General features: G+C 45.5%; 1 protein-coding gene across 4 annotated transcripts; it reads right to left on the minus strand.

Moving 5' to 3' along the window:
• Positions 1-2716: 2716 nt before the first annotated feature.
• On the minus strand, positions 2717-204924 carry LOC138300643 (programmed cell death 1 ligand 1-like). Of its 4 annotated transcripts, none has more exons than XM_069240275.1 (6): positions 204711-204923; positions 94649-94718; positions 72496-72858; positions 69681-69971; positions 32405-32518; positions 2717-5233 (listed from the first exon to the last, which is right to left on the minus strand). In XM_069240275.1, the coding sequence occupies exons 2-6, from the start codon at positions 94710-94712 to the stop codon at positions 5214-5216; spliced, it is 852 nt and encodes a 283-aa protein (XP_069096376.1). In that variant the 5' UTR covers positions 94713-94718; positions 204711-204923; the 3' UTR covers positions 2717-5213. The 4 variants fall into 4 exon arrangements, with proteins under 4 accessions (XP_069096376.1, XP_069096358.1, XP_069096367.1 ...); XM_069240257.1 differs by lacking the exon at positions 2717-5233 and adding an exon at positions 29082-31955; XM_069240266.1 differs by lacking the exons at positions 2717-5233; positions 204711-204923 and adding exons at positions 29082-31955; positions 195406-195579.
• Between the last annotated feature and the right edge of the window lie 83434 nt (positions 204925-288358).

Consider the following 288358-nt stretch of genomic DNA (forward strand, 5'->3'; position numbering starts at 1 on the left):
ACCTACTCCTCTACATCAGATCATGTTGGGTCCCTGTGGATTGACATCCCCTTAGTCACTTGGTAGGGCCAGGAACACATGACTAGGGTGATGTCAGAACACACGTGACCCAACAGAGTCATGTGGTAACACTTTCGGGGAGGCCCCCCGAGGGCCCAGATGTGCTAGCAACGGAATTGATGTCACTTCCGGGGTGAGATAACTGTCACTCTCCGGGCTTGATCTAAGGCATCCTTTTATTCTACTAACTAGGCCAACAGACTTGCACCTACTAGAAACAGCACTACTGAGAGAAAGATAACATATCTACAAGATATTTGTGTACTCTCGATACAGGATAAGTTGAAGGTCAGCAACAAAACACTGCAGAAAAAGCTCATGCCACTGAAAGTCTTTTGCTGGTTGATGGCCAACATAGACAAATATGACTGATTTTGTGCCTCTGCACTTTCGTGCCATGCGTATTCTGAATCATGTGACTCACATCACTGTGCGCAGCTCTTTGCTTGAGTTGGATTGTCTGCAGTGCTTTCACCAGGACATGTGATCTGTGGCCCCAAGACCTGTGTTTTTGGTCCGGGTCCTGTTTGAGATTCACAGCCAGCCATGAAGGCTGCTCTAGGGACAGATTTAGATTTCCGTGGTGAAGACACAGTGACAGACTGTGGTGACAATGCGTGGCTGCCATTGGACAGGACTTCAGTGCTTCACTACTGTTGAATTATTCTGCTGATTCTGGGTGTACATCCAATTGTTTCAGCAGCTTCTGAAGTTCATTGTAGATTTCCCATGTGTGATTGGTTGCCTCCTGTTCACCTATATGTGCTTCAATTTTGCCTTAGTCCCTGGCCACTGTACCCTGCTATACTTGAGGAATTGGAAGTAGGTTGGGCATACAGGGGGGCTGTTTGAGTTTGAGCTAAGTTGGTGAATCTAGAAGGTTACAGAGAAATAAGAGAAGGAGAAAAAAACAAGAAAAAATGTTTGCCAAATTAACTATCACTGCAGGTAGGTTATTTCCTGCAAGACATATAGGGGGTCATTACAACGTTGGTGGTAAAAGCCGCTTACCGCCGTGCAGAAGACCGCCAACACACCGCCGTGGCCGCGGAAATCCGCCACAGCTATTATGACACACATCCCGAAATCCGACAAAATTCAGACACCCACACAAGTCCGCCACACCAAAGGTCAGTGATAAACTGGCGAAAACAAAACCTCCACCGTCACGCCAACAGAAATACGCCCATGCTATCACGACCCACGAATCCACGCGGCGGTCTTCCAACCGCAGTATCCCATTGGCGGTACACACCGCCGCGCTCAAAATACACACACATCTCCAAAATACCACCACATTGGACAATTCGAAATACACACACCTGATACACATACACACACCCCTCCCACACAATCATATCTATATAAAACACACACCCACATCACCCAAAAACCCCTACGACTAAAAATTTAGACGAAGGCCAGAGAGACAGCACAGCATAGACAACCCCACCATACAGAGGCACACAACACCATCACCCACACTACTTCCACGCACAAAACACCACACACCACTACATATCACCACATACACCACCCCACACATCACCTACACCACCCCTTGGCACGGCAAAGACACCCCAGGTTCTCGGAGGAGGAGCTCAGGGTCATGGTGGAGAAAATCGTACGGGTAGAGCCACAGCTATTTGGAGCACAGGTGCAGCACACCTCCATAGATAGGAAGATGGAGCTATGGCGAAGAATAGTCAACAGGGTCAACACAGTGGGACAGCACCCACGAAATGGGGACGACATCAGGAAGAGGTGGAATAACCTACGGGGGAAGGTGCGTTCCGTGGTCTCCAGACACAACATTGCGGTACAGTGGACTGGCGGCGGACCCCCACCTCCTCCCCCACAACTAACAACATGGGAGGAGCAGGTCTTGACTATTATGCATCCTGAGAGCCTCGCAGGAGTCGGTGGAGGAATGGACTCTGGTAAGTCAAATCTTAACTATCATATCCCCCACCCTACCTGCATGCTATCACACACCCCCACCCTCACCCCCTCCTCTATCACTCCAACTCCTCACATATGTACTACTAACACAAACCACCCATCCCAACACCAAGCCCTGCATGACACAACAAAGCATGGACGCCCATCACTAAAGCATGCCCACTGCACATACCCATAACACCCCCCTCAACCATCATCACACAAGCCCACACACAGGAATGCTAGCACTGGGGTACACACTCACCCTCCCATTGCACACCATGACACACACAGATGCAATAATCATGTTTTTACACCCCTGCAGGACCACTACCCAACGTCACCAAACAGGAGGGTCCAGACATCTCTACCCCACCCACAGAAGAGGCCCACAGTGATGACAGCAGCTCTGTTCAACTGGATCCAGTTGACCAGCCCAGACCATCGTGGGCCTCGGGACAGTCGGTTCCCCACACCCAGTCACAGGCCACCACAGACCTTCCACCATCTGGTAACACCAGCACAGCACCCACCCAGCGGGCCCATACCTCCGTACCCAGGATACGTCAATCAGCTGTGTGTCCACCACTACAGGGAACCCAGGATAACCCACTATTGAAGTAAGCCTCAGCAAGGCCTACTAGTGCAAGGGGTTCACCTTTCTCTGCACAAAGTCCTCAGACCATGTAGGAAGAAGTTGGCACAGGAACTGAAATAAAAGACAAAGTTTATTAACCTCATGAGGTGGTACTACAGTTCAAACAGCACCCTTAGGTAATGCTTAAAGTAGCACACTGAACTGAGAGAGCATGGTCCTTTTATACCCACGCAGGGGCGAAAAGGAGGTGGTACAATTATAGAAGCAAGATACATGTAAGGTCATGTGGAAAATGCACAGTCGACAGGTAGGAGGAGCTAACAGTTTTCAAGGACTAACAGCTGCAGACCTTACTGAGCATGTGCGAAAGTGGGAGATGCTAAATATAACTTGTCACTAGGCAGATTTCAAGAGTAGTTAACAGAAAGGTAGGACAGAGCACATGGTGAGCACATGGCAGCATGTGGCAGAGAAAATGGCTGCCATGAATACAAAATGGATCCCGCATAATGTTCACAATAGTTACTAAATACAGATGTCTTCTGCTAATGCTTAATCTAATCGCTGCTAAACTACAACAGACGACCCTTTCAGCATTAACTGAAGACATTTGTCTTTCTGGGATAATCTAAATATTCATCTTGTATATTTATGCTCACATATGTTGTTCTTTCATTTCTGTAATATTTCTTTTGGCAGGCATACAAGCAGTAATACATGTGGAGCAGAACATTGGACCACACTGAATACAGATACAGCATGTGAAAAATATTGCAATCATTACACACAGGATAGTCAGTAGTTTCCAGCCCCAGGCGGAAACAAGAGCCCAAAACCATCTAGAAAAAGTCCAAGTACCAGTCTCTGTGTGGATTTCTGCAGCAATTTTATGCAATTTAGATATTGCATCATATACTGAAGGTGAGTGATCGGGAATAAAAACACAGCAACTACTACCGATGATGCGACATGCACCACCTCGGTCAGCTAATATCACATCTAGTACCATATGATTTTGGAGCGCTACAATCCTCGCAATTTGGAGCTCCTCAGTAATATTCCCAAGTGCCAGAGCTGCCTGATTGGTAACAGCTTCCACAACCCTAGTCAATCGTCTCACTTTCCTACTGTTTAACGCAGCACCCACAAAGGGGAACAATCCTAATTAAAATCAACATATTGTTGCAGGCTAGTATCTGTTTGGTCTACCTCAATTGTACTTATTTCCCTTTTATATCTATTGTTAATGATGTCATTGAACAGTTTAACATCTCGGTGATATGATGCAGGGGCCAAAAACACAGGGGGTAATAGAAAAGATACATAATACACACCTGACCACCCAACAGGTAGTTGGTAATATCCATAGTTACCACAAAAAAAATATGTATTATGTGAAGCTGTAAAACGACTATTATTTACACCCTCAATAGTTAAAATCAAGGAGCAATCGCTTATCCCTACTGGAATTCGCCCAATGCTACGTATACATAAATCTGCTTTAGTTTTTGTAACAGAAATCACAAATTGTTCTTTCTTGTCAGAGTCTCTTATATTTGTGAAGACAGATGGTATTGAAACATTGTCCGGTTGATACTCTTCCCATTCCCATTTAGTTCCTTTGGCTTGGGGATACCCATCTTTGTCTTGGTAGTATACTTTATTAGGGCGAAAAAGAAGTCCGCCCTCTGTACATTTTCCAGATGCAAACAAAAGCGTGTACCAAGCTTGACAAGAACCATTGTGTGAAAAAGGAAGAGGAATGAAAGGTGTTCCTCCTTTCTTTTGAATCGCAGGTATCATTCCACATACCCAACAGTTAGTAATATTTGTAGCATTATGAGTATGATGCAACATCTGAATGAAAGTGTTATTGAAGTACGATTGACGGTGCTTCTGCTCCTGATAGAGAAGCGTAAAGTAATAGTGATCCTCTGGTACTGGAGTAGTGGCAACAAAAAACTCACGAGCAGGAGCCTTCTTCTCAACAAACCAGGTGATTGTTGCTGTAACCACCAAAACAACAACAAACCCCATAGTACTAATGATCAGTTTGTTATTCATTTTAGCAACAGTGATAATTGACCCTTTCAGAAATGGATTAAAAACAATCGTTGGAGCTCTTATCCCTGGGCAGCCACTGATTTCTTCACCACGGGCCAAGACGGGTGTCACTACTCTAATGCATGGCTGATCCCCCCCTTGCCACATTGGCTCTCCGTTTCACTAACCCAGGGCGGTAGCTCAACCAGTTTGTTTAAAAAAAAATTCTGATTCTTTCCTCAGTCTCAAATTATATCGCAACACTCAAGAAGTCGTATGGTCCGGGAAGACCTCTGCAGATTCGTCAGGTGATATAGCACGGCCTTTCTGCGTAGTCAAAATCTCTCGATGATCGGTCAGCACAGCAGGTTCCACCAAGGTAGGTAGCACTCTCTTGCAGTGAGTACTATGGACCCAATTCTTTCGGTTCGTCACTCGAACTGCTGTCCTTGTCGCAAGGAGCACTTGTTCTGGGCCTCGCCACCTTGGTTCCAAGCTGCTTGATCTTTCAAAGGACTTAATCATCACCTGGTCACCAGGTCGGAGTTCATGGCCTTCACCTGTAGATCTGTCAGGAAGTGCTTCTCGAACCTGTTGATGAATAGAAACCAAATTGTCGGTTAACTGTGCCAAATAATCATTCATCAGGACACAAGGTACATCATATACAGATTTTGGCTTAGGAACTCCCCAAATATTCATTGGCCTTCCGAATACTATTTCGTATGGGCTAAGGCCGAGTCGAGAGTGTGGCACTGACCTAATAGACAATAATGCCAACGGTAATGCATCCGGCCAAGTTAAGGATGTGGAAGCCTGTATCTTCGCTAACTTCAGCTTCAAAGTAGCACTATACCTTTCCACCAACCCTGCTGATTGTGGGTGGAAAACCGCATGGAACTTCTGTTTGATCCCTAATCCTTTCAGGACATACTTAATAACTTCCTCAACAAAATGAGGTCCGTTATCACTCCATAAAAGTCTGCAAACACCAAACCTAGGGAAACATTCTTTCAAAAGCACCTTCGCTGTGGTAATGGCAGTATTATCCTTTGTGGGGTACGCCTCTAGCCATTTACTGAAGGCACAAACCACCACCAAGACATACTTTAAATTGTTGCAGCGTTCAAGCTGAATATAATCCATTTGTAGAACTTCAAAAGGTGCAGTTGGTGTAGCAAACCCTCCCGCAGGAGTACGTGTCCCTTTTCCAGGATTGTGTTGTAAACAGATCAAACAAGACTGTACTACTCTCTTAGCTGTACTGGAAATTTCTGGATGCTCCCAAACTTGCGTAAGCAACTTCGTTATTGTTGAAGCTCCAACATGTGCCAGCCCATGTGCCATCTGAACCATAGGTTGTACAAAAGCTATAGGCAATTTCCATTTATCCATCTGCTTATTCCACCAACAGCCCTCATCATCCAATTCTCCATCTTCAGACCATTGCTCACGTTCTTTCACAGAAGCAGATTTCTGTATATCTAATACGTCTTGTCTAGCATTATGCCAACGTTCAGCTTGTGACTTCACTACATACTTAGAAGTAGTACTTCGCTGCATCGCAGTCTCACATTCATCTGTCCCTGGGAGGGGCATTGGAGTATCTTTAGTCAAAAGTGCTAGCAAAGGTTTGACAATGTGTGAAAACCCTAATATCCATTGCCTACAAAAAGAAGTGAGACCAAGGAATGCCCGAACATCTTTCTGAGTAGAGGGTACTGGTTTGTCTAAAATTGCTTGAATACGATCTGATGTAAGTGCACGGCCCTCCTTAGACAAAAGGTGACCTAAATAGGTTACCTTTGGTCTACAATATTGCAATTTCTTTCGTGACACTTTATGATGGTGTGAAGCAAGAAAAGAAAGTAAGGACAAAGTGCACTTTTCATATTGCTCAGGGGTATCAGCCGCCAACAAAATATCATCGACATATTGTATGAGAGCCACACCTTCAGGCAAAACAAAAAAATCAAGTTGTCGTTTTAACGCTTGACTATAAATACTTGGACTCTCCGTATTGCCTTGAGGAACTCTGCAAAATCTATATGATCGTTTATTCAAAGCGAAACCAAACAAATATCGTCTGTCAGGATGAACAGGGATCGAAAAGAAAGCATTCTTCAAGTCTATCACAGAGAACGTAGCTGCTGTCGGGGGAACCAAAGTAAGGAGTGTCGTGATGTCAGATACCACAGGATATTGTGGTATCACAATCTTATTGACTTCTCGTAAATCAATAATGAATCGGTAAATCCTAGTATCAGCATCCTTTTTCAGAATAGAAAGAATCGGACTGTTACAAACATTATATAGAACTTCCTCAACAACTCCAACTGCAATAAGATCATGCACAATTTGTGTGAGTGCTTCTTCACCCTCCTGTGAAATTTTGTATTGAGGCAAACGTGGCAATACAGCTCCCTCCTTGACACTAATATGTACCGGTGGAATAATCATTTGTCCCACATCAGTATCTGAAGTAGCCCAAAAAGTACTAGGGAGTGAAGCTAATGCAATATCCTCTTTAACAAGACAAACTCTTTCCATCACAGGATGATTATCATTTAAAATAACACGCACCCCTTCAGGAGAGCATCGTATTGTAGCCCTGAAATACTGGAGCATATCAAGACCCACAATATTGTCTGGTGTATTTGGAGAAAGCAAAAATGGACATGGAGCAGTAAATTTATCAACATGGAATGCAAGTGGTTGTGACAATGGGCTAGGGGAAGGTGTTCCATCGAAACCTATCGATGTAATAGTTAAGCCAGACAGGGGAGCCCTTGGAATCAGTTGTTTAGACAAGGCGCTACAAGTAGCTCCTGTATCAACCAGAAACTGATCAGTAGAACCCAAAACATGTGCTGTAACATAGGGACCCCTCTGATCTATTGGAACTTCAACTGATTCTTTACCCCATCCTAGGCAATCCTATGCATAAGCAGCATCTTGGAAATCAGGCTGCACATAGTTAGACATCTGGTATTGGTTCCGTCTATCAAAAGTGTTAAACCCATCCTACCCTCATACATTAGCATCAACCCTAGCATGATCATTCGTGCTTCTTCTAGGTCCTGAATATCCTGAGCGATTTCTCATTTGTCCCCGATCATGTGAACACTGCAGAACACGTAGTGCTGGACAATCGGCAGCCCAATGCCCAAATTTGTTACAATACGCACACTGATCAACAGACAAATTCGAACGAGTGTAAGAAGAACCATAAGATCCACGTCCACCTCTATCACTACCTCTAAAAGGCGGACCATAAGCTTGAGCCAACATAACCTTCATCTTTAATTCTTTAATCTTTTTGTCCTCGCTACCTTTTGCTTCTAATTCCTGACGTTCATAATACTGAGCCATAGTCCAAAGAGAAACCGGAGTAGAGGTAGTCCATGAACTTTCACTAGCTTTTAGATGACTAGCTATTCCTGGTAACAGATTTGCAACATATTTATCAACAAACAAATGTCTGCCCGTATCATCTGACAATAACTGACCGCTAAAATCATGAAATGCTTCTTCAAAGCGTGTAAAGAAATCAGAGACCGATTCATCTGCCTTTTGCTTACAAGACGCTAAAACAGTCCAATCTATCTTTTTAGGGGGCATAATCGTTTTTAACTTAACTAATATGGCTGCAGGAAGATCTAGAATCAACTGATATGTCTTTTTCGCAGGTTCCCTATCCCCGTCCATCTGTTCTATATCTTTCCATGACGCCCCCAAAACTGCACGATCATCAATTTTACGAACAGTTCTCCACATATCTGGCAGTAATATCAATACGAAAAATAAATCAATGTCAGCCAAAGTCATAGTACAAGAACTAATTGCTCCCTCAACTTCCTCATAAAAGGCGGCTGGATTTTTCCGCGGGTCAGGTAATGCTGTTTTAAGTGCCATTACATCTGCCCTATTCCAAGGAGTATATACCCAATTATAAATAAAATAACCCTTAGCATCAACAGAAGTTTTATCATCACTTGTACCCAATCCTTTAGGAGGAACATACAAAGGCGCGGCCTCCCGCATTGGTTTCGCGTGAACTATCATAGTCTTATCTGTTCCGTAGATGGAAGCTTGCACCCCACCGGTCTGAGATGTCCGTGCAACTACGTCCACAGCCCTTTTCTCCTCTTGCAAGCGGACTGCCGCAACACATAATTTCACCAAACGCCTGATTGCATCAGCCACCTGGGAGCAAACAAAAAGACCATCACGCATTTGTTTATGATCAGCTGCTACATCATCGGGCTCTAACTCATCAGAATATTTCCAATATAGTTCAATAACTTCTGAGCCAAATGCCTCAGTAAAATATAGCTGCTCCTTTTCCGTCCACCCTTTCATGTTGTCTAAAAGTTCAGAAGCAGAGACAACGCTACGAATTGTTTTACGAGCAATAGATCTAAGCTCAGATGCACAGTCAGCAGGCAACATAGAGCGACTGTCTCGCATCTTCTGTTGCTCCAAACTGAAGACCTTAGCTAACTCATGAGGGGCAGAAGGGACGACATACGGAGGTGGAGGGCGATCTAGTAACAATAAATCATCATGTGGTTTATTAAGGATAGGATAGAGAGGTTGCCTAACGGTGTATTGGCCAGTTACCTGTAATTTACGTTCTTTCTCTTCTAGCTCCTTCAAGTCATTTATTTCTTTCTTTCTCATTTCCAATGCTTTCACATATACATTCTTCCGCTGCTCTTTCTCAAGCAAGGCTTGCTCACGCTTCATTCGTCCACGCACTTCTTTCTCCCACATTCGTACACAGTCAAACATATCTTGCCTAGACTTTTGCTTACACATACATTGTTCCACATACTCAATCTTTCGCAAATCAAATGACCCATGCATAGGCCAACGTAACTCAGGATCCGCACGAGTGTATTTATTCCATAATGTGCTGTACATTATAGAAGAAAGACCATGTTTAACATACATATCTCTATTTGGCGTCCCCTCTGGGGTTGCCGGTTGCGATTCTTCCCGTCTCAAATTGGTAACATTACAAAAGCAACACATCCTACGAAGTGCGCTAAAAACAGGCATGCCAAAAATAGTGCAAAATACGCAATTCAGTTCAAATCAAAATTAAATTGGAGAAAATTCTCCTCATTACCTGCCTATATAAATTGCAATTTATATATCAATTCAAAAGACACAAATTGACTAGTCACCCAAAACACGAGAGCCACAGTAAGTAGTGCTACACTACATTACCAAACAAAGGCATCAAAACCCACAGCAAGTGCCGTAAAACGGCTCTTACCAATCACAGGGTGTCCAGGTTCCAACTGCCAAGTTCTAAAATCGACCAAATGGTCACTGCATGACGAATGAACAAAAACGATCTCAGTCGAGGACCGGCGCCACCTGGATGGTCAAATCAGAAAGAAGGGAAAAACGCCGTGGTTGCCAAGACTCGGGTCTCCTCAGGCATTGATCGTCCGCAGCGAGATCCCAATCCTTCGTCGCAACCAATCCGTTGGGCATCCGAGTCACCGATGAGTCCCTGTTCGGGCGCCAATTTGTTGAAGTAAGCCTCAGCAAGGCCTACTAGTGCAAGGGGTTCACCTTTCTCTGCACAAAGTCCTAAGACCATGTAGGAAGAAGTTGGCACAGGAACTGAAACAAAAGACAAAGTTTATTAACCTCATGAGGTGGTACTACAGTTCAAACAGCACCCTTAGGTAATGCTTGAAGTAGCACACTGAACTGAGAGAGCATGGTCCTTTTATACCCACGCAGGGGCGAAAAGGAGGTGGTACAATTATAGAAGCAAGATACATGTAAGGTCATGTGGAAAATGCACAGTCGACAGGTAGGAGGAGCTAACAGTTTTCAAGGACTAACAGCTGCAGACCTTACTGAGCATGTGCGAAAGTGGGAGATGCTAAATATAACTTGTCACTAGGCAGATTTCAAGAGTAGTTAACAGAAAGGTAGGACAGAGCACATGGTGAGAACATGGCAGCATGTGGCAGAGAAAATGGCTGCCATGAATACAAAATGGATTCCACAAAATGTTCACAATAGTTACTAAATACAGATGTCTTCTGCTAATGCTTAATCTAATCGCTGCTAAACTACAACACCACCACCCCAACAACAACAGGGACCTGGGGGCAGTGGCAGTGGGCACACTTTCCAGGGGACGGAGGCCCAGGAACACAGGGGAACTGGGAGGGTTGCTGTGCGACAGGGGGCGGACAGGCCTAGGGAACCCACTCTCCACGAGGCCCTCTCCTCCATCATGGGAGCATACCACCTCTCCCAGGAGATGATGGCAACGGTCCTGGCCAAGTTTCAGGAGACCCAGCACCTACAGGAGGAACAGTATTTGGGTTTCAGGGAGGAACTCAGAACCCTCAGCACCGCCCTGGGCACCATCGTAGGGGTGCTGAAGGAGATACTTAACACCAGGAGGGACACTGTGGCACTCCAAGAGGCCCCTGACACTAGCCTGGACGATGAACTTCCCACCACCTCCGCCGGCGCTAGTGGACAGGAGGCACCACCACAGGACCACCACACCAGCACACCACCCGCTGCAGACAGAGAACCACCCCGCAAGCGGTCCCTGAGATCCAGGAACAGGACAGAGCATGATGCCAAGTCCCCGCCAAGAAATGAGACCACCCTGATTGTCATCCCACTGTCCCACTTTGTAACCCTGTCCATATTGGAACTGCCCCAGCTCCACTTCCTATGCCCATATGGGCAGTGCACCTGTGAGACTAATAGACTGGACTCTGCCATGGACATTCCTCCACCATCACCCCTCACCATTTTAGCACTCCCCTCCAATATTTAGCACTTCAATAAACACCCTTGAAGCACAAAACAATCTGGAGTCAGTCTGTGATTTTGAAAATGTGTATTAGCAGTGACAGTGACAAAATGCTGTTTCAAATGGAATGTCAACATACCTATGTCACACATCTCAATTCCATGAGGAATCTAAGCAGATGACACACGTTGGTAACCACACCTGTGAAACCGTAATGGAAATGTACAACTCAGTGACCATATACTGGTTGAAATCGACAGACAGGATAGAGGTAGAAGTGTGAAAGTACTTGTAGTAGGCAGGAATGTGTTCTCACCTGTGTGTCACTGGAAATATTGCTGGATAACTGAGTCCCTGTTGTCAATGTCTTCATCCTCTGCTTCCGCCTCATCACTGTCCACAGGCTCCACAGCTGCCACAACACCGTCATCTGGACCATCCTCCTGCAGAAAAGGCACCTGTCATCGCAAAGCCAGATTGTGAAGCATACAGCTGGCCACGATGATCTTGCACACCTGCCTTGGTGAGTAGAATAGGGAACCACCTGTCATATGGAGGCACCTGAACCTGGCCTTCAGGAGGCCGAAGGTGCGTTCGATCACCCTCCTAGTCCACCCATGGGCCTCATTGTAGCGTTCCTCTGCCGTGGTCCTGGGATTCCTCACTGGGGTCAGTAGCCATGACAGGTTGGGGTAACCAGATTCCCCTAATAGCCACACCCGGTGCCTCTGGAGTTGACCCATCACATAAGGGATGCTGCTATTCCGCAGGATGTAGGCGTCATGCACAGAGCCAGGGAACATAGCATTTACCTGGGAGATGCACTGGTCTGCCAAACATACCATCTGTACATTCATGGAATGATAACTCTTCCGGTTCCTGTACACCTGTTCACTCCTGTGGGGGGGGACCAGAGCTACATGGGTCCCATCAATGGCACCTATGATGTTGGGGATATGTCCAAGGGCATAGAAGTCACCTTTCACTGTAGGCAAATCCTCCACCTGAGGGAAAACGATGTAGCTCCGCATGTGTTTCAGAAGGGCAGACAACACTCTGGACAACACGTTGGAAAACATAGGCTGGGACATCCCTGATGCCATGGCCACTGTTGTTTCAAATGACCCACTTGCAAGGAAATGGAGCACTGATAGCACCTGCACTTGAGGGGGGATCCCTGTGGGATGGCGGATTGCTGATATCAGGTCTAGCTCCAACTGTGTACACAGTTCCTGGATAGTGGCACGGTCAAACCTGTAAGTGATGGTCAAGTGTCGCTCCTCCATTGTCAACAGGTCCCCCAGCGGTCGGTACACCGGAGGATTCTGCCATCTCCTCACATGTCCCAGCGGACGGTGCCTAGGAAGGACAACAGCGACCACAGAGTCAAACAACTCAGAGGTATGTACCCACAGTCTACATAGAACACCATTCATACACAGAATCTGCCCTGTATTTGTGTTGTGCGACAAGGCCTAGGTCTGTGTGACGCAGTTGTGAATCAGGCCATGTGGGCCCCTGAAATGGCGGCTGCCTGACCTGTAAAGTGGGACAATGGGATGTGAGGTAACTGCGCTGGCGTTGTACACCGTCGCGGTAGGCGGTCGTAAGACCGCGGCGCGATGCTGCATTGGTTAACATTGGACCCTATGGGTCCCAGGAGCCATTGACGATGTACGCCGGCGGTGATTGTAGGCACCGCCGCGGACGTGACCGCCATTTTTTATCACTTCAATCACTCGATGCCTGATCTTCAACAGGAGAGGACCTACACTGCAAGTGCTGCTGTGACCTCGGTCTGGAAGAGACAATGGCTCGTGCGTCCGGGAAAGGGCCCCTGCCTTCACTGCAGAGGAGTTGGAGAAGCTCGTGGACGGGGTCCTCCCCCAGTACACGCTACTCTACGGTCCTCCAGACCAACAGGTAAGTAGTACACAGGGAGCACGTTGTATGGGCTATGCCTGTGTGGAGAGGGCTGGTTGTAAGAAGGAAGGGGGCACAGTTCTGCGTGCATGAAGGACTGTGAATGCATGTGCCACATGGCAAGGCTAGGGATGTGGGCCACTCACTTCGACGGTGCAGTTGGTAATGACTTCTCTTCTTCCCCTGTACATTTCATGTAGGTCAGTGCCCACCAGAAGAAGGATATTTGGCGTGCCATCGCCAAGGACGTCCGGACCCTGGGGGTCCACCACAGACGGAGCACCCACTGCCGGAAAAGATGGGAGGACATTCGCCGCTGGAGCAAGAAGACGGCGGAGGCTCAGCTGGGGATGGCCTCCCAACGTGGGAGGGGTGCCCGTCGAACCATGACCCCCCTGATGTTCCGGATCCTGGCGGTGGCCTACCCTGAGTTGGATGGGCGCTTGAAGGCATCACAGCAGACACAAGGGGGTGAGTACAACAACACTCAGCAGACTTTGCGCGCAGTGAAGGTGTCTGGGTGGGGGAGGAGGGCTGTGGGTTTCCCTAGGCCAGGGCGAGTTACGTAGGCTAGGCCCCTCCGTAATGCAGGCCATGTGGCATCCCACCCCACCTCTGTAGAGTGCCAAGTACAGGTATACATGCCCCTGTGTCATCTATGTGTGCAGATGTCGACTATAGCCACGTGGGATAAATCCCAGGAATTGCATCTGTAGAGCCCAACAGCACGGTATAGTGCAGGGGGCTTCTGTGTCTGTATTGTCCGCCAACGGTAGCGGTAAGCCTTGCACTCAACCTGTCTTTCTTCTGTCGTCCCCCCCCCTTTTTGTGGTCTCCCTGTTCTTGTGTGCATCAGCATCATCAGGCGGAGGTACAGTGGCACCGGAGCACGAGGGAGCTGCATCCCACATGGCCATGGAGGGCCACACCACAGACTCGGAATACACCAGTGGGACGGAGGGCGAGGGGAGCTTCACGGCGGTCACAGGATCAGCAACCAGCGACACAGACTCGTCCTCCGATGGGAGCTCCCTTGTGGTGGCGGCAAAATCTGTGCCCCCCACTTCTACAGGTACAGCCGCCACCCCCCCTACCAGCACTGCCCTCCCAGCAGCCCCTCAGCCTTCACCCTGTGCCCGCTCACCCAGTGCCCGCTCACCCAGGAGGGTGGGCATCACCTTCGCCCAAGGCACCTCAGCCCCTGCCCCTGTCACCTCTGCTGCCCTCAGTGAGGAGGCCATTGACCTCCTCAGGTCACTCACTGTTGGGGAGTCTACCATTTTGAATGCCATCCAGGGTGTAGAAAGGGAATTGCAACACACAAATGCATTCCTGGAGGGCATTCATTCTGGTCAGGCTGCCCTTCATCGAACCCTGCAAACTCTGGCCTCAGCACTGATGGCAGCCATTGTCCCTGTCTCTAGCCTCCCCCCTCCAACTTCCTCCACCCAGGCCCAATCCCCTGTACCCCAGCCTATCCCAAGCACACCATCAGACCAGCATGCACACACCTCAACACACAAGGGAAGCTCAGGCAAACATAAGCACCACACATCCCACAGGCACTCACGCAAGCATCACACACATGCAGACACTCCAACATCCACTGCCTCCACTGTGTCCCCCTCCTCCTCATCTCCCTCCTCCCTCCCAGTGTTGTCTACACTCTCACCTGCATGCACTACCACTACAGCCACTACGTCCCGCACCAGCACACCCACCACCACACCACGCTCACGTGCACTCACCACCCCACTCCCATTTACACGTCCCCTGTGTCCTCTCCCAGTGTGTCTGTGATGCCCCCACCCAAGAAACACAAACGCAGGCACACACCCACCCAACAGCCATCCACCTCACGACAGCTTCCAGCGCATGCACCTTCATCCAAAGTCACCAAAAGTACACCTCCTACAACCACTACCTCTTCCTCCACTCCCAAACCCCCTCCACCTACCCGTCCCAGTGTTCCTAAGAAACTTTTCCTGACCAAGCTTGACCTCTTTCCCAACCCCCCCTCCAAATCATAGGTCCCGTACTAGCACCTCAGCTAAAAAATCTCTGGGACCAGTGGTGCCTGTTGTTACAGGTATGTGGAGTGCACCGGCCACCAGAACAGCCAGTGTGACACGGAGCCACAGCACAGCCAGTCCCCCCCCCCTGTGAAGCACCAGAAGTTGGACAGTGCCCGGCGGGAGAGGGTGAAGACTCCAGCCAGCAAAGCCGCTCACAAGGGTCCCGGGGGGAGTGTCGACTCAGCTGTATCTCCTCCCAAGGTGGGGAAGCGGCAGAAGAAATCTCCAAACTCTAGGAGGAGCAGCACGGCGGAGAAGACCACCAACATCCCCGCTGCCCAGGAGGCCACTGGCAGCCAAATCGTCACTGGCCAGGAGGCCACCGCCAGAGTGTGTGCCCAGGAGGGCAGCCCGATCGTCACTGGCCAGGAGGCCACCGCCAGAGTCAGTGCCAGAAGGGCAGCTCGATCGTCACTGGCCAGGAGGCCACCGCCAGAGTCAGTGCCCAGGAGGGCAGCCCGATCGTCACTGGCCAGGAGGCCACCGCCAGAGTCTGTGCCCAGGAGTGTAGCCCGATCGTCACTGGCCAGGAGGCCACCGTCAGAGTCAGTGCCCAGGAGGGCAGCCCAATCGTCACTGGCCAGGAGGCCACCGCCAGAGTCTGTGCCCAGGAGGGCAGCCCAATCATCACAGGCCAGGAGGCCACCACCAGAGTCAGTGCCCAGGAGGCCACCGCCAGCCACAGCCCAGCTGCCCAGGAGGGCCACGGCAGCCACAGCCCAGCTGCCCAATGAAGGACCGCCAGCCCCAGTCCAGCTGGGCAATGAAGGACCGCCATGGCAAGCACCGCTGAACAGGGCAAGCACGGCTGAACAGGTCAGAAACTGTAAACTCAAGCACCGCTGAACAGGGCAAAGACCGCCATGGCAAGCACCTCTGAACAGGGCAAGCACCATTGAACAGGTCAGAAACTGCAAACTCAAGCACCGCTGAACAGGGCAAAGACCGCCATGGCAATCACCTCTGAACAGGGCAAGCACCGCTGAACAGGGCAAGCACCACTGAACAGGTCAGAAACTGCAAACTCAAGCACCGCTGAACAGGGCAAAGACTGCCATGGTAAGCACCGCTAGTCCATGGGCGGCAGGGGCAGTGACGCAACTGGGACCGTCACGGGGTGAGTGATGCACTCTGGGCACCAGTCCCCCTCCAGAACCAGTGGAGACATGCATCCACTCCATCTGTCCTTCACAGGATGAAGCAGTCTGGGCACCAGTCCCCCTCCAGAACCAGTGGAGACATGCATCCACTCCATCTGTCCTTCACAGGATGAAGCACTCTGGGCACCAGTCCCCCTCCAGAACCAGTGGAGACTGTTATCCACTTGAGAGACTGTGGCTTTGCACTCCCCAGGATGGTACAGTGGGCAAACCACCCACTGCAGAGACTTGAGAGACTGTGGCTTTGCACTCCCCAGGATGATACAGTGGGCAACCCACCCACTGTAGAGACTTGATAGACTGTGGCTTTGCACTCCCCAGGATGGTACAGTGGGCAAACCACCCACTGTAGAGACTTGAGAGACTGTGGCTTTGCACTCCCCAGGATGGTACAGTGGGCAAACCACCCACTGTAGAGATTTGAGAGACTGTGGCTTTGCACTCCCCAGGATGGTACAGTGGGCAAACCACCCACTGTAGGGATTTGAGAGACTGTGGCTTTGCACTCCCCAGGATGGTACAGTGGGCAACCCACCCACTGTAGAGACTTGAGAGACTGTGGCTTTGCACTCCCCAGGATACATCAACGGGCATGGAGCTCCCTCGTGGATCTGGCGTGGTGTACTCATCCGGCTGAGGTGCCCCCCTTCCCTTCCCCCTGAGGTGCCTGTTGTATTTCTATCTGATGCCCCGGCAGTGATCTCTCCGTTTTGATCAGGTATCTTGTGTGGGCCACGCCCATGCATTTTGGGCCCTGTGGTCCACGGACAATGAATGGTGCATTACCTGCTCTACTAATCGTGATGTATATTTTGTTGAATGTGTATATTTATCTGTATATATTTGGTTACTGTATTTTGATATATTACAATGGTTGAACTCATTTCCTTTTGTCTTTGCATTCTTCCGGGGGGGTTAGGGGTTGTTACTGTAATGTTTGGATATGCATTGGTGTGTGTGTTGTAGTGGGTGAGGGTCGGGGTGGGGGTGTTGCGTGTGTGTGTCCCTGTGCTTTTGCCTCCCCCTCCCCTATGTCGTAGGTGCAGTACTCACCGTTGTCTTCGCCGCCGGCATTGATGATCGTCGTATAGGAGCAGGAAGACTATCGCAGGGAGAATTTGGAGTTCCGGCTCCATGGTGCCCTCCTTCCTCGTGGAGTGTGTAGAGGTAGGCGTTTTCCCTTTGAAATGGCTGTTTCTGCCGTGTTTTTATCCGCTGTGAATCCGCCCCGGAAAAGGTGGCGGATTGGTAGGTTGTGATACTGTGGGCGGTACATTGTCTCCCGCCTGTCTGTTGGCAGTGACCGCCAAGCTGTTTGTCAGTACCGCCGTGGCGGTCAGAGTGTTAAAGTGGCTGTCTTTGTTGGCGGTTTCCGCCACGGTCATAATTCCCATTTTTTTACCGCCGGCCTGTTGGCGGTCTTACCGCCGCTTTAACACCGTCCACCAGGGTTGTAATGACCCCCATAGTGGTTGGTGGCAGTGGCTCTCTTGTCTTCTAGTCATCTGTGTAGCTGTATTTACATGAAAAAGATAAGCTATAACCCTTTTATATGTGCAAGATTAGCAATGTAGCAAAATAATGGTGCTTATTGGGTTTAGTTGGACTTAGACACTCGAGCATCATATATATAATTCTTGAAATAGTTTGATTAAGTGTGGTAAAGTACAATGCAGAGACAAGTAACTTACTCTCCTCAACTAACATCGTAAAGCACATTTAGTTTAAGGAATAGAAAAAGCTAATAAAGGTGTACAGAAAATTTGACGAAGGGTACAAACCCGAGCAAAGTCTCTTAAAAAGTTTGTAAACCAACATCTTAAAACATATGATCATCTATAAATGGGTGATAAAAATGTATGTACAGAGGATAAGACCCCTAAAGATTTTGGTTAGGGAACAGATAAACTAAATATACTAATGTTGATAATATTGGAATCAACAACATGAAATAGTAATTAACTACTCCAATGAATATTTTCTATTATCTCTAAAGCAAAAGAGTCCTTGCTTGTTCTCTTCCGTCAGTTAGCATTGCCTCTATATTACACTGAGTCTTGAGAATTGCATGTAGTGACAGATCAATTCTCAATTTTTGTTTGCGATCAGTCTCAGGCTTTACAGTTGAGAGAGCTGTGAATGTGGCAGGAGACAGACTTTACTCCTGGAAATATTCATATATTTATATGGGTTCCTTCTCTTCCTCATTGGAATTTCGAAAGTTCTAATTGTTGTCAAGTAGAACCAGCAAAGTCATTCAAGTTTATTAAAGGGTATATCAATAGAACTGTAATAAGTCAATAGTTGTTTGCCTATTCAAATATGAGCCACATTGCCCCATCCCAAGTACAGTTAAACGAGGATGTAGTTGAAACAACCACGTCTAAAGAGTTACATGTGTGGGAAATAAGTGAACAATGTTAAATCAAAAACTTTGACTCAATGTAAATGACGTAAATAATGCAGATCATGCTGTTTTGTCTCTATATATGCAGAGGCAACCAATGTTGGTTAGAGAGAAACTGCAAAACTGTAAATCTTTAAACTTTTCACCTAATTAAATACTTTTTTATATAGAGCCAAGAAAAAATGAAGATGCTCTTTCATAAAACTAAAACAGGACAAATGACTCACAAATATGTGAAAGACCCCAGCTACTGATTCAGATCATATAATGAAGAAAGAATATGAGGATGTAATCTTGCCTTTGATTGGAAAGTTAAGATCTCCTTCTGGAAATCAAATGAATAAGAAGGATAGTAGCAATCAGACTGAAATAAATATTGGGAAAAAGAAAAGAAACATTGTGATTAGAGTGGCTAATATATATAAAAATCCCAACAAAATAGAATCCAGTCAATGGACCTTATCTCCAATTTAATGGAAGATAATATGGAGCATAATAGAGATCTGGAATTAGAATTTTATGACTGTTGAAATAGGAAGAAAAGCTAAATAACTCCACCTATTGAACTTCTCATTATTAAAACAAATTTCTGAGATAGCCAATTTAAACTCAGAAGATATTAAAACAGAAGAGTTTGTTGAATCCACAAAATGAAGCAAATTAATAAAAAAAATCTTTCCACTTATAAAAAACATGAATATAAAAGCATCTGATTCTATTATGTACTTGTAAAAATAAAACCCAAATCTGAGATCATACTACATAATAACAATTGCAAATAGAGTCAAAGTCAGCTATTAATAAAATATGCAGGGTTATTAATCGGACAATTCTGTTGTTTAATGAATCCATACTATAAACAATGAAGCTGAATGAGAGTGAATGGGATTACCATATAAAAACCTTGAGCAAGACTGTTATGCTATTTTTTCTGATTAAGTTGTTTGCCCTTTTCCTTCACCTTTTATTAATGTTGATTAGAATGAGGAGCTCTTATGCAACCTTAAGGTGGTGAGTTGGAATGTACTTGCTATAAACAAGGAATGGGATATGAGTTTAATGTTCAAGCAGTTCCATATCTTAATGCTCAAGGAAACGTGGCTCTGGGAGAAACTGGATGTATTGCACTTTGTGTAAATGATTGCCAGGTAGGTGATGGGAGACCCCTGTGAGGTGTATAGCCCTTAGTTTCTACAAAAATTGCAAAGGATGCTGTTATCATTAATGTTAATAGTCAATGGATTCAGGTAAGCGTAGTACATTTGAGCCAAGACAAAGATGAAAAGGAAACTTTGATCTTGGATAACCTATACAGACATAAGGATAAGACATCATCAATTCTTAAAATAATTAAAGAGGTAGGCTCCATTGTAAATCGAATTAAGTATGTTTAACCTGAGGCTCTTTTAGTAACGGTGGAAAATGTTAATATGAAGATGATATCAGCTGAAATGGAAGATGCACTAAATGACTTACTTGAGCCACATAATGCCCCCATTACAAACTTTCCTACCAGTCTGTGTACATGTGTAGAAAAATTGTATGCAGATAGTTATCAAAAAATGGAATGGGCTGTCTGAATAGGCATTGAACCCTTGAATCTCCAGACGAAAAATCTTTCATTAAGGCAGCCAAATCTGACTCAAATATGACGATAACACGCAAGCTCGGATATTTTCTCTACTGTAGTCCTAGCGATCGATTTGTAACCTATCGTCATCGTTAGTAAAAATTACATGATTGTAACAGTTAGGTGTAAATATATGCAATATGATTCAAGGTCTCTTGGCAGGATCATCAATGAGATGTTGAATAGTTTTTTTAGTTCTTCGAAAATAATTTGAAATAATGATATCCCAGTAGATAATTTATGTTTATTGTGCAACCTATTGACATCGTTAGGGAGATGAATTTAAGTAAGGCATTCAAATGAAAGTAATTTTTGGGAATTGCTAATTGATTAAATGTGTAATGATGGGAAGATATATTGCAAATGCAAAAATCATAATGTTGGAAATTTGGTTTAATTTCATTGTGTTTTGGTAATGTGTATCGCGATCAGATGACATTTAAGTGTAGCCAAAATGGCGAATTTCCAGGTTGATGAAGGCAGCAACGCCGAAACGCGTTCCTGTTGGTGAATAAATACTTAAGCCTTTTATGCTCGTGGAGTGCTGTCTTTCTGCTAAACGAGGGTAAAGTGTTGGATTTAGGACGCAGTGGTGCGCGTCAATAGACTGGCACCGTTGACGGTTTGGTGCAGAAAGTGAACGCCGAACTGTAGTGGTTTTTTATATATATATATATATATTGCGACTGACTGCAAGGTTGGATAGTTCACATATTCAAATATTTCAGGAGTGTCACATTTCTTGTTGTATATATGGTGATCAAAGCCAAATTAATAATAAGCTGATATGGTATACACCGTTATTTGACAATGTTGCTGCAAGTCTCCAGATTGTTTGTTATAGAGACCTTGATGGCAGAAACATGAATGTTGGTGTTGATTGAGGCAATTAGTTTGACCTGTCCTGTTAAAAGTTAGAAGGTAAATCTTGCAAAATACAACATTTCTATAGACAGGTTCAATTCCATTTTATTGATATTGACCAAAAATGATTAAAAATGGAATATAAAAGACTCATAATAGACTCACAATAGAAAAAAAGATAATGTATTATAATAGTAAATGGAGGAAAATGGCTACCGTAATTTCTTCATTACTCTATACAATCTTGGAAGAAAACAAGAAAACCCACCTATATGTTTGGGACACTGCACACTAATTAAACACATAGCATCTGGTCATTATCAAATCTGTTCATGCACCAAAATCAAAGAGACTATCTAGTTGCTTAAAATAAGCAAAGTTGCTGATCAAGATAATTTACTAGTGGTTAAAAACAACATTGAATGGTGGGTGAAATTCCTAACTCTTCTTTTTCAATAGACAGTAGAGGTAGATTAAAACCTTCTATCCTGGATGGGGAGGCTATAATTTAACCTATATACTAAAAGGGAGTGGAAGCTCTCCATGCAATTATATATTGATTAGCTTGACAGATGCCATTTAGAAATGTTTATAAAATACAATTATTACATTTGGAGGAGTGGATCACTGATGATAATCTTATACCCTTGGAACAGGGTGGCTTTTGGAGAGGACACTCTACATTAGATCACTGTTTTTCCTTCTAGGCTTTAGTCTGGACATCTAAGGAGCCAAATCTGAAACTATGCTAATGTTTTATTGACTTTCAAACTGCTTTTGATAGTGGATACAGCCCTCCTTTGAAGGAAATTGGATTGGTGAGGAATACTTCCTTGTCTGCTATCTTAAAATTAACGTCTGCTTACTTCTAATTGGGGACAGATTGAGCTAAATCTATTTGGATGCATTTTGAATAGAATCAGAATCTCAAATGGCCTACATCAAAGTTGTGCACTTTCACCATCTCCATTTAGTCTTTATAAAGCAGAATTCTGTCTGTCCTTAAAGAAATTAATTCATACTCCTCCAAAATATGTGCATGCGCAATTCCTTCTTTCTTTAGGCTGATGATATAATACTACTGATTACACTGCAATGAGTTTGCAAAGACAATTTGATGTTGTTGCATCAAATTGTCTTTTAGGAATACATATTTAAAAAAAAAGATATTTAGTAAGAAGCAGGCTAAATATAAATGGTATTTATGTAATGAAAGAAATAAAGAAGTAAATTCTTATAAATATTTTGGTTTGCTCTTTTTCAAACAGGTAATTTTGAAGCCCTATAATAAAGAGACTATGGTGGTCATTACGACCTCGGCGGTAAAAGGTGCTTACCGCCAGACAGAAGACCGCCATAACGCCGCCGGCGTCGCGGTAAACCGCCACGGTCATTCTGACCCACAACAGGCAAACGGCCAAAATACCGACATCCACAAAAGTCCGCCACACCAAAGGTCAGCGATAAACTGGCGATGACCAAACCTCCACCGTCTCGCCAACAGAAATACGCCCATGCCATTACGACCCACGAATCCATGCGGCGGTCTTTCAACTGCGGTATTCTATTGGCGGTACACACTGCTGCGGTCGAAATACACATACTCGTACAAAACACTACCACATTGGCCAATTCGAAATACACACACCTGATACACATACACACACCACTCCCACACACCCAATACAATATAAAACACACACCCACATCACCCACAAACCCCTACGACCAGAAATTCTGAGAGAAGGCCAGAGAGAGACACTACAGTCAACTACCAAGCATCCACAGGTACACAATACCAATACCCACAGAACTTCCACGCACCTCACACAACACACCACTAAATAGCACCCCACCTATCACTACACACTCCACCCCACACATCATCCACACCACCCCATGGCACCTCAAAGACACCCCAGGTTCTCAGATGATGAACTCAGGGTCATGGTGGAGGAAATCGTACGAGTAGAGCCCCAGCTGTTCGGGACACAGGTGCAGCACACCACCATTGCCAGGAAGATGGAGCTATGGAGCAGAATAGTCGACAGGGTCAACGCTGTGGGACAGCACCCAAGAAATAGGGACGACATCAGGAAGCGGTGGAATGACCTACGGGGGAAGGTGCGTTCCATGGTATCCAGGCACAACATCGCGGTACAGCGGACTGGCGGCGGACCCCCACCTCCTCCCCCAGAATTTACAACATGGGAGGAGCAAGTCTTGAACATCCTGCATCATGAGGGCCTCGCAGGAGTCGGTGGAGGAATGGACTCTGGTAAGTCTCATCTTCACTACTTCATCCCCCCACCCCACCTGCATGCCAACTCATACCCCCACCCTCACCCTCACCCCCATCACAACTACCTTTGCAAATGTCTCACCATCACAACCCACCCATCCCAAAACTTGGCCCTGCATGCGGCCCTAAAGCATGGACACCCATCACCAAAGCATGCCCAATGCACATACCCATCACCCCCCCCAAAACACCGTCACAACAGCCCCCACAAAGGAATGCCAGCACTGGGGTACACGGGCACCCACCCATTGCACACCATTGGCACACACAGAAGCAATAACCATACTTTTATACCCCTGCAGGACCCGAACGCCAGGTCACCGCGCAGGAGGGTCCACAAATGTCCACTCCACCCCCAGAAGAAGCCCACAGTGATGACAGCAGCTCTGTCTCCCTGGATCTAGATGACCAGCCCGGTCCATCGGGGACCTCGGGACAGTCGGTTCCCCTCAGACAGGCACAGTTCACAGCAGACCTTCCCCCCTCTGGGAACACCAGCACAGCACCCACCCAGAGGGCCCATACCTCTGTCCCCAGGACACGTCAATCAGTGGTGTGTCCACCACTACAGGGAACCCAGGCTAACCCACCACCCCAACAACAACAGGGACCTAGGGGCAGTGGAAGTGGGCACACGGTCCAGGGGACGGAGGCCCAGGGAAACAGGGGAACTGGGAGGGCTGCTGTGCGACAGGGGGGGGACAGGCCAAGGGAACCCACTCTCCACTAGGCCCTCTCCTCCATCATGGGAGCATACCACCGTTCCCAGGAGACGATGGCGACAGTCCTGGCCAGGTTTCAGGAAATCCAGCTTCGGCAGGAGCAACAGTATATGGGGTTCAGGGAGGAACTAAGAAAGATCAGTTCCGCATGGGTACCATCGTAGTGGCCCTGAATGAGTTAATCACCACATTGCGGACCACTGTGGCACCTCAAAGGGCCCCTGACACTAGCATGGACCAAGAACTGACTACCACCTCCGCCGGCGCTAGTGGACAGGAGGCCCGACACAAGACCAACAGCCCACCAGAACCCCACCCCCTGCAGGAGAACCACCCCGCAAGCGGGCCCTGAGATCCAGGAAGAAGACAGAGTAACATGTCAAGACCCCCGCCAGCAAAGGATACCGCCCTGATTGTCATCCCACTGTCCCACATTGTCACCCTGTCCAACCTTAAACTGCCCCTGCTCCACTTCCCACAGGCATTTGGACAATGCACCTGTGATACTGATAGTCTGGACTCTGTCATGGACAATCCTCCACCATCACCCCTCACCGATTTGCAATCACCCATCCAAATTAGAGCACTTGAATAAACACACTTATTGCACATAAACAATCTGGAGTCTGTCTGTGATTTTAACAAATGTATTAGACATGACAGTGCCAAAATAGTTAATCACATTGTGATGCCAACAAACCGCTGTCACACAGCTGTAGTCCATGGGGAAACAAAGCAGATGTCACGCAGTGGGGCCCACAGCTCTGAAAACGGAAGGGAAAGTCACAACACAGTTACCATACACTGGGGGAAAAAGTCAGACAGTAGAGAGGTAGGAGTCTTTAAGTAAATGTAATATGCTGGTGTGTACTCTTACCTGTGTGTCACTGAAAATATTGCTCTATTACTGTGTTCCTGTTGTCTATGTCGTCCTCTTCGGCTTCCTCTTCTTCACTCTCCACAGGCTCCACAGCTGCTACAACACCACCATCTGGACCATCCTCCTGCAGAAAATGCACCTGGCGGCGCAAAGCCAAGTTGTGAAGCATACAGCAGGCCACGATGATCTGGCACACCTTCTTTGGTGAGTACATTAGGGATCCACCTGTCATATGGAGGCACCTGAACCTGGCCTTCAGGAGGCCAAAGGTGCGTTCGATCACCCTCCTAGTCCGCCCATGGGCCTCATTGTAGCGTTCCTCTGCCCTGGTCCTGGGATTCCTCACTGGGGTCAGTAGCCAGGACAGGTTGGGGTAACCAGAGTCCCCTAATAGCCACACCCGGTGCCTCTGGAGTTGGCCCATCACATACGGGATGCTGCTATTCCACAGGATGTAGGCGTCATGCACTGACCCAGGGAACTTGGCATTAACATGGGAGATGTACTGGTCTGCCAAACAGACCATCTGTACATTCATTGAATGATAACTTTTCCTGTTCCTGTACACCTGTTCACTCCTGCTGGGGGGGACCAAAGCAACATGTGTCCCATCAATGGCACCAATGATGTTGGGGATATGTCCAAGGGCATAGAAATCACCCTTCACTGTAGGCAAATCCCCCACCTCAGGGAAAACGATGGAGCTCTGCATGTGTTTCAGCAGGGCAGACAACACTCTGGACTACTTTTTTAGCACCACATTTGCGTCGTTTTTTGACACAAAAGCATCGCACACTTGCAAAATACAAGTGTATTTTTTAAGTTTACGCCATTTTGCATCAAAAAGTGGCACAAATGCGGCGCTAAAAAAGTATAAATACGGGCCTAAATGTAACTAAAGAGGTAATGGTTCAATAAATTAAACAAGAATTACATTTTATTTCTTGGGTTGAGCCGGTTGGTTTAAGAATACTATTGTTCTTTGATAAATTGTCATCTTAACAAAAAATAAATAACATACTCTATTTATGTTATAAAAAGCCGCAGAGTAGTGAGAGACTATGGGCTCTATCCTCAGAGAAGTAGATACATTTGTATGAAAATAAACATGTAGAGTATAGCACTTCATTGGAATCTTTACCCACTAAAATAGTTCAAAATATTTTGGCACTCATTATGGGTCTGATTTATAGCTCGATGGAGGGGTTACTCCATCGCAATAGTGACGGATATCCCATCCACCAAAATCTAAATACCATAGAAATCATTGGTATTTAGATTTCAGAAGATGGGATATCTGTTACAATTGCGATGGAGTAAACCCTTCGCTGAGATCTAAATCGGGCCCTATATCCTTAAACTATGATAATATTTATTTAGTAAAGATATCTTCAATTGATTTCACCTTAAAAACTCTGAAGAGTGCCGACTTATTTCTGTATAGAGCTATAGATAGACGTTCAGACCCAAATTTATATCCAAGACTCTTAAAATTAGGATTAAGCTGTGACCCATTTTTGTTTATGCCAGAACTTTGTCAAAGGATGCAAATGCATGATGGGAATATACATGCGTAATGAATACCAAATGCACTTTAAAACATGTTTTATTTGTTATTTTTGTATTTATGGATGGTTGTTAAAAACAATGTTGTTGTTTTAAAGTGCAACACTTTATCGTGGATGTTGGCTGTTGACATTTGGTTTTAGATGCATTTTTTAGATGTAGCCATAGCCTTATCCTGTTTTTAGATATTGTTAGTAAATATTTTTGAATAATGTGTACATTAATGTGTAAGTGTGAGGTGTAGTTTATATCTTATTGTATATATTTACATTTCTTGTTTTATAGACATAACTGTCTCAATAAACTTCTCTTGAATCTATTCTTAAACAACATAATATTTGAACATATATTAATGTAGGCCCTATTGATTGGTTTCAGTCTTGGTCTTCATGCAAAGTTTCTCCAGAACCAAATAAATTGAGAAAGAACAGAAGCCTAGGTCTATAGTCAATAGCTATCATAATTTGCCCTCTGACCAAGGGCCCAATTCACTTTACCCTACTACAGAAATTTGGACTCCCTCTCACCTGGGTTTGTTTATACATTTAGAACACAATTCTAGGAGACTAATAAAAGGCCCCAGAGGTATCATATTACTTCTAAAGTATCGATAAACTGTCAGAAGTACATCAATGAGTAAAACCCATCTATGCAAATTTTGCAACAGGTGGAAATTCCAAATCTGTTAATGTTTAGGAAATATGATTTTACACATATAATCTATTTTTATCGATGGGCAGTGTTTTTTTCTTGTGGCAATACCTATTCTCTGAATGCATATTAAATAAGGAGATGTTCCATCTTGATTTCCACTGCAGAAATGACAGGAGCAAATGTGACTTATTTAAAAATGAAAAGAGGAGTGTTAATACCCAACGTTACAGCATTGTGGGTGCTTATGTATATCAATAGGGCACCCACCTAGGAATGCCCACACCCCTGTCCATAAAAAACTTAATAGTAGCTTTCAATTGTAAAATTCCACCATTCTTGATTGTGTGGGTCAGGATATGAACTTCACATTCAGAAAGAGTTTTTTGAACACCTAAGTTAAACTTAGATGTGCAAAATGCTTTGTGGATTGTGTTCTAAGCATCCTATGTCTGCCTGTTCACTGTGAACGTCATACTGTTTATGATTTCTTGCCAGTGTTCTTTTCTTGATAATCCTGGTATATATGTTCTCTTCCTGTCTTTCCAGGGTTCAGCGATTTTTGTTAATGGTAGGGCATTTCCTCTTTCTATTGTGTTGCTCAGGCTGGAGAAAAAGGGGGCTGAGCTACGGCATAACAACATTAGGCATCCTTACAGTAAGGACATTTAGGGGCATATTTATAATGCCCGAGTGCCACCTTGCGCCACATAAACGTAATTATTTTTTACATTAATATGGCCCAACAAGGCCGAAATCCCCACGTTGTATTTTAAAGGGTGCGTCTGCATTGCACCACTCTGTAACCCTTTGCGCTACATTTTGCCTGCGCCATTTAGGGGAGCCGGAAATATAGCGTAAGGAAATCTATAGATTTCCTTGTGCCATTTTTGTACAGCGCTTTTAATGCCTGCTCAAAAGCAGGCGCTAAAAGGGGGCTTCCATTCTTTAGAATGGGGCCCTATGTACTCTGCAGGAGTAGCGCCAATATTTTGGAGCTACTCCTGCAGAGTACATCAATAGCGTAATGAGAAATGGCGCTATTGCCCCCTACCCAGTGCCATGGTGCGCCGTATTTTAAATGATGGCGGTAGGTGGGTGCTAAGGGGCTCAGGGAAAGTGACGCTGCACTCAGTGCAGCGTTACTTTCATTAAATCTGCCCCTTAGTATGAGAGATACACTAGGTGAGATTAGTGCAGCAGGGGTAAAAGTTGTTAGATTTTACCTTGAGAATCTTATCTCTGTAGCAGGGGCTGGGCAACTGACAACAATGCACAGTAAAAGTAGACAATCCCAGACATGAATGAGGTCTATAATGCTAGCTCTAGCAAGGTAATTTACTTTTTTGAGCATGTATTTATTAGGTTGACGCTGTATGTGATTGTAGGGAGGTGGTCTCCCAGAAGGCAATTCTTGGCAGTAAACCACTGGGAGACATAGGAACAGGGCGGTTATATTTTTATTATTTATTTTTAAATCTATATTCTATAACTCTTTGTCTGCCTGCAGGCAAACAGAAAAACACAATATATGTAACATTGCAATTGACATTTTGCTAGTCTGCATTTAGTAGTTGCCTCTGATTAAGATTCAGAATTTTAAAACAAACCTGTAGGGCATTGTGACATTAAAAAAGAGGAACATTGTAACATTGATTACATAGGTTGCAGGTGAAACCCAATGCCTGCCCATCAACTCATCCAGAAACCATACTTTGAGTCTTCTCTCTCTCGACCAAACCCACTCATGCTGAGGTACCTTGGTAGCACAGCCTCACCGCACCTATGACTACCTACACTCATGTGCAGCTCACTCTCCATGTCTATCAATTCTGCTTATTCACTCCTTGCCATCTAAAATGTGGGGTTTTGACTCATGAGTTTAAGGGCTTGGACTGAGCTTGCCTCCTGTTCTGAAGTCTCAGGGCCATCAAAGTTTTCACCAAAGAGAAAATAAATCCAGTGCGTCTACTAGACCACTGCCTACTCTTAAAATATATCAATGTTTTCAACATCATATAAGGGGAAGTGGTTCCTTGAGGACCATTCCTGTTTGTGAATGGATTACCATCTCCTTTGAGTAGGTGGTAAAATATACTATGGAACCGGTAAAACATTTAGACACAACATTCCAATTTGAAATTTTCACTCTAAACAAACCCCTTCCAAATACCGATTTGGTATTTGGTTTCAAAGCCAAACTGGGATTTGGTGATGTGTTGCCGAATTGCAATTTAGGTTTGAATGTATGTATTTTTGCTGTCTTAAATGGCCTGATTCTACAAATCAGGCCATTTGCAATTACAAAAATTATTTGATCATCCGGCCCAAGTGTATTGACATGATAACATCATGCTAAGATCCTTAATTTTTTTTCCAAAGAATCACATGAATGTTGATAAAGAGTTAGACGAATCGCAGAAGGAGTACCCTTTCTATTGTGGGTAGACGGAGTCATTTCTAAAAAGAAACTAAACCCTTACACGACATCAGTGATATTACCAGCTATGACATCTTCAATACGATGGTAAGCCCGAACACCCAGATAGCTGAAGGTACATGACGTCTACAGGCAGTTAAGAAAAATTGTTTATGCAAGGTCACACTGCTTATCATTTTCAAAATACTTTAGCATCTATCTTCACTTCCTATATCTCTATCCAGTCCTTTCCAAGTAGATTCTTAGCCATATTTTATAACTGAGATTCTACACAGAAAGGGAGGGATGAACAAATCAAAAGTTATAAATATATATCTCAAAAGCACAGGCAACACACAGCAGGGCTTATAGAACAAAGCGACTACTCAGTTACATAACGATCACAGAATCAGATGGAAGAAGACACGCCAATTAACATACTGATGGTTCAGACATCAGTATGGTTTACATCAAAAACATTTATCAGTGTAGATGATGAAAAGCCTTCACACAAGTTATGAAATAACAAATATAAGCATAAGAGCCCTCTGGTACAAAGAAACCAAAATCAGCAAAGTGCCTTTTGAATTCAACATGAATTTACTATCTAATATGAGTTTTAACTTTTTTTGAAAAAACAGTCTTTTTGTGTGATACATTGATTTGGCACTTTCTCAAAATGCTCTTCAAATACAACATTTTCATTCGGAATAAATAAATTCAAGTGTCACATGCAGAAGTCTGTAATTTAAAAAACAGTATTTTGTCCCAGAATACCAGATTTTAATTTAAGTAAATAGATTTCTGGTCTCCAAATACCCGGCTTTCATCAGAACTCACAAGCATGGACAGATACTGCCTTTCATGTCTGTTCACCATAATCAAATACCAAGGATGTCTATCTTGTGGCAATGATTTCTCCAGCTTTATACTAAGAGTGCCAGGATATCCCCAAGACTGCTTACAATATGTCACTTATGAGTGACCATTCGGTCAAGGATAGCCAGCATGACACTAACAATTCCCACAAATATGTCACTCATGGGCCCCTATTATTAGGATAGTCAGCATGTTATCTGGAATATCAACAACATGCTCTGATGAGCCCTTATATTAAATGAATGAGCCCCCTGCTCAAACATACATACATTACACATGCTTACTCATACACGCTTACACACATTTATGCACACATACACTCACACATGCTCACACAAACACAAGCTCAATCAAACATGCTCAATCACACTCATTTACACAAGAAGAGATCTCCTGTTTGGTAGCAGTGATGCCAGCTCAGCAGCCTTTGGTTCTACAGGGCCATCAGTGCAGGAAATTCTCCAGACTTCTGGATTGCATCATCCTCATTTTTAGTCGACAACTGCTTGTGGGGGAAGGGGCGAGCTGCAGGCCCTAGTGACTGTATAGCCACTGGTAGTAGGATTCCCAATGGCTTAAGAGACTGAGACATTCTCTCTTCAACCGTTCATCTACAGAATCTTGGAGAAGTCTAATATTTGCCTTGAGTGGGCTGGAATGGCTGGAGTCACTGCACTGTCTACTGAAGATAATGGGCAGTAGAAAACATGGTCATACAGAACCCTAACACCCATGTGAAGGACCCACCTTTGATTATTATACATGGCAGAAACGTCTGCAAGTAACAACATTACTGGTTCAGCAATTTCTACCATATTTACTAGCAATGTTCATGAGCAGAGCCTTATCCATTGCAGTAGCAGGTGACCTCGTCAGTAACGTCATAATGGCCATGCCTCCAAAGAATTATTATTTATATATGAAAGTCGTAGGTGTAGTCAGAAAAGAATACGTTTCTGAATTAATCCAGATTTTCAGCGTTTTATTGCTTTGGTGCAGTGGTCTCCAAACTTTTTAATGCCGCACCACCCTGTTGAAAAATAAAAATTATTGGGCCTTCAGAATTTTTCCCAATTGTTTTATAAAGATGACAATGTTTTAATATGTCTAGACCAATTTAAACATTGCAGTTAAGTACTGTTAGCTTTTTAAAAATGCAGTAACAAGCTTCTGCTTAAAACAAAGGCATGACATCTGTGCAATGCTTCTTTTGGACAGTGTCTGGTGCCCCCCCTGGGATCTCTTGAGGCCACCCTGGGGGGACCTGCCCCCCAGTTTGAAGACCTCTGCTCTAGTGTAAGACTATGTCATATGTGAAAAAACTGGAAGTGGTTTGAAGCCATCAGAAACTATTAAATCTATACTTAATAATTTATATTTAGCCTTTTTGATTTGTATACAAAAAGAAGAGGACCATCCTGCTGGTAAATGCTTCAAACATCAACAAGATGGCAGAAATTGATATTGCTCATACATTACCATAGATCTGGCTTAATCCCACTGTTATCAGCATAATTGTTACGATGAGGCTTCCGGCTAGTATCACTCCATAATAGCCTCTTTTATTTGGCCATAAAGTATGATCTATCTCATCTAAACAGCAACAAAGAGAAAAAGAGATGTCAGAAACGTCAATGAAGGTGGGAAATATCTAATAGGTCTCTGTTCATATTGAGTTCCAAATAATCTAAACTCCCCTCAAAGTTAAACCAGACAATTGGAGTGAATTAAATAGTTAATCGTTAACAGGATCCTTTCTCATAGCCTGGTAAGTGCAGTGTGTTTAGGGAGGAGTGTCCATAAGGCTCTGGACTGGGACAAAAGATAGACCCGGGCACCAAAATAAAAATGCCCCCCATTGCCAAATCATATAGCAAATCATATAGCTACAAAAGTGGTAATATCAGGGAAATCAACAGTAAGAACTGGCAGAGCTAGTTATAAAACCGCCCCACAACTGCAAAAAAACTGGCCCACACACTGATATGTCAGACCAGGCCATCAGGCACTGCATGATTGCCAAATATGCCGGTCCAATCCTGGGTGCTACAACACAATAGCATAAGGAGGGAATTTTTTAACATACTTTTTTTCAGATTTCTTTGTTGAGCTCAAGCTTGTAGCAGGAATCACTTTGTAATGTTGTTTGAGTGTTGTAAAGGGTTCTTGGGAAACTCTGACCCCTTCGGCAGAGATCATTCAGACATTTGTATGTTAACGATGTGTTAACTGTTGTTTTTTTCATTTTTTTGGAACTCGTCAGTTCATTTGGAGTTTTTTGGGGCTTTGCCCTTTGAAAAGAGGAGGTAGTCCTGATGGCTTTGGGGAAAGTTAATTAATCTTCCTTAAAAGGACAGGTGTTGTTTACTGAATACAACCTGATTGTGAAGGGTCCTGTGGTCTGAGCGCATTGCATTCTGGGACTACATGGTGGTCCTCATCTTGTCAATTTCTTTTGAAAATATTTTTTGACTCACTCAGAAGAGTAGGTGCCGTGTTGATGTGGTAGTTGAAAATGTAAAGCTGTTATTCTTTTATTCTTTCCAAAAGTGAACAGAAGATATTTTACCTGTTTTAGGCAGTCATTACAACATTGGTGGTAAAAGCCTCTTACTGCCGTGCAGAAGACCGCCAACACACCACCGCGGCCGTGGAAATCCGCCACAGCTATCATGACCCACAGCTCGGAATCTGCCAAAATTCAGACACCCACACAAGTCCGCCACACCAAAGGTCAGTGATAAACGGGCGAAAACAAAACCTCCACCATCACGCCAACAGACATACGCCCACACTATCACGACCCACGAATCCACGTGGCAGTCTTTCAACCGCTGTATTCCATTGGCGGTACACACCGCCGCGCTCAAAATTCACACACATTTACAAAACACTACTACATTGGACAAGTCGAAATACACACACCTGATACACATACACACACCACTCCCACACACCCATTACAATATAAAACACGCACCCACATCACCCACAAATCCCTATGACCAGAATTATAGAGAGAAGGCCAGAGAGAGACACCACAAACAACTACCAAGCATCCACAGGCACACAATACCATCACCCACAGAACTTCCACGCACCTCACACAACACACCACTAAATATTGCCCCACTTATCACTACACACACCACCCCACACATCACCCACACCACCCCATGGCACGGCAATGACAACCCAGGTTCTCTGAGGAGGAGCTCAGAGTCATGGTGGAGGAAATCGTCTGGGTAGAGCCACAGCTATTCGGATCACAGGTGCAGCACACCTCCATAGCTAGGAAGATGGAGCTATGGCGAAGAACAGTGGACAGGGTCAACGCAGTGGGACAACACCCAAGAAATAGGGATGACATCAGGAAGAGGTGGAATGATCTACGGGGGAAGGTGCGTTCCGTGGTCTCAAGACATCACCTTGCGGTTCAGCAGACTGGCGGCGGACCCCCACCTCCTCCCCCACAACTAACAACATGGGAGGAGCAAGTCTTGGTGATTCTGCATCCTGAGGGCCTCGCAGGAGTAGATGGAGGAATGGACTCTGGTAAGTCAATTCTTAACTATTACATCCCCCACCCTACTTGCATGCTATCACATACCCCCACCCTCACCCCATCACTCCAACTCCTCACAAATGTCCCAACATCACAAACCACACCTCCTAACACCAAGCCCTGCATGCAACAACAAAGCATGGACACCCATCACTTTAGCATGTCCACTGCACATACCCATACACCCCCCTAAACCACCATCACACAAGGTCCCACACAGGAATGCAAGCACTGGGGTACACGGTCACCCACCTATTGTACACCATAGCACACACAGATGTAATAAACATCCTTTTATACCCCTGCAGGACCCCTACCCAACGTCAGCGGACAGGAGGGTCCACACATGTCCACACCACCAACAGAAGAGGCCCACAGTGATGACAGCAGCTCTGTCCAACTGGATCTAGATGACCAGCCCGGCCCATCGGGGACATCGGGACAGTCGGTTCCCCTCACACAGTCACAGGCCACCACATAGCTTCCCCCCTCTGGAAACACCAGCACAGCACCCACCCAGCGTGCCCATACCTCTGTCCCCAGGACACTTCAATCAGCAGTGTGTCCACCACTACAGGGAACCCAGGCTAACCCACTACCCCAACAACAACAGGGACCTGGGGGCAGTGGTAGTGGGCACACAGTTCAGGGGACAGAGGCCCAGGGAAACAGGGGAACTGGGAGGGCTGCTGTGCGACATGGGGAGGACAGGCCAAGGGAACCCACTCTCCACGAGGCCCTCTCCAACATCATGGGAGCCTACCACCACTCCCAGGAGACAATGGCAACGGTACTGGCCAAGTTTCAGGAGACCTAGCGCCTGCAGGAGGAACAGTATTTGGGCTTCAGGGAGGAACTCAGATCCATCAATTCCACCCTGGGCACCATCGTAGGGGTGCTGAAGGAAGTACTCAACACCAGGAGGGACACTGTGGCACAACAAGGGGCCTCTGACACTAGCCTGGACGATGAACTGCCCACCACCTCTGCCGGCGCTAGTGGACAGGACGCCCCACCACAGGACTACCACACCAGCACCCCACCCCCTGCAGAAGAAGAACCAGTCCCTGAGATCCAGTAAAAGACAGAGAACGATGCCAAGACCCCCGCCAAGAAATGAGACCACCCTGAATGTCATCCTTCTGTCCCACTTTGTCACCCTGTCCATCCTCAAACTGCCCCAGCTCCACTTCCTATGCCCATTTGGGCAATGCATCTTTGAGACTAATAGACTGGACTCTGACATGGACATTGCTCCACCATCACCCCTCACCATTTTACAACCCCCTCCAATATTGAGCACTCAAAAAAAACACCCTTGAAGCACAAAACAATCTGTAGTCAGTCTGTGATTTCGAAATAGTGTATTAGCAATTACCGTGTCAAAATGCTCTTTCAAATGTAATGTCAACATACCTATGTCACACAGCTCTAGTCCATGAGGAAACAAAGCAGATGTCACACAGTGGGACCCACATCTGTGAAATCGTAAGAGAAAGTGACAACTCAGTGACCATACACTGGGTGAAAAACGACAGACAGTAGAGAGGTAGTACTGTTAAAGTACATTTAGTAGACAGGTTTGTATTCTTACCTGTGTCTCACTGGAAATATTGCAGGATCACCGAGTTCCTGTTGTCGATGCCCTCTTCTTCTGCTTCCTCGTCTTCACTGTCCACAGGCTCCACAGGCTCCACAGCTGCAACAACACCGCCATCTGGACCATCCTCCTGCAGAAAAGGCACCTGTCATCGCAAATCTGAGTTGTGAAGCATACAGCAGGCCACGATGATCTGGCACACCTTCTTTGGTGAGTACAATAGGGATCCACCTGTCATATGGAAGCACCTGAACTTGGCCTTCAGGAGGCCGAAGGTCCGCTCTATTATCCGCCGAGTTCGCCCATGGGCCTCATTGTAGCGTTCCTCCCCCCTTGTCCTGGGATTCCTCACTGGGGTCAGTAGCCATGACAGGTTGGGGTAACTAGAGTCGCCTGCAAATGGCGAGGGACAACTGTTAGACACACACTAACCTGTAGGGATATCCCCAGACAACCATTCCCACTGACTTGCTTCCAGGTGCTCACCTAATAGCCACACACGGTGCCTCTGGAATTGACCCATCACATAAGGGATGCTGCTGTTCCGCAGGATGTAAGCGTCATGCACTGAGCCAGGGAATTTGGCATTCACATGGGAGATGTACTGGTCTGCCAAACACACCATCTGCACATTTATGGAATGATAGCTCTTCTGGTTTCTGTACACCTATTCACTCCTGTGGGGGGTAGCAAAGCCACATGTGTCCCATCAATGGTGCCTATGATGTTGGGGATATGTCCCAGGGCATAGAAGTCACCTTTCACTGTAGGCAAATCCTCCACCTGAGGGGAAACGATGTAGCTCCGCATGTGTTTCAGAAGGGCAGACAACACTCTGGACAACACGTTGGAAAACATAGGCTGGGACATCCCTGATGCTATGGCCACTGTTGTTTGAAATGACCCACTTGCAAGAAAATGGAGTACTGACAGCACCTGCACTTAAGGGGGGATTCCTGTGGGATGGCGGATAGCTGACATCAGGTCTGGCTCCAACTGGGCACACAGTTCCAGGATTGTGTCACGATCAATCCTGTAGGTGATGATCACATGTCTTTCCTCCATTGTCGACAGGTCCACCAGCGGTCTGTACACCGGAGGATGCCGCCATCTCCTCACATGTCCCAGCGGACGGTGCCTATGAAGGACAACAGCGAGCACAGAGTCAACCAACTCAGAGGTACGTACCCACAGCTTACACAGAACTCGAATCCTAATCCCAAATTTGGCCTGTATGAGTGTTGAGGCAAGGCCTAGGTATGTGTGACGCAGTTAAAAATTAAGCCATGTGGGCCCCTGAATTTGCGGATGCCTGACCTGTAAAGTGGGACAATGGGATGTGAGGTAACTTCGCTGGCGTTGTACACCATCGCGGTAGGCGGTCGAAGACCATGGTGCAATTCTGCATTGGTTAACATTGGACCCTATGGGTCCCAGGAGCCAATGAGGATGTACGCCGGCGGTGACGGTACGCACCGCCGCGGACGTGACTGCCATTTTCTATCTGTTCAATCACTCGATACCTGATCTTCGACAGGAGAGGACCTACACTGCAAGTGCTGCTGTGACCTCGGTCTGGAAGAGACAATGGCTCGTGCGTCTGGGGAAAGGGCCCCTGCCTTCACATCGGAGGAGTTGGAGAAACTCGTGGATGGGGTCCTCCCCCAGTACACGCTACTCTACGGTCCTCCAGACAAACAGGTAAGTACACTGGGAGCATGCTGTATGGGCTATGCCTATGTGGAGTGGGGTGGATGAAAGATGGGGGGGGAGATTGAGGCGTGCATGAAACGACGGTGAGTGCATGTGCCACATGGCAAGGGTAGGGATGGGGGCCAATGACTGTGATGGTGCAGTTGGTAATAACTTTTCTTTGCCCACTGTACAATTCCTGTAGGTCAGCGCCCACCAGAAAAAGGATATTTGGCGTGCCATCACTAAGGACGTCCGGACCCTGGGGGTCTACCACAGACGGAGCACCCACTGCCGTAAGAGATGGGAGGACATTCGCCGCTGGAGCAAGAAGATGGCGGAGGCCCAGCTGGGGATGGCCTCCCAACGTGGGAGGGGTGCCCGTCGCACCGTGACCCCCCTGATGTTCAGGATCCTGGCGGTGGCGTACCCAGAGTTGGATGGGAGCTTGAGGGCATCACAGCAGCCACAAGGGGGTGAGTACACTCTCATTCTGCTGATTTTGCGTGCAGTGGAGGTGTCTGGGTGGGTAGGTGGGCTGTGGGTTTCCCTAGGCCAGGGCGAGTGTGCTAGTTAGGTCCCCTTGTTCTGGCAGACCCTGTGGCACCCCACCCCACCTGTGTACAGTGCCAAGTACACCTAGTCAGGCTCCTGTGTCATCCATGTGTGCAGATGTCGGCCATAGCCTTATAGGCCATGTCCCAGGGATTGAACAGTGGAGCCCAAGTGCGCGGCGTAGTGCAGGGGGCTTCTGTGTCTGTCGTGTCCGCCAACGGTAGCGGTAATGCATGCACTCAACATGTCTTTCTTCTGTCGTCCCCCCCTTTTTGTGGTCTCCCTGTTCTTGTGTGCATTAGCATCATCAGGTGGAGGAGCAGTGGCACCGGAGCAGGAGGGAGCTGCATCCCACATGGCCCTGGAGGGTGAGACAATGGACTCGGAGTTCACCAGTGGGACGGAGGGCGAGGAGAGCTCCATGGTGGGGACAGGAGCTGACACCGGTGACACGGACTCGTCCTCTGATGGGAGCTCCCTTGTGGTGGCGGCCGCATCTACAGGTACAGCCGCCACCCCCCATACCAGCACCGCCCTCCCAGCAGCCCCTCAGCCTTTGCCCCGTGCCCGCTCACCCAGGAGGGTGGGCATAACCTTCGCCCCAGGCACCTCAGGCACTGCCCCAGTCACCCCTGCTGCCCTCAGTGAGGAGGCCATTGACCTCCTCAGGCCCCTCACTGTTGGGCAGTCTACCATTTTGAATGCCATCCAGGGTGTAGAAAGGCAGCTGCAACAAACAAATGCATTCCTGGAGGGCATTCATTCTGGTCAGGCGGCCCTTCAGCGAGCTTTTCAGACTCTGGCCTCAGCACTGATTGCAGCCATTGTCCCTGTCTCTAGCCTCCCCCCTCCAACTACCTCCACCCAGCCCCAATCCCCTCTACCTCAGCCTATCCCAAGCACACCTTCAGACCAGCATGCACACACCTCAACACACAAGGGAAGCTCAGGCAAACATAAGCACCACACATCCCACAGGCACTTACGCAAGCATCACACACATGCAGACACACCACCATCCACTGCCTCCACTGTTTCCCCCTCCTCCACGTCTCCCTCCTCCCTCCCAGTCTCGTCTCCACTCACACCTGCATGCACTACATCTACAGCCACTACTTCCATCACCAGCACACACACCACCACACCCCGCCCATATGCAGTCACCACCCCCACTGCCATTCACACGTCCCCTGTGTCCTCTCCCAGTGTGTCTGTGACGGCACCTCCCAAGATACACAAACGCAGGCACACACCCACCCAACAGCCATCCACCTCACGACAGCCTCCAGCGCATGCACCTTCACCAAAGTCACCAAACGAACACCTCCTACAACCACAACCTCTTCCTCCACTCCCAAACCCCCTCCAGCTACCCGTCCCAGTGTTCCCAAGAAACTTTTCCTGTCCAACCTTGACCTCTTTCCCTCACCTCCCCCACCCCGTCCATCTCCTAGGGCCCGACTCTCCAGGTCCCAACCTAGCACCTCAGCCACAACATCTCCGGGATCAGTGGTGCCTGTCGTCACCGGAATATGGAGTGCACCGGCCACCAGGGCAGCCAGTGTGGCACGGAGCCACAGCACGGACAGTCCCCCACCTGTCAAGCATCAAAAGTTGGCCAGTGCCCGGCAGGAGAGGGGGAAGACTCCAGCCACCAAAGCCCCTCCCAGGGATACAGGTGGGAGTGTGGAGTCAGCTGCGACACATTCCAAGGTGGGGAAGGGCCACAAGAAAGTCAGCAAGTCTGGGAAGAGCAGCACGGCGGAGAAGACCGCCATCATCCCCGCTGCCCAGGAGGCCACCGCCATCATCCCCGCTGCCCAGGAAGCCACCGCCATCATCGCCGCTGCCCAGGAGGCCACCTCCAGCACCAGCCCTGCTGCCCAGGAGGCCACTGCCATCATCCCCACTGCCCAGGAGGCCACCGCCATCATCCCCGCTGCCCAGGAGGCCACCGCCATCATCCCCGCTGCCCAGGAGGCCACCGCCAGCACCAGCCCTGCTGCCCAGGAGGCCACCGCCAGCACCAGCCCTGCTGCCCAGGAGGCCACCGCCCGAACCAGCCCTGCTGCTCAGGAGGCCACAGCCAGCACCAGCCCTGCTGCCCAGGAGGCCACCGCCAGCACCAGCCCTGCTGCCCAGGAGGCCTCTGCCAGCACCAGCCCTGCTGCCCAGGAGGCGAGCGCCAGCACCAGCCCTGCTGCCCAGGACAGGACCGCCAGCACCAGCCCCGCTGGGCCATGAAGGAACGCCAGCACCAGCCCCACTAGGCCATGAAGGATCGCCAGCATCACCCCCGCTGGGCCATGAAGGACTGCCAGCACCATCCCTGCTGCCCAGGACAGGACCGCCAGCACCAGCCCTGCTGCCCAGGATAGGACCGCCAGCACCAGCCCCGCTGGGCCATGAAGGAACGCCAGCACCAGCCCCGCTGGGCCATGAAGGACCGCCAGCACCAGCCCCGCTGGGCCATGAAGGATCGCCAGCCCCGCTGGGCCATGATGGACCGCCAGCACCAGCCCCACTGGACCATGTAGGACCGCCAGCACCAGCCCCGCTGGGCCATGAAGGACCGCCAGCACCAGCCCCGCTAGGCCATGATGGACCGCCAGCAGCTGAGTCACTGCAAAGGACCCCTCCCCGCCACAAGCACCGCTGAACAGGGCACCGCCGCCACAAGCACCGCTGAACAGGGCACCGCCGTCACAAGCACAGCTGAACAGGGCACCACTGCCACAAGCACCGCTGAACAGAGCAGCGCCGCAACAAGCACTAGTGCCAATGACACCGCCGCAACAAGCACCGCTGGCCCATGAGCGCCAAGGGCACTGACGCTACTGAGTCTGTCACGAGCATGATTAAGCACTCTGGGCACAAAGCCCCCTCCAGAACCAGTGAAGTATCACATCCACTACCTCTGTCCTTGGCAGGATGAAGCACTCTGGGCACAGAGCCCCCTCCAGAACCAGTGGAGTATCACATCCACTACCTCTGTCCTTGGCAGGATGAAGCACTCTGGGCACAAAGCCCCCTCCAGAACCAGGGGAGTATCACATCCACTACCTCTGTCCTTGGCAGGATGAAGCACTCTGGGCACAAAGCCCCCTCCAGAACCAGTAGAGACAAACATCCACTACCTCTGTCCTTGGCAGGATGAAGCACTCTGGGCACAAAGCCCCCTCCAGAACCAGTTGAGTATCACATCCACTACCTCTGCCCTTGGCAGGATGAAGCAGTCTGGGCACAAAGCCCCCTCCAGAACCAGTGGAGACAAACATCCACTACCTCTGTTCTTGGCAGGATGAAGCACTCTGGGCACAAAGCCCCCTCCAGAACCAGTGGAGACAAACATCCACTACCTCATGTCAGGTGTTAGCCGCGGCGCCTACATTGCCGATCGGGATAATGTAGTCCTTTTGGACTACATATCCCATGACGCCTAGAGGGAAAGAGGTCGCTTAAAAATCAAGCACATACAGGAAGTAATGTGCGTTATTCGTTCCCTAGAACCCAGTCGGATTGACAACGAGGGCTCTTGTTGACGGCGTTTCCGAGGTTGAGTTGTTTGCTTAGGAGGTATAATTCCTCCTCCGGTTTTCCTTGGAGCCTGGGACCTTCCCGATATCAGCGGGAGTGTCGAGTTATTTTCCCTGGGGAACCTGACACGAAGGAGAGGTGGTAAGCGGTGAGACGATTTGGTGCCAGAATCCCTCGCCTTTCTTTTCCCATTATTACAGTTCGACAAGGACTCTGGTAACTTCTGAAGCACGGCGGTCTTTTGTTTGAGTTACCAATAAAGCACGAACGATTATCTTTGGGGCCAGAGAACATTATATGTTTGGCTACGACAGAAGGTTAATGTTTATTTTTGCGGGACTTGAACTGCCGGGACGATTTTTCTTTTCAATACGTAATGAAATAACACAGGGTTATTCCTACAAATTGCGTGACTATGACATGGGGCTTAGTGGATTAACTGAGTCATAGGAAGGACTACGAGATAGGTTCTTATCGTCGTTAATTTTATTCCCTTTCTTTTTGTTTCTGTTTCCTCATTATTTCGTGACTATCTTGTATAAAAGTGGGTATTGAGCAACCCACTAGAGATCATCGGTGTTAGTTGTTGGTTTGTGGCGTCCATCTATGATTCAGATGGAGCACTAGTTCCGCCCTCATGAGTTATGGGCAGGTACGGTCGTTGGTACTTTAGCGAGACATTGCGAGAGTAGACAGGCAATGTGATATTAACACTGTGTATTCCTCTCTTTACAGATATCCCGTCCCTGCTGTTCCTTCCCCTTCCTTCCCTCACCTGATTACTCCAATGCACCGTGGTTTATATAGGTGACTTGGTGGTGTCAGGAGGTGGACCTTTATTTGCATCGCACCGAGTCTGAGGAGCATCTACAACGTGACAGAATAACGCACCCACGAATAACGCTCCTCCCGCTCGGTGTGATGCAAAGATGGCGTCTATAGATGATGTATTACAGGCGTTAGTAGTAGTGCAACAAGAGTTGGCTAATTCTAGGGTGGAGGCAGCAGCATTAAAGGAAAAGGTAGAAAGGCTTACTAGGAATCCCTTCGATGCTTCAGCATCCACACCACAGGTAACCGTGAATATCTCCCCTCCTATCCCTTTGGCCAGCCCGGAACGATATTCAGGGGACCCCAGGAAGGTTCAGGCCTTTCTAACTCAGTTGTCTCTACAATTCTCTTGTAGACCCGCGTCTTTTCCCTCTAACCTTTCCAGGGTAATGTTCGCTATTTCTTATCTCTCGGGAGACGCAGCCAATTGGGCCGTACCATTGGTCAGGAACGATGACCCCTTGTTATCGGATTGGAATGCCTTTCGGACGGCTTTCGAGAGGGTGTTTGATCATAGAACAACCACTTTTAGTGCTGACAGGGAATTACTGGAGTTGAGACAGGGGAGGTCTGATCTGGTCTCTTATCTCACGACCTTTAATAGATTGGTGGCAGAATCAGGGTGGCCAGAGGAGAAGAGAATGTCTCTCTATTATCAAGGTTTACGAGACGACATGAAGGATATACTTGCTCAAATAGACCCGCAGCCTTCCACTTGTACAGATCTTGTGAATCTTACCCTGAGACTGAACCACAGATTAGCAGAAAGAAGGGGAGAGCGTAGAGCGGGGGATAGGCGACCAGGCCTTCCAGAAAGGGAAGTGCGATCTGTTTCTACTCCCAATGATATAGGTGGGGAGCCTATGGACGTGGGAGCCGTTAGGGCACCCCTGTCAAAGTCCGAGAAGGAGAGTAGGAGGGTACTGGGGTTGTGCATGTATTGCGGCAGGAAGGGTCATTATGTAAGAGAGTGTCCCCAAAAACCACGTAAGAGAATCTCCTACTCCCCCACTCAAAAGGCAGCGGTTACGGCAGGAAAAACATCGGAGAAAGAGGATTTGCCCGTTATAGAACCCCAACCGGTGTTACGGTTAACTTCCTTAGCCCTTTTTCCACAGGAGGAAAAGGCGTCCCACCTTTTGTTAGCAGTGGAGCTGGTGTCCAAAGAACAAAAGTTTCCAGTATGGGCGATGATAGACTCCGGAGCCACGGGAAATTTCATAGATGCAGGGGTGGTTAGGAGATTGGGACTTCCTAGCATTCCGAGAAAGGACCCCGAAATAGTGTTGGCGGTTGATGGTACACCGCTGAAATCTGGGCCCCTTACAGAACATACTGAGGACGTTGGGTTGATCTTCAATGGGGTATCTCCGGAACATAAAGAAAGAATTAGACTGGATATAATAGAGGCTCCTCAGTATGAAATTATTTTAGGAATGCCCTGGTTAAGAAAACACAATCCTGTTATAGATTGGCAAACCAAGACGGTTAGTTTTCAGTCCTCGAGGTGTGAGAATATCTGCTTCTTGTATGACGAATCCCCCATGTTAGCATTGGCTCAAGGGTTACAGTTGGCCACAGTGATGGAGAAAACAGTGATATTGCCCTCTGTTTATGCCGAGTTCAAGGATGTGTTCGACGAAGGTCAGGCTGAAACATTACCACCCCATCGTGTATATGATTGCAAGATAGATCTGATTCCTGGAGCTCTCCTTCCTTCCTGTAGGGTATATGCTCTATCAGACCCAGAAACCAAGCATTTGAGAAAATACTTGGATCACTTCCTGGAGATCGGGTTCATTAGACCATCTTGTTCTCCGGCAGCCTCTCCACTCTTTTTCATAGCTAAAGCCAATAAAGAGTTGAGAACCTGCATCGATTATCGAATGCTGAACAAGAATACAGTGAGGAATAGATACCCTCTTCCTCTCATTCCTGTGTTATTGGAACAGGTGAAAGAGGCGGTAATCTATACAAGGTTGGACCTGAAGGGAGCTTATCATCTGGTCAGAATCCGCGAAGGGGACGAGTGGAAAACGGCGTTCAAAACCCGTTATGGTCTGTTTGAGTACTTGGTAATGCCGTTCGGGTTGTGTAACGCCCCGGCGGCATTTCAGTATTTTCTGAACGATGTTCTCAAGGAATACGTAGACCGTTTCGTGATCGTTTATATAGATGACATTCTGGTGTATTCCACATCCCTGGAGCGCCACTTTGACCATGTTTCCTTAGTACTCCTAGCATTGCGACAGCATAGTCTTTTTTGCAAACTGAGCAAATGCGAGTTCCATGTCCGGAAGGTTGATTTCTTGGGGGTGGATTTAAGCCCTGAAGGGTTTTGCATGTCGACAAGAAAAATACAGGCTGTTCAGGAGTGGCCAGTACCCACTAGTGTGAGAGACGTGCAATGCTTCCTTGGGTTTTCCAATTACTATAGAAGATTCATCTTTCATTTTTCTCACATTGTGTCACCTATAACAAGGTTACTAAGAAAGGGGGTGTCTTTTGTTTGGTCAGAGGAAGCAGAGGAGGCCTTTTGCTTTTTGAAACAGGCCTTCTGCTCCGCACCTATACTTCAACATCCACAGCCGGATGCCCCTTTTATCGTCGAAGCGGATGCCTCGGATATAGCGATTGGGGCCGTGTTATCACAAAGAAACAAAACCACCGGACAGCTTCATCCTGTTGCGTTTTTATCTAGGAAACTATCGGCTGCGGAACTTAACTATACGGTGCAGAAAAGGAATTGTTAGCCATCAAAAAGGCATTCCAGGAATGGCGACACTACCTATGGGGAGCTCAACACCCGGTCACGGTATATACTGATCACCGAAATCTGCAGTATATGAAGGAGGCCAGACAACTTACCCAGCGGCAAATGAGGTGGATGCTGTTTTTTTCAGAATACGAGTTTGTGGTGACCTTCCGTCCTGGGGTTGACAATCGCAAGGCAGATTCACTGTCTCGACAAGAGGACGTGAGAACCATCGCTTCAAGACCTGAGGAAGCAATCATCAAACCTGAAAGAGTGCTTTGTGCCCTTCATATCTCCCATTTCTTAGAAAAGGTTTCTAAGCATAAGTCTGCTGCTCAGTGGAAGAAATGGGCAGAGTTAAGTCAGGACCGTACCCTTAAGCATGGAATACCGTTGCAAGGTAATCGTTTGTATTTGCCAACACGTGAACTCCGAGTGCAAGCCTTTAATTGGTGTCATGATGCGGTAACGGCTGGTCATCCTGGTTACACCAAAACGGCGCAAATAGTTCAACGACATTTCAGGTGGGAAGGTTGGGCTAAAGACGTTGCGGCCTGGGTGGCTCGGTGTGAGATATGTGCACGGGCCAAGGGAGAAAACGCGAAGAGCCAGGGCAGACTGATACCTTTGCCCACTCCGGATAAACCATGGCAAACCATTAGCGTGGACTTTGTGGTAGGATTACAAATGGATCAGGGGTACAACGCTATCATGGTGGTAATCGACAGCCTTACCAAGATGGGTCATTTTCTCCCTTGTAGAAATCTGCCTACAGCCAGTCAAACCGCCCATCTAATTTTGTCTCAAGTGGTGCGGTTACATGGTCTACCGAGAACCATTATTTCGGACAGAGGCCCCCAGTTTGTTGCTAGGTTTTGGCGTATGTGGTGCAAGGTGCTGCGCATCGAATCCGCACTGTCCACCAGTTTCCACCCACAAACCGATGGCCAGACGGAGCGCCTCAATCAAACCCTGAAAAAATATCTGAGGTGCTATGCAAAGGACGCTCAAGAATCCTGGGTTTCGTTGCTATGGCTGGCAGAACTATCATACAACAATGCTTGGCATAGCTCGATACGGGAATCTCCTTTTCGTGCTAACACGGGGTTCCACGCGGAAATGTTGCCCATAAACATACCTAGGGAAGTCACGGATCAACCCACGGTTCATGCCATGATTAGGAATCTCCAATCCGTGCAAAAGAAGATATGACTCAATCTGGAGAAGGCCAAAGAACAGTATAAAAAGTGGGGTGATGAACATCGGCGTGAGGGGCCGGCATATCAGCCAGGCGATAGAGTGTGGCTTTCCACCAAGTATATACGCTTCAAGATGCGTAGCGTCTTTCATCCTCGTTACATTGGTCCCTATGAGGTGTTACGCCAGATAAACCCTGTGGCTTACCGTCTCAACTTACCTGCTTCCTTAAGGATCCATCCGGTATTTCATTGCAGCCTTTTGAAACCGGCTCTTTCAGCGACCCGGCAGGCGGTGCCTCCGGTGGTCAGAGATGGGCAGCTGGAGTACGAGGTGCGCAGAGTGTTGGATTCCAAACGACGGGGGGATAAGCTGTGGTACTTGGTTTCATGGAAGGGGTACAATGCTGAGGATGATTCATGGGAGCCGGAAAGCAATGTCCATGCCCCTAGGGTGGTACGGCTGTTTCATGCCCGTCATCCCTCTAAACCTGGTCCTAGGAGGCGCTTTGGAGGCGGGCGTACTGTCAGGTGTTAGCCGCGGAGCCTACATTGCCGATCGGGATAATGTAGTCCTTTTGGACTACATATCCCATGACGCCTAGAGGGAAAGAGGTCGCTTAAAAATCAAGCACATACAGGAAGTAATGTGCGTTATTCGTTCCCTAGAACCCAGTTGGATGGACAACGAGGGCTCTTGTTGACGGCGTTTCCGAGGTTGAGTTGTTTGCTTAGGAGGTATAATTCCTCCTCCGGTTTTCCTTGGAGCCTGGGACCTTCCCGATATCAGCGGGAGTGTCGAGTTATTTTCCCTGGGGAACCTGACACGAAGGAGAGGTGGTAAGCGGTGAGACGATTTGGTGCCGGAATCCCTCGCCTTTCTTTTCCCATTATTACAGTTCGACAAGGACTCTGGTAACTTCTGAAGCACGGCGGTCTTTTGTTTGAGTTACCAATAAAGCACGAACGATTATCTTTGGGGCCAGAGAACATTATATGTTTGGCTACGACAGAAGGTTAATGTTTATTTTTGCGGGACTTGAACTGCCGGGACGATTTTTCTTTTCAATACGTAATGAAATAACACAGGGTTATTCCTACAAATTGCGTGACTATGACATGGGGCTTAGTGGATTAACTGAGTCATAGGAAGGACTACGAGATAGGTTCTTATCGTCGTTAATTTTATTCCCTTTCTTTTTGTTTCTGTTTCCTCATTATTTCGTGACTATCTTGTATAAAAGTGGGTATTGAGCAACCCACTAGAGATCATCGGTGTTAGTTGTTGGTTTGTGGCGTCCATCTATGATTCAGATGGAGCACTAGTTCCGCCCTCATGAGTTATGGGCAGGTACGGTCGTTGGTACTTTAGCGAGACATTGCGAGAGTAGACAGGCAATGTGATATTAACACTGTGTATTCCTCTCTTTACAGATATCCCGTCCCTGCTGTTCCTTCCCCTTCCTTCCCTCACCTGATTACTCCAATGCACCGTGGTTTATATAGGTGACTTGGTGGTGTCAGGAGGTGGACCTTTATTTGCATCGCACCGAGTCTGAGGAGCATCTACAACGTGACACCTCAGTCCTTGGCAGGATGAAGCACTCTGGGCACAAAGCCCCCTCCAGAACCAGTGGATTATCACATCCACTACCTCTGTCCTTGGCAGGATGAAGCACTCTGGGCACAAAGCCCCCTCCAGAACCAGTAGAGACAAACATACACTACCTCTGTCCTTGGTAGGATGAAGCACTCTGGGCACAAAGCCCCCTCCAGAACCAGTGGAGAAAAACATCCACTACCTCTGTCCTTGGCAGGATAAAGCACTCTGGGCACAAAGCCCCCTCCAGAACCAGGGGAGACTGTTATCCACTTGAGACTTGATAGACTGTGGCTTTGCACTCCCCAGGATGGAACAGTGGGCATACCACCCACTGTAGAGACTTGAGAGACTGTGGCTTTGCACTCCCCAGGATGGAACAGTGGGCATGTGGCCCCCTCGTGGATTTGGCGTCGTGCACTCAGCAGGCTGAGGTGCCCCCCCTTTCCCTTACCCCTGAGGTGCCTGTTTTATTGCTATCTGATGCCCCTGCAGTGTTCTCTCCGTCATTTCGGGGATTGAGTGTGGGCCTCGCCCATACCGTGTGGGCCCAGTGTCCAATGGCTTCAATGGAGCACTACCTGGACTACTATTCTTGGTGTATATTTTGTTTATAGTGTATATATATATTTTCGCGTACTGGATTTTAATATATTACAATGGTTACACTCATTTCCTTTTGACCTTGCATTCTTCCCGGGGGGCTGGGGGGTGTAACTGTTATGTATCATGCTGTAGTAGTGTGTGTGTTGTCGTGGGTGAGGGTGCGGGTGGGGGTGTTGCGTGTTGCGTGTGTGTGTCCCTGTTTTTTCCCTCCCCCTCCCCTGTGTAGTAGGTGCAGTACTCACCGTGGTCTTCTCCGCCGGCGTTCGTGTTCCTGGTAGAGGAGCAAGAAGATAAGCGCTGGCAGGATGTGGAGTTCGGGTTCCATGGTGTCCGGATTCCTCGTGGGGTGTGTAGAGGTGAGCGTTTTCCCTTCGAAGTCCTGTTTCTGCCATGTTTTTGTTCGCGGTGAATCCGCCCCGGAAAAGGTGGTGGATTGGTAGGTTGTGATACTGTGGGTGGTACCTTGTCCTCCGCCTGTCTGTTGGCTGTGACCGCCAAGCTGTTTGCTTGTACCGCCATGGCGGTCGGAGTGTTAAAGTGGCTGTCTTTGTTGGCGGTTTCCGCCACGGTCGTAATTGCATTTTCTTTTACCGCCGGCCTGTTGGCGGTCTTACCGCCGCTTTAACATCAACCGCCAGGGTTGTAATGACCACCTTAGATCTTTGCAGCAGATTTCTACTTTAAAACCTTAAAATTAAGGCAACAGTCTGACTGCTATGCAAATATGGACCTGAAAGGTCCCAGGAGCAGTGAAAACAAAAAGCTTAATTGAGCCTTTGGTGGTTACTGATGTGGTTGAAATCTGAGGCATTCAACACTAGCCCACAAGAAGAGCGAGATAGGCCTTTTGTTCCACCGGGCATTTCCTTGGTGGGCTGGACACATGGTAGGCCAGTTTTGAATGCCCAGGGAAGTTCCTGGTGTCTTTTCCACTTTACCTTGCTCTCCAAATGTAACTGCAGAAGGCATCAGGAAGCTTTAAGAGAGAGAGTGAGAAATAGGGGGGGTAGAGAGAAAGTGATTAGACAGGCAGAGGAGACACAGGAGCAAATAAGTGAGAGAGAATGTATTGATGGATGGAAGAGGTATCTCAAGAACATGAAGGGTAGTATAGCCTCACTCCTGGGGGCTAAGGTCAAGCCAAATTTTCAGGGTAACCAATGTCTGTGCAAATGATCCCCACATGGATTTAATGTATGCAAATGTATCTAGTTGAAATTATTATATGCAGGTGTGGCTCCGGCACACAAACATCAGCTTTAGATGTTGTTTGTTTGAGCCGGTAATAGAGTCAACATAGGGTACCAATAAGATGAGTACACAAGATCACTTATACAAGGGTAAACTATGGCCCATTGATGGGGAGGGAGGCTGATACAATGTCACTAACCCAAATAAGACAATAATTCTTGCAGCTGCCTTGACGTTTTAATAGCTATTTGGATAGTTAGGTGCCTGGCCCTGAACTACTAGGTGCAATATATGCAACAGCCAATAAAGTCTTTCAGTTTTGGTTGCATATGATTCAATTTTGTCTCTAGTTTCTTGACATTCTGTTCAATGTTTACTGATCTTTGAGAAACCTTCTGTTACAACGAGTTGAATTAACCAAGTTTGAACCATTTTACTCAGCAATTCTGAAAACTGTCATGCACTGGCATTGATTACAATGGTCAAAGACTTTTGTTCAATCAAAGGGGCAGGTGTATCAGGACTTTATGGTGGTGCAAAGCCACACAAAGTTACAAAAATGGCACAAAATCTTAGAAAACTATTTACTTTCCAGGGCAAAACTTTTTTGTGCTGGAAAAATGCCCTAAAAGTGACACAAATAGCACTTTTTGTTTCTTTGCTTTCTTTGCTTCAAGGGGTGTCGCAAGAGGTGGTACATGAGCCTTCCCATGCTACCACCCATGATTTATGATGCAAAGCCCTATCTAGTAAAGTTGGTAAACATGACTTTGTATAAAAAAGAATGTCACTTGAGGCAGGTGTAAATAATGTGAAATGCTTTAATTTCTTCAACCTTTTGCAAGAACTGGAGGGAGTAGATATGGTCAACAAAGGTATAGAACACGTCTGCTCTCTCCTTTCACTGGTACGCCGTGTGCTGCCTAGCGCCAATACATGCTCCCATGCACCATAGTGCAAGGGTGCCTGCATTATGTATAAGACACTTTTTGTGCAGGAAGAGACACCTTCCTGCATGGAAACCATCCTTAAAGGCATTTTCCTCTCACTATTTGTGAAGTGGAATCATGCATTGAAAGAGGAAATAACAAGGGCAAATAAAGACTTTCCTCCTTGCCACGCCTCACTGGGGAATCATACCATTTTGATGCATTCCCAGGTTTACTAGTCTTAGAAAATCTGAGAATGTGGCAAAATCCGTGGGTGAATGCATGTGAATGCCCATGCTCCACCCATGGAATGCCTCCCAGCTTGAAATGAAACACAATGCAGCACTAGTTGCTGTGTTGTGTTATATATTCTTACAAAGCAATCACCCTTTGTGTGCCTATGTAAATAATATTGAAGCATCCACAGTTTTAAAGTTAGTCTAGAAATATTTTGTATTGAAAGGGTACTCTTCTAGTACAACCTCTGTAAGACATCACCTACACACCTAAGGTGCAAAGATATGTGCATGGCACTCAGCAGCCTGTCTGCATACCAGCGATGAGGAAGAGCAGCAGCGCCATATCTTAGCAGAAATGGCTCTGCCTTGCTCTCTCCATCTAGCACAATGCAGCGCAGTTTGGTCGTTGCACTGCATTGCAGTATTTTTGGGTAAAGTGCTTTTGTCCAATGGCTGTATTCTGCACAGTAAAACATGGTGCCTTGTCCACTAATTTCATCACTTTTTCCCAATGTTGTTAGCTGTGGGTTAAGATTTATATAAAAAGGACAAGGGATAGCTTTTCATTTTGAGCTGTTTATTTATTAACAGTTAATCTAGGTTAACAATTAATCTAGGCTTTCTAACCACATGTTAGGTTCTCATCATCCCCTGCCTACTAGTTTTTCTTTCGATCATCACTGAATTTTGGTATTGTCCACATACGTGCTAAATTTTCATCTGTAGGATTGTATGAGATTACCAGGTGATCTTTGCTATTCATCTCAAAAGACTGTTGGTGTGATGTACACTTGACTATTTATGTTTGCTGTCATCTACCAGTTAGAAAGGTCACCTAACAATAAACTGTTTTATAAAACCTATCGATTAATTGGAACCTCAGGTTTAGTGGAATCATATGCTGCAGTTAAATATATGAACATTCAAATACACTTATGCGTATTTCATTTATTTAGGAATTAAAATATACCCATTAGGTCCATATGGCGGGGACCAGAGATTGGGCTACTTTTTGATCATTCTCATTGGGCATAGTTCAGATGGTCCTATGCATCATTATTCTCAAAGTATAATTTCTTCTAATAAAATAAATGGCATGTAGGAAACCCAGTGAGGATCTGTTTGATTTGTACCTACAACATTATTTTCTGTTCTGATGGTGCACACACTATTCATAAAAATGACTAGCAGGGGCTACTGTGGAATTGTCGGTGACTACTGGAGTACCTGGTTCTTTCATAATTTTAAACAGTTTTGAACAAGAGTAGGTAGGTGCTTCTGAGCTATGTTTCTAATAGGCTGTTTTCCATACTCCTGAAGTAGCTGGCATAGTCTAACTCACTGTATCATAATCGTAATTATTATTGTATTTATATTTATTTATACTACCCCTGATGAGGTGCTGAAGTGCTTTTCAGCGAGTAGCTCTTTACTCCAGATTCCAAAATTGATTAGTGGTGAATTAGGACAGGGAAATATAAGTTGATAGTTTGTGTGGTGGACATATGATTCTATTAGTTGGATTTAATATGGATTTAATGTGGTAAAGCAGTGATAGAGGACGGAAGAGTCTTGAAAGTGTTATTTGGGAGATCATGGTTGTAAAATCAGGTTTGGGAAGAGTCAAAGGAGGCATAGAGAAGGAAAGAGTCTAGAAGGGGTTTTTTAGGGAGATAATATTAAAGTTGGCTTGGGATGAGTCAAAGGAGGGATAGAAGAAGGAAGAGTCTAGAAAGTGTTATTTGAGAGATCATAATAATAAGATGAGGTTTGGGATGAGTCAACGGAGGGATAGTGGTGTGAAGGCTGTAGAAAGTGTTATAAGGGAGATCAGAGTAGTACAATGATGTTTGGGATGAGTCAGAGTGGAGGTAGAGGGTATACTGAGAGAGGTATAGGATGAGATATGGAGAAGCTCATTGGAGTGATCTGAAAGCTTTTTTATTTCTACAGTAGGAGTAATGTAATAAATATATATGTACACAATGAAAAGAAAGGTGTACTTGTATATATAGTTGTATTATAGAACGTCCTACATGTGCATGTATAGATAAATATTTGACAACTTAGACTTTCAAGTGTTCTACATAAAGTTAATTTATTTGTGTATCTGTATTAATTTGTTTATTTATTTATATTTATTTATTTTTATATAATATAGTTCCCAATATTTCAATAGTGAAGCACTCATAGATACAATTGTTATGATTATGCTCACTCATTGTGATATATAAAATAAATGAAGCAGATACCCACAAACATCTAATCAAATAACTTCTATGTAAACTATGCAGTTACCTATTACCTGTATACATGGTAAGCACAAAATAATATATATATGTATGTGATATAAAAAAGAATCTGAAGAGAGTGATGTCTCGGATAGTAATTTATCAGATATTCCAGATACCTCCCTCACAAAAAATATGGGGCCTGACAAAAATACCAACAGAGCCAATTTTTTTAAACAATTTTGATTGCTCAACCAAGGGAGGACAGACCAAAAGAAAGAATCGTTTCAAATAAGAGGCAAGGGACGCGGGTCGCGAGGCAGAGGAAGAGGAACCATGCAGCGAAAACACGAAGAAGGAAGAGAAGGCTCCATGCTAGTGGGAATGACCACCAGGGCACGGACAACTACATAAGAACTGTAGTCAATCTCTCCAGTAGGTGGTTGACGGCAGAGGAGAATGGCCTATTACCTTTGGGCTTATCCTTCTGTCCGACTGGGGGTTTGGACTATGTACAGACGAGAATAGATCTTTTTCATTTTGTGAGAAAATTGAAATTAAAAAAATGGTTTCAAACTAGTAGGTTATTAATCTCAGATAGCAATGTACTACATACTTTGTCTACCTTGGATGAGGCTACATAGGCACACGGTGATCCAATTATGAACTTGGGGGTTCTGAATCTAGAGACAGATGTTGCATGTCCCAGTCCTTTTAAACCTAAATCCACCTTTTTACCAGCTGTACAGAATGATGCTATTTAGGTGTTTGAGAGGGATGTGATCAATCAGCTCAAGAAAATAAGGTCTGGCGCAGGAAATAGAGAGTTTGATATTCTTTCACCTTCACAACGATTAGCATTGGATAAACTAGCTAAGGACCCTAATATTGCAATCCGTGAATCGGACAAAGGTGGTAATGTTGTAGTTTTAGATAAGAACAAATATCTGCAAGAGGGTATAAGACAGCTGAGTGTGTCAGAATGCTATGCTAGGGCTGAGCAGTCAGATTTGTAGTCTTCCAATGTGAGGTACTATGAGATGTTAATGGATTTGAGGGGGATGGGTCTCATTGAGTGGGAAGAATACCAATTTCTCAAATGTGACCACCCTAAGACACCAATTCTGTACCTGTTACCAAAGCTTCATAAGGACAGCCTTAACCCCACCAGGTACACAAATTGTGTCAGCAATGGGTTTGTTACTGAAAAACACTTCTAGATATATTGATTATTTCTTACGACCTTTTGTGGAGAGTTTACCTTCCTATGTGAAGGATACTACACAGTTTCTTAAACTAATGGATGGTTTAAGTTGGGAAGATTATTTTTTGCTCTTAACTATGGATGTCACAAGCTTATATACTTGCATTCAACATGAGCTAGGCCTTAGGGCAGTTAGACATTTTATGAGAGCTAGATCCATCTCATATCTCAGGCATACAGAAATGATTTGTGATATGATTTGGTACTGTCTTACTAATACCTTTTCTCTCTTTGATAGTCAAATATATAAACAGTTACAAGGGACAGTAATGGGTACATGCTTCGCTCCCAGCTATGCAAATTTGTTCATGGGCTGGTGGGAGGAGCAGATATCCCTGGATATTACTGACTATGAGGACAAAGTTGTACTATGGTGTCAGTATATTGACAACATCTTTGTAATATGGAAAGGTGATGAAAAGTCAGCAATGGAATTTGTAGTGGCTTTAAACAAAAATGAGTATAATTTACAATTGAGTGAACAACACAGTAAGACATCAATTTAGCTTCTGGATGTGGAAGTGAATATTGTAGATGACTGTGTAAGAACAAAACTGTACAGGAAAGCAACAGCTGGCAATAGTTTGTTGAATGCAAATAGTGCTCATTCCCCTAATTTGATTAGGAGCATTCCGTATGGTGAATTATTGCGTGCTAAATGAATTTGTAGCACCAGTGAGAATTATCAACAGGAATGCACAGTAATGTGCCAACAATTTGCAGAAAGAGGTTATAGTGAGAAAATTATCAATACAGCTAGGAAGAAGGTGGAGTGTCGATCTAGATCGGACCTACTTTATCCACCATATAAGATTAATGAGAATGACCAAAAAATTAGATTTATTACGACTTTTTCAAGCCAGGCTTTTAGTTTGAGGCAGATTCTGAATAAAAGCTGGCACATCTTGCAGACAGATCCCCACTTGATGAATTTTGTTTATGATTTGCCATCTATCACCTTCTGCGGAGGGAGATCTATACGTGATAATTTGAGTCACAATATGGTGGTTAGTTCTAACAAGGGGATACAAAATGGTTTACGTGTCTCAGGATTCTATTGTTGTCAGCAATGTAAAGCTTGTAGATACAGTGTTAATTGCTCGGATGTTATTTGGGGCAATGGACAGAATAGGTACAAGATTCTGGGATATTTCAATTGCAATACTGAATTCTGTGTCTACTGTTTGAAGTGTCCCTGCAATCAATCAATCAATCAATCAATCAAAGAGACTTATAGAGCGTGCTACTCACCCGTGAGGGTCTCAAGGTGCTGGGAGGGGGGTGTGGTGGGGCGGGAGGGGAGGGGAGATCACTGTTCAAAAAGCCAGGTTTTAAGGCTCTTCCTGAAGAGTAGGAGGTCCTGGGTCTTGGGGAGGTGGTTGGGGAGGGAGTTCCAGGCTTTGGGGGCCAGATAGGAGAATGATCTGCCTCCAGTGGTGGTGTGTTTGATGCGAGGAACTGTGGCGAGAGAGAGGTCGGCAGAGCGGAGGTGGCGTGTGGGAGTGTGGAAGGTCACTCTTTCGTTAAGGTAGGTTGGGCCGGTGTTGTGGAGGGATTTGTGTGCGTGGATGAGGATCTTAAAGGTGATACTTTTGTCTATGGGGAGCCAGTGGAGGGATTTGAGGTGTGGTGAGATGTGTTCATGGCGGGGGAGGTCGAGGATGAGGCGTGCTGCTGAGTTCTGGATACGCTGTAGTTTGCGCTTGAGTTTGAGTGTGGTGCCGCCACAGAGGGCGTTGCCGTAGTCTAGCCTGCTGCTGATAAGTGCCTGGGTGACTGTCTTTCTGGTCTCTGTGGGGATCCATTTGAATGTTTTTTTCAGTGTACGGAGTGTGTTAAAACATGAGGAGGTGAGGGCGTTGATTTGTTGGGCCATTGAGAGGGAGGGGTCCAGGATGATGCAGAGGTTGCGTGCGTGGTTTGCGGGGGTGGGTGCGGGGCCTAACATGGTGGGCCACCATGAGGGGTCCCAAGTGTTTCTGCGTGGGCCAAAAATGATTATCTCGGTTTTGTTGGAGTTGAGTTTATGGTGATTGGCTGTCATCCAGGCAGCGGTGTCAAGGAGTGCAGCGTGTAGGTTGGTTTCGGCGGTGGTGGGGTTGCGGGTGAGGGAGAAGATGAGTTGTGTGTCATCAGCGTATGAGTGGATGGTGATGCCATTAGGTTGGAGGATGTTGGCTAGTGGGGCCATGTAGATGTTGAAGAGTGTGGGGCTGAGGGAGGAGCCTTGTGGGACTCCACAGGTGATTTTGGTGGCGGAGGATTGGAAGGGTGGGAGACAGGCTTTTTGGGTTCTGTCGGTGAGGAAGGAGGTGGGCCAGTCCAGGGCTTTGTGGTGGATCCAAGCGTCGTGAAGTCGTGTGCGGAGTGTGTGGTGGCAGACAGTGTCAAAGGCTGCGGACAGTTCCAGGAGTATGAGTGCAACGGTCTCGCCCATGTTGACTCTGGATCTGATTTCGTCGGTGCATGCGATGAGAGCGGTTTCCGTGCTGTGGTTCTTGCGGAACCCAGATTGGGAGGGGTCGAGTGTGTGGCTTGCCTCGAGGAAGTGGGATAGGTGGGAGTTGACTAGTTTTTCCGTGACCTTGGCTGGGAAAGGGAGGAGGGAGATGGGGCGGTAGTTGGAGAGGTCACCTGGGTCGGTTTTGGGCTTTCTTAGGAGAGCGGTGACTTCTGCGTGTTTCCAGGGGTCTTGGAATGTGGCGGTTTCGAATGAGCTGTTGATTATGGCTCGGAGTTTGGGGGCGATGGTGGGGCTGGCCTTGTTATATATTCGATGGGGGCATGGGTCGGAGGGGGAGCCAGAGTGAATGGAGTTCATTGTCTTTTCAGTTTCTTCGTCGGTGGTGGGGGTCCAGGTGGTGAGTAGGTTGGGGGGTGTGTGTGGTGAGTTTGTGTTGGGTGGGTGGAGGTTGCGTGTGGAGGGTGTGTGTGATATGAAGCTGTTGTGTATGTCCAGGATTTTGCGGTGAAAATGATTTGAGAGGGAGTTGAAGAGGGTTTCTTTGTGCGTGGGGTCTAGGTTGCTGGCTTTGGGTTTGGAGAGCTCTTTGATGATGGTAAAGAGTTCTTTGCTGCTTTGGGAGTTGTTGTCAATGCGTTCCTTATAGTGGTAGTGCGTATGAGTTGGTGGTGGATGCGTGTGGTGGTTTTGAGGGCTGAGAAGTTTGTGGTGGAGGGTTCTTGTCTCCAAGTTTTCTCTGCTTTGTGGCATTTGCGTTTGGACTCGTGGAGTTCAGTGGTGAACCATGGGGCGTTCTTGATATTGCGGGTGGTGATGTTTTTCTGAGGGGCACGAGAGCTTCTGCACAGGTGTTGATCCATTTGTTGAGGTTGTGTGCGGCGGTGTTGGGGTCGGTGGTGTTGGGGGGGGGTTTGTGTCAGTTGGGAGTTCAGGTGCTCTGTGGGGATCTTGTCCCACATGCGGTAGGGGGTGGTGTGTTGGTGGTGGTGTGTGGGTGGTTTGTTGTAGGAGAAGTGGACGCAGTGGTGGTCCGTCCATTGGAGTTTGGTGGTGTGGGTGTAGGTGACATGTTGGCTTGAGGTGAAAATTGCGTAGAGTGTGTGTCTAGCCAAGTGGGTGGGGGCTGTGACCAGTTGTTTGAGTCCCAGGTTAGTGAGGTTGTCCTGGAGGGAGGAGGAGTTGTTGTTGTGAGGGTTTTCCAGATGGAAGTTGAAGTCGCCGAGGAGTATGTAGTCTGTGGAGGTGAGAGCGTGCGTGCTGATGGTGTCACAGAAGGGGGGCGTGGTCCTGGGGGTCTGTATATGAGTGTGCCTCTGGGGGTGGTGGTGTTGTTGATGTGGATGAGGAAGTGCATGTGTTCTACGTTGTTGAGGGTGTCGAGGGTGTTGGTGGTGACCTTGATGGTGTCTCTGTGAAGGATGGCGATGCCGCCTCCTGGTTTGTTAAGGCGGTCTTTGCGGTGGAGTTTGTAGCCCTCCGGGATGGCTGTGGCTATATCTGGCTCGGATGAGAGGTTTGTCCAGGTTTCTGTGAGGAACACGATGTAGGGTGAGTGTGATATGATGAGGTCCCAGAGTTCTATGGCATGTTTGTGTAGGGACCGGGTGTTTAGTAGAAGGCAACTGAGATGGTTGCGAGTGGTGTGGTTGTTGTGATGTGAGATTGTGTTGGCGGGGGTGCTTGTGGGGGTTGAGGTGGTATTGGCGTGGGGCTTGTGCAGGTTGTGGGTTTTTTTGGTGGGTGCGGTTGTTGTTGTGTGGAGGCTGTTGCGTTTGGTGTTGGTGTGGGGTGCGTGGAAGGTGGAGCAGGAGAATAGGCAGGTGCGGCAGGAGAAGAGGCTTTGCGTGTGTGTGGGGCTGGTTTGAATGCAGGTGGGGCGAGCTCCGGGGTTGAGGGAGAGGAGGGAGTGGGGATGGTAGTGTAGTCTGGGGGGAGTTTGGCTGGTTGGGCCAGGGGGACTGGCGCTGGGCACGGTCGTGCGCGTACGGTCGCAGACGGGCTTGCCTCTGGCGTGCCTCCGGCGCACCAGCGGCACGGAGTGCAGCGACCGCCATTAAGAGGGGGAGGTGGGAGGGAGGAGCAGCTGGGAGGCGGGCGGGAACGGGAGAGCGAATGGGTATGGGAGGGGGCGGGGCCGCAGGGACGCAGAGGCTGGGAAAAGTAGAAGCCGGAGGGGCGCCCAAGGGTCGAGATGGCCCAAAAAAGGCAAACAGAAAGGAAATAGATACGGTGAGAGGAACAGTGGAAAGGCATAAAAAAACAATACAATGCACAGACTAGTAACGCAAAGAGGCAGACAGAAGGAGAAACAGTGGAAGGCACAAAAACAGTACAATGCACAGACTAGTAACGCAAAGCGGTAGACAGAAGGAGAAACAGTGGAAGGCACAAAAACAGTACAATGCACAGACTAGTAATGCAAAACGGCAGACAGAAGGGAAATAGGTACAGTGAGAGAAACAGTGGATAGGCACAAAAAAACAATACAATGCACAGACTAGTAACACTAACCAGCATCCACTAGACACCAGGGAGGGCCTTGAACACGCAATCGGTCAGGGGTGGGGTCAGGGGAAACGACACAGCAAGGTGGTGCTGTCGGCGCATGGGAGCGAGCTACAGCCAAAAAGGTCAGGGTTCTCTCACCTGCGTCGCGCAGCGACTGCCATTAAGAGGGGGAGGTGGGAGGGAGGAGCAGCTGGGAGGCGGGCGGGAACGGGAGAGCGAATGGGGGTGGGAGGGGGGTCGGGGCCACAGGGACGCAGCGGCTGGGAAAAGCAGAAGCCGGGGAAGCGCACAAGGGTCGAGATGGCCCAAAAAAGGCAAACTGAAAGGAAATAGATACGGTGAGAAGAACAGTGGAAAGGCACAAAAAAAAATACAATGCACAGACTAGTAACGCAAAGCGGCAGACAGAAGGAGAAACAGTGGAAGGCACAAAAACAGTACAATGCACAGACTAGTAACGCAAAGCGGCAGACAGAAGGAGAAACAGTGGAAGGCACAAAAACAGTACAATGCACAGACTAGTAACGCAAAACGGCAGACAGAAGGGAAATAGATACGGTGAGAGAAACAGTGGAAAGGCACAAAAAAAACAATACAATGCACAGACTAGTAACACTAACCAGGGTCCACTAGACACCAGGGAGGGCCTCGAACATGCGATCGGTCAGGGGTGGGGTCCGGGGAAACGGCACAGCAAGGTGGTGCTGTCGGAGCAGGGGAGCGAGATCTGGCCAAAAAGGTCAGGGTGCAATAAGCTATATGTGGGAAGTACTATACATAAAGCAAAGAAGAGAATCCTGGAACACATAAGAGCCATTCATAATAATGATCGGAATTATCCTGTGGCAAGACATTTCCAAGAAGAGCATCATGGTAATGAAAAACTGCTTAGCTATTTGGTTTGTGATCAAGTTAAACTTGATATGCAGGGTGGTGACAGACAAAGAATTTTGCGTACTTTGGAATCTAAATATATCATCAGATTCATGACTCTCTCCCCTGGGGGATTAAACTCTAGTGAGGAGATGAGTAGTCACCTTGGATAGAAATTCTGGGTATTAGTTTAGGTATATTTTTTGGTTGTGTCAATGTGACTGTGAGTTCAAGTTTGCATTTAATAGGTTTTTTGAACAGGGCTTTTGAATATTGAGTGTGGGGTGTTATTGGGCACATTTAATATAGACTCTATTGCAGTGGAATGTAGGGGTGAGGAGTATACCTTCTTTTCACATGTAAACAACAATGCACTTTTGCAATTTGATGGTATGTGTAGTGTGCTGTCAAGCACTATGGGGGTCATTCTGACCCTGGCGGTCTATGACCGCCAGGGTCGAGGATGACTGAAGCACCGCCAACAGGCTGGCGGTGCTTCAAAGCCCATTCCGACCGCGGCGGTAAAGCCGTGGTCGGAAAACCGGGTCCGGCGGTTTCCCGACGGATTTCCCCCGGCTGGGCTAATCCTCCATGGCGGCGACCCCTTCCCGCCAGCCTGTTCGGATGGCGGGAACGGGTGTCCTGGGGCCCCTGGGGGCCCCTGCACTGCCCATGCCACTGGCATGGCCAGTGCAGGGGCCCCCTAACAGGGCCCCAGCATGCTTTTCACTGTCTGCTTAGCAGACAGTGAAAAGCGCGACGGGTGCAACTGCACCCGTCGCACACCTGCAACACCGCCGGCTCCATTCGGAGCCGGCTTCAGTGTTGTAGGCCGCCTTCCCACTGGGCCGGCGGGCGCTAACAATGTTAGCGCCCGCCTGCCCAGCGGGAAGGTCGGAATGTCCCCAGCGGTCTTTCGACCGCGGAGCGGCCATATGGCGGAGTAGGAATCAGGCCCTATGTGTATATTTGAGAAGATATGAAGAATGGTACTTTTGTATAGTATCAGCTGTATTACGACTCTGGAATGACAATGATTTTCAAGTACGGATGAAATCTTACTAGGTGCATTTATAACAGCTTCAGTAAATAGAAAATAGAAAAATAATTAGTTTGATAGTTTCAGCAGTGCTTTATTTTTGATGTGTGATCTAAGATATTTGGTATACTAGATACCACTTTAACATGGTCACTGCTTTTCCTGAGTAGTTTGTGATTTAACTGAGTAGTCTGTCTTTAGTTTTGATGTAATTGGGTATTTGAAGGGGTAATGTGCTGATTTTCCCCATCCGTGAACAAGGCTACGGCTAAATCGCGTTGGGAGGAACACTTTGTGTGACAGTAAAACTTTTATACAATTGGCTGGAAGTGTCCTGACCTTTTCTTTGATCACAAGAAAATGTTTGACCCTCTCTGCCCTCTGACACAAAGTGCGGTCGACTCTGCCACAGATCAGGGCCAGGCCACAGTCTCACCGCATAGGGCCTGCCAGCGCTGTGGCAGTGTATGCTTACACTGCCCAGTCGCCCCTGGATCTCACCAGCGGGGATGGCTGCTCATGCCCCTGATGACATGGTGTGGCTCCACTTGGGGGTCACAGCCTGGAGACCGGGAGCCCTGCGCAGGACTGTGAGAGGTGCACCCACTGATATTTGCATGGCTAGGACACACCAGGTGAGCCAACAAATTGTGTGGCCCTACCCGCAGAGTCTGACCAAAAGGGTTGTTCAGTACTTTGCTCATTACCTGTACCACCCTCCTTTGCCTGCAGACATGGCCTACTGAATTTCCCTACCAGATTCCAACCTGGAGAATCTGGGCTTGCTCCTCCCTTATCCTGTTTGACATTGTGACTGGGCTCCTGGAATTCATGCCTCTGAGGCAGACCTCCTGATGATCCACAGCATGGGCAGACTCCGCTCTGTAACCACCGCACCGCAACAAACTTGCTTCCCCATAATAATAACAATGATGATGAAAGGGATCCTCACCTACTCACTTCAGACAAAGATACACTCATATTGGAGAGCTCTCAATGAGGACCTCATCCTCACCCAGGAACCCCGCTGCCGACAACAGACACTCTGATATGAGAGCAATGTAATGATTATGTTATGCCCCTGATGGGGCTCCCCGTGCACCCATCACTACCACACTATTACGCAATTCTATTTTCTCCTCCAGGCACCGTCCAGGGGCCCCGCACGTCACCACACCAATACCAGTAGGGCATCCTTAATGTGTTACAGCACACCACCAAGGCTCTAGAGTTCACCCCCCAAAATTATTTAAAGTTTATATTCGAAGAATGGCTCTGTTTGGGCGTATTGCTGTTGCAATGGGCTCTCCCTGTTTCAACCACCCAATTTTCCCCTGTGTTATCCATCCCCCAAAGTTGAAGTCAACATTCAACATCGACCACACGCTCACTGAAAATCTTATACCCTTTTAAGCAAAGTGGCAAATCAGAATCCATATGAAACACTGCCAATGAATACTGCAAAAACCAAGTATACACAATTATTGGAGCATCTCCGCCACTTCAATCTCACTGCATCCACCACAAGGGTGCATCAGGAGGTGGACAAGACAGGCTGGCTACTGGCATGGCTCACCAAACAAGATTCTATCCCGATTACTGAGCTGTTCACCCCTTGGGTGCCACAGTCTACACTCAAGAAGGCATTCTACACCTTTTTTACACCTGCTACTCAATACTTTACAAAGCATTGCCAGATCCCTCTGTGGATTATCCCCAGGTGTTTCATGCAGACCTTACAGTATCCCGTATTATGGCTACACAGCAGGCTATTGACCCTCAGATAACCACTGAAGATGTTTCACAAGCAATCAAGGACTTAGTCTGTATCAAAACCCTTGGCCTTTATGGTCTTCCACTTGAGTTCTATGACTCATGTCGCACCACACTTGCTCCCAAACTGTGCGCTTTGTAGGAAGCAGCTCTAAACCTGGTTGAGCTTCCCTCATCACTCCCGGAGTCTCTCCTAATCCCAATTCTAAAGCCCGGTAAAAACCTGACTCACACATCCTCGTAACGGAGCATTGCTGGCCTAGGGTTAGAATATAAAATACTAGGCAAGATACTAGTGGACTGTTATGCAAGAATACTTCCAGAGTGCATCCACATTGACAAAATGGCTTTGTGCCAGGCCGTACCACTTCCCAGAATATTCGACGATTGTTCCATATCCAGGATCAAATCCAAAGGCGATTCCCACATGCAGCCTGCCTGATCCCGGACCTGGACAAAGCTTTTAATTCCCTGTCATAGCCCTATCTATTTGAGATACTTTCCAACAGTGGAATAGGACCCCGCTTATTCGCATACACATGACTACTAAACACGAATCTAACATCCCATATATGCCTGGCAAACTGTATCTCCACCCAATTTCCAGTGAGTAGGGGGACCTGACAGGGATGCCCCCTCTCCCCTCTGCTCTTCACGCTTGCCATGGAACCATTGGCACTCCTGCTTTGGCAGGAGGGTGAGGCTTGAGGGATACCACTAGAGGACAGAACTCACACAGTGCCATTATACATGGATGATCCTCGACATAACTCTAGACCTTACCCTGATCTGCAGGACCTTAGACAAATTCACCAGAGCCACTGGGCTTCGTGTGAACTGGGATAAACCCACAATCTACCCACTACAATCTAATCAACCACCTGCCCCTGTACACCTGGGTGCCATTCCCCTCTGGTGGCAGGAGCAGGCTACCTGCTACAGAGGAGTCCAGTTATAACATACCCCAGCAGACATATTTGAAGGTAACCTATAACTCACCCTAGCATGTATTAAAACACAAATGGTTTTCTGGCGCTCACTCCCCCTGGCCCTGATAGGCAAAATAACCCTTGTGAAGATGATCGTATTACCCCATCTACTGTACTACTTTACTAACCTCCCCATATGTCCTCCCCTCCCCTTCTTCAAAGAACTTGATTCACTGCTAAGCAACCTAACTTGGGGTGTCTGGAAACACCATGTGTCCCTCCATAATCTTCAACTCCCACTGGATCAGGGGGTACTGGGAGCCCCATCCTTTGAAGCTTATGACTTGGCAGCACGACTGCAGTGGTTATCTCGATGGACTGATGGCAGGCATGTTAAAGAGACCTGTAACACTGAAGGAGGGTTGCCCTCCACCGTGATTCATGGTCTATTGCTCCCGCAAATCCAGGGCGCACCTCGCCACCCATACAGGTGAATGTGGCACATGCCTGCATATCCAGAATCCACTTTATTGCCCTATGCACATACACACCTGCACTCCCACTCGACTGTCTTCCCAGGTTTTCTGGCTATTACACCCGCAGTGAGCTAACCCACTGGACTTCTGGTGGCCTTTTTCATAATGGTCAACTTCTTTCCTTTATTTTGCTGACAACAACATAGGGCATCCCCCTCGGACAATTCCTCACTCACTGACGACTCACTCACACATTCTGCACCCTTTGGATCATGATAACAACAGAGCCCATGCCTCATCCTGTACTACAGGCAATGCTAACAATGGGGTCCGGTCGGCACCTTATTACCTGGCTCTATAAGGCTATCCGCACACTAACTGCAACATCCCTAGAGCTGCTTCGCCATACCTGGGAGGAAGAATTTGGGCACCCATTGCATGATAAAGAGTGGTCCATTGCCCTGGAATTCCCACAATGAGTGTCACAGAACTTTTACAATTTTATATGTTGCACCGCACATCTCACCCCAACCCGAATAAATCATATTTTCCCACTTGCAGGAGCACAGTGTCCACTCTGCCAGCTCCCCAGCGCAGATCTTCAGCATTTGCTTTGGCCTGTCCCGATCTACACATTTACTGACAGACAGTCCACAAAACTCTACAAAACGTTACAGATCTCCCTGACGTACATACCTGGGAGGCATGCTCCCTAGATATTTTCAAACGTTGTCAGCAATATAAAGTCCGTAACCGGTTTGCCTCCTTAGCACTCCTACTTGCCAGACATACACTCACTATGCACAGGCACTCCACGACACCGCCTTCGCTGTCTGCCTGGTGCCGGGTGGTCGGGAATTGGGGGGCAGCAAAGAAGGACACCCTGCGCTTTGAAGAAGCACGAGATCTTCACAAATGCCCTACCTCCCTGCAATGGGCCACACTCATGTCGCAGTTCCCACAACAAGCACCCTCCCCCGCCACGGACCACTCCTAACCCGAGGACCTATGTATATAGTGCCACCAATCTGTTTGTCACCCCTTCTTTATCACTGTTAATCACTCATGGTGCACGCACCCCACCGGCGTATCTATAGCACACACTGAAATGCTACTCAGGGCTGTTGTATCTGACTGCAGCTTCACTCCTGAGTTCTCCCCATAGTTCGCCCCTTCGTATCTCAATTTGTATGAATGCAACTCTCACCTGTATTAAGAAACAAGTGTTATTGTATGAGAATGCATTTTCTTTGCCAAACTCATGTTATAAGTATCAAAACCATGTTATGAATAATTCAATAAAAGAAATGGATTTAAAATATATATATATATATATATATATATATAGTTACACCATAAGTAATAAATACATTTGTGAAGCAGACCTATAAGAAGATCTATATATTTTTAAACCATAAGTAGTATTTATATTTGCATAAAGAAATGCACATATCTAAATACATACATATAATCAAAGTTTACATGTTTACATGCACAGGCATATACTGTACATTTGTGTCTTGAGTATTGTTGTATTGTAGGAAAGAGCCAACTCTTGAGTAGTCTTCAGAAGATAAGATAGTTAGTTATCTGTGGATCTTATATTTGGTAGTAATGAGCTCCATAGTTTGCCTGCTTAGACAGAGAAAGATGAATCACTCATGTGTTTTTTCTTGTATACTGGGGTTTTGAGGTGAAGTGCCAATCTGGAGTGGAAATTCCTCTGTTGTATGTATTTGGTGATTTTATTACAGCTGAAAAGTAATCCTGTTCCATGTATTGCTTTGCGGGTGAAACAATGCAGCTTTAAGGTGGATGTTCTGGGAGCCAGTAACCAATGTAGCATCCTCAAGGCAGGGGGCATTTGGGCTTGTGGTTTTATATATAGGAGTAGTCTGGCAGTAGTAAATTTGTTGTAGTCTTTTCATAGTAGATAAAGATGATCTGTGGTAGAGGGTAGATTCTGTGCCTCTTCCTGAATGAAATCCTGTTTGGAAGTTCAAAAGTATGAAGTTATCTTCAATGAATAGTGACATCTGGGTAAATGCTGCTCTTTCCATCATTTTGCCAGGAAAAGGTAAATTTGTAATCGACCTGTAGTTCGTTGAGTCATGTGGGTCCAGGTTTGTTTTCCTTAATAATGGGTGTAGATATATCCTTTTCAAGTGCACTGAAAAGATTCTTGTAGATAAAGAATTGTTGATGATTGTTCTGACTGGTGTGGCAGCAAATGTAGTTAAATGAATATTCTTGAAGATCTGTTGTGGCTAAGGGTCAGAAGGGCAGCCAGCTGGCCAACTTGCTTTGACACAATGCAGAAATTCACTTTCCAGTAGTTGTTTGAAGGAATGGAGAGGCTGGGTTATCCTACCTTGTAGCTTGGGGTTGTAGAGTAGTTTTGTTGTGTAATAGACAAAGAAATTAGAATCTGTGAAGAGAGGCATGTTGTTCATTTTGTTGTGTCTATTTAGGATGGAAGGCGCATGGGTTGGGGAAAGTGGTGTAGCATTGTGAATCATGTTTTAAGGCTCTAAATTGTGCAATGGATGGGTGGCGAGTGAATGAATGTTGTTGTGTTGGGGTGTTTGTGGTAGGTGTTGTTGAAGACAGCATGTTTGGGAGTAAAGTTGGGTTAGGATGTGCATTATTTGTGTAGTCATGATGGTGGGCGTGGGTGTTTGTTTCTATGTGGGAATTAATGTAGTATGAAATTGTGTGAATGAGATTTTGATATGCTGTTGTGTGTGTTCCGTTTTGTTTTTCTGGAGTAGAGAGATTGGATATTGATGTAGTGAATTTCTGTAAAGGAGTTAAATGTAAAGTATTGTAGGTGAGTGAAAGATGAATGGTAAAGGCGGTAGTGATGTGCTTTGGAGGAGAGTGTAATGTGGTTTTGAGAGTGGATGGACAGGGATTACGTGTGTTTGTAGTTTGTATCAGATTTGGTACAAACAGGTAATGTGTGTGATGGAGTGCAGTGTAAGGATTGCTTTGGTGTGTGTTTTTGGTAAAAAAGGAAGAGGGTATTGTTGGTGGATAATATGAGAGAGGATTCAGAATAGGGTTGGTGGTGATGGAAAGGGGTCTGTTAGGACTCAGAGTAAGTATAGGGTAGAGCTGGTGTTTGTGTGAACAGAGAGTATGTGTATGGAGGGATTGAGGTTATGTATAATATGTATTTGTGTTGGTGAGATGTGGATTTGATAGCGGCATAGAACACAGTGATGGTTTGTGGAAGAGTGAAGGTGCCTTTGTGAAGGAGTATGGATGGAAGGGGTACTAGGGATGTGGTTTGGGGGATTTTGTAGTGCTTGTTGAGACACTGAAATATGGTTTGAGATTGTTTGTTGTAAATGAACATTGTGTGTTTGCAGAGATCGTGTTTGTATCTTTGAGGATGTGGATTGCTTAAGTTAGTTACTGGTAAATGTTAAAAAGGGCAGCACCTCTGGCCCTAGACCTGACCCGGCCCAAAGAGGCAACTGTCCTTGTCTTCTCTACCCATAGCCTTGATGCCTTCGATGAGATGCCCTGAGCCCTAAGGTGAAATTGCCCTAGTGATCAGGTGACTTTAGCCCAATGTGAGCACTAACCAATCAGAACCCTACACCTTACAGCCAATGGGAGCCTAGCTATATTAACCAATCACATCCCCAGCTCTATCAGCTAATAACCCTAACCCTAAGCACAATAGAAACCCTAGCCCTAGGTACCATTCAGAACCTTAGCTCTAGTAGCCAATTAGAACCCTAAGTCAAATAGATACCCTAGCCCTAGGCACCAATCAGAGCACAGAAGCAAGAACCAATAGAAAACCTATTTAAGGAGCATGTAGCCTTAAACCTAGGGGCCTTTGCAGGTGTGAGTGGTGTGGACAGGCCCGCTCAAATGCCACCTATTGGTCAATAACTAAAGCACAAAATGGTGTGCAGGGGGCAGGAAGGAGCTCCTGGAGTTAGAATCTTCTTGGATACAGACAGGCTAAATACACACTTTGTAGTTCATTTCAACCCTGCAGGTAAGGCCCAAATCTAAAATCACTAAAATGCTGCTTTTTTGCATTTAAAACAAGTGTTAACACAATATAAATCACAAAACAGATTAAGAAGTCCCTTAAAAACACTACTGATAGGCTTAAAGGTGTATTTTGCCTTTTTAGTTTGTAAAAGGGGCAAGTTGTCTTCTAGGATGCCTTACATTATTAGGTCTTTCAAGTCTATAGATGTATGCCATTGTTTTAATCACCTCTTGCAAATTGCTATTGTTTTTATGCATGTATGGTGGTGTGTTGCCATAAGGTTCTGGATGGTGAATTACTGCATGACTGTGGACCTCCTACCTGATAAAGACTGCATATGTCTTTTGCAAGGTACGGAAGACTACAGGACTTTGGCTTGCTTCAGGCAAAGTTTACTTTGATATCAGGGAAATTAAGAGTAAAAAATGGCCGAAAATACCATAAAACAGGCCCACAAAGAGCTAAAATACTGGCCCACGCACCTCCCCCCCACCTCAGCACCTTGAGACCCTCACGGGTGAGTAGTGCGCTTTACAAATTCCTGATTGATTGACCAGCCCATCAGTCACTGCCTGATAGCCCTACAGGCCAGTTCGACTGCAGGACATGGTAGACTCTGGATATAAATATACAGGGGAATCCAAGTCTCAACAAATTACCAAACAAGCCAGGCATGAAAATAGAGTAACACCCAATATTGGTTCCAGTTGCAAAGCCACACTATGGCAACATAATATCTTTATCTTATGTTGATGATGAAGACACTGTTATTCGTAATATCTGAATCAAGAGACTACATGGGACCAGTCACTGTGAGTGCTGCTATGGTTAAAACCAACTTAAACTCTGCAAACATTTGTTGCAGTGCAAATGCATAAGGTTACCTGATAGGATAAATGTTGCTGTTGTGTTCTGTTGAAGCTCTTTATTCCAAAAAATGCAGTGGTAGGTATTGTTCTCACTTCCCTTGATTTGAAGTACACTGGTGACATTGTGAAGTAGGTCAGTGCTAACTGTATAGCTGGTGATAGCCTTTTCACTGATATCCTTCCATTCATTGAGCCAAATGACTTCCGCTTTAGGGTAACCTTGCGACTGGCATTCCATCTGTCTTTCCTGCATGCCAGAGTCAGTCAGAAAGGTACTTAACTTTGTATTTATGGTGCTGTAAGGGGCTACAAGAAAACAACAGAGTGAAATGCTCCACCATTGCCACGCATGATAACATAAGAATCAATAACAGCTAAGGACCCATTTTATAAAAATAAAAAATGCGCAGATGTCTAATTGCACAACGTGGAAGTATATAATTTGCACATTTCATAAAGTCACAAACTAAAAGGTCATGAAGATGTAAGTTACCTCATGCTTGTGCAGAAATGTCTGCCACAACCAGGATCATTAATGCAGTCCAAATTTGAAAGTGAGGGTGGGTTATAAAATTTAGAGAAATTACCTTTGCTAAATCAGAGTGTCAAGGGAGAGCCCCAAAAATGTACAAACTATCATTGGTAAATGAGTCAGAAGTGGTGTTGAGTCATACAACCTAAAACAAGCACTGTAGGAATTTCCAAATGCCCATGGTGTTTCCCTGGTCTTTTCAATTTCTAAACCTGAGTATATTTTACATCCTCTGTGGTATAAGAACTACAGAATATATGTTAGCCTTTCCCTTCACAATCCGTGTACCCCAGCAAGACTGTCACATAATTCACTTGGCTTTTCTGTTCCTGACTGCAAACGAGGAGGAGCCTGTAAACCCCAGTCCCCATGTTAAAAAAACTAAACTGCAATTTGTCAGAAGGCATAGCCTGAGATTTGAACTCTGACTTCGAAACATAGCAAATGTGACAAGATAAATACACAATTCACAGTCATCTTTATTTATTGTTTGGACTTTCAAAAGACACCAGAAATTCAGCTTGGGATCACCATTAACTTGGGAAACACTGATTTAGGGAATGATCCCACCTCTGGACTGTCTGGAAAGTCCAATCAAGATATATAGGTGGCCCAAACAGGCAATCTGCTTTGATAAGTTCCAAAGTATTCCTGGTTAATAGCTTTAAAGGACTGCCATTTCAAAGTTTAACTTGCATGATACTGTCAAGTAGTGGTGAACTGGAATTTATTTTCTCCTCTTCTGTACCCAAAATGGTCACCTCCCTAACTTTTAGAAATGATGCAAGATTAATTCAAGCATTCCATTCATCACTTTGTTGTTTTTGCATCTGCCACCCTAAGTGGCCCTGGATATGCCCAGATGCGGGTTCTGGGCTCACTGTGCCACTGGAACCAAGCTATTCCTGGCAGAAGAGCTCTAACCAGTGCAAAACTCATCCTAGGATCCTTGTGTTCCGGTTCAGGAAGGACCCAGCCTAGCCGTTAGGGCTGGTCTGTTCCCATGAGGAGCAGCGTCCAGACTGATTTTCATATGGCTGCGTCCAAACTGAGATGATGGGATGGTGGAAAAAAAAAAAGCAAAGGATTGGGGTGTAGCCTGAGCGATTGCCAGTGGCTGAGTTTAATTCAAGCATTCCATTCATCATCTTGTTTTTCAAAGAACTGATGAACATGCTTAGGCGTACGTTGAAACTTGTGCCCAATTTTTCTTTCTGATTTGCCCAACAAGAATCATTTGTCTACTCTTTTGTATATAGAGCCATAATCTGTCAAAATGTTGTACCTTAAGAGATAAAGAGTAAGTAAATTTAATTCAAATGTGAATATATTTTACTTGAAAATTTTAATCTCTATGTATTGTTAGTGGTAGTTTTTGTCTTACTGTTGATTGTCTCCATAGGGGTTCCTCCTGGAGACCTCCTTCCATTCCACTGTTCAACGTGTTTGAAGAAATACTACACCTGCATCACTTGTTATTATATTAAACTAGTTCTACCTACCCTACAACTAGCCTCTGCTGTTTAGAGCTATCACCTTGTGTAACAACAGTTGAGTACAGTTTCTGGTCTGCGCTAGGTCCTGCATCCACATTGCACACAGCAGAGAACAGCCACAGTTCATGGCTTGTGGTCAGACCCTGCATCCAAACCATTGTGTAGCCAAAGCATACTTCTCACAGAATCTGCCTGAAAACCTAAGTATTCAGCCGCAGGCCTGGCCTCTGGTAAGGCCCTACACCCAACCACCACCAGACAAACAATCTGCATTGCACATGACGTCTGGCCTGTGGCCGGGCCCACTGCTCAAACCACCATGCATCAGACACATGATGCTCACAGCCTCCCTCTAGACACAGCGGAGTTTGACAGGTAAACCTAGACTGTGGTTAGGCCCTGTACTAAGCATAGCTGCACCCAGTATCTGGCAGGTTCTTCAAAATAACAACTCAAAATAAACGTGATATAAAAAATACATGCAGTTAACTTGTGTAATATGGTTCTATGTTGCCATATCAAGGGTTCTGATGACATCTACATCATAATAAGTACCACCAGATCCCCTCGATGAAACCATTGCGCCATGTTACATGATTACCAGTTATGTATCCCTGTATATGATGCCAATAAATAACTGTGCACAGTTCTAACATTTTGGCACTTTCAGCTGAATTGTTGCTGATAAACTGTGTATTCTTAAAACAAAATTTAAATTAGACCCCTCAAACTTGATGAAATTGTGAAGAAATTAGCAAGAGACAAGAGAATCAAAATGTTTGAGATAAGGAGCTATGTTTACCTTCAACCAACAGGTCAATGTGCCTGTAGTCAGCTCCACCGTATCCGATCAGGCACTGGTACGTTCCTCTGTCCGATAGTCTTATATTGGAGATCTGAAGTACAACCCGGCCTGTGAACAGCGTGTCCTTGACCAAGGTCGCTCGTCCTTTGTACCTGCTATCTTGCTTAGAAATGTCTTCCTTGCCGTTATGAAAAACATACACTTCTTGTTGGTCTGTTTCTGGTGACTTTCTCCAAAGCCAGGTGATCGTTAAGTCCTTAATTCTTAAAGTGTCAATAACCGGGAAGTTGCATTCCAAATCCACTGTTGTCCCTATTTGGACAGTGTAAGACGACTCCGGGACTTTCACTGAAAAGAGGGCTAAAAAAGAAAATATACGGTCAGAGAGCAGATTTGGGGCATTCAATCAAATCTGGCAGTTACACCGGCAATTACGGTAACATGAATATCACAAGTTCTAGGTGTTCTTTAACTGCTATTAGCTTTTAACAAAGAGATATTTCAGTATATTTATAAAGTGCACACATATCCAAAGGCTTTTGGAGTGAGGCATGTGATCAATAATTTGAAAACACTAAAAGGGATTTGAGCAGAGTAGCAAATTTAGGAGGTTTTGACCCCAGGTTAGATACCTTTGTTACCACGGATGCAAGCAACAAAGGACTAGGGGCTGTTTTATCTCAGAGGGATGGGAAGGAAAGGATTATATTATTCACTTCCAGGTCATTGTCTCCATCTGAGGAAAAGTACCCAGTCATTGAAAAGGAGGCCTTAGCTTGTGCCTGGGCTCTGGAGCACTTCCAAGCGTTTGTGTGGGGTAAGGACATTAATATTAGTTGCAACCACAAACTTTTAATTAAATTACTTACATGTGAAGGTAGCGTACTGGCATCAGCAAGAATATTAAGGCTATCCATGCGCTTGAAGGATTACACATATCGCATCATGTATGTTCCTGGTAAGAACAATGTAATGGCGGATTGTCTATCTAGGTCACCTAATCCGCTGGAAAAGTGTGTTGATGATCCAGAGTGTTGCTCTCGTACAAGATTCCGGTAGACCTGCACTTATTAAGGACTGTTGGAGGAAAGAAATGGAGGAGGATGCCATACTACAGTCTATTTTGAAATATGTTTTGGAAGGGTGGCCTAAGAGGGACAAGTTAACTGAACAATGTATGCTTTTGGGGGATTAGGAACAAACTCTCTGTTGTGAGGGATGTTATTTGGAGAGGGGACAGAATCATCCCCCCGTACGGGATGAGGGAAGCAATTTTAGAATTGTGTCATGAGGGCTATTTTGGCATTGTTAGAACTAAATCGGTGGTGAAAAAGTTGTTTTGGTGGCCAGGAGTAGACAAATCAGTGGAAAGATTCGTTAGAACCTGTCCAGTGTGTTCTTCCGCAGACAAGAGCTTATGTACCTTAAAACCGCCTATGCAGCAAACATTTTTACCCAAGCAACCATGGGAGTATGTTGCTGTGGATCTCTTGGGGCCCGTTGGTAACGCTCAGGAATTTGTGGTAGTTATTATTGATTTATTTTCTAAGTGGCCGGAAATTGGGATATTGGAGAGAGCTGATACCACTAGTGTGTTGGAATGTTTGGATAGAGTATTCCTATCTGAAGGCATTCCTTCTAAATTACGGAGTGACAATGGTGTACAATTTATGTCTGAAGCAGCATAGAAATATTTTGAGAGAGTGGGGGTCGAACAGAAGAGTACACCCTTGTACAATCCTAGTGACAATGGCGCAGTAGAGAGGTTCAACAGAGTTGTCAAGGGTGTTATTCAATATGCTATGGAAGGAGGTGAGGATTGGCATATTGCAATTTTTAAGGCAATGTGGGCATATAGGATTACTGAGGATGCGACAACAGGACTGAGCCCTTTCGTTATTATGAGGGGAAGGAGTCCGAGGAGCAAATATAACCCAGCATGGTTGGTGAAGACCGGTAAGCAGCACTGGTCTATGGAGATAGTGAGGGATAGTTTGGATAAGTCATTGGAGAAGTCGAAGTCTTATTATGACAGACTCCAATATGTCAAGTCAGTTGTAATTAATGTATGAGATTGGGTTCGGGTCAAAAAACCTTATAAGGTGAGGAAAGGTGAGAGTCAGCACTTTAAACCGGATCAGGTGATGGAGGTTCTGCATAATGCAGTCAAACTGAGTGATGGTAGGGTTTGGAATCTTAAGCGAACAGTCTTACTTAATGATGGACGAGAGTTTGGTTGCATTGAAGATCATGCGAATGGCAAGATGTATGAGAAGGGAAGAGCTGAATGGTTGGAGGACGAAGTTAAGGATCACAACTTTTCATGTGCGGAAGAGAGTGTGCCTTCGTATATGCAGGATAGTCATGTCTTGGGTGAAGAGGACAATGTGATGAGTGACTCTGGAAGTGGTGGTTCAAGTGAATCTGATCAGGTGCAGGAATTCTCGGAGGTTGGGTTACAGGAAGGAAAAAGGAAAGTGACACCTCCAGGTTGGTTGAAAGATTTTTGTTAGGACACATAACGATATCATCAAATATACATGGGTAGGTTATCAGTTCATCATTAGTTGTTTTTTTTCTTTTTTTTTTTTAATCTTATTTTTTATTTAATGTTAAGGGGTAAAGAGGGGGGATATGTAGTGTGTTCTTATTCCTGTTCCGAATGCTCTCAGCTGATGACTTAAAGAGATTCCACGATCTATGACATGTAGTCTCCTTGTGTCAGTTGAGCTTGAGCATCTCTACTCAACGGACCTGTATCTCTGTACTCCTGTACTTCAATAAAGCGCTTTCATCCATCCTGCATTCCGATCCTTCATTGCGGCATCACTTCAAGGTCCCATACAGGACATGTGTGTAGAAATATATTAGTCAGGAAATCGTGGCCTACAGTTTGGAATGCCTCATTCGAAAGATACTTGTAGCTTCCTACAAGACAGTCATTGCTTTCTGGAAGTTGCACCGCAGTACCTTAAGCTGAAAGTGTTAGGGCAGTAGAGTAGATCTGTGCATTAAAAGACAGGTTTTCTGATCCTGAGGTTACGGAAAACTCAGGACAGGTTTAGTGAGGGTCCATGGTGAGTGAGGCTAGAAGACTGGGCCCCAAAGATATTTGGCTCCATAGATAAAGACCTCTTTCAAAAAGTCAAACCCAAAACTTGTAGCTAGCCTGGCCAGAAAGGTCACATACATGTGGAACTAAAGGGGGTTACACGATGAACCCTGGGGGAATTTCAGGAACCTCCCTCCCAATCCCCAGCGTGATTACAAGGAACGTTCACCTGCTGTGTTTGATCTGACAAGAATGACAGGATCCATTCAAGGACAATCCTTTGCAATCTGCTTAACTTTGGTGGCAGACAAGGATCCCCAGACCATTGTGTCAGATGCCACTGAGATGTCTAGTAGAGTTACTAGAGAGACATTTCCCTCATCGGGATCATATGCAGATCATCACTAAGCATGGCTTCTGTGCTCCTGCCTTGCCTGAAACTGGCTCAGGGTAGGCTAAGAAAGCCTTCACTTTCAATGAACAATTGGAGATAACTTGTCACATTGATTCCAGCAGTTTGCTATATGGATCAAGTATGGATTGTGATGAATGTTCTCTAATTGTTATCAGACAGTGCCTTTTTTTAGCAGAGGAGACATAATTGCTGTACTGAGCAGCAGTAGGACCTGACCTGAGCCATGTGAGGAGTTAATGAAGGCAGTACTGATGGGTGCAATGACATGAAGAATTTTCCTTAATAGATTGCTTGGGCACAAATCAAACAAGAAGCCTAAGTCCTAGCCTTTTTCTATAAAATAAATATTTGAAATTGACTGAGTGTACTCTGGTGGATTCGGACCTAAAAGACTAAGATTAGAAGGTAAAATCTTCGACCAGGATTAGCCTGGTTAGTGTATCCAGGTTATGCTCTATCGCAGTCAGAAGCATATTACACCTAGGTGCTGTTCTACCATGGCCATTCACTAACTTTGGCACCTAACAGTAGCTCTACATAAAAATTAAAAAATGTATATAGCCAGTTCTCTTTTTGGTGTAATTTTGTTTATTCATTTTTCTTATATTTTTCTAATTCATTTGAGGATTTTTATTGTTTTGAATTTCAAGTTTATTACTGTTTTAATGCTGCATAAATACTTTGCACATTGCCCTCTAAGTTAATCCTATCTGCCACAGCTACCTCGGGGTTGAGCTCAGGCCTATTTAGTGGCTTTAGTGGTACACCCTGTCAAATACTATGATTACTAATTGAGATGGGCGCTTACCCCCCTCAACTAATAACCCCATTTCTAACACTTTGTGTTTGACTAATGTTGATTCAAGGAAAAAATGTTATGACAAGACCGGAGGCTCCTATTATGCGTTTCTTTTCTCACTTTAATAAATAGCAGCAGTCAAGAAACATACTACAATTCCTAGAAGGCCAGAGAACCAGAGCCAATGGGAATAAAAACGTAGTCCAACTAATGTTCACCAATCATATTACGTACATATTCATTATGATATCACTTGACTGCGAACAGCCCTCTTTTCTTGCTGCTCGCAGTCAAGTTAAGTACCCTTTTTCACTTGTCCATACGTGTATTTGTGGTATTTAGACATTAAGGTGGTCATTACGACCCTGCGGTCAGAGACCGCCAGGGGTAATGTGGCGTCAGTACCGCCAACAGGCTGGCGGTACGGAGGCCCTTATTACGACCGTGGCAGTAGCGCCGCGGTCGCACCGCCGAGGCTGGCGGTTTACCGCCGTTTTAGCCCCGGCGGTGATAATCCGCCTGGGGATTATGACCCCCCTACCGCCAGCCTGTTTCTGGCGGTTTGCACCGCCAGGAAGAGGCTGGCGGTAAGGGGTGTCCTGGGGCCCCTGGGGGCCCCTGCACTGCCCATGCCACTGGCATGGGCAGTGCAGGAGCCCCCTAACAGGGCCCCGACCAGCTTTTCACTGTCTGCATAGCAGACAGTGAAAAGCGCGATGGGTGCAACTGCACCCGTCGCACGGCCGCAACACCGCTGGCTCCATTAGGAGCCGGCTCCTATGTTGCGGCCTCATTCCCGCTGGAATGGTTTGCGCCCGCCGGCCCAGCGGGAATGTCATAATGGGGGCCGCGTGAGAGCGTCGTAATGACCCCCTATATATTTTAGTGGTGTGAATATTTGCTGTTATTTATTCAACGCGTTCCATGCGCTGTTCTTGCGTGTTTAATTTCCTTTCCTAATCAGTCGGTAAGTTGCCGCATTGGGTTGGTGCGCGGCGCCTAGAGCGCTTAGTTTCCAACCGCCTAACGTTTCCTTTTACGGCGGTTGGTCCGAAGAGCCTGAGGCCTCGTTTGGTGTGCTGCGCGTTCGTTTTCCTCAGCGCACACCCATTTATTTATTTAAGGAAATACCTGGTTTTTCTGCCTTTCGCTCACCATCGGAAACTTCGTTATCACGTCCTGCTGTGCCCTCCTCCCTCGCTCGGCTACGGCTGGGATTTCCCGATTTCCTGTATACTGGCGACGCCCATAGGCGGGGCCTTCAGTTCCTCTGTAGCTTTCTATTAACCCCATATTTACCAGTTCCTTTTTCTTTTACTATGGAGCCAGATAATTTCCCCTGTTTACAAGATGTTGATGACATTAGGCAGGAGCCCTCTGCCTTTATAAAATCATCTGTCCAGCAGGCATTAAACTCTTCCATACAAAAAATTACAAAAAATGTAGAATTTTCATTCTCTGACATGATTTCTAGATCCATGATGGCCCAGGCTGCGGGGAATGCAGTCAGCACCTCTCTTCCTCAAAAAAAAACCAAAAATTACAGAAAATGGCGCAGAAGAGAAGTGAGGCTTCCTCCCACGTGGCAGAGGACGCTGTTCCTCAAAAGGCTCCTTCCAAGAAGTATAAAAATTTGGACATCGGGAAATCAAGTTTGAAACATAAATCCAAATCAAAAAATATTATTACCCCTTTGTTTATTTTGTCCATCTCTGACACAGACAATTATGTACCGGATCTGGACTCTGACTCCAATGTTTCGGACGTTGGGGATGATATTTCTGTCTCCCATCTTCCCCCAAAGAAATCCAAATTGACCTCCCTCCAGCCTTCCACCCCTATTTTCCGTCTTGACCCTGAAGGTTTCCCAATGTTTGACCCTTCAGTGGGTTCCCGCTGATCATGTTGCCCAATATGTTTCCGCTAAAATCTATTGTCCATTAGACAAACAAACTAGAGCTAAATTAAAATCTGAATGTCCCTGTCCCTCCCTATCACATCACCTCTCTGTCACCCCTTCCATAGATCAGCCCCTCCTGACATTTTTTACTAAAACGGGCAAGGATCCACGCAAGGGAGTGGATAAGGCGTGGGCCTCCTGTCAAGATAAATTGCTGGACGTTTTGGGTCCCTTAACCCGTATTTTTGACATTGCAGAGGCAACCAGGATTGATGGCTCATTTATTGACCCTGAAGAACTCACCCTATGTCCAACGTACCTTTTGCCTTCTGGGTAACGCGAATTCCGCGCTCACCCATGAGAGGCGAAAGGGTTTACTACTAAAGCTTGATCCGAAGTTGGTTAACCTGGCATCTGTCCAGCCTAATGTCTACACTGATAGCGCACTATTTCGAGATTCTTTCATCAAAGATTTAAGTAAATATGTAGCAACCTTTACGTCATTGGATAAAGCTCAGCAATCGCTGAAAAATATGTTTTCCCAATGGGTTTTTGCAAGTGCCGGCAGAGGAAGGAACCGCTTTGCAGGCCGTTCCTACCCCAACCAAGGTTTCAGAGGATACCATAACGCCTCCCACCAGGAGTATAGGCCGCAGTTCTATCCTCAAAGAAGCAGAGGTTTCCGCTCCAGAGACTTCAGGAACGCAAGATCTTCTACTCAACCAAGTAAGTCTTTTATTTCCTTCCATTCCCATAGGTGGGCTTCTCTGTTTTTTCCTAACAAAATGGGAGGAAATCACGGCAGACCCCTGGGTTCTCAACACTATTCAGGGTTACTCCATAGAACTCTATTCAACCCCAGTCCAAACCCTCTCCCCTCCTCTTCCTTGTTTTTCCTCAGGCATGGCTCTCCTTATTTCTTCCGAAATGCAGTCTCTGTTGCAAAAGCAGGCCATCTCTCCCACCTTTCCCCACCCATCAGGCTTCACCAGCTCCAGTTTTCTGGTTCAGAAGAAGAACAAAAAGATGCATCCTGTGATAAACCTCAAAGGTTTCAATCATTTTGTAGTATAATCACCATTTCAAAATGGAAACCATGCTCCACCTAAGAGACACTCTGCTTCAGCGGGACTGGATGGTCCGATTGGATCTTCAAGATGCGTATCTCGTCAATCCACCCTCATTTCAGAAAGTTCCTCCAATTCCAGTGGGCAAACCAGTATTTTCATTTTACCTCTCTACCCTTCGGACTATCATCGGCTCCATGGTGTTTCACCAAGCTCATGAAACCGGTAGTAGCCTTTCTCAGGGCTCAAGGGATCAGACTCATCATTTACCTCGACCACATTTTATTAATGAGCCAATCTCCACATTCTCACTCGACTCATCTATCCATAACGTGCTCCCTTCTCTCTGAGTTAGGTTTCATCATAAACAAGGAAAAATCCATCCTAATACCGTCTCAAATTATAGAATTCTTAGGTTTTCAGATAAATTCAATTTCAGCCACTCTCATGCTTCCCTCTGCAAAGATGAAGACCATAAAGTCGGAGATTCTTCAAATTCTATGCAGTTCTCAGATCTCTCTCAGAACGTTAGCGCAAATTGTAGGTCTCCTCTCTTCATCAATTCAGGCCATTTTCTCTGGTCCCCTTCACTACAGAGCTCTTCAGAGGTTAAAAATGTGGCATTTACAGAGAGGCCTCTCCTATTCAGATGTCATTCCCTTAGACGTAGATGCACACAGAGAACTTTAATGGTGGACAGACCATTTAGATGCTTGGAATGGAAGAACTATCTTCGCATCAGCCCCAGATCTAGTATTAGAATCAGATGCAAGCCGAACTGGCTGGGGGGCCCGGTGTGGACCAATCTCAAATGGAGGCACATGGTCGTCAGAGGAGTCCAAAATGCATATAAACTGTTTAGAGATACTTGCCGGCTCCTTTGCGATCAGAAGCCTTGCAAAAAACAGAGTTCGTTGTGCCATCTTTCTCAGAATGGACAACATCTCTGCGGTTCGATATATCAATCATCTCTGAGGCACAAAATCCAAACCGCTGGCGGAATTAGCCAAGGGCTTTTGGGAATATTGCCTTTTAAACCCTATTTCGGTTCATGCAGAGTATCTCCCAGGATCTCTGAATTCAGTGGCAGATTGGCATTCTCGCCATCTTCGAGATTCAAGCGATTGGAAACTCCACGTTTCCATTTTTCAGAACCTTCAGAACATTTGGGGTCCACTAGTAATCAATCTTTTCACATCTCGTCTCAATTCTCAGCTTCCCCAATTCTACAGTTGGCACCCAGATCCACTGGCTTTAGCTTCCGATGCCTTTTTACAGGACTGGTCTCTTACCCTCAATTACGCCTTCCGCCCTTTCCTCATGATCAGCAGGGTATTGGCTCAAGTCCAACGCCAACAAGCCTCTCTAGTACTCATAGCTCCCTTTTGGCAATCACAAGCTTGGTTTCCAACCCTTTTAGAGCTGTCAATAGATTTCCCAGTGTTGATTCCTTCCTTCCCGAATCTGCTGCTAGACCCCTTAGGCCATCCTCATCCTCTCATTCTGGACAACGTGTTGACACTCTGCATGGAAAGTCTCGGGCAATCCCGTTCTTTCCCTAGCATTTCGGCAGAAGCTCCACAATACATCTCTCAGTCCTGGGCCCCAGGTACAAAGAAAGCTTATCAATCAGCCTGGTCTATTTGGCACAGCTGGTGTCTGGGAAAACACATTGATCCCGTTTCAGTGGATGTAATTTTTATAGTGAATATTTTAGCGGCAGAAGCGAGTAAAGGTAAGGCTTTCCGTACTATCAATTTGTACAGATCAGCTATTTCCTCCAACCACTCTTTTGTTAATGGGAAACCAGTTGGAGAACACCCTCTGATTTGCCATCTATCAAAGGGAGTAACATTTTCCAATCCTCATTTACCTAAATACAGTAAATTATGGGATGTTAATATTGTTTTGAAATTTCTATTGTCATGGCCTGATAATCTCATGCTTTCTCCAAAAATGTTATCTGCAAAATTAACCATGTTATTGTGCCTTGTTTCTATTAAACGCCTCTCAGATGTCAAAGCACTAGATATTCCTAATCATCAATTTACTCCATCTGGAGTTTTGTTTACTGTGGTTCGCCGAACCAAAACCAATTTATCTTTAGTTTTTTACCCATATTTTCCTGACCATCCGAAACTATGTGTCGGACAATGTTTAAAAGTGTATGAATTGAAGACTGCAGATTTGAGAACTCACTCTCAATTACTAATTTCTTTCAGGAAACCCCACAACCCTGTTTCGGCCGCTACGTTAGCCCAGTAGGTTGAATGGCTAATGTCCTTGGCTGGCATAGATACTTCCATGTTTGGAGCTCACTCCTCCAGGGGTGCCATGGCTTCCAAAGCTTTTTAAGGGGGTTCCTGTTTAGAGGATATTCTCAAGTCTGCAGATTGGTCTAATGACAATGTATTTAAAGTCTTTTATTGTAAACCTGTTGATAATGTTTCATTTAATGTAATTAATATGCTTTAAACTCGCATAATGGGAGCCTCCAGTCTTGTCATAAAATGTAGATTTTCCTATTGCCATGACGGAAAGTCTTAATTTTATTAAAGACACGGAGGCAAGTGTTATCCCTCCACTTATTTTAACTTTGTTCATTTTTCCCCCCCTTCTCTAGCACCATTGGCCATCACTCAACCTTCTACCTAGGACTTCAGCGTACTCTTTGTCCTCTACTCGTCAAACTGCCAAGACACCATTCTCCGCTCCATTTTCTGTGGATCGTACTTTCCAGGATCTCTTGTGGTTATCTCGGATTTTGAACTTTTGTTCTGATGTTCTATCTTTCCTCATGGAAATTCTTATTTTATTTACCATATTTCCATTGTTTAATGCCAATTGACTCTCTCGCAAGAAAAGATTGCTGTTCGCAGTCAAGTGATGTCATAATGCATATGTACGTAATATGATTGGTGAACATTAGTTGGACTATGTTTTTATTCCCATTGGCTCTGGTTCTCTGGCCTTCTGGGAATTGTAGTATGTTTCTTGACTGCTGCTATTTATTAAAGTGAGAAAAGAAACGCTTAATACTCGCCTCTGTGTCTTTAATAAAATTAAGACTCTCCGTCATGGGAATAGGAAAATCTACATTACACTACAATACTACAGTAAGAGCTCATTAGGATACATCATTGTTTGGCACTATTAGAGATAGGGCTCCTGGTAGACTAACGTGAGAGCTCTGGTCAAGCAACATCCACATTCCTACTCAGGGCGAGGCAGAAGCAAACCCTAAATTAACCTGTGCTCACCCCCTGGTAGCTTGCCGCAGAGTGGTCAGGCTAAACTTAGAGACAATGTGTAAAGTATTTGTGCAACACTTCAAACAGTAAGACAGTGAAATTACCACACAAAAGATCCCATGCCAGCTTAGCAAAATAGAGCAAAACGTAGTTTAAAAAAATGGAACCAAATGACAAAAATCTAATCTGTAGAACCGGAGTTATGAATTTTTAATGAGTAAAGAGAAAAAGTGCCTAAAATCATAAAGCACCAACAGGGGGATATCTGGTTGCGCTGGACCGCATCAAAGTAAAAATTTCAAGCTGACCGCAATGGATCATGGGTAGGATACTGTCACAGATTAGATTATTTAAAATGTTATAGTCTCAAGCCGGGAGCAAGGAAAGTGTTGCAGGCATTGGTCGGAGTGGTGCCAGGAGCAGGCTGGACGTTGTGGATGGGCAGGCTGAAGCCTCGCATTGATGATCCACACGGGCAAAGGATGCTTGCTGTGTGAAGAGACGGGCTTGTGGCGCCTCACACTAATTTTTCGAGGTTGCAAAGAGGTCAAAAGCTTGACTTTTTAGAACTTGAGAGTCACACAAAGGGCCCAGGACCTGAGAGGTGCCTCTTGGGGGTCAGGAACTCATTGAAAATGGATCGGCGGCCTGTTATGTCCCTGAGGCTCAGATCAGGAAGCCAGCGGACTAGCCCTTTGAGTCTCTCTGGGGTCCTAGGTTCAGGATGGAGGTGCAGGTCCAGTTTTCCTACCCAGGTAAGAGAGCAGCAGGAAGCAGGTCAGCACAGCAGTTCAAAAGTTCCCTGTGGAGCAACAGTTCATCAGAGTGGCAGACCTTTCAGCAGCACAGCAGCCCTTCCTGGCAGAGTATTCACAAGTCCAGAAGTGTACTGAAGTGGTGGTGTCTGAGGTCCAGTATTTATACCCTAGTTCTGGACATTGGCTTTGAAATGCAAGAATTCCCTCCTTTCCTTGCCCTTGTTTCACGATGGCTCGAGTAACAATACAGGGTTGTTATGCCCATTGTGTGTGGACAAGACCCAGCCTTTTGAGGTGTATGTGAGTGGGGGTCCAGCTCTTCTCTCCCATTCTGCCTGGGATGGCCCATCAAGTCTAACCTAAGCTCCCACTGTGTGTGGTTCCTAAACAATTCTTCAGTACTGTGATAGCCATTTTGTGTGACTCAAAGTGTGCTAAAATGTATTTGTTAGCTGGTGAAAATAAATGAGTTATGAGTGTGGTTGATTTATGTGGGGAAATACCTTGAATAATATCACTCATTTAAATATCCTACACAGTTTATTTGATATAGAAGGTACTTGTAGAACTCTCAATCCTTACAAGTGGTAAGGAGAGCCCACTGACATTGAAATCCAATGTGAACTTAACATTAAGACTGATTGGTGTTGACATTTTTGTGGACTACTCTACCTAAACTGTGATCACTTGAGGGTTATTGACTTCAGAGATCATCAAGTTATTAATGACTTCTTTAGTCTCCTCAAATATGTTTTCTTTTTTAATGTACTGTTTCAATTGAATCTGATTACATTTCCAATCTCAGACTGCTATAACCAGTTTTGGTATCGAGAACACATTATTAGAGTACACTCAAAACTTTCATGTTGAAAGAAGCAGCCGTTAGTGGGCTTCATCCTTTTCCAGTCCTTAGATTTGAGGGTATGAGTGGGTTAAAATGCCATCCCTTGCAGAATGTCAACAGCTGTATTCTGTGATCGTTCATAATTGAAGATGTTTCTTCTGGAACATTGAACTCACTCTGTGTGGCAGGTCGAACAGTATGAAGACCACTGAGGCGTTAGTTAGTTAGAGGTAAGTGATTTATTTTTAAGTATTCGGAAAGAATAATATGATTAACAAAAATCCCAAGTGTTATCGTCTTCCTTAGTCTCTGTGTTCTTCTTTTGTATCTTTTTCCAGGATCGTGATTATATGTTCTGTGTTTCTTATTTCACCGGTGACCCAGCTGTCCAGCTCGCTCGTCGAAATCCAGGGTGGTGCCGGAAATAGAAGGAAAAAACGCTAAGGTAAGTATCGTGTTTTTAATTAGGGTTCTTTCCTTTCTTTTAGCTCTGGACTGGGAGGTGGTACACACAATAGGAGGGGGTTGGTGCCAGTGAGGAGTGTGCAGGGGACTAGTGGGCACACACCTAATCTTAGTGTGGGTATATGTGACACTAGTGGGTTTATTTACAGTGCCCTCCCTTCTACCTCCCTTTCCAACCCTCCTCTATGACCCCTCCCCAGTCCCTTCCCTTCAAGTTTCCCCTTTCCTTGTCCAAAAGGACTGTACCTTGCTAAGCCACGACCCTCCAGGGCCGTGGCTGGCTGGATAGTGTTCCTCCCGTTGGCCTCCTGGTTCCTCCTTCTGGAGATCTTCTTCCCTCTCTCCTTTCTCCAATGCCTCGTCTGCTTCTTCCCTGGTCCTTTCCTCCTCCTCGTTCTGTCCTTGTCTTGTCTCCTCCGTGTTCCGTCCTCTCTCCTCGGGTGTTTCACTCTCCGCGTTCCTCCTCCCCGTTCGGGTCCGTGCGATCTCCTTTTGGCTGCCTGTAGCCCGGGAAACACACGTCGTTTCCCGGGCAACGCCGTCCTGGCTTCCGCTCTCGCGACGCTTCTCCCCGGCAACGGGAAGACGCGGAAATGACGTATCGGCCTGAGCCGATACGTCATCTGCTCTTCTCGTAGCCGGGATCGCCCGGCTACATACCTCTCCCCATGAACGGTCCTGCTCGAGGACCGGAGCAGCGTCAGGGAAACGGGATAAATAGTCAGCTGGGGCCTGTTGGCGACCAGGTATGTGACGGACCTGAAAGGAAAATGGTTGCAGTTCAAGGAACCATCGTAATACCCGAGAATTGGTATCCTTATGGGCAGACAACCACGTGAGAGGAGCATGATCCGTGAAAAGTATGAAGGGCCGACCCAGAAGGTAATATTGCAACGTATCTACGTCCCATTTTATGGCCAGACATTCTTTCTCAATGGTCGGGTAGTGTTGTTCCCGGGGAAACAGCTTCCTACTGACATATACTACGGGATGCTCCCTACCTTCCCCGTCAGGCTGGGCCAATACTCCCCCTAAACCCACATCTGAAGCATCAGTATAGAGATGAAAAGGTTTCAAGAAATCCGGGCATCGTAGTATTGGGTCTTTGGTTAGGAAGGATTTTAGTTGTTCAAAGCTGTTTTCCTGTTGCTCTGAAAAGGGGGCTAGCCTATTAGGATGGGATTTAGACAGAAGGTCTGTGAGAGGGGCGGCCAATGTAGAATAATCAGGTATGAATCTTCTATAATAGCCCACTAACCCTAAGAAGGATCGTAACTCTTTCTTTGTTGTAGGTTTAGGTGTGTTTAGTATGTCCTCTACTTTTTTTGTTTGAGGTTTTAGGTTCCCTTGGCTAATTTTGTAGCCCAAGTATGATATGTCGGGTGTACCTATGATGCACTTTTTAGGATTAGCAGTTAATCCTGCGGTGACAAGAGTGTGGAAAATTTGGTATAAATGGTTTAGATGATCATTCCACGTTTCACTGAAGATTACTACATCGTCTAGGTAGGCTGCTGCAAAAGACTGGAAGGGATTTAAGAGTTTATCCATTAACCTCTGGAATGTGGCTGGGGCTCCATGGAGACCAAAGGGTAGTACAGTGAACTGATACAGACCGGATTGGGTGGCGAACGCTGTTTTCTCTTTATCCTCTGTGGCTAAGGGAATCTGCCAATATCCTTTTGTCAAATCTAAGGTAGTCATATATTTGGCTTTTCCTAGTTTCTCTAATACGTCATCAACTCTGGGTATGGGATATGTGTCAAACATGGAGTTTTCGTTAAGCTTCCTAAAATCAATACAGAATCTAATAGTACCATCGGGTTTTGGTACTAACACAACCGGGGAACACCAGGGACTATTTGATGGTTCAATTACCCCTTGTTCTAACATTTTCTGTATTTCAGCCTCCATAATCTGCTTCCTCGCCTCAGGAATACGGTATGGCCGTAACCTCACAATTTTCCCTGGCAAGGTTCTTATTTTGTGGGTTATCAAAGTGGTTTTTCCTGGTAATGCTGAAAAGAAATCCCGGAAGTGCTCTATTAACCTGTATACTTCTTCTTTTTCTGCTTGTGTTAAGGTTTCATTTACTTGGGGTAAATCTTTCCCGTTACTGTGTTCGGTTGGACAGAACTCGATACTTGACTTATTATTTGTACATAGTAATCCCGTCAACACTCTAGCAGGGTTTTGGGGATCTGGTTCCTCCCATTTTTTAAGGAGATTTATGTGATAGATCTGTGATTTCTGGGGAGAATTTGATAATTCCACCAGGTATGTAACCGGAGAGACTGCTCTTATTATCGTATAGGGGCCCTGCCATTTGGCAAGTAGTTTTTGTTCTGAGGTTGGACGCATAATTAAAACCTGATCTCCTGGTTGTAACACCCGTAACTTGCTCCCTCGGTCATAATACTGTTTTTGAATATTTTGAGCTTGTTCCATATTCACTTTGACCGTGTCCCATAGACTTTGTAGCTGTGACCTTAAATTATGGGTGTATTCTAGAAGAGGCTTTCCCCCTTCTTCTGCCTCTTCCTCCCATGTTTCGATGGCCATGTCAAGAAGAGATCTCGGCTGTCTTCCGAACACCAGCTCAAAGGGGCTGTGTCCTGTAGAGGACTGTTCATGTGTTCGAATAGCATATAATACTAAGGGTAATTTTTGATCCCAGTCTCTCCCTGACTCTTCAATCACTTTTTTCAATAAGGTTTTTATTGTTCGGTTATATCGTTCCACGAGTCCATCTGTCTGTGGATGATATACCGAGGTACGGATTTGGGAAATACCTAAGGTTTTACATACTTGCTTCATAAGAGTGGATACAAAAGGAGTCCCTTGGTCGGTGAGTATTTCATGAGGGAATCCTACTCGGGAAAAAATGTTTATCGTGGCCTGGGCCACTGTCTTTGTTGTCATACTTTTTAAGGGAACGGCCTCGGGGTATCTTGTGGCATAGTCAACCATGACTAGGATATACGTATAACCTTTTGAGGATGGTACTACAGGTCCTATGAGGTCCATTCCTATCCTACTGAAGGGGATATCTATAATGGGCAGGGGCATCAGAGGTGCTTTCTTAGGCCTACCAGGTTCAGTGAGTTGGCATCTGGGGCATTGGGAACAATATTTACGTATGTGGGCAAATGCTCCCGGCCAATAGAACCGTCTAAGAAGGTATTCTTCTGTTTTATCCCTCCCACAGTGGCCGCCCCCAGGTTGACAATGTGCCATCGTTAGGACCTGATTTCTATAATGCTCGGGTACCACTAATTGTTGTTTCTGTTCTCCGGTACTGGTAGTGGTTATACGATATAAGAGGTTGTTCTTAATGAGGAAGTAGGGACCCACCTCTTCGGTTTCTTCTTCCCTGGCCGACTTCCAGGCGTGAGCGAGAGAAGGATCTCCTCTTTGTTGATGGGGAAAACTGACAGGGACTTCATGTGTCTCTGCAATAAGGCCTGTTTTTGGTCCTGATCTCTCCTTTCCCAAGTAATTCAATTTTTCCATTCGTTTCTCTCGGCGTGATAACCTTCTCCGGATTGTGGGACTTTCTATACTGCTATCGGAAACAGGAGCGTCTCTCCACCACTCCTGTGTCAGTGTGGGTTGTCTAACGTAATCCAGTATTTCTTGGAAATGTTCATAATCAGTTCCAATGATACACTCCTCAATCAGATTGGACATTACTCCCATCGGTAAGGTATCCCGGTGTTTTCCCCATTCCACTGTGAGGTCGTATAAAGGGTATTGTTCTTTATCTCCATGTATGCAACATATATTCACCCATTGTTCAGTTCTTTCACCGACAAGGGGAACTATATCTTTTCTTACCACCGACTGGCTACACCCTGAATCAATAAGTGCCCATATGGTATTCCCATTGACTTTCAAAAGTTGTTTAAACTTTTGGTTACCTCTTCCGGTACACAGTACCCGTCGCCTAGTAACGCCGATTTCCATGGGCTCACTACTGTCTTGTTTTCTGGGGCACATGCGGGCAATGTGGCCCCATTCCCCACAGCTATAACATTGGGGTCCTGCTACTGGTGGAGGATTAGGAAATCGGTGAGGTACTGGTTCTTCCGAAAAGGCTCTTGTCGTATTTTTAGGAGTGGAAGGCCCTGGTTTTAAGATGGGGCGGGTGGATATATTTCTCACATCAGTGGAGCGATGATAAGCACATGCTAGATCAATTGCCATGTCCGTAGTCACTTTCGGATGTTGGCGGATCCAGTTCTTAGTGGTGGTAGGTAGGGACTCTAAATATTGTTCCAGGACAATTGTTTGGATTACTTCCTCCCTACTATTTCCGGAAGAACCCAACCATTTTAAGGCCAAATCCTTTACCCGATAATAAAAAGTTCGGGGATCTTCATTTGGTCCCCATTTGATTTTTCTAAATTTAACCCTATAGTATTCCGTGTCATGTCCCACACGTTCTAAGATACTAGTCTTTATCTCTTGGTACGGCGTTGTTCCACCCGGGTTCGCTGCTTGATATGCTGCTTGTAGGATCCCTGTAAGTAAGGGGGCGATATACTGACCCCATCTATCCTCAGGCCATTGGGCGGATGATGCCACTCTCTCAAAATTAGTAAAAAAAGCTTCGGGGTCTTCGCCGTCTTGATATTTCTGTAATACAGAACTGGGGACATTGGGATGTACTTTGCTACTAGCAATGGTTTCAGTCAATTTTGTCATGGCCGTCTCATGGACCAGTTGATTATTCGCAAGAATGGTCGCCTGACTTTTCAAAGCTGACTGTAACGCTTCCCTGTCCTCTTTGGCCTCTCGCTGGTGGGCCTCCCACACCAGTTGGAGATGACGTTGGCCCTCGGCCAATTGCTTTATCATATCCTCTAATGAGGGTTGTTCACTCATGGTTATACTGTTCGATTACTGCGGGGAGGCTACACAGGTAGTTATCCCACTTCTGACACCACTGTGGCAGGTTGAACAGTATGAAGACCACTGAGGCGTTAGTTAGTTAGAGGTAAGTGATTTATTTTTAAGTATTCGGAAAGAATAATATGATTAACAAAAATCCCAAGTGTTATCGTCTTCCTTAGTCTCTGTGTTCTTCTTTTGTATCTTTTTCCAGGATCGTGATTATATGTTCTGTGTTTCTTATTTCACCGGTGACCCAGCTGTCCAGCTCGCTCGTCGAAATCCAGGGTGGTGCCGGAAATAGAAGGAAAAAACGCTAAGGTAAGTATCGTGTTTTTAATAAGGGTTCTTTCCTTTCTTTTAGCTCTGGACTGGGAGGTGGTACACACAATAGGAGGGGGTTGGTGCCAGTGAGGAGTGTGCAGGGGACTAGTGGGCACACACCTAATCTTAGTGTGGGTATATGTGACACTAGTGGGTTTATTTACAGTGCCCTCCCTTCTACCTCCCTTTCCAACCCTCCTCTATGACCCCTCCCCAGTCCCTTCCCTTCAAGTTTCCCCTTTCCTTGTCCAAAAGGACCGTACCTTGCTAAGCCACGACCCTCCAGGGCCGTGGCTGGCTGGATAGTGTTTCTCCCGTTGGCCTCCTGGTTCCTCGTTCTGGAGATCTTCCTCCCTCTCTCCTTTCTCCAATGCCTCGTCTGCTTCTTCCCTGGTCCTTTCCTCCTCCTCGTTCTGTCCTTGTCTTGTCTCCTCCGTGTTCCGTCCTCTCTCCTCGGGTGTTTCACTCTCCGCGTTCCTCCTCCCCGTTCGGGTCCGTGCGATCTCCTTTTGGCTGCCTGTAGCCCGGGAAACACACGTTGTTTCCCGGGCAACGCCGTCCTGGCTTCCGCTCTCGCGCCGCGTTTCCCCGGCAACGGGAAGACGCGGAAATGACGTATCGGCCTCGGCCGATACGTCATCTGCTGTTCTCGTAGCCGGGATCGCCCGGCTACACTCTGGTTCTGGCAAAACTAATAGTGGAGTCCCTCACTACTGCAAATGGAAAGTGAAAACATCTATGGTCATTAAACATTGTCATCCACAGTACTTCAAATTTAAATACAGTGGTTTTGTACCATTGACTACATGACCTGGAATCATGTCGTTTGAAGACACCATTTTCATCTTAATCCTCAATCACTTCTTCCATGTGGGCAATTTTTCACATGACTACATGCACAGTTATAGGTACAACATTTTGGCCCTTCTTAGAATTTCTAATGGGACAATGGAACGTTGGACTTGTAAGAATAAGAAACGTAGTAAAAAATATGAGTCAAATTCTTACACACTTTATCAATGATATATTTGAAATGCATTTGTCCAGTGCAAAGACTGTAAGATGAATCTATGTGAAAATACTAATCTACTAAACATGCTGATCTTCTGATATTATAACAAAGACGTTCAGAAAAGTAACAGCATTGTACCTTTGCAGAACATATTTCCAGCTTTCACATCTGAAAGTAAAAAAATGATATACCCCAGCATACCACATGGCAAAATAATTGTGGCTAAAGAAATTGCACAGAAGAGACCATGAGAAAAAAGCTTAAGTATGCCAATGCACTACAAAACCAGAGGTAATTTCAATAGGCTACCTAAACATACAATGTGAAAGGCAGAACAAATCTTATCATAGCATTGGAATGTTGGGAGATCCACTGAAGACAATGGAGTACCTTAGGGCTAATATTGGCTGGTATTGACCTTCTATTTTAACACTCCATTATTTGTGTTTCTGTTTCTCCCTTCTTAATTTAGAATATTTCCATCCTCAACGGGTCACATATTCTTAAAAACATAAAACCTCTTCTGCATGGGGCTATACCAGTTTGCTCTTTCCCTCACCTTTGCTCTGATACTCCTGCCTTTAAGTCGGGTTAATGGGGAGCCAACTACAAGACTATGCTAAAGATACAGGAAGAAGTTAATATAGGAGTTATTCAAATTGTAATTCATGTTAACAATCAGCATGATACAAGAAAAAATGAAAACATAATGGGTGATATTCAAAGTACTTTATGCTGTCTCACAATAACAAGAGGAAATATTCACCCTATAAGTGCAGCCCGCTGTTTGTTGTTTTCTTAGATTTTCATTACAGGGGTTACCCTCATTCTAATGAGTTTGAGTGGTGATACAAACAAAATGTAATGGATGATTTTAAATCACTAAGTAACTTCCAGCAGATGTGACAAGACCTCTTGTTCAAGGTATCACTCTTTCCTTTCAGTGTAGTGTTAGCAGAGGACATGACAAACTTAAAGGATCAATCCACTGACTAATGCCATTTGTCTGAATCCAAGCTGCTGACATCATAAAGCAAGGGAATAGTCTAGAATTTGTTTTGTCTATATGAAGGACTAAGTAAGGAGAACTAGTCTTATTTAGTCACTCAGTGGCCCCTTAAAGACCTAGGAACCGGGTGTTGTTGATGTACAAATGTAACAGTGAATTGCTTGATTCATGAGGATTTACCATACATAGGTTTGATTTAAGTATGGGAGAAGTCATATTTTCCACATGCAAAACCTACTGCAAATGGTATTGTCTTTGCCACACATGTATAGTGTGGAGAGTTTCCATTTATATGTAAAAGTTACCTGATGTTAGTATAACTTCATTGGAGTTTTGTGAGATAATAAACTAGTTAAAGGTGTCCTCATTAGTCTGGTACCCAGATATTTACATGTCCCTTTGTAAATTGGATCAAAGGTGTTGGAGCACATAATTTAGTAATGCTTTTGGTGACAATTTAATTCTCAAGTTTGACAGCCTAACAAATGAAAGATGCACTGGCACGTATTTCAAAAGTGTTCATGTTTTCATTTTGTTGGTGGTCACAATTGTACCTTCCTTATCAAACGATATGTTAGAGAAAAATAAATATTATTAAAGAATATTGTAGACTCTAGACTAACTGCTAGATTCAAAACAAATTTGGTTTTCCAATGTTTAATGTGTGACTTTTTTAGTTTAAAGCTAAGTGTAAATGAAAATAATGCAATTCTCTATTATACCTAATGTGATGCATTAATACGTTTTACAAATTATAATGACATGTTTTACTTATTCTGATGGTAAGTTTGCATATTATGTGTTTTCTATTAACAAATATTTTTAACACAATTTATATTTCTTGTGTTAGCATAACTGCAGAATTTGTATCTGCAGTCATGTAAAACTGATGAATCATTGTTCTTTTTAACATGAGTTTTTCTCTAGGTGCTGTTCCCATGAGACACTTTGCCAGTAGTAATAGGTTCTTTGTTCAATTGCACAGAGACTTATAGTTTAGCAACCTTGTAAAGGAACATCCAGGCCCGTGAACTTAAAGTGAAGTAATTTGTTTCAATTGACATATGGATTCACATGGAACTGAGGCAACTGTATTGTAAAACCTGTGAACTAAACAAAATGTTGCAAAGGAATACAAAATGTTTTGAAAAAATTGGAGTAACACGGAAAGGGTAGTTGTTCCCATGACAGACTTGAGAAAATACCAGACTGTTGCAACCTAAAGTTTGTCTATTAAGTTGATTGGATGATGTCCATTTTGCATGCCATGATGCCACTGAACTGATAAATCAAATTGAGTTACGTGTTTCTTAATAGGGATGGACTTTGTACGTTTAAGTCAGTCTCTCTGCAGATCTTCTGCCCCCTTGAGTATAGTTCTCGCTCTGCACCTATCCTGATGACATCCCTGACTGGACTTTGCTATTGATCTAGATGATCTAGATGCTTTGCTGATGAGGAATCATTGAATGCTGTCCCTTGGAAAGGTAAATCTCTCACAGTTGATTGACATTGCCCCCTGACATGTCACTTGTCTAGAACAGAATTGATCATGCTGGCACTCACTCTTTTTTTAGCTTCTGTAGTCCAAGATAAGTTGTTCTCAAATTATTTTTTTCTCCCACATGTGTTTGTCCCCTCATATGCATTTCCTAATTTGGTTAGCTGCAGAGACAACCGATGTCCAGCCCAAATGTGCATACTCTGCTTAATTGAACTTGACCAATGTTGATACAATCTGACCTAAGATATATTTCTGTATCTCAGATAATTTCACTAATGATATGCCTGATTCTTCTAGAATGCCTAATAGTGTTATTGCTAACTTGTTTGAACTTGTTTCACTGCCTTGAACAGCCTATGGTGATCATATACCTTTACAATTTGATTTTTCTCATTGTCTTTATGACACTAACTTTGTGGTTGTAAAAAATAAAGCTTTGAACTTTAATACTGATTGGAGCTTTCCTTCCGTGGCCACATTGGTCATAGTGTCTAAATTGTTGAGGTGGAGTTGAAGTAATTGTGTATGGTTCACCACACTTGTCCTGGGTCAAAAGGCCCTGTCATGTGAAGGATGAAAAACACCCTGACAGAGGTATTTTTTCAAAACTTTGCACACCCTTATAGGCACACTAAAGGGGATTACTCAGTGACTGGTAACGGCAGGAGGTTGAAAAGTAACAACAATAATTAATTAAGTAAAGAACGTTTTCCAAGGACAAAAGGGGCACAGACTTAATGTCGTCCACATTTAAAATGTGGATTCGTCAATGAAAGACTGCCATAAAATGTAACATGAGTGAATGAGCATACAGTCAAATATACATGCATTCATAGAGGTTTATAGTAATCACTTACCATTTATGTAATTCCATTTGAATATACAAGTAAAGACAAGAAAAGTTTTCTCCATCTTCCCCATTGACTCCTGAAATAGAGCAGATAGTTTTGCTTTCGGGAGATCCAGCATTATACAACATTTGGGTCACATAGAACATGGCAGGCAGATTAAGTAAAAAAGGATGGAGTGGTATTGCTGTTTTAAAGATCAGTATCTTTGAAAATGTGGGGGTCATAAATTATAAAGGCAAACATTTTTTAGGTAAGACAAAGCAAGGCATAGGACTGATAAGGTGTATATATATAGGCCTAATTGAAGAGGATATGTCACCTTACTTCAAAGTTCAGAAAAACAGCCCTGGTTGAGTTATTATGAGATCTGTTATATCTTTTTTTTTAATTGTATAACCCTTTCTCATATGTAGTTCTATAATTTACCTGTTCCATTACAATGTGGTATATTACTTTGGTATATTTATTCTCCCCTTCTCTGCTCATTCGTTGATCACTTCACTTAGAGTTAGTGATCACAAGATTCTATAGACAGTTGGATTCAGTTATGGGCCTCTCTGTGAAGAGCTGTGGCAGTAGTATTGTTCAGATTAAATAATTGTTTCTTCAGTTGTAAGTGTGTGATTTCTGCTAGTTTACAAAGGAATTAAAACACTGCCAACAGGTACAGTTGCACAGGCGGCCAAGTGGACAACATCATCCCTCAGACTTTCATGTGATTTTATTGAAAGACTTATATGCCCATCTCTGAGTAAATGTCTTATTTAATATGAGCTATACTTTGTGTCTGGAACCACAGTGAACTGTTTCGTCTGTAGGAGCAACTTCAATTGAAACTCCTGCATGAATTATTGTTAAGCAGTTTAATCACAAAGCTTACTTCTTACTGAGGGATCATTATTTGAACGCATTGCTTGTCTTCTTCGTGTAAGCACTGGGAATTTATGGTGCCTGAAGGTGATGCCAATTTGTTTGTTGTCAACAAGATCAAAGTTCCTGGACGTGATAGCAGGTTGTTTCATCTTGTTTCATCGTGTGTAAGTACATTTCTTCCCAGAACAACTCTTCTGGGAAGCTTCAGATCATTATTTTGGCCGCATCACAATCTGGCTTAACTGCCTGAGTAGATCGCCCTTCTTTCTTTCTACCCAATTCGATGTCCTGAGTCACAATTTCCCGCTCAAGTGCAGTAAGTGGATAACTTTTTTCAGCCCATTGTTTGCAAGTGGAGTTTGTTTAGAGGCATTTTTCAAAACTAGCTGCTTGAAGTATTTCTCTCCGACAAAGCAACATTAGAATTCTCTTTCACGCAACCTATTTTCATTGTGTGCATGCCATCTTCCATGGTGGAGTAGAAACAATGTATTGCTACCATTTCATTATGAATTTACTGTCACTATATCTGATAATATTATTATATTATTAGAGTATACTATTACTTACACATTTTTCTATAATGTAAATTATATTTTATCACCTTGACCATCTATTTCATCTATTTCATCTAGTCCATTAACACTTGTAATGCATTTAGTGATTTTTCATCCTCATTTTGTAATGGCAGCAGCAAGTATGAACCAGCTCCTCCTTTCATTTCTGAATCTGGGGAACCTTTATTATCATGGATACAATTTGAATTATATTTGATCACCATTGGGGGAGATACATTTTCACCACTAAGAAAGCAAAATATTTTATTGTATAGCCTTTTAACTGAAGATAAAAAGTATTTGAAAATCTCCCAGAGCTTGAGGAAGAAAAATAATATAATTGCACTGGGGACAGAGAAAATGATTTTGTGAGAAAATCAACATTGTATTAGAGAGACATAATTATTTGGCCGTGCTCAAGAAAAAATATGAGAAAGTAGGAAATTATATAGCTATTTTAGGAGTTTGGCTAACACATGTGAATTTGGAGAATTATCTGGCTCTCTTAAAAGAGGCCAGCTAGTACAGTGTACCAATAGTCCTCAAATTCAAGAAAAATTTGTAACAAAGAACCCTGATCTTAAATAAGCTCTTGATGTAGCTAAATGTGGAGCATATTCCTGAATGTATAAAAGAAATGAAAAAATAGTAGAAAATCAAACTAATGAAGTCAGGAACCAACTAAAGAATATTGACTTGAAGAAAGGAAGAGAGTATTCACATACAGCGGCAGCTGGTAATTTTACCAGGGAGAGGGTTTGAGGGGGAGGGCACACATGCACACATACACCTCACTCACACCCATTCATTCACACAAGCACACACACCCATTCACAATATTCACTAACACATACATGTGCATTCATACATGCATATAGGTACTCACCAAACATAAACAAATCACATAAAACTTACCTCAACAGCAGCAGCTGTGCCAGGGAACCCTCGGAGGTCCCAGGAGGGATGGGACTGATGCCATCCCTCATTGGCTGACCTTAGGTCAGTCCCAATCTCATCACAGAGTGGTATGGGGTCAGCGGGATGGCTGATCCCCCCCCCTCTCTGTGACGAGGTGTCACTGATTGACACTTGCCCCTGAACACTGCAGGGCTTAAAACTGAAGCTCCTGGGTCCGAGGCAATCAGTGATGTTCCCCTCGACACATGGTGGAGGGCCTTGAGTCACCTTTGCAAAGTTGAGGAGGTCACGCCCATAGGGCTGTAAAATCCTCAGCACGGTAAAGTTCAACTCAGGCTGCTAGGAGCCTGTGCGTTTAGTGCACGCCTAGCTCCTGGCTGCCTCATCTGAACCAGAAGAGAGTCTGTCAGGCTGACCTTTGTTCAGCCTTACAGACACTGTTCTTTCTGGGAAAAAGGTGGAGGGTGTGACACCTCAGCCCGTACAGAAGGGCCACTGCAGTTCACATAACTATAGTATAAGGTATGGACAATCAAGATTCCAAACTGAAATGCTTTAGGCATTTTAATAGTGGAAATTTAGCTAATAATTCAAGTCGTCCAGCAAAAAGTGTCCTTTGTAGGAAATTTAACTATTGAGGTAATTTTGCCTCTGTAGAGGGAATACTAACAAAGTAGTTAACTCTGTCGAAAACAAGAAGGATGACTATGGTAAGTATGAACTGATCTGAGTGATCTTAACTCAAACATATAGATAGATCACCACTCTCTGACTAGGATAAATGAAATGATAGGAGAGGCGTGTTTTTCTGTAATCAAGTTTTTCTCTGCTCGTGATCGAGTAGAATTACATCCAGATAGTAAATTACTCATATCTTTTGTCACCCCTTTTGGGGCGCACAGATTTAACTGGATGATTTTTGGTCTAGCATCTAATGTAGTAGTTTTTCAGAGAAAATTGCAACAGATTTTGAGAAAAGAGAACGTACTATGGGCCATATTTATACTTTTTGACGCAAAACTGCGCTAATGCAGTTTTGCGCCAAAAAAATTAGCGCCGGCTAACGCCATTCTGAAGCGCCATGCGGGCGCCGTATTTATTGAATGGCGTTAGCCGGCGTTAGTCGACCGGCGCTGCCTGGTGTGCGTGAAAAAAAACCACTTACACCAGGCAGCGCCGGCGTAGGGAAAAATGGCGTTTGGGCGTCCAAAAATGGGGCAAGTCAGGCTGAGGCAAAAAAATCGTCTTAACCCGATTTGCGCCATTTTTTTTTGGCGCCCAGACGCCATTAACATGACTCCTGTCTTAGCAAAGACAGGAGTCATGCCCCCTTGCCCAATGGCCATGCCCAGGGGACTTCTGTCCCCTGGGCATGGTCATTGGGCGTAGTGGCATGTAGGGGGGCACAAATCAGGCACCCCTATGCCACAAAAAAAAATTAAAACAAAAACTTACCACAACTTACCTTTTCTTCCCTGGGATGGGTCCCTCCAGCCTTGGGTGTCCTCCTGGGGTGGGCAAGGGTGGCAGGGGGTGTCCCTGGGGGCTTGGGAGGGCACCTCTGGGCTCATTCTGAGCCCACAGGTCCCTTAACGCCTGCCCTGACCCAGGCGCTAAAATCCGGCGCAAATGCAGGTTTTTTAGTCCCGCTCACTCCCGGGTGTCATTTTTGCCCGGGAGTATAAATCCGACACAATAGCATCGGAATCATTTTTTAAGCCGGGAACGCCTACCTTGCATATCATTAACGCAAGGAAGGTGTTCACGCAAAAAAATGACGCTAACTCCATGAACTTTGGCGCTAGACACGTCTAACGCCAAAGTATAAATATGGAGTTAGTTTTGCGTCTAATTTGCGTCGAAAAAAACGACGCAAATTCGGTGCAAACGGAGTATAAATATGCCCCTATGTCTTCAGGATGATCTATTAATTTATGGCAAAACTGATGAGGAACATGACAGTGCTCTTAGAAAACTTTTAGAGAGACTAGGACAACAAGGGCTCACGCTCAAGAAGGAGAAATGCTGAGTTGGTGGAAGGTCAGTCTCATACTTAGCTCACACTCTATCAAAGGATGGGATTAAACTGAAGTTAGACCTTGTTGAAGCCATAAAGAATGCCCCTTTTCCTAGTAACAAAGATGAAGCTAATCTTTCTTGGCTCTTTTGGAGTATTACAGTAAATTTGTAAAAATCTTTGTTAGTCTTACTGAACCATTAAAAACCATCTTTAAAAAATGAAAGGTTCACATGGGAAAAATCTTTACAACCAGCATTCTTAAGACTCAAGCAGGAGATAATTGATGATCCTTTCTTTGAGAGTTGTTATGGAGAAAAACACACCATAATAACTATGGATGCTGGTACTAAGGGACTAGCCACCCCTTAGCTAAGTGGTGGGTGGTAAGGTCAGGCTCAGCACATTTGCTTCTTGTTTCTTATGCAATACTGGAACCTCATATTCAGAAGTAGAATGAGAAGTGTTGGCTCTGTACTGGGCTGTGCACCATTTTAAAATATCTTTTGTGGGATATACCATTTGTTATAAGAACAACCACAATCCATTAATTCCAGCTTTCACAATCAGAGATGTAGAGAAATCCACTCCCAGAATACCAGGATGGTTCCTAGGCCTTGAGGGTTTTAATTTTAACATGAACTATGTTCCAGGATTTTGCCTGGATTACCATTACCATCAGTAACAGATGATGAAGAAACTATGGATAAATTTGTGCTAGCTACTTGTTTAGAGCGGGAAGAGAGTAAAAAGAATGATCCTATGTTTACCAAACTTAAGGAAAGGATAATTCAAGGTTGGCTGATGCGATGTTTTGAATTTGATGATATTAAAAAAGACTTTTGAAAGTTTGAGATAACGTATATTTTTATGATTGTGTGAACAGAGGAGAAACACATGCACCTTCACATGATCTTTATAATAAACTAATGCATGAAGGTCACCTAGGGTGAATAAAACACTGCAGCACTATTAGTGGCCTTGCATGGATTCCATAGTTAAAAATAAAATAAGGAGTTGCACAAGTTGTGTTTTCAGTGATAAGATGAATCAAGTGAAGAAATCTCACATATCCCCTGTAGAATTGTGATTGAGTCCCTGGAATAAAATTGCTTTTCACATTATCGGGCCTATAACTGTGCTGGTTTAGGAGGATGATTTATATTGAGCCTAATAGATTACCACTCTAAGTGGAAAGAGATACAAATTGTACAGGACACTAATACCACAGTGGTTATACATTCCCATGGTGAAGTAGTTTTCAATGAAGGGGGGCGCCACACCATTGTAACTAACAACAGGGTGCAGTTCTTGTCACACAAAGTGAAAGAATTTCTGAATAACATGCCGTAAACATTCAAATTCTGCTTTAAATTGTCCTTGAGGTAATGGTATAGTGGAGCATACTATCAGGATGATCACAGATTGTTATACAAGTAATTTTAAGTAGTGTCATCAACTTTAAAAATGCTTGTAATGAAATGACATGGTGATATTGTATAATGCCTCACAATGTTACCAGTAGTTCATGATTACTTTCACTCAAGAGTAGAAGTCTAGGAACCAAGCTGGCTCAATTTTGGTTAAGTGACAAGGGATCTATAGCTGTAGAGGAAATCATGGAGACGATAACCACTCAACAACAAAAAAAATGCAGAAAGATACAATAGTCATGTATCTACCTGTAAACCCATATAGAAAATGGGAGATGTGGTAATGGTAAAGCTTCCCAGCCACTCTTACATGGAAAGGTCTACATTTTCATCACTGTAGGAAGCTGGCTCTGTATATATTATCTCAAAGTGAGATATAGTGTGCATAGAGTCCAGGGGTTCCCCAGAGGCTTAACAGAGGCTACAGTAGATAATATGAATGCTCTCTTTTGTGGTAGTGTGGTCGAGCAGGTAGGCTTATCAGAGGGTAGTGCAAAGCATTTGTTGTACACACACAGACAATAGAAAAAGTACACACTCAATGACATAACTCCAGACCAATGTTTTTTATATAGCGAAAATATATTTTCTTAATTAATTTTTAGAACCACAAGATTCAAGTTGCAGGTAAGAACTTCAATAGATTTGTATTTCACACATGTATCAACAGTACTTTGTTGGAAATCGATAAGTTGTAAAGTTTTTGAAATATTGCCAATAATCTTTTTAAAAACATGATACTGCAATTTTCAGAAACAGTTCCTGGGGGGAAGAAGAGTTAGATTGTTTTACAGATAAGTACAACACTTAAATTTCTAGTCTCCAGGGGTTAGAAAGTCCACAGATTGGGGTTCAAGTTAACCCCAAACACCCACCACCAGCAACACGGGACCGGCCGGGTGCAGAGGTCAAAGTGTAGGCAAAATTAACGTTGGCTCATATGGAGGCCGGGGGCACTCGGTTTCAGATCTGCAGGCAGGTAAGTACCAGTGACTTCGGAGGGCAGACATGGGTGGGTTTAGAGGAGCACTGGGGGGACTACAAGTAGGCATCAAGCATACACCCTCAGCGGCACTGGGGTGGCTGGTTGCAGGGTGCAAACAAGAGGTCAGGTCTCCAATGATTCTCTATGAGGGAACCCCAGGGGTCACTCAGAGGCTGTAGGCAAGGTCCAGGGAGTCGTCTCGGGTAAACCACAGGCTGGACAGGGAGGAGGGCCGCCTGCTGAACGTTGCTGCACTGGAGGTTGGGTTCTCCAAGGCCTGGGGTCTGCTGCTGTAGTGTGTCTTTAGGCATCGGATATCTTTGTCTGGAGCTTCGCATACAGGGGGTTCCTAGGGATTCACTCTGCAGGCGGCGGCGTGGAGAGATCAATCCAGGGTGTGCACTTGCTCAGAATCGCCTGGGGATCCTCTTTAGCTGGTTGGGCCACCTGGACATGGGAGGTGGGTGTCGGGTGGAGAGTGGTTAGGACTCACGCATTTGGAGTTAGGTTGGAGTCCTTAGTTGCTGTTTTCTTCTTGGACAGGGCCACTGACCATGGGAGTTCTTGGTCCTTTCGGGTGCAGAGCAGTCCTCTGGAGCTTGGCAGAGGTCGCTGGTCCCAGAGGATGTGTCAATGTTCTTTTGCAGGTTCTTTGAAGCAAGAGACAGGCTGGTAGGGCTGTGGCCAAGTCAATTGACATCTTCCTTCTATTCTGCTGGGTGTTTCAGCTATGCAGTCCTTCTTCTTCTTGTCAGGTAGCCAGGAATCTGGTGCGCTAGGTTCCGGGAGGCATTTAAATCCTAGATTTAGGGGCACTTTAGGGGTAAGAGGGCAGTAGCCAATAGCTACTGTCCCTGAAGGTAGCTACACCCTCCTTGTGCCCACTCCCTTTGGGGAGGGGGGCACAAACCTAATCCTATTGGTCCCTGTCCTCCAACCCAAGATGGAGGATTCTGCAGGGAGGGGGTGTCCTCATCTCTGGGCACCCTAGGGGTGGCCGTGCCTGGGGTGGTCACTCTTCCCTGTTTTCCCTACATTTCCCACAGGACTTGCTGCCAAAAGTCGGGCTTTGTTTGGGGGCGGGTAACTCCACTAGATGGAGTGCCCTGGGGCACCGTAATACAAGGCTTGAGACTCTGAGGTTCACCGCCAGGTGTTACAGTTCCTGTAGGGGGGACGTGTGAAGCACCTCTGCCCAGGACAGGCATTGTTTCTGACCACAGAGTGCACAAAGGCTCTCACCCCATGTGGTCAGAAACTTTTCTGAAAGTGCCAGGCTGGCACAGATCGGTCAGTCCTATACTAGCAGTTTGGCTAACATACAGGGGGCATCTCTAAGATGCCCTCTGTGTGCATTTTTCAATAAATCCCACACTGGCATCAGTGGGTGTTTATTGTGCTGAGAAGTTTGATATCAAACTTCCCAGTATTTAGTGAAGCCATTATGGAGCTGTGGAGTTTGCAATAACAAACTCCCAGCCCATTAACTCAATATGGCTACACTGCACTTACAATGTCTAAGAATGGACTTAGACACTGTAGGGGCATATTGCTTATGCAGCTATGCCCTCACCTGTGGTATAGTGCACCCTGCCTTAGGGCTGTAAGACCTGCTACAGGGGTGTCTCACCTATGCCACAGGCAGTGGTTTGTGGGCACGGTCCCCTAGAAGGGTGCCATGTCGACGTTGCCTTTATTTCTTACCACCAGCACACACAAACTGTAAAGGCAGTGTACATGTGCTTGGTGAGGGGTCCTCTAGGGTGGCACAATACATGCTGCAGACCTTGGGGACTTTCCCTGGCCACAGGGCCTTTGGTACCATGGGTACCTTTTACAACTTAACTGGGGTAACCATGCCAACAGTGGCACTTTCCTACAATCACTCATTATTAAAATATGGAAATTAATGAGAAATGTGGTTACTTTAGAAAATGGTCAAACGTGAAGTTATGATAGAATTGTGAAATGTGAAAATCCTGAAAAAAATGTCATAACCCTCATAAGCTTGAAAAGAGTACAAATGGCAGGAATAGAAGGACATATCTAAACAAAGACACTGTAATGTACCTGTGTGGCATACATATTTTATAATGACATAATTATTTACCCATAGGAAGAAGGTGTGTTATATCTTTCTTTTTATTGCATATCTATTTCTCATATGTAGTTCTATCATTTACCATTTACATTGCAATGTAGTATACCCATTTCCCTCTTCCATGCTCACTCATTGTTCCCTTCCTTTAGTTTTAGTGGTTTCAACATTCTGTTGACTGTTGGATTAAGTTAGGGGACCTCCCTGTGAAGAGTTGTGGCCTTGGTGTTGTCCAAAATAAATAACTGTTTCTTCAATTGTTAGTGCCTGATTTCTGCTCATTTACAAGGGAATTATAAAAGAAGATCCTGCTTTGTAAAACTTGTAATTTCAGTAAGAGCAACTTAAAGTTATTGCTGGATTGTGTCTTTCTTATGGTTTTAAAAAGTAGGCATATGGCATTTTTCATTAATGAAGACAGAAACTGTCACAATCACAAAGCTTATGATGATCCTGAACTCTATCACATGTACTAAGCCACATAGCCCATATCATATAATTGTAATTATTCTAGCTTTCGGTTATAATACCATCATAAGTGCTATGAATGTTTTAGTGTTATATCTACCCTCATGCACATGTTAGAGAGACAGCAGCTTCCTTCTAATCTGTCCCAGTGAAAGGAGGCTTCAAGAATTAGCTTATACTCCCTTTGCAAAGAGCTCGATTCATAAAGCCATTTTCAGCCAGAAAATTACATTTTCAAAAATGGCTTAATTTATGACTGCCAGGAATTCACAGAATTCCCAAAAGGCATAGGTGGTTTCACTACTATGGGTGGATCGAAGCATGATTTGTCTTGAAAGTTTGTGAATGCCCACAAACCTGTGAATTTGTTGGCATTCGATTCACACATTCTAATTCAAACATTTGTTCATGGCAATGATCAAAGTTTTACTCCAGCAAAGGTCTCAAATAATTTGCCTTCAAGGGTAGAAATGGAGATGGATCACCTTCAGACTTACAGTGGGTTTAAGGAAATGTATTTCTTCCAGGAAAAAAGGTTTTCCGATAGAGAAAAGAAAAAAGTGCATTTGGGTATAGGGCACAATTTCACAGTTTCTTTTTGTAAAATGAAGTTGGCATGCAGTAAATTCTGAGGCATAGAAGGGGGGGTCCGCTGTCACACACATTCTGCCATCCCTTTATATCCAGCCATTCAGAGGATGTCACAATACTACTAGTAGGACTACTGCATCATACATATCAATGAGGCACAGCTTTTCTATGACTCCCTGTAAAGAGATATTTTGAGATGTGACCTGTTAAGCTCATTAGCTGCTTTATAAAATGAAGGTTGGGTTGTGCGAAAAAAGCGGTTTGTTCGTTGTAAAGTCACTATCTTCTTAGGTCCAGTCAAAGATTTCAGTAATTTAAACATGAGCTCAACCTCTGGGAGCAGTGGCATAGAGCAGACAGGCCTAATTTAGAGAAAATCTTTAAGGCGTTTATGAATACCAAAACAGTTATGAAGTTAAAAAACACAAATCCCATTTCAATTTATAAAAATAAAAAAATTAACACGCAAAATGACACCAAATCGACAAGGAATTGGATATATACATTTTTATGTATTTAAGTGAAAATAGCACCAAGAAACACAAAGCACCAATTGTGGTCAACAGTCGCAGTAGACCAAGACCGAGGTGCAATTTGAGGCCAACTGTGACGGAACCCGGGTCAGATATGCCAAGTACATTGGTTTCTCTAGGGCCTAGAAGCAGGGAAGTTCAAAGAAGTTTTAAAGTCCCAATCTGGAAAGGGACTTTGTCCTTTTCCTGAGGAAAAACTTTTCCCAGCATGGAACAATCCTGAAATTCAATCTGACACCATGGAACTGCCAGTTGGATACTTTTTTGCTGTCAGTCTTTCTACAGTTCTGGAATCTGGAGCAAACGTTTTGAAAAAGTTCTCAAACATCCTTTGGAGCCCGAACAACCATAGGAGTATACTATTAAAGGTTCCCCAATGCCTCTGGGGGAGTAGTTAGGGCCTCTCAGGGTGTCAGGCACCTGGCAACAGCAAAGTCCTGTCCAGGTACAGTTGCCACTACTCAACTGGGACTATTCACAGGAATGTCCTCTTCAGATTTGTCATGCTCCTGCAGCCATCCAGCTGATCAACAAACTTGGAAATCATTCTGTCCATGTATTTCAAGTGGAAGGTGGAACCTCCTCAGTTCCTTCTCACAGGTCACGGATGCCAAGTGCAGCAGGTTGAATCCACCTGATTTCCTTTTGAAGTCCAGCAGTTTTCTGAGGAAGGCAGGGTGAGGGTCCAGCTTTGTACGGTTCACAAGCCCATAGGTGGGGGCACCCTAAGGCACTCCTAGTTCCTTTCTAACTAATGGAGTTGTTGGTTTTTAGGCTCCTGCCTACCTACTTTTTCAGTAGTTCCTGCTCGCTTAGCTTCAAAGAGGCCCAAATTGCAATGTGCTTGGGCAAATCCAAGATAGGAAAGGTCTTCAGCCTCAATAAAACTTAGGTTCTGAGGTTTGGGGTGTGGGTGGGGAGCATACTATGATAATCTTAGTGTCCTCCTACATCTAACACTAAACTCCAGTTTCAAACAGGCAATTTACCTACAACAAACCCAAAGACAGAAGTTTGGTAGGACAAAAACAGGATTCTTAAGTCATCAGATAGTGGATACACAAGAATCATCTTGGCATACAGTTATTCCCTTTCAAGTGTGCCAATGTGTTTCTTGTGGTTCAACATATCTATCATGCAGGATAAGACACTGTGGTGTCAAAAGAATGGCCCAGACCCTCCCCCTACTCTTTTGAGTTTTAGAAAAGTCTTCTCCGCCCATTCAGATTAGCCTTTTATGTGCTCCTGGGAGGAATTTCACACCTCTTTCACATCTCTCTTCTGAGGCTGAGGACAGGCTAGGAGTTGGCAGAGGCACATGCCAATAAGCCTCTGGCATTTCAGATCTTAAAAGGCAACGTTTGAAAAGTTATATTTTCCTTGCAAAACAGGACAGCTAAGTCTGCCACAGTGAAAATAGCTTTTAGGGCTTTGTCTATGCAGGGTCATGTTAACAATGATTTCCTACATGCCCACTTTTAAATACCATGCACCATAGCTTGTGGGTTACAAAGCTTACAGATGGGTGACTATAGAAGCTTTACCTGTTAGAAAGATTTTTTAAACAGTCACACTGCAGGTTTTTCACTGCAGCAGTCTAGCAATGTTATGCCTGAAACCATGTTTTCCTTTGTCACACTAGAGTATAATATAGTTAAATAAACCAATCAGGGATTAGCCAATTTCTACATGTTGTAGAAGTCAGAGCACATGCACACTGCAGCAGTGCCCCAGTGTGCAGAACTTAAAAATCACCAATAGAATTTGGCAAAAATGTGGGTGACCATGAAAAAAGGGGCATTTTCTCACAGGTCACAAACCAATTGGTGTGCAAAAATACCAACTCATTTGTGGCCCCACCTTACCACATTAGGCTCTTAACTTTCAATGTGTCTTCTTCACTTCAACATGAATTTTTTAGTATACTATTTCCTCTATTACTCCAAACCATCATATCTGCCTTTATGATCCTTGAAAAACAGGTACATTGTTTATCAAACAATAATGCAAAAAACTAAAAGCATAATAAAAGTATTGACAAATATTTGAATGGGCTATGTCATTCCTATTAAAATATTGTAGGTAGCTTATTGATTTCCTTACAAAAAATATACTCAAGATAAAAGACCCTGTTATTTTATCACATCAAGGTCAATGGTGTGGTATTGAAAGTGCATTGACTCTGGAGCAGATAGGAAATCCAATCGGGGAAGCATTTCTGAGACTGACACACCCAGCTCCTAAAGAAGTACTGAGATTTTAATAGGAAGAAAATAAATCTGGAAAAAATATGCAACATATGAATGCATCCCTGGCATATTTTATCTATTCAGCAAATATTTGATTATTTATGTATGTATTTATTTATTTATTATTAGTAACAAAAACATTTCAACAAGAAATTCTGTAGGTAGCAATAGCTAAATGCTACATAAGCAATTGTCATTTAGGATGGCAACACACAGAGAAGCTTATGGAGTTGACAGCTGGTGATGTCTAAAATAGGCAGGACAGCAAGAGCAAATGTCCCATAGACAAATAAGTGGTTGGATTCCTAGCAAAATATTCAGAGAGAACTTTCATTCAAGCTGGATTGCCAGCTGTGTGACAACTCAGTTACAGAGATAAGTGGTGGAATCACATGGGGAACTAGACTTGCAATAGCCATTCCTTCAAAATATGAATTTGGCTTAAACAAGGACCTAGAGCTGTGCGGGAAGAACCGCAGAGTGAAAGTAATGCTTCAAACTGTAAATCAAAGCACCCAGGAAAAAAATTGTTTGTAGTCCCACCTGTACCAGAAAAACAGCTGTCATCAATTTTGCATTTGAACAAATTCCCATTGTGTTAGTTGAAAGCAGTGCTTAATTGGAACCCATGGTTTCTGGAGCTCGGCACCAGCGCTAAGTTGTTAACACCAGCACTTATTAAGATAGTCTGCCACATGGTGGTGCTTTTTGTCTAAATTAGATGAACACAATAACCATGACTAATACTTGCTGCCCAAGCCATTCCTATAGCTTTGTGGCCTAGAATAGTCACGCTTGTAGAGTGTGATGGTTAGTAGTGATGTTGGTCCTGTCATATGCGGCGCTGACAAGAGCAATGCGTGATGCAAGCTGAAGTGGCCTCCTGACAAGGACCCTGGCACTTTTTATTTTACAAATTAAGCACTGGTAGAAGGCAATGGACAAACATCTTATCAAGAATGGATGTCTAATATTAGTAACAATAGGACACAGGATCCAGTTCACATAATTTATTTGCCTGATATTGACTAATCTCCATAGGACTTTTTTGAAACTCCAATTTTCTTATATATCGTGTAAGCAATATTAATGAGGAGGTCACGTTACTGAATCTTGTGATGCAGGATGAAATTTGTTTTAAGTTAAATTATTTTTAGTTTTCGTGAATAATCGAGAAATTTGTATATGTTTGTTTTATGTCTGTCAAAAATGTGTTTAATTCTAAAAAAAGAAAATAAAGGTAAACCTATACACCTTTAAAGCATTCTGCTACAATACCCTGCTCCCTATCTGATATGTTTGGGTCCTTGGGCTACTTCACTAACCATTTGCCCTCACAGGCAGGTCAGTTTCCCGAGACTTCCACAATTGTAATAAGAATGTCAATGCCATGTAAACTACTTTTTTTTGCAGTTTTATACAGAGCAAACTCTACCTGATAGTATTGGTGGGCTTTAAAGAGCATCAGTTACATTACACAAGTTCACATTTTTTTTATAGGCACTGGGGAGATTTAGCACTTTGCCCACAAACACAGTATGTTGAGCTGACGCTGAGGCTCAAACCTGGTTCCCTAGTTGCAAAGTCAGAAGCTGTTGCTGTAATGCCATATTCTCTCCCCTATCTGAGACTATGTAAGGAGTCCTACAATAAAGCCATAGAGCCACGTTACTGCAGCATCCATCCTATATTAAATAGAAGTAAGGGTTATCTATGAGCCCAGCCTTGTTTCAGATATATGTGGCCCTGTTGGACCGTCTTATTGGATCGTGCAGGTTGACGTAAGGAGATGATAACCAAAACAATCATACACATGAATGATGATTCCTTCCTCACACAGATGAATTGTTCAGCACACATGGCAACATTGTTATTGCCTTGGTTCTTACACTTGTGTGTACTCAGGAAAATTCTCACTCTATTGCCAGCAGTTCATAAATTCACAGCGATCCGGACAATCATGGGGTCTTGCCCTGATTATTGTAATGCATTATACTTGGCATTCACCAAAACACTTTTAACAATCTTCATATCATTCAAAACATGGCAGTGGAGGTAATGATGAACTAACCATGACAAGTTTTGGTCTCTCAACACCTTTCACAGTTACATTTGTTTTCAATTGTGAGACGAATCAGGTTTATGATAATGATGACCAGATTTGCAAAAAAGTCATGCAATGCAGAGCAGCAAGTAAGGTTGCTGCGCTGAATGGCATTAACGGGAGACAGCAGCGCCATATTAAGATGTGGGGCTGTTCTCCTCTCTCACTGGGCTTGCTCACTTTTGACTGCTGAGTGCCAACATAAACATCCTGGCATTCTAGTGCAAGGAAGTTTCTTTTATGGTCAGCATAGTTATTGTGCAGCAAGGGGCCTATCCCTCACAAAAGCTATGGTTTAAGGTAATCTCATCTTTGTATGTGTGCTGCAGAATGAAACCCACGTGCAGAAAAGAAATGAGGCGAAATAAGCCTGAGAGAGGTGCAGGATTTTGGCTCAAACCCAAGTCTACATTTGTTTTTAGATATGGATTTGCATCAAAATCCAGACGTGGATCCATGGGAACACCCATGCGCCACCTCTAGAATGCCCTCTTCACACAAAGTAATGCAAGGAAGCACATTGTGCCGCACTGCGTTACGTTTGATTACAAGCCAATTCAAATCACCATTTGTGTTTGTTTGTAAATACCAACCTTGATTTTGTGTAAGGTCTGCATTAGAAAAAGTAACACAAACCTAACACAAAACTGCCACATCTGATTACCCACTATATACCTACGCGGAATCTGCATTCACCCATAGCCAGCACACTAACTAATCTAAAGATCCAGAAATAAAATAAAAAAGCTAAAAGGGCGAGCTTTTTCACATATGGCCTCTTTAATATGAAATTCTCTCCTTATTCATGAGTGGCTTACTGATAATCATCTGGCATTTAGGAAGATGTTTAAAGCTCATCTGTTTACAGATTCATGTACTTTGGTTAGGGCAATCACAGCAACAGCACCAGGCTGTCTCGAAGGGCAGAGGGGTGACGCCCTTGCACCTTTTGGACATAAAGAGTGTCTGTCAGGTTGAGCAAAGTTCAGCCTGACAGACACAACTATTTTCAGGTCAGCCAGGAGCGAGACATGCGCTAAACGCACAGGCTCGTGGCTGCCTGAACTGAACTTTGCTGGGCTGAGGATGTCACAGACCTGAGGGAGTGACATCCTCAGCTCAGGAAATACCCTCAGGGCCCTCCCCAACCTGACGAGGGAGAGCGTCAGTGATAGCCTCGTAGCCTGAGCGCTTCAGGATCAAGCCATGAAGTGCCCAGGGTCGAGTGTCTATCACGGACACCTCGTCACAGAGTGGGTCTGGCCACCAGTCTTTCTGACCCCCACCCTAATCTGTGACAAGGTAGGGACTGCTACCTCCCCTCATGAAAGTCAAATGAGAGGAGGCAGTAGTCTCAATCGTCCTGGCACTTCTGAGGCTTCTCTTTCAGAGAGCTGCAGCTGGTAAGTACTATTTTTCACCGACTGGTGCGTGTGTGTGAGTGTGTGCGTATGAATGTATGTCTATTTGTAAGTGAGTATTGTGAATGAGTGTGTGTCTCCCCACTCCCACCCCCATCGAATTTGTACGCCCCCCTAGAATTTGTACCTATCTCTGAGCACCAGGAAGCCTTACACCTCTACAAAACATTTTACCATTCCTATTACATCCATATTTATCTGCATGAATTGAATCGTCTCCTGGTAGAGCATACTCCTTTCAGCGTCTTACCTTGAGAACTTGTTTTCAGAAGTCTGTGGAAGTACAAATGTCGATTTTTCATGAGATACAGCGAAAGGAAATGATTTTTTTTGTATTTCCCTGCGCAATTTCCAGCGTAGGTGTGTAACATTTGAGACTGCTGGATGTTTACACCTACCTTTCTGGTGCCATAACACCCACAAGCGCAGTGTTAAGTGTTTATAAAAAACAAGTGGAAATAAACCCATATAACATCAAACTACGTTTCCTCTAACTGCAAAAAGTAGTTTAATGAAAACAACTAAGGAGTTTTAAACTGAGTAGAGCAATTTCAATTGATGTTATTTTCTACTGAAAATAAACGTTGAACCAAATTTTCATTCAATAAAACGTAAGGTAAAGTAACAACAGGACAACAGATTTTAGGTCGTGAGTCAAGCAAATTAATGCTTGAGAAATTAATTTATCAGTCCAGATTACAATAATGGAGGTCTGCGTTTTAGCCCCAAGGTTCACTTGACCAGGGTCATCATGAGAACAGAGTTTCACCAAAAACAAAGGAATATCATTCTAACTTAAACAAACAAGGGTAGCAAATAGAATTTAGATAAAACGTTGTTACAAATATTCACATTAAGAGAAATAGAAAATGGAAGAACCATTGATGACGTGCACAGAAAACCCGACATGTAGAAGTTTAGGAGGAAAGCATAAAAAGAGTTTAAAAACAGATCATAACAGCAAACCAGGCCTCCTATTGGTCCCAGAGTGTGTTTGAATATAGGGCGCAATCTAGAGAAAACCACACTCAGTGTGCATAGCCATAAATGCTGTAGTAGCTCACTGATAAAAAAAGATTTGCAGGGAGAATTGTCATCAGTGATGCGAAACCGCTAAACCAAGAGAGCCAGACATGAAGTCCTGCCAACGCATATCTAAGTTGTTTAAAAAAATCAAAGTTAATGCCAAAAGCCATATAGCATATCAATAAGGAAAAAATAAAAAGGAAACAAATCATAGGCTCACTCATGCACAAGAAGACTATATTAACCTCTCGAATGCGTAGTCCAGCCAACCACTGTGACCCCAATAGTCCAGAAGACGATTTCTGTTACAGCGCCTAATCATCAATACCATGGGTGATGGCACCCATATATCGATAGTCTCCTGAGAGGAAGCAATTCAACACATCCATTACCAATAGGATGGATAGAAGGCCCTTGAGAAAAAATAAAAAATAAAAAATTGGTTAAGGACCAAAGAAATGCAGACACTTACTCTATGGCTTGCCGTCCTTGTAAGAGCTAAACATTATAAGGAAGACCTGTGAAATGTCCACAATTATTAGTCTCAGCGTACTTAATAACAGGGTAGGATGGCACAAGCCCCACATATCAGTAGCAGTATAAAAGTATAAACTGCCTCCCACCCTATAGTCACAATCTTCCACCTACTCAATTGAAATAGGAACTCCTGGTACCTATTTTGGATCGTTTGACTTAATATACAATTTCCTATCTTCCAGACAGTAAGTTTATCTAATATCTGCTTGCAGACTATTTTTCGTAAATTATTGATTAGGCTCATTGGCCGATAATTGTCTGGTTCGTTGAGGGATCATGGATCTCAAGAACGTTGCTTGGGCAGCTCATGTGCACATTAAAGAAATCAAGTGCTATACAACTACTTGCATAGATAGTTTTTAGTGCTGTGTTGCTAGTCTCCTCAACAGCCCTTTAAAAATGTTCATATTATATATTGCTGAATCAGTGCTCTTAAGAGCCCCGTACAGTGAGCAATCTTCTAGAGTTAGAAAGCTTGCCCCCTCCTTATCTTGTGGAATGCTGGGATTTGGAGACACTGGTCTGAGCATCCCATGCAGCAGGCAACCTTTCTGCACTAGAAAGCACTGCCGCGAGGAGGGGCGTGCCTCCAGGGCCCCGCCATGTCCTCTGGAATGCTGAGACCTGGAGTCCCTGGTCTGAGCCAATGATCAAACAGACATTGAAACATTGGAAAGATATTGGACTATTTGAGGAATTTTGCCAATACATAACAACTAAAGATTAAATAATAGATAAAAAAAATGTATTTCATTGAAAGAGCCCGGGGAATAGAGCCTAACCTAATGGAAATGCCATATGTATTTACCATCGAAAAAATCCCGGAAAATTAACCATAATAGATCTCAAGGGTTGGTGCCCAACAAACTTTCTGGCTATGGTAAATCCTGACAGATGCTCTTGGTGGCAGATGGTGGAGAGGAGAAAAAGAAAGAAGACATGAGTGGAGATGAGGAGCAGCAGGAGAAAGGGATCAGCAGACAAGAGGAGTTTGAGAGTGAAAGAATAGGATCAGTAGACAAAAAGCGAGAGGAGAGAGAAACACACAAACAGAAGAGAGGAATTTGAGAATGGAGAAGGAGGAGCGGGCCATGAAGGGCAACAGCAAAGAAATAGGGGCAGACAAGATGAGTTTGAGAATGGAGAAGGAGTGATGACAGGTGAAAGGAAGATAGGAGAACATAAACAAGAAAATCTAGACCATAACTAAAGAACAGTAGCACGACAATCCCTATAGCCACTACTAGTTGACGAAATGGCTGTCAGGAGGTAGACTCTAAGATCAAGGATGCCAAGGCCCTTGCTTGGGGTCATGTTCTATGGCCAGTGTGAAGAAGGTTATGGAAAAGCATAACAACTATCCTCAGTTCACTACATTAGATATTTTCTAGGGAGAGCACTAAGGTTGTGTTATAGGAGCACAGGAGAGCCTTCGTGACGGGGGACCATTCTCCCATGTTTTGTATCCTATGTTATAAAATCGTCTGAATGTAAGTACCAACACTTTATATACATTAAAGGGGGATATTCAGTGAGCTTGTGTAGGCTGGCCTGGTTTGTAGTGGGTACTTAAGGTACTCACACTTTATACCAGGTCCAGTTATCCGTTATTAGTGAAATGTAGACAGTGTCTAGAAGGCAGGCTCTCTAGAGGTAGTGTGGATGAACAGCCGAGGCCTAATTAGGATACATGCAAAGCTCATGCAGTACCACTGTAGTCACACAGTACTCACACACTTGAAAGAAAATACTCGGGTAGATTTATGGAAAGTGGCACTACACTGAGTGCAGCACCACTTTCCCTGCACCCTTTGGCACCCCCGTCCCGCCACCATGTGTGCACCGTATTTAAAATACTGCGCACCATGGTATAGGGTAGGGGGCAAGAGAGTAATTTTTATTGACTCTGTTGATGTACTCTGCAGGAGTAGCTCCAAACTGTTGCCGCTACTCCTGAAGAGTACATAGGGGCCCAGTCTAAAGAATGGAAGCCCCCTTTTAACGCCTGCTCTTGAGCAGGCCTTAAAAGTGCTGTAATAAAAGGCGCAAGGAAATCCCATAGATTTCCTTGCACCATTTTACCGGCTTCCCTAATGGGGGAGCGCCCCCTTTGCATACATTATGCCTGGCAGAGGCATGATGTAGCGCAAGGGGTTACAGGGTGGCGCAATGCATGCATTGCACCTCCCTGTAAATACGGCACAGGGATTTTGGCATCGTTGGGCCACATTAACGTCAAAATAAATGGCAATAATGTGGTGCAAGGTGGCGCTAGAGACCTAAAAATATGCCCCTCAGTGTTACAAAAATAAAGGTACTTCATTTTGGTGACACGAATGCCAAAAATACCATAGAGACTATACTCCCTTAGGAGGTAAGTAATAGACAAATTATATACACTAGTATGCAGAAATAGCTGTAAAAACAGTTAGAAAACAGTGCAAATAGTAAAAATCACAATAGTTAGAAAAGGGCCCGAGGGAACACAAACCATAGACTAAGAAAGTGGAATGCGAAAGTCGGTTTCCCACCTAGGCAAGTGTAGTGTGTAAAGGGGGGCTGGGAGTATTAGAAAACACCAAAGGTAAGTAATAGAACCCACCCCAGAGCCTAGGAAAGCAGGAGTAAATCAAAGTAACTTTCCTACAACACACAAGAACACGAGAAAGAAGATATTGCAAGCACCAGAAGAGACCGAAAGACACCAACACTGGATTCCTGGACCTGAAGACCTGTGGAAGAAAAGGACCAAGTCCCAGAAGCACTCAAGAGTCTAGGGAGAACTGGAGCCCCTGCTAACCCGGATGAAGGTGCAAAAGAAGAACCACTGGTTAAGAACAACAGTCAGTACTGCACCCAAGAAGATGGATGCGGGTTCCTGGTTGGTGCAGATGATGTCCCATGCCAGATGGATGATTGCAGTCTGGTTTACGTAGCTGGATTCCGCCAACAAGCCTCGGCACATGCAAAGCTTGCAGTTAGCAGAAAATGGGAGAAAATGGTGCTGCCCAGGACCAGGATTGACTTGGTGGACTCTACTCAGCAGGGGGAAGAAAGAGAGGGCTCTCAGCAAACCAGAAAGCCCTCAGAAGACCAGGCAGCTTGCACAGGAGTCCCACAGTACGGGGACAAAGAGGATGCCAAGGAGGCCCACGCAGCACTACACAAAGGGATCCCACATCGCCAGAGAACCACGCAGGAGGCTGTGAGCTGCAGGAAGGAGTGCTGGGGGCCAGACCTGCACAGTGCATGAAGAAGTTCATGGAAAGATGCCAATAAGCCTTGGGAACTGCAAAACACGTGGTGCATGGGAGTAATGTCTTGCATGGGGAGGCAAGCTCTTACCTCCACCAAAGTTGGACAGTTGGATGTCAGGTCAGTCTACCACCCATGATGGTGGATCCACACACTTGGTCAGGAGAGGGGACCCAAGCCACCGGTCGTTGCTGCAGATGGGTCTGACTCCTTCCCTTCACGGGAGATTCCTTTGTTCTGCTGGTGCAGGATGAAGACTTGCTGTGCTCTGAGGATGCACGACTGGGAAACAGTTGCAGGCAGGAGCTGAAGATACTATGTTGCAGAAGCTGCCTTTGCTTCTTTGTTGCAGTTGTACAGTTCCTTGAGGGTCCAGTTGCAGTTTCTTCGGTAAGAAGGTGAAGTAAATGATGCAGAGGATTCCTGCTGGAGTCTTGCAATCCGAATCTGAAGAACCACTCAAGAGAGAGACCCAAAATAGCCATGAAAAGAGGATTGGTCAGCCACACAGGTAAGCACCTATTAGGGAGGGCTCTGACATCACCTGCTGCCACTGGCCACTCAGATGCTCCCAGAGTTCTCTGCCACCTTGGAATCCAAGATGGCAAAACCCAGAGACCCTCTGGAGGAGCTCTGAGCACCACCCTGGGGTGGTGATGGACAGGGGAGTGGTCACCCCCTTTTCCTTTGTCCAGTTTCATGCCAGAGTAGGGACTGGGTGTCCCTGAACCGGTATAGACTGGATTATACAAGGAGGGCGCCATATGTGCCCTTCAAAGCATTTCCAGAGGCTCTGAGAGGGTACCCCTCCCAAGCCTGAAACACCTATTTCCAAGGGGAGATGGTGTAACATCCCTCTCCCAAAGGAACATTCTTTCTTCTGCCTTCCTGGGCCTGAGTTGCTCAAGCAACAGGAGGGCAGAAACCTGTCTGTGAGGTGGCAGCAGCACACTAATTGTACCCTATTTCATTGCAGAGGATGATGGATCTCCTGCGGATATGCCTGTCCAGGACTATCCTGATGACATGGATGACGAGCTGACAAACATCAGCCACCAGACCCTCCAAGATGTCCTTGGAACTCTCCAGGCCCCACCTTCAGTCACAAGGAGGAGCACAGAACAAGCAGCCATCACAGAGAATCCACCCACCACCCCAATTGTAAGACCTGCCAGCTCCAATCCAGCTGACGACTCAGATGACACAGGCACCAGCGTTGAGAGAACTGTAGTCGGAGCACAGCGGGAGCTGACAAAGGAGGTGCGCGTGTGGATGCAAAATATGGCAGCCAGCCTAGAGGGGGCGCGTTCGTGCATGATGTCAACTGAAGAACAGGCAGCAGCTATGCAAGGGCGAACAACTATCTTGCAGGACGTAGAAAAAAGACTGAAGGAAATCAGCACAGCCGTAATACACTTGACCCAACACCTACAACAGCAATCCTGTCAACGCGTGCACAAATTCAACATTGAACCCCTCAGGGCCGACCTGGTTGCCTACCATCATGATGTGGCTGCTATTCTTAAGAACCAGCAGATCCTCCTTGCAGCAGTACTGCCCTTAAGACCCTCACAGGTAGCAGCTACCGGGATGTCTGACTCCACGTCTTTAAACACTGAGGTGTGTGTTGCCCCTTCACAACCACCACCACCTAGGACAGAGGAGGCAATACACACATCAGAAGAGGAAGACATGGAACAGATCACCTTCACACGTAAAAGTACCCAGAAGCACTAGTCCCTGCCACATGGCCACCTATTACCAAGGTCCTGCGCTTTGTAACATGCCAGTCTTGCAACAACTGTACTTAACGACTGTTCTGCAAACCAGTGTATATCTTGTCAGTCTGCCTTGTGATTGTCTCTCACTTACTCATTGGCAAATCCTGTCCCTCTGCACTGTCTGACACATCACCCCAGCATGTCAAATGCATTTTCCTTTAGCACTTGTGTAGGATGACAATGGAAGATGTCACTCTAATGGACTCACAATCATGGACAATGTACATATAGCACTACAGCACTTTTCAATAAATAGCACTTCCACAACCACTTTGTCTCTGTGTAATGTGACACATCAACCGTGCAGTACACCACTGAATTTTGCCTCCTGTCAAATTACATAGCTTGTCAATACAACAGTCCTGAAATAATGTAGTCTGCTAACTATGCACAGTGGCCTGGATTCTACCATACTCTGCCCTTCCTGAGGATATATATTTGATGAAAAGCGAAACTATACACCATAATGCTGTGTTGGACAGAATAATGCTTCCTCAAGGGATATCTAAGCCATTAAATAGTGCCTGCAAAATGTTGCCTCCATGCAAAACTAGCACATATAACATTGCCCACAAATCTAAGCGAACAGTCACCAAACTGCATGAATGGAGGTGTCTGAGTTTACATCCAAATAAGTAATCATGCTGAACGGTGTAACAAATTATCTCTGTGAGTCGTGAACACGATACCACAAGAGTGCTTACTACCACTTACCTTATAAGGGTTTCCTTGAACATCAGACTGCATTCAGACATAACACAGTGTCCCCAATACCAAATCTGGAAGCACTGTATGTGACTTTGAAAACATACTTATTGAATAAAACACGTTGGGATCCATAGTAACTGTGATTGGTGGTTGCAATGAATGGTCTAATCTTTGCAAGGTTGCTTTGGGGTAGCTGACAATGTTACAGCTAATTTGGGATTTGTTTGTAGCATAGGACACAAATTGTAATACAAAAGAAATCATGTACACTCATGCCAAGGCCCTGATCTACAAGCATGTCACACATACTGTGAAGGGTTCACTACATATTTTTTAAACTGTAAAAACAGATGAGAAAACTCGGGGAAAAGCGTTACCTACCCTAATCTACCCTAACTACTCATTACCCACAACTGTCCCTAACTAACCCAAGCTAAACTTATTTATCACATGTAACAAAACATTCTAAACATTAGCCCCCCACCCCCTTATGAGACGGGACACATGGAGGACAACAGATACTAACCTAAACACATACTATCCTATACTAAACAAATATATATATTTTTGGATTTGTTTTATTTATTATAATTTTAAAAAAATCAAAATCATGTGCTGTTTGACACAAAAGGGGCCCCAACTTACATTAAGCAAAAGTATTCAGTAAGTTTGCAGAGCACTTGCTTCCTAGCAGCTAGCAATTGTGGTCCTTAACATAGTCCATGAATGACCCTGTATGTTTCCAAAGCATTCCACACACTCAACAACATTGCTGGCAGATATTGTACAAATCATCTGATGTCACTACAGAGCATTTAATCATGCACATTTACATGATTTGTACTCACCAACAGGGCCACCAATCACAATTCTGAGGTGGTCCAGCAGATCTTGCTCCCTGGAGATGAAGTCAGCCCAGCGGTGCTTCAGCTGGTGGTCATTCCTTGGGGTCCGATAGACGCGTTGCAAGTGATGCAATACCTTTCCCCACCGGAGCCTCCGTGCCTCGGTGTGATACCCCTGTATCACCCGCCCACCTGCCTCAATCATAAGGGGGAGGAAATGGCACACCAGCCATATGAAACCCCCAAGCACCTCCTCACCCATCCTGCCAAGACGAGGCCTACCCAACATCTTAGCAGAAAAAAGGGTTATAGGGGATAAAGGAGAACAAAGGAGAATAGGGGAAAGTAGAATATGAAAAACATAAATTAAACAACTAAAACAGCCCAACTATCCCCAAACTATCACTACCCACAACAGACTCCCAAAAACCACAAAAGACAATACAATACTAGACAACTGTACACAATAAACACTCAGACAGGATACAACAACAATATTTTATTCACAAAATGACAAGTAATGGACCACAAAGGAGACAAAAGCACAATTTCACCAGCTAAAACTCTCAACACAGCCACACAGTCTAGAAGAATCACAGACTGCAAAGTGAAAGTGAAAGTACACCCACTGTACATAATCTGTAAACAGGATATCTTATTACATCACTTCCTGCCTAAAATGGCGGCTGTTTTTATCATTATGCGTCAAAACATTTTGACGCATGCAGTCTGGGCGTAATTTTTTTCAACGCACAGGAGTAAAAATGAGCCCGCATCCATATATTTGGAAATAGTCTAACACTTAACCAATTTTCTGAGGTACAGTGTGGAAGAGTCAATAGTGTTTTCAGGGCATTATGCGTCTTTTTCTGGCATAAGCGTCATTTTTTGACGATTGTGCGTTATTGTTTGACGCGTACGCGTCACAATTTCAGGGCATTAACTGGGTTTGGGTCATTTTACCATTTTAATGTTATGTAACATTTGTGACACAACTGAGATATGCTGATTGCACCCACTTTGGTCTTGACGGTGTATGGGCACATATGAGACATCATACTGCTGCGGACCATGATCCGCTACTTCCTTAACAGGATTTTCACTCTTGGCTGACGCACTAGATGGCCATATGTGTGGCCTACATATATGTATTGCACAAATTGGGCATGTCTGGCGTCAGGAGAGGATAGCAATGTGACGCACATAAGTACAATACCTGAATGCCTATGGCTCAATGTGTGTGTATTGGCTACTAATGTAGTTGTTGACCCAGTGTGGGTGCATCACAAGATGCATTATTGAAAATCTGTTTGTATGAATGTGAAGTCAATGTGTCCAAACCTTAGATGCAAGTCATTGTGGAAATGAGAGAGGACAAGTGTTAGTCATACAGCAACATTGTGTGCACTTCCAAGATTTTGGGTAACGTAGACACCACAAATGACAAAGCATGCACCAGATATATGGCAGACGCTTGTTCATGTCAATGGTCCAAAAGTTGCCCATCACATGTCCTGGAAATTTGGAAACTGCTTCCTAGGCACTTGTTGGTGAACCCACCGTGAGTCAGGCACATGTACAGACTAAGTGGGTACCATGTTATTGACACAGAAAGCCAAAGGTGACCCACAAATGTAATATCACCCCACAGTTGTGGTAACATGACTGAGCCACAACCCTCCTGTGGCAGTGGTGGACCAGCAGACAAGGCAGCACGTGGCCACATATTTCCAGTGATCAATTACACAGAGGTGTCGGGTTCATGTGTGTGGTCGAATGTTGATCCTGTATATTTTTAGGGGTCTATGTTGTCACAGTTACGTTCAGGTCTCATCATGAGTCAGTGGCAAATATTCCTGTATCTACTGAGTATCCTTCGGAGATCAATGGAAGTAAAGTCGATGAGGACATGAGAACCTACATGGGGATCGTCTCACTCTGTCACTGCAGACGTGTTAGGAGACTGTCAACAGGGCAACATTGGTGTGCTGAGTGAGATCATATCTCAGGAGTTCTGTTCCGGCAGGTGTCATTACAACATTTGTACACAGGTTGGCCTGTAAAGTTCCCACTGCATCTGGAGACATCATAGCCTCTGTGTTGATTAATCTTGCAGCTATTCAGCACGCACAGGCCATCAATATGTTGTGAGCAATGTGATTCAGCGTGTGAACTGTCAGGGTCCTAACATGTGTGGAATTTTCATGCACATTATCAGAGGTTGCTGGTTCTGCTGGAGGCACCATACCCAATCCCTGTATATGACCCTGGTACACTGTCACACTTTGTCGTTCATGCATACATGAGACCCAGACAAGGGATAGGCCATGATTTTGGTATTTGGAGACAAATTTACAATTATGGTCCAAAAAAAGCAGATGATGCTATACAATGTATTTGAGTATGCATTGAGGAAGCACCTGACAAAATACCCTGTGAGGAATGTGAGGTTTGGGAAAGCAAGTTTGGTACATATGTAGACACAAGGAACCTTTAGGGTAATGCACAGACAGGTGCCAGTCAGGCTGACAGTATGCAGGGTCAATCAGGATCCAGCAACTTCACAAGGTACATAATCAGTGGTCTGACTTACACTGGTCGGAGGAAAAACAAGACAGTTGACATGGAAGACTGTGTTTGTCCTGTGTTTTGGAAGGTGACACATAAACCCAAGGGCTGTGTTACACAGCTTATTTTTCTAGCAAAGCATAACAGTGTAATGGACTAAATGGCAGCTTCTATGCTGTTCCAAGCATCTGCAAGGGCAGTGCATGTTCAAATGGGTGGTCTGCATGCAGGTGCTCACAGGTGTGTGCTGCATCAGTTTCTCACAAGTCCTGTAGGTGAGATTCTAGTTCAAATGGCCAACAGTACCTTTCACATGGGAAGTAATCTACAGGTGATAACAGGGCTTAGAAACTACAAGCCAGTGCATTAATTGACCTGACATCCATGCAGTCAGATGTACTATGAAAATGGCATACCATACGAAAGGGTAAAGCACACTGAATTACTATTGTTAGTCTGTGTGTGGAGAGGAGGGAATATCTGGGTACACATATTACCATTCCAGGGACCTCTTCAGACAGGTGGGGTGAGAACAGGAGCATGGGTGTGTCAGGAGTTAGGACACTGGCTGACATGTACATGGAATGTCATGTGCGCAATGCTTGTCATACGTGTGGCACTTTTGCTGTCTATGTTCTGCTTCTATGTAACTCTAGTCACAGATAGTCCTTACAAAGATAGGTGCTGTACGACTTACTGCTGTCAAGGGTCAGGTCGTACATTCCTGTTACCAATGCAATAGCACATCCACTGCCTCATGTATGAGGCATTTTTTTCCCTTATAGACTGATGGTGTCTTACTTGTGTGCCATATGCTGCGATGAACCATGTTGCCAACATGTATGTGTGAAATAGGTGTGGTCCTCTGCTATTGCCCTTCAAAGGTGAAATGTACAGGTTATATGTCATTTACAGTGTGTGTGTATGTGACTGTTGGATAATAAGCAGCACAATTGCTTTGGAATGTTCTGTGTCCTGATCTGTATGTCAGCAATGCTCCATGAGGCTACACTCTTATTCTGATAGTTAGAGATAAAGGTGAGCAAAAATTATTACCCAGACCATGACATGGTGATTATTATCGGTGTTTATTTACATATGTTGATACAGTGGTGATGGTGAGTTGTTTCAAAAGAAATTGTTCACAATATGTTGGTGCCTACGCAATCCAGCCGCTGTGTTTTGTTGTTCCCCCTCATGTTGCAGGCCATCCTCCTCTTCAGGCATTTGTGACTCTGGTTCTAATAGGGGAATGTTCTTTCATTAACAAATGTTGTGTAGGATGGCACATGTTAAAATGATCTTACAGACCAGTTCTGGTGAATATAGGAGGCTGCCATCAGTTATGTTGAGGCACCTGAATCTCGACTTGAGGATGCCAAAGGTTCTCTCCACTATGGTGCGTGTCCTCCTATGTGCCTCATTGTAGGCAAGCTCTGCTGCAGTGCTTGGGTTGCCAAATGGTGTCATAAACCATGGCTGGATCCCATACCCCTGATCAGCTGAAAGAGAAAATGATTGGGATCATGTTGACGTATCTTGCCCCATTCATATCATCTTGCATGGCAGTAGTTGTCTTGTGTTGTCTGTGGCTCTTTTGTGTTATTGTGTTGATTCCTAGGCTTCTAGTATGTACCATCTGCATTGGGTTGTTTCCTTGGCTGAACGAGTGTTTGCTTGCTGACCGGTTGTCAGCAGTATGTTTTGGGATTTGCAGTACAGTGTGCACTCTTAGCATTGTGACTTGAGATACAGGTGTCCCTGTGTCTTCACTGGGGGTGAGATGATAGTTCCATACACAGATTCCATTTGATAGTGGTGGTAAAACGTTAGCACCTATGTACCCTGGACATCCCATACCTTTAGACATATGCAATGGATTAATTTAAACATCAGTGAGACGCTTAAATTTTGCAAGGTGACAATTAGCCAAACCTCTCCATACGTTGTGATCATTGACGTATTGATATTAGATTGTAGACTAATTTCAGATGTGTGACACGTTCACTGCAGACCTATCAAACATGGCTAGTGGTGTCACAACCTCAGTGTGTTCCTGTCCACATGTTGCTGTTGTGGTGTATGTGTTGTGTGTTCTAGAGGGTTGCTGTGCAGTGTGTATATAAGTAGGTTTCTGTACTTACCAACAAGTAGTCCATTGCCATATCGTCCATCCTGGAAGTGTTGATTGATGGTACAGTGACGGAAGATGAATGAGTCATGGACACTCCCAGGATACTTTGCCACAATATTGGTGATCAATCCTTGGTGATCCACAATGGCCTGCACATTGATGGAGTGTGTGGGCTTCCTGTTGCGATATAGGCGTTCAGTTGCTGCAGGTGGCACAAGGCGTACATGTGTGCAGTCAATGGCATCAAGGACGTGTGGGAATCCATTAATGAGGTAAAACCCCTGTTTTGTCTCCTGCAGCTTCTGCTGTGTGTTTGGGAAGCAGATGTGGCGGCATGTGAGTCCAATGATGGCATCCAGTACTTTGAGCAAGAAGGCAGAGAATGATGGCTGTGATATCCCGGCAACCAGGGCACCAGTAGTTTGAAAGGAGCCACTTGCCAACATGTGAAGTACAGCTAGCAGCTTGGTTTCTGTTGTGATGGTGTGGGGTGTCAGCAAGGTGGGTGCCAACTGTGGCTTTATGTTGCGCAGCAGCTGCTGAATGGCTTGCCAATTCATCCTCTACCTCTGGATGATGTCATGTTCCCTGAGGCCGTGAAGGATTGACCTGGTGCGGAATATCCTCTCCTGCCTTCTGCGTTGCCTTTGGGGTCCCTGCTGGTGTTGTGGAAGCTGCTGTTGCTGTGCTCTGTGTCTGCGTGCACACTGGATGAGAAGCACCTCCATGTCTCCCTTTTGCTGCTCTGCTGTTGCTTCTGTGTGTTCTGATTAAATACAGGTGTGTTTGCCCCATTTTAACACATGCCTTGACCCAGCAAATCGGGCTGTGCGTCATTTTCCGCCTCTGCCTCCCGGCGTGCGGGATTTTTGCCCGGAAGCATAAATACGACACACAGGCGTTTAAGTCATTTTCTGGACGGGAACGCCTACCTTGCATATGATTAACGCAAGGTGGCTTCCCGTATCCAGAAAATGATGCACACGGCGGGATTTTGACGTCCGCAGGCGTCAAAGTTTAAATATGGGGCAAGGTTTGCCCCGAATGTGCGTCAAAATGTTTGACGCACATTCGGCGCAGACGGAGTATGAATATGCCCCCAAGATCCCAATTGGATTGTTGATATTAATTCCAAAAAAGCTACTGGAAGATACAATTAAACATCTGACATTTATCACTCTCAACAACAAGCCAAGTGACAATCGATTAAAACAAGATGTTTCCATATTTTCAATGCTATTCCTTTTTATATTTATTTGACTTTTTCAAAAAGCTACAGTCCATTACTGCTGGATTCAAGTGGGGAAGAAAGCATCCCAAAAGGGTATGCAAGTTCTTGAGAATTATTTCAAACCTGCAGGACCCCTCTTTTATTCCTATAAATTTTGCAGGTGATGAAAATAATCCACGCTTCTTTTTTGAGTTTAACCAGCCATGTTTCTCCAAGAAAATTAAACTCAAGACTTTCAGACATATGCAAGAAGTTGGCAGGATTATTTCCATAGTTTCAAACATTATCCGGTAATAGTTACAAGCCAATATGAAATAATTTAGTGATCTTAAAGATATTCACTGTCAAAGTCAGCAAATTATGTAACTTTACAAGACAGATTGCTTTCCCAACTATATACTTTAAATAACTTTTGTAGCATCCAAAGTCTTCAAAACACAATGTTTTAGGATGTCAGGAAAATTGATTCATGGGTGATGGACATTCTTCCATTACCCCAAAATTCATTTCGTGGCACACAGTTTAGTGTTTCTCTTCAATACATGTTCATCAGGGCTGCTATTCTCTCTTTCAAGACCACGCTCTAAGTGACGTGGGGGGTGAGGGACATTAAAAGAAATAGAGCCTCAAACTAGATCCTTTATTTCCAGCTGGGAATAACTGAAAACTGATAATCTAAGATCTAGTTTTATCAAACAATAAATAGTCTCTATTACACAACTGCCAAACTACAATGAATGGGAATATTGGACATTTCTGGTTGTCCATGGTGCTCCAGTCAAGAAGTGAAGCAGATATATATGTTTTCCAGCTGTGAACTTATTTTTCTTTTTAAACAATTTTTATTTTGCAGCTCAAGATAAACAAAACCTCTATGGCAACACTGTGTATCTCACAGGATAGTCCACCAATCTTTACTAATATTCCCTGACTAGAACCTCACCCCTCTCATGGTTTCCACCCATACACAAAATGTTACAAAAGCAAAGTCATTATCAAAGGCATGGCTTTCTTCTTGTCCTGGCGTGACATCCAGAAGGCCCCGATAAGTCCCCCACTCGCTCCATATTTTTTCCCATTTGCATGGCATCCTCTGCTTTCATAGACATGGTGTTCTACAGCTCTGTACGAGTCCATGTCCAATCTCCCTTCCTCGGCACTCAGTGGTTCAGTCACACTCCATCAGTGAAAAATATTCTGTTTTGCCGCTCCAAATGCTAGGGTGGAAAGTAATCTAGTTTACTTTCCAGCGCATGCCTCACCCCAGATATTCAACAGAATCGGTCTATGTAAGACCTCAGTCTTAAGACCAGTCCCCTCATGAAGGCCATTGAGGACCTCCCTCCCAAGAAGCGCTCTAATCATGGGCAGTCCCAGAGTGTATGCAGGAGCTTCCCCCACCCTCCACCCCGCACTCCACAGCCCCTGGTGCACTCATCTGTACTAGCTCTGCCCACCTTAAATAAGAACTTGTGCATGTAATAGGACCTATGACGCACACAGAGTTGAATCAGCCTGAATCGGGCTCTACCTGCCACTTTCCTGGAGGTGATCAAAGTGCCTCCTCCCATTCCTCATCATACATCTCACCCATGTCTGCATCCCATGACTCTATAAGTCGCAACAAGGAGTCGGGACATTATTCATCATTTACTGTAGGTTAGGGAGACCGCTTTTATTAGGAGTGGTTCTGTTAGCACTCTGTCCTCTAGTGGGGAGGACTCCTCAAGCAGCTGTTGCTTCTCTATATGCGTTTGCAATGTAGGCCTCAATTTGTGATACCTAAAGATTTCCTTGGGAGCCATATTGTATTGTGTTTGCAACACTTCCCAGGCAACCACGTTGCCCCCCCCAATCACCTAATGACCAGATACTTATCAGGTTTCATCCCTCCAATGGCCCTTACATCTGCTAGTATGTCACTATCCCATAGAGGAGTCATTTCAATGGGTTGACCCAGCCATACCAGGAATTTAGTTTCCCTCCATCACATCAAAGCTGTAACCCTTGTGAGAGACAGGAGAGACATGCAACCTCGCTTGGAGTATAGTGCCCTTGGGAAGCTTCTGGGGCCAAAGGCCCTGTGGTCCGCCGTGATTGGGGGCTCCAGTAGAGGAGGAAAGATCCACTCATTGACCAGGATCAATTGTGATGCCCAATAGTACTTTTCCAAGTCAGGAAGGGCAATGCCCCCTCCTACAACCCCCTTATGAGCGTGTTCGTTGCTATCCTGGCAGGGTCCCCATCCCACTTGAGCTGTCAGAGTATCTGATTTACTCATCAGAAGAATGCAGGTACCACTCGATATGGCATGTTTGACAAAGCGATCATTTTGTGCATTGCTGCCATGTCAAGGAGTGACAGAGGCAGCAAACTCCAATGCTGGACATCCACTCTAAATTGGTCCAACACTGAAAAAAGATTGGCCATATGGAATAGTTCAGGCTATCCTGTCACATAGAGGCCCAGATAATCAAAGCCCACGATTTCCACTTGTAGACCCTTTAGAAGATTGCACTGCGCAATCCATGCACAAAGGGAATAGAGGAGAGACCTCTCCCAACTCATCGTATATCCCCAATATATACTATATAAGTGAAAGATATGGAGCAGTCTGGGGATGGAAACCTTAGAATCCATCATGTATAACAGGACATCGCCAGAGTAGAGGGAGATCTTGTCTTCCCATTCTCCTCCCCTTGCGAGGCCACTCAGCAACCAATCAATGTGTACTCAACACTCCACTGTCCCCAAGGTGAAGAGCATCGGTGATAATTGGCATCCTTACTGGGTGCCCCGGTGTAACTGGAAGGGGTGGGACCCCACCCTGTTGACCCTCACCTGTACTTTTTGTTTACTGTAAAGCAGCTTCACCCACTCAATACAATTATGGCTAAATCCTATCCATTCCAGCATGGCCCACAGGTATTCCCACTCAATTGTATCAAAGGCCTTAACTGCATTGAACAACAGAACCACTGCCGGCTCTGATTCCTCCTCAGTGCCCTCAATGCATGAATATAGCTCATCCCTCTATGTGGCATGAAACCCGACTGATGGATTAGTTTGTCCATAGTTCTCCCCAGGCTGGGGGCAGGAGTTTTGCCAGGACCTTCCCCTCCATTGTTCAGGAGCAATATTGGTCGAAAGGAGGCATAGTCTGTGTGCAGCTTCCCTTCCTTGTGGGTTATGACAATAGTAGCTAGCCTTTGGTCTCTCGGGAGGACCCCCTCACTTCGCTGTCTGAAATATGTTGCTTAGGTGAGGAATTAAGTTTTTCATCAGCTTTCTATACATTTCGGATGGCAGGCTGTTTGGGCCCTGTGCTTTCCCTGTCTGAATATCTCTAGTGGTCATGCCTATCTCTTCCTCACTGACGTCTGCATCTAGGTCCTGTCTCTTCTCTCTGGTGAGCCCCTGCATGCCGAACTCCCCCAGGAGTTCTTTAATATCAGCACAGGAGTAAGTGAAGGGTGAGCTATATAGGGAGTTCTAATAGCAAGCAAATAATTCTACAATTTCCCCACTGCCATGAATGGCAACACCTTCCTCCATCCGCAACTCATGTACCCAAGACTGTTCCCTTTATCTGCTGCCCAACAAAACCAGCAAGTGTCCCGCCTTAACGCCTACCTCAAATACTTTACTTTGGGAGGCGAAAGTTATGCTACGTGCCTTATTTGTGGCCTAGTCCCTACATTCCTGCTGTTTAAACCAAAGTTTGTTGCACTGCTCAGGTATGGGGAGGGTATCCCTCTTATCCCCATAGCTAATATCTCCTCCTCTAGCCTGTCAGCCCACTCATGCTTCCTTCCCTTCCCTTCTCCCCCGCTATGATACTGCTTGGCTGCAGATGACTGGCCTAGAGGCCTCCCATGGTGTGGTTAGCAACTCCACTGTGCCTACATTTTCTTGAAATAGAGCTTAGTGCCCTCCATGACAGCCTTCATGATTTTCTCATTTCTAAGATACCAGAGATCCAACTTTCACCCCTCCCTGACACCTGTGCAAGGACCTTGCAATTGCACCCATAGAGGTGCGTAATCAGAGATCCCTCGTCCAGCTGTGAACTCTTGAAGACTATTGGGATTTTACTTTTACTAGCTCATGCCAAATAACTAATGTTCACATTGTGTTATAAAGCTGCAGTATTTTATTTGGTTCAAAACCTTTGTTTCTCCATTTACATGGGACTTTTTTTTCCTCTGGATTCACCATTGCGAAGTCTATCCTTGCATAGGCATCAAAGAAGCCAAGGCCTCCAAGAGAGAGAGAAAGAGCAATGGTTCCAGTCGGGGCTCATGACTTGCGGCGCAGAAAAGGGGTGGGGTGGTGCATGGCAAGAGGGGGGTGGCGACAAACAGAAAATAAAATTTAAGAAAAACGTACCTCACTCCCTGCTGCTGTTCTGGCTCCACGGCAGGCTCCCAGCCTGCCCTGCAGCCAATCTGAACGCTGCTCTCATGCTGCTGGCAGCATGAAAGCAGTGTTAGGACTGGCCAGAGCATCCTGGTTTTACGCTCCCAGGCAGACTGGGAGCCTCTACCTGCTCTCTCCATCCCGGAAACATAGTGCTGGGTTGGAGATAGCACAATGTGCATGTATATTTGGCCAGCCTGAGACAGCCGGCCAAACACACATGTGCACTGAGGGGAGTTCTGTGCACTCCCCCTCTGTGCTCATCATCATCTTGGTCCTGTCCTTTAAAAATAAAACAATAATAAACATAGTATATTATCGTTTTATTTGTAAAGTTTTGCAGCTGTTGCTGCTGGTTGGGGGGGGCGACGATACTCTTCCGCCATAGTGGAGGAGCCATTGCTAAATGGTTCTCAAAATTATTATATTTGTTTCCATCTCATTGGGACCCCAGAAATTTCAGGGGCAACAACAACAAGGAAATTAAAGAAGGTGACATTGCTCAGCAGATGCTGCCTGAGGGTTCAAAGCCATCTGTGTAACTTTAGATATGTAATGGCAAAATGTAATATAAATGGCCTAAAGATATACTTTATTTGCAATGTTTTTCATTCTTTTCTCTCCATTGTCTATTCTTTCCGTTCTCACACTACTATTTCCTTTTTTTATGCTTTTTTCCTTTTTCTCCTTTAATTCCAGATGTAATTACTGGTTGTAAATCGTTTTCCTTTACATCCCTTGTATTGGATAGTAGTAGGGTGGATTAAGGTCTTTGCATTATATATACATTTTTAAAAAAACAATTCCAAAAAAAGAAGAAACTGTGTTTCCCCTGCATCTGAGGAGAGTGATGCATCATATGAAGAGCCAGTTGCTGTCCTGTTGAAACAGGAAGAAGGAGAGCCTGTGCCATGGTATCACAAGGTCATGAGATACCTACACCGGAAGGCTCCAAACAGACGTACCATAAAAAAGACAAAGACGGAGACCTGACCACCTTTTCTAACTGGTCATTGATTCATGCAGCTCACAGTCCAGAGCCCGGTTTAAATGTTAACATCCACGCAGGAGCAAAACATGCAGAAGAGAGCATCATCTGTCATAAGCATGTTATCATGGTCATGCCCTGGCCAGGAGTAGAACTATATGTAATGAGTCATTGACTGAGTCACTGAATTTTGAAATTTTAGGAAATCTTGGAAGCCGAAAACGAAATCCCAGCTGGGCCTACCATTTGGTCGCCACTGCAAGGATGACACAAAGAGACACACCAAGCTGAGATCATGGCCCTTAGAGTTCAATGGGGTGGGGCCATGGGATAAGATGCTGTCCCTTCCCGCGGCCCTCACTTTGGAACCACAGGCTAATCAGGTTAGGGATGAATCTGGTCAAATGACCAAAAAGGGTGGTGCTGATGTGCAGGTGGCTGGACGGGACCTCATTGTTGCCTTCATAGAAGTTTAAATCACAAGACACCTGCTGCTAATAAGTTATCCTGAGAAAGTCCATGCTGTCCGAAAGCAGGCTCAAAAAGAAATGTCACTGTACGTGGAGGAGAAAAGGAAACTTTACATGTCACTGGCCACAAACTGGATTTTTGCTGAGAAAGAGCTCTACCGGAAGACCTAAGTGAGAAGCTGAATACAAAAGCTGCTGGTTGATAGAGATGCCACTCCTGTGGACCTCTCCAAGAGTTTGGAAAGGCTGTGAGTATAAAGTATGCCATCTATCACCAGGATCCAGCTCGAAAACTGCTCCACTGATTTAGAGCTCGGTAGATGAATTACCCTGTCACAAAATTCTATCCTATGGGATTTATACTTTGGCAGACAGGACATTCGTCACCATTGTGATGGAGTAACCTGTCCGTTGAGTTTCTAAATAAGGCCATTAGTTCACTAAATTAACAAAGTCACAAAATACAAGTCTCACTCATTCATTTCTGAAAACGTTGCACTTAACCATAAAACGATTCAGGTATTACACAGTTCTGAAAATTTCACCTAGGTCTCCGAAAAAATCTTTAGCATTGAGAAATAAACTGTCTTATTTTAGATGAGATCAGTGCTTACTTTGTTAAAATTAAGGGCATGAGTTCTAGGGTTTTCTTGGAAGCCATGACTCCTAAGTTCTGATTCCACCTGACCTCTCTTTTCTCCACCACCCTACACTTATTGTCTCTGTATTTTACTTAAGGTCTGTTGAATATAAAGATGTGCCAGGTCACCAAAAATTAGTACTAGTGCTTACCACCTGCAGGGAGAAATTAAATAGTGTCTCATATAAAATGAGGTTCCACAGAAGACCAGATGTGGTGTATCTAATTTAAAAATAAAACAAACAATTGATGCATTAGTTGACTTGGGTGAATTGGATTGGGGTGGATTGAAATGGGATGAGGTGGATTGGATTAGGGTGGATTAGGTTAGATTGAGGTGGGTGGATTGAATTGGAGTGGGGTGGTTTGGAGTGGGGTGAATTAGAGTGGGATGGAATGGAATGGGTGGATTAGATTGAACTGGTGTGGTGTGGATTGGAATTATTGGAATGGGGTGGGGTGGACTAGACTAGAGTGGTGTGGAGTAGAGTGGACTGGAGTGGGGTGGGGTGAATTGAAGTGAGTGGATTGGGCTGGGGTGGATTGAATTCAGGTAGAGTGGCGCAGATTGGAGTGGGGTAGAGTGGATTGAAATGGGCTGAATTGGAGTGGAATGGAGTGATTGGAGTGAGGTGGATTGGATTTGGTGAATTGGATTGGAGTGAAGTGGATTGAAATGGTGTGTGGTGGAAAGGGGTGGGATGGACAGGAGTGGGGTAGATTGGCTTTGTATGGGTTGGATTGGGATGGATTGATTTTGGGTGGATTGGATTGGGGTAGGTTGGATTGAGTGGGGTGGATTGAAGTGGGTGAATTGGATTGTGTGGGGTGGATTACATAGGGTGGATTGGATTGGCATGCGGTGGACTAGAGTGGGGTGGAATAGAGGGGTGGATTGGATTGGAGTGGGATGGGTGGGGTGGGGTGGGGTGGGGTGGATTGGATTGGAGTGAGTGGACTGGATTTGATTAGACTGGATTCGAGTGGGGTGGGGTGGACTGTGGTGGGGTGGACTTTTTGGAGTGGGGTGAATTGGAGTGGGGTGAATTGGATTGGTGTGGGGTGGATTGTATTAGGGTAGATTAGAATGGGCTGTTTTAGATCAAGGTAGTCTGGTGTGGGTGGATTGGATAGGAGTAAGGTAGATTAAGGTGGACTGGAGTGGACTGGGGTGGATTAAGGTGAACTGGATAGGAGTGGGATTGGATAGAATGAAGTGGTGAGGGATGGGTGGATTGGGTGGATTGGGTTGGAATGGGGTGGAATGGATTTGAGTGGGTGGGTTTGATTGGACTGGAGTGGGGTGGGTTGGACTGAAGTGGGACGGAATGCATTGTAGGGGGGGTGGGTTGTAGTGGAGTGAGTTGGATTGGTGCGGGCTGGATTGGATTGGAGTGGGTGGATTGGACTGGAGTAGGTGGATTGGACTTGAGTGGGATGGATTGGATTGGAATGGATTGGATTGGGGTGGAATGGGGTGAATGTATTGATTGCTATGAAGTGGATTAGATTGAGTGGGGTAGATTAGATTGGGCTGGAATGGGGTGGATTGGATTGGTGTTGGGAGGATTGGATTGGAGTGGGGTTCGATTGTGGTGGATTGGAGTGTGATGAATTGGGATGTAGTTGGGTGGATTGGAATGGGTTGAGGTGAGGTGGATTGGATTGGAGTGGGGCATATTGGAGTGTGGTGGATTGGAGTGGGGCAGATTGTTTTGACCTGGAGTGGGACAGACTGGAGTGGGGCATATTGTTTTGGAATGGAGTGGGAAGATTGGAGTGGGGCAGGTTGTTTTGGATTGCAGTGGGGCATATTAGAGTGGGTCAGATTGTTTTGGATTGGAGTGGGGCAGTTGTTTGGACTGGATTGGGGAAGCTTTTTTGAACTGGAGTGGGGCAGATTTTTTTGGGATAGGAGTGGGGCAGACTGTTTTGGTTTAGAATGGGGCAGATTGTTTTGGACTGGAGCGGCATATTTTTTTGAACTGGAGTCGGGCAGATTGCTTTGGATTGGAGTGGGGTGCAGGGCCGTCTTCAGCGCTGGTGTCACCAGGTACAACTGCCTTTTTTGGCACCCGTGTGATTCCCTTCTCCATGATTTCCTTCGCTACTTGTGCCACAGGGCACTTCTTCTTTCCATAGTCCCTCTCTGACAAACATTTCATTTCTTCATAACGCTACTCCTAGTTCAGCATGCCTAAAGTTAGTGGCATGGAGTGGCTTAGAGTGAAGTCAGGGAGTAATGTTACAGAGTGGATTTGTTGGAGTACAGTGTCCTAGAGTGGAGTGCAGGGAGTAGAGTGTCATTGAATAGAGTAATAGAGTAGAGGGGAGTACAATTCAATGCTCAGTGGCAGAAAGTGTTGTACATTGCAGTGTAATCGAATGAAGTGACACGAAGTGGGGTGGAATAGGGTGGAGTGAATTGAGGTAATGGGCTGAAATGGATTGCAGTAAAGTGGGGTGGATTGGATGGGGTAGAGTGGGCTGATTGAGTGGACTGGGGTGGATTGAAATGGGGTGTGGTGGATTGGATTGAAGTGGATTTGAGTAGGGTGGATTAGATTACATTGGGGTGGGTGGACTGAACTGAAGTAATAGGGCTGGGGTGGGGTGAAATGGATTGGGGCAGGGTGGATTGGATTGGAGTGGGGTGGTTTGGAGTGGGGTGAATTGGAGTGGGGTGGAATGGAATGGGGTGGATTTGATTTATTGGATTGGAGTGGAGTGGATTGGACTGGAGTGGGTGGATTGGACTAGAGTTGTGTGGATTGCTTTGGAGTGGGGTGGATTTGACTGGAGTGGGGCGGGTTGGATTGGAGTGAGGTGGACTGAACTGTGGTGGGGTGGATTGAATTGGGGTAGATTGGAGTGGAGTGGGGTAGGGTGGAGTGGAGCATCGTGAATTGGAGCGAAGTGGGGTTGATTGGAGTGCTTTGGATTGGATGGGGTGGATTGGATTGGAGTGGGATGGATTGAAATGGTGTGGATTGGAGTGGGTTGGATTTGGGTAGATTAGATTGGGTGGTTTGGATTAGGGTAGATTGGACTGGAGTGGACTGAATTTGAGTGGGTGGATTGGAGTGGGGTGGTTTGAAGTGGTGTGAACTGGATTAAGTTGGGTGGTCTGGGGTGGGGTGGACTGGAGTGGGGTTGGAATGGAGTGGGTGGATAGGAGGGTAGTGGATTGCAGTGGGGTGGACTGGATTGGAGTGGTAAGGACAGGATTTGAGTGGACTGGATTTTAGAGGGGTGGATTGTGGAGTATTGGACTGGAGTGGAGTGGGTGGGTTGGAGTGGGGTGGCTTGGATTGTGTGGAGTGGATTGGAGTGGAGTAGACTGGATTGAAGTGTGGTGGACTTTTTGGAGTGTGTGGACTTTTTGAATGGGGTGGATTAGAGTGGGGTGAATTGGAGTGGGGTAGATTGGATTGGTGTGGAGCGGATGGATTGGATTGGAGTGGGTTAGATTAAAGTAGTTTGGTGAAGGGTGTATTGGATAGTAGTAGGGTGGCTTAAGGTGGTGTTGCGTAGGCTCTCATTATTCTAATGAGTCTACTGGATTTCGAGTGGCAGGATCGGGTGGGAGACTGAGTCTGACCCACTACAGGTGACATCTGTTGCTCCAATCCAGGTTCTGCTCTGGTTTACCTGCAGTGCTTCATCTCTACCCAAGGGCAGGGATGATTAGGCAGCAAAGCGCATGACATAACTGGTTTCTCAGGGAAGCTGTGGACACTCAGGTCTCATCCGTTTCTCTCAGTTACATTAGTCCCATATACACAATGATAAACAGAGGCAGCATATACTTCAATAATGCTTTAATAAAGCGACTGCATCTTAGATAGCAAAGCGTGGACTGCATTAACCAGGACGATACAGCATGACAAGCTTAAAATTGTGACAAGAACAGTGAAACATAAGAATAATGCTACCACACAGTCACTAGAGTCGACAGACTAATTCCTACCTAGGCTATGATAGAGCACAGCGTGTTAAGCTCTAATTCTGCCCTTCAGGTTACCCTGGGAAGACATCATCCCCCATACCTGAGCAAAGGCCTGAAGTCTGCAAAACAGCTGTAGCGAAGCATTCAGCAATCAGCATACAGTTCTGGTTTTCTGGCTGGAATCTCCCTCTAATGTGTAAGAGACAGGGAAGTGTTTTTATAATAAAACAACTGATGCTCTGAAAAAATGTCCCTACGTAAGGATGTGTATTTTCTATGAATGTCAGAGACTAAACTTATACCACGTTCACCGGCAAACTATCTTACAGCAGCCTTGGAAGAAGCACAGAGTGAGCAAGAATGTCTTGTTTGAGAACAGCGTCTGGGCTATGCAAAAACAGTCAGATAGAGAGAAAATAAAAGAAGAAAGTAAAAGTGGCTACTGTAACAATAATAAGCAAAATCTGAATAAAATATATCTAGATTAACGTGCACAGTGGCAGGCCTTGTATGTTAAAATAACGTGCATGAAGCTATAACTAAATGGCTACACAACAGCGGAAAGGATTGAACTGAAGTAGCATGGATTAAGGTGAATTGGATTAGAGAGGGACAGAGTGGGGTGGGTGGATTCAAGTAGATGGATTGGGTTGGAATGGGTGGAATGGACTTGAGTGGGTAGGATGGATTTGAGTGAAGGAAGGTGGGTTGGATGGGAAAGGGGTGGATTGGACTGGGGTGTGTTGGATTGGACCAGAGTGGGGTGGGTTGTAGTGGGATGACTTGGATGGTGTGGGGTGGATTGGGCTGGAGTGTGGTGGGGTGGATAGGGTTGGAGTAGGGTGGAGTATGGGTGAGTGTATTGATTGGTGTGGGGTCGATTGGATTGAGTGGGATATATTGGACTGGGGTGGATTAGATTGCTGTGGGGTGGGGTGGATTGGACTAGAGTGGGGTTGGATTTTGGTGGATTGGAGTGGGGTGGTTAGTTCCTTGATCTTAATGGTACTCCTTCTGAGCCACTATGATGAGCCAAAACTACCACTAGACAAAATTCCAATCTCTCATCAGGAGAAACATTAATCATCAGAGTTAGCTTAACATTTTTATTGTTGGATGAAAATTGCTGGAGACACAAGAAATTTTTATGTGGTTTTAAAGGAATAGCTGTTTTTAAACAAGACGCCCCTCACCAAAATCAACATCAGGTGTGGCTGCACCGGTCAGACTGCCCTAAAGCCAGCCCTGGTGGGGTAGGGCTGGAGTTGGGCCCATTGTTTTGGACTGGAGTGGGGCAGATTGTTTTAAATTGGAGTGGGACAGAGTGTTTTGGATTCGAGTGGGGCAGAGTGGAGTGGGAGAGTTTGTTTTGGATTGGAGTAAGGCATGTTAGAGTAGGGCCGACTGGAGTGGGGCAGATTGTTTTGTATTGGAGTGGGATAGCTTGACGTGAGGCAGATTGCTTTGTATTGGAGTGGGACAGACTAGAGTGGATCAGATTGTTTTGGACTAGAGTGGGCAGATTGTTTTGGATTAGAGTGGTGCAGATTGTTTTGGATTTGCATGGGCCAGATTGTTTTATATGGGAGTGGGGCAAATAGTTTTGTATTGGAGTTGAGCAGATTGTTTTGTATTGGAGTGGTGCAGATTGTTTCGGATTGGAGTTGGCAGATTGTTTTGGATTAGAGTGGGTATATTTGCTTTGGATTGGGGTGGGGTAGATTGGAGTGTGGTATATTGTTTTAGATTGGAATGGGGCAGATTGGTTTAGATTGGTGTGGGGCAGATTGGAGTGGGCAGATTGTTTATACTAGAGTAGAGCAGATTGTTTTGAGTGGTGCAATTTGTTTTTATTGGAGTAGTTCAGGTTGTTTTTGGATTGGAGTGAGGCAGAATGGTTTTGTTTATAATGGGGCAGATTAGGATTGAGCCGATTGGAGTGGGGGAGGCTGCAGTGAGGCAAATTGTTTTGGATTGGAGTGGGGCAGATTCTTTTGGCTTGGAGTGGGACAGTTTGTTTAGGATTGGTGTGGGGCAGATTGGAGTGGGGAAAATTGTTTTGGATTGGACTGAGGCAGATTGTTTTGGATTTGAGTGAGACAGATTGTTTTGGATTGGAGTGGGGCAGATTGAAGTGGGCAGGTTCTTTTGGATTTGAGTGGGGCAGATTCTTTTGGATTGGAGTGGGACAGTTTGTTTTGGATTGGTGTGGGGCAGAATGTTTTGGTTTAGAATGGGGCAGATTAGTATTGAGCCGATTGGAGTGGGGAAAGCTGCAGTGAGGCAAATTGTTTTGGATTGGAGTGGGGCAGATTCTTTTGGATTGGAGTGGAACAGTTTGTTTTGTATTGGTGTGGGGCAGATTGGAGTGGGACAGATTGTGTTGGATTGGAGTGAGGCAGATTGTTTTGAATTTGAGTGAGACTGATTGTTTTAAATTGGAGTGGGCAGATTTTTTGGGATTGGAGTGGGGCAGATTCTTTTGGATTGGAGTGGGACAGTTTGTTTTGGATTGGTGTGGGGCAGATTAGAGTGGGACAGATTGTTTTGGATTGGAGGGAGGCAGATTGTTTTGGATTGGAGTGGGGCAGATTGAAGTGGGCAGTTTGTTTTGGATTTAAATGGGGCACATTTGGTATCACAGATTGTTTTAAACTGGAGTGGGGCAGATTGTTTTGGATTTGTGTGGGGCAGATTGTTTCAATTTGGAGTGGGGCAGTTTGTTTTGGATTGGGGTGGGGTAGATTGTTTTTGATTGGCATGGGGCAGATTGAAGTGGGGCACATTGTTTTGGACTGGAGTGGGCATATTGTATTAGATTGGAGTGGTGCAGATTGTTTTTATTGGAGTGGGGCAGATTGTTTTGGATTAGAGGGGGCAGAAGGTTTTAGATTGGAAATGGGGCATATCAGGGTGGAGTCGAAAGGAATGGGGCAGACTGAAGTGAGGCAGATTGTTTTGGATTGGAGTGGGGCAGATTGGATTGTGGCAGATTGTTTTGGATTGGAGTGTGGCAGATTTGAGTTGAGCAGATTGTTTTGGATTGGAGTGGGGCAAATTGTTTTGAAGTGGTGTAGGGTAGATCGGAGTGGGGCAGATTGTTTTGGATTAGAGTGGGGCTGCAGTGACCAATTACGATGTTGTAAAGAAAAGTGCAACACAAGCCAACAAATGGTAAACAACCACTGGGCTCTAAACCCACTGTAAGATTACAAAAGTCTGAAAGAGACAGCGCATGCGCTGTATTGCTGAGACCTAAAAGGTCCCTAGAAGTAATATCAGTCACTTAAAATAACTTTTGGATATTTTCATTCAGGATCGGTACCCAAAAGGTGCAAACGAGGCATCATCCAGACACTTCTTAAAAATCCTAATGCTACATTTTCAATCTACTGTCACTGGTAGCAAAAACTCCTGAGAACTGTTTGACAAAATGGCTATCAAATATGCTAACGAACACTTATTCCCTGGATTGGTCCCATATAATCCTGGATGAGTCGAGTATAGTTCAAGATGTAGGAGGAACAACTTCAATGCTTCTTTTGCACATATTTGCGGCTTTTAATATGGACAACCATAATCATCAGCTCTCAGTGTGGAGCCTCTCAAGGTTCTTCTTTGTCTCCAGCATAATTTAACCTTTATGTGGAACCACTTGGAAACCTAGGCCTAGATTTACAAGAATCTGGTGGATCAGTACTGATGTGCCAGATTTCTTGCACGCCACTGCCACCTAACGACGCACCACGGTGCACGTTAGGCCAATAGAGTTGGACTTTTTAATGCTATTGTGGCACTTTGCTGCACTAGCGTCAAACATTTTGATGCTAGTGCAGCAAACTGCAAGGAGGGCCATTGATTTCAATGCGTGCATCCTTTTAATGCCTGCTTTGAGCAGACGTTACTCGAAAAATGGTGCAATGAAATCTTGTATAGTTCATTTCGCCATCTTTGTGGGCCTCCTAACGCCGGAATGCCCCTCCTGCATACATTATGCCTGGCGCAGACATAATGTGGCTCAAGGGGTCACAAAGTGGTGCAATGTATGCATTGCGCCACTTTGTTAATATGGTGTGACAATTTTTGCCTCGTTGTGCCACATTAGCCTAAAATGTATGCTAATGTGGTGCAAGGAGTGGCTAGTGCCTTGTAAATCTGGCCCTTAATCTGATAATTTGGTCTTCAGGACATTTCCATTACAGATGACACACAGATTTTCTTTAAATTGGCCCTTCAGCCTGACACCTTTGGAGACCATCTACAATCAGGTTGTAGCAAAATACAACAATATATGTCAGCCAATTTTTGAAGTTTACTGCTGAAGAAACCATAGTAATGCTAGTGGGCCATCAAATGATGAGACACAGCTGGATGGCAGTAAATGCAGTAACGCGGGTGTGAGGTCTATTGTAGGTCCGCAATGGGTCCAGCATTGCTATTCTCAGGTTGCAATTTGTACTGGCTGGCAGTTCTGAAACAATAATGTGTGCAGCATGGGTGCCCTTGGGCAGTTACATGTGCAGGCCAGCTGCTCTGCGGAAGGAATGCATGCAGCATAGCTGCCAAGGAGGTAAATGCGCAGTAAGGTACTGTTTTGTGTGAGGGTGGCTGTATCACTCTATCTCGGGTTGTCACGTATGCAGCATGACTGCACTGAGTCAGTGTGTGCAGCCTGACTGTCCTGCGACTGTTATATGTGCGGGATTTATATTATCAAGCTGTTATATAAATGGGATGCCTTTTCTGAAGCTCAAGAGGTTGTAGTACGCCTTGGGGCATTGATGTGTGCAGCTTAGGTGCCATGTGGTTGTAAAGCGTGTGATGAGGCTAGGGTTCCCACCTGGGCGGTTTTCTATCGGCACTGCTTTAACAAGCTTGGTTTAAGTGGCCTAAATTAAATGTGTTTGATGGCTATTCCGAGGTATTCTGGGAAGGGGCCTATGTGTGGTGTCATGAGGTTCATGGTTCTCATTTCTTTTAAATGTGGATTTTCTCATAAAACTTCCGGCGGGGTTTTGGATTGACAGGTTTTGTTTCATTTTAGACTGCTAAAGGAACCCTTTTAACAACACTTTAAAAGAAAAGGATATATTTGTAACGTGGTGCGGGGCTGATTCATAACACTGGCTGATGCGCCAAAAAAATTATATATTGTTCACTTTTGCAGTCATTATGTTTCCCGTAAAATGCCCGATGCTGTTCGGCAAATACCTTCCACGCCAGGCTAGGCCCTAGACAGTGGAAAGTGTGTGAGAAGAAGCCTAAAGAGAAGTTTGACATATTGAAGATTTTGTAGCACAAGAGCAACGTAACCTAACCGTACAGCCGGAAATGTTTGATACAATCAGATTTTTAGTGAGTTGAGGGCGAGGACATCCTGCACAAACCAGCTGGAGGTACCTCCTGTGGGGGAGAGGTGACAAAGGGTAGGCGGAGGAGAATGCTCAACATCCTGTGACTGTGAGACTTCATATCCAAAAACAACAAACATTTCCAATGCAATGGGTCTTGCATTTGCTTGAATTAGACCTATTGGTGATGTGAATTCATAAAGGACTTTTCTTGCCACATAAATTGGTCAACTCTGCCTCATAATTTAGTATTTTCACGTCACATATTTCCAGTGGCCCAGCACATAACTAAAGCACTTCCATTTACCTTCTTCCTCTAGCTCAGATAAAAATGAAACGAAAATGTTACCTTTTAGCATCCTAATTTAAATCTGCCATGGTAATCCCAATAGAATACCACTTTCACCACCTCACCTTCAGAGTTTCTGGCTGGCTAGCACAATTCCCAAAACAAGACAGCCATGTAGGTGTAATGAGAGACATAAACTAGAAGGGTCACCCAAACATATCAAGAGTGTTCAAACAGTCATAGTGTAATAATTATGTTAAATTGGCCTGAATCATGGTCATAATTGCAATCAATGAGGAGAGATTAATAAAACATATGCAATTATCATATAAATACAATAAAAACGTTGATCAGAAATAAACTTGGAATTATCCTGTTATGCTCAGAACAGCCCAAGAGGACACCTCAATGAAAATATCATTCGTGAGAAACATGGTCATGTTACCATATAGGTAAACTTAGAGAACATAACCACATGAAAAGAAAATGACTGAAAGTATTGCAGTGTAACCATATATTTAGCCAATAGGGGATGTAGTGCACTACACATCTTGAGGGCTAGTAGGCCTACTGCAATGGTATCACATACATGACACATAAAACACAAACTACTCTCAGCTGTAAAAGTTCCAGCGAGGAAAAAGGTTAAAAAACAAACCCACTGAATTGAGTGAGGGGTTATTATTTTGATGTCCCAACTAACCTAGTTTCAGGACCCAGAGATGACCTAAACAGAAAGCATGTGTCATGCTGAACATTTTGATGGTGGTCCCATTGTCCTCGGACCACCACAGGCTGAGTTATGAGCAAACGTGTTTTGTAAAAGAGTGCCCTGTAAAGCATTATGGGACAAGCAATACATCAAATACAGAAGCATGTTGACCGTAATGCACCGCAATAAAAATATTGTTTGTAAGAAACATGATTAGATAACCATATAATGTAGTACACCCATATATTTAGCCTCTGGAAAACATAGTACCTTACATTCTTTCAGGCCTAGCAAACCTACTGCAATACAAAAGGCCCTTAAACCACAAACTACTCCAAGCTGTAACAGTAGCTACAGCAGTGAGAGAACTTTAAAAGGGACTGAATGTCATGAGGGGTTATTATTCTGGGATCCCAACTAACATAGTGTGGGGAACCAACAATGATTTAAATAGATAGAGTGCACCATGCTGAATGTTTTGGGGGTGATCCCATTGTCCTGGGACCACCACAGGCTGAGTTATGGGCAAACATGTTTTGTAAAAGAATGCTTGCAAAGCATTATGAGCAACTTTTCCAGAGTGCAATGAACATTGTACTATCAACGCTTCCGCTGTGCCGGGAGAGCCGTGTTGTGGATTTCTGTTTTTAAGTAAAGTATTTATTAATAATAAGTTTTTTTGGGAAAGCGATGGACCGTGAAGGGGAGAGACAAAAGAAATGACTCTGATTAGGTAACAGTGTAAACAATGTGACCAGCGCTCCAATTCTGCTGATTGCGTTGGCGCTGTTCACACTGTGAGGGCCATGGCTGCCACGGAGCATGAAGGGAAGATACAAAAAAAATAGTACACCCACGCTGAAGTATATTGGCAATCATGCAATAATCCATGTATCACGGTCAGTCTGCAAGGCAGTAACAAAACCGCACCAAGGTGGTACAAACGTAAAGCAATTACCAATGACATCAAGGGATTTTTAAAAGACAAGCCCACAAATAAGTGAAAGTGATGTGCATGAGGTAGGTGTGGTTAAAAGCCCACAATTCTTACAACAGGTCAAAGCGCTTGCACGCCTGACCTAAAAAGCGCATGGCCTGTTGGTTTGGACCAGATGCTCCTAGTGGGGCAGAACCAAGAGTGAGTTGCATACTGCTGGTCTTTGTCTGGAATGACACAGTGGGCAAAAAAAGATGGACTGGGATGCGACGCAGAGTAATTGCCCAATGACTGAGATTTATTCTACTAGACTGCCTGTGACTTTTGGTTTTCTTTCTCAGATTGTGGTGTTGATTGAATGTTTTTTAGGTCTGACTACAGACAGCCTTAGCCGTCTGCAAGACCTATTGTTACACATTGCCACAATAAATACACACAACTTACAAGTGCTCAGAAAGGGCCTTTTTTTCCCTGGTGGTGGACCGAAGCCCCCGGCCTGAACCTACAAACAATGCAGGCTGAGAGGCACAAATCGTCCATGAAAGATCAAGCTTACTCATGGTTTAATTCACATACCCAACTTTTAACGAAAAGAACAGCTTTCAATGTGCAGGTTTTTTTGGCAGCAATAATTCTTTGACTCATCCCGTTAAGCGGCGCACTGATATGAGTCAGCACAGACTGGGAAACTCTCCTCATGCTGGCAGGCACACATGCTGGAACATCTTCAGATGGATCCCAGCAGACTGTCACAGGACAGTCACCCACACCTTAGTCACAAGCAAGCTCGACTACGGCCCATGCCCTCTACGCCTGCACCTCGACTAGAAACATCAAAAAACTACAACTCATCCACAACGCCACCACCATACTCATCCTGGACCTCCCACGCCGAGAACACATCTCCCGACACCTGAGGTCCCTCCATTGGCTCCCTGTTGAGAAACGAATCACCTTCCAGCTAATCACCCACATGTACAAGGCCATACACAATGCAGGACCAGCCTACCTGAACCACCGCGTCTCTTTCCACACTCCCGCCAGATCCCTCCGCTCCACCCAAATGACCCTGGCCACCATCCTTCGCATTCACAAAACCACCTCCGGAGGACGATCCTTCACATACATCGCAGCACAGAGCTGAAACAACCTCCCCCTGCATCTCAGACAGAGCCTGTCGCTCACCATCTTTAGGAAGAACCTCAAGACGTGGCTCTTCAGATGAGGCCCCTCCCACCCCAGCGCCTTGAAACCCTCACAAGTGAGTAGCCATGCTTTACACAAACGGATTGATTGATTGAGCTGTAACAATGAGAGAGAGGCAGACATTAATAGTTGTCTGTTGGACTATTCTGACAGATCTTATTCTTAATTTAAAGGCCTTTTAACTCGATAGCCTTCTCTAACTGCAGCCATTTTAAGACATGCTGTCCTCCCAGCGCTACAACCTGAACTTTCGTCTATAGTCTTTCAGTAGCGCTACGTTCACACTCTAGATTACCTAAAGTGCCCAGAGGCATTGAAGATAGAAAGGTACACTAAGCAAGAAACACGGTGGTCTTTCTGGTTTCACACACAGCGTCAGGGAAAAATGGAGATTCAGGCACTAACATCAGTCTCGCAACTACATCAAGTCAACATGTCAAGTTTTTCTATTACTGAATTCCTTACTTAAGGTGGCAGGCACAATTCGGGGCTGGACTGTGTGGAGGGTGAGGCAGTTCAACAGGTGGGGTCCTGGGCGTGGTTGCAGGATGCAGCCAAAGGGAGCATCACTGAGTGTCACTCCCTCCCAAGGAATGGCCCTCTCTCACGCTGTGTCCCTCTGCACTGTGAAAAGACTCTCGTGAAGAATGTAAGTACTCAAGCACTCAAACAAGAGGGTTGGAGGTGTGCGCACACCTTCTACGCCTGCAGAAGAGTCTGCATGACACATGGAGGTGCAGATATGGTGCAATCCATCACTCAATTATAGAATGGACCATGTAGGAAGTTGGCTCTGTATGTGCTATTTCAAAGTAAGGAATAACATGCACAGAGTCCAAGGGCTCCCCTTAGAGGTAAAATAGTGGTAAAAAGAGATAATACTAATGCTCTATTTTGTGGTAGTGTGGTCGAGCAGTAGGCTTATACAAGGAGTAGTGTTAAGCATTTGTTGTACATACACATAGACAATAAATGAGGTACACACACTCAGAGACAAATCCAGCCAATAGGTTTTGTTATAGAAAAATATATTTTCTTAGTTTATTTTAAGAACCACAGGTTCAAATTTTACATGTGATATCTTGTTTGAAAGGTATTGCAGGTAAGTACTCTAGGAACTTTGAATCATTACTTTAGCATGTATACTTTTCACATAAAACACAATAAGCTGTTTTAAAAGTGGACACAGTGCAATTTTCACAGTTCCTGGGGGAGGTAAGTTATTGTTAGTTTTCACAGGTAAGTAAGTCACTTACAGTTCTCAGTTTTTGGTCCAAGGTAGCCCACCGTTGGGGGTTCAGAGCAACCCCAAAGTTATCGCACCAGCAGCTCAGGGCCGGTCAGGTGCAAAGGTCAAAGAGGTGCCCAAAACACATAGGCTATAATGGAGAGAAGGGGGTGCCCCGGTTCCAGTCTGCCAGCAGGTAAGTACCCGCGTCTTCGGAGGGCAGACCAGGGGGGTTTTGTAGGGCACCGGGGGGGACACAAAGTAGCACAGAAAGTACACCCTCAGCAGCGCGGGGGCGGCCGGGTGCAGTGTGCAAACATGCGTCGGGTTTCCTTCAGTTTTCAATGGGAGACCAAGGGGTCTCTTCAGCGATGCAGGCAGGCAAGGGGGGGGCTCCTCGGGGTAGCCACCACCTGGGCAAGGGAGAGGGCCTCCTGGGGGTCACTCCTGCACAGAAGTTCCGTTTCTTTATGGGCTGGGGGCTGCGGGTGCAGGGTCTTTTCCAGCCGTCGGGAAATGGAGTTCAGACAGTCGCGGTCAGGGGGAGCCTGGGGATTCCCTCTGCAGGCGTCGCTGTGGGGGCTCAGGGGGGACAACTTTGGTTACTCACAGTCGTAGAGTCGCCAGAGGGTCCTCCCTGAGTTGGTTGTTCTCCACCAGTCGAGTCGGGGTCGCCGGGTGCAGTGTTGCAAGTCTCACGCTTCTTGCGTGGAATTGCAGGGGTCTTTAAATCTGCTCCTTGTAACAAAGTTGCAGTTCTTTTGGAGCAGTGCCGCTGTCCTCGGGAGTTTCTTGTTTTTTTCGAAGCAGGGCAGTCCTCAGAGGATTCAGAGGTCGCTGGTCCCTTGGAAAGCGTCGCTGGAGCAGGTTCTTTGGAAGGCAGGAGACAGGCCGGTAAGTCTGGGGCCAAGGCAGTTGGTGTCTTCTGGTCTTCCTCTGCAGGGGTTTGTCAGCTCGGCAGTCCTTCTTCTTGTAGTTGCAGGAATCTGTTTTTCTAGGTTCAGGGGAGCCCTTAAATACTAAATTTAAGGGCGTGTTTAGGTCTGGGGGGTTGGTAGCCAATGGCTACTAGCCCTGAGGGTGGGTACACCCTCTTTGTGCCTCCTCCCAAGGGGAGGGGGTCACATCCCTAATCCTATTGGGGGAATCCTCCATCTGCAAGATGGAGGATTTCTAAAAGTCAGGGTCACCTCAGCTCAGGACACCTTAGGGGCTGTCCTGACTGGCCAGTGACTCCTCCTTGTTTTTCTCATTATCTCTCCTGGACTTGCCGCCAAAAGTGGGGGCTGTGTCCAGGGGGCGGGCATCTCCACTAGCTGGAGTGCCCTGGGGCATTGTAACACGAAGCTTGAGCCTTTGAAGCTCACTGCTAGGTGTTACAGTTCCTGCAGGGGGGAGGTGTGAAGCACCTCCTCCCAGAGCAGGCTTTGTTTCTGTCCTCAGAGAGCACAAAGGCTCTCACCGCATGAGGTCAGACACTCGTCTCTCAGCAGCAGGCTGGCACAGACCAGTCAGTCCTGCACTGAACAATTGGGTAAAATACAGGGGGTATCTCTAAGATGCCCTCTGTGTGCATTTTTTAATAAATCCAACACTGGCATCAGTGTAGGTTTATTATTCTGAGAAGTTTGATACCAAACTTCCCAGTATTCAGTGTAGCCATTATGGAGCTGTGGAGTTCGTTTTTGACAGTCTCCCAGACCATATACTCTTATGGCTACCCTGCACTTACAATGTCTAAGGTTTTGCTTAGACACTGTAGGGGCATAGTGCTCATGCACTGGTGCCCTCACCTATGGTATAGTGCACCCTGCCTTAGGGCTGTAAGGCCTACTAGAGGGGTGACTTATCTATACTGCATAGGTAGTGTGAGGTTGGCATGGCACCCTGAGGGGAGTGCCATGTCGACTTACTCGTTTTGTTCTCACCAGCACACACAAGCTGGCAAGCAGTGTGTCTGTGCTGAGTGAGGGGTCCCCAGGGTGGCATAAGATATGCTGCAGCCCTTAGAGACCTTCCCTGGCATCAGAGCCCTTGGTACCAGGGGTACCAGTTACAAGGGACTTACCTGGATGCCAAGGTGTGCCAATTGTGGAATCAAAAGCACATTTTAGGTGAAAGAACACTGGTGCTGGGGCCTGGTTAGCAGGGTCCCAGCACACTTCTCAGTCAAGTCAGCATCAGTATCAGTCAAAAAGTGGGGGGTAACTGCAACAGGGAGCCATTTCTTTACAGACCACATATGTAATACACAAAACAAACGCAACCAGGCACATTTTTGACGAAATACCTCATAATTAGTAATAATGCAAAGCAGTTGCTATAGTTTACCGCAGTTTACGGTTGTTGCTGGCTTGTGCACTGAAGATGAAGAACCTACCACAAGTCTAAAAAAGCAATTGTAATGTAATAGGTCTTGCATATTTCAAACAAGTTAATTGTCCTCTTTTGATAACAACACCCACAAGCAAAAGCAAAAGAAAACATGAGACGAAACTGAAAAAAAAAAACATTTAGCAATTTTGTGCCTGCTGGGCACTTTTTTGTCAGCCACAAGCCTTCAGTTTGCAGGGCACTCGAAGTTAAAAACAACAAATAGTACCTCAATCACATTGGGAGCAGCAGACAGGCACTAATTAAGCTGCATCAATTAGTGCTTGATTCCTGCTCCACACAAACAAATGGAAGTGATGCCAGGTGTACCTTGACAAATTATGAGGCTGTAAAGAAGAGTGCGACACAAACCAACAAATGGTGAGTGAGAGGCGGGCTCAAAGCCCTGTACTGAACACAACAGAGTCTCAAAAGTTAGATGCATGCGCTTTGACCATGCACTCACTGGCTAGACCCTAAAAATGAACACAACCTCATGTAATGTAACTGGGGCTCATGTAAAGTGCTGCAATATATTTGGATTGAGACTGCATTACATTTAACTGCAAAAAAATGGAGCTAAAAGTGAAACCTTGCCACCACATTATTTTGTCCAACATTTCTCCTTTGTTTGCTTAAATTCTTTGTCTGACATTATATGTATGCATGCATATATCTATAGATGCATATAAATATATTAATATGCACAATTATATGAAGTCAGATTTTAACATGTGTGTGTGACTTTTGCAGGTGACCCTACTGCTTTTTTCTATGGACCAATCAGTGCACCTCCAAAAATTCATGTATAGAGAGATCACTGTGCTTCATGCTGAAAAAAACAACAAATGACGATCTAAGGCAAGAAAAACAATGCAAACATTTACACGAAGATTGAAACATTTCGCATTTGAGAATGGCGTAGAGTGCAGTGGCACAGAGTGTAGTGGTGCAGAATGGAGTAGAGTGGCATAGAGTGCAGTAGGGTAAAGTAGATTGTTTTAGAGTAGAGTGAAGTGGCATAGAGTTGAGTGGTACAGGATAGAGTGAGTTGCGCAGAGTGGCATAGAGTGTAATGGCGTAGAGTAAAGTGGTGTAGAGTGCAGTGGCATAGAGTGCAGTGGTGCAGAGTAGATTAGAGTGGGGGTTTAGTGGATTGGAGTAGAGTGCAGGGGCATAGAGTTAAGTGTTACAGAGTAAAGTGCATTGGCATAGAGTGCGGGGCTTAGAGTGCAGTGTTGCAGAGTGGCACAGAGAATAGTGTCGTACAGTGGAGTTGTACATAGTAGATTGTTGTGGCCTAAACTGAAGTAGTGTAGAGTGCAGTGGCGAAGAGTGCAGTGTTGTAGAATACAGTGGCGAAGTGTGTATTGGCATACACTAGAGTGGTACAGGGTAGAGTAGGGAGGCCTAGTGTGAAGTGGCATAGAATGCAGTGGTGTAGAAGTAAGTGCAGTGGCATGGAGTGGTGTAAAGTCTAGTGGTGCCAGATAGAGGGAAGTGGTGTGGAGAGGTGCAGAGTAGAGTGGAGTGGTATAGGATGGAGTATTCATGGTGTTGTAGCACACTGCCATTACAGACAATACATTTTCAAGCACTCTTGGAAGAGAGTGCTTGACATTTGACCTTGGTCTTTGAATGCACAGCAAAGGTGATGAGATAAGATCAAGATTTACAGGTCTGTTTACAGAAAGGGAGCACTCGGAAGGATACTGTAAATGAGGTTTGGTCAAGGGAAGGTATGAACTCAAGCTGGACAGCCTAAAACAAATCAAGCTAGCAAATGGAAAGCAAAAAAATGTGAGTCACAAACCACAAAGCCAATAACAAGCAAGGAGCAGAATACATTCTTCCTAGGTCAGCTTTCTAAATGTCCCCAAGATGTCTTTTGACAAGCCAGACAACTGTGTGTGTTGTCTGGTAGACTGAGACCTGAAAAAAAGGGTCCCTGCAGCCCAAGTTGGTAATAAAAGACAGCAATGAATGGGGTGCAGTAGATTCCTCACACCCCTGGACCCAGCTGGCACTGCATCTACTGCTCTAATGGTAGCCATAGGTTTCTAAGCTCCTCATTCATATTCATCTTTCCCTCTGTCCTCCCCATCCCTCTATCATCTTGGTTCTCAATTCACCCTCTCTCTCTCCCCATTCATTCATCTCTTTTCCCCACCTGCATCACTCATGGTCATCAACTTCCTCCTTTTATCTTTCCTTTTCTCTCCTCGCTTTCCATTAAGAACTTTACTTTCTTACTCTTGCTCTGTCATCTCCCCTTGAATTCTCCTGTATCCTCTCTTCTGCATCCTTCCTGAATGACACCCTCTCGTTTCCTTGCCCAGAGATTTGGGGCAAAGCTCTAACTTGGAGAAAAAGGCCAGGAACTTTGGCACTATGGGGGTCATTACGACCTTGGCAGGCGGCTGAAGGTGCCCGCCAAGGTTTGACCGCCGGGCGGCCGCCCCAGTCGCACAGCACCACGGCCATTATGAGATCCCTGCTGGGCCGGCGGGGATCTCGGCCGCAACACAGGAGCCGCCTCCAAATGGAGCCAGCGGTTTTGCGGCTGTGCGACGGGTGCAGTTACACCCGTCGCGCTTTTCACTGTCAGCATAGCAGACAGTGAAAAGCTGCACGGGCCGTGGCAGGGGGCCCCTGCACTGCCCATGCCAGTGGCATGGGCAGTGCAGGGGCCCCCAGGGGCCCCGCGACTCCCCTTTCCGCCAGCCTTTTCATGGCAGATCTTACCATTCAGACACACTCTGCGGAGATGCTTATTTTTCACTTCAGTTGTAAAACGGTTTGAACCAGTGGGATTGCAAAGTAGGAAGGGTTTCTAACAGCACACATGAGTAGCTATCAATAAACGGTATAAATGCTTAGTGTATTTGGTCCCACTGTTTTGGAGTAAATTGTGCTTGCATCTGACATCTTAAACCAACTGTGGCACTTCAGGCAATAAATAATGTCCAGTCCACCTGGAGAAGCTTTTGGATTATAGCATGAGCAACATGTCTATCCCACCGTTCTCCAGAGGTAATGGCTCTATTACATATGATGATGGTTGTACTTGGCTATGTGAAAGCAGATTCCAAAGTTAATGTTTTTTGCTTTTAACTAATTAAAATAAGACCAAATGTAGCAGCACATTTACTGTTATTTCATGCAACGCAGAGCGACAAGAGGACTTTGTTTGAAAGTCAGAGAGCAGAAACGCTCTGCATTTACAAAAATGTGGAGCATTTCTGCTCTCTCCTTGCATGGGCGCATGTGCTGCCTTGCGACAATGCGGGCACCGTTGCACCATAGTACAAGTATACCTGCATTACAGGCAAGATTGCACTCAGAGGAATATTCAGCACACAGGGAAAGAGGAAGTGACAAGGAGGAAAAAATATATTTCTCCTCATTACGCCTCTGTCTGTTAGACTCACCATTTTGGTGCAAACACAGGTTTACATATCTTTGTAAATCTGGATTTGTATATAAATACATGGGTGGTTGCATGGGAACACCCAAGCTCCAGCTATGGAAAGCTCACCCGCAGCAAAGTAACACTTTATATTTACTAAACCACAAAAAGCCTCACAAAGTGGCTTTGTGTGGCTTAGTAAATGCCAAAAAGGATTTTGTGCCAGGGTTGCACCACTACAGTGTCACAACCCTGATGCAAAAGCACAGTAAATCTTGGCCTCAATGTTCATATTATGTTTAATAAAGGAGTGTATTAGGATGTCAAGAGTAGGCCTAGTTGCGTTTTCAGTCTGCACATGTTTAGTGCATGTGATTTGCAAGTGCTTGACACTAACTCATTTTCATCCTCCCTACCTGTGCACTGTAGAGCTCAATGTCTCCTTCATTTTTTCTAATAGAACAAAACTCAGTTAGTCCAATTGCCTTGCTTGCTCAGTAACAGTTTTAAATGTTATATTTTCTGTTCATGCTCTTCCCTGGCGAGGACAGATTTACAGCTTTATACAATAGAAGGCAGCTTCTTTAGTCCAAATGGAGGTGCTGTTTATATTATGAATGTGATGTTGTTTTCTCTGTAAGACACAATACAGCAATCACAAACTGCAACTTTGAGTAATTTATACTTTTGAGTACATTTATTACTTTCCGGTTTTCACAAACAGCACTTTTTGTTGTAACTAACGTTTTTGGAGTACGTCCAGAATTACACATGGTCAATTACTGCCAGTGCAATGCCCTCCCTTGGAAAATAGTGGAGGTAAGGGCTTAAAATAAAACCCCATAAGAAAAATGTTAAATTAAATTATTTAAAATAGCTAAATATATAAATACATGTGCATGAATATTAATAACATTATAAGCATAGTACATAGTATTTAAATAAAGAATATTTAATAACCTATTTTGAAGTTTAAAAAAGCCCATGATTTCCTGCCCAAATGGGCAGTAAGACCTCTCACTCAAACTTATGATTATGTACTCATTATCTGGAAACTCTGGCCTACCTTTTATGCACTTGCCATTGATTAATCTTGGAGCACAGATTATTTTGTGTAACATTTTTTATCCAGCAAGACATTTGGTCCTGTCATCATGCCATTATCGTTTGCCTGTGGGTGATCACCCTCATGCTGTTACTAGGTTTATGAGATATATAACAATTGCAGGAAGGCTGCTAGCGAGATAATGAAAATTAGGGTTAAACATCACTGCATAAGAGAAGCATTATAATATGGCGGCCGGAGCGGACGCTTAAATTGGAGCTCCGCGAGGGCCCCAGAAGAATATCCTGTAGCGGTATTGACTGCGGTCTGAGGCTCGAGGGACCTGTGCAGGGAGCTGAGCAGTGGTCCCAGGGGGACCTCTGGCAACTCTGAGAGCGGTGCTGTGTCCGGCGCGATGCGAAAAGCGGAATTGCGACTGCGGCCTGTAAGGCCCTAAACTCAAGCCTCACCTGTGACGCACTGCGTTGAGGTGAGGAGTGGCCGAGCCAGTGATCGTATGGAGCGACAGGCGGTGTGCACGGTGACACCAGAGGAAGCTGCATTGGAGAGGAGGAGGAGGCCCGCGCCCATTACGCGGTGCATTCCCACGGTGGCAGGACTATTCGAGAATCGCCAGGACCGCGGCGGTGAGGTAGAAGATCGGCCCAGGGCAGTGCTGTGCCCGGTGTGTCGCGAGAGTGGAGCGGCAGCTGCGGCTTGTGAGGCCCTACTTCAAGCACCACCCATGACGTGCTGCGTTGGAGCGAAAAGGGACCAGGCCGGAGATCGCCCAAAGCGACAGGTGCTGGAGCGCCCCTTACTCGGCGACACTGAATTGGATGCCCACACAAGAGCGGGGAGCGGATCAGTGAATTGTGAGCAGAGAGCAACGACTTGTGGCACACTTGCCGATCCTGAAGGAGGAGTGGCCCACTTACCGACTGGGGCCTGAAGCACGTCTGCGCAATGATCCTCGGAGCTCGGAGACAGACGGCAATGCATAGGGTGACACAGGAGGATGCTGAATCGGAGAGGCAGCGAAGATCAGCACTTCCTCCGCAGTGCATTCCCACGGCCGCAGTATTACACGAGGACCACCTGGACTGTGGTGGTGAGGTAGGAGATCAGCCCAGGGCTGGATTGAGCATTGGATTGAGCATTAGGGGCCCGAGATTGGAGATTGACCTCTCCTGTAAATTTTCCGGTGGTTGGGGAATCACCTACCAAATGGGGGGTCACCACCTTGAATGCAGCAGCCAACTGGGAGCACTTCCGGGACTCAGACCCACAATACTGTATGTCATTCAAAGGATCTACAATACGATACCCCCCTGGTGTCTGGAGACATTCTCCTATATACGACTCTTGCTGTAAAGGAGTGCTACGATCGTGGGATATGATTTACAGATAAGCTGAACCTTGTGACTGGGACTAGGATCAAGAAACTCTATGTCTGTTATCCTGCAGTACTTTTGGGGTCCTTTGACTATCCTCTGCATGACTCTCCAGTCATTGCTGGGGCCTCCTAGAGCTCCGACATGATGGGCAAAACTAAAAGCTCCAGAACTGCAGGGCCTGAACTGAATTACTCTTTGAAAGAGGGAGGAGCTCTGGAAACTCTGGCGCAATTGGATGCCACCCTCAAATCGCACTCCACTCAGTTCGATAAAGTACTCTAAGCCATCCTGGAAACAAAAACATTGTTAGAAACAAGGATTGACGCAATAGCATCGGAGGTCAATTTACTTCGAGTGGATCATTGAAATTTGACAGATCGGGTTGAGGGAACGGAATAATCACTGGCAATTCTTTGCCCCACAGTACAGGACCTACAGACCCAAATGGTGCAAGTGCGACAGGAGATGTCTGCCTTGCACAAGCCAGCGGAGGATGCTGAGGGGAGGTCTCGCCGCAATAATATTAGGCTAGTAGGATTTCCTGAACAAGTTGAAACCCCTAATACGGAATTATTTTTGGAACAATGGTTGATTGACACTGTACTGAGCAGTAATCCATCCAAATTATTTTCCGTTGAAACAGCTCATAGAGTTCCTGGCAGGCCCCCCCGGCCGGGCACGCCTCCACGCCCTATAATTGCCCGACTTTTACATTTTTGGGATAGGGATTTAATACTGCAACTCCCCTGTTTACATGACCTGTGGCGTTACAAGAACGCAGAAATTTCAGCCTACCCGGACTTCACTGTTGAAGTGCAAACACGACGGTGAAACAGCATCTACGAGAACTGAACTACAAATATGTGTTGTTATTTCCTGCAAAACTTCAGGTGATTGACGGTGAGGTGACGCAGCTATTCCATTCCCCAGAAGATGCATGAACTTGGCTGCATGCAAAAGGATTAATGCACCCGGCTCCAGACCATCAAGAGGACACCACCTGGTTGACTCCACGTAATAAGCGACGCAGGCGAAAATCATTAAGGCAAGACCATCCTGAGCTCAGGAGGTTAAAGAAAGAGAGGAAGCACTAAAAGAAGCATTGCAGCTGTCCAATAATTCCTTTTTTGCTCTAACAGAGACCCCTCAGATCCCCTCTGATACCGACACAGGAACTGTGCCACCCTCACGGAGCTCACTGGATGGAGAGGGCCCGTTGCTGATCCCACGTTTAGCAGATGACCTTTGAATGCTGATATTTTACGAACCACTGGGATGGCTGACTATTGTGGATCCCCAAATTACAGAGTTGTGCGCTGCCTGGGCTATGCAGTCCCTCAGGCTCTGGACATAGATTCATTATGTTGCTCCGGTGCCCACAACGTGGTCTTCTGCTGGACACATGGGTCCTATCGCCCCCCCCTCGAAAGCAGGGAACTTTGAACTTGGAGCTTTCACCGTATGGATATAAGGGCCAGATGTAGCAAAGGGTTTTTCCCATTCTGTGTCAATGGGAAAATGTGTTTGTACATATGCCCCTAAGTATATTACAGTATTATACTCATTGCTAGAACGTTTATGGGATTTTGGCACAATACTCGGTATAGATCAGGCCTGGGCTCTGGGAGTTGTTCTACTTGTTTTTAATGTTTGTAAGTGCTTGGTGATTGGGAAGGGTATAGTTGGGCCCAAGACATTGGGGACTAGGGGGAGGGAGGTGCAAGGCTCATGGAACTTCAGATTTAGGCTATAATGGCTACCAAATATACTATGTTAACTTGAAACATCCGAGGTATGAGTAATCCCATTAAGCGATACAGAATATACTCCTATCATAGGAGACGTCGGATACATTTCGCTTGTCTACAATAGACACACTTGACACAAGGGGAATTACTTAAGCTTAACCATCGCTGGAGGGGTCAGATCTATGGCACGGGTTACTCAGCATATGCTAGGGGCACTTTAATTTGGATAGCACCAGAGGTGCCATTTATTAAAGCTACAATACATATTGATCGTGAAGGACGGTATGTTTTATTAGAAGGTCACCTAGACGGTCATCCCATTCTCTTAACCTCCATATATGATCCAAATACCACGCAGGGATCCTTTTTAAATGAGTTATCCCCAACTTTGTTACATGACCCGGGCGCCCCTAGCTTATGGGGAGTAGACTTTAATTGTATCCAAAATACTACTTTGGACTGGTCGATTCCTCCCCTGCCAAATACTCCTGGTCTACAGGCTCCCAAACATTTTCAACAATGGTCACAGTTTATGCACCTGCATGATGTATGGCGATTGCATCATCCCGATGACAGGGAGTATTCTTATTATGCTCCGGGCTACCACATACACACAAGGCTAGACTACATTTTCTGTGATTCGCTTATGTGGCCTCCTATTCGCTGTTCCGAGTATTTAGGTAGGACCTTATCCGATCATAACCCCCTTAAGGTGGTTTTCGAATGGGGGCGGCCCAAGCCAAAGATTCCACAGTGGAGTATGCGCGTAGAAGCCCTGCAGGATATGCCTTAGAGAGTTCAGTTAAGCACAGCTATTGCAGAATACTTACAACACAACAAAGGGTTGGTGGTGAGACACTAGAGTGGAATGGGATGCGATGAAGGTGGTCGTACGGGGACACTGTATGTCCACCTTCTGGGGAGTGAAATCCACCCTTACACATAGTATATGGACTCTTGAACAGGAAATACGTAGATTAGAGAAGGCAGCTGTAGTTGATCCCTTAGCGTGATGATCGCTTTCAACTCAGCGCTGTCAGTATCGAGAGGAGTTAAGTAGACTTGGGAAACTAGATTATAAAGCATATCTGACTCAACAGCACTGGGAGGGAGACAAACCAGGTATGTTGGCTTGGCTGCTACGCTCCGAGCTACCACAAATGGTGATGGGTGTGATCAGGAATGACAAAGGTGAGGTGGTCAATATGCAGGAGGAGATTAATGAGGTCTTTGTTCAATACTATAAAACGTTATATACAGCACAACAGACACCCAACACTTTCGACGGTCACCCAATGCTACATGATCTTCCCCTACCTACCCTCACACAGCAACAGAAGCATGATTTGGAGCAACCCGTACAATTAGACGAAGTGAAATTGGCAATTCAGCAAATGGCTAGAGGGAAGACCCCGGGCTTGGACAGGTTGCCTATTGAGTTTTATTCTACATATGGGGCCCTTCTGGCGCCTCGGCTATTGGCCCTGAATGAGGCATCACATCGACGAAGGGAACTTCCCACCTCGCTAAATGAAACCCTTATCGTAGTACTCTCCAAGCCTGGTAAGGACCCTCTGGAAGTGAGCTCTTACCGTCCCCTATTTATGCTTAATGTTGATTATAAAATCCTAAGTAGGATATTGGCAAATAGATTTCTCCCTCTACTTTCCTTTTGGATTCATCCTGACCAAAATGGATTTGTGCCAAACAGAGCCACTTATTATAACAACAGAAGACGGTGCCACATCATTGATGCGGTCTCCAAGGGTAATGGCTGTCCAGTGGCGGTACCTTTAGACTTTGAAAAAGCATTTGATACGATAGGCTGGCCTTACTTGATGTGGACACTAAAACGCTTTGGTCTAGGGCCCCAATTCCTAAAATGGATACAGCTGCTTTACTCTGCACCCCAGACTAGAGTTCGTACAGACCATTGCGTGTCGGATTCCTTTTCCATTCAAAGAGGGACAAGGCAGGGTTGTTCGCTATCTCCGGTACTCTTTGCTCTAGCCACGGAGCCCCTTGCGGCGCGCCTGCGGATGGAAGTCAGTATGAGGGGCCTCTGGGTAGATGGATGATGGCATATTACATCTCTATCTGCTGATGACATATTAATTTATTTAAGGGAGACCGACAGTGCCGTAACTGGTTTATTCATGATACTGGACCAATTTGGTGAACTGTCAGGTCTCAAGGTAAATTGGGGTAAATCCTGTGTGTTCCCCCTGTGCAAAACCAGTGATACATCGAACCAATTGCTCGGACCAGGGAGGCTAGTATGGGCTACTGGGAGCTTTCGCTATTTGGGGATTGATGTTTATCAGGTGGAAACAGACTTAGTAGAGGGTAATTATAACAAAGCACTGTCTTCTATCTGTGGTTCTTTACCCTTCTGGATGTGATTGCCCCTATCCCCCATGGGTAGAGCAGCTATTGCGAAAATGTTGGTACTCCCTAGATTACTTTATTTGTGCTTGGCATTGCCGATTTCACCCGGAAGGGTTTTCTTTAACACTATATGTAGCGTATTGATAACGCTTATATGGGGTTCAGGACGCAAAAGAGTATCCTTCGATGTGTTACAGTACCCATTGCTTGAAGGGGAAATGGCGATCCCAGATATGGAGCACTATTATGCAGCTGCATAGCTGCAGTGGGTGATGGCTTGGTTGGCTGTCAGTCAAGCCATAGAGGGGGCCATGGTACGACACATGGTGGGGGAAGCAGGGGTGCTGCGATGGTTACTTCGACGGGATGAAGGTAAAGCAGACACAGGATAGCAAGGACAATTTGTACTTGCTATATTTAGCGGCAACGACAACCACTCCCTTACTCTCCTAACCTCCCATTATGGGAAAAAACCCAAGTACACGATCTCACACAGATATATGATTTCAGCACATGGCAGGAAGGTGGGGTGTTGCACATCGGCGATCTCTATGACGAAGGTCGATTGCGTTCCTTTACAGATTCCAGCGCAGTATTGCATTTAGACCCCAGACAGTTTCTTGCCCACGTAGCTCTGTGAGCGGTCATGAAACAAATATGGCAGGTAGGCCTCCTAGAACCGGCAACACACCTCAGACTCCACTATATATTAGCATGAGGTCGGGAAAAGAAAGCAGTATCTAACTTATATACCCTGTTAAGGGAGACTCCAACTGCACCACTTTCTCGTAGCAAAGCAAGGTGGGATAGGGGATTGGGTATTGCTTTGATGGACCAACAGTGGAAAATGGCATTAGAACAGGTGCGCTATATCTCACGTATGCTATACTGAAATATACGCAATTCAATTATACCCACCAGACATATTTGTCCCCTCAACGACTCCACCGCATATTTCCAGGAACCTCGCCGGTATGCCCACGTTGCGGTCACGAAGACACCACCTTCATACATATGACATGGGAATGCCGGAGATACGCAGCACCTGGATGCACGTCACACAGTGCGTGTCTGACATCATAGATGTACCTCTCACATTAGACCCACTCCTTTGTCTGTTAGGGGTGACTAAAAGGAATAAACAGACCAAATACTATATGAAATGTATTGATCTCGCCTTTGCACTGTTTAAACGGCTGATTGCTATGTCATGGAAGGCACTGCGTCCCCCTGACGTAAAGGTCTGGCTTCGAACGGTGATACGCTGGGCTACGGCAGAGGCCACTGCATTAGACCAGGATAGGCGTATGCGCAGTGGAGACGGAGGGGTAACACTTTGGGATACCTATTTAGGGAAATTGGAAGATAAATTGAGCTCACAAGAGACTGGAGAAGGTACGTCCCTAGAGTGCCCCTACCACTAATGGATATACCCACTGTACAGATTCCTGCTGCATGGACCGTCCACATGATCTGTAACATATGGATGTTCTCTCTAATTTTAGCCCTAGCCCTCTGACTATTGGTAATACTCTAGCCAACCTCACAGAGCTCTCCAAGTTCACTGCAAGATTCTGTTGTTAGCTCAACATGGAAATAAATATCAGATGTGCTTTAGATTATACGCAATAGATATGGATCCTGGACTACGTACCTCCCGTTTTCCCACCCGACTCTGGTAAATGCGTATAAAAACCAGAGACTGAAGGGTTACAGTGACCATGGCTAAGGGTGCCTGACGCTCCACTTCTTATGTACCAAGCAGGTTTTTCGTTGAAATGTAATTCATGTTGTATCCCCCCTTATTCCCATTTAGAGTCCACATTATGATAAATGTAATTTGAATATATTGTAATGTAACGTTAATGACTGGAGACACTGGCATAGGATGGGACTGGCCTACCAGGCGTTGATTCTTATTCTGCACGTAACATGGGTCTCTTCTTTTCTTCTGTGACAAGCAGATGATTAGATGCCAGAAGTATATGCACATGTGAAGTGTTCTTTACTGCTATGGTTGAGAAATTGTAACATAATTTGTTTTATATACTGGCGTAATTGGTACTGGCTTAGTACCCTGTATTGTTTGAAATGAATAAAAAGATATTGGAAAAAAAAAAAAACATCACTGCATAAAAATTGGAGGCTGTTATCCAACTAATAATGGACTTTTCTCTGGTATTCTGCCTGTAGAAGGCCATATTTCATATTTAAAAACTGAAAGGCCTCTGTCACACAAGAGTAAATGGCTGGCCTTCGTTTTACATTAGATTCACCAACTGAATCATACTTGCCAGTTAGTCTTACTTGATCTAGAGAAAATAATTATTTCTATTGCTAAACAATTCAGAAGAATAGCTTGTGGTGCCGCAGTTTACTCATCATCGACTTCATTTACTATGCACTTTAGATATTTTAAGTTTTGTATGCACCATGTACTTCAAGGAAGCGTCTATTTGTATTACCTGAGCTTAATTTTAGGACAACCTAAAAAATGATTACGCTTTTTCAACTGTTGAGGTATGAGCTATATATTATGAATTCCGATTATCAATAATATTGGTACTAAACTATGTATTTTTAATTTGTTGCTAAAATGGTGCTTCACTTACTTTGCGATAAAAGTATAGAATGTATTTTGTTTTAATTGCCTGTAAAAAAATTAGACTATCCATCTATTTCAGTATTGATGCTGTATATTTACAATCTGATGGTTGCATCCAAGATTAAAGACAATTGTAAACATGATACAATTGCACTACTGAATCATCTTGCACAGCATGACAATAACCACAAATTCTTCCCCACAAAATTGCAATAGTTTCAGAAAGAAGTTGTTTATTACGGTCATAACATTGAAACAGGAGTGATAAAGGTGTCCACAGAATGCAACTCTGCAATTCTTAAAATTAAATTTCAAATGACGCAAAAGGAAGTGAGAATGCAGCTGTGAATGGTTGACTACTGTTGCCTGTGGATTCCAAGCTTTTGCCTTACTACAAAGTCTTTACAGAGGCTTACTCACAAAGATGTGAGTGATATGGTATCCTGGAACAATGGGTGCATGAACACTTTCCTGAACATAACTGGAATGAAAAGAGTGAAATGTTGAGTAGCCAAGAGCTTATGGTGATTTGTGGTTTGTTAATTCCTTCTTTTCTTGTTGACTTAAATACTGTGAAGATTAGAAATGTGTCAACTTTGATTGGCTTGCAGCCAATACTGGTGGCACACTAACTCAGATTAATGATGAGATGACTGGCTTCTGTACTCTGGTTTTACAGAATCCACTAGCATTGGATATTCTTCTTGCAGGTGAATGCAGAGTGTTGTGTCAAAATTGATGACATTTTCTGCATATGTTCCTGATAATAGTGGGCGTATTCATCAATCTATTGTATATGTTTTGAATGTTTCATATAAGGCAAATGTTCTTGAAGAAATGTGCGTATAGGAAACAATTGGCTCATGGCTTAATGCAATTGCAATGGTAATGTGGATGATGGATTGTTGGGAAAAATATTTTTTCACTAAGTAATATCACATTATGGGTAATAGGTTTAATACCATTCTGAAAATTCGTAAGTTGGTTGGGATAATATTTTGTAAGAGAAGGTTAAAATGTGGGCCTAAGAGAGAAGAAATGACAAACCGCAAGAAAAGGAGGAGGGAAGAGTTTTAAGAGGTTTTGCTGATAATTAGCATTGAAGGGATGGTTGTGAAAGCAGATTCCACAGTTAATGATTTCTGCTTTTACTTAATTAAAATGAGACAAAAAGAAATGTTTAGATTGTGTCAAATAATGGAGTTTAATAGGATGTCAAGAGTAAGTCTAGTCCTGTTCTCAGTTTTCACATTTTATTTGCATGTGGTTTGCAGTGCTTGACACTAATTCATCTTTCCCCTCCCCTGCCTGGGCACCACAGAATTTAATAGTACGAAATTCAGTTCGTTGAAAGGTTTAGCTTATTTTGCAACATTCATAAATGTATTATTTTCTGCTTGTGATGTTCCTGAAGAGAACGGATTTACCACTATGTTCAATAGAAGGCCAATTCCTTAGGCTGGACGAAGGTGCTGTTTATCATTTGAATGTGATATTGTTTTCTATGTAAGACATGTACATCTTTAGTCATTAGCTGTAGAGTGGAAGCCATTTTACCATCTGATGTATTTATCATTTTACTATTGGGTTATGTGATGTAACTTTCTTGATCGAACCACGAAGACAGTATGATTTCTTTGTAGAAGGGTGTGCAAAAACCTGCTGTTTAGGAGGTGGTCCTAGAGCTAAACCCTTACTTTTAGTTGAGGCAGACTTTATGTCAAGTTTGCTTATCAATTTGCACTTAGAATAATTTTGAACTTCGGTCCTGCTTTACGGAGCAGTCCATACAACAAATGCTCATTGACTCTTATTTTGCTTTCTATTAGACAATATTCTCTTCTGGCAATTGAGTAGATTAGGACTTTGTTTCCGTTGCCAGTTATATTTTGAATGTATTTGTATTATGAATATTTTGTATTGATTGACTACTAACAATGTATTATTTTGCCTTCTGTAATGATTCATGGTTTGTAATTTGACCCTTGTCTCATGTGGATTTCCTGTGTGGACTTTCCTGAGTGATTTCACTGAGATAAAAAAAATTGTGTTTAGGGCTCTTCCCTTAAAACACTCTCACATAGCTCTGATCTATCACTTGGCTCTATTGATGTAGAAAGCACCAACAGTTGTAAATGCTCCATTAAACAGGACACGTCCTAAGAGAGTATGTTGTTTTCAAAATAGGGCTAGAGGATCAGCGGCGGTTCCTCCGCTTTGGCGGAGGAGCATCACCCCCTGCTAGCAGGAGCAGCTGCAAAACATGAAAAATAAAACAATAATAAACTATGTTTATTATTGTTTTCTTTTTCTAGGGGGTGTAGCCATGGTGATGACAGGCACCAGGGGGAGTGGTAGGTGCACTGAAATCAGTGTACATGTGGGTTAGGCCAGATGTTTAAGGACGGCCAAACCGACTTCCGCCCTGAGGTGTCTCCAACCCCTGCTGCGTTGCAGGGTTGGAGACAGCAGGCACAGGCTCCCAGTCTGTCTGGAAGCACAAATCCAGGATGCTCAGACGAATCCTGATGCTGCTCTCATGCTGTCAGCAGCAAGGGAGCAGTGTTAGGATTGGCTGCAGGGCAGTCTGGGAGCCTGTGCCTGCCTGCAGTGGAGCCAGGAGAGCAATGATGTGGCAAAGCAGTGGGCGGCAGGCACGTTTTTTGTGTTTTGTTGTGTTTGCATTTGGGTTTTTGTTTTGTGCCCGCCCTCCACCCTGCCACTTTCACCCAACACCAGCTGCAACTGTAGAGGATGCAATATACACAACGCATCCGCGCAGCGACATAATGCAGCAGAGGAGCTAGAAAAATCCACAAAGTGTGTGCCATCTATAGAAGGGCCTTTAGTGGTAATAGGAGGGTCCGTTGGACCCGGGCTGCCCACCACCATTGGGGTGGACCCTATTTTACTTTAAAACGTGTCAGCCCAGCTGTGGTCACTCTTTCAGGATGTGAATGTTTACTCCCTACAACCAGCCTATCGGGAAGGGGTGATTTCTAACTTCACACTTTCTTTTTCTTATAGAAAAAGGCACTGTTTTTCCCTTCTTGAGCTGAGGTGACCACTGGGAAGAAATTGGATGATGAAGCTGGGAATATTTTACTTGAGACATACAGCAACAAAAGATTCTGCTACCATAAATCTTCAGATATACATACAGAATCAATATGTAGTTTTCTTAAAGGAAATCAAAACTAGTATAAGAAACTCACACAAATATGTGCTTATTTAACCTTTGGATTGCCAGCGTCCTGACCTACTATGGTATTAATATCCTAGTCAGTCGTACATCTTTCCTACGGAAACACTGGAATGCAACCTATAAAGCTGTTGCCTCTTCAACAGCATAAAGATGCCTTACTTTGAGTCAATCCTTGACTTAATTAACTGTTTTTGACTTCCTGATTTCTGATTTATACCTCTTTTGTTTCCCCCCTGAATACTTGCATACATGCTGCTCCTGCACATCCCTACCCAACTAGCGAATTATGCCAAAGTTTGTCTGCCTACTAAATGTTCCCTCTGGTGAAGTATGTTTTAAAGAAGAACATTTGGTAGCATGCCATATTGTGGCTCTTTTTTAATTCTAGCTACTAACAACTTTAAATGCCCAGCAGCCCCCATGTGTTCAATACTTTTAAAAAATAGTACATTAAGAAGCATGGAGAGACCAAGCTTTGGTTCTGCTCCCTTGAGCCACTGTTTTTTAATTAGTTTTTCCTTGTTTACCTTTGCTTGCTATTGATTGTCGATTAAGCTTGTGGCATCTCTTGGAAGCTTACATGCTTGTGTTTAATTTTGGTAATGATTTTTCAAGTAGATCTACCTCCTCATTTATTCTTTCCCACATCTTTCACTCTATGTCTCCTCACCCTCTTGTTCACTTGACCTTCAGTCACAATGCATCAGCCTCCATTACTGCTGCTGCTGCTCCCATTCCCTTTGTTTTCCATCCTCATCTGACCTAGTACTCCTGCCTACCTGCTCCGTGCTGGCAATTCTTCCACCACTCCCTCATCCCTCTCATCTTCTCCCCTTTCTGTCTTTTTCACAATCATTATTATTACTCTCACATATCTATGTCCTCATCCTCACTTTCTTACTTGCTTTCCATTTCACCCCGACCTTCCTTTCCCATCCTGCTCTGAATATTCCTCACTTGTTTTCCCGTAATACTCCGATCCATCACTGCCAGTTTGTGGCTGGGAGCGACTGATTGATTAAATAATTTATTAATTGAACTAGGGTACGCCATTAAATACCCTCTATAAAACAGCTAAACAGCTGTTCTAGATAACGAATGCAGGGAGGGTCTACTTACAAATGACTGAAATGCCCTATGAAATTTTTTTATCTTGGCTTCTTCCAGAACACATGGAAATTGCAATGATGGGTTTGACAATGACAATCAGCATCATAACACAACACTGGCATATTTATGAAAAACTTTGAAAATAAGCAAAAATTGTTCAACTTTCCAAAGGGTCTTACAAATTTATATGTTGAAGTCACGCCCGCTCTGCAATTTGGCTTTCACAAAACAAATACACAAAAGCTTCATTTGTTTATTTCCACTGTCAGCCAAAGGAGATGTTCAAGGGCATCTGCTCCAGTCACAACTCTAGCAAGGGATTGAGGATGAAAATGCTGGATATGCGTGGGATCTCTTGGTAAGGAATTGCAGACTGCTCACATCAAGTACCTGTGTCTGACTCAAGGGAACTCTAGTAATAACCTATCTTATTGTAGCCAAAGGAGCAGTTTAAGAGCATCTTCTTCTGTTACAACTCTTTGGTACCAAGGGATTGAGGAAGAAATGCTGGATACGCATGGGACCTCTTGTTATGGTATTGCAGACTGCTCACATCAAGTGCCTGTGTTTGACTCAAGTGATCTCTAGCAATGGTCTACATTATTGCAGTGTGCTGTGCTAGGAACATGTGACTGACTCAAGGATCCTCTATAAACAGCCTGAGAGTCTTCAGCCTTCTGTGGGTAGGGCCTTTAGTATCGGTTTAAGTAGATAGACTGTCAAGAAAAGTTTTGTATCTGACTTGTGGGATCTCTACTAACATCCTGAGATACTGGTAATGCAGCCTGCTTCAGGAAAGTGCTCCATGTGCATGCAAACATCAAATTTGGTTGTAGATTGTTTTGAGTATTATCTGTTTATGTAAATAGTGCTTCTTTGGCAGGTGCAGAGCACAAAAATATAATTCAATGTGAGTGAACATGAGCATGTGAACAAGCACTGCCAAAGCTGATAGGACTTGCTTGCATTGCCAGTTCCAAGATAGATTTATTGGCTTTGCCAGTGCTTGTTGGCAGTGTTTGCAGGTGGATTCACTAGATCTGACTGAGCCCTAACGGGGTCTTCAAGGAAGGATGAATCAAGGGGATATCTCTAAAGTGTTCTCAATCAGCATTCAACCCCATCGTTGCATTAGAAAATATTTTTAAAAACACATTTAATCAAGTATTAATTAGCACAATTATATAATATTGAATATTTCACACTTGGGCTATTGCGTGATATTAATGTATATCAATCCATCTGTTAATGAAAACTAATTTGAGTGCTTATAGAACGTATTCCGATGTTAATTGTCAACTTGCTTCTATCTGTATATCTGAATTGGGCTTTTAGTGCCCACTGGAGTCCAGTGGCCAAATATTACAAACTCATCTGCATAATAAAATGCAGGAATCATTTAGAACCTAGTCTGCGTGGATTCAGCCCTATGGCCACAAATTCATAAATGAAACTGGTCAAAGCGCATGAAAAAGTAGAATGGCCAATATACAAACCTGTTTAACCATCTACTGGCATTGCAAATATTGGAAGTCTGAGAGCGTACTGTGAAAAATGCTTTAATGTTTTCGTTTATAAGATAAAAAACACAAACAAAGATCACAAACTCAAGAGACTTTAAACCCAAATAAATAAAAATCGAGGTATCTTGGGATGCCAGGTATAGTTATCAGTGTCTCCCTCACCGTGACTCCAAGGGCAATAGACAAACATTGTCCTCAAGATGTCCCTTTCTCAGTTGCACAGCTGCCAAGTATATTTTTTAAGAACAGAAAATTATAGTATGTTTCTGGCTCAGATCCTGTAAAACCCGCCCACCTTCTATTTCGGTCCAGAGCTCATCCCACATTCCAGGAGACAAATTTTGATGGCATTCCAATAAACTAGATGAATATGAATCTGTAAATGCAGCCTACTCCCATGCTGATATGCACATCATTAACCGAAAGTTGAGAAATCTCCATTATGCATGACACAAGTGATTATTTTGATGGCACTCATTGGTTTTCTATTAAAAGGTAGAAAGCTATCACTATATACGGACATTGGCAATGGCTCAATACCTATCGTGAAACAACTAAATATAAAAAGCCACTCTGAACTTAAAGACACATGAAACTTCTCTGTTCTGACTCTTGGGATGGACAAAGTTATTTTTGCTAAAATGGAATTTAGCATTTTCCACAGAAAGCTTTACTGCTTCATAGGAAAAAAACATGCTACCAGGATGTCATAGATGCTTCGAGAGAAGTACAACCAGGAAAGCTGTGTCAAAAAATATATCACCGGCAAAGCCATAGTTTCGCCTATGGAAGAAGTTAGATAACTTTTTGTCTTTGCAAATGCTAGTTTCCGATGTTAAACAGCATCATCAAAAACAAAAAATGCTTAACAGCATCACCAAAACAAGCGAACATCCAGACTCAGCGTGATGAAATTTGCGAGCATGTGTCAACCCATGCACACCCACAAATTATAATGGGATGGCCACTGTGTTTTTTAAAAATAATTCACAGTAGATATTGTAATGTTCTGGGTGAAGGATAGGGCAACAACCTCTTTTCAAGTGATATTGAAATTGGAAATTGAGATGGGATGTGCCAGACTCCATTCAGGGTCAAGAAGCAAGTGGGGGCTATTGTTCTACATCCATGGGAGTTTGAGTTGTTTTCTCTACTGTCCTGCATCTGTCCTACTTTGGTCCTGCAAAGTAGGCCAGTGACAACCCTTTCAGCCTTTGACTCTCAGTGGTACCAGTAGGAAGCAGTCAAAGACTTCTAAGGGAGGTTAGTGTGGGGGTACATAGGCTCAACACTCAACACCATCTCCAACAACGCAATAAGATCAGTATTCAGCCCATGGTTTCTCTTTTGCAAAAAGACAAATAGCTTCTTTTACATAAAGGCCCATTACCACAAAGGCACCCCCCCAATCTTGAACCCTGCTCCTCCGTTCGAATGTCTCTCTGCACACAATGCGACATCTTAGCAGAGTTTCACAACCATTACTCAACCATATATAGAGCACCTTGTACTGACAGAAGAGGAGATGTTGATCTGTACATTGATACCCTAACCATACTGAGGATTAACACCACTACATGGGACACTCTAGACATAGTATTAATGTCAGCAGATGTAAGACGATTGATTCACGATCTAGCCAGTTGAAAAACTCCCAGCCTCGATTAACTTCCTGTAGATTACTCCAGTACATTCACTGAAACTCTTGCACCCCTCCTAGCGGATGTAAATAATGAAGCCCTGAAAATGGGTGAACTACCTCTTTCTCTCTACCCACCCCTAAGCCACACTGTGACCCAACTGACGTGGCTTCTTACTGCCCCATTGCTATTACATGGACGAATTATAAAATTCTAGGTAAAATACCGTCCACTTACTATGCCCAGATTCCGCCAGAACTCATCCACCCAGACCAAAACAGGTTCTGCCCCGGGCGTAGCACTCCTCTGGCGTCTTTTCCATGTTCAGACCAGGTACGGGAATCTTATACTTATCCAGCCTGCCTGGTGTTGGACCTGTAGAAGGCGTTAGAGTCTAGGTTGGACTTACCTCTTCACAATGCTTGCACAAATGGGTATTGGTGACTGCCTTTTGGTCTGCGCTAGACTCTTGTACATGAAACAAATGTCTCGAGTTTGAATGGGCTGCCTTATAGCAGAAGACTTTCCAGTAGAGTGTGGCATGTGCCAGGGGTGTCCATTCTCCCCCCTACTTTTCGTGTTGATCATGGAACCTCTGGCTATTAGACTCCGCCAAGATGGTGCTCATTGGAGTATCACCCTTGCGAGATGACACACGTAATTCCCTCCATACTGTTCATTTAAATCGTTAGTATCTTTTTGTGCTAAACTACTCCTGGCCACCACTGGAAGAATTGCATTATCGAAGATGACCATCCTGTCCTGTCTCTTGTATTACTTTGCTAATGCCCCAGTGATCTCACCCTGCAAATTCTTCCAGGATCTTGATTCCTTACTTATTGAACTTATTTGGGGAAACGGACACTGTCCAGTTGCACTACGAAAACTGCAACTGTCCACAGGAGAGGGAGGACTGAGTGCCCCTTCTTTAGAGGCATACTATCTGGCAGCCCAACTTCAATGGTTGGACGGATGGATTGCTCGCCTGAATATAGGCAAAACCTGCCATCATTCCTCACCCCTTAATTCCACCAAAATCAGAAACCTCGTAAGACACTTCCCCCTCCCCCTTCTGGTTCTCTCTAAGTTAGTATTGCTTCCAGTTAGGGTCCTACTAGTTAATTTCTTTTTCCACAAGCACCTCTTTCATATCTTACGTGGCGGGTCCTTCCATATGCTCCAGAGTTCCCCTTGGTAGGATTCCCAGTATCCCCAAGCACTTATTCGACCTTGGCCGTGCGACACTGGCATGACTGCTCTATCACTGCGAATGGAGATTTATTCTCGGACGGCCATCTCCTTACATTTGAGCAGCTCCAGGGATAATTTGATCTCCCAGCAGGGCAGTTCCTCACTTGTCATCAACTTCACAATACCTGTCTCCAATTGTGGTGAACTCGAGATGAACCCCCGCCCCCCCCCAGCCCTTCTTTCAGTAATGCAAACTATACTTAAGATGGGCGAGGGGCAGCGACTAATCACATGACTATATAAGGCTCTGTGAAGAGCCCACACTGGCACTTCATTCTCCTTCCTTCACACCAAATGGGAAGATGATATTTGGAAGGTGTTCCATGATAAGGAATGGACACAAACATTGGCCTTCCTACACACCATTTCACAGAATGTGAGATTTAAAAACATACAGCTTCACTTCTTACAATGGGCATACCTCACTCCCAGGCAACTTTTTTCCCAACAGTGAATCTGGCTTGCCCCAGATGTCAGTCAAGCGCTGCGGACCTACAACATATCCTGTGATTTTGCCCCCCCTCCATGATCACTGGAAGCGCATACATACCATCCTGCAAGAGGTCACCAAACTCAGAGACTTAATTCCTGGGAGGCCTTCTTGGCATTTTAAACGTTGAAAAAGACATAGGCCCTCATTCTGACCTTGGCGGTCGGCGGAGAGGCGGCGGTCGGACCGCGAACAGACCGGCGGTATTAAAAATGGCATTCTGACCGCGGCGGTCACCGCCGCGACCGACCGCCACTTCCCCACTCCGACAGCCACGGCGGTCATGACCGACGGGCTGGAGTCTGCGCACTCCGGTCCGGCGGTCGACCCAAGACCGCCAACGGTATCATGACCCTGCTTACCGCCGCGGTTTCTGGCGTTCGGGAACCGCCATGCGAACCATGGCGGTAGGCACTATCGGGGCCAGGGAATTCCTTCCCTGGCACTGATAGGGGTCTCCCCCACCCCCCACTGCCCCCCCGAGTCCTCCCCCCACACCCTCCACCCCCCTGCCACCCCCCAGAGGTGGTACGAACCCCCTCCCCACCCCCACCCCGACATGCACATACACGCACCCCGACATGCACACACCCCCAACATGCACATATACACACCCCCTACACACACATACACAACGGGGACACATACCCGCACACATACATGCCGACATGCGCACCCGCCGAACTACACACATTGCCCATAGGCACAGCAGCACTCCCCGCCCGCATGCACGCACTCACACACCCCCTCTACACACTCACACGCACACCCCCATGCACGCACACATCACACAACACCCCCCCACCCCCTCCCCTCACGGACGATCAACTTACCTTGTGCGTTGGTCCTCCGGGAGGTGACAGGAGCCATGGGGAGGTGACCGCCAACAGAAGACCGCCAACAGAAGACCGCCACACAGAAATGTGGGTCGTAATTCTGTGGGCGGTGTTCTGCTGGCGTGGCGGTGGAGGTTGACCAGTCTCCACTTTCCCGCCGACCGCCAGTGTGGCTGCTGGCGGTTTTCCGGCGGAACGCTCCCAGCGGTCAGAATGCGCACAGCGGCATACCGCCGCGGTCGGCGGTCTTCACCGCGGCGGTAACTCGGCGGTCTTGCGAAAAGACCGCCAAGGTCAGAATGAGGGCCATATTGTCTGCACATGCTTCGCCAGTCTAGCCCTGTTATTAGCTAAAAGAACAGTCACTATACAGTGGAAGGACCCACAAGCCCCACCACTGAAAGCATGGCAGGGCACAGAGAAGAAAATGGGGAACCACGGGGGGCACGGCGCTTCATTACGAGGAAGCACATTGCATCGGCAGATGCCCAAACTCTCTGGAATGGGACACCCTAATGTCACAGGTTGTTCATCTTATCATGTCAGATAACCACCCAGACTCTAACGCACGGAAACCCTTTGCCTGACCATCCACTGAAAACGCTCCCCCACACTTCATCTCACTTTCCCACAACTAGGGAGATACCCCTCCTCTTCATTTACGACTCACTGACCCCACACTAGCCGTTCAGCTCCACTGCATTATACAATGGACACGCTATCTTGTGGAGCTAAGTCATCCTTAGTCATCCCTATTCATCAGTCATTACCTTTGCAGCAGTATTTGCCTCCATGCCCAGCACTTACTCCCACCTCATCTCACTTCTCCCTCCACTGTTATTGTTTCTGTGTTACTCTATTGGTGAGAGGTAATCAGTCACACACTTCTTCACACGGTTGCAGTATAATGCTTTTGTATTTACCTATACGTTATGAAAAAAAACAATAAATACAATCTGGCTGGTGGATTCTAAAAGTGGTGAAATTGAAAGGTGAGTCTCGATTTCAAAATGCAAGGAAGTCTAAACTGAAAAAGAGGTATGGGAAGTGCATTCTCCCATACAAGAAATGTTTAAAATATGGCCTTAAATGGTTTAGTTTGAGCTTGTATTAATACATTATGCCAGAGTATGTCTGCCCTGGCCATTTGGTATAAAAGCAGTGACCAAGGAAGTGACAACTGTACCTGAACTATGCAGCTTTCTTCAATCCAACACTCCATAGGTCAGCTTCGCTGCCTATCATGGCCGAAGTGTAGCAAAACCCTGTGTCTGAGTCGTCCGGGTGCAGCTCACGGCCCCAGTAAACAAAACTCTAAACAGACGCTGAGAGACAGGCTGGACGAGTTACACACATCCTTGGGGACCCTCCACTGCTTTCACTGCCTCTCCTGGTCCCTCTTTGCCTCTCGTGTTTCCACTATTTCAACTGACGCTTGTATGAAGTTCTCTGTCTCCATAACGGGGCAATGTATTCTTATTCTGCATATTCTTTCCAGTTATAGAGAGCTTGAGGTCATGGTCGCCACATTTTCCATGCACTGCACTCTCCAGCTAAGGTCTGTCACTCTGACCCCTCACTGCCTGCCTTGTGGCTTCCATGTTTAGTTTTGAGTGTCACCCTAATAAGCCTTTTCACATCACCCCTTTCGGGGGCTCCAGAGTTCGCTGGGGGTGGAATGTATGTAAAGCTGTGCGGCCAGGGACTGGTGCTTCCTTCGCCTACCTTAGTGTGCCCTCATAGAAACTATTAGCGACCTTGTCACCTCATGCCCTCTTTCCTCCACCTGCACATTCTGTCACATTGCAGTAAACCGGACCACCTGTGACCCTGTCACCACGGTTTCCCTCCAACCTCTTGCATCCCGTAACAGAGAGGCGTCTTCATGGGGCAGCGGGCTCATCCCAGTTAATTGCTTTTTCCACAAGCACCTCATTCATGTTGTTGGTCATTATAAATCAGTCAAATGCAGCAATGGGTGGGGGCCCTCAAGAAAGAGGGACCTGAGGCAAGGCCTCCACTTCCAGACTGCAGCAGGAGTGTTTGATCATGGTCAACTGGAAGACGTTTTAGTACTGCCTTATTCTTTTCAGCTAAGTGTTTCTTTTTTTGCAATTTTTATACAGCGCTAACGTGACCTGAAGGTATTGAAGCTCTTTACATAACCAGCAGTTACATTACACAAAGACACATTAATTTATTTTTAGTCACGATGATATCAAGGGCCAGATGTATCAAACATTTTTACGATCGCAAAAATGCATTTTGATATGTAACAAGCCCAACTTGCGATTCGGTAACTTGTTACCGAATTGCAAATTGGATTTGCGACTACTTACTGATTCGGTATTAGGAAGGAGCGTGTCAAGGGCATCCCTTCCTAATACCGAATCATAGAGGTATGTATGATTGTTTTGTTACCGTGAATGCAGTTGCAAAACAATTGCAGTTACCACCAATTTCAAATTGGTGGTAACCCATTTGCAAAGAGGAGGGGGTCCCACAGGGACCCCTTCCCCTTGATGAAAGCATGCGAAAACGTTTTTTAAGAGCAGGAAGTTGTCCCAAAAAATGAAAAGAAAACATTTAATTTTTCATTTTTAACCCCTACCTTCCTGGTGCGGATCACGACCAGTGGCTGACAACAGGGAGGGGGTTAATAAATCCTCAGGTGCGTCGCACCCGAGGATTCTTTTTTTTTTTAATACCCAGGAGACACAGAAGCTTTTCCGTGTCTCCCCCTGCCCCCACCCGCTCCTTTGTGACATCGGCGTGCCGTGAGGCGCGCTGACTGCCGCTTCCTGATCCAATGGGGAAAACGGCCCCAAACGGCCTTCCCCACGTTCACGAAGGCCTCGTAAGAAAGGGGAGACTCTCCCCTTTCTTACGAGGCCTTCCTGTAAGCACAGCTGCAATCGGGGACCAGGAAACACCATTAGCACACCAGGGATTTCACTTGGGGGGGGGGGGTCGGCCCCCTCTGAAACAGGGCCAGCCCCCTCCCCCCGGGGGCATATTTAAAAAAAAAAAGGTAGGTGTCCCCTGGGTGGGCGTGATCGCTCTCGATCGCATGCCCCCCAGGGGCCAAATTTTATTTAAAAAATAAATAAATAAAACAAATAAAAAGAAATGGACAGGGGGTCACCCTGTGGGGGCAATATATTTTTTTGTTGTTGTTGTAGGGTTTCCCTGGGGGCCATTTTGGCCCCCCAGGAAACCATACAACTCCTAAAAATAATATAGATTTATATATATATATATATATATATATATATATATATATATATATATATATATATATATATAGATCTATATATATATAGATATATCTATGTAGATATATCTATCTACATGGATATATCTATTGATAGATCTATATATATATATCTATATATATATATATATATATCTATATATATATATATATATAGATCTATCTATAGATATATCCATGTAGATAGATATATCTATATAGAGATAGAGCTATATATATATATATATATCACTTTTGTCAATACATGTGTGGTTTCCCTCGGGGCTGCGATCGGCCCCCAGGAAAACCAGACCCACATATAAAAGTGATCTCTCTCTCTCTCTCGCTCTCTCTCTCTCTCTCTCTATATATATATATATATATATATATATATATATATATATATATATATATTTGCCACCAGTTGTCTTGCAGTTGCAGCTTGCGTCTTCAAAGCAATGCACATACTTCAACTGACGCATTTCAACTGTAGCTTTTAGGCAGCAATAAAAAAGTCAAGTAAGTATTGTGATTATGTTTCTGCTACAAAAGGATCAGACTTTTGTCTAGTGGCAGTTTTAGTGCCATAAATAAGCGCAGAAGGTTTATATGCCTACTGCAAAGAGCAAATCTGTATTTTATGTAAATAGCTGAGTACATTAGTAAAGTCAGCCATTACCTATGCTATAATACAAATGAAATGTATGTGCGGGTGGGGGCGGCTATGGAGAGATGAAGGGCACTTTTGCTGGGTTGTAATGAGGGCATCCAAGGAGGAGGGAGTGGGAGCACCAATAATGATTGTTGGACTGGGCGCATCAGGTGCTAAAGACTGTGACAAATGGTATGTGACAAGGTGTTTTTTGAGTGTCTTGAAAGAACGTGCTGATTGAGGGAAGAAGTGCAGGTAAGGTGGCCTCTACTGTTGCACGTATCTCACACACACCATCGATTTTGTGACTGTCTACGTAGGCTAGTGTTTTAGAGCAACAGTTTAGCCAATAGCAGAGATGGCATCTTGATGGATGACTTCTGCCGTCGCTCGGGTTATAGAGGACAGCTCTGACATAGGATCAGAGACTGAGACATCAGATACTAAGACAGCATCTGAGGGATAGGACAATGGCGCAGACTCTGGGAGTGATTTTTCAGTCGGAGGAGTCCCATTCGATAACTCCTCTTCCAGTAAATTATGAGGGAGGTGATGAGGACAGTCCTGCTGTCCCTTCGCAAGCACAGTCTGTGCAACGGGTTAATAGTGGGTTAGCCCAACCCAGAGAGCAAGTGAATGCGGCAGCAAGCAGAGAGAGAGAGTGCTCTCTGGGGAGCTCCCCAATTTAGTTCAGCCCCAAATTCCACCGCCCAAATCGTATTGTGGAGACATCAAAATTATCTATCACAAAACAAACTGGTTTTGTAAGGCAGGCACCTGTGTTTTTGGTCCTGGGTTCGGCGGCCATATAGAGAAATATACTAAACCCAAACATTTCTGGAAACTAGACATCCGGGGGATTCCACAGAGGTGTCACTTGTGTGGATTCCCCAAAGTTTCCTTAGCCAGAATACCCTGCAAAGCTGAAATGTTGAATAAAAACTATATTTTTTCTCGCATTTCTGTCACACAAACTACAGGAATATGCTGGGATTCACAAAATTCCTACCACCCAGTGATTCCTCACCAGTCCTGATAAAAACACTACCCCACTTGAGTGCCTATACCTAGTGCCTGCATGAGGAATGGATGACCCCAGGGTCAACAGCTGCCTCATGTAAGGACCAACATTGACCATTGTGTGATCTATTCCTGTTGCGGGCACCAGGCCTACCCACACAAGCGAGGTACCATTTTTATCGGGAGACTTGGGGGAACGCTGGGTGGAAGGAAATTTCTGGCTCCTCTCAGATTCCAGAACTTTCTGTCCCCGAAATGTGAGGGAAAAGTGTTTTTTTAGCCACATTTTGAGGTTTGCAAAGGATTCTGGGTAACAGAACCTGGTCAGAGCCCCACAAGTCACCCCATCTTGGATTTCCCTAGGTGTCTAGTTTTCAAAAATGTCAAGGTTTGCTAGGTTTCCCTAGGTGCCCGCTGAGCTAGAGGCCAAAATCCACAGCTAGGCACTTTGCAAAAAACAGGTCTGTTTTCTTTGGGAAAATGTGATCTGTCCACATTGTGTTTTGGGGCATAACCTGTCGCGGGCACTAGGCCTACCCACACAAGTGAGGTACCATTTTTATCAGGAGACTTGGGGGAACGCTGGGTGGTAGGAAATTTGTGGCTCCTCTCAGATTCCAGAACTTTCTGTCACCGAAATGTGAGGAAAAAGTGTTTTTTTTTGCCACATTTTGAGGTTTGCAAAAGATTCTGGGTAACAGAACCTGGTCAGAGCCCCACAAGTCACCCCATCTTGGGTTTCCTAGGTATCTAGTTTTCAAAAATGCCAAGGTTTGCTAGGTTTCCCTAGGTGCCGGCTGGGCTAAAGGCCAAAATCCACAGCTAGGCACTTTGTAAAAAACAGGTCTGTTTTCTTTGGGAAAATGTGATGTGTCCACGTTGTGTTTTGGGGCATTACCTGTTGCGGGCGCTAGGCCTACCCACACAAGTGAGGTACCATTTTTATCGGGAGACATGGGGGAACGCTGCGTTGAAGGAAATTTGTGGCTCCTCTCAGATTCCAGAACTTTCTGTCACCGAAATGTGAGGAAAAAGTGGGTTTTTTTAGCCACATTTTGAGGTTTGCAAAGGATTCTGGGTAACAGAACCTGGGCAGAGCCCCACAAGTCACCCCATCTTGGATTCCCCTAGGTATCTAGTTTTCAAAAATGCCAAGGTTTGCTAGGTTTCTCTAAGTGCCGGCTGAGCCAAAGGCCAAAATCCACAGCTAGGCACTTTGTAAAAAACAGGTCTGTTTTCCTTGGGAAAATGTGATGTGTCCACGTTGTGTTTTGGGGCATAATCTGTCGCGGGCGCTAGGCCTACCCACACAAGTGAGGTACCATTTTTATCGGGAGACATGGGGGAACGCTGCGTTGAAGGAAATTTGTGGCTCCTCTCAGATTCCAGAACTTTCTGTCACCGAAATGTGAGGAAAAAGTGGTTTTTTTTAGCCACATTTTGAGGTTTGCAAAGGATTCTGGGTAACAGAACCTGGGCAGAGCCCCACAAGTCACCCCATCTTGGATTCCCCTAGGTATCTAGTTTTCAAAAATGCCAAGGTTTGCTAGGTTTCTCTAAGTGCCGGCTGAGCCAAAGGCCAAAATCCACAGCTAGGCACTTTGTAAAAAACAGGACTGTTTTCCTTGGGAAAATGTGATGTGTCCACATTGTGTTTTGGGGCAAAATCTGTCGCGGGCACTAGGCCTACCCACACAAGTGAGGTACCATTTTTATCGGGAGACTTGTGGGAATGCTGGGTGGAAGGAAATTTGTGGCTCCTCTCAGATTCCAGAACTTTCTGTCACTGAAATGTGAGGAAAAAGTGTTTTTTGGGCCAAATTCTGAGGTTTGCAAAGGATTCTGGGTAACAGAACCTGGTGAGAGCCCCACACGTCACCCCATCCTGGATTCCCCTAGGTGTCTAGTTTTTAAAAATGCACAGGTTTGGTAGGCTTCCCTAGGTGCTGGCTGAGCTAGAGGCCAAAATCTACAGCTAGGCACTTTGCAAAAAACAGGTCTGTTTTCTTTGGGAAAATGTGATCTGTCGACGTTGTGTTTTGGGGCATAACCTGTCGCGGGCACTAGGCCTACCCACACAAGTGAGGTACCATTTTTATCGGGAGACTTGGGGGAATGCTGGGTGGAAGGACATTTGTGGCTCCTCTCAGATTCCAGAACTTTCTGTCACTGAAATGTGAGGAAAAAGTGTTTTTTTTAGCCACATTTTGAGATTTGCAAAAGATTCTGGGTAACAGAACCTGGTCAGAGCCCCACAAGTCACCCCATCTTGGATTCCACTAGGTATCTAGTTTTCAAAAATGCCAAGGTTTGCTAGGTTTCCCTAGGTGCCGGCTGAGCTAAAGGCCAAAATCCACAGCTACGCACTTTGTAAAAAACAGGTCTGTTTTCTTTGGAAAAATGTGATGTGTCCACGTTGTGTTTTGGGGCATAACCTGTTGCGGGCGCTAGGCCTACCCACACAAGTGAGGTACCATTTTTATCGGGAGACATGGGGGAACGCTGGGTGGAAGGAAATTTGTGGCTCTTCTCAGATTCCAGAACTTTCTGTCACCGAAATGTGAGGAAAAAGTGTTTTTTTGGCCAAATTCTGAGGTTTGCAAAGGATTCTGGGTAACAGAACCTGGTGAGAGCCCCACAAGTCACCCCATCCTGGATTCCCCTAGGTGTCTAGTTTTAAAAAATGCACAGGTTTGGTAGGCTTCCCTAGGTGCCGGCTGAGCTAGAGGCCAAAATCTACAGCTAGGCACTTTGCAAAAAACACGTCAGATTTCAATGTAAAAATGTGATGTGTCCATGTTGCGTTTCCTGTCGTGAGCATTAGGCCTACCCACGCAAGTGAGGCACCATTTTTATCAGGAGACTTGGGGGAACACAGAACAGCAAAACAAGTGTTATTGCCCCTTGTCTTTCTCTACATTTTTTCCTTCCAAATGTAAGACAGTGTGTAAAAAAGACATCTATTTGAGAAATGGCCTGTAATTCACATGCTAGTATGGGCACCCCGGAATTCAGAGATGTGCAAATAACCACTGCTTCTCAACACCTTATCTTATGCCCATTTTGGGAATACAAAGATTTTCTTGATACCTATTTTTCACTGTTTATATTTCAGCAAATGAATTGCTGTATACCCGGTATAGAATGAAAACCCATCGCATGGTGCACCTCATTTATTGGCTCTGTGTACCTAGGGATCTTGATGAACCTACAAGCCCTATATATCCTCGCAACCAGAAGAGTCGAGCAGATGTAACAGTATATTGTTTTAAAAAATCTGACATTGCAGGAAAAAGTTACAGAGTAAAACGTGGAGAAAAAGGGCTGTTTTTTTCAGCTCACTTTCAATATTTTTTTATTTCAGCTGTTATTTTCTGTAGGAAAACCTTATAGGATCTACACAAATGACCCCTTGATTAATTCAGAATTTTGTCTACTTTTTAGAAATGTTTAGCCTTCTGGGATCCAGCATAGATTTCACACCCATTCCTGTCACTAACTGGAAGGAGGCTGAAAGCACCAAAAATAGTAAAAATGGGGTATGTCCCAGTAAAATGCCAAAATCATGTTGAAAAATGTGGTTTTTTGATTCAAGTCAGCCCTTTCCTGAAAGGTGGAAAGATGGTGATTTAGCACCAGAAACACGTTGTTGATGCCATTTTCAGGGAAAAAAACCACAAGCCTTCATCTGCAGCCCTTTTTTCCCATTTTTTGAAAAAAACGAAATTTTCACTGTTTTTTGGCTAATTTCTTTGTCTCCTCGAGGGGAAACCACAAACTATGGGTACCATTAGAATCCCTAGGATGTTGGAAAAAAAAGGACGCAAATGTGGCGTGGATAGCTTATGTGGACAAAAAGTTATGAAGGCCTAAGAGCGAGCTACCACAAATAGCCAAAAAAGGGCTAAGCACTGGGTGTGTGGGGGGGGGAGGCCCAGCAGCTAAGAGGTTAAACGCATCCTATTTTACTTTAAAGAAAACAGGCTGCATTTAAAAAAAAAGATTGCTTTATTGAAAAGCAATCGCAGACATGGTGGTATGCTGAGCCCAGCAGGCCACCATCCCTGTGATTGTAGCCATTCGTAATGGCTCGCAGATTGCGACCTACCTCATGAATATTAACAAGGTAGGTCCATTTGCGAGCCCTTGCGAATCGCAGTATGCAACTGGAATTTCATACATGCCAATAGCGATTACTTAATTGGGATTCGCTAAAAATCGCAATTAGGTAATCACTATTGTGAAGAATGATACATCTGGCCCCAAGTGATTTGCCCAGGATCAAAGGATGTTGAGCAGAGGACGAGACTCAAACCTGGTTCCCCAGGTCCTAAGTTGATAGCTCTGGCCATAACGCCTCATCCTCAGTCTGAAAGTCAAATTCAATCTGATAGCAAAAAAGCAGGACAGCACTGGTCCAAAAACAGGAACTGAAAGACAGTGGTACGGCAAAAAGGGCACACTCCCCAGTTACACAATCAGTACTCTTCTGAAAGCCAGTTGGTACTGCCTTCATGTGGGCTGCACTGAGGAAGTCTAGAAATAACATTGCTGCCGGACTCTTACCCAGCACCAAATCCCACTGCCTGCCACCATTAACGACTTAGTACTACCCATCCACTCCCACTTCATCACCCTGCCCCACCCCTTGCTTGTATATTCTGTTACGGCGCTCTACAGTGCTGACTCAGCCCTGGGCCAAAGGGCTAAATGACCCTAGGCATCCATTCCCCATGGCACCTTAGAATGACCATGCCCACTATTTATGTAGGCACTCAGGGCCATATTTATACTTTTTGACGCAAAACTGCGCTAACGCAGTTTTGCGCCAAAAAAATTAGCGCCGGCTAACGCCATTCTGAAGCGCCATGCGGGCGCCGTATTTATTGAATGGCGTTAGCCGGCGTTAGCCGACCGGCGCTGCCTGGTGTGCGTGAAAAAAAAAAACATACACCAGGCAGCGCCGGCGTAGGGAAAAATGGCGTTTGGGCGTCCACAAATGGGGCAAGTCAGGCTGAGGCAAAAAAATCGTCTTAACCCGATTTGCGCCATTTTTTTTGGGCGCCCAGACGACATTAACATGACTCCTGTCTTAGCAAAGACAGGAGTCATGCCCCCTTGCCCAATGGCCATTCCCAGGGGACTTATGTCCCCTGGGCATGGTCATTGGGCATAGTGGCATGTAGGGGGGCACAAATCAGGCCCCCCTATGCCACAAAAAAAAATAAAAAAAAATTCTTACCACAACTTACCTTTTCTTCCCTGGGATGGGTCCCTCCATCCTTGGGTGTCCTCCAGGGGTGGGCAAGGGTGGCAGGGGGTGTCCCTGGGGGCAGGGGAGGGCACCTCTGGGCTCATTCTGAGCCCACAGGTCCCTTAACGCCTGCCCTGACCCAGGCGTTAAAAAGAGGCGCAAATGCGGGGTTTTTTGTCCCGCCCACTCCCGGGCGTCATTTTTGCCCGGGAGTATAAATACCACGCACATGCCTGGGAGTCATTTTTTAAGACGGGAACGCCTACCTTGCATCTCATTAACGCAAGGAAGGTGTTCACGCCAAAAAATGACGCTAGCTCCATGAGCTTTGGCGCTAGACGCGTCTAACGCCAAAGTATAAATATGGAGTTAGTTTTGCGTCGAATTTGCGTCGGAAAAAACGACGCAAATTAAGCGCAAACGGAGTATAAATATGCCCCTCAGAGTTTTGTCTGTAGACTAGTGAAACCTCGCCCAGGCATGCACAACTGAAACACCAAACCCATCCCAAATACACAATATACACCCTGCTCCATCAACAAGCTGACAGCCACTTTTTTTGCACCCTTCTCATTCCCATTAATGGGGGAGCCATGTCCATTTTGCCCATGGATACCAGCCGCCCCTGCTCAGTATACAGTCACTTCTTAGGGCTAAATAGCCCTTATGGTCTCTCACCCATTCGTTCTTCCACAATAGGCTTTCATCGGACGGGTTCACTTGTAGTGAAAATGTTTCCCATTACTTCAATCAAACCAACTGATTGGGAACACTTCCTATACTATGGCATTGACAAGGGAATTGAGACAGAAGGCTGTTCAGGCATGCATTAGAAGTGCCACAGTCCCTCCTCAGAAATATCTTGGAACTGGAACAAGTGCATCAGCAGCTCTCACTTTTATAGAGCCAGAGGTACTGGATTCTCTGCTCTGTCTGTCTTTTCAGACTGTTTTGGATTGGTTCCCTTCTCACCTGTCCTTCCCTAGCTGTCCTCCAGCCCCAGCCTTTTTCTTGAGTTATGCTCCTCACAGCAGGTTCGTCTCCAGGTTGAAACCCACCCACTATAGGGCACACAGAGCTGCAACAGTCAACACCTGACTAGCAACAGCCACACTTGATAGTGATCAGGCAGAGAGGCAAAGGGCTGCTCTCCTTCTGAAGGACCCATCACACCCTGACAAGAAGCCCCAGTCCCACTTCACACTCCTGCCCCCCACCAAATTTCAATTTCAGGAAGAAAAAACAGCAGTCCTCTGTATTAGAAAGTACATAATAAATTTATAAGGGGAAGTCTGTCTCCTCTTTCCCTACTTAAGTATTACATGTGCCTCCCTCCAGTCTAGAGAATGTCAGCAATATACCTCCGCTGTCTAGGAGAGCAAACTCTCCCCTATTTTGTGTACATGAGCAGGCCAATGAACACACAGGCCTGTGTCACTCTGGTTCATTCAGGCTCTCATGCCATGAATATGAAACTTCACTAACATACATGTACTCATCCAAGCTCACAGGATCTCTGTGTTAGGATTCCGGGTTCACTATTAGCCGCTGACCTTTAGGTGATGGGCCGATTGGTCTCATTCACATGACAAGGGTTAAAAAGGCCTTGTCATACAATAATCACTATAAAACATGGTATGCTGTCACCACCATGCTACATGTGTGAACCTTTCACAGAGACAGTAGTCCTTATGTCACTATGGAGAGTCTGCATGTTGTGTCCTTCCTGGTTGCTCTGAGTTATGATCCCATCAAAAATAAAACAAAATCAAGTATATATAATTGGACTTATATGGGCAGAAAAACATCCCAGAACATCACATACAGATTTTTGTAGATCAACTTTATAAGACTTTAACCTGCCAAGATTAAAAAATATAGACAATAGCAAAGGATCTACACATCACACTGGGTAGACAGTGCATGAGACAAGAGAACAGCTATTTTAAAGTAAGCACTACTCTCTCAGGTCCCTAATTTGGTGATTCAACAACCTCCCAAATAGATTTAACTACTACCAACACTCCCCTCAACTATGCACTCCATAAAGGATCCTAAGAATAAAATGCAAATAGATTTGATTCACAACTCTCTTTGTTGTATAAATTGCTATATATCTGCTACCAAATAATATAGTCCTCCAAAAATACCCTTACACACCACTGTAGTCACTATGTCATACTAGGATAATTATACATTGTTGTAACATAGATAGGCATATATCTATATAGGGGATTGTTATAGTTAGTACCAAGGGCCTGATTTAGATCTTGGCAGTAACAGTCCCGCTGTTGGTTTTTCGACAGAAAACCCGTCCGCTGGGTTGGCGGTCCACCTGCCCAATTTAGATGTTGGTGGTCCCATAGGTAATAGACCCCCCAGGTCCCGTCGTCTCCGTCAGGAGCCTTCATCCACCTCGACGTTCCACTGGAAATAGTGGCTGGCGGTGGGACTCAAGACACTCCGACTGCAGAGCAGATATGAATGTGCCTTACCGACAGGCCAACTGTAGCTGTCCGACCAGCACATCTGAGTTGGCGAACTGGGGGAGAAATGAGGTAAAAATGTACCTTTTTTATGATCTCACTTCTGTTTTCGACTGGACACAAGTGGACAAGACCTGCTGTGGCTGCACCATTGGAGCACGGAGAAAACATGACCCCCCCCATTGCCAGACTCGAAGGTAGGGAACCCGCATTGCCTGTACGTTGTGGGGTCTCTGCACCTGGGCTCAGGACCACTGCAATCACATACATGTCACAGGAATTTGTTTTTAATTACTGTGAAATGCATGTCTGGATACAATTGTGTCAGACATGGATGGGGACAAACTGGTACAATACCCATATTGCACACAAATACAACTGTCATTATGGTGTCAGAATTCACTGGCAAATTAATGCTGGCGCCAAAATAACGTCACAATCACACTTGTCAACTATGTTCATATGTGGACACTGCAAGGGGACATATACCAGTACTGTTGTGCTACCAGTTGTGTATGTGAGTCCGCACGTGTGTGTATGTGCGATTGGATTGGCAGGGTGAGGTGAGGTGGAGGGATGTGTAGTGGGTGATGTGGTTGTGTCAGATTGTGTGCCATTTGCATATGGGTCTGCTCTTGTGTATTTTTGGTTGTGTATTATGTTGTTGTGTGTAACATTCAGGTGAGTATGGTTGTTGTGTGGTGGTCATTGTTGTGAAATGTGTATTTGTCAAATTGTGTGACTGTGTGTGTAAATGACTATGTAGTTGTGTTGATTGTCATGGTTGTGTTGTGCGTGGGTGTAGGAGTCGATAGCAAGTATATGTTGTGTCATGGATATATGGCAATGTGTGTCTTCAGCATGTACGTGTTGTGTTAGAATGGCAAAGGATAATAGTGTATAAGTGGTGTGTTGTGCAGGTGGACATACATGGATAAGGTACGGTGTGTGTATTGTGTGTGTGAGTGTGTGTGTGTGAGACTTACCTCTATTCCACAGCCACTGACATTGTTCAATATCCATTGGGTCCCGCAACGTCCTCCCGCCAGTACACCCCCTGTAGAACTGTAACACCTAAATATGAGCAGCGGGAAATCGCCAGCCTGATGGCTGGGAGGAGCTCTTCTTTATATCAGTCAGCGGCTCAGCCCCAATGCATCTAAATACGGCAGGGGGACCATTGTCTGCTTGATGGAGTACTTGGGCCCACTGCGGATTGGCGGTAATATAGTCAAGATCTAAATCAGGTCCTAAGTTTCAATAGGATATTAATTTTTTCATTTGCTAATAACTTTTGTGCCATTGGATGAATCTTCACAAAATTCCCCCCCCCCAAAAAAAGTCTCAATTCTCGAACATTTTGGGGCAATCCATCAAGTGGGGGGCAAGAAAAAAGAAGTTTCCCAAAACAGGTTTTCATCACACAATTTTCCTTGGGAAAATTGAACAGTGACACAGAAAATATGGCTGAACAGAAATACATTAAACATGGCAGAAAGCTAGAGCTTTGTTCTGAAAGTGTGCATTTTGTGATTTGGTGTAAATTTGTTCTGTGGTTTTTGAGAAATTAAGGTTGAAAATTAGCAGATATCTGGAAATGGCCAGTAACTTTTTTTCCTAATTACTTCGGCCCCATTTGTCAAATCTTTACAAAACTTTCCAAACTTTAAAGAGCATTAATGCCAAAATGGCTGAGCAGAATTACACAAAATTTGCCAGAAAGCTAACACTGGAGCCAGCAAGTGTGCTCTTTGTGATTTAGTGTAAATTTGTCCAACAGTTGATGAGGAATTACGTTTCAAAATGTATCCATACCTGGGTGGTTAGGGACCCGAGAGTCTTGCAAAATTCCTGGGGCACGCTGCTTTAAATAATGGAGTGATGTGATTGGATGCAAGGACTTTTTTTCTTGTTGGCCATCTCATAAAAACAAGAGACTCCTGCGAGTCCCGCAAGCACATTTGCTCTGACTGGTGGCTGCCATTACAGAACTGAGGGACAAAGTCCCTGTGTCCTGAAAATTAAAAATAATGAAGTTATAAGGGATCAGGGTAGGGGCACCCTGACCCCTTAACCTTTGTAGGTAGGTCCAAAAGGGCCCCTCTGGGTCAAATATGAAAAAAACCTTTTTTTAGGGTGCCACAGTCAATATGGTAGCCCACGGGTCAAATTTGAAAAATATGTTTTCAGGGTGCCACGATCCCTCGGGAGTCATGCGGGAGCACAGAATGACAGACTGGCTCCTAGAGACTCTCGCAAATGTCCTGCAAATTTGAGTAAACCATTTTTTTCAAAGAAAAGGACTTGCGCAACAGGGGTTCAACTGCAAGTGGTGGTTACAGACATGCCATGTGCACCAGCCACACGCAGGGGGGTTGGGCACAAGGCCTGGCCACATGGTAGGCCCCATGGCCAACCTCACGCCATGCACAGCAAAAAAATGTGTGCGGCGGGGGTTGGCATGGCTACGTATATGACTTTGGTAGCATTTCCAGCAACCCCAGAAAAAGCCTGCTGCTCTCTACTGATGAAGATCTAAACCCTGAAACACGTGTCTAGCGATATTCAGTACTAGCTGCACCCACTAAGGTGAAAAACTACAGACTACAAATGAAGTAAGCACAAATTTGTACTGCATTTACCATAATGCAATGGGGCAACCTGCATGCTGGAGTTCGAGGCAGTGTGCTCCCAACTGTTTCCTGTTTAAAAATGGCTACAGATGGTAATACAATTGTTCTTTAAAAAATATATATATGGAAATTCACTGTAAAAAAACAAAGGCTAAAGTGACGTTACGGATTGGGATGGTAATAATACCTTTCTTTATATTAAAATAAAACCTTAAAAATAAAAAAAAACTAAGATAAAATTGAAATTTTAGTGAGGAGAAAATATCTGTAAAAATGTAACATTTCAAAATGAAAAAAACCTAAAATTTGCCGGTTATAGTTAACTTAAGAGGCTGTAGCACATACCCTTGCCATTCAATGCTTATGACCCCACATATTAAAACATTCATGCAATGTTTTATGACACCTTTTATAACCTCACTGATGACATCTGAAATGCGCAGCAAGGTGCATGGTGGGGACGAGATCTACGGTTTCTGCAATTAACTATACCTGGAGAATTTCTGTGTTTTTTTAGTTTACAATGTTACATTTAACTGACATTTTCACCTAAGGATAAAGTCACTTTAACCTTTGTTTTTATATATATGTACATATATGTGTTTATATTATGAGTTATATATATATGTATGTATATAATTATATATATATATACATACACACATATATATCATATGTAAATTCTCTAATTTTAGTGACTATATTAAGTCATAATGATATAATCGAAAGATAAATCACACATTTGCTGTGGGCCTCAACACAAGTTTTATTCTTTATTTGAAAAGATTCAAACTTTACAGCCTACACGTGTTTCAAAGCTTCTGTCACCTCATCAGGGCTGTAACAAAAAAGCAAACACCAATATGACCAACCTCAAAACGATACAACGTATGTCTTCAATACATATCTAACACAACAATAATACTCCATCTCACTAGGCCCATTGGCCTAGACCCCCCATTTGGTGACAATAAACATAAATACACATATCCCTCCATTTGCCATGGTACATTACATTTGTTATACACAATTCTCATTCTAAAGTCACCAATACATCAATTAATAAGTGGTTCCTATTACCGCACTGTGAGAAATTGCCTCTTTTATCATGGTGAGCCCCCACTTTCTGGCTGGTATTTGATGTAGTCTCAAAGTTGTTAGTGCCCAGGGACCCTGCTAACCACAGTCCCTGGGGCCAGATCTTTCCCAAAACTGTTGTGATGCATTGGCACAATCTGCAACACTTTTAGCTACCACTATAAGTGCCTAGTGAATGGTACTTAGGTTCTCAGGGCATGGGGTACTAAGGTTAGGCCCCTGAGGGCAGTAGCACAGTTTATGCCATGCTTTAGGGCCATGCAGCCAGATGCACCCAGGACTGCCATTGCAGGCTGAGTGTTCTGATGCAATCCTAAAACGCAGACTCAACCTGGCACGCAGCCTGTGTGCCCTGTCCACTATACAATGCATGCAATATAGGTAAGTCATCCTTCTGGCAGGCCTTCTAGCTTCAAGGCAGGGTGCACTCTATTGTATGTGTGGGCATAGATGCAGGAGCAATATGCCCCTACTGTGTCCTTGCCAAACCTGGGACATAGTACGTGAACAGAGCAGCCATTTCAATTGCATTTGCTTGACACTGATTAGTACGAGTTTCACAGCTACTAGATGACCACTCTGAAACATAGGTTGTTTGGTATCAAACAACTCAGAATGATAAATCCAAACTGGTACCGGTTTTAGATTTATCACACAATTTACCCAGGTATCACCTTAGAGGTGACCGCTGCAAAAACTAACTATCCTGGCATGGTTGCTGGCCAGTCCCAACCTGCCTGCCACCACCAGACAAGATTCTGGAACCCTAGGGTGAGAGATGCTGCTCTTTGGGTCCCAGAACAAACCCCTTCTCGGGCAAAGGTGCTATCAAACCTCCCCCCAGGAATGTACACTGGCCTGCTAACAAGCTTCAAAGGTATTACCACCCTTGAAACTCAACCCAAACCTACTGCTAGCAGCAGATGGCTGCCCCCATTGCAAACCCCTATTTTGGTGGGAGCAATGGTGGGAAAATACACAAAGAACAGGAGGAGTGGTCAGCCTCAGCTTACAACACCCCTAAGGTGTTGCATGTGAGGTGACACATCCATTTCATTTTCCTCCATCTTGCAAGGAAGGAAAATAGCCAATCAGGCGTAGGGAAATGACCTCTGCACACAGGAAGTGGTCACTTAGTGAGTGTAGCCACCCTAAGGTAGATGACTATTGGTCACTACTAGATACTCCCCTAAATGCCCACTAAATATAGTATTTATTGGGCACCCCTAAACCATAGATTCAGATTCCAAGGACACAAGAAGGCCAGCAACAAAAAGGACCCAAGGCTCAAAAACTGAAGTCATGCTGCACCAAGACACCAAGAAAAAGGGGCCAAATCTTGCCTGCTGCACCTAGGACTCGACAATCACCTCTGAGGGGTTGCTTGGACATTGGTCAGACTCTATAAACCCCCAGAGGACCTCCACACTTCTGAAAATTGCTAACGATCTCCCTCCAGAGTAAAGGCATCACTCTCCTGCAACAAAGACCAGAAGACCGGTGAAGTCCACTTCACTGACTGGCTGCTGATCAGGGAACTGGATGCTGCAGCTAGACCGAACTCCACCTGACAGACTGTGAGGACAAACCCTGCAAGTGTGCCAAGTTTTGTGGCACTGTGACCTCTAAAGGCCAAACCATGCAATAGCCGCAGGTACTGGTCACCTAACTTCGGACACTCAGAGTCCACTCCAGATTGAAAAAGGATCAGGAAGAAGCCCCAGTGAAGGAACTTCAGAAAACACCAGGACCTCCCACCAGAATGCCCCTGCTGATCTGCAAGCGACCCTCAACCCGACCTACTTCCTGCTTCCAAGGCACCTTTGTGCACCGCTCCTGACTCACAGATTCGCTCTGCACCCGGCTGCCCTGAGCCCTGCAATGAACATCCAGCTGTGCTCTAAGTGTCCCCCACCCTTTGTGACCTCGACACTACAAGGGAACCCACCGGACTCACATTGAAGTCCACCTGTGCAGTGCTTTTCCAAGTGGTCCCTCACAGTGCCCTTGCACCAGCTCCAACAACCTTCTGCAGCTGCTCCCGCTGAAACCGGGAACTTCTCCAGCTGGTCCACAGGGCCTACTGATGACCTTGACATACCTGCAAAAGGAGACATTAGTAAACGCATTGCCTGATTATATATGCATTATTAAAGTATTTATCTATTGATTCCTTTGGTGCGTAATTAAGCACAGAACTAAGACATTTTCTAAACTTTAAAAAATCATAACTTAAAAAGTACTTACCCAATTTTGTAATTGGTCTTAAAAATTGTATAAGTATCTGAAGTATTTTTGTAAATTGGTCTTGAGTTATTCTTTTGAGTGTGTGTCTTGCGCTATTGATAATGTAGGTACAACAAATGCTTTGCACTTCTCCAAGATTAGCCTAAATGCTTGACCAAGCTACCATAAAAATTAGAGCATTGGGTGGTCTAATTTTTACCTCTGTAAACCAACATGTGGTTGCCAGACTCTCTGCACATTGTGCCTAGCTTTGCATACTACAAAGTGAGCCAGCCTCCTACACACACACACCTCTTATATCTCCCACCTACTTCCCTAATAAGGGGAAATCACTTCCAAGTCTGTTATCACTCTTTCTATACTTAAGTATGGTACCTGCGACAAGCACCTCAAACCTTGTTCCACGGGTGCCCATTAAATCTATTTATTCTTATTAGCCATTAGATGTGCATTTGTTCATACCTGATCAAATCGGACCATTCCTGCTCTCCAAACCTCTAAGGATGTCACATACTTCTAAATCATATCAACCTCCTATTTTCCATTGCCTTTCAGGTTGTTGACATTTCTATAGAAGTGAAGCCCTACAGTTAGACTCCACCATTTATTTCCCCCTCACCACTCCATTGTCCTCATCCAAATTCAATTTATGGACTTACATGTCACTGCATAAATTTGTATATCAGTCCCAACAGAAATGCTTCACTACTTAATTTCCCCATCTGCCATCCGTTCACTAAGTTCAATTTTTGCTCCATATCTGATAAATATGCAAACCAAACACACTGTGGGCCTCTTCCGATCACATCCGTTGTTACTCTCATACCTCCCTCTCAACAATCTTCTACATTGTTTGATGTCATACTTGCATGAGGTTCCCTCGTTAGTCCTTGTGTCCCTTACACCAGTCCTTGAAATCCCCATGATATTGGCACTGCCTAAGATTACAAACAGCGCTCAGTATTTCAGCATCTCCCACACGTGGGAACAGACACTGACCTGATCCAAATGCTTCTCCCACTTCCCTGCCATGCTTCCGCTAGGCAAGTTGAGCTCCTTCCCAGCCAGCCTTTAAATAAATGCCTGCCTGCTGCCAATCACATTCAAACTATGTAAAGTAAAAAACTCCTGTTCTCTGATTCTAGAACTTCAAAACTGCAATTTCTCAACATTCTGATATAATCACCAGTATCTACTTCATTTGAGATGTCATAAATGATATCATAGAACATGTCATGAGTGATGTAATATGTGAAGTCATAAGCAGTGCATGGCGGGGTGCAAGTTATGGTTAGCTCTGCTATGTATAACTGGCAAATTTCTGTGTTTTTTTTGTTCAAAATGTTAATGTTGCTGATATAAAGACACTTCAATCAAATTCCTTTTGCTTCAGTCTTTATTCTTTCATCTCTACTGCCTCAGCAACAGTTCTCCACACAGCTGCTCTTCTAGCTCCTCAACGTTCTACTGTCAACTCCAGCCCAATAACTGTCGGACTCTTCCATTCTAAGGGGAAGGGGAGGTGGAAGATACTACTACTATCGGTGTAAATATTAAACTCTTATTAGGATAAACTTATTTATATAGAACAATATATATATAGCTTATTTAATTAAAACTGCGATACAACACATCTTCTCTTCTAACAAAACTAGAAATAGTACAGTCATCTGCTATCATTAATTACAGTTCATTATACTCAAGTAGTAATCTCGTAATCTTTATGCCAAACAGGAGGTTTAATTCGTCGGCTATATGTTCTTTTCTCGTAACCTCCTTCATTGCGATTCTGTGGAACTTCCTGACTTCCTTCCGCTTCCTCAGGATTGCTTTCAGTCTTTTCTACACCCGGTGGCTGTTTGACGATCCTATCCATGCTCCAACACTGTCCATTCTCTAATACAACTACATTTCTTTTTACTTTGGCAATATTGAATGGGCCCATAAACTTGGTGTCTCTCACATTTGACCTCATTCCCTTCAATGGATTTTTAACATACACTCTGTCCCCTACCACCCACTGTTGTTGTTTCGTACCATGTTTCTTATCATACATTCTTCTGTATTTATCTTGGTGCAGAGATAATTTAAGTTTGATATGAGGGGTTGCAGGTTCACTCTTCTCTCCTCCACCTAACCATGAGGGAAAGAATTTTGTGCTTGGTTTTCTGCCTTTTAGCGCAGAAAACGGGGAAACTTTAGTGATTAAATTTGGAGTTGTATGGTATGCCCATAACATGTCTCTGATAGCATTTTCCACACTCAAATGATTAACACTAGCTAACTGTATGCATTCCTTGATCATACGATTGGTTCTCTCAATCAGACCATTTGCCCTTGGGCAATACAAAGCTGTAGTGAGGTGATTTATACTGAGAGATGCAAGGAAGTCTTTCATTGCTAAAGAAGTCAACTGAACCCCATTATCAGTAATAAGGGTAGCTGGTATGCCCTCAACAGCAAACACATCCTTGAGGAAATTTATCACCGATTCAGTTGTGATTTGGTTAACTAATTTTGCATTTATCCAATGCGAGTGGTAGTCAATTAATACTAAGGCAAAGCGTTTGACTACTCCTGTCATGTTGATTGGCCCAATGATATCTAATGCCAGTTTGGACCAAGGTTTGTCAGGTATGGACACAGGAGAAATTGGGGTTTTGCGAATCAATTTCGTTTTATCACTGCGTGCACATATGGTGCAATCTTTGACTTCTGTTTCAGTCATGGAGTCCATATTAGGGAACCAGTACCGTTCCCTAATACGTGATTTTGTTAGGCTTCTGCCCAGATGGCCCTCATGAGCCAGCCTAATGATTTTGTGTCTTAAACTTGCAGGAGGTATTATTTTATCATTCCTAAATACACAATTTCCTATTTCATTTATTTCATATCTCACCTCCCAGTAGCTTTTAATAACTTCATCCAGATCCTTCCTGGATTCAGGCCATCCTTCCTTGGCTCTCAGTTTTAGCAAGGATAGAGATTCATCTTTTTGACATGCTGAATTCCATTCATCTTCATTGATAGAAGATGTAGAAACTACCAATATAGGATATTCTGGAGTATCAAAGTCTTCTACTACATCCAACGGAACTCTAGATAGAAAATCCGCAGCCAAATTTCTATTGCCAGGGAGGTACTCAACCTTGAAACAGAAGCTTTCAAGGCCCAAGGTCCACCTCGCAATCCTTGGAGTGCTGTTGTAAAATCCCTTAGTGGAGAATACATAAACTAAAGGTTTGTGGTCTGTGCGTATGGTAAATTGTGTATCCCAAAGAAAAAATTTAAAATGTTTAACAGCCCAGAAACATGCCAGAGCCTCTCTTTCAATGACTGAGTAATTGGATTCAGCTTTGCTTAGAGCCCTTGATGCAAAAGCCACAATCCTCTCTTTGCCATCAATGACTTGTGATAGTGTAGCCCCCAAACCCAATTTACTGGCATCTGTGGTGAGAATAGTTTTCCTTTCATGATTAAAATTACAAAGATATGGTGCTGATAAAATGGCCTGTTTAATCTTTTCAAATGCATAATCATGACATTCCATCCATTTATAAGGTATGTGACTCTTAAGTAACTCTCTGAGATCATATGATGTATCTGAGAAGTTTTTGACATATTTGGCCATATATTCAGTGAGACCCAGAAATGACTTGAGTTCATCCTTATTTTTGGGCACCTTTGCTTTTTTAACTGCCTCTACCAGGGAAGTTTTAGGTTTAAAACCATCTCTCGATATTGTATACCCTAGATAATCTACAGAACTCACACCAATCTGGCATTTTTCCTTCTTTAACGTTAAGCCTGCTGTTTTCAGTATATTCAGAACCCTCCTCAGGTTTGTGTTGTGTTCCTCAACTGTCGCCCCATAAATTAAAATGTCGTCCTGGAAACACAAAGTTTTAGGAGTGTCTCCTAAAATATGCTGCATGATTTTCTGAAACACTGCAGCAGCCGACGCCAGCCCGAACGGCATCCTATTGAACATAAAGGAACCCATAGGGGTGGTAAATGCCGTAAGCCACTTAGAATCTGGGTGAAGTTCTACTTGATGATATGCACTGGAAAGATCCAGCACCGAGAAACATACTGCATCTCCCATGGTACTTAAAATCTCATGGATTATAGGAAGAGGGTGTCTTTCTACCCAAATATTCCTATTCAGGTCTCTTAAATCAATACATACCCTGATGTCTTTTGAATTACTTTTCCTAGCAATCACAATGGGGGATAACCATTCAGAGCTGTCAATAGGTTGAATTATGCCTTGAGATTGCATTCTGTCAAGTTCCTCCTTGAGCGCCTGTTTCAGTAAATGGGGTATCGGTCTGGTTTTGTGTACGGTAGGCTTTGATTGGGGTTCCAACTTGATTTTGTGCTGAAATCCTGCTAATAAACCCAATTTTCCACTAAAAACTTCTGGGAATTCCTGAAAAATGTGTTCTTTTGAGTTGGGTTTGTCAATGATCAAAACTTGTTCTGGATTGTTTGGATCCAACTTAATCCCCAACTCCTTCTGATGCTGCCAGCCCAAAAGACTCGATCCCTCCTTTACAACATAAACCTTCCCCACAGTGGATCGACCCTTGAATGAAATAAGTGCTCTGAACATTCCTTTAAGAGGAATAGGGTCCTGGTTGTAACCTTTGGGGTTAATATCTGGTTCCGTTAAGCTGGTCACAATTCCATCATCAATTTTGTCAAGGTTCACAGCATTAATAATCGTAAAAGGGGAACATGAGTCAGCAAAGACCTTAACCGGGTTGCCATCAATGAAAATTTCACATTCTGGATACTGAAAAGGAATTACTTCTTTATCATTCACCTGTAATATAATTTTTTTAACTTCTTGATGATTTCCTTCTACATTCTTGCCATCATATGGTCTTTCTGGTCTTGACATATCCCTACACACTCTAGCAAAATGCCCTTTTTTGTTACATTTCCTACAAATGGCTGTTCTTGCTTGGCAACCAGTTGAATTCGCTAAATGGTTGCTGCTTCCGCAACGAAAACATTTTAGATTAGGATTTACAATCTTGTTTTTTTGAGGTATTTTATCTACGCCTCTAATTTTGAGAATGTTGTCTTCTTCTATGTTACCTTTGATTTCTGTGACCTGATCTGGAGCAGATGGACATCTAATTTCCTGTAAGCATATAGCAGTATGCTCAATGGATTTAGCAATTTCAATTGCTTCATGTAAGTCAGGTTGCTTTTGTAATAGCTTCTCTTGAATTTTTATATTACTGGTGCAACGAACTAATTGATCTCGAATGAGTGAATCATTAAGCTCCCCAAAATTGCATAAAGTACTTAATCCTCTCAAAGCAGCAATATAGTTGGTTATACTTTCTTGCTTACTTTGATTGCGAGAAAAAAATTTATGACGTTCTAAAACAACATTTATTCTGTCTCCAAATTGTTTTTCTAATTTCATGTATGTGGTGACATATTCATCCCGCACCTGATCTTCTGGAATATTAGGTTCAGGCAAGGATTCGTAAATTTTCCTACCATGTGTTCCTAAATTGTGTAATAAAATATGCTGTTTTCTAACTGGATTAAATCTGTCACCCCCAATGGCAATTAAATATGATTCAAATATTTTGAACCATTCTTTCCATGGAGAACTAGGTTCTCCAACCTCATTTAAAAACGGAACAGGTTGGGACATACCTGCAGCAGCCATCATGAGTACAGATTCCCAGGTAAATAGGGTAAGTCAAATGCAATTCACCTTAACACTAACTAAATACACTATAAAATATTATTGAAGTAACAGTTATGCAGTTATCATCAGTACAGATTCACAGATAAATAGGGTAATTCCAAGGTAAATCCCCTTATCAATAATTAAATACACATAGAAATTATTGAAATAACAGTAGAGAACAACCAAAATGTAAAGAGTAGGTTTTGTAGCAAAATTAGAGGAAAGAGCTCAAAGATTTCTGTGTTTCAGGTAACCGAGATTTATTTAAAATGTTTTGGTGCACTGCCAGCAACAGAAATGTGAGGATACTCGTTCCGCAGTTTACCGCGCCTTCCACATTACCATATTGGTCTGTATTTGTTTTCCTTTCTGGTTCGAAATGCAGCTTGTAATGTAATTAATTCCGTCTTAAATGCCAGTTCTAAAATCTTTAAGGCAACAGGAAAACAGCCTTTAATTTAATCATATTGTTGTGCTGCCAGGAACAGAATGCTGCTGACATGAAGACACACGATCATTGCACTTTACCGCACTGCATGTGCTTATTATTTTTATATTTTCTTTCCTCTGTGAAATGCCACTTGAAAAATTACAGCCTGGAATACTTTTCTTGTTTTGTGTCAACGCTTAGATGAAATACTGGTTAAAAGCTGGATTGAATTTCAATGCTTCCGTTTTCTTTCCTAAAAACGTTTTCACTTTGTTATTTCAGTGTTCTCTGTCAGAGCAGGAAAGGTCAGAAAGGTTAAGTGTTCCGAAGATATAAATAGAACCGAAAGTTAAAGTAAGGCACAGGAAGCGCTAAGGCGAAATGGCACGCTTATGTTCAGCTAGAGTATTCTTTAAAGTAATAACAGTACCTTAAGATAATTAAAGTTGCTGAAGGGTTATCCAAAAGGGGTAGAGATGAGAGTGCCCCCTTCCGCACGTAACTCGTCCCCAGTGATATAAAGACACTTCAATCAAATTCCTTTTGCTTCAGTCTTTATTCTTTCATCTCCACTGCCTCAGCAACAGTTCTCCACACAGCTGCTCTTCTAGCTCCTCAACGTTCTACTGTCAACTCCAGCCCAATAACTGTCGGACTCTTCCATTCTAAGGGGAAGGGGAGGTGGAAGATACTACTACTATCGGTGTAAATATTAAACTCCTATTAGGATAAACTTATTTATATAGAACAATATATATATAGCTTATTTAATTAAAACTGCGATACAACAGTTGCCACTGACATATTCACCTAATTATAATGTTACTATATATATATCTATCTTTATATATATTTCTCTCTCTCTCTCTATGTATATATATATATAAATATATATGTATAAAATACGAAACACCCAAACACCTGGCTCCTTTGACTCACCGCATAGCCCTTTCATACCTGGTTCATGACGGAATATAGGCATGCCAATAATTCTTACCAAAACAAAATTGTGCTACTTTCACAAACAAATGTCAGCACTTTTCCAAAAATCCATTTTATTGTGGCAAGATGAAGCAACAAGTTTATATATATCGTCAGTCAAGGTACCTCATCCCCTCCCTCGCCCTAACAACACTTTGTCATGTTACCTGCAAGCAGTAGCTGTGCAGCATCAGTCAAAAAAAAGAAATAAAAAGAGTGATGATGTGTATGCATGCAAATGCATCTTCACGCTTTGGTGGCCAAGAGTGATGATGTATGCACAGGCATGTATCACTACTCTTGCACGCATATGGCATGAAGTGGATACAATTTCATTATTTTTTCTATTAACATTCCAAGATGGTACACACCACCTGGAGCAGTAAATAAAAAAATAAAATAAATATGCATGAAACCACTTTTTTTTTTTTTAAATGAAGCCGGCGGGCTCATATGGCAGCTGCCAAGTCCTCTAAAAACAACAAAAAATCTATTTTTTAAACCCTGTATGTGGAAGGATGGGGGAGAAGCAGAGATGGAGGAATTAAATAGTTGACACTGGGAGAGGAACAGTGGAGGAGCTTGAGGCAGAGGTGGAGAATCAGCATGAAAGCAGTGCCAGGATTGGAGGGAGCAGCATCTCTTGGTGCTCCTGAGGGCACTGGAGGCCTGTGCTAGATCTCAACCCAGCTGTCTAAGACAGCTGGGTTGTGATGTTTAAAGTGTGCATGTTTGGTTGGCTGTCGCAAGACAGCCAGCCAAAGGGACACGCACCTCTTTAAACAAGTACACAGGCAGCCCCACACTCCTCCCTGCTGCTGGCACTTGCGTAGTCCCGCCCCATCCTGACACTCAGTTCAGGAAGGAGGATGATAAATAAAATGGTGATAAATTACCTCTAGCACCATTTTATTTTTCATCTCTGGGCAGTGAATGTGGGCATTTTTCCCCGGTGGGGCGATGCTCCATTGCTCCAATGGAGGAGCCGCCCCTGTTGTAGTCGATATTCAGAACTATAACCAAGCCATGGTAATGTGATGGCTCTGACTGTGTACCAAAACACCTCTGTGCCATTCCAACCAAATGACTCGTTTTGAGCCACATTACAAGTATTTCATGTGCTTTGCAAACAAAACTCTGTTAATTTTAATTGTTGATTATTTGGCATTTCTTAACTGGCTCACCACATGTACAAATGCCCTACTCTTAGTAAAGATGTCTTAGCAATGGGCCAGTGCTATCTAGAGAAGATTGTTGGGTTTAGTAATACACAGAGAGACTTTTGTAACAAAGCTGGAGCAAATCTATATCTGATAATGGTGCTGAAGTCAGTGTATTGGGATCATAAACCATCTCAGAATTCGAGGGGTTTCTTGGAAAGGGCATCAAACACCTGACAGATTCCTTACTGTTTAACAACATAATAACAAAAGTGAAAACATTGATCTTAGGATACATTAGGGACTATTGCCAAGCATGTATTGGCTTCAGATCTGTAAGATATACTAGGTATATGCAGCAGTCGAGGTGCATTAAAACACGTATGGAAACTGTGATGCGGTGCACAAAGGGGTGGGGTGAATGAGCATGGAGCTGAAGTCAGAGGCATGGCATAAAAAACTAAATATGCATGGAGCTGATGTCAAAGGCATGGCTTAAAAAAACAAATATTCTGTAACTTTTTTCTGTCTCTCACCTTCAGGTAACTACATATGAAATAAGACACAGCTTGAATAAAAATGAAATACAATTTAAGTTAATCACTGGGATTTGCGCTATCGTACATTATGAAACCTCTATTAGTTAATGCCTCTCAGAGGTCTGTGAATGTAACCAGACAGCCACAGAATAGTATCTTGGTTGGTGCAGTGGAGAATAGTGACTTGTGTATGTTTAGTGCTACAAGGACCCAGAGTGACAGAAAGCACTCAAAACATGTAAGTCATTAGTTTAAACTTATATTACACACATTGTAAGGGAGCCTGCTATAAAATGTCAAAAAAAGTTTAAGGAAGAAAAGTGTTCACAAAATATGGATCTTAATAATACCCAGACTGTAGGTATTGCAATTTTTTAATTAACTGTCCTTTTAAAGCACTCACTTCACAGCTAACCTGGTAACACCCTTTCAATACCATTCAAAAATAACAAATCTATGTTATCAGAAAGCGCCAAATGATTCCATCAATTAAAACCAATACTGGCTTCCAAAAACCCTTTCTATTTGCAGAATAACCAGTTGTGCACAGCAGACACCCTAGCAAAAAGGCTTGTTTAGCTGTCTGCCCCTCCCTCGTTTTTACAGCACAGGAGACTCCCTGCCTTACATTTCAGCTGAAGTATTTCAACTCTTGGAATAACCGTTCCTAGGACGGTTCTCTTTTCACAAAAAGTACGGGAACTGTATTTCTTAAATTGAAAAAGTATGGACATACCACCCACTTCAACTAGTGGGTGTATGGGACTTTTTAGCGCATTAATGGTGAATGAAAGAGAACGGAATTGTCAGAAATTGTAGGGGGTGATCTCTTGTTAGACAGCGGAGCGCTACAGTATGCATACCCTTTACCACAGAGGACAGGCAGAACTGTCGAGGTCCTGGCCACAGAATTGTTTTTCAGGTATTAAACACCAATGTCGAGACCTATCCTGCTAAGTAGGTTGCAAATGAGACTTCACTGGAACCTGAACCTGTTGTAACAGATTGATAAAAAGGACCTGTTGTCGATTTATGCGGCAGCAAATGTTTCCAATGTAACCTTACAAATAAGAGTTGTTAATATCACTTAACGGTCCCCAATTTATCGAAGATTAAAGGCTTAGGTGGCAGGATACAAACCAGTGAAACGAGGCTACACACAGATCTCAACAGCACGGACTCAGCCCACTGAGGTACCTTGTCTTACATTTCTTCAGGACCTTTGTTATTGGTTACTGGCAGCTAACATGCATTCTTTGGTCATATAGGTCAGTGGTCGAGACCTACACATATGGTTTAAGGAAGATGATCCAAGTTCTCGTATCTGCTTCCTCATAAAACAAAGGCGGTCCTCTGCAACTCTAAGCGTGCTGTTTCCAGTTAAAGAAAAATAAACTCCTGTTAGAGTCTAGTCATTTGATGACATAACCAGTAAACTGCAACATGTTCATTTTCCCAACCGCATGCCATTATTCTGCGTTTGCATAAAGTCTAGATTGGCTAATCCAGGACTTCCACCATTGCCAAATAGAACGGAGACAAAATTAACAACCGACCAGTGGCGTAGTTACCAGTGATGCAGAAGGTGCAGTGGCACCGGGACCGAAGCCCCGTGGGGCTCTTTGAACCTTGATAAATTTGTTACAACTGTACTCAAAGAGGCCATTTCCCTTGCTTGCCCCAGGCTCCGCATCATCCTTGCTAAGCTACTGCAAATGATGTATCTGACCTGTGGTTCATACCACTGTTGTATATATACCTACTACATGCAAAGTTAAAGGCAGAGCTGGCTGGTACATCTACTTTTTAAAACTTCATCAGCCACAGGCTTTGCACCGGAAGTTTAAAGACTAAAATCATGGAATGGAGACAGTGTTGGTTCAGAGAGGTGGGCACTGCACAGGTTGGGGTTCCATTGAACGTGCAGGATGTTGCATCATGGACAAAGTTTTGCAGACTGATGGAGGTTCTTCAGCCTGGTCCTCAGATGACTCACACACAGGATTGGACTGGGACAGAAAAAAGCCCAGGCGCCAGAAAAAGTTCTCCCTGCAGCGAAACAGCTAAAAAAAATCGTTCATAGTTGCAGATCTGGCAGTTGTTAACTTATAAAAACGCACTTGGGCGTTTTGACAAGCCACCAAATCACAAAGGCTTCTTGGTCATTTGAGCTCCAACAGACAATGCTTAATCTGGAAAAAAACATAAGTGGATATTTACCAGAATTGTTCTTTGAGGGCCACTACCCACTTACCCCACTGACACTGACCCGCCCACTTTCACCACTAGCTCCACCCACGAGCAAACCCACCTTTCTCAAGAGAGACCCGGAGGGTTTCCCCCATAAAGTGTGAAAAAGAGGGTCAATTTGCGCTTTTTACAGCCCACCTTCCCTTTGCAGCTCAGTGTTCATATATTTGCTAAAAAGCTATGGACGGCACTGCAGAGAAGCATACTCCATAGAATAGAAAGAATACTGGGACCTGCACAGCCAGCAAATAAGAAAAGACTGGAGGTTGTTTTTTTTTTGCTCCCGTCACGATGCAGAAGACCAAAAAGAACAGCCCGTAGGCAGACTCTTGCAAGCATGGACGTCTCTAAGGGGTCGCAGCTTAATCCTTGTGACACTTGGCCTCAGAGGTCGCAAAATCAGTGCCAAGAGCACAGGGGCAGTTCTTCCCTTGCTTGGAGCCCCCCTTCCTTGCTTTCAATCAATTGTTTATTACAGTAATAGTGAATAATACATTATTCACCATTACTGTAATACAAATGGAGTACAGTTAGCTGGAATATGAATCTCCTTGGTAGCTGAGGTAAGTGAAAAACACTTTTAAATGTATGTTGTGTGCGTGCTTGCGGATGAGAGTGTGTTTATGTGAGAATGACTGTGTATGAGTGAATGCGTGTGTATGTGTAAGCATGTGTGTGAAAGTAAAGATGGTATGTCGTGTGATGTCACTTCCGCTACCCCTGGCATTTCGGGGAAGCGCTTGCTTGCTTCTGCTGCATGGGCCTGTGGACGGAGCCCGGACTCTGCTTAACTGCCTGCTGAAAAGGTTGCAGGGACCTTCCGACACATGCACTTTATTTCTTAATGCACAGGAATATTCAGAACACAGACAATGACATTGCCACTGTGTGTGGCATATATTTATGTGGTATTTGCACAAATTGAACCTGGTCAAACGCAAGCGTCCAGTCAACGAGTGATGGCGCGGTAGCTGAATGTCACCCGACACAGCAGATGGTACTGGCAGTGGTACACAAAGAAACTCCTCAGCGAAGCAATTTATTGATCATTTTACAATGGTCCTCCAATACTGACTGGCAGAAGAGGGTTTTCCAATATGTACTGGCAGTACCGTTGCCCACACGAGGGCCAGAAAAGGTCCAGGCCCCCCAAATAAGTGCTGATGGCGCCCACTGGCACCGCGTGGCACACATTAACTAGTCACCAGCAGGCAGCCGAAGGACCATCAGTGGGTAGAATATCACTCTGGTGCCCGGGCCCTGAGCTGAGCAAACTGATTTTAGTCGACTTTACTTCTTCATTGATGTATAAAGGAAGGTCTTCAACGTCCAACAATGATAGAACGACGATGACCTTAACTTGGCACTACGAAAGGAAAATATTTCTTCATGGGACGTGCTGATCTTTAATACACCAATGCTACATTTTCCCAAGCTAATGTAACCTACGTTTCCAAAAAAATTGGCTAACAAAATTCCTGAAATATTTGTTGTCTGCGAAAGTCACATATCCAATTGCTATTCAGAAACCCCGGATGGCTGAGGTCCCAGTTTGGTTTGTAAAAGCACTTTCTCTGTGTGTCTCCCTCCCCATTGCACTTCGTACAATCACAATCTGCTGAATATTGAGCAAACAGGCTTATCTGCGGCCTGGATAAGCGGCAGCGCTCAGAATAAGGCCATTAGCAAGGTGACGAGTAATCCTTCCTTGTATGAGGTGTGTCACACTGTCACTCCAACCAGACTCATTCTTGGCACTACCAGTCACGGTGCTGACGTAATTCGTGTAACGTTTTACAATCCAAGGTTTTGTAACACCTTACTGACGTGTATTTTGAAACAACTAATTGCAGTTTCAGGTGTTCCACGTACGTGTACATACACCATTTACGTTTGGTGCATTTGTGCCTCAATTTGTAGGAAATGTTAATGTACACCTTGACTTAGTATTAGTGGCATTCCTGCACACTTGCCTGTAGACAGGCACATCTGAGACTCTGTGCGGAGAGGGCCTAGCATCATTTTAGAAATAAGGCACGTGCAAGGAAATTAAGATTTCCTGTCTACTTTAAAAGACACATAGATTCTAGTTAAGGGTGGTCTATTTTGGCTGAAAATTGAAGTGTTTGAATGAAACGGATTACAAGTAGCACCCGGTATTTCCAGAAACTGTAATACCAGATTTTTCAGGTGTGGCAATTCACAAAGTCACAAAAAAGCACAGGTGAGATATAAAATAATTAATTGTTAAAATCCATCACGTTTTTGCTACGTAAGATTGATTTTTAACAGTTGGGGCTACCCCAGACACATATGAAATTAGTATATCTGCTGATATCATGCTGGGAAATAAGCTAAACAAAGGCTGAATAAAACGGGCACTAAAATACATCTGTTTCAAGTCAATATTTATCAACCACTAGGTGTGTAAGTTTAATAACTACATGAATCATTCAAAATGCCAAAGCACCTGAGATCTCTGAAAAAATCCTGTTCAGGTTCAAGGGGAGCTAAAAAACACAAAAAACGAGGGCCCCTGTTGAATAAATTAGACGGTGCGCACCAGTGGAACAATACACTTCTGTAAAACCATACAAAGTCCACCTACCCAACAATTTTTATATATTGGTCATAAGTCACTGAATCAGTACACAGGAATGAAGCAGTGTTGAGCCAGAAACTTGGTATACAAGCTTGCCTTTTATACAATACCTTGTATTTGTTCATACAAAATAACTTCTTTACTCAGTCGGAATTTTTTTTTTTTTTTTTTAAATAGCCTTATATCCCACCAGAGCAGGCTATACTGGCAATTAAAGGCCCACTCCAGCGTTATACCAGCTCGGTCCTGTTTAATGCCGGTGTAACACTGCGATGGAGGGCTATAAGGCTATTAGACATTCCACCACTAGAGGGCAGAATGTTCTTATAAATAAAACAAAGGCCTCGGAGCCTGAGGTGACACTGAAACCCACTCAGGCTCCCTGAGAATGAAAACATTGGAATGTTGGAGTTTGGGCTTCTACCAGCCGTTAGAAGTCCAAGTACCCCATTGTCTTCAATGGAGCTCCCAACATTCCAATGTTCTAATGCAAAAGTGACAAGAACACATTTCTAAAATGTGTCCCCTTTATCAAAGAAAAAACACCTCTTACATACTCAACCTGCTCACACTAAAAAAGCTGAAACCATAATCCACTCATCAATCCTGTTCATTCATTCCTCATTCACACCAAACATGCTCAATGAATTTTCAACATAGCTTAAACAAGTGATGGAACTCAAGCACCTGGGCCTCCTGTGTCACTGCACGTTGACACATTCTGCCCTGGCCACTTTGTGTACATCAGGGCAAGATATTAGTGTATCACACATGGGACCCCAGCTGAAATCATCGTAACACTAGTAACTGTGGATCATGGCAGCAAGATCATTTCCTAGTGTGTTACTGCTAGAAATATAGCAATTTGATGTTGATAGACACAAAGGTGTAGAGTTCAAAGTGCTCCTCACCCGGTCAGTTGTCTGTACATCTTCACATGCTTCAGCTCTGCCCTCCCCCTCTGCTGATTGGGTGGGACAGTGCCGAGGTACTCCCTCTGTTGACGCAGAAGACTGCTAACATACCACTTCTGAATGCCCTCCTCTTCCCCAAGCACTGCAGAAAAAGGAATTTTCCCAACAACCAGCTGAAAAGAGAATCCATAAACAGCCAGGGGATGCAGAAATGCTATTCACAAAAAGTTGATTTGTGGACCTTAGTTTGACTGTACTTGATTTGTACACTTATCCCTCAACATTTTTTTGCTAATTATTGTAGCAGGACAATTTATTGAACATGGTCACCCAGTCCCAACTCCAAATTTCAATGTCAAAACTCTACGGTTAGTACACTGGCATTTCATGAGTGGACACCAGAGGACTTATAAAATAAATCATGGTGTGCTTCACTTTATATGTTTTAACTACAATTCTACATATCTATCTTCATGTGGGTAAACTGATAAAGAGAGAGAAAGTTGTTTAATTCGAGGCAAGGACCCAAATCACGTAAAGGCTGGTAACTTAGGCACTACATTACATATTCTCCCTGATTACTTACAAAATAAAATAAAATACAGCCTGCCAGAGAGAGGAGAGAAGTTGACTTCATTTCTGAAGTCAAGGTACTCTGAGGAGGTAATATATTTATAAATCATGTTCCCTGAAGGGAGCGCATCTACATGTATTAATGTGCTCCCATAGTCCAAGTTGCTTGTGATTAGGGTATGTGTGATGGTTTTCCGGGTGGGGATTGTGAGCTATTGCACCTAGATGCAAACAAGAAAAAGCCTCATTGTGATCCTGCTAACTGCGATCGGAATTTATGGAGGGGTCGCACAACCATCCACAAACCCTTCTGTAATACGAAAGTGCCCCTCTGGTGCAAGAAGTGGGTATAAACACCACTTTCGGCATGAAAGGTGCAATATATTAACACGTGAAGTATGTTTCCTCTCAAATAATGAGCCTCAATTTTGCTGGGAATATACTTTAAAAATAAATAAATTAAAAGGTGATTATCTGTACTATTTTTTACAGAACAGCTTTAATTCCGGTCAGTGACCTGCTTTTCCCACTGTCAGCTTGCTTTAGAAGAGGCAATATAACAGGTTAGAAATGTAGAAAATGTATGCCATTATCTTATTTAAGACGACTAGCGATGTCATAAAGTGACTGTAATAAGAAAAATAGAGACAGGACAGACGATTATTACAGGCTTTCGTAATATTGTTCCTATAAACCAATACCCATGTTAAATGTACCTGATCTGCCGCGCGCTGTCTGCACCAGGGGGAGGGCGGTCCACTCGGACACAGGACGAAGGCGGTCTTACTTGTGGCTTTTCCTACTTGAAGTCTTATTTTTAAAGTAGCACGTGATGTTTATTATGCCTCAGAAACAAACCCCCTCCATCACGGGAACTCACAGAAAAAGATAGCGTGAAAGAGGAGTCTGCTCGGAAAGCCACAAATACAATTCCGAAGAAACGTTCTGCCACAACAAAAAAAAAAACATTCTTGATAAACATCTGCAAAGAGTGTGTGACAATTGCCCTCTGCTGCCCTTTTTTGTGTGTCAAATGTAAATACATTCCTATGAGTCAGCTCCAAACACTCCGTTTCAGAACGCGGAACTTCCCGTTCTTAAGTATTTACAGTATACACACTCGATGGGGAATTCGAGTTAGAAACTGCACGGGGGGAGGTGACTAGGCAGAAAGCCTGTATCTTTCCTGCTCCTCAAAACATCATATTTGTAAGCCTTGGTGTTTTAGCTGTTTGACAGACCCCTGACATGAATAAAATGAATATAAGTAGTACATAGATTACATGCGTAAAGGGTCTTTTGGTCAGCCCATTGTTCATGTGTCATTCTCATTTTTGCAGCCTAACACAGATGTGTCAGCCCACTTCAGCTATTTACTCTGAAACATTCCCCTAAAAATGAGTGCCCTTCGGTGCCACAGCTGGTGGGCCACTTCTCTCATTTTCTCTTTTCAGTGTGTGCTACTTCATGTTCTACTTATTAGGGTCGAGCACGCGCTCGAGCATTTGTATCGCTAGCAAGACGCTTTAGGTAGTGGAAAAGGGCTCGAAGCCCCATCGATGTCACGTCAGTGTCTTTCATTGGCAAGTTGGCTTGCCTGTTAGAATCCGCTTCTTTTGATTAGTGGAAGGCACGCATACGTCATGCCTTTTCCGGTCGTTAGCCCTCCTCCAGCGCAGCAACCAAGTACAGAAAACATGCGAGGCTCGCTGGGTTTGTGGACTACTTTTTCTCTATTTGCGCAGCGCTTTGCATACTATCGACCTTGTTACACAGTTAAATGCACTTTTGCCGGTTACATTCATAATAGCACTTTTGCCGATAGGTATTATTACGTATGAACTGTAGCAGCGCGATGGCGCAGTTTTTTTTCTTTTAATGCAAGAAAAATCCGGTTGGGAGTTTACAACTGTGAACAGCTGTAACTCCGACAAATGCAAGACCCTAGTGCATTGCAAATGCTTGTTTTTTTATAGCAAGCATATGGCCACTATGTTTAGGCACAGGCAATATGTTTAGGCACAAGTATTTTTTTTAACTTTAATTCTTTTAATGTATTTTGCAGATGTTTGGGAATACATAAAACAAGTAGTGGTAAAGTTGGTAGATCTGGTGGTAGCTGCAAGACTTTGAGATTTAGCACAGCTTGCTATTTTTCATAACTCTTGCAGAACATTATTGTTGGGGAAGCTGTAGGGCCCTTGTCAGTCTAAAAAAGAACCTGTGGCTAAAAGCAAAACATCAAAATAATTGTCTTGGTCCTTAAATGCATATATTGCTATAACAGTCCTTGGCTCTTAAGGGAATTTGTGTGGGAATGTGCTCCTTGTGAAATTGGTCAATGCTGTCACTCATTGAAGTTGACTAATGGTAGAAGTGGGCTAACCCTTTGCCCCATGTGGTATGCTGTAGTGGGTGGAAGAAAAATTTGAATGGCACAATAACAGAGCAATGGACGAAGAGGGCCAACTGAACGCCCTTCTAAGTAAGTTTCTTCTGCTAATTACAGTATTGTCAGAAAGAAGTAAAGTATCTGGGTCACCAAATTGAGAAAGGTGCGAGAAAATTGACCTGAGAAAGAGTCACAGCAATTTATACAAATTAATCCCCCAGTTACACAGAGAGCGTCTGAATGTTTTTGGGCATGGTGAGCTATTGCTACCAATGTATCCTGGATTTTACGGTAATTTCCAAACCGTTGCGCAAATTGACACACAAGGAAGTCACAGATCCAGTCCCTTTCAATGAAGAGTGCAGGAAAGCTTTCACTGAGTTGAAAAAGAGTTTGCGCAGAGCTCCAGCTTTCGGATATGCCTGATTACATGAAAGGTTTTGCACAGTTTTGTCAGGAACGTGATGGTTGTGCTCTTTCTGTTTTGATGCAGTCACATGGAGGAACAAACAGGCCAGTGGCATATTTTTCCACCACATTGGATGCTGTCGCTGCTGCTTTGCCTGGCTGTCTGAAAGCAGTGGCTTCGGCTGGTGTAAGTATCAGTCAATGCGAAGACATTGTGATGGGCACCCTTTAACTGTCTATGTCCCACACTCAGTTGAAATTCTTTTGATCAGGTTCCAGACCCAATATTTGACCAGTGCCCATCTTATCCATCATGAATGATTAATTCTTGGATCCCCAAATGTTGCTATCAAAAGATGTTCCACATAGAATCTCACCACATTAATGCCCATGAATGTTGATGATTTACCTGATGTTATTGAAATGTAACATGACTGCCTCAATGTCACTGAACTGTGCACCAAACCCAGACCTGATATTCAGGATACTCCTTTGGAGGAGAATGACCAAGTTGTATTTGTTGATGGCTTCTGTTTAAGAGACAGTGAAGGTACTCTGAGAGCAGGTTATGCAGTTTGCATCCTCTCTGGAGTGGTCAAAACATCATAGCCTCAAGGAGTCGTTTCTGCCCAAGTAGCCAAATCGGTTGCTCCTACAAGATCATGCTGCATATCAGAGTATCTCAAAGTGACAATATTCACAGATAGTCAATATGGATTTGGAGTTGTCCATGATTTCGGGCAGTAATGGCACCAGCGAGGTTTCATGACCTCTTCTGGATCACCCATTTGAAATGGTGAAAGAATTCATAATTTGTGGGAAGCTCTACAGTTACCTGAGAAGACTGTTGTTGTAAAATGTACCACATATGTAAGATCAAATGACTATGTATCGTTGGGCAATACCTATGCTGAACAAATTGCCAGATATTGTGCACTTCATTGTGTCACCTTCAATGAACAGTGGAGTAATAAAAGTCACACCAGTGAGTCAAATCAAAATTTCTTGATGTCAGTGGTTGACACCTGGGATGAGATTAAGAGGTTGCAGGAAGAAACTACAGAGGAAGAACACAGAGGTTGGATAAAAGCAGGTTGTGCTCAAAGAGAGGGAGATTACGTTTGAATTTTAAATGAAGGGAAAGTTGTGTTGCCAGAGTGTTTGCTGAACTCAATGGCGAGGTATTATCATGGTCAGATTCATCTTGGCAGAGATGCAATGATTCACACATTGAAATAGACATGGTACAACCCCACATTTACATTGGTTGCAGAAGTGGTTTGTCACAGATGTGTTACATGCCAACAAATGAATTTAGGGAAACACACAGTGGTTAATTTGAGCCACATAGGCAGGTCCATTTAACAGAACGCAACTCAATTTTATTGAGTTGCCCGTCGCAATGAACTGAAGTATGTGTTGGTCATCATGTGTGTTTTCTAAGTGGATTGAGGCTTATCCAGCATGTAGGAATGATAGTCTCTCTGTAGCTAAGCTAATGTTCCTGGGACTAATACCTAGGTATGGATTTCCAACTTATTTGGAATCAGACTGAGGAACTCATTTTAATAATGAGATCATAAAGTTGTTGTGTGTAGCACTAAACATTGAGCAAACATTGCACTGCAGTTACAGACCGGATGTTACGGCTCTGCCGTCCCATCTCTAGGGGGCGCAGTAAACAGACTATCTGCAGCCTGGGAATCATCATTAACACTCACCCAGAGTCCCTTTCTATCCTGTTTGCTTCCCTTTTCGATTTGGCATTCTATGGGAGAACTGCATTTGTTCCCATGGACTTCAGGTCGCATAGTGCACTGCCCGGTAGTCGGTAAGATCTGTAATCTTCTGTCCATTGCTTCCTATTGGAAAAGTCTGGTTGTTCCTTTATACTGGATTCTCTCCTCCAGGACTTGTGAGAGACTGAAACTGCACACACCTGTGACCTAACTTGTGCAGCTCAACCATGTGACTCCACCCTGGGTTTGCTGCTGCCTGGAACTGCTTATAAGCTGCCATTTCCTGAAGCTCCTCATGGTGCATTGGAGTTCGATTCCTTTGTGTACCAGACCTCTTGTTGGATTGCGTTCCAGTCCTGTTCTGCTTCCGCCTGAACTTGTTCTCTGTTTCTCAGCCCTGTTCCTGATTGTTTCAGCCAGAGTCTTCTTCCTGTTTCTTAGCCTTGTTCCTTTTTGTTTCAGCCAGAGCCTGCTCTCTGTTTCCCAGTCCTGTTCCTGCCTTGTTTCAACCTGAACCTGCTCTCTGTTTCCCAGTTCTGTTCCTGCTTGCTCCAGCTTCCTGTATTCCAGTCCTGTTCTTGCTTACTCCAGCCAGAGCCTGTTCTCTGTTTCCCAGTCCTGTTCCTGCTTGTTCCAGCCAGAGCCAGACCCGCCCGAAACCGTAACACCGGAGGCGTCTGGATTGGTGGAGCAAATTAATGGAACACTGAAAGCTCGATTGGCGAAGGTTTGTGCCTTAACAGCATTGAAATGGCCTGATGTATTGCCACTTGTCCCGATGAGCAAGCATAACACCCCTGACAGGTAGACAGGTCTGTCTCCCCACAAAATATGGATGGGTCATGCAATGAGACTACCAGCAGTACCTGCAAATGCACTTGTGAACAAAACAGATGACTCAGTGCTGGATTGTTGCAAAGATCTGGCTGATGTGGTTCACTCTTTGTCTCATCAGACTGAAGCAGCAACAGTTCAACCAGCTCAAGAACAGTGCAGCAGCCTGAAGGATGGGGAGTGAGTGCTGGTTAAGAAACATGTGAGGAAGACTTGCCTGGAACCAAGGCGTAAAGGCCCATTTCAAGTCATCTTTGTGACGGCGATAGCTGTGAAATGTGCTGGTCTTCCGAACTGGGTACATGCAAGCCACACATGGAAAGTTCTGTGTCCTCTTGAAAACACATAATCTGATCCTGCAATAGTGAATGCTGATGTGGAAGAGGTTCGACTTGATCAAGCTTTGAGGATGGAACCTGTGACTGAAGCAGAAAACATGCAAAGTAGTGAAGACACGAGCGGTCTGCATGCAAATAAAGGCGTTAATGAAAGCACTGATAAAGGTGCAGACAAAGGTGTAAGCAGCCTGCAAACCAACAAAAGTGCAGGAGAACAGTGTCAAAATTAAAGCCAAAGTCAACTGATTCCTGCCTGTGCAGCAAACATTGTTAAAGCAATTGCACCTGGAAAGAGAACTGTGAAAGGAGACAAATAGCCTGCAGCTGCACATGAACTGGTTGCTGATAAACTCTCATCAATAACAGAAGCAGTCAAAGAGTCAAATCAGAGTGAAGATGAAGATGGTGCTGTAAGGAGAACGAAAAGGAAGAGTAATAAGTTGCAGATGCTCTTCACCAGCGTGGATCTATTTTGCCACAAATGAATGGGAGACCGAGTTTACAGCCTTTTGTTTTGACCGTGAGAATTCAGTTGAACTTTCTGGAAATTGTATTTGAACTCAGCTTTGAAATAACCTTGCCAATTGATTAACAAAGACATTACATTTGGAAGTAATAGTAAGTGATCAACAGACTGTTCTATTGAAAACAAACATTTGAACTGATTTTTGACGACTTTTGTTGAGCTCAAGAAGTTTCCTGAAGATTGAGAACTGCTGTAAATAGCAAAGAGACTTCGAAAATACATTTTTGTTTTTATTTTGCTCGCTTTTGCTTTCTTTTTTTATATTTGTCTTTTTCTTTGCTCCTCTGATTGTACAGAAGCCATGAATCCTGGACAGGGCAAACACAGTAAATGTAAATATGTGTGCATTGGTTTGATTATAGTGTACATGATTGTGTGCATTCTTTTGATTGCACGAATGAATGTTTCAATGAAAGAAGAAGTGCAAAGCACAGCAACTCCAGTGCTGAGAATGACAACATCCGAGCAGGAAAAGTTCAATTAAGATGAAGGATTACTTCTTATCTTCCAATGCATATTATAGTTTGCTGTATGAATATGTGGACACAATGAGTGTGCATGATTGTTATGTATGCACACAAATTCCTTCATCAGTACAGGAAGGAATCACTTATCATAGCTTACCACTAAGTTATGGGATTAGTTGCTGTTCATTATTAACACATTTGAACAACCAGGAGTTCATTCAGTGTTTTTGCTCCAATTGCAATGTAATCTTATTTGTTGTTCTCATTAATCAGCATTTGAGTAGCATTGCAAAGACTAGGAACATAGACATAGTAAGAGGTTTCTTTGAACCCACACTGACGTTTGGCACAGCCTATGCACACAGGAATAACCTGACATTTATTCTCACACAGGTAGAGAAGGAGTTCATTAATCAAGTAGGTGGTAGAAGAAAAGCAATGAAAGAAAGGATAGATAAGGGTATAGTTGGTAAGAAGAAATCAGTTCACATTACATCTGATGCACATTGACGCCTAGCTATAGATTGGCAACATGTAGGAAAGGTTTGTATACATAGGCCGCAATCAAAAGGTGACAATACGTTTGCAGGGACAAGTGAATGCAGACATTTGTTCCTGTTCAAAAGTGTATGGGATTGTATGCTAAATGGATAAGACCCTGCTGTACCTGGTATCTATTACATCCGTGGTAAGAATGCTTATTACAAATTGCCGAAAGGCTGGTATGGTACATGCTATTTGGGAGTGGTTTTCCTGAAAATTTACCAAGTGGGCAACATCGACAATCCTGAAGGATTGAGAGACCTAAATTGAGATTTAGAAGATGAGCAAGTGGTTCAGAGATTACAGGAGATATTTTTGGAGCTATTTTTCCATCAGTGGGAGTGATCCTGAATAACGTAAAGATAAGGAAGTTATCAACAATTGTAGATAAGATGTCAACTGATTTTTCAGGTGCAATGCTCCTTATGGACACAGAAAAGGTTGCAGCAAGGTATATGATTCTTCAGAATCGCCTTGCGTTAGACATCCTTTTAGCAAAAGAGGGCGGAGTCTGAAGAGTTTTGAAATCACAACACTGCTGCACGTACATACCTGACAACAGCAAGGAGATAAAGAGATATTTATCTAACCTGACAAGTTTGAGACATGACCTGAATGACCTGGAACAGACAATTGTTTGGGAAACAATAGGTGAAGGATTTTCTAAGGTAGGATCTTCATATGGTAACTTGGGAAATGTTTTTGTGACAATGATCCTGAAACCTTTATTGATTGTCACAATGTGCATAAGTGGTGCACTTGGATTTTACAGAGCTTACACTTTCTGGAAAGGACAAAAGGCAAAGAATAAACAGAGGAGGGAAGAAATGGAAATGGAGAATATGAGAAACAGATATCATCAGACAATGAAAAGAATTGACAATTATCGCAAACCTAGGCCAATGCATTATCAAACTACAAGGTTTTGACTTATCTCATTTTAAATGAGAATATTTATTTTGTGATGGCATAAATTGCCATCAGAGGAGTGATTGAGAGAAATCAATTGTTATTAATTAATTAGTGGCAGTGAAGTTAGCATATGGTGACGAATCAACCTTCATTTAAAAGTCTAACAGAGAAAATGACATAGAAATGAAAATGTACACATTTAAATTGTGGTGGACATTTGTGCCTACCATTCGTATTTTGATATCACGTTTAACATGCATTTGTATTTTTAGTGAAGTATTAATAAATATTAACCTGGAAGGATTGTTTTCAGTTAGAAATAGCAGAAATAGAAATGTATTATGAGAATTAGATGAATATAAATTAAACACACTTGTATTGAATTAAACGAATTCCACTAACATGCAAAGCAAAATAAATATACATTTAAAATAGCTTTTACATGTCATAAATAGTGCTTGCAATTAAATAAATTACTTTGCATTTATGAATTGTAAGGTGAGCAATACGTTTATTAATCTGTTAAATGTATTAATGTGTATTAAGGCTTCCTTAACTTGACTAGGGCTGAAGAAAAAATTCATTTTGCAAGCAGCAATGGAAAATTACTTGTTTATTTTGTTCCGTCTGCCCTGAATTCTTTCCTTAGGCAGCTAACGTAATGTTGAATGTGCTATTGTTTTGAAGGAGAAGAGCATGTTTCTAATTTAGTTAATATAACAATATTTATTCTAGCTGTTGAATCGGACGGGAAATCACAGCATTCATGTGACAGAATATTCGTTTAGTTTAGTATGGATTGTGTGAAAGGAACTGCAAGTAACAAATCATTACAAAAATGTAATATTTTGGCAGAATTGTATACTTTCATGAAGCAAACGACACCCTTTTGCTGAGAAGATTTTTAAAAGTATCAGAACTTGGTGGTGCCATCTGCAGTGACTGGATACTGAAATTGAATCCCAGAATGTGCCCACCTGAAGGACCAATTGAATGGATTTTAGTTATTTTAATTAGTGAAAAACTTTGGAATGGAAGACAGATTCCTTCTGAACCTTCTTGAAGTTAGTTTGTCTGGAGATCCTCTCAGAGTTAGTTCTCCTCCAGCCTGGACGTTGTTTATTTCTGTTTGTAGCCTGCTCTTACATCTCTGAGTTTCCTGGTGAGTTTTCTCATCATAGACTTAACTGCCCTATTCTGTTATGTGGTTCAGTATTAGTAAAGCCAACTAATTCTGAATTGCTGAATTGTCATATGTGCAGCTCATGTTCTGCACCATCCTGATTCTGCTGTCAACGATCGTTGGAAGAAGGTGACCATCCCTGTGGAATCATCCTGTATGCTGTCCCATGAGGAGAAGTATAACTAAACGTGGTTTCTTATTTCTTTTTAGCTTAGTGACTTACAATAGCATATTTTATAGTGAGTTGCCCTAGTTAGATGTTTTCCAAATTATTTTTGTCTTATTTTATTTTTGCTTTAGTCCGCATGTTCCCACACATGCAAGTCCCAGTTTTGGTTATTGTCAGGAATGGCCCAGCTCTGAAACTGATTGTTAAAAACTGTATTTTGATGATTTATTGATGTTGCTAATCTATATAATTCTTTGGAGTGCTTAACAGCATTAATGTTTAATAGGTTGAATCTTTTCAGATGCTTTGGTCAGCCTATGGTATTTATGTATGTTTATAATTTAGTTTTGCACACCATTTACGCGACATTGATTTTGGGATTGTAATAAAGCGTAGAAACTTTATTCGGTTTGGAGTTTGATTTAGTGTTTAAAATTGTTATGGTGTTTAGTATTGTGAATGATATATTGTCATTGATTTGTCTGACTACTACACTCTTCCCCAAGTTCAAAGAGTCAGTTGACCTCAGAGGGTGAGATTTGGTGTGTCTCACTCACCCTCCCTAAGCTTTGGTGGTTGTTGAGCCCAGAGTTGGAGAGTAGGAATTTCCCAGGTGTCAAGCACAATTATGCCTTACACTAGCTTGTGGGTGGGGGACACTCCCTGACCACAAAGGAAAATGTTCATAGGCAAAACCCTACCCACTTTAAAAGCTTTTCCTGGATGGTTGGCCCAGAGCAATCCTGCAGTACCTTGTTCTGCCAAAATCCAACATGGCAGAACATTTATTCCCTTGGTCACTGGACTCATTCCTGAACTGGGACTATGGAAATGAGGAACTCCCCAGCAAACCAGTTCTGGAACAGGGTTTTACTCCACTGGGATTGGTGCCACTGGGGGTACTTGGACAATGTGAGTGATAGACCTAGGTACAAGTGATATCTGCCTGTCACAGGAGGTGCCCTTTTGAGGCTTGTGCAGTTAGTGGGCAGATCCCCAGGCTGTCCTGTCAGAACGGGGTCACACCTCCTCGCAGCCAAGGCCCTTTTGTTCCCTTTCCTGGGAGCTATTCACATCACCTAGCAGGCTGCTCCCATGTGGAGGTTTGGGAATTGACTCTGAAAGGGTTACTAGAGGCTTTAGGTATGAAAATTCTAAGGGTCTAGCAGTAGTAATCTCAGAATAGTGATGTAAAATCCTACTTGACCATCAGATTGCATTTTATATTCCTATTAGAGTACTTGAACCATGGTTTTACCTATTCCCAAATTATTAATTAAAAAGTGTTAAAATTTAACCTAGTGCTTTTCTATCAGAGAGCCAGTCTTGCCACAGTAGAGAACGACTTCAGAGATTTTTCACTGCCAGGACATGTAAAACTTAAGAACTGATATCCTTCTTTTTGACTACCATGCGTCCTGCCTAACGAGAATATAGGACCTACCTTGGGGTGACTTATAACTGAAAAAAGGAAGGTTTAGGCCTGGCAATAAGCTTATTTTGCCAGATTGAAATGGCAGTTTTAAAACTGCCATGCTAGGCAGCAGGGCCAAGCCTGAAGTCACGTTTTCACTTGTGAGTTGAGTGGTGGCACAATAAGTGCTGCAGTCCCCTAGTAGCATTTAACTTACAGCCTCTGGGTACACAGTGTACCATCTACTAGGAAATTATAAGTAGGTTAAGTATGCCAATAAGGGATTTGACAATTTACCCTGTTTTAGGGGTCAGAGTACCTACACCGGGCACTGGATAGCAGAGCTACCATGTTCAGAGTTCATACGCCAGCAATAAAATCTAGGAAATAGTGGAGGGTGGCCACGGAAAACAGCATTTTCATACACAACACACTATTCTAGCACCATTCAAGTAGAGGGAGTCCAGGTCTTATTCATTTGGTTTAAGCTTGCTGTGGATACCCCCCAAAAGCAAGCATGAACAAACAAACCTGAAGAAAAAGATAACTCAAGATGACTTTTCATCAATACTTCTCATTCGCCATCCCCTCTTATCCATTACATTTATTTCCCAGCCCAAGTTCTCATCTATTAACCCTACCTCTCTTCCCTACTTATCAGCTAGTGTCTCTACTTCTCATCTGTCATTCCTATTTCTCATCCATCATCCATAATTTTTATCACTCAACTATTAACCTAGCATCTCAATCCTAATTCTCTTCCCTCATCCATCACCCCCACTTTTCATTCCTTTTCACCCCGCCAAGGAATACATTTAGGCAGTAAATGTGAACACCTAAGCCTGTATTGGCTTTGTTGATTTTCATTTGATATATTATGTCATAGGCATTTGTATAGTGCTTACCACCAGTATTGTGGCACCACTATGTCTTCTGGGCAGCCTTTTGAGCCAACAAAGGAATGCCATCAAATGGTTGCGTAATTTGTACATTGTTGTTTCATTGTCTGAGGTTATAAAGGTGATTTGTGGAAGAGGATCCTATGTATGGATGTTTACACTGAAAGGCTTTTCCATTTTGTTTGTCTTTCTATATGTGAAACACAATCACCGTTCAGGTAATGTGATGCAGTGTTGAGTGTCTGATGCTGTGTCTGATGGTATGCAATACTTATGTTGGTTCTATAGGAGTTGTTGTACAGTGGATATTAGTGTCTTGCGACACTGCTGTTGGTTGGGTAGTGCTTTGCCAACCATGGGCCTGATTACAAGTTAAGAATAATAATATTCTCAGCCGGTATCCTCGGATATAAATCCACTAATTACAAATTAATCTACTTGGAATTTGGCATGGAATTTCCAGTTCTGTGGGTATTATTGATCCCCTATTTCTCATCCAATATCTCTATTTCTCATCCATCATCTCTCATCTATTAACCCAATTTCTCATCCTTCATCCCTACATCTCATTCCTACTTCTCATCCATTATCCCCACTTCTCATCCATCAGCTCTACTTCACATCCCTACTTCTCATCCATCATTCCTACTTCACATCCCTACAGCCTTCAGCAGGTGGTAAATGTAGTTGGGGGGTGGACTTTGGGAATGAGATAGGGAGGAAGGCAGATGGAAGTAGAGGATATGGCCTCTAACGGGGAGCATTACATGCTTCTCTAGTGCCTAAGAAGGGCTTCAGGTAGAGACTGGGGGACACGGGTGGGCTGCACTTGCAGCATAATATCAAAACACTTTACTAGTTGTATTTTGTGGCTTGTAGAGTTGAGTCCTGTGTTCTGTACCCAGGAATTCCAGGCGAGAGAACACTAAAACAGTTAAAATGAAGCAGAGAGGTAGTCCATACAGAAATACTGCCCCATTAAATTTATAATCTGATCCTACATGACCTAGGTGCCCTGTTGCATGCATGAGGCTATAAGGCTCTGACTAGACTATGCTATCAGAGAATGTTGATTTTAAGTGTGTCTAGCACAATTGTGTTTGTTGATAGTTCCCTCTGTCCAAGCCTTGCTTTTCCTAGTTTCCAAAGCAATTGAAGTCCTTTGGATAGCTTTTTTCATGACCTGTCTAGTAATGAAACTTGTAAACTGCAGGAAAATTAAAAATAGCTCCCACAACTAATGGAAGCAACAGACTGAAATTTAATCTTTGTTACATTTAAAACTTTCCCACCCAAATTCCCCAGACAGGCACACACAGTTGCATTTCCTCTTCTATCTGAAAGCTATCTTTCAGTGGACAGACCAAGAGAATACTGCCTACCATCTTAACTCTGATTGACTGTTGCTAACCAATCATTATGTAGAGGTGTTTTAGAACATTGAACGTGTGTTAATATGACTGAAGGATGAGGAATGAGAAATGGGGAAGATGGATGGGAGATGAGACAGAAAAATGATGGATGAGAAGTATGGATTAGGTATAAGAAGTAGAGATGATTGATAGTGCATGACAAACAGATATGAAATGGCGGTTATTGATGAGAAGTAGATGATGGATGAGAAGTAGTGTTGGGAAGTAGGAATGATGGATGAGAAGTAGGGATGTGAAGTAGAGCTGATAGATAATGTATGAGAAGTAGGGATAGTGAATGAGAAACAAATGTGAAGTTGAGGTGATGGATGAGAAGTAGGGATGAAAAGTAGGGATGATGAAGGAGACGTAGGAATGAGATGTAGGGATGATGGATGAGAAGTTGGGTTGATAGATGAGACGTAGGGATGTAAAGTAGAGATGATGTTTGAGAAATAGGGATATTGGATGAGAAATAGGTGTGAGAAGTAGGGATGAAGGATGAGAAGTAGTGATGATGGATGACAAGCAGGGGTGCAAAGTAGAGGTAATAAGTGATGATGGATATGGAGTAGAAATGAGAGATGAGAAGGCAGGATGAGCAGCAGGGATGATGGGTGATAGATGGGAAGCAGGGATGATGGATGAAAAAGGAAAAAAGGTAAGAAGCAGAGATAATGAATGAAAAGTAGGGTTCATGCATCAGAAATAGGGATGAAAAGAAGAGAGGATGAATGAGAAGTAGGCATGATGGATGATTGATAAGGAGTAGGGATGACAGATGAGACGTAGGGAGAATAAATGATGGATGAAAATTGGGCATAATATATGAGAAAAAAGCATGAGAAGTAGAGACAATGAATGAAAAGTAGTGTTGATGGATGAGAAGAAGGGATGAGAAGTAGAGATGATGTATGAGAAGTACGTGTGATGAATGAGAAGTAGGGATGATGGATGAGAAGTTGGAATGATGGATGAGAAGTAAGGATTTGAAGTACAAATAATGGATGAGAAGTAGAATAATGCATGAGGACCAAAGATGATGGATAAGAAGTAGTGTTGATGGCTGAGAAGTAGGGATGTGAAGAAGAGATGATGGATAAGAAATAGGGATGATGAATGAAAAATAGGAACAGGAAGATTGGATAATGGGTGAAAAATAGTGATGACGGATGAGAACGAGGGATGCAAAGTGAAGATGATAAATTAAAAGAAGAGTGATCGATGAGAAGTAGGGATGATGTCTGTGAATCAGGGATGAGAATTAGGAATGGTGGATGAGAAGTAGGAATGAGATGTAAGGATTATGAATTATAAGTAGGGATGAGAAGTGGGGAAGATGTATAGTTGCAAAGTAGGGATAATGGCCCTCATTACAACCCTGGCAATCGGTGATAAAGCGGCGTTAATACCGCCAACAGGCCAGCGGTACAAAAAATCGGATCACGACCACGGCGGAAACCGCCAACATAGACAGCCACTTTAACACACCAACCGCCATGGCAGTAGCAACAAACACCACGGCGGTCACCGCCAACAGACAGGCGGAAGACAATGTACCGCCCATCCTATCACAACCCGCCAATCCACCAGCTTTTCCAGGGCACTACCAACACCTTCAAAAGCACAGCAGAAACAGGACTTGGAAGGGAAATCACTCACCTCTCAACAACCAAGGAAGAACCAGGACGCCATGGAGCCTCAGCTGCAGGTCCTGCCGATGCTGGTCTACCTCCTCACACATGAGGGATATCAAAGGTGGTAGCGACGACCACGGTGAGTACTGCACCTAGCACACGGGGAGGAAAAAGAGAGTGACACACACATGCAGCACACAACAGCCCCACCCCCACCCACAACACCATACACAAAAAAACATGCATCAACATTGCATTTACACCCCGTAACCCCCTGGAAGAACTCAAGGAGAAAAGGAATTGAGTTCAAACAGTGATATTTTGAAATATGCAGATATAGTTAATGATTTGAAAAACAGTATATACAAATATTTACAATATGTACAGAAGGGCGTACACTGTCCCTTGCAAATGTCCATGGCCCACTGGGCCAAAAAATCATGGGTGAAGCCCACACTTGACAACTGCCTCAAAACGGAGAGAACACTGCAGGGGCATCAGGTCGTAAACACACAGGCACCTCAGGGGGAAAAGGGGGTACCTCAGCCGGAAGATGGTACTACGCCACTGCTCCTGGAGGGGGCAACATGCCCACAGCGATGTCCTGTGGAGTGCAAAGCCACAGACTCTCAAGTCTCTCCAGTGGGTGGTTTAACCACTGCTTGGTCATGGGGAGTGCAAAGCCACAGTCTATCAAGTCTCTCTAGTGGGTGGTTTGCCCACTGCTTGGTCCTGGGGAGTGCAAAGCCACAGTCTCTCCAGTGGGTAGTTTGCCCACTTCTTGGTCCTGGGGAGTGCAAAGCCACAGTCTCTCAAGTGGGTGGTTTGCCCACTGCTTGGTCCTGGAGAGTGAAAAGCCACAGTCTCTGAAGTCTCTCCAGTGGGTGGTTTGCCCACTGCTTGGTCCTGGGGAGTGCAAAGCCACAGTCTCTCAAGTGGGTGGTTTGCCCACTGCTTGGTCCTGGGGTGTGCAAAGCCACAGTCTCTCAAGTCTCTCAAGTGGATGGCTTCTCCACAGGTTCTGGAGGGGGCCTTGTGCCCAGTCTGCCTCATCCTGCCAAGGATAGTGATAGTGGATGCATTTCTCCACTGTTTCTGGAAGGGGCCTTGTGCCCAGTCTGCTTCATCCTGCCAAGGATAGTAATAGTGGATGCATTTCTCTGCTTTATCCTGCCAAGGATAGTGATAGTGGATGCTTTTCTCCACTGGTTCTGGAGGGGGCCTTGTGCCCAGTGATGCCGCACTTGGGGTGTTGCAGTTCACATTCCCTCACCTGGGTGTCTGAGGCACGAGATTTGCAGGGAACAGGTAGCATGATACTCCATAGAGACAGGGCCAGACTCCGTCCTGTGGTGACTAAGGCTGCAAACTGGTGGTAGTGCAGGTGCTGGTGGGGGTGCTTCAAGTGGTGGTGGGAGGCTCCAGGCCGTCTCCTGCAGCCTTGGACAGCTGCTCACTGGGGATGCTGCTGCTGACAGTTGTTGTGGCACCGGCTGGCATGTGGCGGTGCAGATGGTGGTGCAGGTGGCAGTGCTTGCGGCGGTGTCTGCAGCAGAGATGCTGTCGGTGTTTGGCATGGTGCAGTTGCTGGTAGTGGTGGAGGGAGACACCAGGCCGTCTCCTGCAGCCTCAGAAGGCTGCCCACTGGTAATGATGATGCTGACAGTTGTTTGCAGCAGCGGTGGTGCAGGTGGCTGTGCAGGTGGCGGTGCAGATGGTGGTGCAGGTGGCGGTGCCTGCGGCGATGCCTGCCGCGGAACAGGTTGCGGGGCTGTCGGTACTGATGGTGGGCACCAGTCCCTCACCTGGAGCCTCCGAGGCCTGAAGTGCCTTGCCTTGGGTTTTCTTCCCTTTCCCCACCTTGGCAGATGCTGCCGGGACCTTGGCACTGGCAGCTTGAGTTTTGGAGGAGGCCTTGCTGGGTGGGTCGTACTTCTTGGCCGTACTGCATGCTGGCCCCTTCTTCACCTTGGCAGGTGGCGGAATGGGTTGGTCCTTTGCAGGTGCCGGTGGCACACTGGCTGCCCTGACGTGTGCCCCCTTTGATCCTCTGGGACTTGCAGATACCACAGCGTCCGCCGACTTGGTGGCTGAGGTGCTGGCCTGGGATATGGACACCCTGGCCTGAGGGGAAGGACGGGGGAGGCATAGGTAAGAGGTCAATATTTGCCAGGAAAAGTTTTTTAAACACACTGGGACGGGAAGATGGAGAAGGTTTGGGAGTGGGGGAAGAGGGAGTGGTTGTAGGAGGTGTACATTTGCTGAGTTTAGGTGAAGGTGCATGGGCTGGATGCTGTTGTGAGGTGGATGGCTGTTGGGTGGGTGGGTGCTTGCGTTTGTGTACTTTGGGAGGAGGGGTCACAGACATACTGGGAGAGGACACAGGTGATGTGTGCATGGTTGTGGGGGGGGTGACTGCTCGTGAGGACTGTGTTGTGATGGGCGTGCTGGTGATGGAGGTAGTGGATGAAGATGTAGTGCATGCAGGTGAGATGAAGTGTGGTACTTATGGTTGCCTGAGCCACTTTTGTGTGGTGATTTCAGTGCATGCTGGTCTGAAGGTGTGCTTGGGATAGAATGAGGTAGAGGGGATTGAGTCTGGGTGGTGGAAGTTGGAGGGGGGAGGCTGGACACAGGGACAATGGCTGCCATCAGTGCTGAGGCCAGAGCCTGAAATGCTCTCTGTTGGGCTGCCACGCCAGAGTGAATGCCCAACAGTGAGGGATCCCAGGAGGTCAATAGCCTCCTCACTGAGGGCAGCAGGGCTGACTGGGGAAGGGCCTGAGGTGCCTGAGGTGAAGGAGATGCCCACCGTCCTGGGTGAGCGGGTACGGGAAACACGCTGAGGGGCTGTTGGGAGGGCGGTGCTGGTAAAGGAGGTGGTGGCTGTACCTGTTGTTGGGGTGGGCACAGAGGTGTCCGCCACCGCCAGGGAGCTTCCATCAGAGGAGGAGTCGCTGTCTGTGGTCGTCCCTTCTGTTCCCGTTGTGGTGCTCCCCTCACCCTCCGTCCCACTGGTGCCTTCACCCTTGGTCTATTCTTCCTCCAGGCCCATGTGGGATGCAGCTCCCTCCGTCACTGGTGCCTCTGCTCCTCTGCCAGATGATGGGTGAGAAAAAAAAGGGGGGGGGAGGCAGAGGATACACTTGGTCAGTGCCAGCAACACCACTACCATTGGCGTACACAACACACAGTGAGCCGTCCTATGCACTAGGTCATGCCCAACCATTTACTGAGACAGTCACCAGCCCATGGGGTACAATGCCTAGCTCCAGCATCTGCACACCTGAAACCCACAGGGCCCTGCACAGTAGTAGATGGCCCCTTACACCATTGGGGTAGGAGTGCGCCAGAGCCTGCCCAACAAGGGACCACCCTGCCATGATCGCCCTGGCCTAGGGGCACCCATAGCCCACATCCCCCACCCAGCTACCTCCTAAAGCGCACAAAGTCAGCTTTCAGAATCTGTACTCACCCCCTTGTGGCTGCTGTGATGCCCTCAAGCACCCATTCAACTCCGGATAGGCCACCGCCAGGATGCGGAACATCAGGGGGGTCATGGTGCGATGGGCACCCCTTCCACATTGGGAGGCCAGCCCCATCTGTGACTCCGATGCTTACTTGGTCCAGTGGCGCAGGTCCTCCCATCTCTTGCAGCAGTGGGTGCTCCGCCTGTGATAGACCCCCAGGGTCCTCACCTCCTTGGCGATGGAAGGCCAATACCGTTTTTCTGGTGGGCGCTGACCTGGAGGGAAAAAACAGCAGAAAAGGAATTTACTCACCCGTCCAGATCGGCATACTCATTGCCCACCAGTTCCCACCCATGCCCTGATGCACATACACTGACCACCTCTCATGCAGCACTCAGGCCAGGACGCCTCAGCACCCCGCAACATGTGGCTTACATCCACACCACTCAAAACATGCATTGCCCACACATCGTGCTCATAATGTACTCACCTGTTTGTCTGGAGGACCGTAGAGTAATGTGTACTGGGGTAGGACTCCATCCACCAGTTTCTCCAACTACTCTGCAGTGAAGGCAGGGGCCCTTTCCCCAGATACATGAACCATTGTTGCTTCCAGACATAGGTCACAGCAGCACTTGCAGGGTAGGTCTTCTCCTGTTGAAGGTCAGGTAGCAAGTGGGTGAATAGTTAGAAAATGGAAGTGATGTCTGTGGCGGTGCGTACCGTCACCGCCGGCGTACATCGCAATTGGCTCCTGGAACCCATAGGGCTAATAATAACCAATGTGAATCTGCGTGGCAGTCATCGACCGCCTACTGCGATGGCACACAACGCCAGAGCACTTATCTCATTTACACTTGGCAGGCAGCCACTATTTCAGGGGGGCACAGGGCATGGCACCTAACTGCGTCACAGCAGACATTGGCACATCAACTGACTCTCGAGTTCACATACTGTTTCTTTAAAGTAAACAAATCCACATTAGTGCAATATATGTGGAAATATGACCCTCTGCTCACCGTTCTCTTCCATAGGCTTCAACCGCTGAGGCAGCATATGAGATGGCGGCATCCTCTGGTGTACAGACCCCTGGTGGACCTGTCGACAATAGAGGACAGACACATTATCATCACATACAGACTTGATCGTGCCACAATCCAAGAACTGTGTGCCCAATTGGAGCCGGACCTGATGTCAGCTATCCACCAGCCCACAGGTATCCCCCTCTAGTGCAGGTCCTGTCAGTGCTCCATTTCCTGGCAAGTGGTTCCGTTCAAACTACAGTGGCCATGGCATCAGGGATGTCACAGCCAATGTTCTCCAACGTGTTGACCAGAGTGTTGTCAGCCCTGCTGAAACACATGTGCAGCTACATCGTGTTCCCCCAGGTGGATGAATTGGCCACAGTGAAGGCTGACTTTTATGCCCTGTCACATATCCCCAACACCATTGGTGCCACTGATGGTACACATGTGGCATTTGTCTCCCCCCGGAGAAATGAACAGATTTACAGGATTAGAAAAAGCTATCACTCGATGAATGTGCAGATGGTGTGTTTGGTGGACCAGTACATCTCCCATGTGAATGCCAAATATCCTGGCTCTGGGCATGACGCTTTTATCTGTGATGGGCCAACTCCAGAGGCACTGGGTGTGGCTAATAGGTGAGCCAAAGGTCCCCACTGAGTATCAGTTGGTGTCTGGGTATGGGATTGACCCTAAGGGTTAGTGTGTATCTAACAGTTGTCACCCTATATTTGCAGGTGACTCTGGTTACCCCAACCTCTCATGGCTACTGACCCCAGTGAGGAATGCCAGGACAAGGGCAGAGGAACGTTACAGTGAGGCACATGGGCATACAAGGAGGATAATTGAGAGAACTTTCGACATCCTCGAGAGTCAGTTGATGTTCACCTGCCGGAACTGCAGATTCACCAGCATCCAACCCTCCACACCACCAGCCAGAGAACCCAACCACCTCCGCTGCATCCTCCTCAACACCCGCTCCGCTCGCAAGCACGCCATCGAACTTTGGGACCTCCTAGACTCCACTGCCCCTGACGTCGCCTTCCTGATGGAGACCTGGCTGAACGCCACCTCAGCACCAGACCTTGCCATAGCCATCCCACAGGGCTACAAGATCTCCCGCAGAGACCGCACCAACGGAGTGGGAGGAGGAATCGCCATCATCCACAAAGACTCCATCAAAATCTCAACGAACACCGATGACACCCTCACCACCGCCGAGCACATGCACTTCCAGATCCACACCGACCCCAACACCACCCTCAGAGGAACTCTCACCTACAGACCTTCCGGACCCCGCCCACAGTTCAGTGACACCATCGCTGACCTCATCAGCACCCACGCCCTCGCTTCCACGGACTACATCCTCCTCGGGGACCTGAACTTCCACCTCGAGAACAACAACGACGCCAACTCCACCGCCCTGATCGACAACCTCGCCAACCTCGGACTCAAACAGCTAGTAACGACACCCACTCACGCCGCTGGACACACGCTTGACCCCATCTTCTCTGCAAGCCCCCACGTCTCCTTCAACCACACCACCGAACCACACTGGACCGACCACAGATGTGTCCACTTCACCTTCAGAAAACCCACCACACACCACCGCACCCAACAGCTACCACGCCGCTGCTGGGGCAAGGTCACCGGGGACCAACTGACTACCGCCCTCGCCCTGAGACCACCCAGCGACCCCACCGACCCAGACACTGCCGCGACCAACCTCACACAGTGGATCAACGACTGCGCCAACACCCTCGCCCCTCTCAAGACCTTTACAACCAACCACACCAACAAGAAAGCCGCCTGGTTCACCAAGGACCTCCGGATCTCCAAGCACACCTGTCGGAAGCTGGAGAAGAAATGGCTCCACGACCGAACACCAGACAACCACACAGCCCTCAAGAGCGCCACCCGCAGACATCACCAACTCATCAGGACCGCCAAGAAGACCGCCTTCAAGGACCGCCTAGACAACAATGCACACAACACCAAAGAGCTCTTCAGCATCGTGAAAGAACTCTCCAACCCCAGCTCCATCACCAACGACATCCTGCCATCTCAAGACCTGTGCGACTCCCTGGCCACCTTCTTCCACCGCAAGATCACCGACATCCACAACAGCTTCAACCCTGACCCCCCCGCACCCACCACCGAGTCCACCACCCCTGCGACTACCACTCGCACCAGTCGCCTGACCGTCTGGTCCAGCGTCAGCGACGAAGACACCATCAAAACCATGAACTCCATCCACTCCGGATCCCCATCGGACCCCTGCCCTCACCACGTCTTCAACACAGCCAGCGCAGCCATCGCGCCCCACCTCCGGAAAACAATCAACTGTTCCTTCGAGACAGCAACCTTCCCAGAAAGCTGGAAGCACGCCGAGATCAACGCCCTTCTGAAGAAGCCCAAGGCGGACCCCAAGGACCTCAAGAACTTCCGTCCCATCTCCCTGCTCCCTTTCCCGGCAAAAGTGACCGAGAAGATTGTCAACAAACAGCTGACCCGCTACCTCGAAGTCAACAACATCCTGGACCCGTCCCAATCTGGTTTTCGCAGTAACCACAGCACCAAGACCGCCCTCATCGCCGCCACTGACGACATCCGGACCCTGATGGACAAAGGAGAAACAGCCGCCCTCATCCTCCTGGACCTATCAGCAGCCTTTGACACGGTCTGCCACCGCACCCTATCAGCACGCCTCCATGACGCCGGTATCCAAGAGAAGGCCCTGGCCTGGACCACATCCTTCCTCTCTGGCAGAACCCAGAGCGTCCGCCTCCCACCCTTCCGCTCCAAAACCACTGAGATCATCTGCGGCGTCCCACAGGGATCCTCCCTCAGCCCGACACTGTTCAATATCTACCTCGCCCACGTCGCACGACAACACAACCTCAACATTATCTCCTACGCCGACGACACCCAGCTGATCATATCCCTCACCGAAGATCCCCACACCGCCAAAGCTAACCTCCACCGAGGAATGAAGGCCATAGCTGACTGGATGAAGGACAGCAGACTGAAGCTGAACTCAGACAAGACGGAGGTCCTCATTCTCGGACCCACCCCATCAGCCTGGGACGACTCTTGGTGGCCCACGTCACTAGGCACGCAACCTGGGGGTCATCCTCGACTCCACTCTCTCCATGACCAGGCAAGTCAATGCCGTCTCCGCGTCCTGCTTCAACACCCTCCGTATGCTCCGCAGGATCTTCAAATGGATCCCCCTCGACACGAGAAAAACCGTTACCCAGGCCCTCATCACCAACAGACTCGACTACGGGAACGCCCTCTACTCAGGAACTACAAACAAGCTCCTGAGACGACTCCAACGCATCCAGAACGCCTCGGCCCGACTCATCCTCGATGTCCCCCGCCGCAGCCACATCACACTCCACCTGAGAGGCCTGCACTGGCTCCCCGTCAACAAAAGGATCACCTTCAAGCTCCTGATCCACGCACACAAAGCACTGCACAACACCGGACCCACCTACCTCAACACCCGACTCAGCTTCCACTCCCCCACCCGAAGCCTCCGCTCAGCCAACCTCGCCCTCGCCACAGTCCCCCGCATCCGAAAAACCACCGCCGGTGGCAGATCCTTCTCCTACCTCGCCGCCAAGACCTGGAACACTCTCCCCACCATCCTACGACAGACCCAGGACCTGCTGGCCTTCAGAAGACTCCTCAAGACCTGGCTCTTCGACCAGTAGCACCCCCCCTCCCCAGCGCCTTGAGACCCTTGCGGGTATGTAGCGCGCTTTACAAATGCAGTGATTGATTGATTGATTGATTGATCCTGAAGGCCAGGTTCCGGTGCCTCCATCTGACAGGTGGCTCCCAGTACTACTCACCCAAGAAGGTGTGCCAGATCATCGTTGCATGTTGCACAACCTGGCCTTGAGACGCCAGGTGCCTTTTCTGCAGGAGGATGTGCCTGAAGATGGTCTTGTGGCAGCAGTGGAGCCTGTGGACAGTGATGAAGAGGAGGCAGAGGAAGAATATGTTGGCAGCGGAACAAATATAATACAGCAATATTTCCAGTGACACACATGTAAGACACTGTACCTTAACTTAACATATCAGTAACTGCTGGACATTGTGCATGGCAGCCTCTTACCCTATATCTATGCCACTGGCTGTTCCCTTTGGATTCTCTATTTTCAGATCTGTGTGCCCCATTCTGGCTCCTGCTATATGTACTGCTGCCCATCAAAGGTCATCCTTGTCAGGGAGACCAGATCCTCGGGGCCTGCGCACGTTCCCAGCATGTCCACCACTAGACAGCTCCAAAGCTCAGATAGAAAAACCACAGAGCCTGAGAGAGTCCAAGTGGGGGAAAAGGGGTTTAGGTAGGGAACAGCTGGGAAGGAGACATGCAGGAAGCAAGAGGTTAAACAACACAATATCAAGATATAATCACATTGACTTTCAATAGACTATGGTTCTAAGAGTTCTCATACTGCAACCATGGATAACCTAAGAAATGACTATAACTAGACCTCAAGAAATCTAGGTACCTGGAAAAAATCAAGAATGGGTTGATACAATGTTTTATATGAGATTTTCATGAAATATCACATACTGTCTAGAATACAAGAACCTTCTAGAATAATGTTTCAGAACAAACATTGCATTTTTACATGAGGACAAAGGCTATCTGAAACATTCCCTGGAAACAACAGGAATTGTACTACGGACTTAATATGCACAAAGAATGTCGCACTTTGAATTAAGCATCTTCACAGAAAATCCAAAAGCTCAGGATAAATGTGTGCACCTCAACAAACACAACACACCAAAGTTTTCAATTCCATGAAATGATCGTGCATACTGTTGAACTAAGAGCCAAGCGCTTTATGCCAAGGTTGAATCGCGCACACTGTTGCTGATTCAAACAAGAATATGTAAATGCCATGAAATGATCGCGCACACTGTTGTCGATCTGAATGCCAAGATTTAGATGAGATAAATGAATCGCGCACACTGCCGGTTCAAACAAGAATATGCAAATGCCATGAAGTGATCGCGCACACTGTTGCCGATCTGAATGTCAAGGTTTACATGAGATAAATGAATCGCGCACTGTGCCGACTCCAACAAGAATATGCAAATGCCATGAAGTGATCGCGCACACTGTTGCCGATCTGAATACCAAGGTTTACATGAGATAAATGAATTGTGCATTGTGCCGATTCCAACAAGAATATGCAAATGCCATGAAGTGATTGCGCACACTGTTGCCAATCTGAATGCCAAGGTTTACATGAGATAAATGAATTGTGCACTCTGCCGATTCGAACAAGAATATGCAAATGCCATGAAGTGACCGCGCACACTGTTGCCGATCTGAATGCCAAGGTTTACACAAGAGAAATTAATCCTGCACTCTGCCGATTCGAACAAGAATATGCAAATGCCATGAAATGATTGCGCGCACTGTTGCCGATCTGAACATCAAGTTTTACATGCTGGAAATTAATCGCGCACACTGCCGATTCGAACAAGAATATGCAAATGCCATGAAATGATCGTGCACACTGTTGCTGATCTGAACGTGAAGGTTTACATGCTAGGAATGAATCGCGCACACTGCCGATTCTAACAAGAATATGCAAATGCCATGAAATGATTGCGCACATTGTTGCCAATCTGAACGTCACTGTTTATATGCCAGGAATGAATCTCGCACACTGCTGATTCGAACAAGAATGTGCAAATGCCATGAAACGATCGCACACACTGAAAGTTTCACAACTAGGTCCAAAACTTGAAAGTCTTTGAGAACGGGGTCAGGGGCCTAGCCCGACTTCCGCCTTACTGCCGTGCTCAAGGATCACCAATATAATGAGGACAGGCCTGGAACATCAAGATAGGCCTCCGGAACAGGAGCTCAGGAGGTTGCTGCTGCTCTGCACCGGGACCTCTGAATAGTGAGCACATGGAGCTGGGCTGGCTCCTTTATATAGAGTCTGGCCCAGCCCACAAACCACACTCAGTCATGCTGCAGGGAAAGCTTCTATAAGGTCCTAGAAAGGGACCACACCCCAACACACTCAGTAAGCCTGCAGCAATACCTTGCAAATTAACAGTTATTTCAAACATCATTAATAGTGTTTTTCAAGGTTAAACTCTGCAACGCAAAAGGTTAACATACTGCATATAAACACAATGCATGAATTATGCTCTTGCATAAAGACTGGGTTTTTGCATTTTTGTCGCCCGTAGAGCGCGCACTGTCCTGATGTTGACAATCCTGTAGTACATTTCACTGTACATATACGTTGCAATGCTTTGGAAATGTTGTACTAATACATTTGAGATTCATTACACTGACTCCAGTATGGTATTTGTTTCAAGGGTGTTTATTTATGCACCAATAAGTATAGGGGTATGTGCAAGGGGCTGGGGTGATGGTGGAGGAATGTCCAGTTAGAGTCTGGTCTCTTGGTATCACAGGTGCATTGCCCAAGGAGGCATAGGAAGGGGAGCAATGGCAGTTCAAGGTGGACAGGGTAAAAGAGTGGGACAGAAGGGTGACTATCAGGAGAGTCCTATTTCCTGGCAGGGGTTTTTGCAATGTTCTCTGTCTTCTGCCTGGACTGCAGGGACCGTTTGCAGGGTGGTTATCCTTCTGCAGGGGGTGGGGTGCCGGTGGCCTGTAGTTCCGGTGGCGGTGCCTCCTGTCCACTAGTGCCAGCGGAGGTGGAGGGCTGTTCATCGGTATGGCTAGTGCCAGGGGCCCATTGTTGTGCCACTGCCTCGCTCATGGTCTTGCCCATGTCAGTCAGCACTCCTGCAATGGTGACCAGGATGGTGTATATTTTTGTTAGGTCGTCCCTGATCCCCAGGTACTGTCCCTCCTGCAGCCGCTGGGTCTCCTGCAACTTGGCCAGTACCTGGCCCATGGTCTCCTGGGAATGGTGGTATGCTCCAAGGATGTTTGAGAGTGCCTTGTGGAGAGTGGGTTCCCTGGGCCTGTCCTCCCCATGTCGCACAGCAGTCCTCCCAGCTTCCCTGTTGTCCTGTGCCTCTGTCCCCTGAACCATGTGCCCACTGCCACTGACCCCAGGTCCCTGATCGTCCTGGGTTTGTGGGGTTGCCTGGGGTCCCTGTAGTGGTGGACACACTGCTGATTGACGTGTCCTGGGGACAGTGGCATGGGCCCGCTGGGTGGGTACTGTGCTGGTGTTTCCTGAGGGGACGGCTCTGTGGTGGGTTGGGACTGTGGCAGGAGAACCGACTGTCCAGAGGCCCCTGATGGGCCAGGTTGATCATCATGATCCAGGTGTGCACAGCTGCTGTCGTCACTGTGGGCCTCTTCGGGGGGGACTGGATGTAGCTGTCAACTCCTCTCCAGTGACGTTGAGTAGGGGTCCTGTCAGGATGCAAATGCATTGTTAATGTATCTGCGTGTGCCATCTTGTACATGGGCGTGTTTCACTGTATGATTGTGCTTTCCCTGTTAGCTTGGCCTTGTGTGGGCGGTGAATTTGTGGGCTGGCTGAGTCTTCCGACTGGTCATGCTTTGGTGATGGGTGTCCATGCAGGTCTGTGGGTGGTGTCAATGCATTGTTGTTGCATGCAGGGCTTGGTATTGGGATGGGTGGGTTGTGATGGTGGGGTATATGTGAGGTGATGGAGTGATGGGAGTGAGGGTAAGGATGGGGGTATGTAATGGCATGCAGGTAGGGTGGGGGATGTAGTAGTAAAGAATTGACTTACCAGAGTCCAGTCCTCCTGCTACTCCTGAGAGGCCCTTAGGATGCATGATCGCCAAGACTTGCCCCTCCCATGTTGGTAGTTGTGGGGGCAAAGGAGGGGGCCACCGCCAGTCCTCTGTACAGCAATCTGGTGTCTTGCAATGACTGAACGCACCTGCCCCGTAGGTCATTCCACCTCTTCCTGATGTCATCCCTAGTTCTGGGGTGCTGTCCCACGGCGTTGACCCTGTCCACGATTCTCCACCATAGCTCCATCTTCCTTGCAATGGACGTCTGCTGCACCTGTGATCCAAATAGCTGTGGCTCTACCCGGATGAGTTCCTCCACCATGACCCTTAGCTCCTTCTCAGAAAACCTGGGATGTCTTTGGGGTGCCATGGATGTGCTGTGAATGATATGTGTGAGGATGTGTGGGGTGATGTGTGGGGTGATGTGTTGTGGTGTGTGCTGTGATGTGCGTGAATGGTGTATAGGTGAGGGTGTTCTGTGCCTCTGATTGAGTGGGTACTCCTTGCTTGTCTCTCTATGCTTGGTCTCTTTCTTTTCGCTGTAAGGGGTTGTGGGTAATGCGGGTGTATGTTTTATATTGGATTGGGTGTGTGGGTGTGGTGGGTGTATGTGAGTCAGGTGTGTGTATTTTGAATTGTCCTATGTTGTGTAGTTTTGTATATGTGTGTGTATTTTGAGCGCAGCGGTATGTACCGCCAATGGTTTACCATGATTGAAAAACCGCTGTGGTGATTTGTGGTCGTGATACTGTGGGTGCATTCCTGTTGGCGTAACGGTGTGGGTTTTGCTATCGCCAGTTTATCACTGACCTTTGGTCTGGTGGACTTGTGTGGGGGTCTGTATTGTGGTGGGTTTCTATGTGTGGGTCATAATACCCGTGGTGGATTACCGCCGCGCTCACGGTATGTTGGCGGGCGTCAGCACTGCAGTAGGTGGCATTTACCGCCAAGGTTGTAATGAGGGCCATAGTTTTATACTAACAAAACTACTAAAATTCACCAATTATACTTATCTCAGATAACTATAACTTGTGCTCTTAAGTAACTATAATGCATACACTCTTCATGCACTCCTAATTACCTCCCATCACTCATGACATGTTCTATAAAATCATAGATCACAGCAGTGTAACATCTGAAATTACATCATTGTACATGGTGGGTAAGCAAGATGCAATTCCTTTTATAAGAGTTATAGGGACAGATGTATCAAAGAATTTTGCATTCGCAAACGGTGCGAATTGCAAAATTCATCCGTTTGCGAATGCAAAATCACCTTTCTGAATGTAAGAAAGGCATTCGCAGTGCAATTTTAAGGAATCGCTAAAATAGCGATTCCTTAAAATTGCCACCCCATTTAGAGAATCGCAATTTGCGATTCTCTAAATGCGGCATCGCAAATAAGGAATCCTTATTTGCGATTTCTTAGGCACATGTATGAAGCAATTCCTTAATGCGAATTGGGCATTAAGGAATCGCTATTACCACCAAGTTGAACTTTGTGGTAACCATGTGCAAATTTTAAAAATGCATTAAAAATGCATTTTTAAAATTGAGATGTAACGCACACATTCCCTTTTGGCATGTGTGCACCTTACAAGTCTTCCAAAATTGTTTTGGGGTGCATCAGAGGGGACCTTAGGCCCCCAGCACCCTGGAGTTTGCATTTCCCAAATTGCGAATTCCAGTTAGGAATTCGCATTTTGGGAAATGCAAAACATTCTCAAATATGGGCCGACAGGCCCATAGGTGCGAATGGGGGCTGTATCACAATTTGCGATTTGGTAATAGCATTTGCGATTTTTAAGAAATCGCTATTACCGAATCACAAATATGATACATAGCATTTTGTGACTCAGAATTAGCGATTTCTTAAAAATCGCTATTTCCGAATCGCAAAGCTTTTTTGATACATCTGGCCCCCAGGTACTTAAGATAACTATAACTAGTGAATATATATATATATATATATATATATAACTGGTGAATCTATATATATATACTATAACTACATAGTGACTGCCACTAGGTATATATATATATATATATATATATATATATATATATATATACATTACCTAGTGGCAGTCACTATGTAGTTATAGTTAGGACCCAGTTTCTATTGGAAAAGTGCATTTTCTTGCCTATATCTTTGGCACCAGTTGATGAATCTTCACAAAATTTTCCAAAAAACAGGATGCTCACTTTAGCTGCTGTCTGAAAAGTTTTGGGGTGATCCGTCGAGAGGGGGCTGAGAAAAAGGGGGTCCCAAAACGTGTTTTCCCCATTCATTTTTCCATAGGGACTTCAAACAGGAATAGAGGCCAAACCGCTGGATGGAATTACACAAAATTTGGCAAAAAGCTAGCTCTTGGTTCAGAAAGAGCCCTTTTGTTATTTAGGGTAAATTCATTCAGTAGTTTTTGAGATAATAAAGAAAATTCAAATTAGTTTATATAGCCACACGAAAGCTCCACACACCTTCCCAACCTCGCGCTGCAATCTGACTAGCTGCCAACACTTTAAGAAGGAAGTGTTGGCAGCCATCTTGGGATTCGGCTACAGCCGAGTCCCAGAAAAAAAACTTTAAGAAAAGAAAAGGGGCCAGGGTAGGGACACCTGATCCCTTAGCTCTAGTACTGTGGTGCCAGGGGGACCGCCCAGGGCAGAAAAGGACTTTTGAAAAATAAATTTCCATGAATCCATGGGTGAGGTTACAAATCTGTGGCAAAAAATAATAATAATTTTTTAAAAAGTTGCTCCCTGAACTCTAATTTATATAGAATGGGGGGGATGTGCGACCCCCTGCCCTAGGGACTGCCACCTACCCAGGGATAAACGAATAATGAATGCAGGTGGGAGGCTTGGGCCACCACAGCCCCAGGGACTGCTACCTCCCCAGGGCTAGAGAAGGAATGTATGCAGGGATGGCCATGCAACCCCCCTACTGCCCTGGGAACTGCCACATCCCCAAGGCTATTCAAGTAAATTAAGGGGTGCCCGCACGGCCCCCACAGCCCTGGGAACTGCCACCTCCCCAGCACTGAATTTAAAAAATGAAGGGGGGGGTCCATTGAAGACCTCCAGCCCCGGTGGCCACCACCTCCCAGGGCTGTTTAACGTTAGAGGGGGAACCCACCCCAGGGACTTAGCTGTTTGCTCTAACTTGGGGGAGCTTTGACAGCTCCCACCAAATCAGAGCAAATACTCCAGTTGCAGCAAGTGAGAGCTGTCAAACAACTCTTGCTTGCTGGAAGCGGATGTTCCCACTGTTTCCCTGCCTGTCGAGATGCAGGCAGAGATACAGAGGAAACAATTGCTCTCACAGACAGGAAGCTGCATCTTTAGCAGATCCCTCTCTGTGACAACATTGCTGGCTCCCCCAGGAGGCAGGGAGCCAGCTGGCACTGCTGGGCCTTCAGGCTCCCCCTGCAGTACCCAATTGTGCTGACTGGGTGCCCTAGGTGGCACCCAGCAGACATAGCCAGGCCCTAGGGGATTGGATCCCCAAGGCTGAAATCAGCCAGGGGAGGGTCCAAGTGGCCCCTTCCATCACCCAAAAAATAAAATATTATGGCAGGGCCCCAGGGGATGGGGTCCCCAGGGCCAAAATCAGCTGGGGGAGGGGAGCCATATAGCTACTCCCTCCAAAAAATTGTTAAGGCAGGTCCCCAGGGGATTGGGACGGGGATTGGGACCCTGGGGCTGAAATCAGCCTGGGGAGGGGTGTCTTGCAGCCCTTCTATCCCCCAAAAATATTTTACAAGGCCAGGCCTTGGAGAATTGGGTCCCTGAGGCTGAAATTGGCTGGGGGAGGGGGAGCCGTGCGCCAACCCTCCCCTACACTGGCCATTCACCTAGTGAGGTAGCACTTACTGACCAGTAGAACATGCTCCCTCTTGCACTCACTCTCACACCCACATAGACCCTCTCACACTCACTCTTATACCCAGACAGACACTCTCACAGCCACTCACACTCAGAGACACCCTTCTCACACCTATTCCCACACCCAGAGAGACAGGCCCTGTGGCCATGTGCCACAGTACGGGGTTGGGTTGCAAGGGAGGGTTGTCTGCAGGCTCTGTGGCCAATCCCCGCCATGCACGGCAGAAGGCCGTGCACAGCGGTGGTTGGATTAACTTATAGTAATGAAAATTACTTTACTTTAAAAAAACATAGCAATTCACTGACAAAACAAAGGTTACAGGGGTGTTATAGCTAGGAAATAGAATTTTAAAAAACCTTAGAAATTGACTTAAAAAAACAAAGGTTACAGGGACATATTGCAACACTCATGGCATCCTTGATAACATCATTGATGATATCACTGTAATAGTTGCAGTACAATTTTTGAGGAAACACTGCATCACAGCGGTGTGAGTTATAGTTACCTTAGACAGTGAGTTAAATGCAGCCCAGAAAAATGCAGTCATAACAACAACCACAAAAGAGCCTCACTCTCCACCTGAACAGCATAAAGCTCCAGCTAGAAGTGTTTTAAAAAAAATGGTAATCTCTCCAGGGGTTATTCTTTAAATGACCCAGGAGACTTATAGTTTTTGCCTGTTTGGGCCCAGGGGACCCCACCCCCTGGGGCCTTTGTTTTAAAAAAAGGAGATGAGGTGCACAGGTCTGAGCCTCCATGGGCCCTGGAGACCCCATCACCCAGTGCCTCTTATATCTCTTTGAAACATCTCTTTGAGACTCTTTAGGCTTTAGCCCTGGGGACCTGACCCCCTGGGGCCTATTTTAAAAATTAATTGGAGGGGGGCAAGCTCTCCCTCCTCAAACCTCCATGGCCCCAGGAAACCTAGCCCCTAGGGCCAATATTAAAAATTAAGGGGGGCACACAGCCCCCATTCCCGAGCTTCCTTGGGCCCCCAGGAGTCCCATCCCCTGGGGTGTATTTTAAAAATTAAGGGTAGGGGGCATGTGGCCCCCCCTTTCTGAGCATCCTTCGACCCTAGGGACACCATCCTGTGGGGGCAGAGGTGGGTGCTCTGGTGCCAACCCGGGGCACCGCCAATCCACTAGTTGGGGGCAGCAGGGGCATGCTGTCAGCAGTGCTCCCTCTTGTAGGGAGCAACTGTTTTTGCTTGCTCCATCCAGGTGGGAGCAATGTTTGTTACCCCCCCGAAGGAGCACTGGCATGGAAACCACTGTGTCCTGGGGGTGGCCTTCCTTGGATGCAGTGTGAGTCGGTCTTTGGGGAAGGTGTCCCCTGGGCCTTGAGAGGCTCAGGGAGGGGAGCTGCACAGCCCCTCTCCCCTGCTGTAAATTACTGTATTACTGGCCCTGTGAGTTGTGTCCCCAGGGCCTACCAAGGCTTGAGAAGGGAGGGGCACTCACCTCCCTACCCTTATTTTATGGAACAGCCCAAGGGGGTGTAGTGCCAGGGCCTCCTCGAGGCTTTGGACAGAGTACACACACCACACACCCTGCCCTGTAAATATGAAGCACCGTCCCCGAGAGCCCTGTTCCAGTGTTGTTGTTTTTTTTTTTTATAATAGTGGATTCTCCAAAATGAGTGTCATAATTTAAAAGAAAAGATTTTTAACTCCAGACAGGGTTCCTCTGGGACCCCACCACCAAGCCAATGGGGCCAGGCTATCCCTACCCTGCCCACTTCTGCCTTTTTTCACCTTTGTTTTAGGATTCAGGATTAAAGGCCACGTTACGAATTTGGCAGTCGGACCACCAGACCGCCATAGTGGTGGCTGCAGGAAAGTACCATCTTGCCTGGCATGTTACCCCCATATTTCACTGTATATGTGTTGTTTTAGTCTATGTGTCACTGGGACCCTGCCAGGCAGGGCCCAGGTGTTCATAAGTATGTGCCCTGTATGTGTTCCTTGTGTGATGCCTAACTGTCTCACTGAGGCTCTGCTAACCAGAACCTCAGTGGTTATGCTCTCTCTGCTTTCCAAATTTGTCACTAACAGGCTAGTGACTAAATTTACCAATTCACATTGGCATACTGGTACACCCATATAATTCCCTTGTGTATGGTACTGAGGTACCCAGGGTTTTGGGGTTCCAGGAGATCCCTATGGGCTGCAGCATTTATTTTGCCACCCATAGGGAGCTCTGACAATTCTTACACAGGCCTGCCACTGCAGCCTGCGTGAAATAACGTCCACGTTATTTCACAGCCATTTACCACTGCACATAAGTAACTTATAAGTCACCTATTTGTCTAACCTTCACCTGGTGAAAGTTGGGTGCAAAGTTACTCAGTGTGTGGGCACCCTGGCACTAGCCAAGGTGCCCCCACATCGTTTAGGGCAAATTCCCCAGACTTTGTGAGTGCGGGGACACCATTACACGCGTGCACTATACATAGGTTATTACCTATGTATAGCGTCACAATGGTAACTCCGAACACGGGCATGTAACATGTCTAAGATCATGGAATTGTCCCCCCAATACCATCCTGGTATTGGGGGGACAATTCCATGATCCCCCGGGTCTCTAGCACAGAACCCGGGTACTGCCAAACTGCCTTTCCTGGGTCTCCACTGCAGCTGCTGCTGCTGCCAACCCCTCAGACAGGTTTCTGCCCTCCTGGGGTCCAGGCAGCCCTGGCCCAGGAAGGAAGAACAAAGGATTTCCTCTGAGAGAGGGTGTTACACCCTCTCCCTTTGGAAATAGGTGTGAAGGGCTGGGGAGGAGTAGCCTCCCCCAGCCTCTGGAAATGCTTTGATGGGCACAGATGGTGCCCATCTCTGCATAAGCCAGTCTACACCGGTTCAGGGATCCCCCAGCCCTGCTCTGGCGCAAAACTGGACAAAGGAAAGGGGAGTGACCACTCCCCTGACCAGTACCTCCCAGGGGAGGTGCTCAGAGCTCCTCCAGTATGTCCCAGACCTCTGCCATCTTGAAAACAGAGGTGTTGGGGGCACACTGGACTGCTCTGAGTGGCCAGTGCCAGCAGGTGATGTCAGAGACTCCTTCTGATAGGCTCTTACCTCTCTTGGTAGCCAATCCTCCTAACTTGGTAGCCAAACCTCCTTTTCTGTCTATTTAGGGTCTCTGCTTTGGGGAATTCTTCAGATAATGAATGGAAGAGCTCACCAGAGTTCCTCTGCATCTCCCTCTTCACCTTCTACCAAAGGATCGACCGCTGACTGCTCCAGGGCGCCTGCAAAACCGCAACAAAGTAGCCATACGACTACCAGCAACATTGTAGCACCTAATCCTGCCAGTTTTCTCAACTGTTTCCAGGTGGTGCATGCTCTGGGGGTAGCCTGCCTTCACCGTGCACCAAAAGCTCCAAAGAAATCTCCTGTGGGTCGACGGAATCTTCCCCCTGCCAACGCAGGCACCAAAAGACTGCATCACTGGTCCTCCGTGTCCCCTCTCATCCTGACGAGTGTGGTCCCTGGAACACAGCAACTCTGTCCAAGTACCTTTAGTTTTAGTAACTCTGTGTATTGTGTTTTCTTATGATATTGTGCATATGATATAAGTGGTATAGTAGGAGCTTTGCATATCTCCTAGTTCAGCCTAAGCCCATTTGCCATAGCTACCTTCGATCAGTCTAAGCTGCTAGAAACACCTCTTCTACACTGATAAGGGATAACTGGACCTGGCACAAGGTGTAAGTACCTCTAGTACCCACTACAAGTCAGGCCTGCCTCCTACAGTGGCTGGCAAAAGATCACCATGTTGGTGGTCGCAGACTGCCGTATTACGAGTAGAATACGCAGGACTGTGAAAAGCTAGCCAAAAAACTGACACCACCAGGACTCTGGAGGGCAGGAAATAGGCTGTCTGACCACAGACTCCGCCAGCCAGTCAACCAACCATCGACCGTGTTGCACGCCAAAAGTCACAATGGCAGACCTGCCATGACGGTCTTCCAATGGTGGTCCGAACTGCGGCGGTTGGCAGTCACCACAGTAATACACTACCCCACATTAGATGCATTTGAAAATAACACAGCTGACACACATTCACACACTCGACACACTTGCAAAGCACACTATAAAACACACCCATTTACACACCACAATCCTTTGCAAATACAACACCACACACAGCAAGATAGAGCTCACAAAAATAAATTTCAAACCACAAATTAGCACCCCTTAAACTTTTACAACCACACATCCCACATCCTCAACACACACCCATCACATCCACTTGAACCTCCCCACTCTATACACTCCCAGTCACCTGTTTTGCACCCATCAATATAGGTATTTGTCCAACACCACCATGTCACTCAAAAAAATCCCAGTTTCACAGATGATGAGTTAAGAGTCATAGTGGATGAAATCATTAGAGTAGAGCTACAATTATTTGAAGCCTAAGTCCAGCAAACTACTAGTGCTAGGAAAATGGAAATGTGGCAAAGGATAGCCGACAGACTGAATTCTGTAGGCACCTTCCCATGCACAAGTGACATATCAGGAAGAGGTGGGACAACCTCAAGGGGAAGGTCCATTCCATGGCATCCAGGCACCAGCTTGTGGTCCTGAAGACTGGTGGTGGTCCTGAAGACTGAAGACCTCCTTCCTAACAGCTCACATCACAGAAGGAGAAGGTCTTGGTCATCCTGCATCCTGAGGGCTTGACAGGAATACCTGGGGGAGTGGAGCCTGGTAAGTCACAACATAAAAGACATGTAACCTAAATGTATCATCATGCATGCACACTAATCACCGTTAGCCACCTTCACTGCCCCCCCACTTACCAGCCCAGTCACCACCAGTCCAAGGACCACTGTCTGCCATCTCACATGGGAACTGGACTCCCCTGGGGGAACCACATCTCTATATACTCTGTGTAGCATAGGTAATAACAGAACCACAAATTCCAGCAGGCACTGGTCGACTATTACAAAACAACAGAAAAGTGTACCACACTCAAAGTTACCTTGTTGTGCAAATCCCTAGTCAATGGTACTCACCTGAGAGGAGGGGAATTGAATAGTGTGGGAGAGTAGGACAGGTACTGACAGGAATGTCAAGGTCAGGGGGCAATAGTAGTGTTACCCCCAGCCAACACAGTGTACCCACATAAAAAAATACCCTTCTCTCTCTACTCACCCATTGAACTGTACTCACCTGAGAGGAGGACAACTGTACAGCATGTGGTAGTAGGACAGGCACTGACAGGAATGCCAAAGGCTGGAGGGAAATAGTAATGTTACCCCTCCCAGCCAACACAGTGTACCCAGACACAAAACAACCTTCTCCCTCTATTCGCCCATTGAACTGTACTCACCCGAGAGGAGGACAAATGAACAGTGTGGGTGATGTGGGGAGTGAAATGGCTATAACTCATAGGAAGATTATTTACTCTCACTCCAAGCAACAGTCCACTGTATACTTGCCAAAATACAATTTCTTGGGCATTCACACATAAAATGCACACACCTGGGGGAATTACATTGAACAACTGCATGTAGAACAGGGAGTCACATGACTGCTAATGCCAGGAGGCTCTGTCAACGCAATCCAGTGACCCAGCCTACTCTGCACATGTTCAAATATCCTTTTTGGTATACTTGCAATGGAAGTCTACTCCCCTCAGAGGATTTGCAATGTAAACTGTGAGTTGTGCTTTGAGTAACGTCACTGTAAATCCCAGGAGGCCCAGGCCAAGCAACCTCAACCACCAGACCAGTGTCCATATGACATTGTGTCACTGTCCATGAACTCACTTATGAAGTTAACACACCTGGGCGGGGAAGGATGCAGAATGGTACACCCTCTGATGTGGCAACCCACCCAGATCCATCTTCAACAGCTATGCCAAGATGAAAATAGTGTGGACAGGAAGGACAGCTCAAAATGTTTGGAAAGAGCATCTAAAACAGATTTAAGACCCCAAGATGGGTCATCTAAATGGCATTGGCAGCAGTCAAATCCACAATGCACTGACCGCAGGATGACAACTATCACATATCATCCAAGGTTCTGCCACTGTCTGCATAACAGACAGCTGGATCGCAAGATGACCCAAACAATGTCCTGCCCAGCCACTGTTTTGCCTGCACTGCTGGCAGCACATAAGTCCATGACCATCCCTCCAACAGCCACAAAATCTAGAAAGTCTGTGGTTAGTTTACTGAAATGGAACTGGTATGTAACTTCAATGCCAGGGCAATGCAAATTATAATATGTGTACCTCTCACATAAGGCAAATCAGCAAATCCAATGTAAACATGGCCCTAGCCGAATGTCACTGTCATCAATTGGGAGCAGACCCACAATGCAACCTGTAACATTGTATCTCTCACATCAACAGGTCGAGCAACCACTGCAAATATCTAATCCACTGAAGATACTGTCACTACCGCCATGGATGAAGCCCTCAGTGAGGGCACAATTCCTGGACTGGTGGACGTTGAGGACAGTTCTGGCCCGTCTGGGCAACCTGAGCCTCAGCCTGACCACATTGACTCCCCCCAGCCCGTGGACTCTACATCTCAGGCAGCCAATCATCCCAAAACCTGTGTCCCGAGTACAGTCCCAACCTTCTGGTGTCCCCCAGTTCAGGTTCCTGAGTCACAGCCAGACAACTCCGACAATGAAGGACCTGGAACCAGTGAAAGGTGGTAGGCTACACCAAGGGTGCAGGCACGTGGGGGTAGGATGCATGGGAGGGATGGTGTGGCCCAGTGGCAAGATGCTGCTGGTGAATCCCCTGGCCAGGAAACTATCAGCCAGGTCTTGGGAGCCTACCAACATTCCCAAGGCGTGATGGGCCAAGTACTAACTGAACTCAGGGAAATCAAGGAGCTGCAGAGGGTCTTCTATCGGGAAATGTGTGAACAGTGGGATGCCACAATACCACCATGGCCTCTCTAACAGGGGTGCTGAGGGACATCACCACAACCCTGAGCAGGAATCGACAACAACACTCCATCCCTTCCTTTGGCGCATCTATACCAGGCCCTTCATCAGTGCCAGCCACTGGAAGGGAGGCCCTGCCAGGGGAAGCACCCACCTCAGACAGCCCTGCCTCTGTAGTTACAGAACCTCCCCCCACCCCCGCAAGCAGGGACATCTACCCAAGACTCCAGGAGCTGTGGATGGCAAGACACCAGCCAGTGCCAGCAAGTGACCACTTCCTGATGTCACTCCTTTGTGTACCACATATTCACTCTGTTGTCTGTTCCCTAACTACTTTCCATTTTCTATGGTAGTAGGACACTGGACTTTGGACTTCAAATGCTGTGGCCTCTACTCTATTGATTAAACCCAACATGACTGATCCCTTCACCTTACTTCTTGTTTTTTAGTACCACTATTATTTTATGTAGATATATAAATAAACACACCTATTACTAAAACACTGCCTATTACCTCTTCTTTTAACATTCTGAAATGTCTAATGGTAATCACATGTGAAACACACAAGTAAGATGTAAGAAGGTAATGGAAGGAAGTAGATGTCTCAGGTAGTGAGGATGACTGGTAACACAATGTCACAAGTGTCTGGTCACACCAAATATTTTATTGCATTGTACTGCACATAGGCTGTTAAAATGTCTGGAATGTCATAGCCAATAACGTCTCAGCCACATTGAGTCAGACCAGATATCCCAAATGTACTGTCCCCCAGACCACACAGGAAAGGACTTTGTACGACCTTACCACATAAATTAGGCTAACAGAGTAGTGGATGTTCTCTCCAGCTTGAGCCTTATCTCAAACCAAAATCAAGTCTACCAACTTAACATACGCGAATGCGCAAACAGAGGGCAGTACAACATTCCCGGGCCCTAGGTCCTTACCATAACAATGAGCAAGCATCTGGTAGAATGTCACAAACCTGTATCAGTGTTGGGGCACAGGCACACTGGCCTGCAATGAGGAAACACTTCACAGCCACAAAAAGATCTTACAGGATCAATGGCAACACAGTGTGAAGGTAAAATGCATGGATTGCACAGGATGACGTTGCAAGGCCACATGGTCACACACATAAGACCACTGGACCAACTCACCACAGCAAACAAGTGTATTTCAGATCCCTACCCACCCACTGTTCAGGCTGCTTGGGCACAAACTCATACACCCCAAATCTGTGACCAACATTGCCTGGATCAATCCATGTCCACTTCACATGTCAGACCAGCAGCAGCTACCTGCCAATGACACAACTCTGAAATGCCCACATGTGGATGACATGGTGAAGACACCTGGGCGAAGGAATAAAATACCAGGAGTTCAGGCAGGTAAAGACATACGTATGACCAAATGATCATTTCAATCTTCAGCTGATCCACTGACAGTACAATGAGACTAAGCCAAAAAAAGCAGATCATCAAGGTAGTCACATGTTAAAGTCTGACTTAGCTAGCAAACCTTGCCTGTATAATGCATAGCATGAGATGCCTGTCTCTTGGAAAACGAGATACCCTACTTAACACATCCTGAACCCTACAATTCCCCATTTAGTCACAGTAATCACATAACATCACATACACTCAAGTGAAGTAGTGATTGATGAGATCTGCCCTCATGTCTCCACCTTCATCCTCATCACTGCCATCCTCACTTGGCATTCCAGCAGGCTGACCCAGTGGCACTGCTAGCTCCCCCTCATCAGGAATATGTGGGATATTTCTCCTCAGGGCAATGTCGTGGAGCATGCAGCAGGCTACAATAATCTTACATACTAATCCGGGTGGGTAGAGGAGGGCTCCACCAGTCTTGTCCATATAACGAAATACGGCTTTCAGGAGCCTAAAAGCTCACTCCACGACACACCGTATCCTTCCATGAGCCTCGTTGAAGCAGACTTCCCCTGGCATAGTTGGGTTGCTCACTGGTGTCAACAACCATGGGTGGTTTGGGTATGTAGAGTCACTTGTAAGGAAATGTGACATATGTGCAACGATTAGTGCCAAGCATTGTCCCTCTAGCAGCAGACATAGCATACAAACAGGACATATGTAACTTACCTACCACCCAGACCCTCTCTGGGTACAGTTGTGTCATCAGCTGTGGAATAGCAGTGTTCCGCATGATGAAGGCATCATGGACTGAACCCGGATAACGGGCACAGACCTGGGAAATAATAGGTCCACCAAACAAGCAACTTGGACATTGTTAGAATGGAAGTTCTTCTTGTTCTGATATACTTGATCCACGATTGTCTGCCCATCCAGGTGATATATCTGGATGATGTGTCTGTCCTCCATTGTCTGAAGATCTGCCAGTGGACAGTTCACAGGAGGATGTTTGATCCTTCCCCTCCCAGGGTAAATATGCAGGAAAAAAGGAGAGTATACCGTCATTCAGCGTGTCTCTTGCAAGGTACATAATGCATGTCATAGACGAACAGTGACATGGCATTTGAGTTGTTGAGGACATGAAACACAGTACACATCACCACTTCCAGTTACACAGAAGTAACACATTTCCCCCTTGAATTTCCAAAAATGTGCACACATCATCTATCTGGACAGCAACAACATGAGCATGTGACTTGGCACTCAGACTGTGAGTTAAGGCCCCAAAACTGACATTGCAGTGGAGGGAGGGGATGGGGGCTTGTGCCCCTAATCATGTCACATGTGCTTGGCGTCATACCAAGATGATGTTAAATTTGATTGACCTACATAACAGGATAATGCAGGCACTCATAATTTGGCAGAACATTTTCAGATTTGCGTTGCATGTAAAACAGCTAAACATGGCATGGTATGCCTCTAAAATGGCGGTTGCCTGACCTACTCCATTGGACATTAGGAACCACACGTGACCGCCAGTGGAAGTCATCATGGCGGTAGACGGATGCTACTGTGGCGGCCACAGCCATGGGTTAATGTTGTTGCTTGTGACAGAATTGGGCCAATAGCTGTGTCTGCTGGTGGTGACAGTTGCATACGTGGCAGACATGACTGCCATGTTCTGCCAAATCTCTCACTTGACACCTGACACTGCTGCCAGCAAGACCTCCACTACCTGAGCTGCTGTGTACTGCGTCTGGGAGCAATCATGCCACATCCAACAGGTGATAGGGTCTCTGCCTTCTCCCCAGGGAAGCTGGAGAAGTATATGGAGGAGGTCCTACCCCTGTATGAACAGCTCTATGGTGCACCAGAGGAGCAGGTAAGTGCTCTGTACTTCGACATATTTCACCTTTAGAAAGCCTAGAGTATGGCCCAGTTTGCCAGATTATGTAGTCAAAGCCCTGTAGGTGCTGTCAGTGTGCATCAATAGATGAGTCAATGGACATGTTTATGTGTCAAGTGACAGGTATTGAGTTCTGAAACATTGTGGTGAGTGTGTATTGAGTGTTCCCTGATCCAGCTTGTGCTGGATGCACATAACTAGGTGAGGTGTCATGACAGCCTCCCCAGGCATCTCTTACCAAAAGATGTTATCAATGTGCGATCACATGTGATCAAGATCATGAGCAAGAGTGGAGAATCCAATCCAGGGGGAACATGGCGGCCAGTTAACAGACTGGACCGTGAGCTCTCGTCGGACGGGAGACGCCGGGAGACGCCGAGAGACGCCGAGGACACGTGACGCGTCGCACCTGAGAGTCAGAGCTCTCTGGCCGGCACTTGGGAGGGCCGCTGTTGCTGCTCCGCTTCGGCGGCCGATGAGTCCCCTGGGAGCGGACGTTGAACGGGAGACGCCGGGGGGAGCCGGAGAACGTTTAACGCGCCGTGCCTGAGAGTTGGAGCTCCCAGGCCGGCGCTTGGGAGAGCCGCTGTTGCCACGGATGCTGCTTTACTTCAGCGGCCGATTTTTTGCCCATTGGGAACGGACTTGGTCGTTTTGAAGTTTCTGGTGTTCCGGAGGGGGAGAGGAAAAAAAAAACGTGAGAAGGAGCGAATTTTGGCAGGTTTTCCCTTTTTTTTCTTTCTCCCCTGTCTAGCACGGAGTGGTTTCCTTTGGGAGGGGCTTTTAGCTCTGTGATTTATTAGACCTTGGACTCTCAAAACGTGTATACTGTTTCCGGGCGCTACCAATAAGTGTTTTTTGCTGGAGTACACTGGGGAAATATAGACTAACACAGAGTTGGGTTTTCCATTAAACCTGTAGACACAAAAGATTTTAGGAAATAGTCTTTTCCTCCCGGCTACAGCCTGTTGGGCTTGAGAACATTATGGTGGGTTGATGATTTAAAAAAAAAAAAAAAACATTTTGCTACTTGGTTACCTTATTACCTCATTTCTCCCCTGCCGTATTGTCTTCCCGGCCTAGGTGGGGTAATAAAAAATAAAAAACGGCGAATAAGAAGGGGGAGTCATGCGCTTCGGCGAGAGGTGGTGAGGTGGTGGGCTGGAAGCACGTATCGAATTCCAGTATCTGGGCAGAGGCAGTGAGGGGTGTGCGACGTGGGAGATCTTATACCTCTCGCTGTTCTCTTCGTGGGGGCCTACCGGAGACTCCGGGGTTTTCAACTAGGAGAAATTTAAATGGAAGTTTGGTAAGAGGAGATCGCGACAGTGTCGGAGCCTCACGGTGTATGTCGCCAATTAAGCGTCGCCCCAGGGGTGTACGGGCAGAAGTTAAAGACTTGGTTGGTGTGAAGAAAGGTAAGCCTGGCCCCCTGGGTGTGAGTATTAAGCCTCAGCTATCAGAGACCGTAGCAGCAGCTATAGTAAATACTGGATCAGAGACTCGCGGCGAGGGTTTAGTAAGGGGGATTGCTCATACAGTGTCATACTTGGAGCTGCCCCAACCCTCCCTAGAGAAAGTTCGAATTGAGCCTCTGGGAAAGAGTGAGTCTTTGATCACAAGGTATTTCCGGACCACAGCTCTTCCACCGCAAGCTATGGGAAATGCTCAACCGATTTTAGGTGATTTAGGGGCATCAAATCTAGCTGTATGCTCGGTCCAAAATCCATTAGTTAAGGAACTAGAAGGGCAGAGAGAGGACTCTTCCATTACACTAACCTTGTCGGAAGCAGAGGGTAATCCTCCTAGTGGATCAGTGACTTACGGTATGGACGTACATGCTTTGTTAATCTCCCTCACTAAAGAGATTAGGGAGAAATTTGAGATCTCAGAAAATAATCAAGCTAGGATTCGGGAAGCCTGTGAAGTTTTGGAAAGAAAAATTAATCTGTTAACAGATCGGTTGGGTAAACTGGAGGCTGTGGTGGAGGCTCAGGAGGAGCGGGTGTTAGCACAATCCAAGGATATTTTACAATTAAAACGTGGAGAAAAGATGTTACAGGATAAACTAGAGTCATTGGAAAACAACATGAGGAGAAACAATATTAGGCTTTTGGGAGTCCCCGAGGGAATGGAAGGGGAAGACATTAAGGGCTACGTGATCGCTCTAATTAAGGAGGTTATCCCGAACATAGCAGTGCTTAATTTGGAGGAGGATATTCAAAGAGTCCATCAGGATCCGTTCAAGAAGAATCCCGGAAGGAAAAACCCCAGGGGGATTTTGATAAACTTCAATACATATTCTATTAAGGAAAGAATTTTGTCTGAAGCCCTTAAAGTTGGTGTTTTCTCCAAGGGAGATTGGTCCTTCAGGATAAGATCAGATGTGTCCAAAGCAACGTTAGACAGGCAGTGGGAATTGGGAAATTTTATGCGGGAGCTTTGCTCTCTTGGGGCTACGGTTCAATTAAGGTTCCCGGCTGCTCTTCGCATCATGTGGAAGAATAAAATGTATAACATGAGAGATCCGGGGGAGGTTAGTGCATTCATAGATCAGATTAAGGCGTCTCAGTGAGATCTAGGGGAAAGTCCCGTCCGACGGGGAGTTCGAATTGAGGATAACAGGATGGTTATCCTAGTAGAAACAGGGAGGGTTCCCCTGGGGGGGGGTTTGGGTTTGGTTGTGTGTTGGTGTTGGTGGAGGGTGTGGGAGACATTGGGTGTAGGGGTTGGGTTCAGGTTAGGTGGGTTAAAAATGATAAAAATAGGAAAGTCCTCACAACTTGCTTAAATAGGAGGGGGAGTTCTGTGTTCATGATTTTTCTCTTCCTTCTTTTCAGGAATGACTAAGTATGGTAATTTAAGATTAAAATTACTTTCTTGGAATGTTAACGGTTTAAGGGTGTTATGTAGGAGGAGGAAGATTTTTGAATATTTAAGATTGGGGGAGGAGGAGATCATTATATTGCAGGAAACCCATCTTCAACAAGATGAGTGGGAGAGTTGGCATAAACGGTTAAATTGGGTTTCATTCAGTGCATGTTCTTCCCAAACTAGCGCGATTAAAGGTGTGGCAGTCTTGATTAAAAAATCCGTAAGGAGAGGTGCAAGTTGACTCTAGGGGGACATGGGTAGTGGTAGAAGTGTGTTTATGCGGCTACTGGGTCACAGTGGCGGGTTACTACAGGCCAAATTTAGATGACCCAACGCCATTTCAAGAATTATTTAACATTTTACTTCTAGCTAGGTACCCAGTGGTGCTAGGTGGGGATTTTAATATAGTGTTAGATCCTGCTCATGATAAGTCGACCCCCGGGGTATGGTTAATTCACCTAAAACGAGGGTACAGGTGAAGCAAGCCATGCAGGATTTAGGATTGATAGATCTATGGCACTGGAAAGGGGGTGAAGGAGATAGATACACATTTTACAATAAAAAATATGGGCATAGATCTAGCATAGATTTTTTCTTAATACATAAAGGTCTATGCTCAGAGGTGAGAAAGGTAGCCCATAACCCAGCACACCTTTCGGATCACTCAGCTGTAAAACTACACTTGGATATCAGGGTCGTAAGTAAGGGTATTAGGAGTACAATCAATCGCGCTTTACTCCTAGATGACTCAATAGTAGAGGTGTTAAAAAAAGATACAAGAGACTTTTTCTATTTAAATCAAGGAACAGCAAGTTTATGGTGTGTTTGGGACGAGTTTAAGGCTTATATTAGAGGGAGGCTTGTGAGCCTGGCAATATACAAGCATCGTGAAGGAAGGGAAAAGCTGGGAGATATGGAATCATCATTAAAAACTCTGCAAGTTTTAATGCATAATGCACGACTAGAAGGGAAGGATGACCTATTAGAGGAGTTGGCACGCCAAGAGGGAAAGGTTCGGATTGACTTAGATGCTTTTTTGGAGAAACGCAATAGGTTAAAGTGGGAAAGTAGTCGATATGCACACTATGAATATGGAGAAGGTTGTAGTAAACTGTTAGCTTGGAAGGTTAAGTCGGACCTTTCTAAAAGGCATATTTTATCGGTTAAATCAGATCTTACGAACCAGATCTGTGTGGAGCAAGAAGAGATTGAGGGGGCATTTGTATCTTTTTTTCAAGAAATGTATTCAGAAAGCTTGGTAAATTCAGAGGAGTCGATCAGAGCATTCTTGGAAAAAGCGCATCTCCCAGTATTAGAGGAATCAGCAAAGCTTTCATTGAATTGTAAGATAAATGAGGCTGAGCTTGTTGAAGGCATAAAAGCCTTGAAAAAAGGAAAGGCAGTTGGCCCAAATAACCTACCTAATGAATTATATAAGGTTTTGGGGGAAGAACTTATTCCATTTCTATTAGAATTATTCAACTCTATGCTGGTAGAAGGGGCACAGATACCTAAATCCTGGAGAGAAGCGATAATTTGTTTATTGTTAAAGCCAGGTAAGGATTCAGGCCCTGATTCTTACCTTGGCGGGCGGCGGAGGCCGCCCGCCAAAGTACCCCCGCCAGAACACCGCACCGCGGTCGTCAGACCGCTGCGGTGATTCTGGGATTTCCACTGGGCTGGCGGGCGACCGCCAAAAGGCCGCCCGCCAGCCCAGTGGAAATCAACCTTCCCACGAGGACGCCGGCTCTGAATGGAGCCGGCGGAGTGGGAAGGTGCGACGGGTGCTGTTGCACCCGTCGCGTATTTCAGTGTCTGCAAAGCAGACACTGAAATACAAAGTGGGGCCCTCTTACGGGGGCCCCTGCAGTGCCCATGCCATTTGCATGGGCACTGCAGGGGCCCCCAGGGGCCCCACGACACCCCATACCGCCATCCTGTTCCTGGCGGCAGAGCCGCCAGGAACAGGATGGCTGTATGGGGTGTGAGAATCCCCATGGCGGCGCAGCCATGGAGGATTCTTATGGGCAGCGGAAAACCGGCGGGAGACCAAAGCGCCGCGGTCAGAATGCCCTGCGGGGCAACGCCAGCCTGTTGGCTGTGCTCCCGCCAACCCTGGCCCCGGCGGTCCATGACCGCCGGGGTCAGAATGACCCCCTCAATGTCTTGTTCATCCTATAGACCCATTTCCTTGTTGAATGCGGATTACAAACTGTATACAGGGATTTTATCTAGGAGATTGGGGAAAGTTATAGGTAATCTGATTCACTTGGATCAAAAGGGTTTTATGAAGGGTAGGCAACTCCATGAGGTAACTCACGATTTATTCGCTGCAGTAGACCTGGCGGAACAAGAAAAGGCTCCATTAGCGATTTTGACTTTTGATGCAGCGAAAGCCTTTGATCGTGTTAATTGGTCTTTCTTAAGGGCTGTGTTGGAAAAAGGGGGCTTGGGAATTCCTTTTGTTAGGGCCGTTAGGGAACTGTATAGATGACCCTCTGCGAGAGTCTTGGTTAATGGCCAACTATCACAGGAATTCAGGATCTGGCGGGGCACGCGACAGGGGTGTCCTTTATCTCCCTTGCTTTTGAATTTATATATTGAACCTTTGGCAATCTTTCTGCGGTCTAGTAAGGACATTCCCCCATTTCGGATCGGGGGCTGGGAAAAGAAAGTAGCGTTATATGCGGATGATCTTATGCTATACACTAGCGACGTCAGGTCTACTCTACCCATGGTTAATACACTGATGGAACAATTTGGTAGATTTTCTGGTTACACTATAAATACAGAAAAGACGGAAATTATGTGTTGGAACTTGGCTTATGCTTCTCCCTTAGTTAAACAAGAGATCAAATATTTGGGAATCCGATTAACAACTGATCTTAATGAGGTAGCTAATTTAAATTTTGACATAACTTACAGGGAAACCAAAAAACTGCTAAAGGCGTGGGCTGCTCTTCCACTTTCTATAATCGGAAGATCTAATATCTTGAAGATGTGCATTCTTCCAAAATTCACCTTTTTATTTAACACAGTCCATTAGAGTTTATGGGGAGCTGGTTTAAAAAACTACAGGGAGATCTATCCTCGTTTGTATGGGCCTCCAAGGGAGTAAGGATTTCTTGGAAAAAGATGACTAGAAAGAAAGAGTGGGGGGTATTGCGTCCCCAGACTTTTTTAGGTATTATTTGGCTTTTCAACTAAAAAATACCAGAATGTTATTGAACAAGAAGTCAGAGTATGATCTGGCCTGGAGAGCATTGACGGCACATCTTGAGGAAGGAGCAGACCATTTCTTATATAAATTTGGACACCCAAAGTACTTCAAGAAGGTACGTTTGAAGCTCCCCAGACAGGCATGTAATGTTTGGATGTATTTTAGGAAGGTGCTAGAGATACCTTATTATTGTAGTTCTGCTCCCATCTGGGATTCACCCGGTACCCCTGAATGTCTTATCGACAAACTATCAATCCCTCTGTGAACGAGTGGGACGGTAAGATGGGGTCAGATTATAGAAGGATCGGAATTGTCAAGCTGGTCTGCATTTCAGGAGGGTACTGGAGGGACAGTTTCTAAATTCAAGTATTTTCAGATATTTGGGGCCAGATGTAGCAAAGAACCAATTTGCGACTTGCAAATTGCGAGTCCCTGCGACTCGCAATTTGCAAGTCGCAAATTGGTATGCAGTACGGTGTCTCAGACACCGACTGCGACTCGCTATGGGGTCGCAATGACCCACCTCATTAATATTCATGAGGTGGGTCGCAAATTGCGGCCCCATAGCGAGTATAGGCACTCGCAAACATGGAGGCCTGCTGTCGTCAGCAGACCTCCATGTTCGTGACTGCTTTCAATAAAGCACTTTTTTTTTTTTTAAGTGTAGCCCGTTTTCCTTAAAGGAAAGCGAGCTGCACTTAAAAAAAAAAACGAAACCTTTAGTTTCGTTTTTTTTTCAGGGCAGGTAGTGGTCCCTTGGACCACTATCTACCCTGAAAAAATATTTTTTGGTCCATTCACAAAGTGGAAGGGGTCCCATGGGGACCCCTTCCAATTTGCGAGTGGGTTACCATCCACTTGAAGTGGATGGTAACTGCGACACCATTTGCGACCGCATATGCGGTCGCAAATGGTATTGCATACCACTCAGAATCGCAAATAGGAAGGGAACACCCCTTCCTATTTGCGATTCAGAAATGTATATTGCGAGTCGGTACCGACTCGCAATATGCATTTCTGCATTGGGAAACGTGTTTAGCGACTCGCAAACGGCAATTTTTGCCGTTTGCGAGTCGCTAAACGTTTCCTGCATCTGGCCCCTAGTTGGGTGAAATCTCGACGAACAGGAGAAGTAGGGAGGAACTCATGGGAAGGGAAATTAAACCAGATAGTCATTAAAAAAGAAGTAGCTTTGTGGTATCATGCTTTGTTGGAAACAGTAGAGGATTGTGCATCCCTTCCCTTGTTGAAGTGCGGGGGGGATTTTTCCAACCCTAGAAGTTACAGCATTGTGGCAAAGGTCTTGTTCAGAACTGTGGTTTACTATTAAACCTGCAGGGTTATAGAAAAACCATTTGTTTACACTTCACAGGGTTTATTGGACACCGGCTAGATTAACAGCTATTGGGAAAGTTAAGAAAAACTGTCTGAGGTGTGGGGAAGACAAGGCAGATGACGTTCACATGTTTTGGCAATGTTCAAGGTTGTTGAAATATTGGGAGGATATAGGAAGCATCCTAAAGGTAATCTTTAATGTAAACTTAAAAATAAATCTTTCTATGGTAGTGTTTGGGGTTTGTGAACAGGGCATAAATTACCAGAGAATGTCAGTACATCGGGAGCACTTGTTGTTTGTAATAATGCTTTTAGCTAGACGAGAAATATGTCGTAAATGGGTGGATCCTCTGCCCCCCCTTGTTCAGGATTGGCAAACATCTGTAAATCGACTGTGCAAAATGGAACAACGAGGTCCTTTCTCTAGAAGAGACAACTTTTGGGTGGACTGGGAAAATGTTTATCAGTAGTTCATCAAATTTGTGCTTTGTAGGTTCTTTGTTTGGTCTCCTCCTCTTGAAACTTAAGTCCAATGATTAGAACTCCCCTCATCCTATTGGGTGCTGCTTTGGTTACGATCAGGTCTCGAAGAAAATAATAAGACTTGGTTGATGGTAGTCGATTGGGAAAAGAGCAATAAGTAGAACAGGTGGGGCGGCCCAATAGAGGTGTGGATCGCATACCTGGAGACATACTACTTTTTGCCGTGGCCATTGCCTTTTTCCTCTCAACCAAAGCGTGGGTGACGAAACGAGAAAAAAAAGAAAAAAAAAAAGAGTGGAGAATCCATGTTGTATGTGTTGGTTGATTGCAAGTTGAGCTCTGTGCACGTTGACACAATGATCTCAAACCACATCTGGCCTTGTTAGATTGTTGTTCGGAAGCCAGTTCATGACTTACTATGTTCGTCAGCTTGGCCCATAGGCACCACATGCCAATAAGCTGTTGGCTACATGATGTACTGTAATGCATGTAATTGTTGGATATGGTGTTTCATGTAGGTCTGTATGCTCAGCCTGCACAGACCAGGGCCTGTCTGTTGTTTCTCGCAGTATCTGTCATAATCTGGGCTTGTATCGAATCCTTTTGCTATGCAAGTGTGCCCAAACCTTATATATCCCTTCACAGCATGGTCAGAGGCCAAATCATGCCTCAGCACCAATATGCAGCTTACTGAGCCTCTGTTCACTGATTAGAATGGAAATGGTATTAGGGGCAGGCTGGTGATCTGTGACAGATGTGCTGTTATCATCTTTGTCAATGTGTGTTCCGTAGCCTTGACAGTTCCCTCGATCCCACAGCTCTGTTGTCATCTTCATCCAAGCCACATGTGTCCTGTGCAGGGTCATTGCATTTAGGTCACTGCATAAGAGGAAACAGTGTGTTGCTTACTGATGAGCCATGATATGTGACTCTGCTGTTTGGACACATAGCAGAACATGTACAGTGCATGCCATTTCTTTCCAAAGGTACACTAGGTTAAGTGAACACATAAACAGAAATGTGTTTTGTGTTGTTGACGAGAGACACAGACCCCCCACGCTGTGAAGTGTCATGTGCCTGACTCTCTGTGTACCCACCATGTCCACTATGCCACTCCCTTCATTGTAAGCCAAGGGAGATAATGTAGTTTGTAGGCTGGCTGTGGCCAGTAGGGACTGTATGCTGCGGTTGACAATCTGGGATAGTGGATGTTTATGTGCATTCCCGGCTGAGGAGTTTACCTGTCAGTAGCCACTTGGTGTGATGTGTCTCATAGTTTTGCTGATCTCTGTCAGGTTGCTAGCTCATGTCCCACAGAAATCACAGTTGACCTACCTAGTCGGTGCCGGGCCTGAGCTGGGTGGTGTGTAGAGCAGCGTATTGGGGAGTGATTGTAGTCATATCCCTGTGTCCAATGACTGCTATGTGCCACAAATGGGCAGTATGGTCAGGGCAGGAAGTTTGAAGCTTGCACACTGACATGCATGTGACTCAGCCATCTTGTATGGGGCTTTTTGACATGATTTCTTGTCTTGTCTTTTGCATCCATGCAGGTTAATGCCCATCAGAAGAAGGGATTTGGAGAGCCATCGCCAAGAAGGTGTGGGGGTCCACAGCTGACGGAGCACCCACTGTCGGAAGAGGTGGGAGGGCCTGAGATGCTGGGCCCAGAAGATCGCTGATGCCCAGCTGGGGCTGTCCTCCCAATGTGGATGGGGTGTCCGTCGGACAATGAACCCCCCTCCCTAATGACCTGCATTTTGTAAATGTAAATGTAAATGTAAATTCGTACTTGTAAAGCGCACTCCGACCCGGAGGTATCGAGGCGCTGAACGCATACCGCTGTGGAACCCCTCCTGGCTTTCCCTGTAAGATGCCCAGTCCTGGGCAACCCCCAAGGTGAAGCCAGGCATCCCAGCGCTGTTGGGGCCGTTGTGGAGATTAAGCAAGCTATTGCCCAGAGTTGCAGAGTGAGACCCATGAGTTAGTTTAGGCACCGAGGTGAGAAATATCCTGTCCAGGGAAATTGAGCCCAAGAACCGCTGAGGCGGGAATTGAACCCTGGTCCCAGGCCAGATCTCTGCATCAGGGTCTGCCTCTCTAACCATTGTGCCACACTTCTCCACTATATTTTGGCAGTGGCCTACCTGGAGTGGGATAGGTGTTTGAGGGCAGTACAGCAGCCACAATGGGGTGAGTACAAGGCAAATTCTGGCTTGTCCCTTTACCAGGTGATTGAGTGAAAGAATGGCTGCTCCCCCTGACAATGAGGGATATATCATGTGTCACGTATCATATTGGAGCTTATTTGTGTAGACAGGCCATGTGTTTCCAACTAGAGTTCATTTGGAGCTGGGACTTAGGACAAAACTATGGGGAAGCCTCAGACCTATTGTTTTGCTGGAACCACATATGGCCGTGTAAAGGGAACAAATATTTACTATTTGTTCTTCTAGTGGATGTTAGCTATCTCCAACAGATCATTCCTCCCAAATGTGACAGGCCAAAGGTAAGTAGGATGTGGATCACTCTTCTCTGGCATGTGTCTGGGAATATATATATATAGGCGGACATCTGCCACCAAGGAGCTGGTTATCTTCAGGGTATAATGGGTGCTGGTGCCTCTCTGCAGTCTTTGATGCATAGGTGTCAGTCATACATGTGACATGACTTACATGGCTAATTGTTGGCAGCTGTTGCTAACTACTTCCCTAGTAAGTGGGGAATGTGCATTGACATGAGTGATGTGTCATCACTGTAGCCAACAGTCCTTTTGCCTACATGTCAGCATGTGCTCCATTCTCCTTAGGATACATATCTATGCTGCTGTTTTATGCATGTGCTATCCGTGTTGATGGGATGAGGTATCGAGTCTCTCACATATATGTGCATGGGGAACTGTTGTTGTAATGGTACATCTACAATGGTGGTCAATTTCTTTTGGTGCCACAGACGGGAGGGTGTCACCATCATATGTCGTCTGACAGATACCTCCATGCCTCAATGTAAGTCATTAGTCATGTAAAACTGCAGTAGCAATGAGGGACATGAAAGGTCGGGCCAGAGTGTGGATCCACTTTATGTTCCTATGTACCCTTGATGTGGATTCATGTTGAGAAGTGCACTGCACCAGAGTAATGACTGGGGATTGTGCAGTGACTGTTGGAATGCATCATGGAGTGACTTGCAGTGATGCTTGCATCACATGTGTGTGGGTTCAGAGATTCATCCACAGGCAGATGCCATTCTTGCCGTCTGAGATGTGAGTAGTGATGTAGCTTCTCATTGGACAACAAGTTGGAGTCTTTCTGTTAGTGCTTATAAGTTCTGTGTCTCTCCAACCTGCACAGTACAGCTGTTCACTACAAACACATTCAGATGTGAACATTGCAGTGGGTGTCAAACATTGATGTTGGGTATCCTGGCTGGGCCTTACAGAATCATTGTTGTGTGTATTCTGGGGACATCTCTCCATGAGATTTTGAAGATGACTTCACTGTTGTTCCTTAGAATGCCACAGTTGGGGGTATGTCTGAGTGACATTGCTACTACCTCCTTGACTAACTTTGTACAGGCGTCCCTTGAGGAGCTGTACATTGTTGTGATGTGTCCATAGCAACATGGGCATTTCCATGTCACCTACTCCAGGTTATGGCAGATTTGTACCTGTGTCAGCTGAATTTCCTTTGCATCCTCTGATATTGCTGGTACACCATGTCAGTGCAGAATAGATGTGTGCCTGAGCTTGTGTCTGTGTATTTGGTAGGATACCTTACAATGGCATCTAATTGTTGGCTACTAGTTCACTGGGGTCTGCTGCATGTGGCAGAGGTTTGAGGATGCAGTGGTAACCTAGTTGTGGTATGGTTAGTGTGGTTGCTAGACTTCATCCATGCAATTGTAGTTGTCTGAGATCCTGATTTTCTCATGTGTCACTGTTGTAATTCCAGATGGCGTGCATGGTTATGCAATGGCACATGATTGTGCCACCTAGGGGGCACTTTTTGCATGGGGCTACTTGACATGATTGCATGGTTTGTCTCTCAGAGTTGTGATTGAAGTGTTTTCATGTCAATGTTGTGAAGCCTATTTCTCTTTCTTTTGGCAGCATTAGCACAGGAAGGCAAAGGAGACGGGGACAGCTGAGTGAAGAAGCATCTGGCCACAGGACCTCGGGTCAAGATACAACCGACACAGAGGGTCCCAGTGGCCCGGAGGACGAGGGGAGTGCCATAGAGGATACTGGATCAGCCTCTACATCCTCGGATTCCTCCTCCAGTGGCCACTCCCTAGAGGTAGCACACCCATCAGGGAACCCCCCAGCACCATCCACCACCCCGTTCTATCACCACCCTCCCTGTTGCTCCCTACCGAGTTGGCCATGCCCGCTCATCCTTTTCCGCTGGCACCTCCGCCCCGGCCCCTGTTACCCCTGCTGCCCTCAGTGAGGAGGCTAATGACCTCCTGAGAAACATCTCTGTGGGTCGTTCTGCCACTGTAAATGCCATCCAGGGACTGGCGACCCAACCCCAGCAGACAAACACATTCCTGGAGGGCATTCACAGTGCAATGGCTGGCCTCCAGAGATCTTTTCAGGCTCTGACTTACACACTGTCGGCAGCCTGTCACCCCTTGTCTTCCATCCCCCTCCACCTCCCCCATCCCAGTCCAAATCCCCCCTTACCCTACCTACCCTAAGCACACACACAGATTCCCAGCATCCACATCAACAGACACACAGGGCGCTCACAAACACAAGCACCAAAAAACACACCGGCATGCACACAAACAACATCAACCCCAATCACGGCATCAGTCACTACTTTCCCTGACACCCCCCTCCCCCAGCATCACAAACATGACATCCGACATGCCTACAGACACCACTACAACAGTCACTGACACCCATCCTACCAGCAGATACCAACCCGCATACCCTTAGATATCCACCCCTATCACCACACTGGCAGACATCACAACTACAGACACGCCTACATGCACCACATCCAGCGTACCTACAGTCACCACCCCAACAGACAACCATGGCATCCCGCAGCACTACAACCCCCCTCAGCCCAAGACACATAAATGCCTTCACTCACCCACCAAACAGACACACACCCCACACAAGCGTACCTCCCACAAGCACGCACCCCAGACATCCAGTACTACACATCAGACAACCACTCCCTCAACCTCCAAATCCTGACCCCTTTCTGATGACTTTCCCCATGTCTCCAAAACACTTTTCTTTTGTGAGCTAAACCTTACCCCTGTCCTCCCCCGTACCACACCCAAAAGGTCTGTATCCCTCCCCAAGGCAATTCCTTCTACCAAGGCCTCCACGGCCCCGCCAAGGCCCATACCCCTCCCCCCACCAAGAAGAAGCCCACCCTTCCCAAAAAGGAACACCCCCCAAACCCAAACCCAAACCCCCCTCCAAAACCCGAGTACCCCATTCCCAGATAATCCCTGAGGTGACTGCCTGCCCCTATGATGCCCCTTACTGTGGAGGTTACATGGGGGTTAGGAGTCAAGTATGGGCACAACACAGTGCCATTATTTTGATAACATATGGACTAGCCTATGACCTTGGACTTACAGCCCTTTGTTTAATAAACCCAACCCATAGTTGATTTGTTGGGTACACCTTTTTCCTGCAATTCCTTTCTCCGCTTTCTGTTGTTCCTGAGTGATTTTGGTGGTTTTTGCCAGCAGACAGAGTGGACGCCATTAAGGGGTCATTTCTTTTCTGATGTTTCTAAAGAATTATGGTGGTTGTTTTCTCCATTAAGAAGTATTTAATACCCGTACAAGCCCTGAAGAAGTCCTGTAAAGGGACGAAACATCCGTAGGCTGTAATCTTCAATAATTGGGCTGAAATCTTCAATAACTGGCCATAAACATTGAAAAATAAGAAATGGGCCTGGGTGAAAGAAATTGTATATGAAGAAATAGGCTGAGGAGACAAATGAAACTGCAACGGTTTTGATATCTGATATTTTAATGATACCAAAAGTTGTTTTTAATAGTATTGGTACTGTATACAGTTGTATGAAGTAACAAAGACAATGTAAACAAAAACTTTTTATGTAACTCTGATATAGTAAAAGAAAAAGTGAACAACAGCCGGATATCCTTGAATAATTTGTGGTGATTATTTTTGTGTTGTTTTGTAAATATACAAATGGATTGATACGTACTAAGGTTATATTTGGATCCATGGAAATGTGTATGTGTGTGCTCCACTATTATTTTGCTATGACTTTGGTGGTATGCCTGTAGTTGTGTGTGTTTGTGCCTGCTTGCTGCTCCATGTGGTGTTTATTGAAGTATGTGGGTTTGTGTGCTGTGCTGTTGTCCCCCAAGAGAAGGATATCTGTTGTGTGATCGGTGTGTGTGTGTAGATGCAATGTTGGTGTCATTGTGTAGTGTTTGTTATGGTAAGTATTTATTTTTGTGTTGTGCAATGTGGGCATGTATGGTGTTGGACTAGTTCCCCTGAAATGGCTATTGTATACATGTGATGTGTGTCTTCTTGGGTTTTATTAGTGCACACATGGAGTGTGTTCAGTTGTGCTAGGTTGCTTTGCATTTGAATGTGCACGTGTCCATTTAGGTGTGTGTCCTTTGCAGCTAGTTTGTGTAGAGGTATGTCCCATGGTGTAGGAGTTGTATGTGCTTTGTAGACTTGTCCTTCCCCATTGAGTAGCTGTGCATGACAATTGGTTTTGATAAGGTTTGTACCTGGGATCCATGTAGGACATTTTCTGTGTGCATGTTGTTTGAGAGCCTTTTTAACAAGTTATGCGTCCCAGTGCAGTCTCCTTCCATGTATGCTCCTGATACTCCCATCCCAACTGTGCAGGTATTGTTGTTCAGGTGTTCTTTTTCTCTTTTGTCTATTTGTCTCTCTGTGTTTTGTGCATGCCATTGTGCTTCCATTGTGCTGTGTGTGTGATGTGTGTGTGACCATTGCAGGGTTCTTTCATGGTGGTGTTCGATGTGTTGCATGCCACATCGATGGATATGTGTGTGGCATCTGTGGACACTGTATTTGTATATGTGCAGTAGTTGTGTTGTTGTTGCTGTGTGTGAGAATGTTGTGCGGCCTTCAGTTTTCCTGTGCCCAAACTATGTGGCTGTGTGCATTTGTGTAGTGTTGAGGTGCATTGTGTGTGTGCTGACCAAAGTGTGTGTATTGTGAGTGTGTGTGTGTGTTTGTCAGGATTGATGTATGTTTGTGAGTGTGTGTTGTTTGATACATGTAGCTGCTACCTGTGGGGTCCCTCCCAGGATGTGTTTCTCAGAGCTAAGTGCTGTTTTTATTGTTCACTGATACAGGTAGATGTGTGTGTACTTACGGTTGTCATCCACAGTGGCATTGATTTTGTTGTCTTTGGATGAGCAGGAGCAGCTGCATGAAGTTTGCGAAGGGCTCCATGGCACCTTTGGAAGTGTGAGGCTGCCTGCAGGTGAATGTCTCCCTTTATACCGTCCGTTTCTGCCAGCTTGACCCTTGTGGTTGGACCGCCACGGTCACATTGGTGGTGTGCAACCTCATGATGGGTCTGGCGGAAACACTGGCTCCACCTCCCTGTTTGTGCTTCCAGGTAACTGTGGTGGTCAGTCCTGCCATTCGGTAGAGGCGAACTGATGGTGGCCTTCTGTTTCTATGACTGCCAAACTCATAATACGGTGGTCCCACCCGCCAGACCGCTGGCAATCGGACTGCCAACATGGCAGTCCTCAGACCGTCAAAGATGCGTGAGTGTGTGTGTGTGTATGTGTGTAAATATCTGATTTTTCTGATATATATGTTAATGGCCAATGGACATATACCCATGCTATATTGCAAACTGATACCTGTAACAGCACATACTACTTGCAGCAGATTAAATATGTCACCACCTTCTAATTGAAAATAAATTTAAAAGGGTATTTCCAAACCTAACAAGCATTGGCAAAGCCAAAAGGTCTGGCTTTATTGTGCTAACATACAGAAATAGCATTTGCACGTGTTTTTATTTGCATGTGTTTGCTTATTAAATCCAGAACCACTGGCTTTTTTCATGTGAAAATAGAGGAGGAAGCCCAGTACATAATAGACACATGCAAAAACAACAAGAACATTCATCTGGGGTAAACAACAGGAAATAAACCTTAATTTGAAAGTTATTACAAAATTATTAAGAGGCCAAAAGGCAATAGCGAAGTCAGACGGGGGAAATATGAACATGAGTTCTGACTAAATCATTAGAAAAGCTAGCTGCGAAACAAAAAAAGAATAGCGTTTTGTAAGCTGCACATATGAATGATGAATAATTCATAGGAGGCTGCATCTACACAAATAACCAATAGGATGAGGTGAGAGGGCAATACTTTTTTCCTGGCCAGAACCCGCACTTTGTATATTATACATAATTGGTAACAATAGGTATCGCAGGTCTTTTTGTGCTGTCTAAGCAGACCCCAACATGACGTCTGTTTCTGGTATTTTGTGTAGTGGGACATTCAGTCTGCCCCAAAATAGACTGAGTGGAACTTCCCCTCTAATTAATTAACTTGTATGTTTGGACTCAACATTTTACTGTTATAGTTCTCACTATATATCTTCCTCGTCGACTTTCTCTCTAGTCTCTCAGTTATTCTCTGGAAATTCTGAAATATTCCACAAGTGTCTCTGGGATCCATACGACCTCCAGGATCTTGCTTGCATTTCTCCGCAACTTGAGTCCAGAAAGTTCTGGAACTATTTATTTTTACAATTTCTAGAAGTTATTAACCACATTTTTACGGGAGATAATTTCACTTCTCCCACCTGAATTCCTACAAAACGTACCCTGTAATTGGATTTCAACTAAGGGACTATGTACACGGCAGGTTTTAGCACAAATAATTCGGAGGAGTAGTGAAACGGAGATTAGATGTGCTTGTGGATTTGGTTTAAATATGACCCAGTCATACCCCATATATTCAGGAACTATACGTACGCCATATATTTTAATCACTGTTTTCTGCCCTCTGGCCTGGTGACAAAGAGGAACTCATCACCTGATAATGACTTCGCATTTGTAAAACAGATCTTCCTCGTTTCTTTTTATAGCTCTTCCACTGTTAGCTTTCCAGCATTGCAGAGGGAGTACTACATGAGTTTTGGAAGGCGGAAGGTGTACAAACAGGGTAAATTTTTTAAAAAGTCTGTGCAGGAGAAAAAGGGCTTTCCGGATGCAAAGTTCCCTTTTCACTGTTTTGAAAGAAGGGTTTAACTGGTGTAGAAATGACATAGGAAGGGAAGGCAGTAATGTTGACTCACTTACTGTAAATTCCGATTCAATATGAGACTTGTCCATATTAAGGGCCTCATTACGATATTGGTGATCCCACCACGGGACTTCCAATGCCACGGGGAGGACGCCACCGCCAAGCTAAGCCATTGGCACCCTGCCTGGGCCAACCGGCCAGCGGGAACATTTTATTACGATGTTACCGCCGGACTGACCAGTGGGAACAGTGCTACGATATTGGTTGACATTCTGAAGGTGCTGGGCTGGGGGGCTGCAGTGCAGGGGACCCCCTACGGACCCTAGCACCGGCTTTCTGACAGCCTTTCTGTGGCAGGGTGACCACCATGGAAAGGCTGGCGGAAAGCTGAGTTGTAATCAGCATGGAGGTGCTAAGTTCAGCGCCACCGTGGCTGACTACAACTCAGACGGCTGTCTAACCATTGGGAACCTTGTTCCTGGTGGTGGCTGAGGTTTTTAGGCGGTCCCTCTCGCCAGGGTTGTAATATGGTGGTAGGACTGCCAGGAGTGAGGTGGTCCCACTGCCACCAAGAGGGTGGCCGTCTGAAGACCGCCACACATGTAATGAGTCCCTAAGGCCCATATTTATACTTTTTTTGCACTGCATTTCCGTCATTTTTTGATGCAAAAGTGGCGCAAGCATACAAAATATAATTGTATTTTGTAAGTTTGTGCTGCTTTTGTGTCAAAAAATGATGCAAATGTAGCGCAAAAAAAGTATAAATATGGGCCTACATGTTTGTCTGTTAAATCTTTCAACAGCTGCAACTCACTGGTCCCATTTGTGTTTTTTCTAGCCCTCCTGCAGCAATTGTAAAGACCGTGGTCTAGAAGAGGTAGATCCCTTGAAGACATTTGGGATAGCGTCTGACTACGCAAATGACTTCCGTTTGGTTTTATTGTATGTAAATCAATTTTTTGTGGATATTGTGAGGTTCTGTACTGGATTTAGCTCCCAGGATACTACATTGGACTCCCATGTGCTAGACAATCAAGAGTGGCAGGAGAACAACGTGCTAGGTACTTGGAACCTAATTTAATGGCAGACAAGAAAACAATGTAAACAGGATCTAACATCCAGATTAAATACATTATATTACTTTTGTAGGGTGTATGCAGTACAGGATATTCCCTTGGGGCCACTGCCCAGTGCAGTTTTAGAAATGTCCATGAGAATCAGGGTTAAACTATGACTAAACTTAGGTACCTCATTTACTGCAGTACATTGCATGAGGAGAACTACAACAAGCTTGCTAACAGTGTGCAAGTCCCTTTATAGATACAGTTATATAAGTTCCCGGGGAAGGGGCCTTCCTGGGCTTGGTGGTAGGATCTGTGAGTTGCTGGGCATTGATCCTCATAAACTGAGTAGCAAGTTATCTCCCCTTCTACAAAACAGTTGACTTTCTGATTAGCCATAAGGACGAAACACTGTTGTCGAAGGCTGTACTTTTAGTGCACTTTAGGATTCCAGCAAAGACAAACGCACTCCAAGTATATGCTGTCTCATACTGCGTTTGCCACAATGCTTTGCCTGAGGAGGACTCAAACAGGCCTGTGAACAGGGCGAAACCCCATAGTCAGATACTGTTAATTTTTTAGGTTATTTGTTGGTGAGGAGTAATTAAAGAGGACGTTGAACGGTTCACATTTTCACGGCTATTCTGAGGCAAGTCTAATTTGGCTCTGCCTTTGATTGATGACGTTTCATGGCTCAGGCCTGGGAGATCTGCTTCCATTTTCAGGTTCTCCTTCCATTTCCAGAAGCTGAAAGCTTAATTTGTTGACCAAGTGTCTTGGCCTTGGAATGAAGACTTCTGGCTGGCATATCCTAGGGAGTCAATTTCTGCAGCTATTACTCGATTCATCGCTAGGTGCAAAGAGCCTTCAACTGTCGGTGTTCAGTGCTGGAGTGATGTGATCAGACTTTTGTAGGTTTAATTAGATTCTTTCCATGTATTATTTTTAAAGCTGCAGCCTGTTGATGATTTCCTTTAAAAGGCCAACACCTAGTAGTCTAGGTGTGCTGTCAGAATCCCGTGGGGATAAGCTGTTATCTGTCTACTAAAAGATGGCAGATAAGATGAGCATGAGGCAAGAGTAGGACAAACAAGGATGATTCTCGTTTGTTCCTTGTCATTGGACCTAAAACGAGGTTAAGCACGGCCATGTTCATCTGGTTGTGCCACTCACTAACTAAGGTAATAGCTCTCAAGATACAAAGACACACCACACAGCCAATACAGTATAGCACAACAGTGCAGACAATACTGCATGCAACTTTTCCAATAAACAATTATGAGTATGGCAACATTGCACAATCTCCTCCCACCCACTGGAAAAGGAGTACAACTTGAGCCAGCTGGAGTCTGAGAAGGCGCAGGAAGGACTGCTATGACAAGGGCCTGGGAGCTATTGGCAAAGCATCTAGGCTGAATTGGCAGCAGAGGGCGGGTCATCAAAGTTATTTGAAAGTTATTAAAGAAGATTGCAGGCAAATTCTTCATGCATCCTCATATAGCCATAGAATATGGTGATTGCAAGCATTAGTTTGGGAAGTGGTGCTGGCCAAGCAGCTTGCAAGAAAATAAACAGTCAGAACATTTAGGCCCTCATTATGACATTGGTGGTAAGTCCCACTTACTGCCATGCTGACTGCCGCCAAAATACTGCTGCGGTTTGCCGCTACCAGTATTATGACCCACATATAGAAATCTGTCACTATACAGCCACACACACAAATCCGCCAGCCCAAAGGTCATTGATAAACTGGTGGTAGCAAAACCCACACCGTTACACCAACAGAACTACACCCACAGCATTATGACCCAGGAATCACTGCAGCGGACATTCAACCGCGGTAAACCATTGGTGGTACATACCGCTGAGCTCAAAATACACACACACACATAGAAAACAACACTACATTGGACAATTCAAACTACACATACCTGATACACATACACACACCACACCCACACCACTATAAAACACACACACATTACCCATAACCCTTTACGACTCAAAAGAATTGACAACTGAGAGAGAGACACACAAAGAGCACCGACAGAACCAGAGCCACAGAACACCATCACCTATACACCATCCACGCACCTTACAGCACACACCCCAACACATCACCCCACATACCCTCACAAACACCACACACACTACACCCATGGCACCACAATGACACCCCAGGTTCTCTGAGTAGGAGCTAAGGGTCATGGTGGAGGAAATCATCCGGGTAGAGCCACAGCTATTCGGAGCACAGGTGCAGCAGACATTCATTGCTAGGAAGATGGAGCTATGGTGGAGAATCATGGACAGGGTCAATGCCGTGGGACAGCACCCAAGAACAAGGGATGACATTAGGAAGAGGTGGAACGACATACGGGGGAAGTGCCTTCCGTGGTTGCAAGACACCAGATAGCTGTACAGAGGACTGGCGGTGGGACCCCACCTCTTTCCCAACAACTAACAACATGGGAAGAGCAAGTCTTGGTAATACTGCATCCTGAGGGCCTGGCAGGAGTAGCAGGAGGACTGGACTCTGGTAAGTCAAGTCTCTATTACTATCACCCCCCCTACCTGCATGCCATCATATACCCACACCCCTACCCTCACCCCCATCACCCCACCTCACATACATCCCACCATCACAACCCACCCATCCCAATACCAAGCCCTGCATGCACCACCAATGCATGGACACCACTCACAGCCCTGCATGGACACCCATCACTAAAGCATGCACATTAGAGACAATCACCTAGCCCACAAAATCACTTCTCACACAAGGCAAAGCTGACAGGGCAATCACAACCATACAGGGCAACACACCCATGCACAAGATGTCACACGCAGAAACAATAACACTGCATTTACATCCCCACAGGTCCCCCACACAACGTCAATGGAGAGGAGGTGCCAGCAACATCCAGTCCCCCCATAGAAGAGGCCCCCAGTGATGACAGCACATCTGGTCACCTGGATCTGGATGACCTACCTGGCCCATCAGGGATCTTCGGACAGACGGTTACCCAAACCCAGTCACGAACCACCACAGAGCCTCCCCCCTCAGGAAACACCATCACAGCACCCACCCTGCGGGACCATACTTCTGTCCCCAGGACACGTCAATCAGCAGTGTGTCCACCACTACAGGTATACCAGGCAACCCCACAAACACAGGACGATCAGGGACCTGGAGTCAGTGGCAGTGGGCACACAGTCCAGGGGACAGAGGCACAGGACAACAGGGATGTTGGGAGGACTGCTGTGCGACAGGGGGAGGACAGGCCCTGGGAACCGACTCTCCATGAGGCACTCAACAACATCCTGGGAGCATACCACCATTCCTAGGAGACGATAGGCCAAACACTGGACAAGTTGCAGGAGACCCAGCTGCTGCAGGAGGAACAGTACCTGGGGATCAGGGAGGACCCGAAGGACATCCACATCACCCTGGTCACCATTGCAGGGGTGCTGGCAGGCATGGCCAACACCATGAGGGAGGCAGTGGCACACCACCGGGCCCCTGACACTAGCCATACCAATGAACAGCCCTCCACCTCCACTGCTGCTAGTGGACAGGAGGCCACGCCACAGGAACAACAGGCCACCAGCACCCCTCCCCCTGCAGAAGGAGAACCACCCCGCAAACTGTCCCTGCGATTCAGGCAAAAGCCAGAGAACATTGCCAAGACCCCAGCCAGGAAATAAGACTGTCCTGATTGTCACCCTTGTGTCCCATTCTGTCACCCCACCTTGAACTGCCATTGATCCCCTTCCTATGCCCCCTTGGACAATGCACCTGTGATACAAACAGACTGGACTCTATCCTTGACTTTCCTTCACCATTACCCCCAGCCCATTGCACATACCCCTCTACCTATATGCACTTAAATAAACACCCTTTGAAAACATACAAGTATGGAGTATGTCAAATGATTTAACTATGTATACGGTTAACAAGGTTTAAACACTGCAATACAACTGTACAGTAACGTATACATAGAAATGACATATAGTTGGCTGCAGTCAACACACCAGGTGACAGAGTGGGGCACAGATATCTGAAAATAGAGATGCCAAAGGGTACAGTAAGTGGCCATAGAATTGGGAGAATCTGCCTGCCATGTACAATGTCAAATACAAAACTGTCAATGCAAAGTGAAGTTACAGTGTCTTACCTGTGTGTCACTGGAAGTACTGTTGTATAATAGCTGTTCTGTTGTCCTCATCCTCAACCTCTGCCTCCTCATTGTCACTGTCCACAGGGTCCACTACTGCCACATGCCCATCTCCAGCCTCATCCTCCTGCAGAAAAGGCACCTGGAGTCTTAAGGCAAGGTTATGCAACGTGCAGCATGCCACGATTATCTGGCAGACATTCTTGGGTGAGTAGTACAGGGATCCACCTATTAGATGGAGGCAACGAAACCTGGCCTTCAGGGGGCAGAATGTCCTCTCTATTCTTCATCTTGTTCCCCAGGTGCTGCATTGTATGGTTCCTTTGCCCTTGTCCTGGGATTCCTCAAAAGGGTCAGTAGCCATGAGAGGTTGGGGTAACCAGAGTCACCTGCAAATATCGAGGGACAACTGTTAGCCACACACTAACCCTTAGGGCCCACACCATACCCATACATCAACATCCACTGGGTGGGAACCAGGGCTCACCTATTTGCCAAACCCGGTGCCTCTGGAGTTGAGCCATCACATATGGGATGCTGCTATTCCTCAGGATAAAGGCATCATGCACAGACCCAGGATTCTTTGCATTGACATGGGAGATGTACTGGTCCGCCAGGCACACTATCTGCTTATTCGAGTGAACGCTCTTTCAATTTCTGAACACCTGTTAATTTATCCAGGGGTGGGGGGCAAATGCAATATGTGTACCAACAGTAGCCCCAATAATGTTGGGGATATGTCCCATTGCATAGATGTCAGCTTTCACTGTGGCCAAATCTTCCACCTGGGGGAAAACAATGTAGCTGCGCATGTGTTTAATCAAGGCAGACAACACTCTGATCAGCACTATTGAGAACATTGGCTGAGACATTCCTGCTGCCAAGCCCACTGTCACTTGGAAGGAGCCAGTTGCCAAGAAATGGAGCATAGATAGGACTTGCACAAGAGGGGGGGATCGCACTGGGCTGACAGATAGCAGATATCAGGTCAGGCTCCAATTGGGCACTGTGATTGTGGCCCTGTCCAGTCTATAGGTGAGGATAATGTGCCACTCCATTGTTGCCAAGTCCACCAGGGGTCTGTGCACGGGGGATGTCTCTATCTCCTATTCATCCGCAGCGGTTTTAATCTAGGGGGCAAAATGGGGAGCAGCTGGTCAGTATTCCACATTCCCAAACACTACACTGCATTGCATGTTGTGGCTGTAACAGTATGCAGTTGGATAGGCACAAATGGTACCTATGTGTACTGTGATGCAGTTAGGTGCCATGGCCTGCCCCCCTCCGAAATGGCGTCCACCTTTCCTGTGTGGATGGACATGTGGAAATGAGGTAATGCCGCTGACGTTGTGTGCCATTGCGGGAGGCGGTCGAGTACCGCCGTGCAACTCCGCATTGGTTGTCATTGGGCCCTATGGGTTACAGTGGCCAATAATGATGTACGCCGGCAGTGACGGTAAGCAACGCCGCGGACGTGACTGCCATTTTCTATCTGTTTACTCACTTGGTACCTGACCTTCAACAGAAGAGAACCTACACTGCAAGTGCTGCTGTGACCTGTGTCTGCAACCTACCATGACTCGTGTCACTGGGGAAAGGACCCCTGACTTCACCGCTGCGGAGTTGGAGAGACTGGTGGATGGGGTCCTACCCCAGTACCGAATGCTGTATGGGCCTCCAGACCAACAGGTGAGTATACTGTGAGCATGATGCAAGGGGCATGGATGCATGAAGTGCTGTGTGTGAGGGCCTTGCGTGGGGGGTTTGGTGGAAGGGTTCTGGGCAGCATGATGCATGTATGGTGGGCAATGTCTGTGCGTAAGTGGATGTGAGGGCTATGGTGGGCCATGAGTGTAACAGGCCAGACAGTATGACTGATACATTTTTCTATGTTTCTTTTTCTGCAGGTCAGCGCCCATCAGAAAAAGGGTATATGACGTGCATTGCCAAGGACATGCGGACCCTTGGGGTCTACGGCAGGCGGAGCACCCATTGTCACAAACGGTGGGAGGACCTGGGATGCTGGGTAAGGAAGACGGCGGAGGCCCAGCTGGCGATGGCCTCCCAACAAGGAAGGGGTGTCCGTCGAACCCTGACCCCCCTGATGGCCTGCATACTGGCGGTGGCCTATCCGGAGCTAGATGGGCGCTTGAGGGCATCACAGCAGCCACAAGGGGGTGAGTACAGTTTCCCAATACACTACTTGCACATGGTGGGGTGGTCTCCGGGTGGAGGATGTGGGCCTGTGGGTGCCCGTAGGCTAGGCTGAAAATTGCCGGGTAGGTTCCATGTTGGGGAGGGGCTGATGAACACCACCTTCTACCAAGCTAGCAGGCATCCACTACTGGGCAGGGGTCTGTGGGTGTCAGGTATTCTGCTATTGGTGTTAGGTATTCCTGTCCATGGGCTGGTGACTAGCATTGTGACTAGTAGTGCTTTGCCTAGTGCATAGGGCTGTTCCCTTTGTGTGTGTGTGTGTGTGTGTGTGTGTGTGTGTGTGTGTGTCGTGTACACCAACGGTGGTGTTGTTGCTGCCATTGACCAAGTGTATCCTTTGTCTCTTCCCCCCCTTTTGTTTTGTCACCGTCCTTACGTGCATTAGCATCATCTGGTGGAGGAGCAGAGGCACCGGCGATGGAGGAAGCTGCATCCCACAGGGCCCAGGAGGCCAACTCCACCAACAGTGAGGGCACCAGTGGGACGGAGGGCGAGGGGAGCACCACGGCTGAGACAGGAGGGGACAGTTCTGACAGTAATACCTCCTCAGATGGAAGCTCCCTGCTGGTGGCGGACACCTCTGTGCCCACCCCAACTACAGGTACAGCCGCCCCCCCTACTAGCACTGCCCTCCCAGCAGCCCCTCAGCGTGTTTCCCGTGCCCGCTCACCCATGAGGGTGGGCATCTCCTTCGCCTCAGGCACCTCAGGCCCTGCCCCAGTTAGTCGTGCTGCCCTGAGTGAGGAGGCTATTGACCTCCTGCGATCCATCTCTGTTGGGCAGTTAACCATAGTGAATGCCATCCAGGGGCTGGCAGCCCATTTGCAACAAACAAATGCATTCTTGGATGGCATTCTCTCTGGCATGGCGGCCCAACACAGATCGATCCAGGCTCTGGCCGCCTCTATAATGGCAGTCATTGTCCCTGTTTCTAGCCTTCCCCCACCAACTTCCTCTACCCAGTCCCATTCCCCTTAACCCCAACCTATCCCAAGCACACATTCAGACCAGAATGCAGCCAAGACAACACACAGGAGTTGCTCAGGCAAACACAAGCACCACACATCATCCCGCAGGCACTCACACAAACACCATCCAGATGCAGACATACCAATATCCACTGCCTCCACTGTGTCTCCCTCCTCCTTCTCATCCACCACCCTCCCAGTAGCATCTCCACTCACACCTGCATGCACTACATCCTCATCTACTACACCCATCACCATCATGCCTATCACTAAACACCCCTCACTGGCAGTCACCACCCCTACATCCATGCACACGTCCCCTGTGTCCTCTCCCACTGTGTCTGTGCCCCCTCCTCCCAAAGTACACAAACGCAAGCACTCAGACACCCAACAGCCATCCACCTCACAACAGCATCCAGCCCATGCACATGCACCCAAACACAGCAGACAGACACCTCCTACAACCATTCCCTCTTCCTCCACTCCCAAACCTTCACCCTCTTCCCGCCCGAGTGTCCTTAAGAAGCTTTTCCTCCCCACTGTTGACCTCTTCCCTACCACTTCCACCCCGTCCTTCACATCGCACCAGGGTGGTCATAACCCAGGTGAGCACCTCAGCCACCCAGTCCACAGCCACAGTAGTGTCTGCAGCTACTGCAGGTGGGAGAGGCTCCAAGGAACCAGCCATCGGAACTGACAGTCTGCCTGCACCAGCTGCCAAAGGGAAGGGCAAGGAGGCACAACCAGCTGCCAAGGGGAAGGGCAAGGATGCACCACCAGCTGCCAAGGGGAAGGGCAAGGAGGCACAACCAGCTGCCAAGGTGAAGGTCAAGGAGGCACCACCAGCTGCCAATGGAAAGGTCAAGGAGGCACCACAAGCTGCCAAGGGGAAGTGCAAGGAGGCACCACCAGCTGGCAAGGGTAAGGGCAAGGGGCCTGCAGGCGGGAAGGACAGGAGGCCTGGTGCTGGGAATGTTTCTGAGCCCCCACCACCAACCAGGGTGGTTCAGCCGTCCGAGGCTGCAGGGGAAAGGCTTGTGCCTCCGACGACCACTGGCATCCCCAACACCAACACCGCCACCAGCACCACTGCCAGAGCAGCAGCCCCAGTGGGCAGCTGTCCAAGGCTGTAGGGGAAGGGCTGGAGCCTCCCCCCACCACTGCCTGCACTGCCACCAGCACCACTGCCAGCAGCAGGAGCCCCAGTTGACAGCTGTCCGAGGCTGCAGGGAAAGGGCTGGAGCCTCCCCCATCACTGCCTGCACCGCCACTAGCACCACTGCCAGCAGCAGCAGCCCTAGTGGGCAGCCGTCCAAGGCTGCAGGGGATAAGCTGGAGCCTCCCCCCACCACTGGCATCCCCGACACCAGCACCGCCACTGCCACTACTGAACAGCAATCACCGCCGGCGGGCAGTGTGTAGTCCAGCCTCCATGGGCTGTACTGCGTCCTGGACCCTGCAAATCCTGCAGGTGTGACACCCACGTGAGAGACTGTGACCTTGCACTCCCCAAGTGCTGCATCACAGGGCACAATGCCCCTTACAGAACCAGTGAAAGAAGCCATCCACTCACCACATCCTTGCCAGGATGAAGCACACTGGGAACAAGGCCCCTTCCAGAACCAGTGGAAGAAGCCATCCACTCACCGCATCCTTGCCAGGATGGAGCCCACTGGGCACAAGGCCCCCTCCAGAACCAGTGGAAGAAGCCATCCACTCACTGCATCCTTGCCAGGATGAAGCACACTGGGCTCAAGACCCCCTCCAGAACGAGTGGGCAAACCACCCACTAGAGAGACTGTGGCTTTTCACTCCTCAGGACCAAGCAGTGGGCAAACCACCCATTAGAGAGACTGTGGCTTTGCACTCCCAAGGACCAAGCAGTGGGCAAACTACCTACTAGAGAGACTGTGGCTTTGCACTCCCTAGGACCAAGCAGTGGGCAACCCACCCACTAGAGAGACTGTGGCTTTGCACTCCCCAGGACCAAGCACAGGGCATGTAGCTCCCTCCAGGACCAGTGGTGTTATACCATCTTCTGGCTGAGGTGCCCCCATTCCCCGTTCCCCCCAAGGTGCCTGTGTATTTTCGACCTGATGCCCCTGCTGTGTTCTCTCCGTGTTGTTGCAGGAGTCAAGTGGGGCCTTGGCCTATGTGTTGTGGCCCTGTGGCCCACGGACATTGAGGACTGGGGAGTGTCCCTCCATTTGTATATATGTATATACTCTGTTGATTTTGAAGCACACATGTCTACTATTTTATCTTATTACACTCACTTTAATCAATTCCTTTTGTCCTTGCATTATTCCTGAGGGGTGCGGAGTGAATATGTAATGTTATTGCATCTGGTTGTGTGTATGGTGTTGGGTGTGGGGGTGTTGCGTGTTGCGTGTGTCACTCTCTCTCTTCTTCCTCCCCCTCCCTTGTGTGCTAGGCGGCAGTACTCACCGTGGTCGTCTTCGCCGGCATTGCTGTTCGTAATGCATGTAGAGGTATACAAGCACGGGGAAGATGTGCAACTCGGGCTCCATGGCATCGTGGTTCTTCCTTGAGTCTCCAGAGGTGAGTCCTTTGCCTTCTGTGTACTGTTTCCTCCGAGGTCATAATTCCATTTTTTTTTTACCACTGGCCTGTTGGCGGTATTACCGCCGCATTATCACTGACCGCCAGGGTTGTAATGAGGGCCTTAGTCTGTCACCCTGCTCTTTTCCTTTTTTTAGGCCACCTCTGGTTCTGTCCTGGGACAAATTACCTCAAAATCCCCTCACCAGCCCTGTCCTAGATTTATCTCAAACTATTCTGGATGGAGTATGTATTTGGAAGCAAGAGGTGCAAGCATATGAATCTCTTCTGTTTATGTTAGGTCCCCTTACAGAATGTGATGCCTGGGCAAATATTTTATTAGATTAGAGGTCACAGGCATGACTGAAAATAGGTAGGGAGTTTGGTCAATGACAAGAGTTATGCTGCATTAGGATTCTCAAGATTGTCCAAAATGCAGTGGTCTCAGCTAAATTTTATGGCAAGACCAGAGGCTCATATTATGCTATCTCTTATCTTGCTTTTATTAAATAGCAACAGTAAAGAAAACATGAACAAACTACAAATCGCACGAGGCCAGGGAACATCGGCCAATGCGAATAAAGAAAACCAGAGTATTATGGACCAATCAGTGATAAGGTTCAGGCTATTATACCTCACTTGACTGCAAGCAACCCTCTTTTCTTGCTGCTTGCAGGTATAAGATAAGTACACTTTCATTTACATGTTCCGTCTCTTGGATAATACGATATTACTATGCGTACGAGTTATATTTTATTTTTATACAAGCTTTCTACATTTCATATTCCACAGTAAACAGTTTTTCCCCTTACCGCATACTCGCACACGTCTCTCAGTTTCTCCCCTGTTATTGTTGTTGTGTCCGTTATTGCCTGTGGCGCACCACTTTATTCTTCTCAAGCGACATGCTTTGTTTATCTGCCACTTGCTTCGTCGGACCTTCTGGGTGAAGACACGCCTTGGAGGCGCATCCACCGCTACTGTTCCACCCCTATTAGGTTTTCACTCCCCTGGGTCTCCTCCTTGCGAGGAGTTTTGTCAATCACTCTCTGCTTGTGACCCACCTTAGGGGCGCAGCCTACCATAGTTCACCACGTTGCCTGCTTAATTACTTACAGTGTTTCCTTCTTTCCACTCCAGGTCTCATTAAACCTTTCTTGGCTTTTTCTACAGTACTCTCATTCATAAAACATTTACTATTTTCCTTATAATTTTTTTTAAAAAGTGGAATCAAATAATTTGTTCCATTTTGATGCAAGTAATGATAATGAAGAGGATTTTAAGAATAATTTAAATGATTTTGTTCAATCAATCACTCAATCAATTTATTTATAAATCGTGCTACTCACCCATCAGGGTCTCAAGGCACTGGAGGGGGGGAGCTATTGGTCGAAAAGCCAAATTTTGAGGTGTTTTCTGAAAGCCAGGAGGTCTTGGGTCTGGCGTAGCTGGAGCGGTAGGGAGTTCCAGGTCTTGGCAGCGAGGTAAGAGAAGGATCTTCCTCCGGTGGTGGTGTGGTGAATGTGGGGGACGGAGGTGAGGGCGAGGCTGGCGGAGCAGAGTTGGCGGGCGGGGGTGTGGAAGGTGAGTCTGTCGTTGAGGTAGGCTGGACCTGTGTTTGTGTGTGTGGGTGAGTAGTTTGAAGGTAATCCTCTTCGATACGGGTAGCCAGTGTAGCTTTCTGCGGTGGGCAGAGATGCGGTTGCTGCGTGGGACATCAAGGATGAGTCGGGCAGAGGCGTTTTGGATACGTTGCATTTTCTTTTGTAGTTTGGCCGTGGTTCCTGCATAGAGCGCGTTGCCGAAGTCCAGTCGACTGCTGACTAGGGCGTGGGTGACTTTTTTTCTGATTTCGACGGGAATCCATTTGAAGATCTTGTGGAGCATGCAGAAGGTGTTGTAGCAGGAAGAGGAGACAGCGTTGGCCTGCTGAGTCATGCTGAGTGCTGAGTCAAGGATGATGCCCAGGTTCTGTCCTTGGGTGGTGGGGGTGGTTCCAAGGTAGGTGGGCCACCAGAAGTTGTTCCAGGCAGGGAGGTTGCTGCCGAGGATGAGGACCTCTGTTTTGTCTGCGTTTAGCTTAAGGCGGCTTGAATCCATCCAGTCGGCGATAGCGTGAAGTTCCTTGTGGAGGTTGTTTCTTGCTGTTGTGGGGTCCTTCGTGAGGGAGATGATCAGCTGGGTGTTGTCTGCGTAGGATGCTATGTTGATGTGGTGGGATCGTGCGATGTTGGCGAGGGGAGCCATGTAGACCTTGAAAAGTGTTGGGATGGGGGAGGATCCTTGAGGGACGCCACAGACGGTTTTGGAGGATTCGGACAGGTAGGGCGGAAGGCGGACTCTCTGGGTCCTGCCGGAGAGGAAAGAAGAGATCCATTCGAGGGCCTTGCTGCGGATTCCGGTGTTGTAGAGCCGTGTACGAAGGGTGTGGTGACAAACGGTGTTGAAAACTGTGGAAAGGTCCAAGAGGATGAGCGCTGCGGTTTCGCCTTTGTCGAGCATGGTCCTGATGTCATCTGTGGCAGCAATGAGTGTGGTCTCCGTACTGTGGTTCTTGCGAAAACTGGATTGGGAGGTATTGAGCGCTTTGCTGTCTTCCAGGTAGTGGGAAAGTTGTCGATTTTTTCAATGACCTTCGTTGGGAAGTGGAGGAGGGAGATAGGTCGGTAGTTGTAGGGGTCGTCTGGATCTGCTTTGGGTTTCTTCAACAGGGCGTTGACGTCGGCATGTTTCCATCTCTCCGGGAAGGTAGCTGTCTTGAAGGAGCTGTTGATGATTGTGCAGAGGTGGGGTGCGATGATGTTTCTGGCTTTGTTGAAGATCCGGTGCGGACAGGAGTCCGAGGGGGAGTCGGAGTGGATGGAGGCCATGGTGTTAATGGTGTCTTCATTGTTGACGTGGGTCCAGGAGCAGAGAAGGTTGGTGGTGTTTGATGCGTTCAATCCTCTGTAGCACAAGCTGTTTCAGCTTCCATGACTAAGGTCACTAAACAATTTGAGAATACTGTTCTGAATTGGATGTCACAAACCAAATTGGCACTATCTGCGGGGGAAAGCAGACAACACAGGGCTACAGAAGCCCTTACAACAGCTCAATCTTTAAAGAGCACGTGATTGAGGACGATGTTCCTCCAAGGCCTCCTGCTAATGAGAGGAATTTTTCCACTACATCTGGTTTTAATTATAAAATAAAAACAAAACATATGCAGAACAATTATGGAAAAATTGTAATTTCCAACATCCAAGATATAGATGATGACATGGGTGATGTGGACACTATTAATGACACTGATGCAGGAGGTGACTCAGGGCCATATTTATACTTTTTGACGCATAGCTGCGCCAGCGCAGTTTTGCGTCAAACATTTTACCGCCAGCTATCGCCATTTCGATGCGCCGTGCAGGCGGCAAATTTATACTTTGACGCACGGCGGTGCAACCACCAGGTGGGAGTCATTTTTTTTAAACACACATCGTGGCGTCAAGTCGTAAAGGAAAACGACGTTAACGCGACGTAAATGACTGTGGGTCGATTTACGACAGCGCAACCGGGGAAAGCGCCGTTTTTTTTTTTACGCAATAGCATCAAAAATACCCGCGAACACTGCCCTTTCAGCAGAGGAGAGCCAAAATGGATCCCAGATGCCACTACAGACCCCAGGAAGATGACAGCAGACCAGGAACCAGCCAGGATGATCCATACAGGAACCAGGACATATATAGAAAAAAAAGAAAGTGTCGCTTCAGTGCAGAGGAGCAGGAAATCCTGGTTAAAGAGGTGACGGAACACCAGCACCAACTGTTCATCACCTCTAAGTTGCCAATCAGCAGGAGAGAGGCCATATGGCAACAAATTGTTGACAAGATCAACAGTGTGGCTGAAGTACGCAGAACAGTCACCGAGTGTAAGAAACGCTGGCATGACTGCAAACGTAGGACAAAGGAAAAAATGGCCAGGAACAGGAAGGCAGCACTGCAGACTGGAGGGGGGAGTCCAGCACACCAGGAGGCCCTGGACCACATGGAGGAGATGGTCGCAGCCATCATCCCTGAGGAGGTCGTCACAGGGATTCAAGGACAGGACAGCGCAGACTACCAGGAGACAACGCACATGCAGGGTAAGTCGCATGGGGAATTATAATGCAATAATGTGAACTGTAAGCAGGGGGGGAAATACCACTACACATTGCATGTAAGTCAGCATATACATGGAGTGGCATGGGTAAAGGGGCACGGCAGGGGGGCATGCCCTGCACATATAGAAGCTGGGGCACGACATTACACAACACCAACAACAGTCCCATGGGGGCATCCTGTCATGACAACAATGGAGCTAAGGGAAAGCCTCGACAGGTGGGAAGGCCACTACGTCAAACTTACATCCTGGCACTCGTCAGCCAAAATATCTCCTACATCAACTAGGTCCCTATCAGTAATCCAGTAGCCAAAACAACAACTGCAATGTAACTGCGACAACAGTTGACACTACCACCTCTGATCTCTGCGCAGCACAAGTAGCCAATGGCAGTAACCTCCCCATGGAACATACATACCTAAATTAGGGGGTGAGGATGACATCTGCAACAATCTCCTGAAACAAGACAAAGGCCCCAGTACACTCATATGTCAATGCCCATAGTTGTCACATACATCAGCTGAAGTAAACAGCAATAGGAGCCACACAGCACTAAGGACACACACATGCAGCAAATGTCAGGGTCCTTCACGTGCCTGGCTAACAAGGCAACATCACAAATGTCATACTGCTCAGACAACAGCATTGAGGAGGGGACACACGGAACTGGTCACTGTAATACACCTGCACAGTCAGAGGACCATATAGGACATTGATACGATAAACAGGGCAATCCAATTAAACACACATTACCCAACATCAGCTGGACACATTAACAATGTCTACATCCATATCACATCATAACATTGCCATGCATAGGATATGCCACATGTCATTTACAATTAAGTCAATGTGAACAATCAGGGATTGGGGCAGGTCCTGAGAGGCAAGTGTGCTGCCAGGGCAATCACAACACCCACAGCCAGTGAAAGGTCTCACCATAAGAATAGATATACAAGGAGGGTCAAGTAGGACAAAAATATGGCTATTCCCTATTTGGTACAAAGCAACACCTAGAGGCTATTAGGCAGACAAGTCTGATAACTCTATATCATACATGTGACACACAGGTGGGCCATAGGCCTATAACAATGCCCATATGAAGGACAGCAGATACCAATACCAAACAAGATCACAAAGTGAATTCATCAAAAGGCTGGCATGTTACGGCAAAATTGTCACAACACAGACACACTAATTGTACCCTGTTTCATTGCAGAGGAACATGGATCTCCTGCCGATATGCCTGTCCCTGATTTCCCTGATGACATGGATGACGAGCCCATAAACATTCCCCAGGAGACCATCCAAAAGGTCCTTGAAACCCTCCAGACCCCACCTTCAGTCACAAGGAGGATCACAGAACAAGCAGCCATCACAGAAGAACCACCCACCACCCCAATTGCAAGACCTGCCAGCTCCTACACAGCTGAGGACTCTGACGACACTGGCACCAGCTTTGAAAGAACTGTAGTTGGACTACAGCGGGAGCTGGCCAAGGAGGTGCGGGTGGGGATGCAAAATATGGCAGCCAGCCTTGAGGGGGTGCGCTCGTGCATGATGTCATCTGCAGATCAGGCAGCAGCTATGCAAGCCCTAACATCCATACTGCATGGACTACAAGAAACTATAAAGGAATTCACCACTGCAGTAAGGGAGTAGCCACAACACCTCGCACCTCAAACTTTCCACTGCATGCACGAATACAATCATGACTCCCTCAGGGCCGACCTGGCTGCCTACCATTGTGGTGTAGCTGCTATTCTCAAAAACCAGCAGGCCCTCCTTGCTGCAGTACAGTACCTTAAGACCTTCACAGGGAGCAGCCACCGGGATGTCTGACTCCACGTCTTCTAACACTGAGGTGTGTGTTGCCCCTTCACAACCAACAACAACAAGGACAAAGCAGGCAACACACACATCAGAAGAAGAAGACATGGAACAGATCACATTCACACGGAAGAGTACCCGGAAGCACTAGTCCCTGCACCATGGCCTACTTTGACCAAGGTCCTACGTTTTGTCAAATACCAGTCTCACTACAACTATACTCAATGACTGTTCTGCTAACCACTGTATGACTTGTCAGCATTGCCAGTGAATGTCTCTCTCCTACTAATTGGCAAATCCTGTCCCTCTGCACTGTCTGTTACATCACCCCAGCATGTCAGGAGCATCATCCACACTCCTTCTGTAGGATCACCATGTAAGAATGCACCAGAACGGACTCAGCAAACATGGACAATGTACATTTTGCACTACAGCACCTATCAATAAATAGCACTTGCACACCTAATATGTCTCTGTGTTATTTGACACATCAACTGTGCAGTAGATAACTCTAAAGTGCCTGTGTAACAACCATGTAGGTTGTCAATACAACTGTCCTGACATCATGTAGTCTGATACATCTGTGCAGTGTCCAGGATTGCATCATAGCCTGACCATCCTGAGGAGAATAACTGATGAAGGGACAAACCACACACAATCATGCTGTGTTGGACAGAATAATGCTCCATCTATAGCAATCAAAGTCAACTAATGGTGGCTGATAAATGTAGTCACCATGCAATACTAAAACATGAAATTATGCAGTATAATCTAAGCAAACACAACTAAACACAGCATCAATCACCCTTTCTGAGTATACTTCCATGAAGGAAGGTCATGCTGAATTTTTGCACACATGATCTATGTCAGCAATGAAGACAACAAGACAAGAGTGTTAACAACACCTCATCTACAAAGATGTCCCTGAACATCACAGTGCAGTCCGACCTAATAAATTACCCACAATACCAAGTCTGGAAGCACACTTTGTGATGTAGAATACATACTCGTCAACACAATTCCTTGGTGATCCATGTAAACTACTAATGGTGGTTCTATCAAATGGTGGATACTTACCAAGTTAGCACAGGGGTAGCTGCCATTTTAAACCTCTATTTTCTTCGGTGTGTAGCATAGGACCCAAATGTCATAGAAAAACAATCACCTACACTGATGTCAAGGCCATGATCAAGTAGCAGTTAACACATAATGCAAAGGGTTAACTATATATTTATTCATATGTATTCACACCAGAGGCAACTAAGGGAAAAGTCATACCTACACTAATCTAACCTGACTACTCCTAACCCACAACTGTCCCTAACTAACCTAATCTAAACTTACTCTACACATATAACGAATCGATCTAAACATCAACCCCCCACCCACCATTATGAGACAGGACACATGCAGGACAACACATACTAACCTACACACATACTATACTATCCTAAACAATCATATATATATATTTTTTTTTTATCTAAACAGACAGGAATCCCAACATTGACCCACACCCACCCACCCACACACTCAAAAATGAAAAATAGAAAGAATAAGGACCCCCCACCCTCCTCCCTAACACTAACTAAGCTAACAACCTATACTAACCTAACAGTAATCCCCAAAACCCACCTATCATGATAAAAAGGAAAGAGGAGAGAGGGGAGGGATACATTTAAATGAATCAAATAAGTCCTAGAGGTTGGCCCTCCGTAGGGACCGCCTGATGGACCTAACCCGCTTCTTAATGTACGCCACATCCTGGCTCAGCTTGTCCACCTTACGAATGAACTTGTCCATTTTCTTGTCTAAAGCCTGGAATGCCGCAGGGTCAATAGGAGGTGCTGCTGCTGTCTGTGTGCTGGCAGAGGTGCTCGGTGTGGGAGTTGTTGGTAGCCCACTGGACTGTCCTGCAGCTCTGAAATTGCTGGGTCCAGGTCATGCTGCAGAGGCAGGGACAACTGTCCCCGCCGTTGCTGGGGCCACTTGGGGAGAACTGGTGGATGTGGTGGTGGTGGCTGTAGTGGGCAACGTTGGGCCACCCTGTGGTGAGGCCCACCATGCTCTGGAGGCCCGATCCGCCTGGTATTTTCGGGCCATCCGTCGGAACCCCGACTGCACCTGCAGGATGTGCCGGTATCTCATTGCCCGCCTTTCAAAATCATGCCTCTGTGCGGCACTCATGTTTGCAGCTGTGAAGAGAAAGGGCAACTATTTACCATAGGAAATGCATTGGGTGGAATAGCACAATGGGTCAATTGGAAATTACTTTTACTGTAGTTGTAACAGCTAATTTCACCACATAGATCATTGAAAGTCTCAGAGGAATTACATGGGAAGCCTGCATACAAAAGGGCATCTCACACCTAGCATATACATGTCTCTACATGATGGGTGACATCAGCCTAAACTTCTCATCCAAATAATTGGTAATGCAGCTGACATTATGGCTACCCCTCCTCCGCCTACTGCCTTCACTACATATGTCAGTCTATGTGATAACAATCACAACCCTCAATATCTGCCATTTGTAATTGTTTTTGCTAGTATAGAACTCATGTGCCATAACTGAGTGTGTACACTAGGTTCAAAACAAAGTTGCAAATGGTCACAAGTATGTGTAACATACTGGTTGCTACAGTCCTAGGTATCCTATTCCCAAACACATGACAGTCTTTGAGGGTGGGGTGGGAAGAACAACCAACAATCCCATAATCAATGCACACCCAGGAGTGTCTAGAAAGGTTTTTGCCTCCACACACACAACACCAGTGAAGGCCTAGCAACAAATTGGAGTCAGCTAAACCTTGTCCTATCCAAGGTCCACACATGTCAAAATGTACTGACTTAGGCCAACATCACATACTACCAGTGAGGCATATTTTACCACACACACACAGAGGAACAAGAACACCCATGATCATGAGTAGAATGTACACCTAGGCCATTGCACTCTAGTCCCACACACTTCTAGTTCAACTTGTGGAAGTACATGCCCCCGGAAGATCCAACCTACAGTGTACTCAGTCCATCGTTAACTAGGGAAGCAGCAGATTTCAGACAAGCCTTTTGCAGAAGCTATCTGGGAGAATGTCAGTCTGAAATGCAGACTCAGTCCGAGACAAGTCCCAGAGCAACTCTTACATTAACCAGTGTATTCCACATGACTCACCCCATTCCCTATAGCGGGCCCTACTGGAATGGCCTACAGACCCAAAATCTGAGAAATGGATAAGCATAGGTCTACTCAAACTGAAGTGATATTTGAAATCCCACTAATGGAACAATACTAATGAATGGGCAGCGCATCAAACCTTGAATTCTGTTGAACACATAGTAGTCCATCATGCATCACCAGCAAACATTAAAAATAGCACACATGCAACACTCACTGTAGGTGTCGGGGTCCGCAAAATGAGCCACCTCTCCCACAGTGTACGGTGCAGGTCCACCTGTAAAGCATGGAAGGAAGAATATACTCAGAATCCGTGCACTGACAAACAATTGCAATTACAAAGACAATGTGAGAATATGACATGCGTAATGAAACACTTTCACACATGCTCATACTGCATGGAATTATTCTTGAGCAACATTTACATTGGATGAGTCTCCTGCTACAGTTACACACCCTACTACACACATGCAGTGGCCTGGACAGTCATGTGGTGTCAAAGATGCACCTCCATTAGTATGCCCCAACAATATAGGGGTGCATTCATCTCATCATGTGCATCCAAGAGAGACATCCAAAAGACTGCATGACCTCTCAAACTCAAACAGCCTATGTGGTCATTTTCTCCACACACCAACCAGACACACATGTGACATATGTGTGGACAACATTGCTAACTTCAATTGACGTGAAGGCAGCACTTATTTATAGCATCATATTGGGTTTACAAATGTCAGTCTAGCTATGGCGTCTACATATGTAGGTTGGATGTTTCAACATCCATTTTTCACTGGCTATTGTGACCTGTAGAGTTCTAATTGAGTCATTAACGTGTTGCTTGTCTGACACAAAGGCAGCACTACATTACATACTGCTACAGGCAACCGGTATGTGTAGAAAACATGAGCTACCTGACTGCTAGCATTTGTCTTCCTTCACATTGTGCATCAATTACCCAGTAGGTTTCCCTAGCATTACACACAGTTAGCTACTTATCTGGCAGCTTGGGTAACAATCATCACATGTCGCCACACAGCTTTAAATTGTGCACATGTAATTGATGTGTACTCACCAACATGGCCACCAATCCTGATTCCCAGGTGGTCCAGCAGATCTTGCTCCCTGGATATCAGATCAGCCCAGCGGTGCTTAAGTTGATGGTCATTCCTTAGGCTACCATAGACACGGACCAAGTGATGGCGCATCTTCCCCCACCGGACTTTACGGGCCTCCGTGTGATACCCCTGTATCACCCTACCCCCAGCCTCCAGCATGAGTGGGAGTAAATGGCAAACAAGCCATATAAATCCCCCAAATTCCTCCTCACCCATCCTGGCAAGCCGTGGCCTACCAGACATGTCAGCACTGACAAAGGGGAAAAAGTTTGAGAAAAAGGAAAAGGGGGAAATGGGGAAAGGTAGAGTAGTGAAAAACAAAGAAAACTTAAGAAGAAGAGCCCAACTAACCCCTATATTACACTACCCACAGCAGACTCCCACAGATAATAAATGAAACACTGGACTTGACAAAATAATACAACACAGACTCAGACAGTATTCAACAACAAGACAATGATGACAAAAGCACAATTGAGAAGCTACACTGGACACAAAAGCACTAATACACAGGACAACACTTTCCACACAGCCACACAGTCTAGAATAATCTGAGACTGCAAAGTGAAAGTGAAAGTACACGCACTGTACAGATTCTGTAAACAGGATATCCTATTACATCACATCCTGCATAAAATGGCCGCCGTTTTTCCCCCGCTATGCGTCATTTTTTGACGCATACAGATTGTGCGTCATATTTTTTGACGCATAGGAGTGCACATAATGCAGAGTCAAAAAAGTTTTCATCATTGGTCCATTATATTTGTTTGAGGCTTATTTTACAGTTCTAGAGTTGAAAATTAAGCTGCTGGCAATTATGATATCTAAATATGAAAATTAATTTTGACTCTGCATTATCTGCACTCCTGTGCGTCAAAAATTATGACGCACAAGCTGTATGCGTGGAAATATGACGCATTATGGAAAAAATGGTGGCCATGTAATGCTGGATAGTACTATATCTATTTTTCTGATATTTTTTGACTCAGCATTATCTGCACTCCTATGCGTCCAAAATTATGACGCACAAGCTTTATGCGTGGAAATATGACGCATTATGACAAATATGTCTTTCATTTGTCAAATTGTGAAAAGAATTTTGTCATGACCAAACGGTGCTAAGTAATACACATTTGGGGTTAGCTATGGCAAATATCCCTTATAGGATGTATAGAAGGTATTCACAGTGCAATAGTAATGATTGGTCAGAATGGATATTACTCATAATTGTACACATATGTGGGTAATTGCTGATAGCTAATTTCAAAATATGAATGGTATACCAAGATGTATACCTTAGCAAAATTGTGTCCACATTTATCACGGTAATCAAACTTATATAAAGGCCAAATAGGTAGTGCAATTGTCGCCTACACTTTTTAAGGGGGTAACCATGTCCTAATTACGAGTTAATGTATCTTAAATGTGTTTTCCTTTTGACATGTAGGGCACACATGCGCCTTATGCATGTGTGTGATTCACATGTGCATATATCATGTCTATTAGGGGGGCAGTAGAGGTGGACTTAGGCCCCCAGCACCCTAGGGTTTGCTCTTCCAGACTTGCAAATTTATCCAAGGGTTTCCCAAATTCAGTAATGCTAAACCTGCAGCAGCAGGCTCATGGAAGCAAATAGGGTATGATTCACTGTTTGCCATTCTGTAATCCCATTTGCCCATTTGACATTTGCCCTATTGATTCTTGGGAGAAATCTGACATACCATTTTGCATTGATATTTTTGGCTAAATCTCAACATTCCTCATTTCCTGAGGGCAAATAGGTTGTTGATGTATGTGGCCCTTTATGCATTACCTGGTTTAGTGGCATGTTTCATTCTTCCTGCTAGGTTACAACTGGGACACTACTGTGATCGGCTGCTTGCAAATAATTTGTTGATTGGATGGTACATGTGTATGTGTGTGGTCAAATATTGATCCAGTGTCAACTGTCAGGGTGTATGTTGTCACTGTAACTTCCAGGTCTCCGCATGAGTTAGTGGCAGCTAATCTTGTTTCAATTGGGTATTGTTTGTAGCAAAATTTGAGAGAAGCCATTGAGGACATTGTCACCTACATGTGGATGGTCTCACCCTGCCACTGAAAACATGTAATGAGACTTTCAACTGGGCAACCTTGGTGTGCTGAGTGAGAGAATGTCTCAGGTGTCTGGATCCGGCACGTGTCTTTGCACCATTTCTACTCCAGTTGGCCTCTGTGGATGGTAATGTATCAGGAAACATCATAGCCTCTGTGCAGAAGTAAATGGCTGGTATTCAACACACGACTCATCTTTATCATTTGAAAAATGTTACTCAGCGTTTGAACAGTCAGGGTCCTCATATGTGTTACCTTTTCATGGACATTATCTGAGGTTGCTGGTTTTGATGGAGGCCATTTACACCATCATACACTATGGTCCTGGTCCACTGTCACACTTTGTAGTTTAGGCAGTAATGAGGGCCAGACAACAGAAGGGCCACGATTTGGCTATTCAAGGGCACTGTCACAAATCGGATGCAATTAACAGTCAGATGATGCAATACTATGTATTTGAGTATACATTGATGAGGCTAATTACAAATTAGTGTCTGAGGTACAAGAGGTTTTGGACAGCACGTGTGGTCCATAGGTGGACCCCAGGTATCTGTAGAGTGACCCACGGACAGGTGCCAGTCAGGCTGACAGGATGCTGGGTCAATCAGGAGCAAGTTCTTTCAGTAATTACATGATCACGTGTTCTGACTAGGACTGGTCAGAGGGAGCAGTAGACAGTTGAGATGTCACACTGTGTATGTCCTGTGTTGTTCTGAAGGTGACACATGAACCCTGATAAAGTTTTCTACGGCAACATTAGTGTCAAAGCTTAATGATGTAATAGCTCAAATTTCAACATGTATGCAGTAGGAGGCATCAGCAGGGACGGGCATGTACATTTGGGTGGTGTGCATGGAGGGGATCACTGGTGTGGCCTCCATCTGTGTCTCACTAGTCCTGTCAGATGGGATTTGCTGATAAATAGCCTACAGTACCTTTCACAGAAGAATCAATCTACAGGTGATACCAGGCCTTATAAACTCAAAGCCAGTGTATTATATGAGCTGAGTTCCATGCATTGAGATGGTAGTATGACAATGGTAGGCATAGTAAAGGGTGTGGCACACTGGATGACTCTTGTGAGAGTGTGTGTGTAGATGAGGGAATCTCAGTGTACACAAATCGGCATTCCAGGGACCTCTTCAGACAGGTGGGGTGTAAGCAGCTGCAAGTGTGTGTAATGTTTTTAGAAAAGGGCTGACATGTAGATGGGATGTGATGTGCTGGATGCTTGTCATAGGTGTAGCACTTGTGCTGTGTATGTTCTGCTTATGTGTAACTCTAGTGACAGATAGTCATTGCAATGATCGTAAGTAGTTTGAATTACTGTTGGCAAGAGTCTAGTCCTACATTCCTGTTCCTGAAGCATTAGCATGTGAACTGCCTGATGTATGAGGCCTATTTTCCCCTAGTTGAGTGATGGTGTTTTAGTTGTGTGCCATCTGCTGCAATGATCCATGTTTCATACATGTATGTGAGTCATATGTGTGGTCCTCAGCTATTGCCCTTCAAAGGTGAACTGTACGGGATGTCTGTCATTTACATTGTGTGTGTATTTGACCATTGTATGGTGGCCATTACATTTGTGGTGTATATTTTTGTGTCATGATTGTTATATAATTATTGCTCAATGAGACGACATTCTTCTTCAGATATTCCAAGCTAAAGGTGGGCAGAAATGAATAGGCCAAACCATGATTTGGTGTTTGTTATCAGTGTTTATTTACAATAGTGCATTAAGTGGTGATGGTGATAATTATGAAAATAAATTATTTACAATGTGTTGGCACCTACGCACTCCAGCAGCCGTGTTTGGTTGTCCCCCCTCCTGTTGCAGGCCAGCATCCTCCTCTTCGTTGTCTTCAGGCATGTATGGGTCTGGTTCGAGGAGGGGAATGTTCCTTTTTACACGAATGTTGTGCAATATTGCACATGTGAGTATTATCCTACAGACCATCTCGGGGGAATATAGTAGGCTACCACCAGTGATGTCAAGGCGGCGGAACCTTGACTTTAGGATCCCAAAGGTGCGCTCGACAATGCTGTGTGTCCTCTTATGGGCGTCGTTGTATGCCCGCTCTGCAGCAGTACTCGGGTTCCCAAATGGTGTCATTAGCCATGGCTGGATGCCTGATCAGCTGAAAGAAAAACACAGAATGGGATCATGTAGATGTAGCTGGCACTATTGAAAAGACCTTTAATGGCAGTAGTTGTCTTGTGTTGTCTGTGACTCTTTTGTGTACTGATGTGACATCCTATACTTGTAGGCTATGCCATCTGCATTGTGTTGTTTCCTTGGCTGAGCAAGTGTTTGTCTGCTAACCGTTTGTCATCAATATGTTTTGGGATTTGCAGTACAGTGTGCCCTCCCTAGCACTGTGACTTGTGATACAGGTGTCCATGTGTCTTCACTGAGGGTGAGATGATAGTTTCATGCACATTTAAATTTGGAAGTGTTGTTAACACGTTCATATCAAAGTACCCTGTACATCCCATACCTTGAAACTTATGCAATGTATTAATGTAAAGGTCATTGTGACACCTACAATTTGCAAGGTGTCATTTAGGCAACCACACTCATTAATGTCTTCACATTAGGCTGTACAGTAAATTCCAATGTGTGACAGGTTCAATGGTGACTTAAGA

This window comes from Pleurodeles waltl, chromosome 1_2 (genome assembly GCF_031143425.1).
Source record: "Pleurodeles waltl isolate 20211129_DDA chromosome 1_2, aPleWal1.hap1.20221129, whole genome shotgun sequence".
NCBI classification, from domain to species: Eukaryota; Metazoa; Chordata; class Amphibia; order Caudata; family Salamandridae; genus Pleurodeles; species Pleurodeles waltl.

Bases quoted from the DNA above. Each gene is read 5' to 3' on its own strand.
- LOC138300643 (XM_069240257.1), bottom strand. From the start codon at position 94,712: ATGGGGAAGATGGAGAAAACTTTTCTTGTCTTTACTTGTATATTCAAA. The intron at 32,519-69,680 runs GTAACCTTATGC...GTTGCTGTTTAG, and splicing joins AGCAACATTTATCCTATCAG to ATGAGATAGATCATACTTTA. The intron at 31,956-32,404 runs GTAATGTATGAG...ATTTTTCAACAG, and splicing joins GGGATTAAGCCAGATCTATG to GGTGGTGCGGCATTAAAAAG.